The 272,543-nt window shown below is 36.8% G+C and overlaps 1 protein-coding gene across 3 annotated transcripts; it reads left to right on the plus strand.

Moving 5' to 3' along the window:
* Positions 1-6,047: 6,047 nt before the first annotated feature.
* On the plus strand, positions 6,048-228,137 carry ARL15 (ARF like GTPase 15). Of its 3 annotated transcripts, XM_021553870.2 has the most exons (8): positions 6,100-6,155; positions 15,151-15,166; positions 17,000-17,090; positions 17,667-17,723; positions 84,447-84,591; positions 87,415-87,474; positions 98,982-99,190; positions 224,427-228,137. In XM_021553870.2, the coding sequence occupies exons 4-8, from the start codon at positions 17,670-17,672 to the stop codon at positions 224,577-224,579; spliced, it is 621 nt and encodes a 206-aa protein (XP_021409545.2). In that variant the 5' UTR covers positions 6,100-6,155; positions 15,151-15,166; positions 17,000-17,090; positions 17,667-17,669; the 3' UTR covers positions 224,580-228,137. The 3 variants fall into 3 exon arrangements, with proteins under 3 accessions (XP_021409547.2, XP_021409545.2, XP_021409546.2); XM_021553871.2 differs by lacking the exon at positions 15,151-15,166 and having other exon boundaries at positions 6,143-6,155; XM_021553872.2 differs by lacking the exons at positions 15,151-15,166; positions 17,000-17,090; positions 17,667-17,723 and having other exon boundaries at positions 6,048-6,155.
* Positions 228,138-272,543: the final 44,406 nt, after the last annotated feature.

Below are 272,543 nucleotides of genomic sequence, written 5' to 3' on the forward strand. Positions count from 1 at the left end.
AGAAGGTGGAAGGCTGAAGGAACTGGATCAGAACCTAGAGCCCATTTTATAATTTGAAAGATACTGAGTATTGTATCTTATTTTTTTAGGGGTAAATTTGGAGCAAAAGCATAATTCTAGCCTTACAGAGCTCTCATGATGGAAACAAAAGAAAAAGCTACAAAGGGACACATGTACTTGCATGTTAACACTAGAGTAAAGACCACAGAGTCTAACTGTACTGCTCCTATTTACATATTCATTCAGTAAAAAGGCAAAACAATCTGAACATGAGCAATAAATATTTAAATACTTTGTAAACAATATTAGAAATAAATGCACTACAAACTTTGAGCAAAATTGTAGTCCTCATAAAATGTACACCACACTTAAGTCACAAAAATTGAAAGACTCGGTTCATCCCAGAAAACCAGACATTATAAAAAACAGGATTAGGTTTCTTAGGGTTTACCACCCATGTTAGCAGGGACATGAAGGTAAGATACAGCTGCTAATCCATCTCTTGAAGTTTTCCACAGTGCCACAATCAATAGAGAATTAAACCTGTTCAGAACTGTGAACTTATTTTTTTAATCTTCATGAGACCACTATTTTCTACATTTCACAAAAAAGAAATCAAGCAAAGATGCAAATGCTTTCTTAAGTGTATATGAGAAGAAACTCTAAGGCTCTAAGTCTAAGGCTTCGAAATTCCTAAGTCTCTTAAACACAAAAACCCTGCTACCAAGGCAGATATATCTCTGGCTATTTAGTCTTCAAATTCTGCAAGTAATTCAGACAAGGTTAGCAGTTTAGGACTAGGACTGTTAATAACATTATTTATTGCTGTGGGACTGTTTGGAAACCTAACATAGAACAGCCACGAAATTGAAAATGAGTCTACAGCACTACCAACTTGAGCTGGGATGACATAGAAATTAAAAAATATCATATGTAAATTCTAGCCTACGTGGCAATATAATCTATTCAAATTTCTTCATGCAAATTTTTTTTGCATCATTTTATCAACAGTAACAGTTTTTGGTGCACAGGAAGGAGTAAATAAACTATATAAAATCAACGGTAAGATTATAATAACTTTATTCATAACCCATAGATTTAAATTAATTATTAATTATAATTATCCTAAATTTATATCATTGTAACTACAGAGGGAAACTGGTTTCTACTTTTGACCTTGTTCCATCATTAACCTTTGCTTTTAGACTGCCTGTTGTTATTTTGCCAGTGAGGTTACCTGAAGGTCAGCCACATATTTCAGGAAACAAGAGGGAGAACAGGTGAGAATTCCTTTTCAAGATCTGTTTTCTTGTCTTCATATCCATGTGTTCTTTTACAGACAAAAATAAATAAATAAATAAATAAATAAATAAATAAATAAATATATATATATATATATATATATATAACCATAGCACACATGGTGACCAAAATGCCAGAAGGTACCAAGGCATAAGAGCAAAGAGAAAGATATTTTTGACTGAGTGGTTTTGCTTCTCTTGTAGCGTTCGTTCACCTTTGGCTGTAGAATCTCTGCATGTTGACATTTGTCAATATATCAGATAAAGAGCTGCAAATTGCTTCAAACGTTATTTACTCAGAGCACTTTCTCCCTTTCCCTGCAAGTTACATGAGTTTGATTAACAGAAGCCTCTAAGTAACTACTGAAATTTGAGCTGCAACTAAAACTGCTGACTGCTCTTGGCATCTATTTAATATTCAAACTCTCCTAATGAAAACCTCATTCTTTCATTTCTCTGTCCAGTTATTTTTATGTATTTATGCCCTTCTGGATATTTCTAGGAAATACTTTTGGTCACAATTGGCCACATGCATTTATTGTTAAAATGCATACTTAGAAATCTATCACCATTAGACCATTCAAATATTTTTTCCTATCAGTTTTCCAGCTGGTGAACAACAGAACTGTTCTAACTAATTTTAACTTCCTGTTTGGTCCAGCTTCTTTTCTATTCTGCCAGTGAAGTCAGAGACTGTTTTATCACATCATTTGTATTCTTGAACTAAGCACAGTTTGTACCTTTTAGGACATCCAATTCTAAATTTCTAGCCATAACAAATAAAGATTGTTTTTTTTGTTTTGTTTTGTTTTTGGTTTTTGGTTTTTTGGGGTTTTTTTTAGCATTTGGGAGCCTTTATATTACTGTATGAGCATCCTAAATCCAAGAAATCCACATTTTTATATGAGAGATTTTTCTACAGATTTAATTTTCCAAAGTAAGTATATGGTATTAACACGAAGGTAAAAATTATGTTTTGCTTTCCTGCTAATTATCCTATGAGTTGCTAAGATGGGAGTTTGTGCATGTCTGCTGTAACAACCTTGTACCATGGAAAACTAATGTTGAAAATTATGAGTAAAGTAGCCTCTTTCAGTACTTTCAAAGATAATAAATGCTTTTCTTCTCAACTTTAATTTGAAGGGTAAAATATTTTGCTCCAGTGATTAATTTTCTTAAACAGAGTTACCAGGGCTCCTTATATCAGTAAAACTTGGTAATTAAAGCAGCCACCTGCTTGCTAATCATAAAGGAATATTCACTTGCCTTTCCCCTATTAAAAACTGGGTGGGATGTAGAGAACAAGGTGAGAACAAACATACCATGTACTTTGTCCTTTTAAAAAATGAAATTATTCTCATGTGGAAAAGTGGTTTAGATTGTCTCAGTCACTGGTGTGCTACTGGGTGTTTTTGTTTTAGGGAACCTGAACCTTTTGTAAAATACCCAGTTTTCATGTCATTCAAACCATGATGTGCCAACACTCTATGTACATCTACTGCATGAATAGCATCACTGCTTTCTGCAGGACTTCTACATAAGCATTATTTTGACAGAATCTATTTAACTAATGAGAATGGAAATTAAAGCAATATGATTAAAAGATCTACTATAGTATGCCTGTCATTCAAGTTGTTTTCCAAGATAATTCTCACTAGACAATTTGTCATATATACTGCTGGATATGCAATTCCAAAGACAATACTAATTCCATTCAAATATGTTTGGATATAGACATACTCATTAGTATTTACATTTTAAATTCCCATTTTGCTGATATCTATTAAGTAACAAATACACCTTTTTGTCAAATTCACCACCAGAGTTTGCTAACTGCTAGTGCGACAAATGCTTGAATTTATCAGGTAGCTACTCTTAGGTTAAGATGTTCAAATTCATTAAATTGCACTGACAGAAGCAATGGATGATAGAACGTTGTACTGAGATTCTCAGGGTCAAAATCTGAGTCCCAGATTGATTATTTTTCATACAAGTTTACAGAAAATTATTCTTGTGACAGGATTTCACTGAAGATAAAGTTGTGCTTCTGTGCATAAGCTCACTTCCATTTTTGGAACCAGACTAATTACCTCACAGCCAACATGACATTTGCTCCATTAAAATACTTTGATCTCTTCCTTCCTATCTTGATGTACAAGTTCCTGCTGACAAGCTTCTTTACGAAGATAACTAACACTGCATTACATATATATTCCAATATGAAACTGAACTTCATTTTAGATGAAAGAAATGTTACAAGACTTGCTAGGAAAATCTCAGCAGCATCATGACTGCTATATAGGCTGGAAGGCATGCCTTAGGACTTGTTTTCTGCTTACATTCTGCTATTTTCAATGTTAATCTCCACTTTATGTAATAAAATTAATGTACATAAGGCTATGCAATGGCCAAAGGAATAATGTGTTTACAGTGAACAGAAAGCCTAATACATAAATTTAAGCTTGGCTTCTCTTTTGATCAAGTTTGTGGGATTTTCAGTGTATACATGAGAAATTTCTTGATTTTTTAAAACTGATTTTGTGTTCAGATCATGAGGTCTTGTTTATAAACTAGAAAGAAAATCACATTTATAAAATAGAATAAACATTTTTCTTTGGATATATAAATACACTGCATCTTCATAATCAGATCTATTAGCTTCATTTAAAACAGAGGGATCTTCTAGCTCTTTTTCTCCAGATGTACATCAGTGCTAAGTAACTAGACTAAACTACATCTGTGAAGTGTTATTATAACTCATGGCTACTTTCAGAAATTCTACTAGCTTTGATCGTGTTGTCTGTCCATGTTTAAATATCCTTCCCATTATTTTCCATTAGCTGAACTGAATCTTCCTTCTTGCAATGAAAGCCAATTACTTTTCCTATCACAGCAGCATCTCTGCAACAACTCTCTAGATTCATAGATTCTATTTTCTTCTCAATCAGCTATACAAGTAATAATTCTCAATCCTTTCCTATTTGTCTCACAGGAAACAATTCTGAAATATCTGCTTGTTCTTGATGTTCTCATTTCAGTCACCCTTCATTTAAAGAAGCATGAAAAGGCAGCATGTCTCAAGAATAAAAAAGAAGAAATAAAAGGTTTTAATTGTTAAGGGGAAAGCACTGCAAAATGTTAAAGATCATATATGATGACAGACGTATGATGAAATCAGTTTCTAGCAGCTCCTGTGTTATATTATTGAGAGGCCTACTTTATCCATCCCTGTAGTGGCTAAAGTAGTCTTTACACTGTGGTTCTCCCTGTCAAAAGGACACTTCAGGATCAAGAGACAGTTGCCAGAAATATCTGTGACTACATGAAAAACAGTCACAATGCTGAAGAGCAGGAAGGGCCAAGCCTGTATCCCTCTTTCCACCCATTACCTATTAAAGTACTAAAATTCGTCAACTTCTAAATGATTAAAAATTAAAAAATTCATATGTAGTAATTTAAATTAAACTTCAGTTGCTATTCAGATGTATTTGATATTGAATCCCAAAGTAAAGAAAGGACTGCCAAAGGAATCAATTTTTTTCTACACTAGATGTATGAGGAAAATGAATTATCCATTGGCAAGGTGTGTTTTGGGCAGGCACAAGGAGAACATTTTACTGACATTCTCCAGATACAGTAACTGAGACTGTCCACAATTAGTTACAAAATTCAGAGCAGTAATTGTAATTTTTTTTACCCCACGCCAGTTTACTAGATGTAAGTTAATCGCTCACCAGCATCCTTACAAATACTGATTTGTTGTTGCTCCTTACCTACTTACCTACTCTCCTAGTTAGTTTAACTACACTCTGGTTTTTTTTGCCTTATTTTTTCACTTGATGCCTCATTTCTATATTTTCTATCTGACTGTCATAGACATGGAGAACTTCCCTTCAACTTCTCCAGGAGTCAGGCATTCCTACCAACACCTTACATTTGTGGAAAAGCCTCCAGGTTAGGATGTCAGGTTGCAATAGGAGACATGGGCGTTGCTTTCACGGGTGCTTAGGGGAACCACCACAGAATCGATTAGAATGGGAAAGAAACCTATGAGTGCATCGAGTCCAACCTGTGACCAAACACCACGACTCAACTAAGTGGACGTGACCATGACACTAAGTGCCACGTCCAGTCTTTCCTCAAACACCCCCAGCGACGGTGACTCAACCTCCCTGGGCAGCCCACTCTAGTGTCTAATCACCCCTTCCGTGAAGAACTTCTTCCTAATGTCCAACTGAATCCCCCTACCCCCGGGGCTGCTTAGCACCATATCCTCTCGTCCTGTCACTGGGAGCCTGGGAGAAGAGGCCAACCCCCACCTGGCCACAGGCTCCTTTCAGGCAGTTGTAGAGAGTGATAAGGTCTCCCGTGAGCCCCCTTTTCCCCAGGATAAACACGCCCAGCTCCCTCAGGTGCTCCTCCCAGGACTCGGCGCTGCAGCCCGTTGCCCTCCTCTGATGTGCTTGGCTGCGGGATAACACAGCCCCGAGAGCCGCCCCGCGCGGCCGCGGCGCGCCTACGCCTTTAAGGGCGGCCCGGCCGCGCCCCCACGTGTGCGATCAGCTGACGGCGCGTCCCGCCCCGGCCCGCCCCTGCCCGCTCCCTCCGCCGCGAGGTGCGGGCGGCAGCGCGGCTCTGACAGCCCGCCGGGGCAGCGCCCGCGCCCCCCGCCCGCCCCCGGCGCGCCCGCCCGGCCCCGCCGCGCCCGCGCCCCGCGCCGCCGGCCCCGCCGCTTCCCCGCGCCGCCGCTGCCCCGCCGGCCCAGCGCTGCTGTCAGCCGGGCGGGCGCCCGCGGCCCCTGCAGAGAGCTCGGCAGCCCGGCGCCCGGCGCCGCTCCGGTACATGGATTACCTGGTAGGTTCCAGGCGGCAGCGGACCGTCGGACATTTTACTGAGCGGCTGGGTCGGTGTGGGGGGCAGCCCGGGGCCGGGGGGCAGCCGGGTCCGGCCGCGCTGCCGCGCCCGGCCCGGCGGGCTGGTAACGGGCGATAAAGCGGCCGAGCCCCGCTCATTTGGCCGCTATTAGGTCGCTGAAGCCGTGACCCGGGTCGCTGTTTTTTTCCTAAATGCTAGAGCTTAGGGCATGCTTCAGTGAACTAAATTGCTGCCGCGGACGGGATCAGCCGAGCGCCCAGGCAGCTGGTATTCGGGGGTAGTGTTTATGGCTTTTTAATGAATATTGGCTTCATTCGTCTGTGAAAGATCGTATCGCGGGCGTGCACCTCAACTGGGATCGTGGCTGGTGTTTGCACTCATCCGCGCACCCTCGGCGGACAAAAACCCTGTGGCGCGGCTGGCTAATGAGCAGGTGGCTTTGTTTTAGTGTGGTACCCGCTTACCTGGTCTTTTCAGCCTAGCAGTGGGGGGGCGTAACGAGCACATCCCATGGCTCTAGTCCGGCTGGCATCCCGTTGCTCCAGTCTTGTTGCTTCGAGTCCTGCACTGTGAACTGGTGCCCGCTCCTTCACCGTGAAGTGCTGCGAAGCGTCAGCTGGGGCAGTGAAGAGCAGGTATCTTCTGGTCATCCCTGCTTGTTGTTGGTGTCAAGTGCGACCAGGAAGTATTTGGAGTCAGAATCTTGACTCTATCATTCATACTTTTTCACTCGGAATGCTCATGGATGTAGGCTTTCAAGAGAGGGTCAACATATGCAACAGAATCTCTGGAGATGCTCTTTATAGTGAGCAGAATATTTGCCTTGCTGAGATGAGAGCTGCATGCAGTGTCTGGCTTTTCATTTTCTGGCAGCTAACTAAACCAGCAATATGTTCAATTAATACTTCACTAATCTTGTGTCTGTGGAGCTAAGATTTATTTTGGTTTATTGAGCCTTGCAACCCCCAAAAATGTTTTAGGCTTGCCTTTCTGAATTTGAATACTACATAGAGACACTAGAATATGAGTTCTGTGTGGCAGAAATGGTAGGCAGACTTCTCTTTAACAACCTAGTTAATGAAATACTGATAATGAACTTGCTGGGTATCAAGTGCAGCCTCATAGTTCCTTGAGAGCCTGGAGCTGTTTCTGAGGTTTTTTTTTTCCCTTTATAAGCTTATGGCCAGATGAAACTGGCCATTCTGTACTTTTTCAAATGCTTGCATGAACCTTTGTGATTGCTACAGGCTGTTGTGTGGAAGGCCAACCACTCTGAGAACAATAAATTTAATAAGCCATGCAAACTAAGAAGATGTTTTTGTATTAACTACAGAGGGGTGGGGATTAAATAGCTCAACTTTTTTTTTTTTCTTCCCCTGACTCTTGTTCTCCAGCAGGTCATTTGCCTCATTTTTGTTGTGTGGCCTTCTTTGGTGTCAGTTCTAAAAAACCCTCATAGATCATGAGGTTCAGGCACCTCAGAAAGTCTGCTGTAACCAAAAAAAAAAAAAAAAGATGGTCAGTTAGGCAACTAGTTGTGTACCCAGTCTGCCCTGGTATAAAGATGGGCCTACTCTTTATCAAGTTACAGTGTAAATATTAATCTATAGCTGTAGAACAATTGTCTCATTATTTCCATAGCAAAAAGAGCTATACATTTTAAGGAATTTTGTGTTTTGTGCATTTATGTTGGGTTCTTGCACGTATATGGGCATGAAAACACAAACAGAAAGTCTCTTTGCTGGTTCCTCATGTTGGGTACCTGTGTTGCGGCCTGCAGCCAGTGAAGTTTTCTCCTGTGCTTGCAGTGTGAAGCAGAGAGCAAAGGATGAGTTGTTTCCTCTTGCAGAAGTGCTGAGACAGAGTATTTGACAGAGTTCTGGTTATCAGTGGGGCTGAGTGAGGGAGTGTAGTGGAAGGAGATGTGGATAGATGAGATCAGGTTTGTTGCTGCATGAACTCAGGGGTCAATGCATCTCCACAAGGAGTCTACCCTCTTCTAGCCAGAAGAGTCTAGCTAGCTCTTCCCAAACTTGCATAGGAAGGTTCTTTTCCTGATTTTAACTGGATAGGACCTACATTGATGGAAATGTCTTTTTTCCATTAAGAAGCAGATACCAAGAAGTAGTGAACATCTGAAGCACCTTCCAATATTATCAGGTTATTGAAAGCATTCAAAACCATTTGGAGCCAGCTTGAGCTATGGCCTGAAACTTTTATGGGCAGATGCCCAGAACCTGCATAGTGCCTTCCTTGTGATCCTTGATTTATGGCTAATGCCCTTTGATAATAAATTGGTATTACAAAAGGATCTTCTGTGAGGCTCTGGTTTGTTTTTGCAGTTTTACATTGTACAAAAAAGTATCACTGGCCTCTGTATCTTTGATAGCTAGAAGAGGCTCTCCAACCTGGTGCCTTTTTTTATTTCTGTGTTGATATAGTTATGATGTTAGGAGTGGTGTGGTGGTTTTTCTTTCTTTTTTTTTTAAATCAACATGGCTAAGCCAAGTCCAACTTCTAAAAAAGAATACATTTTCACCCAGAGGAACCTTTTACTTAAATGTGTTGTTCTGCTTGCATTTAGTTAACTCTTTTCAAACATACTATGTGAACACAGCTGTGTCAACGTAGATTTGTAGGTTTTTGTGACTACGTAATCTAGAGTACTGTCTGCAACCTTCTTCAGCTTCATTCTTGCTACATTATGTCTGGAAGGATTTTAGTGTATTCAGAGACTTGTGTTGGTTGGCCTCTGTTCAGTAGACTATGCTTAATTTAAGAAGTTTTACACCATGATGCATCTTGTGAAAAGCATGGCATGTGACCAGTCTTATAGTTCTTGCTTGGAGAACTTGTGAGAAAACAATAAAAAGGCTTCGGTTTTTCTTATGTGCTGCAATTACAATGCAGATTTTTAAGCTCCTGAGTAGGCTTTCAAAATACACTTCTTCAGTGGAATCCTCTGCACTAGATGAAGTTCCTACATGCTTCTGTTCAGTGTAGCAGCCTGATCTGTGTAGAATTTTTAAATAATGCTTGAGAAAGTGATGTAGAAATTTGAATGTCTCTTCACAAAAGAAAGGTGTTTGTATCTGCCTAAGAGGTTTATAATAAAAAATTAATAAGCTTTTTAATTTTGTATTGTTAGCATTTTTATTATGATAACTTATCTATAAATTATATCCCAAGATACTATGTACTCTCTTAGTTGTAGATAAAAATATTCCTTGGACAGGTATTGAAGAGCATATTCTGACCTGAAATAGAAGATATCTCTTCTTCAATGATCACCTACATCAGCTTTAGTAATTTTTTTTTTTCGATTTTTTTGGTCACTTTTCTGAGGAGTTAAACAGGATCATGGGTTCTGCAATGTCAAGAGAGTGCATGCTCCTAGTGTGCTAGAATCCTTGTTGCTTTGTTGGGGATTGGTTACTTTTAACTATAACAAGTTTGGGTGGGTTCTTGTTGTTCTTTGTACACTTGTTAGCAGATACAAAATATTTTGCTCCAGTATGCATGCACATGAAATCTAAAATTTAGTAAGTGTTTTAGTAAATTCAATTAATTTTTTGAATTTTAGATGAATATGTGAATAGGTCTTGAAGTGTTTTAAGAATTTCTGCTTTGCTTCTGAACAGTTTGTTTGACCTCACATTGTAGATAGTGTTCAAACAAAATCTTGGAGGAAGCTGCATAATCCAAATGGATTAAGTATCCATTTGTATCCAATTGGTATAAGTATCCAAATGGTGTTCTTAAAGTGTTAGGTGATACTAAAAAAAATTAAATGTTTTTGAGCAACTTTTCTTTCTTGGGCTGCTTACTTGTAAGACCTTTCTTTTAAATAGTTAGATTCTTTAATTGGACAGATTATATTCAGAAAGTGGCAATATGGGATAGATCAATATCACTTAGTGATTCTGGTATACTGCAGATCCCGTCTTTCCATTGCTGTTGCCAGTTTCATTGTTTGGTATCTGCAGGTCATAGAAAACATTTTTTCTCACATCACAAATGTGTTAGAGAGGCATATGTTTGAAGGTAAGAGTTTTACCTCACCAAAACTTTGTAAACCTGTAGGTGTTGTCCTTTGAATAAGGAGAAATGGGTTAAGGTCCATACTAGCAAGTCTGTATTTTTCTTCTGAGGCTTATGTGTGACTTGGATACATTGCCTGCAACATGAGCAGCCACGGTCTATGCATAGGGCCAAGTCCTCTTACTGTTTGCTGAACACCCCCCTCATAGGAATTTTGTCTTTTGTCACATAACAATAAGGATTATTTGGGCTCTATGTTGACTGATATATCAGCTATAACCGCCTTGAAAATTTACACATTCTGTAGAGCACAAGGGCTTTTATTTTATTATCCTCCCTTCAGTTTGGGAAGTTGATTGGACACAAGGATAAGGGGTCTGATGGTTGTTTCAAAATAAAGATACAGCTGAATGCAGGAAAGAAAACAACAGCTTTAAGGTGCATGTAACTGTATTAGTGTTTGGATCAGCTGTAAATCTTTTAATTGAAGGAGGTGATGCTTGTGGTTGTAGGTTTGCATTGCAGAATGATCACAGATGACATGCATTTAATACTTTTCAAATGAAACCAGATTGAAAGGTTTACTTCACTAATGGGTTTTACACCACAGGCCTAGATCAGAACTAGCATCTGAAGTATGTAGGAAGAGTACTTGGTCTTCACTTCCAGCTCTTGCTATGTACTATGACACCTGTTGATCTGCAGTGTGCTTCTCCTGAATTCTTCAGTCAGACATCCAAGCTTCAAGGCAACATGCTGATGAATTTCACAAAAGGTTAGAAATGCAAGCTTTTAGTAAGTGAGAATAACTGCATTTGGTAAGGACAGAATATTCCTTCTAATACCACATGCTGATCAACATTTTTGGCTTGTTGTCAGTATCATCATCTCATGTTTTTTAATTCTGCCAGCTTGTGATGTTTATTCTTTTAAATGGAGTTCTGAAGTTTTGTGATTGTATGAGGATATTAGCTCTCCATTAATAAAATAAGCATTTTTAGTTTAGTTTAAAACCACAAATGTGTGCCCAAAGAACTGTAAAGCCCTAAGAAAAAAAACCCACAACAATATTTAAAATCTTGTGCTTCTTTGTGTTTTGGCTCTCTCTTTTGTGCTGCTCTGCAGTATGTTGGTTTTGGTGTTTTTCACTGTGTTTGCAGGATAATTTTCTGAAGGGCGAACTGTCTGACTGTGACTATATAAAAGTCCATGTGGACATAAGTAGGGTATTTGTAATCTAATAAAAGATGGCTCATCTCATGCCAGAGCTCTTCAACCTACAGAATTTATTTTTTCTCTCTGATAACCTGGTAAGATGACTAAATTAATTGCCAATGAGTGTGTAAGTTCCTTCTGAGGAAGAGACACAAATCAGGAAATGTAGCTGACAAGTGCTCTTATGCTAGATGCAGTCCTGCCCTACAGCTTTGCGCTTAGAAGAACAAAAAGTAGGAAGAGCATGAATCATTGATGCTCTGCTGTATGTTTTGGTGGAGCAAGAGAAGAGAAATTTGTTCACAGGACCCACATTAGCTTTTGGCATTGGAGAGTCTGAGTAAGCAAGATGACATCCAAAATCCACTAGGAGCTGTTGATATGGGGGAAGTAAGTTTGCAGATTTCTTTTTTTTTATTATGACTTGGAGCTTTTGTATGGAAGAAACATCTGTTTTCCACATTTTATTAGCTTTTACAACAGTAATTGCTTAGTCTTCCTTGATATGATTTTTGACACTAATAGAGGTGAAAAACTTAAAAACAATTAAAAATGAAGTAATAATTTTGTAATCTGTAATACAAATTTTATGATAAATACAAATGAGCATTGAGAGGACAACTCTGGCAGTGAATATGAGGGAAAAGTGAATGCAGAGATTACAAGGGAATTTCATATTTGTGTTTAGTTACATATGCTTTGGATGGGCTGATGCAGGGACAAATATTTAGAATGCATGTTGAACCCAGGAAAAAAAATCTAGTACCTCTTTTGATATTCGTAACAAAATGGCAGATGAAATTCAGTGTTGACACATGCAAAATTGCATATATTTTTAGAAGAAGTCACATGGCAGTACAGATGCATGGATAGGCCCTAAAATACCATCAGTACTCAGGAAAGGGAATGAGGCTCCTTCTTTAAAATGTCATCTCAACTCAGGCGTCTGTCAACAAATTTAGAGGATTAAGAAAGAAAAAGAGGGAAAGATCTCATTTTTACACTGTTGAAATGTAAGCATGCTGCATTTCTGCTTGCATCATCTCAGGAAGAGTATTGAAAAACTAAAGAAAATGCAGAGAAGGATGATGTGGTAATTGAAGAAAAGCAATTTCTTCCAAACAAGCAGAGATAAGTAGTTACAGTCCTTCAGTCTGAAGAAAAGATAGCTGACTGGTATGAGGAGGTAATATACTAGATATCTTTGAAATCAGAAAGAGATTAGGCAATAAGCAATTTTTCCCGTATAGAAGAACTCAAAATTATAATCTAGGAACTGTGTTTTCATGTGAGTGTAGGTGATTTCTCTCTTTTACAATAATGTTAGGGATGTGAAAATGAGTAGACCAGGAATTTGTACAGTGTCTTCAAAGACAGGTCCATTGTGGGTGGTATTAAACGTGATGTTCAGATATGATAGTAGGAAATCCTGAAGTTGTGATTACTGGAACACAAGGATAGGTCCATGGGGTATGATTCGCTGGATATCCTGATGCTTTGCTGTGGACTAAAGACATCCATTATTCCTCTCATTGAGGAGGAATCTAGAGTCAGTTTTGGAACAGGAAATTGCAGTTGGAAAATTAAGATATTCTGAGTGGTGTCCAGGAGTGCTGTCTGATGTAATCAGAATTGTGTTGAGTGCATAGGAGGTGAGACATTTTAATTCAGAGGTATTGATGAAGATACTTAATCTGCTCCAGGATCATGTAGCTAACAGATTCCTTCTGCTTGGAAGTACTGCCTTGATGTATGAAGAAAGACTATTGACTTTCTGACATCTGTATTTTAACAAATGTATAACTTCTTATGTAGGGCTCACAACACTGAGTGAACCTGAAACTGTATAGACAACCTGTGTAGAGAGATGATGCACTCTACAATGAGTGATCTCTTTTCCTAGTACTTTCTTCTTGCCTAGAAACTTGCATAATTTCAGGTTTCAGCAAGACTGGAGAAAAGGTCCAGAATTATTGAGAAATGTCTATCCTGTTCTTGCAGCTATTAATTTTCTACTGGCTAATCAGTATCTTTCACTGCCTGAGCCACTGCAGTCCTGGAAACAGTCATGGAAAACTGTTCTACTGAGAATATTGCTAAAAGAGAGGAGAGCATTGTTCTCTGATGCATCCACTTGATTACTTTTTATGATGACAAGAGAGTTCTTGGATCTAGTCCTATTTCCTGTTCGCATATCATTGCTTTTCCATCAACATGAAGTTTTTTCTAGTCTCTAAACTGAGATTTATTTTTCTAATGATTAGGTACAAGAAGATTGGTATTTTAGAAATCTAATTATTCAGCATTAAAGGTGAATATGAAAATATTTTCTGTGTCTTTTATCCTTGAGAACAGTATTAAAAAGAATTTGGGTGTTTAAATTAGAAATGTTATTAATAGACTGTACTAGAGGGCTGTGACATCTTGTGCAGAAAGGGGAGCCTTGGAGTTACTAGTTGGAGTTCAATACACAAGGTTAGCAAACAGCAGTTCTGATCAAAGTTCCTGCTACCTTTACTGTAGTATTGTTGTGTGTACTTTTTGGCTACCCACGTGTTCCTTACAACACATAAGCACTGGGTATTTGTTTCAGGCTTCATATTTAAAGGTACCTTAAAACCTGCATATTTTATACACTTGTATTACTAATTTTTTGTAATTTTATACACTGAAAAATATGCAGATAAGTGTAGAGGTGGAAAAATTTTGCCTGGAAGATCCAGCAATTCCAAGTGGTTACTGGATTGTATCACTTCATTATAAATGAGCAGAAGTGTGCCTTGATCTTAAGTGTATTGAAGAAACTTATCACCAGAAAAAAAAACTTCTAATATCTTCCTTTCTTGTTTTACTTTCTGTTTTTGTGGTCTTGGAGCTGTATTCAATGCTGTGATTTATTTAGGTTTATGTCAGAGTGAGCTGAGGTCGAGGTGAACATTTCTGCTGGGTGGCAGAATTGACTGGCTCCTGCAGTTCTGTCAGGTGTTGAGCCTTTTGATTTTTTCGTGAGAACTTGATTAGGATCAATCTCTCCTTTTGCCCACCAAGGTTCTTGAGGCTAATGCTTTCAACTCAGTGCTTGAAGTCATCAGTTGCAGAACATGCTCTAATTAATCTTTTCAAAATCTGGTCTCTTGTAAATATTATGAGTAGGGATTTAATACTGTATTTGCTGACAAAATAGATATTTAAAACAATGGCTTAGTGAGTTGCAGACTCTGTGCCTGTGTCAGAGCTGAATGAGATTTTTTTAAAACACCAAGTACTGAAATTGCTTTTTACTGATATTTGTACTGATAGCTGAATACTTGAAAAAATGGACAGAGCTTGTTGTGAATGTTGAACAGCTGCAGGGCAGACATCTTTCTAAGTCACTATAAACAGCCGCATTTTTACAAGGTATGATTAAAATAACAAAGTCTTGGGTGAATAGGAAAGTTAGCCATAAGTTTGCTTTCCAGTAGGAGAAATTATTTAATGTTTGTGAGATGACCCTTTGCCCAGGCAGAAGAGTGCTTTTTGGCAGAGATGCATGCATATATTGTTTGACATATTTGATCTGATGACTCAGTTTTTTGGTTTAGACATGTGAAATCACATCTGTAAAGAATTAGTCTTTGTAGAATTGTGTCAAACAAGGTATCTTTCATAGTATTTGTAGGTATATTTTTACATTTTTTTCTTTTATTTTCATGCTTACCGTGTAAAATCCTTTCAGAAAGCAACAATAAACTGTAAGTAAATTACTGTGTAATTTTTCCAACAATCATTTTGTTGCCCAATTGTATGGTCCCAAGTGAGTTGCACAACCAAAGTAATGAAAGATTACAAGTATCAAGAGTAAACTCGCCATTGCAGCAACAGATTATCAACTATATCTTAATTCAAAGTGTTCACACTAATAGTCTGAAGGCTAGTATCACTAAACTTTTAATTATTTAAAGCAATTCTTGTCAGTTTTTCAAGGATTAAACTGAAATACTTCTGGGGAGGGAATGTAAATTTTCAGAAGAAAGGGTAAGTGAATGTAATAGATATTAATAGTAGTGTTGGATTTAATGACCATTTTTACCACAATAGAATATAGTTTATAAGCATTATCTTGGAGGCTTGAAGAAGGGATTATCTTAATATTTCACTGGGAAATGCATAAGGGAAATATTAATCAGTACTGTATGTGACAGAATTCATGCTGTGTAATAATAAAAACAGCCAGTGGTTTTGGACTGTTAACAGTAGCAAACCAAACAATGGTTAAGTAAGGTAATATGGGATGTAGGTTGTTTTTTCTGCTGAAGCAAAGGTCTACAGGGGCTTGCTGGAGAATTTGAACTGCAGCTTAGTTCTCCCAGTAATGCATAGCCTGGAAGTAGTGAACAAAAAATAAGAAAAAGAAAACAGTTCATAATGCTGTGCTTGTCTAGAATAAAAGCGAACTGTGTACATGGAGAAGCTATAATGGTTTGCTGCTGCTGCATGTTCACTTCTCTTGCAAGCTGAAATAATAATTTACTTTGTACATAAACTTGTGTCTGCCAGCAACATAGGTTCTGCCAGGATACTGAAAATGCAAATCATTCAGTGTATCATCTGGTGTTTAAGTATGGGCTTAAATTGCCACAGACCAAGGTTAAACATTAGGAAACTTTCTAGTAGAAAGGGTAATGAAGCACTGGACTAAATTGCTTGGGGAAGTCATCTATCCCTGGAACCTTTGGAACAAGGTCTGCAAATACTGTCAAGAGGGGTATAGTTTATGATCCCGCCCCACCACTTTGTGTAACTCTAGGATTACTTGAAGTCAGTTCCTATTTCTTTGTCAATTTTTTCTGTCTGGGAGAAGCTCAGAGCACAAGAGATAGACTTGGATGTTTGGTCTTAAAGCTGAAAAAAAAATCTCCTTAAACTGAAGAGATGTTTCAAGTCAGCATCTCCTTGTCATTAATAGCATGCTAGATTACCTCCAGGAAGAAATGAAAATCAATTGTGCTGAAGTTTGTTTTCAGGTTTTTGTGCTGTGCTTTTTGACTTTCAGACATTTCAGTGAAATACTGTTTGTTTAAAATTTAGATATAACAGTTAACAGCAAAAGAAAAATGTTGCTACACATTTTTTTTATTACTTGTAATTAATAAGATCTGGGTTTTTTTTGTTTGTTTGTTTGTTTTTTTTTTTAATCCCAATTCTAATTGAATGGGTATTTCAATTCAATTTTTTGTTTTTGGAGGGAGGGAGAAATTAGAAAGCAGATGCTGAAAAGATGTTTTGTCTGATATGTTTGAAGTCTATATCACCCAACACTTTATCTTAGATTATGTGTGAACTTCTTAAACGTGTAATGAAAATGTTCTACCTGAAGGCTTTGTTTTGTCTTTCAAATACCTTATATAAAAGTAATTCCTCAATTACTCTTCTGAATAAATAATTGTAACCTTAGTTTATTTTACATAGTTGTATAGGAAATATAGCAAACATACAGTAGTTTTTATTTTGGTGTTGGAGAGCTACATTTATTTTCTGGCTTTGTTGTGCTGATTAAAGAAGGTGTTTTTCATCTGTTTCATCAGAAATTCGTAGTCCATCCTCAGCCTCGCTGGGTGACTGCAGAAGACATAGAATTGTGGCATCACAGCAGATTGGAAGTTGAGCAAGTTGAGGGTAAAAATTTTTAATATAATTATTCCCAGTTTAAATAAAATGTTCTATTTCCATGTTCTCCTTCAGAAAACTAAAGCAATAAGGCTCCAGAAATGTGCAAATGCTAAATTATATGCATTATTCTGGTATATAGAGGAAGGCAATTTCAGTGCTGGTAAAGGGAGAGAAAAACATAAACGCAGTAGCTCTTTATAGTCCACTATGAGACCAAAAAGCACTCTATTAAAATGATTCTTGCAGATTGTTTTTAAATCAGAACAGATTAAAATAAATGAGACTGAAAGCTTACATGCAAATCATCAATGTTGTGTACAGGTATTTGTGTGATCATTAATTTGAGACCTGTAATGATATGCTGAACTAGTGAGTGTGAAAGTGTTGACACCTCTACACTTAGCTGCTTCTGTATGAAAGGTAGTGTGTTTCTGTATAACCTGAATTTATATGGCATTTTTCTAAGGTTGTTTAATACAGCCTTGAAGAAGGTGTTGCTTTCAGGGGAGAGGGGAGAGATGGGAAGAAAAGTAGTTCTTAATAATAGCATTCTTGATAATGTCTTTATTTTAATTCCTTTAGACTATGTCTGAATGTATCCAGCTCTCATTTGCTGTTTGTAGAATTGGCATTTACACGGTAAGGCAATGTTCTAACTAAGTATTTTTTGTTAGTGTTAATGCCATTTGAGTGAAAAGAAGTTACTTAAGTTTTTTAAGATTGGATTGAAGTAATGCAGATAGCAGCAGGGATTTGTCATGCTAGTTTGCATAAACAAACTACAGTAGATTTTTGTCCTTTCAAAGATTTACTAAAACCAGAAGAGAAGTATCCTTCACTCTAGTTAAAAAAAGGTAAAGAAAAATTCAGCCAGCCTCTTGAGGTGTAAGAAAATTTAGAATTCATGGGCATCAGTTGCTGAAAATTCTTGCATAATGTAATTGCTGGAGGGTTTATATACATTTGCCATTAAATATCTGTGTTTGAGTAATGTCACATATTAAAACATGTTAGCTAAATGCACATATTTTAAATTTTGTCTGGGGAGCCTTAACATTTTAGAAATGCTTTTAAGTTAAAATTAGCAAACCTTATATAAAAGAAATAAGAAGTTTACTTCAGTTATGTGTCCCAAATATATTAGCATTTTTTTTCTGCTCACAATTGTTCTACTTAATAATGAGAATAGCTAGATGAATGGGGTTTTGTAGAAATTAAATTTAATTAATACTTTACAATAATGTACTGGAAACAGAGCTTACACAGTGCGTAAGACTTGATTGCTCAAATCATGCTTCATAACCTGGAGCTTTTGGAGTGGGAATGCTGCTCCTGATGTTAACACTTTTCAGGAGGAAGTCTGGAATGTACCACTTCATACAGTCAAAAGTATAGGTGAGTTTTGAACAACAGTGATGTGTGCTATGTGCCATCAGTAGGTCTTACATGAGGACAGAATCTCAAAGCTTAACATTTGCTTTTGTTCACAGAATTTGGTTCCAGGTAGTATTTAATATCTGCTTGGGGTTTTTTTCCCATTATATTTGTCTGCTTTAAATGGTAGAAAAAGAGGAGTCAAAGGCACATTTCCTTATGGTATTTAAATTTCTTAGGAAGACTTCCTGTATAAAAATTACTTTCTGTCTAAAAATTACTGTGTGATAAGAATCGCACAGTAAGATCCCTGTCTTAAGGATCAGGGAGGGTTACAGTCTGAGGTTTCAATGGTTGCAAGGTACTCAAATGGTCTGCTAGCTCTTTAGAGGCTAGAGTAAGCTGCTCAAATTCATTTGAGAGAATGTCCAAGTATAAATATATGTGTATTTCAGACCTGGGTAGGAGAAGGTAAAATGTAGTACATCTCTGACAGTAATCAGTTCTGTTTTAGTTTAAAATAGGTCAAGTGTTAATCTGTATGCTAGAGTGCTCTGCTAAGTTGTGGTAGCTGCAGTTATAGTGATAGCTGAGTAACTGGTATCTCTGACATTTTGGGCAGCAAAATATTTAATTTTATCAAATGTTTAAAATTGAAAAATAAAGCCAGCTTGTGTCATTTATTAAAATGCTGAAAGAAATTTATTTCAATGACTGCTGGTACTTAAGGGAGGATAGTGAGGAGGATGATGACTAGGCTTCAGAGCATCTGGAGATGCAGTGTTATGGCCACAGTGTATCAGGCAGAGCATGCCATGTAAAGTGCATTTGAAGGCTAAAATAGTTCCTTTAGGAAAATGCTGGCTGCAGAGAGTACTTGCTTACATAAAATGCCTGTCATTGCAAAGGTGAGTTTCTGACTGTCGTTGCAAAGGTGAGATGATCTGACTGAAGAGTAGGTTTGTACAGTTGTGGTGTAATAGTAAACAGAGAGGCCTGCTGACATGAGAGCTGTGCAGAAACATAGTATGATAGCTTCTGCCTGTGCATCATACCCTGATTGTGCTTGTAACTGTCACTGGATTTGTTGCTCAGGTGTGTCAGAAGTCTGGCAGCTGTCAGGTATTGAGTGCTCCATGTCAAGAATGTCAAGAAGCAAACCTCCACAAAACTCCAGTTTGTATTTCCCTTCTAACTAATTCTTTGGGTTTTGTGCTTTCTGCTGTGTGCTATTTTGCAGATTCAGTTGATTTTGTTTGCTAGCTGATTGATTTTTATCCAAATCTAAGCAGTCTCTCAGATGGTAGTCCTTAGCAGCACCATGTGTTCAGCTTGTACTGAGGTACTTGGATACTTCCTGTTCTGCATGTCCTCATGGTACAATGCTGCAAGTAAGGCTCTTAGTCCTTTGGACTACAGATATCTCAACTGTTAGTCTGTTATCAAGCTGCTTATCAGTAGCACTCTAAAGCACTCATTAAATCAACTGTACTACACCATTAAATAGGCTTCCTGTTTTTATGGAATGTACAGATTATGAGATGGGGGAAGAGTTTATATGGTGATCTATGGCAAAACAACCTGTGCTGCCTTCAGCAAGGAGAAAACCTGTATCTTTGCAAGAATACAGGAGGAGATGTAATGCCTATTTCAGGTGAATTAAGTAGATGAGATTATTTTTAAAGTGTATACCCTTTAAGGGAGAAAGAGAAAAGCAGAGGTGGTTATTATGAAAACTATATAGATATTTGTAGGGGTCTGAATTTGATAGATGTTTCTGTTTAGTTTTTCTTGGTTTCAAAAATATTTGTCTATTATTTATCTATAAATTTAAAAATATTTATCTATTATCAATAGATAAATTTGTTTCAAAGCAACACAAAGATAACAAAAAGCTCACTGTAGCTCTTTCTGCTTTCAAATGTTTGGTATGGCAAAAGTAATGCACTGTGGCAGCATTGCATTAATGCTGGCATCTTCCTGAAAATCATGAATAACCAATATCTTAGTTTTAGAAGCCTCTTAGTTTGAATTTGAATGCAATGAGAAGTGGGAATAAATTTTGCATTTTTACAGCTTTGCTTGCTATAGTTTGTATATGGTCAGTATAGTAAACAATACAAATATGCTTTTAGTTTTCTGATTTACTTTGGACTTACTTACATTTGTCTTTGTTTATAATGATAAATTCATGTCTTGAAATGGTTTGGCTGGAATCAGCTGTTGTACTAAGGAATTTGTCTGATGTTAGAACAAAACAGAAATAGCATTTACTTATGAAGTGGTGGAGAGGAAGCTCTTAAAAGAAGAGAAATCAATTAAGCCAACAACTAAAGGCAGCCATGAAATAGGAGGTAATCATGGGAACATGCCTGGGAGTTTTCTGGAGCCGGCTTCTGACTTAGAGTGTGGAAAGCTTCCTATGATTCTCTTCCCCTCCCTGACATGGTTTCCCATTGGAAAATACTAAGTTAAAGTAATAACAGTGTTCATATAGCATATCCTGTCTACTCCTCCCTTTCCCATGTCATGTCCTTGACATGAGCAGCAAAACAAAAGCACTAAAGTGCAGCAGGAAAAAGTCCTTTTTTGTGCTACCCTTGGGGAAATGTAGATAATTCCATTCACAGTCAATGCTGATATTCTGTCGACAGTCTGTTGGAAAGGAAGGGTCTAAATGTTTTTAACTTCCAGCCTTAAGTGAAAGGTTCTTGCTGTCACTCCAGTCCTGGCAGTGACTTTTATTGGTGGGACTGTGCCTGCTTTGTTGTTGCAAGCCTGTAGTCAAGCTGCCTGAGCCATGCTAGTTGTGATTTGTGTTGCTACCAACCTAAACAGGTGAAAGCAGGGCAGACTGTCCTGATGTGTGCGTCACTCTGTGTGTATGAATGTTAGATATATTAAGGGTTTTGTACTATGAGCTGAGACTTTCTTTTCTACTTTTCCTGAAATAAAGAACAGTTGTAACATTTTTTCAAATGAGGAAAGTAAAGTCAGGTGAAAGGGGAGAGCATCAAGAGTGGGCCAGGAGTGTGGATCAGAATACAATTCTTTTCCCCTTTTTCTCTACAGAGTTTATTGGTTAAAGTGAACTGTGCTGACATTGCTGAAAGTCTGTCCTTGTGGTCAGAGCTCATGTTACCTGCCGAAAGAGCTCAGCAGCTTGGTGCAGCCAAAGCTGCTGGGACAGCATTGCTTCCCTGGGCTACTCAGTGACATACACTGCATTTCCAGGTCTTTGAGAACCTCTGACAATTAGTAATAGATTTCACTGGAAAAGGTATGGTTTGCCAAATTAGCCTGTTAATTTTTGTCAGAATCTCCATTGGGCAAACTTGCAAGTTGGAATAGAGCTTTGTCCTGGCTAGGGACTTCATGAATACAGGTTTTGTTACATCTGATTTGTCTCTACTGTCCATGGCTCTTCCCTGCTCTAGAGAACAGCAGTGTTGTTCCACAGGCCATTAGCTTTAGGGAGGACAAAAGGAAAAGCCCAGATCATCATTACAAAAGGCTCAAATATTTTCTATTCCAACAGAATGTTGTTCAGTTTGCATTTATCAAAGCTGTGGTGTTAGTTATCCTGTACATAAGCGCTGTTTTGCTTCTTCCCTTTCGAAGTCAGGATTCCTAATACTCATTCTTGCTGCCTGTCCAGAAAACAGTTGTGTAATTTGTTGTCAAAATTTTGTATTTGCCTTCATGGTGCTCCACATGGAAAATAAACTACTCTTGTTAGGCTCAGGGGGGTGATGGTATGAACATGGAATTTTTCTGATGGTCTCTGCTGAGCATCCTTTTTTTGGTGTAGTTTTCAAAGTAGCCTCTTTAATTACAAAAGGAAAAAATAATTTAATATAGTAGTTTTAGAGATAATTTGTAAGTACATTGCAAAGTAAAAATATTCAAAATTCAGACAGTTTCCTATGAAAAAATGATCTGTTTGAAAACAGAGGTGCCCTCAGATTGTGGACTTTGAAAGACAGCAGGGGATTCAACTAATGTTGAATTAGTGGCAAATTGAATATCTATTAGTTCACTGTATCATTTGAATTATTGAGCAGGTGAAAAAACTACAAGTCACTTTTCAGTGAAAGTGAATTTTTTCTTTCGCATTCTGTAATCCTGTGGTTGGGACCATGCATAACAATGAGATGTGCAGAAGAGCAAATTGATTTACAAGGATTCCTGACTGGGCAATTCTAAGTTGTGATGAAAAGCAAGCTCCCTGTGATTAGGATCAAAGTTGCATGTCCTGCTTCTATGCGCATGCAGTCATATCCTCTACTTTGTACAGCTGGATAAGTAAGAATCTAATAGGTGATCTGGAAGTGGAAATAGGGAAGAACAGTAATATGTATCACTCATAATGTTTTGCATGTAGCTGCAGGATTTTTTTATTGTTCTGGTTTTTTATTAGTCATAATCTTGCCAAAAACTGTGTTGCTTTTGTGTGTGAGTTGTAGAGTATTTGTTGTTAGTCTGTATTTGCCTTTAGTAGGAATTGGACAACCGCAGACCACTAGAAATTAAGCTTGCAGAATAATTGCATCTTTCACAAGACTCCATATTACAGCAGAAGTGTGAAAAGTTTGTTCTGCAGCTCCTAAACTTTTGTTCTGTGAGCTTGAAAATTGTCTGTTAGTCTTAGAGTGAGAGAAGATTGCTTTTTCCTGTGAACATGCATGCACTGTATCCTGAGGCCATCAATAATAAGTTACTATTATGATTGCTACTGTAAATAGTTCAGCTGTTTTCTGAAGACATCCTGTGTTTGCTCAAGAATAGGTATCTGTTAAGGGAAGAAGTCATACAAGTGGACAGTAGACTAAAAAAGAAAAGGAAATGCATCAAATGCCACAAAAATGAATCTGTTAATGAGTTAGTTTTTCTTTTTGGTAGAAAGACACTTTTAATTCTTACCATCACTATACGTATATCCATAGTGTTTTTAATTTTTCTTCTCTCCCTAAAGTTGAAGATGTTTGCCTAGGTGTTGAACTTAATTTTCAAAGTTGTTTGCTGAATATCTGTTGCTACAGCTTCTTTATAATTATAGTCTTCTGACTTGAAAGTTGTTTAAGATTGTATTCATTTGTAATTAAATCCATAAATGATTTTGGAAAGGCTGTTCTACAGCATCTTTTAGAGCCTTTTAAAGTAAATAGTGCTTTTAGATTTGTCTTCTATTACAGTATTTGTGTTTTGATAAATTTGATTATATTGCATACAAATCATAAAGCTAGTTATATTTTATCATATGAAAACTTTTGAGTGCCATTTCATTTTATGGCAAGGATTTATATAGTACAAAACTATATTGAATTTTTACTGTGTTTATATTGCTGGGTATTATGTTGTTTAAGAGTAGAAAGCAACAATGTTTAATAGATGTCATAAATGTCATTATGATTCCACTCCTATGACTATATGTACCTTAATTTCAAAAGGAAGCTCTTAAGTATGTGTTACTAGATCTCAAATGCCATTTTGGGCAATAGACCTTTAGGAAATGGTAAAAATGTAAGAAGTGGTATAAGAATATCTTTTGTCAGGGAAAGCAAAGCTCCATACAGTTATGACATAGAGTGTTGTAACCAAGATTTTAAAATTCTGTTTCTGGTATTGTCACAATTTTCTGTGTCAACGCAGGCAAAAATCTAGTACCTCTGTTTGCAGCCGTGTTTGTCCCAGGTCTTCCCAAACTTACAACTTGATTTTTTTTAAGCTTTATTTAATGCTACCAGTGAATGTTCTAGATCTACCTTGTTTCTGGTGTCTTCAAAACCTCACTGACACAAATTATTTGTCATGCAATTATTTTATCATGGAATGTCCTGTGTTGGAAGGGACCTGCAAGGAACAGTGAGTCAAACTTCTGTTGCTGCACAGGACAACCCAAAAAATTCCAGCATGTGCATTTTCAAAATCCTTTTTGACTCATTTACTGGGACCTTTACATATGTCAGAAAAATAATACTGGTGGATCTTCAGATACAATCTTGCAGATCTTCTCATCTGAAAGAGGGTTTTTAAAAATTAGAGTAAGGAAAGCAGCAGCAGCCAATGGCATGAAATGTCCTACTTTCTCCTCCTCCACATCAAAGTGTAATTTAAGAGAGGGACACACAAGTCTGCTGTATGTTTCCTGGGCTTCCAGCTGGATGCTAATGACAGAACTGAGAGTAGCTGCTCAGTAGCATTTTCAAAACTTCATTTTAGCCTTGGGCACGTGCTGGCACCATGTTGAACAGATCCGTAATCTTCCCGTGGTTTCTTTTTCAAAACAACATGTTTCTTCTTTTTCAAAGACAACCTGTTTCTATGCTGCAGCTGGGACTTTTACAAGGGCATGTAGTGCCCTTGTAAAGGAAAAGGGGGAATGGCTTTAAACTGAAAGAGGTCAAATTTAGGTTAGATATTAGGGAGAAATTATTTACTGTGAAGATGGTGAGATGCTGGTACAAGTTGCTATGAGAAGCTGTGGAAGCTCCATCCCTGGAAGTATTCAAGGATAGGTTGGATGAGGCTTTAAGCAACATGGTTTAGTGAAACATGTCCTCAACATTAATAAATGTTGCATCTCAGGCAAAAATTCACAGCCCATCTTTTTTCACATACCTTTGTATCAAATTCCATTGATCATGGAGTTTTTTAATGATTCTTTACACTGAAATGTAGCCAGACAACATACACTTCACCCTAATGGAAGATTATTATTTGTTCCTCAATTCTAAAAGTGCACACACTTCCAAAACACGTGAGCTTTTGTTTCTTAACCAGGCCCATGTTGTGTTAGTGCTGCCTTGGAGATCTGCTTACTTTTAGTTGTCATCTTGGGTTTTGTGGAAGACATTCCATTGCAATTCTCTAGAATGCATATGTGTAAGTAGTAACCCATCTGTACAGGGTCATACCTAGAGGCCTGACAGAGGTTGCTACTTTGTTCCATACTGACTCAGGTCTCTGCTGTGACAAGCAAGCTACAGGCAGACGGGGATTACCTCAAACACATCAGTGTATTGGGAAATCATGCAAGATCTTGCCACGTGCACTTCTTGTCTGTGTGTGGAAAAAGAGGTGGGATTTGTAGTGATGTTAGATCTTTATAGGTAAAAGATCTGGAAGTGTGGGGGGAAAGTGAAGCAAATGTGTTGACTAAGACTTGACAAAGACTTCTCGTTATTGACATCAGGATTTGTGTTTCAGATACTTTTGCCTCGCTCTTCATAAGAGTTGTGTGTTGTTTTTTTTCTCTGCTTGAATTTATTTGCCTTGGAAGAGAATGAGTCTACTAAGAGAGAGACTTATGAGCAGACTGGGTCATAGTGTGGGATGTTAGGAGGAAGTAACTCTCTAGTTTCAGTGGTTCTAAAATGCTTTTCATCATGCCATCTCACTTGACTTTGAACAAGAAGATGACTCTGAAAAGGATCAGATGGGGATATACACACCTTTTCATGCCAGATTAAAAAGCAATGGCCACGGTAGGTGAGAATCCCAAATACTGGACCTTAGCCTTGCAGAAAAGAATAATATAGGGTCATAAAAGAGTTTTAAATCCAAATAACCCTTAACTAAAAAAGTCAAAATGTATATTTAAAAAGAAAAAGAAGAAAACTAACCAACCAAAAACATAACCCAAAACAACTAGAAAACCCAAAAACCAACTACTGTGGAGTAAGCTAAGCTGTACTGAGGCTCTAGTACTATTGGATAATATGCAAGAAAACCACAGAAAAAGAAACTGTTCTTTTAGGTGTGTTTTGTGCTGAGCCTGTAATTAATTAATCTTTTACAAGCAGTAACTTATCAACCACAATTTAGTGGTTGATAAATCAGCTCTAAATGGCAAATATGAATAAAGCTCTAAGTGCAAAATCTGAATGTATTTGGAATGCCTGTGGAACTCTACCTCAAGAGGTTTTTATTATTCCATATGCTTATACTCTTAAATCTCCCAGATAGTGGCTCAACTTTCCAATGAGACATAAGCTATTTTGTTTTTCAGCAGGCTAAATTGAGGTGTAAAACCTCAGTGGCATTACTGATACTCCTCAGCAAGTTGTATGCAAGATCTTGTGGTTCCGAATCACAGTGCATGCCTTGGATGATTGGTGTCTGGGCATTTGAATATCTATATAAGCCTTCTACTCTTTTTATCATTGAAATTCGAATATAATTAGAAAGAATCTGTTGTGATGGCAAATTTGTTTGCAAATTCTTGCATGGGATTCAAAAAAGGGGTTTTGTGGCTTCCTTTGTGGGAGTTAAGTATTTTCTCTTTTAAAATTGTGTAGTGTGGGAAGCTCTTTCCTGAGGAAGGAAGATGTTAGTAATCTGCTCAAATTCTTGAGTAATTTTGTAAAGAATGCCACTTCATTTCATGTTGTCAGTTCTCTGTTCTCCTCTGACTTCTTTCAAGCTTTCTTTACAAGGCTGTTTTATAACATGTGTGCACCAGGTAAGCTGGAATAATTTTTTTCTCCTAGCATGTGATTCAAATGAAGTAACCATTTTTTCCCCATATGTGTTAACTGTGATATTGTGTGTGACCAGGGTTCAAGGTTTTCTGGTTTTGATTCCCTGTTCCCTTCATTGCTGGAATATTTTTAAGAAAAGCTGCTTGTGTTATATTGCAGCCTGTGTATTGCCTGCTTACTCTATCTACTGCCACAAGCAACTGCCAATTCCTTCTTTTCTTAAGGAAAAGTGGAGGACTGAAGAGAAATTATACAAGTGGTGTATAAATTTTTACTATTATATGTTCAGTATGTTGAACTATTGAACTAAGGACATGGCTGTATCCCTTAGCTCTTAAACTGACTTAAGTAAATTTCTGTTGGTTTTGTCTGTGTTTTGTACTGAAAACAGACTCCTTATTTGAAGAATAAGCTTTGAGTCTTGGTGGGATTTCCCAAGATGAATTTGGGGTATCAAAAAAAGTCTTTCTTTAAAGGTCTTTTTTAATAGCTCTTTTGGGTTTGACAAGGTTGAAATACATTTTGGAAGAAAGGCTTAAAAAAGTGCTTTATAGACAAATGACTTAAAAGTTTATGTGTTACTGACACAAGACTTCATGGAACAGATTGGTGAAGTATAAGAAGCCTCAGAAACAGGGAGTCTCCCTTAATGCACAAATGTTTCTGTTTTTCATGTTCACATGATGACATCATAACAAATAGAGCTGAAAGGAGCAAGAGTCATCTAATTAATTCCTGGCTCAGAAGCAGGATGAACTATGACCAAACCAGCTCTGACCAGACTGCTTTTCTAAAGAAACCACATCGGGTTCAATAATCTCTTCTGACAAACTCTTCCTGCGCTCAATGGGCCCTACTTTCTACACACTGTTTTTCTAAGATCTAGTCTGAATTTCCTGTTAATCTTTCTTGCTTCACTTTAAACTTTTTAGCTCAAGGTTACATGGGGCTTAGAGCAACCTGGTCTAGTGGAAGCTGGCCTTGCCCTTGGAAGGGAGATTGGAACTAGATTATCTTAATGGTCCCTTCCGACCCAAACCGTTCTGTTATTCTTTGTCTTACAGACAGCAAAAAGGTGCACTCTTTGTTGGATTAAAAACTGCCTGGATGGCTGGGCCCAGAGAGTGGTGGTGAGTGGAGCTCCATCCAGCTGCTGGCCGGTCATGAGTGGGGTTCCCCAGGGCTCAATACTGGGAAAGCTTCTGTTTGACATCTTTATCGATGATCTGAATGAGGAGATCAAGTGCACCCTCACTCACTTTGCAGATGACACCAAGTGGGAGTATTGATCTGGTGGAGGGCAGGAAGGCTCTGCAGAGGATCTGGACAGGCTGCATCGATGGGCTGAGACCAGTGCTATGAGGTTCAACAAGGCCAAATGCCAGGCCCTTGGGTCACAACAGCCCCAGGCAGTGCCACAGGCTGGGGCAGAGTGGCTGGAAAGGACTTGGGGGTGCTGGTGACAGCAGCTGAACATGAGCCAGGGTGTGCCCAGGTGGCCAAGAAGGCCAATGCCATCCTGGCCTGGATCAGCAATGGTGTGGCAGCAGGACCAGGGCAGGGATTGTCCCCCTGTGCTGGGCACTGGTGAGGCCACACCTCGAGTGCTGTGTCCAGCTCTGACCCTCACTGCAGGAAAGACACTGAGGAGCTGGAGTGAGCCCAGAGAAGGGCAATGGAGCTGGGGAAGGGTCTGGAGCACAAGTCCTGTGAGGAAGAGCTGAGGGAGATGGGGGTGTTTATCCTGGAGAAAAGGAGGCTCAGGGATGACCTTATCGCTCTCTGCAACTGCCTGAAAGGAGGCTGTGGCTGGGGACAGTCAGCCTCTTCTCTGCTGACAATGTGATAAGAAATGACCTTAAGCTATGCCAAGTGAAATTTAGAGTGGATGTTAGGAAAATGCGTTCCGTTTCTTTTTTACTTAATTTTTTTTGGTATTTTTACTTAATATCCACTAATACCTTCCATCAAAATTCCGCCATGGAAAAGGGTGGTCAAGCTTTGGAACAGGCTTCCCAGGCAAGTGGCTGATTCACCAACCCTTGGGGTATTTAAAAGCTTTATAGATGTCGCAGTAAGCGATTTGTTTTAGTGGTGGACTTGGCCATGCTGGGTTAATGCTTGGACTTAAAGATCATAAAATGGTTCTAAGAGTCTTTCCTATGTATAATAGTAAACTTTGAACTAAAAAACAAATTTCAAAATACATCCATCATTGGGTGGTATTTGGTTTACAAGGAGTATGACTTGCTGTGTAACTAGATTTCAGTCCTTAGTTACCTGCATTTCACAGAACTGTAAAAAAGTTTGTGTTGGTGTCATTGAAACTGCAGGGAAGACAAAAACTCTCCAATGTTTTTAGCGTTACAGAATTAAAGCATTACTTTATTCTAGCCAGGATGTTGTTCTGGCCAGGATGTGCAACAATTCCATCTCCACATTGTCTGTGTTGTGCAGAGAAAATTGTCCAATCACACATAATTTTTACAAGAAATTAATTGGATCATTGTTCATTGGTCCCAAGTTACACAGTTCTTTGTATTTGGTTTCCAATTGGTTATTGATCTCTTCGCCTTTGATGGTTCTCATTCTTTGTTTTCTTACCTATCTTTTCCTAGACCAGCCATGCCAGGGGTGATTTTGGAGATGATGTTTGTTAATGGTCCTTATCTCTTATGTATCTTCTGTGTTACTCCAAATCTGCTGAGGTGTTAAGGTCATCAAGCCTTGAGTGATGAAACAGTCCTTTGAAAGGAAACTTAAAGCCCTCTACCCCAGGCAAAGGTGAACAAAACCCCTGACTAAAATGATATAAAAATTTTAAACTTTTATAATTTTCAACAAGATGGGGAAGGAATGTTAAAGATCATCCAGTTCCAACCACCCTTCCATGGGCAGGGACACCTTCCAGTATCCCAGACTACTGAGGGCGCCTTCCAACCTGGCCTTGAACACTGCCAGGGATGGGGCATCTACAGTTTCTCTGGGGAACCTGTGCCAGTGCTTAACCACCCTCACAGTAAAGAATTTCTTCCTAGTATCTAACTAAACTTCTTGTCTTTCAGTTTAAAGCCATTGCCCCTGATCACTCTCCCTCTTATTTATGTATTTATTTTATTAATTTAATTTTTATTCATTTAGTTATTTTTGATTTAGTATTCAGTTTTATTATTGTTTTATTATTACAGACCAAGTAACTCCAGTGAAGGTGTTTACTATGGTCTTTTGCAGGGAGAACTCATTCTATTTGTGATTTAACATTCAGAAAGTTGCTAAAAGTTGGAAATGTGTCTATAGGGCTAAGCCAATATATGTGGTTTTTATGAACTGTAGTGTTCTCTTTTTTTTCTTTCTTTCTTTTTTACTGCTAAATGTATGAACAAATGGTAAATTTATTTCACATTCTGGTTGCATGTCACCAAAGGCCAACGATTGGCTGTCAGTGCAAGGACTCTCTTCAACTTTATCTTCAGACAGTTCTTGCTACTTTTTGTAACTTAATGTTTCAGTAACAAAACATTAGATTACAAAATTATCAGTTTTTGAGGTTTTCTCCCAATTTGTGCTTTAATTATATGCTCCTACTTACTTGAATTAAAAGGTTAAAAATCCATTAGAAAGGTTGTAATTTTTTATGGAGGAGAGTTTCTTGATTACCCACACCAGTTTCGGACTGCCCTTGTGAGCTGAAGAGGCAAATAGCAGTCCTTACCAAGTAATGAAGTAATGTGATTTTTTTTTTTTCAGTTCTATCACTATCAAAATGGCACAGTTGAACTATGTCAGAACTGGTTCAGTATATTTACAAGAAGAGATACTGTGCAGCTGGTTTTAGACCAGCTTATATCTTTGAAATACCCTTACACATTTCCTGATCAGCAGGTCCTAGCTGTCTTATGAGGTGAAATTAATGTTAAACTTCTCCATTTTGTACAAAACCTAATGTGAGTTCCCCTGTTTAAAACTGAGGTGGAATGAAGTTCAAGAACAAGGAGAAGAAGCTGTTTAGGGAGAAGTAATTTTTCTTTTAAATTACATGGTGGAAGTGTGGAATAAGTCCTCAAATGGAGTAAAAGCAAACTCAGAAAAATGAAAACCACAGGAATGAAAACTAATTTTTAAACAATACATTTCTTTGGCGTATTTTCAAGCAACATTTGTAAGCAATTTGGTTTTGGGCTAGTTCCTATTGTGTAAAATTAAAACAGAAGTAGTTTGTATTGTTAGATATTATTGTAATACTGATTTTTGCATGGCATATTTATTTAAAATTAAGCCCAAGTATACAAGTCAGCTTGTTTTCAATGATGTGACTGGAGACAATTATCTAATAATTTGAGCAGATGGCTATATACAATTTCTGTCCTAGAAGTACCTTTGCAATTGTGAAAGAAAACATTATATTTGTAGAACTCAGCATCACATGTAGTTTTTTTCAAAAAAACTTGAAAACAGAATGCTTTCATAATGGTGGTTAATAGTATGAAATATATTTTACAGTGATTGTGACAGTAAGATGATTTAAAGAAACACTCTCTGTATATGGAGGACTTCACCCATAATTCAATATTTTTGAGGGTTGATTTGGCTTGCTGTGTTTTTGTGGAACTTGTTGGGTTTTTCTCCTCCCCCATGCCCCAGCTTCTCTTGGTCTTCTTTTACAGAAATACAGTATATAACTTGAACTTCAAATTGTATTTTTGTGCTGAAATATAGAATTATTCTAGTAGATGATGTTCTATTTCATGCCAACAATAGTAATAAGACAAAGTAAAAACAGTTATGTATGGGTCCAGAGGTGTTTTGTGCTAGCTTGTGTCAGATGAGTGTAAGTATCTAAAGTACATTTTGTCTTGTAGAAAAAATCTGAAGATAAGGAGTGCCTGAATGTAAGCTGTAACCTTTTCAGGTAACCTTTCTCTTTAAGTAGGCAAGTGTCCAAGTACAGTCAGGCCTCAATTACATTTCAGTGCAGTGCTGCTATAATTAAGCCAGGAAAGGGTCCTTAGGCAGTGCCCAATTGTGCCTTTTTCAAGGGTTATGAGTCTTGGGAATGTGCAGAAGGGTGTAGAAAAACAGCTATACAGTAGCTTCTCTGGCAAAACTTGTGTTTGTTTCAGTCAAACATTTAGATCGAGCTACATAGACCTATAAACAATAATTTGAGTATTTTTTTCTATAGTTCAATATCCCCTTTATATTTCTTTGCTTAAAACTTAAAACCAACTGCTTTATGAGGAAATGATAAGGCTAACTTTATTTTTGTTGGGGAAATCCAGGTTGAAAGTTCTAAGTTGCCAGAGAGTGTGAATTGGAGGATATAAATACAGGGAACCTCCCTATTTTAGCAGAAGCCTTTTTAAAGCTTTACACAAAGGGATCTATGGAACATGAACTAAACTTTTTTTCTAAATGGATAAACAGGATGTAGATATAAGTAATAATTCAATACAAACTTATTTTGGTGGAGCTTTCTCACACACAGCTTCTTGTATATTGAGAAATGCAATTTCCTTTCAGAAACAGGTTTTTCACTAGTTTCCGGATGGTGCTTAAGAAGAATTAATACAACTAAAAAAGTATTTAAAACCTCTTTTTCCAAGGGGTTGTAATTTCTTTTTGCTAACAGTATTTTTTTTCTTAATCAAAAATCATTCTGAATTTTCTCAAATCTTTGCAAAATGCACATAGTTGAGCAAGAAAGTGATCAGGTACTGGAGTAGAGACTTCTCATACCTACCTTGTTAATAAAACAAATGTTAAGATTCTGTCTTTTTAGAGCACTCCTATTCTTGAATACAAGGTTAATACTAGTTTAATGAAACTTTACTCAAAAATTGCATTCTGATTTATTGTAGTAATAATCACTCTATCAATTTAAGCCCACGTATTTTTGTTTTGTTTAAATGCGCCTGCTCAGTATTTTATCTGTAGTTTATTCCATACAGTCAAATCACTGTTGCTGACATACACTTTCTACATAGCAACAGTGAGAGCCTTTGTGAAGTTACCACAGACAGAGAGTTAACAGAGAGGCAGTAGCAGCATGTGAAACCACTTCTAATTCTGGCAGTATGCTTGACTACTTAATCTTCATCTTGAAAATCCTGTCCTACCTTGAGGGCAGATATCATGGTTGATGTAACCTGAAGAAAATAGGAAAATCTTCTATTGGCCATGATAGGGGAGTTGGGAAATACCTTTGTATGAAAGCAGGAAAGAAATGCTTGTCAGTCTTGTTGACATTTTATAACATCTTGTTCGGACAGGCTAGTTTTGAATCACTGGGGTGTCTTCAGGTTTAAAACAGTGGGAGTGAATTAAGGTACAGTTGGAGTTGGTTGCTTGGTTTTTTTGGCAGCATAGTTTGTATTAAGTTGCTTCTTGCTTTGAGTGGTGTTGCCACACAACAGACTTTGTATATTTTTATTCCTTTGTATTCTCCTATATTATCTTATTCTATAAAGTTAACTAGCTAAAATGTTTATTTTTCCTCCAATTTGTCTTTCATAATTAAATTTGAGATAATTCTCAGAGCAATACTACTACTAGCTAATCTTATAAATTTGCTAATTTCTTATATAATTTCTTTCAAGATGGACCATATTATCTCAGCAGAAGTGGTTTCTCCTTTTAGTCGGGTCTAGTTTATAATACCTGATTCTTTCTTATGAGTATCTAAATTGTTGAGGGGAGCCAGGATCACCTTCTCTATCAGTGCTGGTAAGGGCTTTGTGCATTGCCTTCTACATTTGCCTTATCTTGTGTTATGGATTTATATGCTTGTTTTTTGCATTTCAATGGCCCAACTTCTGCTTCACTCAATCACCTGCTTTGATGAAATAATATGTTAGCTGTCTACTTCTTGAACTATGTTTGAATGGAAGGTCACTTGCGACACTTAAGCTAATCTGTTTTGTCTGTGGATCAAAATCATTCTCTATTATTGCTCCTCTGTTTTGTATAGACAGAAGATTTTGGGGAGGATTCTGAGACCCAAGAGGTGTATGCATGCAATGTGCACTCATCCTTTCTTTGCCTCTTCCATGGTGGTTTTTTCTAATTGTTACAAATGGAATGCTTACTGCCTCAAGTGCTTGGTCTGCAAGATGTCTGTAAAGTTTCTTTGTTTTCTTTCTGTTCTAACCTTCCTCCTTTTCTTTATAATTATTTTATTTCATTATTTTATTTTATTTTATTTTATTTTATTTTATTTTATTTTATTTTATTTTATTTTATTTTATTTATTTTATTTTATTGTTTTTAAATGATCCTCCTTTTAAGCCAGTTCTTTATCTGAGCCCTGACTTAGGCGGTGTCTTCTGTAAGCTACTGACTGCTAAAAGTTCTCTGTGACTCTTTAGTTATTGTCTGTTATTTGATTTATTTCCTAAAACATTTTCTGACTGAAAAGTTATTCCTCAAAGAATTTTTTTGTTGTTGGCAGGCACAAAACATTGGTAATTTATCTTTTTTCTTTTCTGGTGAAGTGCTAGTTTTCTGACTTTGGAATTTCTTTTTTGTAATCTTTAATCTGCTATGAAGAATTGATAGATGACTTGAAGCTCAAAATATGTCCAGGGATTAGGAGAACAGAGCAAAGTAAATCTTCAAGATTGAGATTGTTCATCTCCTTATATGAGTAACTCTTTATATGAATAAATCTTTGTTTGGATACCTGCGCTTGTGGAAGACAGAAATTAGTGACTCAACAGTGATCATATCTAGTCCTGTGTTCCCACTGAAAGTAGGAAGATTCAGCACAGTGCTGAATCTTGAGTTTATCAAAAGTGGGTTTTACTTTCTATGTAGTTTACGCTGAATACCTCTCATGCCTCTCTGAAGCTGCTGTGAGTTCTTACTCCCAGCTTTTTGAATACACACTGCTGATTGGTTTTCTTCAGTCTACAGTAAAAACTTCCATAAATTAAGGGCTGTGGTTCTCAAAATCCGGTAATATGTGTTCTCAGAGAATTTTTAAAGGAAACCTGACAATTATTCTATCTCAAAACAAAAACTACCCCACCTACCTTTCCCAAATGAAAAATTAAGAGGGAGATGAGAGGCAGAGAGGAAGATTTGTGTTTCAGCCTTTTATGTGTAATTTGTGGAATTTGGGGAAGATGCATATTCTTGTGCTGAGCAATTTGTTAGTTTTGTGAAAGCCTTTTCTAAGACATTGAAAGGAATGTGGAGGACAGTGGTATCAGGGTTCCTCATTGCCTGGTCTCTGGTTCACATGACTGAGTTAAATTTGGTTGTTGGATCTGAGATCAATAATATGTTTTTTCTGAAATGAAACTATCTGGCCTGTGTTGCTTCCTTTATTTCCACTATGCTGGGAGGTGGTTTGCCTATGAGCTGGTAATTTTACCTGCTCTGCACCCTGAATGTGGAGCTCAGGTGTTGATAATAGCCTCCTACTGTCAGTTCTTTGGCACATTTGATTAAGGCACCTGGTAGCTAAAGTAATTTAGCACAACTGATGTCTCGGGGTCTGTCTCATAGTAACATTTGAATAAAATTAATGGCATACATTATTTGAAAACTCTGGTTATAGTTTCCATTTTTCAACTAATTGCACTTTTTTTGAAAATTAGTACCAGAAGCAGTGACAATACTTGTTGTGAGCAAATTACTCATGTAGACATGGTCTGTTCTTCTTCCTGAGTCACAGTCATTATTTTGGCTTATGCCTTTGCATTGCTAATTTGACTGTCTCATAACAGATTCTGTAAAATTGCTCTCTGCTTCAGTTGTCTTGCTGCATGACTGGTCATAAGAAACATGTCCTACAGAGCTACTTTTTAAAGCTTGTGTGCTTCTATACCATGTGGGTATTGCCTGAGGGTTTAACAAACTGGGATTGCAAAGCAGTGTTTGCTTATTAAAACTCAGAAGAGTTTATCACTTACAGTATATATAGTTTAATGTAAAATTACTGAGAAAAATCATGCTATGCTTTAGAGAGTGGTTATAACCCATTAAATTACTATCTGGTGATTGCCCCCTCTCTTCCAGGACTGTGGGTTTAGACATTGTGAGACTGGTCCTTCTCTGCCCTTATTTTCAAGTGGACATTCAGCTATTAAGCATGATGTTAGTTTATTTTTTCCTAATGTCTCCAATCCTTTTGCAGAAACTTATGGAGAATTTAAAATAAGCAAATATTCTCCTTAAATTTTACTGGCATTTCTTAAAAAAATCTTGCAGACTAGTCTTCTCCACTCCCCAGCACTGTCTAGCAAGAGTCAATGTTACCAGTGGTTATTCATCTTAACTTTAACTGCTGCTAGTAACTTGTTTCTTCCAGGTCAGGCAATTGAGAAACAGCTGCAGTTCCTGGATATAGATATCAAAGTTCACACCTTGCCCTGAAGTGGCTGAGCTGTGGCCTGCTAAAGGTAGATAGTTGTTCCCTGGTTAATATAAGTGCTTCAGGAGCTACTGTGAATTGTGTAGCTCAAATCTTAATTGGTATTATTGAATCTGTTGACTGGCAGACTCTGGGCATAAAAATTAATATTAAAATACTATTTTATCTTTTGTCAGATGTCAAATGAGTTAGTGCACAGAAATTGAACAGACGGTATCATAAGTTTGTGATACTAATACATTATTTGAAAACGAATTCAGACAGCAAGTGGACTCTTGAGAAATGACATTGAATTGAATGTTATAAAAATACAGTCTGACACAGCCTTGGTGTGTAAACCAATTTAATTGTAAATCAATTAAACTGCACATGAAGAGATTTCCTAGGTACCAGTTCAAAGGGGGAAGATAATGAAACCCAGAAACTGGGTATAGTGCAATTAAAAAGGGACAGATTAGCTGGGTTGCAAAGGGGAGGTCTGTACCCACTTAACAATTGTTTCATATTTTAGTTAATTTGAAAGAAATGAGCATGAATGCATGTTGAATGAAAGAGCTACTGAGAAGGGACAAAGCTATGACAATTAGTGGACTGCTATGACTGGATAAAACTTTGTTTTCTTTGGAAAAGAAGCAAACATGGATGCTAGAAACAGGATAGTGTTGCAGTTTGATAAATAACTGTCGTTCCTTTACCTAAAGCCTTGACAGAGGTCTTTTTTGGTCTCTCTGCTGATAATGTATGGAAATAAAATCTGTTTAAAAAAAAAAAGGACAGTTTTAAAATCCTTCACATTCTGATTTCAGAAGCTACTGCAGAATTTGGGACTCTTATAATAATTGCATTAAAGCAGAAAATTAATTTTTGTAGAGGGTTGTAATTTTTTTGTAGTATGTAGAGGAGCTTGCTGCTGTAAGATCATGTTGGAGTTTAACAGCATTTGGAGGACTAAGTATTTATATGGGTATTTAATTATATTTGCCCTGAATAGCAAACAGTTTTAGAGGTATGAAACCTCAGGTTTTCATGAGGTAATCTGCAAACAATATCTCAGTCTTACACACGCATACTTCAATGCTTTGTTGTACATTTTGCCCTAGCAGCGACTGCTAGACATAGAATCACGGGATCAATTAGGCTGGAAAAGACCTCTGAGATCACAGAGAGCACCTTGTGAACTAGACCATGGCACTAATCTTCCTTAAACAATTCTAGGGATGGTGACTCTGCCATCTCCTTGGGCAGGCTGTTTCAATGCTTGACAACCCTCTTGTGAAGTAACTCTTCCTTATGTCCAACTTGAACTTTCCCTGGTGCAGCTGGAGACTATGCCCTCTTTTCCTGAAAATTTACACTGAAATCTGTTTTACTCTCCTTACTAAAACACAATCTGTAAATGTCTGTTCCTAAAAACAATCAACTTTTATGAAGTTGCAATCTATTTATACTTAGCCCTGTTAGCATTTTCTACTCACTGCTGAAAGTTCTGTCCTAGGATTAAGAAAAAATTCATCTTGTCTCCCCTTTGACAGATGTACCTATTAGTAAACTCAGCCCAGTTTTAACACATAATCAGTCATAACCTTCTGGTTATGATCCAGTGCTGAAGATACAGAAGGACTTCTACAGAAGTATCTTTGGAACTGGCAGACATATGTGGAATGTTCTGGTACCGATGACAAAAAACACTTCCTTGTCAGTGTTCTGGCATCTTATTTCTTCTTCTTCATTAGCATCTAAAGCTATGGTCAAATGCACCTTGATCTGCCTGGAATGGATGGAGAAAAGCATGGTTTCCTGTCTTAGCTGATATAACATAGTTAGAATGCTCCCATATCTGCTCAAGTCCAAGTCACCCAGTTTAGTTTTAAAGCACTGTCTTTAATAATTTATGCATTTTCTCTTTCCAGGAAAGCAAGTGGAGATTCTGCAAGTATTCCTTTAAATCTGACATATGAGTCACATTTTCCCTACATGTATCAAATTCTTCTAGACCATTCAAAATTTAGGAGATATTAGAATTTGTCTGATTGCAAATCCAGGCTGTCACAGATTGGGAAATATACAAGCAAGATAATCCTGCCTAATTTGCCTTCTGTGTTTCATGTTTGTTTTGGTATAGGCTTTAATTACCTAACATTGCTTTGTTTTCCTTCTTCCTTTCCCCATTGAACCCATGAGTCATTCACTGCACAGGATGGGTGGTGGTGGTTTAATTAGCTACTGCTAACAATTGTGGAGAAAAAATGAGTTAGATGTTTTTGCCTCAAATTGTTTTTTGCTGTTTGTTCTGAAGGTAGAATTAGAACACAAAGATGGCCATATTAGGTCAGTCCAAACACATTGCTTGACCAGCAATTGCCATAAACAAATTCTTAAAAAGTTGTAAGAACAGGAAATGTGTTAGCACTAATGTTACCTACATTACAAGTTTTCAACTCGTTTAAGTCCAAGAGATTTTGGAGTTTTTTGTGGCTTATGTTCTTTTATCATCAGTAGATTTGCATCTCTGACTGTGTCCAGCTTCTTCAAGAAGTCAGGAAGAATACTTGGCATCTTTTGCAAATGAGCTGGTGGTTCTTTGGGTGCACTACCAGTTCCACAAGGAGCCACTTACGTCCTTCTGAAGCTGTGTCTGATGAACTGGACTGAATGGCTGTTAATCCTTGTGTGAGAAGAGGTGTTTGCAGTTACCTTTACCACCACGCTCTAGAATCTACCTAAACCTTCATATTTGTGCCAGACCTCTCTAAAATTCTCTTTTCCTAAATAAAGAAACTAAGATTGCTTAGGTTTAAGATTACTTGAAGCAAATGTTATCCCATATTTTTATTGCCCTTTTTTGTCTTTTTAAGAGCTTTTTCTGCATCTGTTTACATTTTTGATATGAAGAGAATAAAAAATGTTGTATCTTAGGTATAAATATGGTTATATTAAAACACAGATTTACACAATGGCTTGATGATGTTCCTGTCCTTAATTCTATTTCTTTTTTTCAATCAGGGACTAAACTCCTGTTTTAAAAGTATTGCCATAACCCCAGATCTCTTTTCTGAGCAATAGACCATATCAACTTATTAGGACTGCTGTTTTTTTTTCCCTACATGTAGATCACTTTATTTGCTGTATGTCACCTTCCATTCTGGAGTCTGTTCAGTTTCACATTGTCCCTCCATGAAGCTTTATCCCGTACTGTTTTGAGTAACTGGATGTTTCTTTCTGCTTATCTTTGCCACAGCAGATCATCACAGTTCATTGAGAAATTCTGCAAGTGGCCTCCCTGCACTGCACAACTGACCCTCTGTTTCCTGACACTTAACCAATTACTTGTCCATACAAGGCTTTTCTTTTTCTGTCATGATGACTTGGGTTTCTTCAGGTTTTGAATAATTTTGTAGAAAGCTTACTGAAAATACACCTTGACTATGCTTTTGTGGATCTTTCTGTGGCGGTTGTGGCTACTGTCAGGGTACCTCACAAGTGCTAAATTTTATTTATTCATATTGTAAAATATCTTCAATTATGGAGCAGGGCGTAAAGTAGCTGAAGTCTAAACTGTGTAATAACTTACTCCCCAGTTTCAGACTCACTAATTTTTTTCTCTCAGTTTTTCCCCCAGAATTCTCATCCTCCTGGAACATGCCATAATTTCTGCTACATATCCATAATGCTGACTGTAACAATGACTAGTTCTTCTGTAAGTCATGCTCCACCTAAGTCATGCTTCTGTTGGGTATCTAAAATAGCATTTCTCTGTGAAATGTGTAAGTGTTCTAACAGAGCCACTCCGTGGCAGAAACAATGGAATTACATTTACCAAGCTGGAAGTCTTCTGCTTGTAATGAGAAAATCTTTTACCTTGTTCAAATTTCAACAACAGTGTTGTATAGTCTATAGATTTGTAAAACAGACTAAATTTGCTATAATTTGTTCTGTATAGGTCCAGGATTGTTGCAGTACCTTTGTCTTCACTGTCAAAAGACTTAAGAGGGACAAATAAACATAATTACCAGAGACATTTCTTTGTCACTTCAAATCTGAGATTGGTGTTTAGGACACCAGTGGTCCTGTGGTACCATCCAGCATTGTATGGTGTATGAAGAGTACAGCAAAGGCCAGCAATGCACCACATAATGATTGATCCACATAATGATATGTGGCAGCAATGTGATAGCAAGTTACTTTTCAATTTTATTCACTGTACTCATATACTTTTCCCAGGAGTTGTGTGAAATGCTGTGTAAATTATTTGTTTTCTTGCATTTTGAATGGCACATCTCCATTTTCTTTTAAATTAAATTAAAATAATAATAAATTAAAAGACAATTTAAAAAAAAAAAAAAAAAAAACCCAAACAAGTTTCTGTAGAACAGAAAACAGATGCATAGTAGGAGACAACATGGAAAATCCCCATTATCCCACTATTTTACTGTAGTGGAAAAGTTGGGCTTGGAAAGAGGAGGTTTATACACATAGATTTTTATTCCTGTCTGGCACAGAATTGGATTTAATCACCGTGTCCTGATATTGTGAAAGGAGGTCTTCACCAATGTTTTTTGGTAGTCAACACATGCTGGGGTGTGCCCTAAAGGTACCTTTGAGCCCAGCCAGTAAAAAGATTTCTCTCTGCTGCAATCTTACAGCTGCAGGGGAGTGATAAATTAAGTGTGAACGTGAGAGTATATATTTGCCAGTAGATAATAAAATTTGGCAATAGATAGTTGTCTGATCTACTGTTGTTGTCATGCAAGAGGTAGGAGGCAGAGGGTAAGGGAACAAGTAGGAGAAAGGAAGTAGGAAGATGGGGATTTGTTTCATTCGCCATCCCCTTATGCTTCTGCATTTCCCCAGGTGAAAGTAACAAAGTGTTTTTAGGATTTTTATTAACATTGTAGAGTATTAAGATTTCTACTGTTCTAGTATTGCCATCTATAAAGCTGTTTTTCCACATACACATGTAGTTCTTAACTGGTGTATTTATAGTAGCTGAAACACTTGAAGCTAGCAAAGAAAACAGGAAAGGAAGGAAAACAGAGGGAAGGGGAAAAGCAGATCAGTAGTTACAGGGAGTTTGTGGTAGATTGATTAGGAGGGGTGATGTATGTATTTGTATGCTTCTTTTTTTCTGCAATTTTTTGCATATCTCGGACATTTTTCCATTGGCAAAACAGAACATTCTACAAAAGGTGGCTTTTAGGATCTTTTAGTATAGGCCACATGGCTACAGCAGCAAAACCAGGTAATTTCCTAGACTTTGTGCAACTTTCTGCTCGGTCCTAATGTGTTGACTTCTTGCAATATTGTGTATGTAATGACTAATTGTAATTGAAATAGTAAGTTCATGTATAGGTAGAGCCTAAGTGAAGAACAAGAAGGTCAAAATGCTAAATTTTATTTCTTATTGCCTTTCCTAGTAAATCTCATTTTCAAGTGACGCCTTTTTTAGACCAGAGCACGATAGATGTAGATTATGTAGTGCACCTAGTGTGGATGGAGCTCAAGATGATGATGCACAAGTGGGCCTCATCAGTTTCTATAGCTCTGCTTTTGGATGTTGGACCTGCAGAGTCTTGAGGTTAACAACCAGATGAGATGGTAAATTGTTCCAAACTTTGGCAATCGGTGTATCTAGTGTGGGTTGATAATATAATGCCCAAAAGTTGGTAAACCTGAGTTATCAGTAACTCACTGGTTATGTGGTAGCTATTCCTCTTTGTGAGCCTTCCTCGAACTGCTGAGGATTTGTCCATTGTGGAAATGATAGGTTGTAATTTTCAAAGCTATTCTTAATAATGGTTGGTGTTTCTCAGTCCCTTCCACTTTTTTTTCAAAATATGAGATTCCTGTAATTTATAGCCATCTAGGAAACTTTTGACTAACTGCTCTACAGCATGCTTGTTAGCTAAATGCTGTTCCCTCTCAAAGCATTCCTACTTTCCAGTAGAGACTGGAGGGGTAACACCTATTTCATACACCACTTCTCATGTGAAGAGCTTAGTACCATGTACAAAGTTTTAATCAGTTTACTTATACAAGAATCAACTCCTCTGTTCAGTAATCTCTGTCATGAGGACTATACACAGCAGACCTTTACAAAAACAGACATCACGGTTTTGCTAATGACTAGTAGTTTGATAATGACTGGGAGACTCGCATGTTCTGTGTTTTTTTTTTTTTTTTAAGAATTATGATGTATCTTTTGCTTCAGCATTGGAAATTTTGTTTGCTAACACAGGGACTCTGTCATCACTCTGCATGCCAGCAGCACATCTGCTTCCTGTTTTCTCTGGTACAGGTGAATGCAGGTCTTTTTGCTTCTGCTCTGCCTATGAAAAGTTCTGGAGCTGATCTTTTTTTCTCCCCATTTTAAAGAGGGAATTTAGTTTTGGTTCCAAAAACCCTGTATGTTTTGTGTCCACTACTGATTTTCTTGAATGTTTTTTACACTGGCTGCAGGTAGAGAGCAGCACTGAGCTTTTTCTCACGACTTTGTTTTGTTACTGTATTACCTGCTTGAAGAGTCATGCAGTTCTTTTCATACTTCTGATGACCACATGTAATGAGAAGAGTAATGTTTCTTATGAAAGCTCATCCTCCATCATCTCCAAGAGCAGGAAAGATGATACCATGCAGGCTTGGGGATTCATATTAGTACAATTTTCACTTTTCTGTGTCTTTCTTCCATTAAAGTAGGTTTGAAAACATGCTGTCAGTTTATAGATTGAATTTTTAGGAATATGGTCACCCATTAAATTAACAAGATTAAAGTAGGTGAAAAGCTAAGGAGCTCACTAGACATTCACTTTTGCATTGCAGCTGGCCAGCACTGAAGAGGACACTACAGCTAAGGATGGAAAAGTCTTGGGTGTAATCTAGTCTGACTTTCTGCTCAAAGCAGGGTCAGCAGAGATGCCAGACCATATGGCTCAGGGCTTTTTGCTTCTGTCTAAATAACTTCCAAGAGCAGGGATCACACAGCACTTCCGTACAACCTGCACCACTGCTGCACTGTTCTGTAGGAAAAAGATTTCCCTTTACCTCCAGTTTGAACTTGCTGTCTTTCAGCTTGTGCCTGATGTCATTCAACCACCATGACACAGCCTGACTCTTTATTGTCAGTAATCTGTCTGTAGGCAGAAGAGGGCTGCTCTGAGGTGCTCTTGAAGCCTTCTCCTCTTCAGGCTGAGGCAGCCCTATACCTCAGGGTCACCCCACTGTGCAGGTGCTCCAGTTCCTGAGAATCCAGGTGGGCCTGTGTTGGACTCACACCAGTTGGGCAAGTGGGAGTCCTGCAGTGGGGAGCCAAAACCAAGGACTCGGTATCTTATCTTGGTGTTGAAAAACTACTGAATCAAAGGGGAACCACCACTTTCCTCCATCTCCTGGTTGTGCCTGTACTACTGTAGTGATGGATACTGTTGCCCCGGGTTGCTCCCAGCCCCCAGACCTTTTTTGCAGAGCTGCTGACCAAGCTGGCCATGATGGTCTAGCCTGCTGCCTGAGGCCCTGACTTCCTTGGGGCAGGGCTTTTCTCCACACTGAACTGCGCAAGGCCCTCCCTATTTCCTCCACCCTGCCTTACCCAGGTCCCTCTGGATGGCAGCCCTTCTCTCCAGTGCATTGGCTTTTCCCCCCAGTTTGATGTCATCTGCAAACTTGACAAGCATGACTTCTGCTATGCAACTGATGAAGGACTGGTTTTGCTTCTGTAGTTCTTCCCTTCATTACTGCAGTCCTGCTAGAGTACAATACATTAACTGTTGCCTCTAAGGCTATCATCCAATCAGTTTTTACCCATGCTAAGTTGTCTGCTTAAGACCGTAATCCTTTTCCTCTTGTACAGGTCTTGCTCTGTGACTTCCCCAGGGACCAAATCTAGACTGATGACCCTGTAGGTCCTTGGACAGTTCTTCTGGAGCCTTTTGAAGATGGCATACTATTGGCATTGCTTGGGACCTATCCCCCTGCCCCCATCTCAGTCACCATTGAGATCATCCTTGAGTGGAGCCTTTCTGAGGGCCACAGTCTCTCACACAACCCCTTACTGTCCTCTCACACTGCTGGAAATTCTGCTTGTGAACAGTCTATGGGTGATACTTCTGGCACAGTAGTGAGGGTGGCAGTTTTTCTGAAAGGGAAGGGTATGTGTCTGAGACTGGTGGCAGAAGAAGCTGAAGTACAGGAAAGAGGCAAACTTCAAGTAAGGTCTACTAAAACATTGATTTTTAGTCTATTTTCTAACTACTTATATTTCCTCAGCATTGTTATAATCTTCAAAGAATGTACTTTGAACATGACTTAGATGTGTAGCTGGTTCAGATACACACAATGCCTTGTTGCTGGTTATAACTGAAAGTCAAGGTGGTTATTGGACTTTTCAGACTTATTGTGCGAAGAAATCTTTGTATCTTTACTTCTGTGGTTTTCTGATACTGACAGGCAAAACCCAGGAGGTTGAGTTGTATTTTTAGATGTTAATAAAACTTGCCTACTTTCTTTCTGAGATTACTGAATGAAAAGTATTTCCTCTAGTATATACAGTGTATAAGTTTGTGTGATCATCTTGAATTTTCTCAACTTGGTTAAACTGAATTTCTGCAGTTAGTTTTAGAATTCCCTGTTTAACGCATATGGCTTTAAGTTGCAGTTTTGTTTTGTTAGGAAGAGCTAGGAGACAATAGCATCAAAAAATTACTTAAGAACTTGTTTAGGAAATGAAATATTTCAGATTAAAAAGCTGTTTGCTAACAAATGCACTCCAGCAAAGGTATAGAGGGAATTTAGCAAGTGCAGCTCTTAAGCTGCCTTTGTCTCAGTACCAGTTCTGCCTTTCAGAAAGGTTGGCTGCAGTCTGGCAACAGACCACTGAAATTGCAGTTCAGAAGTGTTATCAATTAAATGTATTTTTATAGAGGTTTGTTTAAAGTCTGTTATACACCAACATACCCACCTCCCCCACCAGGAAAAAAAAAAAAAAAAAAACAAAAAAAAAAAAAACAAAAAAACCCAAACCCACAAAAAAACCAAGCAAAGCAAAAACCAAACAAAAACAAAATAAAAAGAACAAAAAAACCACAACAAAATAAATGAGGAAACGAAAGTATTTTTATTTTAAACCTCAATTCCCGTTGGCGTGTGTTGCCCCCAATCCTGGCACCCGGTTCCCTCCTATATCTATGGGATCTATCGTTTTCCTTACGAATAACCAGACTGCTGGCTTCTTTTGGAAGCTTGGCCCGGTCTGGCAGCCTGCGTGGTAAAAGCAGGGGTGTGAAAGCCGCAGCAGCAGGACACAAGCACCGTGCGCGCCGCGGGCTGCCTGCGCGCCGGCCGTATTCGTGTCCGTGTCCGGCCGTGTCCGTGTCCGGCGGTGGCCGTGTCCGGCGGTGGCCGTGTCCGTGTCCGGCCGTGTCCGTGTCCGGCCGTGTCCGTGTCCGGCCGTGTCCTCTGGGGTGGCGCGGGGCTGGCGGGACGCGGTTCCCCCGGCCTCCACCGGGGGGCGCCCTGCGCGGCGGCGAGCGGCGGGCCGCGCCCCCTGGCGGCCGGCGCGGCCTTCTGCGCCCACCAGACGTGGGGCTGGGTGAACGTAGCGCGCTGCCGCTTGAAAACGTTCAGCGTTGCAGTTCAGAGCAGGATTCTTCTTCCAGCGAAGAGCTGGCCTGCCGCGTTGTTGTGAAAACACTACCTGCAGGTAGTCTTAATTTTAAGCTGTAGTTTAAAACATGGAGCCCTCATTCCTACTGGGGATGAGTAAATTTTAGATCCTGCCAAAAGGGAGGGTGTGACCTAGAGTCCTATTATGAGGAGAAGGATGAGAAGAGATTGGGACCAGAGGAATTTTCCTGGTCAAGCAGACGGGGGGGAGTGAGTGAGTGAGTGTGTGCATGTGTGTGGCGTGAGGCGAGGTGAGAGAGCTGATTTTGTTCAGGTTTTGTCTCCACTGTTTTCCCTACTATTATCATGCCTTCAGTACAATACAGAAAAGTCCTTGGACTAGGATTTGCAAGTATCTAAAGCAATTACTGGGAGACTTTTGGTCTGAGGCACAGGACACTGGATGGAGTGATGAATAAAGCTTGGAGGAAGTGTACCTGCTTGTTTAAGAGAACAAGGATGGCATGACCCTGTGAGTCTGAGCCTACAGAGAGACTCCAAGGCTGGCAATAGCAGTCAAGACTGCAGAAAGGGGAGTATGTTGGAGTAAATTGTAGTAGTTCTCTTGGGGGTCTGTGAAATGGTGCAGTGTAGCACCTCATGGAAAACAGACACTTCCTGCACAGTGGAAGTTTTGGGTGATGGGTGCCTGAGCCTGACACCTGAGAGACATGGTGATAGCAGGAAATTAGCAGTGTACTGGTGTCAACGCAGAGGGATGTAAAATGTAAGAACAGAAAGGCAACATTCCTATCTTCAGCGCCCAACATTTCTGGGGTTTTGTCCTGTGGGAAGCCAAGAGACAACCACCTTCTGTGATGCTGCTGCTCTGCAGGAACAGTGACAATACACATCAATCTTCCTCCTTGGGTAAACAGGGGAGAAAAGGGAGGAAGGTGGATACTAGGGAGGATCCACAGTGGTCTGTTTTGTTTGTAGTTGTCTTGCAAATCTGTATATCTGTTAGGCTCTGTGTGATTTGCCTTAGGTTTTTTTTTTTTTGTGTTTGGGTCTTTTAAGTTTGATTTTTTTTAGAAATAAAGCACTTGTGGTCATGTGACTAATGCGTAGTAGAATGGTTACTCCTTGTAGCATTTGTGTGGGAGATAAGAACATAAAAACTGTCCTGCTTTGTATCTGCAATCTGTTTGGGGTTTCCAGTATTCAGTAAAAACATAAAAAATGGAAGTGGAAGTTTATGAGGATTTTTCACAGTGCCTGATGTTAAATTTGGGGTTTAAACACTTTGTTTTCCTTACTATCTGTTTTATTCCTAGCATTGCAGCTCTCTAAATGTGTTTGCTGGTGGGTGAATGGGTAGAATCTATTTGGTTCTTGTCAACTATGTTATTCTGTACTGTGTTGTAACAGTAGGGGTTTACTGTATTGTACATTTCAGGAGGGGGAAATCTTGTTTGTCTGTTTGTTTGTTTGCTTGGAAGTAGCAACTCATTTAACATAGTTACTGTTTTTACAAGTGCATCATCTTCAGATCATTGTGCAGTTTTCTCCAGAGAAGGAATTTTATCCATCTTATTTTTCCAGTTATGCGGTATTTGCAGAAGAGAAAGGGCAAAACTGTCACTGTGACTTTTCAAGGCAGGGTTGTTTTTACATAGCTAATTATGTGAAATAGGTGCAATATTCTTGAGGCAAGCAGAAGTTTTCTGTGACACCTTTACTCCTCTGTTTGCCATTCTGGCATTTCCATTATGTTGACTAAGTTATTGGGCACTCTGAATAAAAGACATGCCAGGAAGATAGATTTGTCTGGTGTACAAGGAGAAACCAGTGTAAATCCCTTCTGGTTAGACTGTTGTTGGCGGAGGCAGGTTCTGAAATGTCTCTCCTTAGGTCTTGTTTTGCAAAGCTCATGAAGAAAGCTGATGAGTGCCAAGACCTACAAAGGAGAGAGATTCTGGATACATTTGAGAACAAACAAAGCCTAGAAAAAAACCTCAAGATGCAAAGAAACAAGCCGACATTGAAATTCAGCAGTGATTCCAAATGTGAAAGAGCATGGTATTTATCTTGGGGAAGGGTGTGGAGGGTGGAAGGCAAATGAAGATCAAGTGTTCTTAACTCTTAGTTAAAATTTCATTGTTGTGGACTACTATTGTGATATTTTTTAAGTTCTTTTCTAGGTAAATGTTGAAACCTGTAAAATGAGGGAATAGTTAAAATGAGACTTTGGGGGACAGCTGGGCTACCAGGACAAGTGTGCTGCTGAAAAGGGAATTTTGCTCTGAGATTTATGATCCCCCCCTAGCTTTCTACTTGATTTTACATTGGAGATTAAGTGTGTCTGTGTGTGTGTAGTGCTTGTATTATCCTGTTTAATTTTTTGTCAGGTTTGCAAGCTGGCTTATGTTTTTCACCCATATGGGGGATTTCTGACAGTTCAGTGTACATGAATAGTCTAAATGAGGGACCAAATTAGCACCAAGGGCTGATGGCATGTGAGAGGCAGGAATGTGCAGTGCAGAATGAGTGCAGAATGGACATGGAAAGGGGTGAGCCTACCCTTTTGACATCACTGAGTGCTAGATGTCTCTTGACGTCTTTTGCTGCACCTCTTTGAGTTAATACAGACCTAAAAAGTGTCCACTCCATGTATGCTCTTGTTTCACACTATGGTGGAAAAGGTCATCAGCCTTTATGTTGACTGTAAATGCTCTGTGTAGGACCTCTTAGTTAATTTCACAAACCAATACTGTGCACTTGTTTGTAGCAGCATTGTAAGCTTCTTATTTGCAGCAGGGTAATGAAGCTTGTATTGGTGCTGTTCTCAAGATTTCAAGAAAATTTTGCATGAAAAGGTTAGTTTTAAAAATTTTGTAGAAAACAGTAAAAGGACAGCTAATAGAAAGGAAAGTGATCAAGGGTATTCTGTTCATATTATCCTATTGCTAATGAACAATGTATTGAGAAAGATGTTTCTTAATTCAAATGCTTTATTTTCTTTGAAAGAGAATAGCGAAGTGTTGGGACATATTTTGAGAGATTATAACATTATCTACAGTGTAGACCTTGGAGAATTTCTTCAGCTGCTGAGTGGAAAGTTGATTTGCGAACATCAGGTTTCCACAAGCCTTCTTCCTTTGTACTTTCTAGACCTTCTGAGTTTTTGCCACCTGTCGCTGTATCATCTGTTTCTCTTAGTGCCTTTAAATTGCTGGTTGTTGGAGAAACGGGAAAAGTATGTTGAAGATGTAATACTGTAGCTCAGAGAAATCTTAATGCTGGAGTTAAACTGTTCTAGAAATTTAAGCCCAGAGAACTGATCACTATTTAAAATTGAGGGGTTTCTTTCTGCTTATTTATTAATTATGTAAGCTGCAGTGTTAACAAGAGGAAAGTATTTGTTTATCTGCTCTTACAGGTTTGCGATGTTTCAGGCCTTGCAGTTCTTTCATACCTTGTTGGGTGACTCGGAAATCTCTTCTGAATCCATCTTTGCTGTGTTTTTCTGATAACCTTTATTTAACTGCTCTAACTCCTAACAAAAGCCTTTTCTTATCAGATTATATTAAATATACAGAAAGTACTCTTGAAATTATATTCTTGGCTTTGAGTGAGAGTGGATTGGTCTTCATGAAGCTTCCATGAATGCTCTTGCACTTCAGGCGTTTACCAAGGAAGTCTTGCGTGCATGTTAAAAACATTTCGCATGTTCATGTGAAGTTGATACTCTATTCATATTAGTCATAGGAGTGTCTGGTCCAAATTAGGATGTTCACCAAGACAGCATTCCAGTGCCAGCTTTTCATCACCTGTTTCAATGTAAGTTGCTGAGAAATTCTCGTAAGCAGTTCTTTCTGTTTGGCTTCATGTTTAAAGGAGGGGTGTTGGCTTGAACTCTGTTGTTATGTCTAAGAGACCTATATCATTAGTCATCAAGACACAAATTTTGTAAGAAATTTGTGCCTAATTTTGTTCACAGATGTCCTCTATCATACTTCTGGGCATTAGTATTTGTGGTTTTTTGGATCATTAATTAGTCTCAGTCTTTTTATCTTAGATATAAGCCGTACTCTATATTTTGCTACATGTGGCAGCTGAAAGACATTCTGTGGCACTAATGTGTGCTAAATAATTCCTAAATAGTAATACAAAACTGTGCAAGGTAGGAGCATATGTCTTCTATCTGCAAATTGTTACCTGAAGCAGAAAGAATTTATCATTACTGGAAAAAATTTATCATATTTAACGCTTGCTGTGGAAAAAGTGTGCCTTATATGATTTTTCTATGCAAGTTATTAAATGTAACTAAATTTCCAGGGGGAGCTTTCTTAGAATACTGTATTGTCTATTTAGCCACATCTGTTTCATTTTGCATTTCTTTGTAGAGGGCTGACATTTGTGTTGTGGCTTATTGAGAGTTTCAGGTCAGGTAGAATTTGTTTGTTTTATTTTGTTTTTATCCATGTTGGCTCCATTTAAATTCAAATTTATCTTGTATTTTAAGACTGTCTTTTGTTTATGCCTGTTTGGCTCATGAGAATATCTCCCAGACTCCTACAGGCCTTATGTAGTTCAGAATCATTCCAGACTTTTCTAACTAATATGTTCTGAATTTGACCTGAAAACATTAGAAATTACTTTCTGCATTTTTTTTCAGTCTATCTTTTTTTTTTAATTCCCACACTGTGCTTTGTACAAACTTGATATTAAATAACATAACAAACTACAAAACTGTTGACATCTTATGTTTTCATTGCTAGCAAGTATTGTTTGCCTAAGATTTATCTCCTGAGAGGAGAAGGGATTGCTTTAGAGAAATATGCTTGCCTTCACTAGTCTAACAATTGGTAATCTGTTCCAGTGTGGGTGTGTATGCACTCTCTTCTCTGAAATGTTTTCTCAGTCATTAGGTTCCCTATAGTAAGTTCCCATATGGGAAAAGGAAGTGTGGTTTCAGCAGAAACTGATCTTTTTCTGAATGACAATTTTGGTGTCTTTCCTTCAAGCTCACTGCACTTAGGATGAATTTCCTCTACTGCATTGGTTTGAATAAAAGCTGTCTAAATTAAAATGTGGTCATCTACAAGGAACCGTTTCAATTCTTGAGTCAGTGCAGACTTTACAGATCTGTTTATATGAACACATAGACTATTTTTGGATCTAAATAGAAAAAAAGGACAGTTTGCTACTTCTCAAAATGGAGTAAATAAAAGCTGTTTAAGTCAAACTGCTCTCTGTGTTATGAACTGGTGTTGCTTGCTTCACTGATTAAATTGCTGCTGGTGTTCAGTTCACTCTAGTTAATGTTGGGCACATCTATTAAAATCATAGGGATTGCATGCATGTGACCAGCAGGGTAAGTTAGCCTGGAGAACCTTTTACTAGATGTGACAGGTGAACAGCATATCTCAAGTTCTCTGAAGTTCTCTGGAGTGATGCTTGCAAGCAAAACAGATTTTTTTGCATCTGCAAAACAGATGCATTTTCTATAGAATTTAGTGAAATGCACCAAGTATGGAACAAGATTTTAAAGTTTACAAAAAGCTTTCCGAAGCAGACAGCCAGATGAAATACACTGAAGTCAGTATGTTCCATCTTTTGGCTCTGTCCTCTTAAGACTTAATCCATTTGACACGTTGGAGTGGATGAGCAAAGTTCTTCCTTATTTGTGTCCAGCTGCAAAGGTTCTTGCTGTGTCCTCTCAATTGTAGCAGGAGTAGTGACCATCTTACTTTCAACATCTGCAGGTCTTCTTCCTTTCCTTAACCAGTGCCTGTGGCTGGCTTCTTATCTATATCAGGGAGACAAAGTGAAAATTACAAAAGGGTGATGTTGTTCCCCCGTCTCCTTTTGTTTTGATTCTTGCAGAAGTGATTTCTGCTTCCACATATTTCAAAATCCTTGTGACAGGCTAGGTAAGCAGGAAACCTTTTCTACTGCTCTGTCCTACAGGACATCCTATGGAAAAGTTTGCTTTTCTTCTGGGTCTGACATGCACCAGAGTCCTCCTGAAAAAAGTATTTTTCTCAGCATTGGAAATATTGTGCTGTTTTGTTTTAGAAGGGGAGTTATACTGGTTTTGTACTTTATTCTGTTTGTTCTCTCTGGATTCCTTAAGATTAATAAGATGAAATCAGCCTATAGCAATTGTAACTTAGTGAACTCTGTGTTGTCCGTGTCAGCTACTGCTCTTCCACCATTCCATTTTGTTGACTCTTCCCTGACCTATTTGATTCTGTTTTTCTCCAAACTGAACACTCTGCTTTGCAGACATGAGAATAAGCAACACCAATGATATGGGATTGTTCTTGTCAACTGCAGATATCATAGTTTCTTACTTTTCCAATTCAGTAATTCCCTAATCTCCAAAGCAGACATTGGTCCTTTGAGGCTATGACTGATCCTTATAGATATCCTGTGCAAATTTAGTTACCATACCCAAAAACATTTTCAGAGGCTCTATTTCCCAAGGCAGAAAGTACTATTACCTTTTTAATGTCTAGATAGAAATGTGCACAGCTTTGTTTCTTGTTAGGCCTGCCATTCATTGCCTATGCTCAGAGCAGTCTGTGTCGCCTGCCATTTGCTTTCTACAGTCTTATCTCTAAGAAACCCACTACACATACAGTCACTTTAAACAGAATTACCTTCCACAGATTCCTTCAAGCAGTATCTCTTTCAAGTTTTGTTGTGTTCCTGGACACATAGGAATATATTGAAAAACTGTGTTTTTCATTTTTTTTCAGTGTTCTTTCACTGTTTCTGATGATCTTGTGCTTCTTTGGGATAGGGCTAGGTCCTGTATAATCACAGTAGAAATGCATCACTCCATGACAGTGCCTTGTTTAAATGTATAGCCAGGAGCCCATCGATCTAATAAATTTACATAGTTTTGAAAGTATTTTGTTGGTATTGGATTTTTTTTATTGGGGTAAGGAAAATACACTCAGTTTGGCACTGTAGGATATTTGAGAAGACTAAGAATATTACATAAAGACTTACTTTTTACACCCAGTTTAAGAACAGTAAGTGTATTGTCTGTAGACCTGTTGATTTGCATTCATTGTATAATTTATGTTAATTGTTCATAATCAAATCTTTCATCAGCTGTTTCACTACATAAAAATTATTTTTCTTTACAAAATCTGCTTTAGGCTGACAGGCATAATTATTTAGTGCATCCAATTTGTCTTTTGTAAATATTGACATAGCAGTTCTGTTCTTGCTGTTCTGGTGAACTTTTCCAATTTGTTTTTCAAACCTTAATGACAGTAAGCACTACCAGTCTAGCCAGTACCTATGCCATCTCTCAGCATGCTTGAATCCAAGCTGTCCAACTTTGCTGATGTAAAAGTGTCCAATTAATAGCCGCTGTTTAATATCATTGTGAGCTACTGTTGGAATGGAAACTATTGAATCATCATCATAAGAATGTTGTTCGCTTTTTCTCAGATAGTTGTGTGTACTGAACTTACACTTTTCTGTGTTATTTTCAGGAATGCTACAATTTCATGGAATAATGCATTTTTTTTTCCCTCAGAAGTAGAGGACATCTTAAAGACTGCTTGTCAAACAATTCTAGCTATTCTATTCTCTCTCTGTTCTTTTTTGACTTACATAATTTTCTTTCAGTATTAGTCCCCAGAAATCATCTTGTGATGAGGGAACAGCTGATACCCTGTTAATGAAGTGAGATTTTAATTAGGCTGCCAAAGATGAATTAGTATCTTTTGTGTAAGAAAAATAAAATAGCTGAAATAATTTTCAGTATGAGCACAAAACTATTTCTTTACTATAGGCTGGTTTTACTTCTACATCTAATCATAGGAATATACCTGTGACCTTAGATGTTCACTTTGGAAAGAGAAGAGCTTTGTTTTTGGATGAACCTGCTTCCTTTTACTGGTGTAAAGAGCAGCAAAGAATTTAAGCCATTATTAGGCTTCAGATTTATACATGACTTATGGTATACATGTAAAGCTGATAATCTTTTTTAAGATATAAAAAGGGGTACCTACCAAAAGAAGCATCTAGATTTCAGTTAGAATTATTTCCTTTTCTATTACCAAGATTTTAAGTGTCTCTACAGGTAGGGTTTACCTTTATACCTCTGTCATGGTTTGACCCCAGCCAGCAGCCAAGCCCAGGCAAGTGCTTGCTCACCGCTCCACCAGCAGGATCAGGAAGAGCATCAGAAGTGTAAAAGCTGGAGAACTTGGGGTTAAGGTGAAGGCAGTTTAATAGGGAAAGCAAAAGATGCACACCATGGAAGAGCAAACAAGGAATGAATTCAGTGCTTCCCATGGACAGGCAGGTTTTCATCCATTTCTGGGAGAGTAGGACCCCATTACACAACAGTGTCTTGGGAAGACAAAACACAATCATTCCAAATGTCCCCCGAGTCCTTCTTCTTCCCCCCCTTTATATATAAGCATGACATCTTTTCTTTTCTGTTACCAAGGCATGAAGTGGTTTTTTAGAAGTAGTATTTACCTTTGTCCCTTTGTTGTGGTTTCACCCCAGCCATGGTCTGGAATCTCCCTTTGGTCAGCTGAGGTCACCGGTCCTGGCTGTATCTACTCCCAGCCTCCTAGTCACTCCCAGCCCCCTCACCAACATGGCAGTAGGAAAAGCAGAAAGGATTGATCTGTGTGAGCCCTGCTCAGCAATAACAAAAACCTGTCTGTATATTATCAACCCTGTGTTCAGCACAAATCCAAAACACAGCGTCATACTTGACACTAGCAAGAAAATAAACTCTACTGTGGCTAAAACCACATTGTTCACAGGTGACTTCAAGTAAAAAAGTAGCTTGTAAGAGAAAGGTAATAATTTGCATACATAAAAATCAAAAAGTGTTCTGTGTGTTCCAAATAAATTCTTCAGGTTGAATTTTACAGTCTACTAGCTTGTATCTTACAATCTGTTTGCAGATCTGCTGGAGAGATAGAGTGAGTAATGTGGTCCACACTTCCTGATGGGAACTGTATGAAAATTGAGTCTCTTTAGCTTGCCAGTTTATATTACCATAGGGTGGTTTGGTTTGGAAGGGACCAATAAGATCATTTACTTCAATCCCCTTGTTGTGGGCCAGTGCACTTCCATGAACAGGTTGCTCAAAACCCCATCTAGCCTTCTTGTGAACACTTCTAGGTTTGGGTCGTACCAGGTTCCCTGAGCAACCTGTTCCAGTGCCTCACCAGCCTCACAGTAAAGCGTTTCCTACTAATACATAGCATGACTTTATCCTCTTTTGGTTGGAAGCCATTCCCCCTTGCCCTATCACTACACACCCTCATCAAAAGTCCCTCTCCAGCTTTTCTGTAGGCTCCTTCAGGTCCTGGAAGGTGCTATAAAGCCTCTCTGGAGCCGTCTCTCCTCTGGACTGAACAAGCCCAACTCTCTCAACCTACCTATAGGATGGGTACATCAGTCCTCTGAGCATTTTTGTGGCCCTTCCTGGGTCTGCTCTAGGAGGTCTGTGTCCTTCTTCTGTTGGGTGCCCCAGAGCCACATGCAGTGTTCCAGCTGGGGTCTCATGAGGGCACAACAGAGGAGCAGAATCCTCTCCATTGCCCTGCTGGCCACTTATGCAGTCCAGGACATTATTGGCTTTTTGAGCTGTGAATGTATGTTGCTGGGTCATATTGAGCTTTTTGGCTATCAGATGTCCCAAGCTGCTCTCAATCTATTCTGTGTTCAGCTTGTATTTGTGCTTGGGGTTGCCCCAGCCCAGATGCAGCACTTTGTTAAACTTCATGGGTTTACATAGGTCCTCTTCTCAAGCCTGTTAAGACCCTTCTGGATGGCATCCCTTCTCTCCTGCATGTCACCTGTACCACACTGTCTGGTGTTGACAAACTTGCTGAAGGTACACTCGATCCTGGCATCCCTTCCTTCCTGCATGTCACCTGCACCATACTGGTGTTGTTGACAAACTTGCTGAAGGTGTACTCAATCCCACCATCCATGATGCCAATGAAGATTTTCAGCCAAGCTGGTCTCCATATCACCTGTGAGGAATGCCACTTGTTACACTCCACTTGGACACTGAGTCATTGACTGTGTCACTTTGTATGTGGCCATCTGGGCAATTCCTTACTCACTGAATGTTCCACTTATCAAATGCAATCTCTCCAGTTTAGGGACAATGTTGTTATGTAGGACAGTGTCAATGGATTATTTAATTTGCTCTCCCTTGATCCACTACCCATCCCTAATCCTGTCAGAGAGAGCCACAAGATGTCATGATTTATGCTTTAGGAATCTGTGCTGGATATTACCATTCACCTCCTTATTTTCCTTGTGCATTAGCACAGTTTTTAGGAGAATCTGCTCCGTGATCTTGCTGGGAACTGAGGTGGCACTCTCAGCCCTGTAGTTTCCTGTGTCTTCCTCATTTCTCTTTAAAAATGGAGACTGTACTTCCCCTTTTCTAGTTAGTGGGAACTTTACTGAACTGCCATGACCTCTCAAACATGATTCACACCAGCTTAGCTACTTCCTTGGCCAACTCCCTCAGGACCCGTGGATGTACAATATCTGGTTCCATGGGCTTGTGTACTTCACATTTCTCAGATGGTGTTTAACCTGATCTTCTTCTATGGTGGGTAAGTGATTCTACATTCTCCCAGTCCCTGCCTTTTCCTTCTGCAACTTGGGCAGTATGGCTGGAACATTTTTCAGTGAAGACTGAAAGCAACAAAATCATTGAGTAATTCAGCTTTCTCCTTGTTCTTGTCAATTTCTTTCTGAACAGGTACTATGTTTTCCCTAACTTTCCTTTTATCAGTTGCACAAATATGCCCTTGATATCCCTGACCAGATTTAGTTATATGAGTTTTTTAGCTTTCCTAATGTGATTCTTGGTTGTTTGTTGTTTCTCCCAGGCTACCTGTCACTTGGAGAAGGAAGTTACCACTAACACATTCCGAGAGCCTCCTGGATTGCATATGCTCTGCTCTGTTGTTCCTTCAAAACATATTGGGGCGGTTGAAGTTCTCCATGAGGGCCAGGACATGTGAATGTGTGGCTGCTTCTCTCTGTCTCTGGTTGACCTCATCAGCTTGGTCTTCCTTTTTGAGTGGCCTGTAGCAAATCGCCAGTATAATGTCACCTGTAAAGAAATTAGTCTGAATTTCTTTTTGTATACTGGGACTTGCTTTTGTGGGTTCTGAGAGTATTTTCACATTTTCTGAAAAATTAAGAAGAAAGATGGGTAGAGTGTTTGCAGAGGTTTTTGGGAGAGTGTTTTAAGATCTTAAAGATTCCTGAAGTTTCTGAAAGGTTGCTCACAATTTGATAGACTCTGCCATATAGAAACAAAAGCCTCAAACACCACAAAACAACAGCAAATAAAAACTGTCTGTGTAACTTCACAATATTCTAATTACAGATTTTACAATTGTTCACAGCTTTTTATTCCCACCTCAGTTTTTTTCCACCTCTACCACTTGTCGCCATCAAGTTTCAAATTGACACAGGTAACCTTTTATTGTTGTGGAATCTGGGAGACTTGAGTAACTTTGTACTGTAATTGTATGACACTTGCCTTGTAATTGAAGTGATTACATGGTTATTTTGTATCCTACAAAACAGTAATAACTTTTTTGTTTTTCATAATGAGGTGGTTCAATTTGTCTTCAATGTACTTACAGATGTAAGATGTAAATGTACTACTTTCAGTAGTTTAATCATCATTATTACTATGTGAGATGTGTGCGCTCCATTAACAAAATCCATAGTCTCTTTTCTTCAAATTTTGTGCATCAATTTCTAGTGGATCAAAATTTGTTGTTAGTGGGAATAGCACTCTTCAGAATGGATTCTTCAAAACCTGTCAAGCTTACTGGTTAAACTTAATTTCTTTCAGTTAGGCAGTAGCACAAATATGTTTTTGTGCTTATATTCTGCTAAATTCTTTGTCATATTAAGATTGTGATTGAAATGGTTTGAACATGTCAGTTATTTCCTAGCAACTCTTAAGCAGCTGAAATACTTTTTGATTAGTTAGTCCATGGATTATCTACAAGCTTTATTTTAAAAAGACTTGAGTCTATAGAATTTGGTAGAAATAAATTTGTTGTGCTAAAATTGAAAAAACTAATTATTGATTTGCTTACAACACTGGGTATATAATTCATGTAGCCTTGTAATATTTGTGCATGTGTGAAATGGATAGCTTCTCAACATACAAACAGATCAATGACTGTACTTTAAAAAGGACTGGAAAACAGAAAAAGGACTCCATGTTCAGGAAGTGTACTGCTGCGTTGGTGGGAAAGCAGGAGAGGGCACTGCGCAGCTACCTGGTGACTCCCTCTGGAGAGCAGCTGCAGCTCTTTTCCCTCTGTGCTCCAGTTAATTCTGTGCTCTGCAAGACATTTGAGTAAAGAAACACAGCCTTTTGTTTCGTATTACGTGGAATTACAGAATCGCTGGAGGAGTTACTGGTGCAGGTGTCTTCCTTGGGACTGGCTTCTCAAGGTTCTGTCTCTGATTCTGCTTGTGAGAGGTGTTGTTTCTAAGCTGATGGAGACTTTTTGGAGGTGTGTGGAAGGGTTGTGCTGCGACAGTGAGCGGTAGATGGCAGTGCTGTCCTGTTGCACAGCATGAAGGGGAGTCATTGGAAGTTTGAAGTCCTGCGAAATATGCCCTTTGCTATGTGTCTGCTGCTGAAACATTGACAGTTGGGGCATATATTTTTCTGCCTAAACTTAGAATATTTCTCTTAAGACAATGCTCCATTTGAAGGAGACTGGAGATTCTGTGTATTTTCTAAACAAATACTAAGTGCATGTGTATTCCTCAGTTATCTCTTTTGTATATGATTCTGACATGAAAGAGCCTGATGCTAGTATGATGCCATTTAATCGCGTTGTAAAGGTAATGAAGAATTGCTGTGATATGTACACATTTTCACTCTCTTTCCTCAAGAGGAAATGCTTGATTTCTGCTGAAACAAGTGTTGGTTTGTGATGCACAGTTCATTCCTGTAAATCTTCTACTTCCCCAAATTGAAATATCTCTACAGTCTGAAAACTTGATGACTCATAGTGTATCAGTCTTTTGAGTCATAAGTCAGGGCCAATCTCTTGGCTTTTCTAGTACTGGAAGTCTTAGTGGAGATTTTTTCTGTTTATCCATGAACACACTTTGAACGGAAAGACTACTTGATCACTTTTTTTTTTTTCTCTTTGTGTTAAAGTAATCTGATTGCAACAATAATTTTTCTTTCAGTTCCCCACCATTTTTTAAAGAAAAATTATTTTCTTAAGAATTTTTTGTTTGTTTGTTTTATTGGAATGTTAATCTTTTAATCTCAGTCACAAAAAAAGGTTATAATAATTGATTCTCTCATGGCGTGGTAGCAGAAATTTCCTCAGACTATTTTATCTCAGTAACAGTCTGAAGTTATTTCTCTTCTAAAGTTATTGAAAACTGTATATATAGAACTCAGATATTTAAATGTGAAGAGAATTGTAGTGTCCACAGTAGTACTGAATTAAAACATTTTGATGACTGTAGTGTACTTTTTTTACAGTTTTATTTCAGTGATGGACCACAATATATAGCTGTTGTAACTTCATACCTACTTATACAAATACGTATTTTTTTCAAGTTAGATGGAGAGTTAAATTGTGTTTGGAAGTTTAGTTTGAGTGATTTTTGTGATCTTGTGTGCAGATATACAGGATTTTGGCAGGTTCTTTAAGTATGGAATTTGTTTTTCTGCGGTAATTTTATGAAACTTTTAGGGATGCACTATTTTATGACAAGTCATTCCTACTAACATACTAGTTCTTTTTTTTTGGCAATAGGGAAATTACTTACATCAGCTTATAAACTGTTGAAATGCAGTAATGCAGTTGTAATAGTTATTTTATTTCCATTGAGCTGCTCGTAGTGCTCGTAGTGGCAGAAGTAAATTTTGCTAATTATCCTTTTTTTTTTTTAAATTTACAAAGAAAAGTATTTAAGGAGCTAGGACTGTAATCTTACAATGTTTTCAATATGAAACACCACCATAACAGTATAGCATCACAGAATATCCTGAGTTGAAAGGGACCCACAGGAATCCCTGAAGTCCAACAGTATTCAGATTGCTTTCAAAAGATTAGAGAAAAATACTTAAATGATAGGATGTCAGCTTTTAAAGATGGGACTTGTATCAAAATAGTTGTTAAAACCTGCCTTTGCTTCCTAACTTCATACATCTTCAGGATCAGCAAATCAGTTTTATAGACAGTTTTTCCAGAAAGACTGAGGATTGTTTGTTGTAAACTTATACATCATAAAAAGAAAACAGAGTTAACTAAGAAGTACAGTTTCTGTGGTCAAAAAGCTGTGAACAGTATAATTGCTGGAAGCCTAGTATTAGTGGATACTTAACAGAAAGAAATGGTGGATTTGATGACAAAGACAAATGTTTTGTTTAGATTATTGATTTAGATACATAATGCATTATATTTTAAAAAATTACAAGAATCTTTTGAAGGGCCGTACTAAAAAAGCACCCCAGAAACTGTCAGAAGTGAGGTTTGCAGGAAAAAAGCCCCTAGTAATCTTTGTTTTTTGGTGTTGTTTTCTTTTTGTAGTAGCTGAAGCTTTGACAATTCAAAGTTTCTGGTATACTATGTTATGTTTAACTATTTAAGCTGTGTCATGGAAAGCAGTGATTTGTTTTTCCAAAAGCAGGAAAAAAATTGTCTTTATTTTTAGTTTTTGCATAGGCAGACTTGCTCTTAGGTTTGTAATATTTAGAGAAGTTCAATAGGGGGCCCTTGGTGCTTTGATCTAGTGCCATGCAGCAGTTTAATGAGAGAGGGTTTTTCAATATTGTCTGCGATATTGCAAATTCTGCCAGCTCTGTCTTAAATAAGAAAATGCAAGATTTACACCTCAGAAACTTTCTCCTTTTTCTGGGCACTCTTTCTGTTTGAAACAGGTAATTACAAAAACCTCCGGATCAATTTTTGTAAAGGGGCACCCTGATGGGTGCCATGACTGAAGTGTGACATGAGCCTTTTCCAATACAATGGGTGGCCTAACATTCCTCGGGAAGGCCAAGCTCATTAAATATTCTCTTCTTTTTTTCCACCCTCTCCCCCTCTTCATGCACTTAGCTTGAGTTGTGCTAAGTCTGAGGTTTCTTCACTGAGGACTTAGGAAAATTGCATAGAGTTCTCAGATTGAATTTTTTATGTGTATGACTTCATGATGGCATTAGCATGTGCTTTGATCCATGTGTGAATGGCACTGGGTCGGCTCTTATTGCCATATCCAGATGGTGTTACAGGGAACAAACAGTTGTGTTTTAGGATTTCTCAATAGACTGTCTAGACTGGTCTTGCAGCAGACAGATACAGCCACCCATCAAATTAGCGTTTGTCAGATTTATGGTAATGGTTCACCAAAGCCTTCCTGTCATTGACATTAAGATTTACGCCTCCAAAGTTATTTTGTCTTCTTCAGCGTGTAAAGTCTGATCATATGTATGTGTGTGATTATCTATATGTAGATGTATATTTGCATATACGAATTTTTAACTGAAGGGAAGGAAAGCAACTGAAGAGAGGTAATTGCTATAATAAGAGGCAGAATTTTTAAAGTATTTTTTAAGAGGCTGATTCCTACAGCAGTATTGATTAGGGATGCTTCCCCTTGCCAGTCCATCCCCTCCCTTCAAATAATATTACGGATGTTCTGTTCTAGCCAGTGTCTCCCATATGCCCTTTTTAGAAAGAAAAACATGTATGTGGATTACTACGGCTAGATTTTGCACTTTCATGTTACACTGCAGTAATATGAGCCGCTCCCGGTACGCAGTGGGAATAACCTTTTGACAGGCAGTATGTCCATTCTCAGTGGAAATGTTTTTCCAAGTCTGGTCAGCACTCCTTTGATCATGCCACCTCAAACGTAGGGGTCATAGCTACTATGCAATGTAAGAACCACTGATGGTTGACCAGAGGAAAGATGATTTTGAGGAGAGCATGTTTAAAATAAGCCAAATGTTTTGAAATAATTTTTTTATTTTTTTTTTTTTTTTTTTTTTTTTGGGGGGGGGAATCAGTAATTTGTGTTGCAGTGGGAATGCTAAGCAGGAGCATTGAGGAAATTTTGAATTATGCTGAGACATGCTGGTACATTTGATGGTGGAAACAAGAGGTGGTGTAAAAAGTGGTGTAAATTTAAAATATCTGAATTACAGTGGCAAGCTCTGGACTTTAACATGCCAGAACATGTTTTGAAAGTGTTTTCCTGTTACAAAGATATTTCAAGAACAGCAAAGGGAGTAATGAGATGATGAAAGGATCCAGATGTTATAATAAACTATATATTTGAGAAGCACTACCACTTAATGAAGAAACAATTTTACACAATACTTGAATTAATTTGCAAGTCTCTCCATGTATGTGCTTTGGAAAGTCTATCCCCTCTTTGCAAGGAATAATTATCACTGATGATGAATCAGAACAAGAATTCAATTAAATATAAAGCCATTTTGCAGATAATTTTATCTTCTACTATTGCTATTTTTCTTGCTTTAAGGAGTTTTGTAACATTGGAAAAAAGTAACTATATCTGGTAAATATGCAAATAAAATTAAATATGCAAATACTAAATGACAAGAATCAGCTCCAGGGAAACAATGTTCCCTGTGCACTGTTTTGGGGACTGATAACCTCCCTGCTACACAGCAGCAGTGTATTGCTAAATCTTGGAAAAAGCAAATACTTTTTATTTTGCAAATCTGTGATCAGAGACGTTGATGCTATAATACTTGTTTGTGTTTTTTGGTAGATTTCTGTGATTTATGTGTTCTGAGCATGTTTGACTGTTACAGCTTTCTTCTTTAAGTTCTTTAGTGAAAATAATATTAAATATCAAAGAAACACTCTTAACAGGAGTGCAGGAATTCTTTTTATGCAGAGATGGCATAGGGCTGTTCTTTATTTTATTTTCTCTCTTTTCATATTTCTTAGGGATATTATCTATGGCTGTTGGGTCTAATAGCTTGCCAAACTTCTCTGTTTTACCTTCTCCTGTCTCAGTGGCAGCATATTTTTCACTCTGCCTTTTAAGCAGAGTAAGAGAAACATTCTTGGTTCTGATTTTCCTTCCTGTGCTCCAGTTTTATCAAAATAAGCATATGTTGTATTCAGATATTTTAATTAACCTGCTAATTTTCCATATTAACTTAATATTAACTAGTATTAATTCATCATTTAAATAATCGAGTAAACATTGTAACTTGACTATAGTTTTATTCTGATTTTAACTGGGTATTTTGAAACATGTATCTACACAAATAAATACAGGTTTCTTTTTACTTTTTTTTTTTCCCTGATATCAGTAAATGATACTTGGTTACTTTTTTTACTCCTTGCTTATGGTGCACTGGAAAACTATATACAGCCTGAGAGGCTTTAGATGTAAAATTTTTCTTACAAGTTGAAGACTTGAGATTTTTCTTTGAGCATAGTTCTGGTTTTGTTTTGATACATTGAAAACTTGGAATGAAATATTACTCCGTACTGCCTTAACTTGTATCAATTAGCTTAAAATTTTTACATAGTTTACATTTTCAAGAATTGTTACTTCAACAGCTACTTTTACTTACTTATACACAAGATAATGAGAGTATTTATATAAGCATTGGTCACCTTAATTAATGTGGTTTAACATAACTTTGTTGTTCATTGAAAAAGAAATTGTAAGAAGTGGGCTGAAAGGTTCACATTTTTTGTCTACTTGTGTTTTGGTTTCCCTCAACCGCCTAAGTCTCCCTTTCAGGTCAGTCTAAACTTAGAAAAAGTAACAGAGGGACTGATAACAGAGTGGGCCTGGCCAGGTTCCTGGAAGGATGGTGTGTTGTGCTGCCTGAGGTCGCTGTGCTACAAACTATTGTCAGTTCTGAGAGGCAAAGACTCCTGATACCACAGGGAAGGATGGTTTGCTCTGTGAGCATGTGGCTGGAGTGGAGAAGGAAAACTTAAGAGCTGCCTGTGTGGTGGTGCTGGGTATTGCCATCACAATGGCCAGAGGTTCTCCTTTGCAATACGTTCTAGAAAGAGATGGGCCACCCATGGTGCCTAACTCAGGAGATGTGCAAGCAGCAAGATTTAGAACTTTTTGTTGCCTTTGTGCTTGGATGAGTCACTCTTTTTTTTTTGTTTATAAAGAGATTTTTTTTTGACAGGTGATGAACTGGGAAAGAAGGTACTTCCATCTCCCCTCTCTTCTGACAATGTGAAGAGAGAAGTGGGAGTGGGGAGGAAACAAACTATGGCAACTGATGTGCGAGACATGGGGGCAGAGGAGTGGAGTAAGTGTTGAAAAGCAAATGAGCAGCTGAGAGTGTCCTGATTTTTAAGATAAACAGACCAGCCTGTCCCTGCCAGCCCAAAGGTAGAAGCTTCCTGCAGCTTCCCTGCCTGAACGACAGAACAAGGGCACTCTACTGCTGGCATCTGCCTGGGCCACTACTCTGAATCCCAGGTCCATCCCCTGCACCCCAGAGCCAATGTGGTCTCCAGTTTTTCCCCTCAGTCCTCCATCTGTGCAGAAAATTGGGTGAGGGGGGAGCAGAGCTGCTTGAGCTAATCTTGCATCAGAAGAGAAATCCTGTAGAGCCATGGCCTAATTTCCTTATCAACGCACACTGCCCTGACACCCAAACTTGCAAGTGTTTTAAATCCCAGCTATCTGGCCTAGGTGGGAATATAAATTAAACCTCAGGTATTGTTTAACTGAGTCTGGCAACCTGCCTGCTGTGCAAATGAGGATACTGAGTAAGTAGGTCTGGCAGTTCTTCAGAGCTGTCCCAGAGCTCTCCCAGAAACACAGGCAGATTCTTGATGATTCCTTCCCAGTTAATGTGCGAGAGGGTTCTCTTTTCCCCTGATTGCAAAAACAACGCAAAAAACACCCTGGTCATTGTGATACACCTCTAGAGATGTTTTCACTGGTAAAGAAACAATAAATTGGGTACTGATTACTCACCATGTGACTAAGCTGGTGTGCGTGCTTTGGTCTGAGCACCTGGGCAAAAGTGGCAGTGAATCAACATGCCTACATTGGATCAAGCAGTCTGTGGAAGTCTGTTTAAATTAATAAACTGTTCAGGTTTTTTAAGGGCTCTCCCAAGTGACGGTAGATTTTTAAGAACACTATTGACTTACATACTGTGTTTCTTGGAAAATGTTGTCACTTAAGACTTGTATTGATGAAACAGGCCCCACATAAGGGTGCTGTAGAATTTGTGTTGCTTTCACAGGACAGTTGAGGTGGAAAGATATCTTGGAAGGTCTGTAGTCTAACCTTGTGGTCAAAAAAGGGTCAGTTTAAGGTCTGACTAGGTTGCTCCAGGCTTTGTTCAGCTTAGTTCTGGTCTTGAAACCAAGTGGAAGAAACTATCAAAGATAAGAGCTGTGGAGCCTGTCTGGGCAGTACTGGACTGTTCCTGTGGGCAAAAAGCATTTTCTTCAATCCTGTCTGAACCTCTTGGGCTTCAATTTGTCCATTGTTTCTTGTCCTCACTCCATTTACAGCTGTATGCATCCCTTCAGAAAGTTCCCAGGACATTTATCTGGATATCTCAATTGCTTTAGATTGTCTCAAAGATTATTATGTGTTTATACTGCTGTGGCTTTCTTAGATTTTGTAAGTGAGATTTCTTTTAGCAGAGTGTGCAGCTCAAGACTGCACTGTGATTTTTGAGAGCTGGCACATTCTGTATGCCACATGTAGGATAACTACAAAATAAATTCCAACAAATAGAAATTTGTATTTTTGGCAGTATTGTCATCTGAAACATAAGGAAAAAATGTGATGCCTTGATGCATTTGCATAAACAAATGCCTGTTCTGAAATGGGGAAATTAGTGTCTCTGCAAGTAACAAAGGGAAATGGGTTTAATATATATATGCTGCTACATTTAAGGCTCAGAGTTGAGAGACTGATTTTAATTTCATGTAGGAAACCTAGGGCATCCACAAAGACACTAAAAAGTCAACAGAACCAAAAGACAGCAACATGTTAATATGCTACTGTTTTTACATAGCAGGGCAACCTGAAATTGATGTTAAAATATCCAGCTCTATGAAAACAGATGACTTTATTCTCTCTGCTCCACAGATAGATTTTTCTTTAATGGCTATCAAGTAGGTAAGTGCTTCATGTATTTCTCTTTTGTTTCCTTATGACTTTTTGATAGTCATAAGGAAGTATGAGTTGAGCTACATGCTACATGAATACATGCTGAGCTGCAGTCTAGTCTGTGCACAATTTGCAGTGTAATTAAAATTAATTTGGAAACACTTTAGGTACGTAAGCAGTAATCTGTGTGTGAGAGTTCACTGAGTTAACTTGCATGAAGTATGTATGTAATGTATGGATGTACGAAGAATCCACTTCTAAATTAATGTTTGCTTTCTTTTTGTGTGCTACCTGAAAATGCTGAAGTATCACTTGTTTGTGTGTAGCTCCACACAGTTGTTGGAGCTGTCTGGGGCCTGTGTAAAGTACATTACTTGTTTTATTTTTAAATCAGTGAACCCCCACTTTTAAAAAGGGTCTGTGTCATGTTCTCTTTCTCTGCCTGATCTGGATGCATTGGAGCTTTTGGTGGCTTGCAATGATTACTTAAAGCCTGTGCCTTAGGTAGTTAATTTTCTGCAGTGGTACAATAGCATTTTTGATGTGCAGAGCTGCATGTGAATAGCCAGTATTAAAAATCGAGCATCAAGGCCAGAAACTATTCTGTAATACAAGGATTGACTAAAAAAAAGTACTGTTTACTGAAGTGAGTAGCTTGTTTATTAGAGCAGAAAACTAGGAGTTGCTGAAACTGGGAAGACATGGGAAATCGGAACTACAGAATAGTCTCTGCCTTGATTGATCTACTTATTTATGTTACCTCTGTTCCAGCTGAAAACTAACAAAATTGGATAAAAGAAATATATTGTAGGTCTTTTGGTCCCACCCTATTCTTACTTCTATATAAAGCAGCACTTTTTTCATTTTTTAAAAGCTTTCCGTGCAACTTTTAAAATCTTATTTTGTGTTAAGACAAAAATGTCTTAACACAAAAAAATTTGTCTTAAGCTCAAATGTTCTTTTCGAAGTGCATGGTAATATGATATGAGTGCCTAGGGAAATTCAGTGTGGTACTCTGAGATGGTACTTCCCTTTTTCTCTTTGTGGGCACTGAACCCATTCCTATAATCACAATGCTATCACAGAGGAAATTTTGCTGAACTAATAATTGTCTTGTGGTTGAGACACCACCACAAGTATTTCACTGCTGAAGTCAGCTGCGGTGGAAATGAGCCTCCCTCCCCTGATTTGGCCCATAGCAATGATCTCTCAACTGCCTTCATCACAGAAATTAATGGAGAAATGGATCCCCTCCCACACGCTAGCATGAAATCAAGCACCCAATCTTGGAAAGAATCTGCTAGCAGACCAGCGGGCCGCCTGGTGCGGGTGAGCAATTCCCACGTGCCGCTTCCCAGGGCAGGGTGCCTCTTGATTCAGTTGGAACACCTTATCCCTGGGGTGTAGCACTCAGTGACATTCAGCCTAGGGGTGATGAATACACGGATAGCTATGCTTGAATCCACATTCCTGGAGAAGGGGTGCAGTCTCCTGGACAGCCAAAGATGGTAAGTTTTTAGCTACTGTTACTATGTAAGCATCTAGGAGTACTACAAATAGTTCTCAATAAAAAAGTCTAATCAAATTCCTCCTACATTCTTTGGGGTATGTCAGTCCTTTCAGTAGTCAGGTTTTGAAGCCCTAGCCTCCTAGGGTTTAAAATTGGCAATTGCAACAGGAAAAAACATTCCCCCCCCAAAACAACAAATGAACAATTCCTCCTGAAGGAAGGAAGCTACACCATCCAGAAGATTCTCTTTTTCTTAATGTGTTCATTTTGGTGAGGCCTATGTACACATAGTAGATGTTGATACTGAAAATAAAAACTTGACTTTTACCATGCAGTACATCTTACCCTGGGATGATGTGACTGAATAAGCCAACTGGGGAATAGCATCTCTTGAGTATTGAAATGGTTTCCTTTGGTTGTTTGCAGGGAAGCATTGACCGAAGTGAGTCAAGCACTGATATTATTGGGCTATAGGACACTACAGAAAAAAACTGATTGGAACTTGGTGCCATATTCCAAAATCTCTTCCTACAGACTCATGAATATAAATGATATTTAAAAGAAAATATTTGAATACTGGCTCAGCTGGTAAAGAAAAAACTGTATTTACTAGGTGGGGTATAAAAATACAGTGAAATAATTCAGGAATCTTCACCTTCATGATGTTGAATGCTTCTAGAACTTTTAGATCCTCAGATTTCTAAATTAAACTTTCGAGCCTGCTGCAAATGTTGGGGATCAACAAAGTGTGCCCATTCATTTACAATGTGGAGAATACCCAAGTTAATAAGCAGGAAATGCTGAAGGGTATGACTGACAGTTCTGTCACATAAAGTGTTTGGAATCTGCAGGATCATTATGTCAGTATTTTTTTGAGGGGAAAAAATGGTTGTGAAATTGTAACTGAAATTTCTCCATTTGACAGAATAGAAAATCAAAGGTTTTGTTCATTCATTTTTAAAATTATGTTATCTCATGTCTGTATTGGAAGAAGAGCATTTTGTAGTGTTGGAGAAGTATTTTTCCTTATGTGTGGTCAGAAAGAGAAATTCAGAAAGTATAGGATGTTTCCTTTCTTTGCCAATATTTGTTTTCAGTATCAATTTATTATGGCAAAAATGATGACATCAAATTCTTTAAAAACGAATCCGTACAATCTGGTTTTTGTTTTCACTGTCCTAAGATATCAATGATGAAGTCTGTTTCTAATAACTAGCTAATGAGCCACTGAAATAGCTCTTGTTGCTGACATTCTTTCTGGGAAGATTGATTAAATTGTCCAATATGCTACAGTAAAAAAGTAGATCTAGTGTGCAACCAACACAGGAAATGTTATGAGCAAATTGCTCTTCCACTCATGGTGGTTCTTACACTGAGACTAATGAATATTGCAGGAATTTGGAATGCAGAATAGGACTAGTATGACTTTTCAAATATATTTGGAATTTGTGGAATGGCAAGCATGAGCAATTTTGCTTAATTTTTAACCCTAAAGTAACTAGAAAAGTATTTCTCTGAAACTTTTCTTGAGTTCTGACTCTGCTGACCAGAGTACAAAGTAGGTAGTACAAGTGTATGGCGATGGTCTTGTTCTGCTTTAGAAGGATTGAAACTATTGTTTCAAATCAAGATCAGAAGAATGTCCAATATATGTAGCATGTCATGCATCTTAATCTACCTTAAACACATAATACATAAATAACACTGACCTTCACTTGGCGTGTTAGTGATGCAGAGGAGTTAAGAGTTTAGATTTTGTTTGAGCTCAAGGTAGTGTTAATTCTTGCTAAAATAAGTCATCCACAATATGCACTTAAGGGAAATTCAAAGCTATTACAGCAGATGGCCTGCCAAAAATCATAAGTCATCTATGACAGTCTAATAATGTTAAATTCTTTGAATATATGTAAAAATGGGGAAACTTGCAGGTCTAATTCCTGAAAATGTGGGAAGCACAGAATTGTATGAGAACACTAATGATCGAGTTGCACTGCCAATTCACACAATTCTTTGTTATATGTAGTTTATTTTAATGGGCTGTTTAATTGTTGATAGAAATTCAGCAATTTCTTCAGGAAATATGTTTTTGTTTACCCTCAATTAGATCCTGTGTGGCAAGGTAACCTTTTTTTGTCACTGTTTTTGTCTAGCCAGGTAGCACCAAATTATTTTTAACCAGAAAATTATGAACAGGATTTTGCTATCCTAAAATACCACATATGAGCTGCTTTTATTTCCCAGTTAAAAGATTCATGATAGCATAATAATGCAACACCATCATGCTGCTTCTTGCATGTAGACTTTTTCAGGTTTTTTTTTTGCTGTGGGTCTTTCCTACTGCATGACTTTTCTGATACTTCTGAACCCACATAGCTTTAAAATTATGGAATGAAGTCCAAGTCACACACTTGATGTAGTAAAATTTTGCTAAAATACATACTTCTACTACATTTTCTGTGCTGATAGGTTTGCTAAGGAAATTCTTTATTTCTTGGTTCAGTATTATTTCAACTGGCATCTGTGGTATATCAAACTGTCCCTGAAGGATTTTCTTCTGTGTTTATCTGACACACAAGAAAAATTTTTCTAGGAAATGCCACTGAATGGTATGGTTGATTGGAGGAGAAAATATATTGCTATTAAGCTGGAATGTAAGGTTTAACAGAAGAGAAAAGCAGGAGACAGCAGGAAGAAGAATCATGATACATTTGTCATTAAAGTACTTCAGTATGCCTGGAAGGCCAAGTAAGTTTGAATGTTTTTACAATGGAGTTCATATGTATGCTTAGTGCAAAAATATTAACTGGTTTCATATTGTTGAATAGTGTGCTTATTGCTATCAATGTGATTTTTCTAATGTGAACATTTCTGAATCAATTTATGGTCTGTTGGAACTTCATCTTATTTGTAGATGATTATTTTTCCAAGGATTTTTATTGGGAGAAGACTTAACTGTTTTTACCATTTAAGGCTGTATAATGTCTCCAGCTGAAAACATCTTCAAACATTTAGACTACAGCTTAATAGTTCATTTTGATTCCTGTTTTTGGATACAAGTCAAAAATGAGGCTTCTCTGCTCAATTGTGTCCTCTTACAATAAACTGCTTTAAATTATTCTAGTTCTCTTGTGCTCAATGGACATCACAATCATGTCCTGATATTTTTTGATGCCTTTAAAAGCAAAACTAGCACTGCAATTTGCATTTTGTTGTTGCTTTAGACTATGTTTCCATGCAGAATGGTTTTATTTTGAAGTAAATATAGGTTAAATCTGTGCTACAACTAAATTCCAAATCTGAACAAAAAAAAAAAAAAGGTCATATAATTATTGCTTTTCTTCTAGTGTATGGACCTTAGACTCTTGGCTGCTTTACACACATTGCACTGTGGCTTGGATTATGTTGAACTTCAGTGATATTTTACTAGGAGTAATACATTAATAGCAACATGTTCTTCTCCCTTCATGCTAATTTTCTTAGGGTTTTTTTCCCCTTCTCTTTCTCTAAATTTTACATTAGCTTCAACTTAGTGAAATTAGGTACATTTAAAAATAGGTTTAATAGAATTTATTTCTAAGAATGAACTTAAAAATAACCTAAGTTACTGCTAGTGTCAGTTTGAAAATTCAGGCAAAGATGCATTAGTTTTGGAAATCACAGTTGACCTCCTAATATCCAAGATCTTTGTGTGACTTTTTTAAGGAAATGACTCAAGACAGCATATATTCTCTAGAATTTCTCATTATTTATTTAATTTTGAACCCTAGGCCTAGGTATTTTGTTCTTTTCCATCAAATTATTTCTGACTTTGAAGAGAGAACATTTAATGCTTTAAAAAAAGTCTGAGATATTTTACTTTCCTGTGGTAAAGAACTTGGAAAATTCAATAGGAAAAACAGTAGCTTTTAGCAAATTTTCAGATTTTATCAGTGTGATTAATAGTAACAGGGTAACTTCTGCTTCATCATTCTGCCTAACTGGTGAGTCCTGAGGAATGATCAGTCTTATGCTTTTTTTTAAATATGTTGCTCCATATTGTTTTATTTGTTTTTCTTGGTGCACACCAGTGGAAGATAGTGACCTGACAGAATTTGCCTTTACTCTGTTGCAGGAGATGTAGGAGCTTGTGCAATCCTTTGGGCACCAGAAATTTGGACTTGTCAGAGAATGCAAACAGCACTTTTTTTCTCATTTATATAGGTTGTATAAAATGCTTGTATACAAATGAGTAGAAGACATTTTTTTGCAGTAAGGTCAAGTCTGTTCTTGACCTGTAGAACTGGAAGTGACTGCAGTCTTGAAGGATCTCCTCTTTTAATTCCTTTGGTTCAATATATATCCAGAAGGTCCCTGATACTTACTGCTCAACTAGAAAAGTCCAAGCTGAGTTGTCCAAGGTTGTATGTAGAGCTGATGCCTCACTACCAGCTCTTACTCTGTTGGTCTGTGGGATTTGGACCAGACTTTTTGCTTCCTACTAGTCTGCAGAGGAAGTGTTTCTAATACAGAAGTTCTTCAACACCCTGTTCTTCTCTCTGTTCTGCAAACCTCTCATGTAAAAGTTCATCTATGTGCATGATGATTCTATCTCCAGGTGCAGTGTGTGCAGTGCACTAAGAAACCAATGTCTTTATAGATTGCCATATCTTCCTGATTAAGCATTGATCTCTTTAAGACAGAATTTGTGACTGTATGCTTTTCTGGGAATAGAAAAGGAATTTATTGTGAGGATGAGGAAACCTGATCAATTATACATTTCTTCAAATAAATAGGCCTGTATTATTATTACTTAAGAAAGTAAAATTCTACCAGTGCTCTTTCAGTTACTGTGTTTTTTAACATTTTAGAGCAGTTTCTTCTGACATCCTACACTTTGTAACTTTATTCCCAATAATATAATCAAACTGTGCTGCACTTCTTAGTCCTTGTATAAAATGGTATGATATATTCCATGCCTTGTTGTATCTTTTCATTGTAATAAATTGCTTTGAAGAATTACTTTTGAGCTGTGAAAGCATCCCTTTCAGTTAAAAATCTCTGTGGCATGAATAGAACTGTGTGCATCTTTTCTCGTAGACTATTTGTTCCCTCTGTTTCAAAAGTACTGATTTAATGATTTGTAGGTGATTGGCAGTTGCTGAAGTGTCACTGTTTCAAGTTTATTATGCCTTTATATTACAAAATCACAGCTTCAAGTTCTTTATTACTGTTCTTTAGTAATCTTTAGGAAAGTGAATGTAAAAATTTAAGATACTTAAAAAGTTGAGTTAAAGCCAATGTACTGCTTTTACAACTAATCATATGTCTTAGTCTCTAAAACACAACTGTCTTCCATTTCTTAAGCGTGTTTTTATTCATTGTCTCATTCTGAATCATGCTACCAGCTACAGATTACTTATGTTTCTCTGATAGACTCTTATAATTATGGTAATTGTCCTTGGTCCTCAGTGATTTTTTCTCTCTAGCCATAAAAAAGTAGTTTTCCAGCTTGGCAAGATTTATGCTAATCTAGAACAAAAGATACAATTTTAGTTCTCGTAAGAAGCAGTGAGTCAGTTCCTATTGAAGTGTCTGCAGATTCCTTAGAACATGTATTAAATCTCCACAGCTAAGTATTAAATCAGCTGAGGAACCAAGCATCCCAGAGCTGTGCTCAGTTGTCTGAATGTTAAGTGTATTTTTGCTTGGATTTGTGATTGTATTCCTCAACATCAGGTGTATTCTTAAGTAACAATCTGTTGCTTTTTTAAATGACAAAAAATTTTATGGAACTGTTGCATAATAATTATCTGAAAAAAACCAAGACACTTATCACACTTTCAATGAAAGCAGTATTATTGGGAAACAGATTGTACAGGAAGGGTTCAGGTGGAGGGTTTCTTTTAAAGGTGTTAATTTCTTAGAGCTGACTGGAGGCTGCACCTACTCAAAAGAGAAAAATTGAATTCCCCTTAAAAGGCTTTCAACAGTTCTGAGACTAAAAAAAAAAAAAAAAAAAATCTGGCATAGTGATACACTCTAGTGGATTGAAGTGTTTCGTGCCTCTTAATTGATAAAAAGTGGTGGTTGTTTCACCAGGAGAAATTTCTTGACTTGGGCTGTCAGCACCACAAAGCAGGCACACTGACATACCCGTGAGTCTGCATAGCTGTATGGCAGGCTGTTTTGTGAGCAAAGCCACAATAGTGGGTGTTTTTACAAAAAAATAAAGCTGGTTATTGCCAACTTCCATTTTCACCTAAAAAATGTTAAAATTTAGCCAAAGCTTTTCAAAGGTAATATAATCTCTGTGTCCAGAATTTGTCTAGAGAATATTTTTTACCACTTATTTGTGGTTTTTTTGCCACACCTAACTTAAAAAGATGAATCGGCACTGGTCAATACTTACTAAAAAAAATTCCTGTTTGTGTGGTTGTTGTGAGTTTTTGTATTTTTTTTTTAAATTTGGTTTTGTTTATTTTTTTAATGATGCAAACTCATGAAAACAACTATTTTCTGTAGATGACACATTTATCTGTAGGATCTGTTCTCTTCCCTATCAGCTGGAAATCCCCATCTCAAACTGAGTTGTGTTTCCCAAACTTTCAGGCAGTAGAAGTAGAGCATCTCCTGGCATTCTCTTCAAAATGGTTTAAAGGCTATGTAGTCATTGGTTTATGCATTCTTGGAAATAATAAATTTCAGTTCTGATTTTGCAGTTCTAAGTGAACAAAATAGTCAATGGAGTCTTCATCAGCAGGATTGCAGCTGAGAAGCTCCATGTAGGTAGACATGCCATATGTAGGCACAAAAAATATCCAGACTTGCAACTAGAGACAGGAGAAAGGTGAAATGCCTGTGTTGGAGAATGAGATGTTTTCAATGGCTGAAGTTTCTCAAACCTAGTTTGATTGAGGCTAAACCTGTTCTGCATTCCAAGAGGCTCTCATTGATTAAAATTTGAAGAATTTTTAATGGTACTTGAAATTCATATGCCTTCCTCTAATTGTATATTTTGGATTAATGTTTTTGTGTGGGTTGGTCTGTTTCCTCCTATGGTAGTAATGTGTTGTGCTAGCCAAGTAAAACTGTTATACTGTATAAGGGGGTGGGAAGAGAGGTTCCTGTGCATATTCCCTAGGGTCTTTTGGTCAAAATAGGTATTCTCTTGAAGTTTCTAATTTTTTTGTAAATATATTGTACTGAGAAAGTAAGAGGAAAAGGCCATATAAGATTGAAATAATTCATAGGGAACCTAATGCATAAGAGATATTTATATCCTGCAATTATCTAGTATTTCAAATTCAACACTGGAGACTGGTAATGCCATGAACTGGTAATAGTCCATTTGTGACTGCACTAATATTGGTATAATTTTTAATCAATTTTTTGGTGTTGAAAAGCAGTCTTGTCTTTAGTGTTCCAAGCAGAAAAATTCTTTGGCCAGAAGACTTGCACAGTCTGCAAAATCAGGCTGCCCTTGTTCTGTCCACCTCCTTCTATTACCTAAATCCTCCGATTCTTTCTTGTTGGATTGTGCATACTGGTAATGCTATTTGGATGTTAAGTGCATACACTGTTTCTATTTTAGTAACTTTTGTTGCATCAGTTTCTACTCATGTTTTCTTTCCTTATCCCCTGATAATTTTAGGGCAATCAAACATTTGTTGGTTTGTTCACTTCTTGGTTTGGTATGCATGAGCAGAGAGCAGCAGGGATTCCTGAACAAGTTTAAAAGTCACACTTTAAATTGTATTTTGCCTCTTAATATACTGTCACACTGTCATGATTGTGTTTAATTTTGCTGTATGGTATTTTGCAAATGGATTCAAAAACTCTCCTGTTCGTGGCTTTGCCCAGCCCCACAGATGTCAATGGGTTCTTTTTTATCTCTGTTTTTCTTTGTTTGCTTGTTAGTTTTGTTTGTTGTTGGGTGCTGGTTTTTGGTTGGTTGGTTTAGTTTGTTGGTTTTTTTTTGGTTGGTTTTTTTTTGTGGGTTTTTTTGTGGTTTTTTTTTTTTTTTTTTGTTTAGTTTGGGGATTACTTTTTTTTTTTTTTGCTTTGACTGATACTTAAAATCTTCTTGTACTTACTGTTCTATCTTAGGTATGAACTTGTTCAGTAAGACCAGACCTTATAGAAAACAGTCTGGACTGCTGTCCTCAGAGATTTCTCCTCCTGTCTCTCAGATTTGATGTCAAATGTTAGTTTTGAAATCTTTCATAAAAAGGATCAAGATATATCTTGGGGCTTAATCTCAGAGGAAACTTGGCTTCAAGTAAACATTAGTTATTTCTTCTTCTTCCCTCAAAACACTTAAAGTTTCTCTAGGTTACTTTGCTTTTGATACTCAAGAGAAACACACAGCCCAGGAATTACTTTTTTTATTTATGATTATGATGCCAGACAACTCTGAAAGCTTTGGATGAAACTGGTTAGGAAAAATACACTGGAGTTTGCCTGTTTCTGCAATGTTACTCTTACGATGGATGCTGTTACGATGGAAGAATTCAGATCTTGCTACTTTTTTCAGGGGTGTATTCACTGGTATCACCTGAATGCCCCTTGAGATCTTCTGGCTAGTTAGTGCATGAAGACAAACTTCTCTTGTTTGTGCTTGGCTGTTCCCATCCTTTTTTCAACTATGTTTCAAATTAATTTGTGTTTATTCCAACTTAATAGATCCTTTTGTAAAATACAGAAGTTTTCACTTCACAGGGCATGATGGGTCTTTCTCTCTTAGCATACTTTGAATTTGCCTGCAAATTTTAAGAGTAGGACAGCAGCAGTAACTTTTCTTGTTCTTCACTTTTTAAATGCATGGAATACAATGCAAGTCTTCATTTACCTCCATTTATTGTACAGCTAGATTCCTCTTTGAACCAGATATATTGCTCTAATTTTTGCCCTTGACCCATTCTGGCATGGGGCTTAAAGATGTGACTCTATCATTTCAATAAGCCCTCTTTTTGATGTTGCTACCAAAGTAGTCCTATGTGTGCCATGTATGTCAAATACTAATGTTCAAAGTCTTGTGTACTTGTGAATAGTTTTTGAGGAGAAAAAAGAAACAAAGCATGCTGTTGCATGTAGATGGCATGTAGTTGAGTATACAGCTCAGAAAAAAATCAAAGAACACTAAGCGGTCTATATGCTTCTTTCTGCTTTTGTGATTCCATATGAACAGAACAGAATTATTCATTCTATGCTGAAAAAAAATAGTTTGGTAGCCCACCTTGTAGCACACATAAATAATGGAAAAGCTTTTTCTGTTTCGGCTCAGAAACTGTAAAGGGATGACTTTTAGCAAGCCTGGACACTCAAAGGTATGATTTTGTTTTAGTTGTGGTTATTTGTGTGGTTTTTTTGAGGGGGCATATTAAGAAAAAAATTTATACATCCTTTATCCTTACCAGAAATTAGAAGTGACAGCAAGTGTCACATCCTTAACTTTTTCACATTTGGGTTTTGCTGCTACTGCCTTTTTTGCTGGTATTTTTGATGATTCTTCAGGCTTTTTTTAGTGTGATTGTATGTCCTTAAGTTGTGAAACAAACTGTTTGCAAAAGCTTTCATTCATCTTTTTTGTTGCCTTTGTCTCTTGCTGTTAAATGTGAATGGATGGGTGGATTGAATGAGTTACTCTTGTGCAATAAAACAAGTGGAAAGCAAACTGTCAGAGAGGAAGCAACTTGAGCAATAATTCTACACTTGTTGGAACTTAGAAGTGTCCAAAAGCCCCCTTGGAGCTTGATTTGACACTGCAATGAAGCGAGTGATTGTCTTCTGTTCAGTATACCACCTGTGCATGTGCTTGTAACTGTTTGCTGACTCAGCTATGGTTTATCATAGCTGTCTGACATTTAATTTTATGTAGGCTTTTAAATCATACTACTTCACTGAATATCTGAGTACATCTAGAACTTGGTATTTATTACTTTATTCTTTCTTCTAGTGTGAATGTAAGGGAGAATCATAATTTGGTTTTGATTTTATAGGGAGTGGACAAGAGATTAAGGTCAGAGAGGCTCATTTTCCATTTTGGATGTGAGGTTTGTGGTTTATTTGGCTGATGGTAGGGAAAGGACTCCTGTTGCCTTACAGCTTCTTCCAGGGGAGTTATGTCTTTGGCTGAATTTATTGAATTTTTATGATTCCTGAACTTTGGGTCAAGCCTTCATCTAAGAGCAGTTCATCTGATATCAGATAAAACAAATTATCTCATGCAATTTGACCCACTGGAATTGTATTATCATGACCATGAAGTCCTTTGAAATTATAGCTCTGAATGGCAGCGTCATATTCGGCCTGTCAGAAGTCATCCAGTTCTTTCTTCTTAACTGTACTTCCTCTAAGCCTTCTCTGTTGTTAACAGAGTTATTGAATATGTTAAAACATGAATATGTCTCTGTCATTTGTCTGGTTTTAGTGCTTGAGCCTGTGTCTTATGTCTTGTTCATCTGGGACTACAAGGAATGTTGAAAGTCTTTTTTTTAAGTTTGTTGCTTCTTTTGAGGTTCCAGAGTCTGGCAACTCTGGAATACCAAGAAGCTTTTGATAGGGGATGGTAAACAATTACAACCAATGAATCCAAATGTATTTCTTCACGGTCAGAAGGCAGAATTTGAGATTCCTGGTGTAGACCATATGTTGTTGCTTCATTCCTGTAATAGAGGAAGATCTATGTGAATGAACCACATGAAATTCAACAAGGTCAAATGCAAGGCTCTGCATCTGAGGCAAGACAATCCCAAGCACCTCAGGCTGGGCAGAGAATAGGTTGTGAGCAGAGAATAGATTGTGAGCAGCTCTGCTGAGAAAGACTTGGGGGTTCTGGTGTATAAGAGGCTGCAATGACCCAGCCATGGGCATTCACAGCCCAGAGAACCAAATGCGTCCTGGGCTGTATCCAAAAGGATGTGGCCAGCAGGGCAGGGAAAGGGGATTGTGTCCTTCTCTGCTGTGGTGAGACCCCACTTGCAGCATCCAGCCCTGGGGTCCCCAGCACAGGAAGGAAATGGAGCTTTTGGAGTGGGTCCAGAGGAGGCCTGAGCATTTCTCCTATGAAAACAGGATGAGAGAGCTGGGCTCACTCAGCATGGAGAAGAAAATGCTTCAAGAGATCTTATAGCACCTTCCAGCACCTGAAATGAGCAGCCAAGAAAGCTGGTGAGGGACTTTTGACAAGGGAATGTAGTGATAGGACAAGGGGGAACTAAAAGAGAATAGATTTATATAAGTTGTTAGGAAGAAATTCTTTACTGTGATGTTGGTGAGACCCTGAAGCAGATTGTTCAGAGTGTTGTGGTGATTCATCCTGGGAAGTGCTGGATGGAACTTTGAGCAACTTTGTCTGGTGAAAGGTGTCTTGGCCCCTGGCAGGGCAGCAGGACCTAGATGATCTTTATGGTCCCTTCCCACCCAATCAATTATATGATTCTATGATTTCTGTGAAGTAGGATATGTAGATGCTTGCTCTTTAAAACTGCCTCACTTTCTTGAGAAATTGTTTTTTTCTGTCCTTTTTTGTATTTTCCTGTCTTTAATGCCTTGTTGGGTTTTCTGCAGCACAGGCTGTTATAAATTGAGGAGGAGGAGTGCTTTTGGTTTAATCCTTGGACTGACCACTCACTTCTTAGCCAGGTTAAACTAGAGGATTGCTTTATCCTGTGTGAGGAATGGTGTAGCAGGTTAGGATGCCTGCCTTCCATTGGAGTTTGGCTCTTTATTGAGGTGGAGGATCTTGAGTATAGTGGTCACTGCTTAATGAGTTTATGGACAGTCAGAGGAGGTGTCTAGTCATGATGCTGGGATTTTTATCTGTGCCAAACATCACTCAGGCTGGCAGTGGTTACATGCATCTACTTTCATTTCTATCAGTAGCCATGAAATGAACAGCAATCTTAGGTTTTGTCCTTATTACTGAAGTCATATAGATGAAGATGAATCCTGATGGATTTTCTTTTTTTTTAGAGGTACAGTTGCCTGTACAATAGTATGGAAATTGAGGAACCTGCAACTTTAGCTCACACTAGAAATGCATGAATTTTGTTGTACTAATTTAAAGTTAAGGTATTCATACAGTTAAAATTTAGTTTATTTATATATCCTTCACCCCTGCCACCCCCGCCTCCCCCCCAGCCCTACACAGTGTATCATTTCATTCTGGTGCCTTGCATGTTTTATTACTTTCATTCAATTATTCCATTGCTGTTCCAAATTTGTTCCTATAGCTAACATTATGACTGTCTGTCTTGTGTCATTGTGCCCCCCCTTCACATTATCTCTTCAAGGTTTGAGATTTCTTTGTGCTTGCTTGTTCTCAGACAACATCAGAGCTATGAAACCTGCTATGTGCAAATTTTACTTTTTAAAATAAACTCCTTGAGTTTTATCAACAGCTTTAGATTATTAACTAGTCCTCTAGATGTGTGTGCAAGTACTGGAGTCTGTTTGTTCAAAGATACTTTAAATGAAAAATTAACTGTAAAATAAGACCATATCCATAAGTAAAACCAATATGGGGGGAAGGGAGCAGAGTTAGAGTTGAGCTTTCAACCTTAATTCTGTATTTCAAGAGTTCTGAATGCTTGGTTTGTTGGCATTAGTGCTGCACTAACTTAAAGTATTTTTCCATGAGTATATGTGTGTGTTTAACCAACTAAGCATGAAATCCCTTGCTTCTATTTGTCCCTATTAAATAGTGGCAACAAAAGAAACAGACAGGAGATGGGTTCAGAACAAAGCAGGAATAATGGAGTATTTCACCCCAAAAAGGATAGTGAAACGAGAAGTACAATGAGTAGGCAAAGACAGACTCAACAGCTGGAGGTAGTGTAATGTGTTGTAGAGAGTACTAATTCAGGGACATTTGCTGCCCGGATCTTCAATCTGTGATCTCTGAGCGGTACATATATCAGAAGTGTTTGGCCATCCCTGCTATAAACAGAATATGCTTTTCCCAGAAGAAATCTCCATAGGCTTTTAAAGGGACACTGTCTAGGATTGTCAGCATAAATACTGATCTGCCTAAAACAGAGAATCATCTTGTTGGGTTGGAAATCTGTGAGGAGGAGTAGAACTGGATAGCTGCTTCCCTTAACTCTTAAAAAATGATTATACATGCACAGGCAGCATTCATGCACACTGACAAGTAAAATGAAAGTAACAGTGCTGCTGCATATTGCAAAAAATTTCGGCAGACTGCAGCATCTATTACTCCCAGTTTCCTGGATTAATCCATCCTTTTTTTCAAAAACTGATTTAATGCATACATTTTTTAAAGGTACCTTATTGTTTTATTTTCAGTACTTAAAATATATTTGTTTATTTTAAAAAATAACTCTGGACACTCCCTACCTACCTCTCTTTTCATGCCTATATCCCCCATCCAGTGGCTATAGCTTTAAGTGTGGTATTCTCAAAAATTATGAAAGCTGACAATTTGACATGTAATTTCCTTTATACTAAGTAAGGTCTTACCCTAATAAGATGAGAAGGCTCAAAAAAAAAGTTCTGTTTTTGTTGCTAGCAGTGGGGTCTGAATACATGACCATATCCCAAACGACCTTTTAGTTACTGTGCCAGCTAGCTCTTCTTGATCCTGTATTTGCAGTAGTCCAATGTTTTGTTTTCTGTCTGCTCCAACACTTCCTCTAAGAGGGACTGTTTGGATTTAGAGTTTGTTTTGTAATACCTAAAAGGCATGATTTTATTGCCCATTGAGCAAATCAAGTTTGGAAATCAATGGAGGAGACTTCCAGGTCTATATCTGGCAAGTTAATTTGGACTTCTTTTATGCCTTTTGAGTTGACTAAATGGAGTGGAAAGTATGCTGGTTTGGGAAAGGACTGACCACTAGTAGTCAATTAAGCAACTCTCAATTTTTTTGATATATTTGTATTTTGGAATTCTGAAATGACTTTTTTAGTTACTGGTATGCTTTTCTTGCAGTTTTGTGGTTTTTAGAGTGCATTGTAATATCTGACAATGTCTTAAATAATGTGTGGCTCTAGTCCATGGTTATAAAATATTTCAGGATGTATTTCCTGTCTATAACGAAATACAGAATATAAGATGCAATTTTATTTGCGTGGTCTGTGACTTCTGAATTTTCTACTCCCCAGAGATACTAGGTAGCTACTAAATGCAACTGCCACAGTTGTGGCAATAAAGGTTTAGTCTCTGTTATGGATGCTAAAATGGCCGTAACTTCGTTAGGGAGCAAGTAACTTTAGGCTGCGGAGAGAACAGGAAGAAGGAAATCAGATTGTTTGTATAGTGATATTTCCAATGTGAAAGATGTTCATTGAACTTGAGTAAGGAGGGTTGCAAAACAAGTTTATAAAATCTAAATCTGTTATTACAAGCATCCTCTACAATGTGCTCTAGAATTTCTAATCTCAGCTGCTGCTAAGTGCTATACACAGTAGTTTAAGTTTCAGCAGCTTTTTGAAGCTAGAATATTAAAAAATTGTTTTCATTACAACTAAACCAAGCTACTGAAGGAAATTAGCCTAGCAGAAGGACAAAGTCATTAATATAGCAAAGATAAGGGGATCATACTTCATAAAATACAAGAGTGGTCTGGAGGGAGTCATGTTCCTGTCTTCTAGAGGTCTGTCTGAAACTTTCATGTCTAACTGTGCTTAGCAGTGAAGGATAAGAGAGGGTGATGAGTCTACATATGCTACTTTGGAGATGCAATCTGCTCTGGATTTTTGATTATGTGTTTCATCCACAGCATATAAAGATTCTCCAGTCTAAGTCGGACTTAAGGAGTTTACAATAGAGAGATCCTGAATTTCACAAACCTGCCTGACACCCATAGGGCCTCCATATATGTTTTACAAAGAGCAGAAATTATCTTTCACAGAACTATATGTTATTAGATGTTGTTAGGGCTCAAGTGTCATGTTTGGTTGCATAAGAACCAGCACAGTGGCTGGACAGAGAAGCACAGAATTCCATCAGCTTGTCCTTTATGTTTTTCTATGTCACATCAAGAGATTGTTGCAAAGATGCCATGATGACAGGGACAAATGGAATCCTTTTAGCGACTGGCTATAGAGGGTCTGACACACAGCCTCAGGAGATCTGGCAAGCTCTGAAGGATTTTATGTGGCCTTCAGCTTGATATCCATTAAGTGGAAGCTCTATTTAAAGGAGTTTATCTTTTTCAATGAACTCAGTTTGCCTTTCTCACTTAAGTACTGCAGTACAATGTTTGCTGTGGCTTTGTAGAGCCTGTAAGGTGAGTATAAACAAGTAAATTAATAGAACATCAGTGAATAAAACTAGTAGGCAAGTTTATTCCTTTGAGGTATGGACACATACAAGAGCAAACCTTCTTAAAGAATATAATTTTTGAATCAAATCTTCATAGTGGCAAAGCTATTATTTTAAAATCTGCTGCTTTTATTCAGCTTAAATATTATTTTACATATTCTTACTTCTTCTAATGTGTTGCCTTTCACTCTTTTAAAAGATGTTGAAGTAGTTTTGTAGCTTTCACTGAATTTATCTTTTGCTTCTTCAAAGCAATGAAAACTGTTTTGGCAGCATGTGTAATAGCTTACCATCTATACTGAAAGAATCCAGTTAAAATTCTGTGTTGAGTGAGCATCCTTTTATAATCACATTCTCACTGGATGACTTGCTCACAGGGTCAGACTCCACTGTTTGCATTAGAGCCTTACTAATACCATGTCAGTTTCTCTGCTCCTCCAGTAGCCCTCAGTGAGAAAACCTGGGCAGTTGTCAAGACAAACTAGGTTAAGGTTGTAAAGACTGGATTTCTTTTCCCACAATTGGTGCAGTGCAGACTTGTGGTTAAGATGGAAATAAAGAGCTGGGCTATGTAAAAACAGTATGTGTGAGAAAGGGCTGATTGCACAGACATGTTTTCCCTTCCCTATTAGAGCAGATGTCATCCTTTGGTAAAAAGGTGGCAGATACTGGGGAAGAAGTTATTTATATCTATGTATATTGGGGTGGCAGAAGTCTACCTTGGAAATTAGTGGGTAATTATGCTTTATACATAAAATATAAATTTCCTAGCTTTCCTGGAATTAAATGCTTTTAGATTTTTACACAAAAAGTTTCTAAATTGCATGTAAACAAAGAAGTTAACAATTAATGAGGGCCTAAGGAGCCTTATGGAAACTTGGCCTACTTTGTCAAAACTGTTTAAGAGAAGTGAGCAAAAATCTGAAGTAGGCTTTGTATAAGAGATTTTTATTTGTTTACATTGTGATTGATTTATACTTCTACAGGGAAAGTGAGAGTTCTATCTGGATTTTACTAGTTCTATGTTCAGAAGATTCATTTGTTTATTTATTTATTTATAAGGTGTTGTTCTGAGCTGAAATGCATGTCAAAGCAAGCCCAGAAAGGATATTAGTGGAACAATGGTCTCTGATTCTTTTCTGTGACAACAGGTAGAGCCTGGTCAGCAGCTGCTCGGGATTGGCTCTGATATTCACACCAGCCATTGCATGAAATGGGTACAGGAAGTAAAGTTATGCATAGTCAACTGTAGAGCTGTATAGGGCATGAGCCTGTCTTGTGGTGTGAGCAGTTTGTGCTACTTGGGAAATGCACACACAGCTTTTTGATGTTTAGGTGAAAAGTTAACATGTATACTTGTTTTCTTATGAAGTTGTTCTGGATTTTAGTTGAGGTGGTCTTAGTCTATTAATTGTTGACTCAGTCAAAATAATAAGTTGGAATAATAATTTACTTCTCTTCAATGCCTTCAAGTTTATAAACTTCCTTCTTAGAAGGTTAAAGGAATAAACATTTACCAAAAAAGAAGACTAACCTCTTACTTTTGTTTTTGTTTTGCCCTACTCTGGCAGTGTTTTAGAACACTTTGCTGCAAGGGACCACCACCACCACGACCTGAGTATGACTTGGTTTGCATAGGCCTCTCTGGTTCTGGCAAGACAAGTCTTCTGTCTCAGCTCTGCAGTGAAAGCCCAGAGAATATTGTATCTACCACAGGTAGGATGCTGCCTTTATTCCATGGTGTGCTGGAATGTTGTCCAAAGATGACTCCTGAAAAGACATAGGAAAGGTTATAGAGAATGTCTGCTTTCTTACCTTGCTGTTGAAGGTATCTAATGTATCCCTTTGTAGCTACTACTATTGTCTTTCAGTATTTGTTCACATGTTGGGGAATATCCATGAGAACATACAATTTGGAATATGTTATAAGTCAAAACTGTGTGGTCTAATGAAGCAGAACCATAACATACAGTAGTACTGTACTGTAGACACACATTAAAATGTTGATATCTTCTCATTTTACTTTTGATTTTTAAACAGTCTTATTATATATTGGAGAGAAAGGAGGAGAATATGCTTTAAAATAGAATAGGACAGTGATGCTCTGAAACTTTAACTGGGATTTATTTCTGTATGTACTTGGTCCATGCTGCCTTGTGATATATACTAGCAACCAAAAAAAAAAAATTAGTGGAAATATGATTTTTTTGGTGATAAACCCAGTTTTTTAGATGAGTAACAGGCTTGTTTATGTAGTAAGGGCAGATTGTGATCAAAGTATCAATTTACAGAAAGTTTTGGTGGTATTGAGGAGATGCCTAAAAACAGACAGTACAACCACAGATAAGTAATATCTTAAGTCCAAAAAATTTGAATAGGCACCTTGATAATGGTGAACCAGAATGCTAATACTGAAAAGCATGTTTTGATTAAAAGAAAAAAAAAAACACCAAAACAAAACCAAGAAACCAACGAAAAACAAACCAAAACCAAACAGCATCAGAAAAATTAGAAACAAACATGTGAAGTAAGAACAGGGAATACCTGGCTGGAAAGTTCAGAAAGAGGGCAGATTATATCATGGAGATTGAAGAAATCAGGTTCAGTGTCTGCAGCAATTATTAAACTTGATTTGGTGATGTACTAAGTGTTGTGCAAGTACCTTGTATTTACAGTAACATGGCTTCATACTGTAGCTGTGGTTCATGGGCTCGAATTTCATGATTGTACCTTAGCAACCCCGTTTTTCAGTGAATGTTTTCTTAATTTACCAGAACATAAGATTATTTAATACAAATGTAAGTAAGATGTAAAACAGGTACAAGAAAATAATGTTTTTATTAACTTGTGAATAGTTAACCTGTGGCCTCTCTAGTGGTGTTACTGGCAATGTTAGAGAAATCTGACAGCTGTGAGAAGGTGACTAACTCAAAAAGTTAGAAGGAAATTGTAGAGTAATGAGCCTTTATAAAAATTTATTTTATCCCTCTCTTAAACTTTATCTCTGGGATTAAAACTGATTATACTTAAACAGTTTAGACCCTGAAATAAATAGTAACAGCAATATAAATAAAAGTATAGAGCTATCAGAGAAAGTAATGAAAATACTGCTAATTAAAAATTAAATTGACTTCGATTTTCTAGAGAGATGCAATAAAATACCATTATATAATTAGGCAACTTGAGGAATGAAAGCCAACTCTGGAGAATACTAGGCAGCCAAACCAAAATGATGCACACCTAGGGTATTTAGCTTATAGTAAATCTTCTTAAATGTGGCATATCAGATAATATTGTGGAGAATCCAATAATATAATTTGACTTAGGTTTCAAGCTATAATGTGTATTTCTGCTTTTTTCATCTAAGCCACTCAGGTCCATTCCATTTTTTCCCTTTTTCTAGGAATAGTTTAGGATTTCTTTTAAGATAACAATCCCCAAAATATTTCTTAATTATTCCCTTCAGATTTTCTTGTACTTTCCTGTATTATATCTAGCAATTTCCTCTATTGTATCTACCATAGTACTGTAACATCTTATTGGTCTAACCAGGGAGAAAAAAACATATTGTTTCTCTTAAATGATAGCTAATAAATGTGAAGTGAAACACATTTTCTCAAAACATCTTTACTTGGTTCTCAGGTATGTAATCATGTTGAAACTACTTGTGCTAGATGGAAATAAATTTAATGTCTGGATATTTTTTTGCTGAAAGAGCACACATATTTTTTCCTTTATAAAGTATTATGTACAGTTATATATATGTATGAACTGAACATTTGAAACTTAGTCTATAATGCATTGATATGGCTGGGAGCCTTTCACATTCCCATTCTTTTTTCTGTCTGAATTTTCAGTTAAGGATAAATACACATTTTGGTGGTATGGGGGTTTTTTTTATCTTTTTTTTTGTTTGTTTGGATTTTTTATTTTTATTTCAGTTTTAAGCAGACTAATCAGACTAATAGAGGATTCATAGATATTTCCAGTGTGCATATGACCATTTTAATACATCCAGCTAAGGTCTGTAGAAGGATCTTTCAGTTAATAGCATTTCTAAAAAGAATTAATATCCCCGTGCTACCAAAACCTATGAAGTTTAAATGGAAAAATGCAGTGATTTGAATTCCACATTATTTTAAATGTCTCCTAAAATTTGCAGAATGATTACCACATATTAGTGGTAGTCTGGATTGTCCACTTTAGCTCTAGATGCAGGAAAAGATGATTTTATAGAAATATATCCTGGTAGAAGGTCTGGATGTAAGTTTTGTGCTAAATTTTTTGTGCCAGGTACTACTTATAATTGAAAATTGCATTGCTTATCCTGATTTATTTTTGTTCCGCTCTATGGCACTCCTCCATCTCTTACCCCCTTCCCACCCCCTATGACTGACTTTTAAAACCCATTGAAACAGACTTTCTCAAACAAAATCCTGGTTCTTGATGAAAAAAGTTGTTTTTTCTGAATAAATGCAACTGATTCCAAATGGCCCCTTTAGCAAGTAGTGTACTAATGTTCTGTATTTCTCTTCTTAGGTTTTAGCATAAAAGCAGTGCCATTCCAGAATGCAATTTTGAACGTAAAAGAACTTGGAGGTATGGCATTTATTGCTTTGTTTATAAAACATGCATGTTTAAATCTCATCATAATTGTCAGTTGTTTTAAATTGTTAGTTATTTTAAATTTTAAAATGATAGATCAGTACAGCTGGAGTGATAAATGTCAGCAGATAAAGTTGAGAAAAGCTGTACAAATCCTAACCTCAAAGAACAAAGGCTAAAAAGCAGGAGGAGTGGAAGGCATGTGGTGTATCTCTTTAATGTAATTTCTTGGATAGCAGTGGTTAAGTTACACAGAAATACAAACTGGACTGTAATTTTAGTATGGCTCATGTGGCAGCTCAAGGAAGTGTATGTTTCTTGTGTTTATTGTATGTATAAACTTTCACTTATGAGAACTGGCTCAGGTAACTATGTGAACATTTGTCAAAACCAATATATTTACTGCACCACTGAAAGTGTTGCAAAGGCAGCCAACTTATAATGAGTTATATTCTTTGAGAACTGTTCTCTTGTTGGATTTATTGGATTTTGGAGCAATGGTTGTTTTATGGTTGTAGGGTTTTTTTAAACTTTTCTATATACAGGAAACCTGTTTGGTTTAGAATTTCTGTGTATCTTCTTTATTATTTGTCTAAGTATATTAGACTTAATATTTAGGATATTTATTAGCTTTTTCAACAAGCTTGTAACCTATCTTGAATGAACTGGGGTAGAATTTGATTTGGTTCTTGAGGAAAGCTTCAGATCTAGTTGCATAGTAGTTGTCTTACATGAATTTGTTCCAAGAAGACTTTGAGATAAGCACATGTGGAAGGCATAGCACATAGCATTTCCTCTTTACTACCACTGGTCCGTGGACTTAAGCATACATGTTCCTGTTTGAGCATGTATTCTGTTAAAAAAACAAACAAACAGTAAGTTTTCTTCCATTAAGGGACCACTCCTCAGGGATAGTATAGATGCTGCTTGAGTGTGTTATGTGCATTATGTGCCCTTAGTCATAATGTCACTTTTTGGACTTTTTTTTTAAATAGAGTGAATAATTTTCAGTCTAATTTATATGTTCTGCTACCTAAGCTATATGAAATATATAATTCATGTAGGTAAATACAATTTTTAATCAAGAATTGAATCTGTGTATTCTATAGCAGATCCTTGTTAAAGTTGCTTAAACTTTTCTGATCATACAGGTTTGTGTGTTCTGAGAAAATTTATCATAGTGGAAAGTTTTGGCTCATGATGAGAATATTTGATTTGTTATTTTCATCCATTTATCTCTTCTCAAAGACAGAAGATTGTCAGAATTTTTTACTGCACATTTTACTTCCTTTTTCCTTTGGCCTATGTGAGATTGCATCTGTATTTAAAAATTATGTAATCTGATTTCTTATGTGAAATATTGAAGAAAAATGCTTGTTCCATTACCTTTTCATTGTCTGGTAAGAAAGCAAAAGCAAGCTTTCAAGAGTTTGTTTTGTTCCAAAAAATGGTGGTCACTAGTGTTGTTCCCCAGGACTCATTATGGGTCTTAGTTTTGTTTAATATCTTTATTGATTGTCTGGACAAGGGGATCAAGTGCATTCTTGGTTTGCAGATGATGCCCAGTTGGATGGGAGTGGCAGAAAGGCTCTGCAGAGGATCTGGACAGGCTGCATCGATGGGCTGAGGCCAGTGCTGTGAGGTTCAATAAGGCCAAGTGCCAGGTCCTGCCCTTGGGTCACAACAGCCCCAGGCAGTGCCACAGGCTGGGGCAGAGTGGCTGGAAAGGACCTGGGGGTGCTGGTGACAGCAGCTGAACATGAGCCAGGGTGTGCCCAGGTGGCCAAGAAGGCCAATGGCATCCTGGCCTGGATCAGCAATGGTGTGGCAGCAGGACCAGGGCAGGGATTGTCCCCCTGTGCTGGGCACTGGTGAGGCCACACCTCGAGTGCTGTGTCCAGCTCTGGCCCTCACTGCAGGAAAGACACTGAGGAGCTGGAGTGAGCCCAGAGAAGGAGCTGGGGCAGGAGATGGGTCTGGAGCACAAGTCCCATGAAGAGTGGCTGAGGAAGCTCCTCAACTGAGGGAGTATTTAGAAAAGGATGGTCAGAGGTGACTTTATCACTCTCTACAACTGCCTGAAAGGAGATTGTGGCCAGGTAGGGCTTGCTCTCTTCTTCCTGTCAACCAGCGACAGGATGAGAGGGCATGGCCTCAAGCTGCACCAGTGGAGGTTCAGGCTGGACATCAGGAAGAATTTCTTCATGAAAACAGTTGTTAAACATTGGAATGACCGCCAAGGGAGTCACCATCCCTGGAGGTGTTCAAGAAACAACTGAACATAGCCCTTAGTGCCGTGATCTAGTTTGCAAGGTGGTGATAGGTCAAAGGTTGTACTCGATGATCTTAGAGGTCTTTTCCAACCTAAATCATTCTGTGATTCTCTAGTCAGCATTTAACCTTTTAGCTGAGAAATGTGTTCCTGTTTGATGAAGGTAAAACCTGAACTTTCTGGGGTAGGCATGTTTATTCTCTTGCTCCTATATGAAAATAAATGAAAACGTTTTTCATTTGTCACCCCAAGACGTCACTGTTAAATTTTGTTTTGGAATTTCTGCTTCTGGTGTTGAAGAGAAACCCATGTTTTGCCTGATTGCTGGTGATTTTTTGTATTATTCCTGGTTTTTTTTTCCTTCAGTCATTATGCTATTGTTATATTATTTCTCTTTACTGTAATATGGAGGTCTTGTCCAGACATTTGATCTTGGAAACTTGAAGGAAGGCAACTTTCTGTAACAACCACTGCCTGTTGTTACATGTTATTTACAGAGTGACACTATATAGTTGTAATTTTTTGTTGCTTTGTCTTTTTAGGTTTTGGTAACAGAAATCTTCATATGTCATCATACAGTAACATATTAACAGCCAGTATTTAAAACACAGCAGAACTGATAGGCTTAAGGTTCTTCTATTCAGCAGCCAAGCATTTATGTGAAACAGATGCTGACTGTGTGGCATACTCTCTGTTTTGTTGAAGCAGTATTCTTCCTTGAGGTCAAAGATGGTGCTAGTTTTTTACTGTACTGGTTGTCTCCAAAGCTGATAATGAAGCCAGGTTTTATTTGTTTCTACAGGGATTGTAAATTTTCAGACTACTATAGAGAACATAGTCTCCCTTCTTTAATCTATTCAAGGACTGATTATCTCTTCATCTTCCTTTAAGATTTAAAGACAGGGAACAAAGTTTGTTGTGCTCTCTTTGCAGAAGTTTTTCTTTAAAGGCAGTGATTCTAGAATATTAAAAATTCAACACAATTTCTGGGTTTTTTTTTAATTGTTTTTGTTTCCTAGGAACTTGCAGTCCTAAAAGATAATAAAGGGTTTATCCATTTTGATAAATGATAAATTTTTTGTTTAAAAATCTAGAATCTGATCCTGAAAAAGTAAAAATATACAGAAAGCTTTCAAATCTAACATTAGGCTTTCTTAAATTACTTGAAAAGAAAGTTGTGCTTTATGTGCTGACCAAGTTGAGCTGCCTGTTCTTTAAGTTCCTATTTTGATGTACCAATAATCCCTTGTTCCCAAGAATCTAAAAAAATTACCATTTTCACCCCCAAAACATTTTGTGGGTAAGTGCCATGTCCTAGTCCACATTCTTTCAGAACGTACTATTACAAGGACAGTTGGAAATATCTGTCTTTATTATGTGACTCAGCTGAGTAATGGTGTGGAAAAAAACTACAGTTGTGATGATTTCCACTTACAGTGCAGTAATTCGTTGTGGGAACGAAGGTGATATTGTGTGTGATGAACACAGAGAAGAATGGGAGAATACTGAAAAATAAGACAGATGATAACGTTTGTTGTTCAGAATATTCTAACAGTGTTTTGCTGAAAAATGTTTGGGATGCTGAATTCTGAGGTTGGATTTCAAGATAGATAATGGAGGTGTAAAGTCAATAGGAAACTTTTTCTTTGGTTCTAACAAATTCCAACCTGGAGACACAGTGGCTGAAAGCACCATTTATTTCCTGTTTTTTTTAAGACATTTGCCCTTGAATACTTTCAAAACAGAATGTAAAGTTGTGGTTTAGATATTAATTCAGGTCTATATCAAGATTTAAGGTCCATCTTAGTCAACTAAGAATTGTCTTTTTAGAAGTTATTTAATAATTTAGTTTGGTATCTTGTAAACAGAGGCTTAGAAACTACAAGTGAGTTGCCAAATTATGAACCATGTCAAATTTAAAAGAATGATTCTGGATGTGAGCAGCTCTTCTTCTGACAAAGTTTAAAAATACTAACAACATGCTCTAGGATTTAATAATGTTCCCTCTTTTATTTATTTAAATGTATTGTCATATGTTTATGTTAGGTTTTGTGATACACCCTAAAGCTATTTTATCAAACACAGAGAGTACATGTTGTGTAGTCATATTGGAAAATGAATTTAAGACAAAAATCTGTTAAGTGCTTAGCAAGAATTGAGTAGTTAATATCAGGAATGCTCTTGTCTCCAGTTGGTTTAGCATGCTCAGGAAAAGAGATGAGAACTTGCCTCCCCACTGGAGTTACTTCTTATGCTTGATTACCAAAGTAATAAATTCACATTCTTAGGCCAGCTAAATTAAGTGTCTAGGTGACAGCTTGAGAATAAATGGCTTTAAATAGGTTTGGTTAAACAAAACATGCGTGTTTTGCCTTAATTTGGAAGTAAAGAGCAGCAGAAAAGAGAGTAGGAGGAGAAGCCACACTGTTGCACAGTCCAAGTTGAATGGAAAATATGAAATTCTGGAGAAGAGAGCAACAGTTGTCATGTAGTATCTACCTGGTGGAAAAAAAACATATGGACATGGGAGAAAATAACGTTGCTTTATTAATTAGTTTAAAATTCAAATATTTTTGGGAAATTTCTCTCCCTTTGCTCTATGGAAGTACAGTACAGAACACCCTTCTAGCAACATAGAGCAGTTAACATTTCTTCAAGTTAGTCATCAGACAACTGATTCCACAAGTAAATGCCAGCCTAAGTCATCTACAGAGGGATGAACTAACACAAAGCAATAAAATCTCCATACTGTACTTGACTAAAAGGCACTTGACACCTCTACAAAATCTGGTTGTGGAGTACATGCAATGCCATCTGTGACATAGCTGCATCAAACAGTTTACAGAGTGTCTTAGCAGATGAAATTTTTAGATGACCCTGTTGAGCTGTCCATGCTGTGAGTCGCACAGATACATTCCGCTTCCAAAAGCATTAAAGTTAGATCTGTTTGCTATCAATCATGCTCAGTCTGCTGTTCAAATGGTGCCTAAACCCAGGCTCTATCCCAGGCCACATAGTTTCCTCATTTCATAGATAAGAAAGATCATTTACACCTGCTTATGGACCTCTTTAATGGGAGTCTGAGGAAGCTCTTTTTCAGCATAGTGACATTACCACTGTTCTTTGGAAATACTGTGCTTTTGCTACAACTGGGGTTTTTACAGTGTGAAAAGAAAACCTGCAGTTCATCTCAGTGCAAGTAGGAACCATGCAAGCAATGCCTATCAAAATTGTGTAAATAGGATAAGCAAAATACAGAATTTTCTAATAAAGCTTTTTGTGGGTGTGGAGGGGTTGTTTTTATTTGTGAGATATTTTGTGGAGAGAAAAGCAGAACATTTGGTTTGCTTAAAAGTCTCTGCCTTCTGTTGGGCTTGCAATGCCATTTTCTTCAGGTAGAATCAAAGGATAGAGTGTAGCAGCTTAGTTAAGCATCAGAAATTATGCAAATATTTCAGGAACATCCCCCAAAGTTTTATCTTTGATTCTAGACAGCTAAAGCTTTGAACTTCTGGTGGCCAATTTGCAAAAAGGCTAAACAGAAATAAACAGCTGTGGTGGACTTGCCACTTCTTTTGTATGACTACTATTTGAAGTGCCATAGAGATGTGTTTTGAACTTCATTCGAGGTTAGCTGCACTATTATCAAAGCTGTGACTGTAGCTCAGGGGAGGGTACATTTGAACCTTGCTGGGTGCTGGCAGCAATTTTATTGTCGAGTTGTGCCACTGCTTTGCTCTGGCTGTCTCAGAGTATCTCTAGCAAATGTGGGAGAAGAATACAGATGCAGGTTATCTTGATGCCAACTAGTCTTTGCTAGCCCTAGAGGGCACACTGCGTGTTTGTGAATTTAAAAAGCAAACAACCCCAAACTCATTTAAAAAAAGAAAAAGAAGGGGTGAAGAATGGCTATCTGTGCCACCTGCTGAAACTATTAAATCTTTAGATATTTGGCTTAAATAGATGCTAAAGCATGTTGTATGCCACACATATCCTTCTCTTTCTTTTAAATTAATTCGTAAAGTTTTTAATAAACTTTATAATTAATTTTATGTTCTTGACTAGAACAGGAGACACTTGTTTCAGTTTTCAAGGCTTTTTTTTTTTTTTTTAACATCTACTATAATAGACAGAACCAAGTAGATCAAACTGAGTTTCTGCAGGCAGGTATAATGTTTTTAAAACTTCCAAGAACTTCAAACCTGAATGTTGTTTCACCAGATTTAAATATCAGAGTAAGGTGAAGATTCAAATTTGGAAGCAGCATTTAAGTTAGTTAATAAAGAAAATACTGAAGGCTTGACTTTCAGATTAATCTTACTGGGAAAGCCTGGAAGGCAGATAAGAGATGACAGAGATGGTTTCCATAAACTTTGGTTTGATAAGAAAAATAAAATGACGTACCATAAACTTATATGCATTTTTGATTTTGTATGTTTTGAATGCAAAGGCAGAAAATATTTTCCTGAACATTTTCTCTCTTTTTTTTTCCTTCTATGCTGTTTTTTCATACTATATTTGAATGGCTGCAGTGAATATTGTTGATTTGGCAATCTCAAAATATTCCTCTTTCTGTGTAAAAAGTGCCAATTTCCCACTGCCATGTTTCATGCATTGTAGGAGTACACTGCCTGAAAGCCTAGATAAAGTAGGTTGTGATCACTTGGTCTTAGACCTAGAAAGCAGAAGTCCTGGGACTTTTCAAAATGGAGAAGGTTTTGGTTTAGCATCTGTGTTGTTGCAGTAGCCACACAAAGTAGACATAGAATGATGACTGACATTACACCAGTGAAAACGTTTGTATCTCTGTATGGATGTCTCTGTCAAATGGGACAAATTCCATGCAGATTCATTGCAGGTATCTTAAGCAGGATTTCTAAATTTGTGTGTCATAAAAAGGAGCCAGCACATTTAAAAAAAAAAAAAAAAAACAAACCAACCCAACCCAGCAAACAACCAGCAAAAAACCCCCTACTGTATACAGGATTTATTCAAGGGTGAAATACTGGGAAACCTGCCCAAGATAGATAAGGAGCAGCCACATCTCTTGAATGTGTTAAGATTTCTAAGGTTTCAGGCATGTTCTTGACTACTCAGGAAAATACGCCAGTTTTACTTGTGAATATATGGTGTATAGTGAACTTAAAAACCCTACATAGATTTAGAAACATGTATCTTCCAAAAGTTTTCTTGGGAAAACCTTCTTTTGCAAGAATGGAAAAGAAATTTGTTTTTCCCTTTCCTTCTTTCTTACTCCCCCACCCATGGACAGTGTTGCACAGAAAAAGATTTTGTGGTAGAGTCCTTGGCATTTTTTCACCTTCATGCATATTAGTAATGTTCTGTTTAATATCAGTAGAGGAATGATCTATGTAATATTTTAATTAACTAGAAAACCTTCAGAGTATGTAGGTGAGTTGATATATTTGAAGTGGTAGAACAGCTGTTTGCAGGCTACATTCTTTTATGTACCCTAGTTAACTGTTTTTGATGGGAAGGGAAAAAATAGTTTTTCCCACTATTTGAGACTATAACTTCTCCAGACCTGTGATGTATTTTGAGGTTAACAAGATCTTTAATTTGCAGACTAGACTGTGTTGAAGCAAGGACTCTGTGACATTCATTGTGCTCTTGATGCAGAGTTGCTGCAAGTCTGACAAGTAACAAATTCGACACATGCAAATTTCTTTTAGTGAATTTTTTCTGTAACGCTATGTTCTGTTCTCCTGAAAGTACTGAAAAGAAGGGAATTGAAGGTAACCTCAAACCACCACTGTGAATGAAGCTGTAAATAGAAGTATTCATAGCTGAAAGGTAGATTTGCAGCTCTGTGTTTTGCATAATATTTGCAAGAGTGTGTAGTTGTACTTGTGTGTACTGGTTCAGATGCTTGTTAAACTGCACATAACTCAAAATCTTCCTCCCAGCTCCCAAGGGGTACTGTTAACACTGATACAAATAATTAACAGTGTTAGTATGGGCACACTGTTCCTTTGACTGAGGATAAAGAAAAAATATTTATTTGATATTTAAAAATATTAAAATGAAGGTGTTTAAAATTACAGTTAGTTGACTAAACCTGTCCTGTAGTAGTGCTAAATGGTTGGGATTTTTAATTACATCATCCTGTCATTTTTGTGTAAAGAGAGGTTTGTTTTTTTCCCTGTTATAAATTAATTCAAACCTATGTTTGATTGAATAGCATTTTTTCTTTTAGAATAAGTGGTGTGATTGTGTTGTAGTTTGGATTTTCATGGCTTTTTCCCCATAGTTCATTTGTAAATTGCATATTTCAGTCACATCACAGGACTCAACCCCCTCCTGTAAGTTCCTTCATTGCTGAGGGAAACAAATCATATATTATATGTTCTGGATTTCCAAAGACCTCAGACTTTGAATCTTCCTGTATTTGAAACCTATGGAATAGATGAAAAAATTAATTAATAAGATAGTTTTGCTGAACTGCACTTAAAAAGAACTGCTTGCTTTGTGAGGCTGAATTTGTCATACCACAAAGTGTGAATGGCCGAAATACTATTCATAGGCAAGTATTTCCTTCCCAGGATAACTCCACGCCACTGCTCTGAGGAAAGAAGCTGAGAGCAGATGATGTTCTCTGCATATGAAGAGTTAAGGCAAAAGAATATCAGGTTATTTGTCTTGTAGAAATTGTGACTTCCAGCTGCTGATAGCTTATTGATGCCAAGAATTATTTTTCTAGTGCATTTGCCAGAAAAAAATGTTTAAAATGGCACCCTAACTTACATGCTTTATCAGTTTTCCCCTTGTCTGCTTAGTGCAAATTATTTTTATTTTTAAACCTCAGGTGGTTTCCTCAGAATTTAAGTATAAGCAATTTCAGGGCATGTCATTAGAGTAATGGAAGATCTCAAAGAAAACACCAAGTTTCATGGGCCGTTTTTCTTATGGGAAGTTGGTTCTTATGACTATGCCATGGTGACTGACCAGGGTGGAGAGAAGAGAACTGCTATAATTTGGTGGTGGTTCTTGTGGGACAGCTGATGTGGAGGAACAAAGTTGAGCTGCTAAAGAACCTGAACCAAAGAGACATAACCTTAAGGTCAACATAGCAGCATACTCCTTTTCTGGCTTCAGTGTCCCATGTAGGGATCCATGAGCTGCTTTCTTCCAAGTGCCTGGATACAAGAGGTCAAATGCTCTGCAGTTCACGACAGTTTTTCTTTTTAGAGTGAGTATGGTAACAAAGGTAAGACTCAGATTCTAGCAGTGACATATGATTGAAAAGTAGCTGACTGATGCTTGGAGCACATAAGACAGATGTCATGTTGCTAGGAAAAAAAATACGTTCAAAGAACTGATCATGGTCTTGGTCTTTAAGTTAATAGAAAATTATTCTCTGCTAGTTTTTAAAGTAATGCGATACTTCAGATGCCTGCAACACTGCTGTGTGTGGCTATGTAAATAGTGTCCCTCTGGCAGCTTGCTCTACTTTGTGCTGAAGTAGACAGCTGTTCGGAAGACTGGGGCATCTAACAGATGCTATAAAATTCTTTACAAGTGCAGTTGACAGATATTCATGTGCTACAGAAACATAGAATTAGCTTTCAACGCAGTCACTCTTCTGTATATATATTATTAATCCTGAGATCCTGATGATGAAATAAATAAAACATCCGTCCTGTTTGGCATTTTTATTTTGAGTCTGATTAAATTAACAGATTAAGCAAGGTCTTGACTAAGTCCCACAACTGTTTGTCTTTAAGTAGTCAGCTCTGTAGGTCTTTTGCAGAAAAAAAAAAATATTAGGTGTGACTTCAGTATTCTCTGTAGGAAAAAGTGTGTGTGTGTTTGTGTGTTGACAGCTTGTGCTGGGTGCAGATACAGAAACAAAGTGTTCAGGGTTCCAGTGTGACTCGTAAAAAGACAAGAGTAACTCCATTAGGTGAGATTTGAATACTCTTGAGTTGCATACCTAAATTTGATGTAGCAAATGTTTATTTCTTCCTTCACTTGTTTTTAGAAACTGTTTTTTTTGTGGCACAATGTGCAAATTAAGTTAGTATTATAAGTATTGTATTAAAGTTGTGGTCATTATATTGCATTAAAATCTCATTATGTTTCTCAGAAATTTTGTGTCATTTTGTTTCACTGAAAAGTGGAATTTTATTATTTTAAGCTCTTGGTTCTTGTGTATATATGGAAGTTCACTTCTCCCTGTCTCAAAATAAGAAAAGTATGTAAAAAAGGTACCTTCTGCACATTTCTGCAAGTCATTGTCTGGCAGACATGTCAAGTTTTCTAGACTATTGCTGCCTCTGTTCACTGTTTAGTGTTTGTCCCCATGAGTGTAGTGCCAGATCCAGACATACAAAGAATAGCCCATATCCAAATCATAGTTTAGATAGTTTGACAGCTGTCAAATACAATTTTTTTTTTCCTACCTCATTGCTACGACATATGCTGCTCTCCAGGGGAGACAAAAGCTTTCTGTTGATAACCTTAGTGCTTGGCTTCTGTTGAGATGGCTGAGTGCTGCTGAACTGTGTCCTAAAAATTACTGTGGCATATAAGCCTATACAGTCACTCATGTGTCTGCTGTTGGGCTCTTCCAGAACCCTTAGTGTGGTTGACAGAGCAAAAGTAGTTGAACTGAATGCCTTTGCATGTAGTCACCCTAGCTCCTCATTCACTGTTCAACTCACTATTGTATCATCATTCTCCTCATTTAGTATCTAATTACTTTAATAGGCTTTCCTGACACCTTTTTTCCCCAATTATGAAGTGGGTGCCTGATGGTTTGGAGATGAACTGGAAGACATCAGAAAGGAGCAACTGCCATAACAGAAGCTGCAGGTTTATGACAAGGAGCTGCAGGGCAAAGTGAAAAAGAATGGGTAAAGATTTAGGTATTAGTGCCAAGATATTCCAGAGAGAAAGAAAAAGATTAAGCTCTGAGGTACCATAAGCATGGTAGTTCTGCCAGTACTCATTTACAGAGCAGAAGCTTTAATGGAAGAAATCTGCATTGAGACAACTTCTTTCCTTATTTAAACAATGTTGATTTGACATTGGTGTGTGTGTATGTTGGCTTTTTTATTGCTTTTATTTATTTTTATTTTTTGAATGATTGTTAAGAGAGAAAAGTAATTATTTTGATATTTCTAAGTAGATGGTTTATTTTCACTTACAAGTGTTATATTTATTAAACTATTATTGTTTTAATTAGTTCTCATTGTTGTCTTGAAAGGAGCTGACAATATCAGGAAATACTGGAGTCGTTACTACCAAGGATCCCAAGGGGTTATATTTGTACTAGACAGCGCCTCCTCTGAAGATGATCTAGAAACTGCTAGGAATGAGCTGCATTCTGCTCTTCAGCACCCACAGTTATGTACTTTGCCGTTTTTAATACTGGCCAATCACCAAGACAAGCCAGCAGCTCGCTCAGTACAAGAGGTATGTTAATGTGTCAGCTTCATGCCTGTTTGTATTTACTTTCTGTACACCACCAAACCACTAACACTTACTACCCTGATATCCTGATTAAGGACTGGCCTCAGTTTCTTCTTTACAGTAAGTATGCAGACCAGAAACAGTCCCAATCCCTGAAAACTTAGTCCACTACAGTCTATACAGACTTAGTTGTTCTGGAAAACAGACAAGTAATACTTGGATACAAACAGATCTTCTGCTTTCACCATATTTTGCTTAAGGGAGGAAAGATGTTTTTAAAACTACTCTTATAAAAAGCTGCTGGGACAGTGATTTTTTTGTTTAACTTGGGTTTTTATTTGCTATTACTTTTAATTTTGCACTGTTCCATTACTCCATTCTTTTCCACTGCTTAAAGCAATACATTGCAGCGATAGGTTGTCTTTTTTATGTAAAAGCTTTTTTTTGAACTGCTGTGTACTGATGTCAGGTCAGAGTTGCAATTCCTGTTCTGAAGTCCTGAACTGGTTCTCATCTTCCTGTTCCAAGGAGTAATGTTTTTGTCTAATTTCTAGCTATCTCACAGTAAATTATGTAATTGTTCTATTCAGTGTACCTTTTGCTCTTCAGTTTCTGAGAAATTTTCTTGCCTACATTCCTATCATGTCAGATACATTTGAGGAAATGCTGAAAATTACTTCTGAATTTGTAGGAAGAAGTTAAAATCGGGTTGTGTCATTCTGTTCATAAATGTCATTTAAAGGACTCCTCCTCTTAAAGATTATATGAGAAATCCGTTTGTTCTGCGAGTGCAGCAGAGTGAAAACTGTTTCAGCACCTTATTGTGCTTTGATGCTTTGTATTTAAACTGATTCTTTCCTAGATTTTTGTTTTTTTGAAATACGAAGTTTTAGACTTTCAGCTCAGAACAAACTGATCTGCAAAATAGCTGCTCTTAGTACAGTGTAATTGAACATACAGCCTTTGTTTCTTTATTGCTACTTATGTCTCCTTTCCGAGTCAAAAGAAATTAAGCTTATTATATGTTAGGAAATCGTGTAAATGTGACTGGAGTATAGCAGTGTTTTTAAGAAGAGATTGTGACAGTTTGTAAAATACACTGTAAAGTATTTTAAAAAATTGTTGGTCCTTTTTCTCTGAAAATTCATTCTTAGAAAAAAACGGAATTTGGATTGAAAATATCAAGTTACATAAAAAAGTATGCAAAAGTTATGCAGGGATAGAACCTACAAATTCTAGTCTTGTTCATATAAAAAACAGACTTAGAAAAAAGTAATGGCTAGTTATAGGAAATGTAATATGGATTTTGATATGCAAATTTAATTATTTGGCCTAGTTTGTTATAAAGCTTAAAAGCAAATTTGGCCTAGTTTATTATACAGCATAAAGGCAAAAACCTCCCACTTAAAAAAAAATTACAATATCCTGAGACAAGACTGATTGGGTTTTATCATCAAAATATAGTTTATATGCCTTGACTTTAACTTTTTCATAGAGCAATACAGATCATATTTTTCATCATCATAAGGGCTATTTCTTATATGATTTAAGTATTTCGTATTTTACTATGTTTTTCATTTTCAAAGAGGCCAAATTTAATTCAATATTAAGTGAAATTTTTGATAGCAAATAAAATTTAAGAAATGTTCTTTGTCCAATTTCATATTAATAATGAATGCAATGCCAGTTGGTTTGCTTTACAGCAAATTATACTTGTAACTCTCTCATTTTGCATGTGAGCCGATGTGGGTAGACTTTTGGGTCTGAGCTGAATTTTGTGTGTATTTAGAGTTAACATTTCTGTTATTGGCAGTACCATCATTTTCACCTCATTCTTTATTACAAGTTCCTTGAAATCTCAGTAGGGTAATACATCTCTATATGCTTACAATAGCCTTTAAATGGGTTTCTACTATATGCTTTAAAAAAAAAAATCTTACCGTTTATTATGGTAGCAGACAAGTCTTGGTTGCTAATGTATGAGTACAAGAGAATGTGTGCAGAATACAACAATTTTGTTAAATGTGCACAGTGCATGCATATTCTCAAGAAAAACACACCCTGTATCAAGAGCTCAGTGATTCTGAAGTTCTTTAAGAGTAGTGGAAAGTGAAATTAAAAGAAAAAGGAAAAAAAGGGACAAGAGAGAGAAAATGTCACAAAGTTCTTACGTTGTTCCTGATAAAAATGATTATTCATGTTTGCTGAGTATACAAAGTAGAAGCCTTCTTCGGTCATTTTTACCAATGTTAAAACAGTAATTTCTTGCTTTCCTAAAGGCTCTGCTGTGCTATTTTCCTCATTATTGAGATGTGGAATATAAGTAAATTGATGAATTGCAAGACCATTGCTTATATAAAACCAGCATATTAAAATATGTAACAAATGTAATATGTTGAGCATTGAGAGTTTTATTAAAAAAAATTTGCAGAAATAAGTCCATTAATTATAGGTATTTTCTTAATTTTTTTCATATGTCAGAAGACAGATGAATCGCAGTTGAAATTTAAAAATATGTATGCATTCTTTTAGGCAACAAATTGCCTTTCTTTAATGGATATGAAAGGACTCCTTGGAGTATAATTAAGGAAAACGTCTGCGTTGAGTGGTGCATAATGGAAAACGTAGAAAAATATTTATCTACAACAAAAATTCTTCACAAAACTGTGCAAGTGCCAAGCAGTTTCTGCAACAGATGTTAGTTATATTTTTTGTTGGGAAGTGCAGTTGCTTCAGTTTTTCATAATGTTATACTTTATTTAATGTGTTTTTTTCCATACATTGCTTAGGTAGAAATGATACTGTGGAATCTATGTGCTGTAAGTAATAAACAATGCCATGAATAGTTCAATTCACAGGTATAATAGATACTTGTAAAAGTATCTATTTGTAAAAGTATCCAAATAACTTATTAATTTATGAAATACAATTTAACCTAATTAATTTTGCAGAATATACTTCATATTACTGAAGTGACCAGGGAAAACTACAGGAGAAGCCAAGCTGAAATAGTAATCAGAAAATGTAACCCTTTTTTTTTCCCTGAGTTCTGTTGCTGGTTAGCTGTTTTGTAGTTATATTTTGATTTTTAAATGAACTCAAGAAAGTAATGGCATGGCATTTCAGTTAAAAACTATAAATAAAGATGTCTGTCCAGTTTCTCTTATGTAGACTTCTTTGATGATTATTCTGTCTTCCCACATCAAAGATATTTTAAAGCTGTTTTGTTTTTCCTGTGATAATAGCACTTATTTAGATGTTTTAAAATATCTGCTAAGTTATTCCTAATGAGCAATGCTGAAATAAAGACGGTGGATATTAACCAGAATCTGAAAATCATACAGTTGTTTTTGCTTCAATAGGTTTGCTCCAGAATAACTTTATTTTAGATTAAAATTACATTAATGAAGAATTAATCATATATAAGTAAGTTCTGACTGTAGTTTTGGAAAACTTATGAAATAGTAAATAAAAACTTTTACAATTGTGAAATAAATTTAGGGAAGGTGGTGGCATATCAGTTTGGCCATGGTTTCCAAAATACAGGCTGTTTCAAAACAGTTTATCTAATTATATATTTTTTTAAATAAGTATCTTCCTGACAGAATGTGCTTTTACTTTCCGACACAAAAGTACTTTTGATTGCCAAAACTGGTTTTGATTGGTCAGATTTCTCTTACAGGTTTAAAATATTGCAGGAGAGTAATACTGGATATTGCAGTGGATTCTTGTGAGTTGAACCAGTGTGCACTTTTCTCCAGGGTCAGAGTAATATTTAGGAGTTGCATGTGTTGGAAACTGTCCATAGCCACTATATTTTAGGAGCAGGCTATTCTCTATACTTGTCTGAATCTGTTTGGGACTCCTGGAAGCCATATAGAACTGGCCAAAGGAGGAACCAAATTTAACTACCTTTTCCAGTTCACTGGTGAAAGAGCTTCTTGTTTGGCAGTGTGTTGACTTTGAGATGTTTCTATTTTTATATTTAAGGCTCTTTTTAAGATTGTAGATGCATTAGGTCCACTCCATTTGAACTATTCTATTCTAAGACCATATGTGCGAAGACATTCATACAGTATAACCTGTTGGTGGGTTTTTGCTCAGTTATCCAAAAATTAAGGCAAATAATAAATTTCTTTCATATATTTAAATCGTTGACCACTAATAACAGGAAAAATCACTGAAGACCTGTTCTAAATTTCCATTTTTAAAAATGCTAGAACTTTTTAATATAGACTTACTAGTTAACAGTAAATCAACCTATTCTCAGTCTATTTTAAGATTATGCCATTGTTTTAAATATACTTGTTGGGAAAAGAATAGTGTAGAAAGCTTACACTGATGACAAGTGCTGTTTTTTTTCCTTGCATATGAGACCTTACTTTATATTTTACTTGATGTGGGTGTGAAACTCCATAGAAGAGTAATTTTCATTGTCCTTTTTTCTTTGATAGACCAAGATTTTAAAAAATCTTTTAAGTGCAAACAGTATATTCAAAAGTGAGTGTGAAAGGTTTGTTTCATATTTATATAGATTGTGATGTATTTATCTTTTAAAGATTATATGGATTTTGAATCACTGACAGTGTTTAATTAGGTTTTCTGTTAGCAGAATTGTAGACGGTGACTCTCCTTATGAAAACAGTCATCTTAGGGCTGTGAAGGCTGTTATCTAATTACTCTGCCAGTTTCTTCTCTGTTTATGTCTAATTTCTAGCTATCACTGTGTTATTTTGTAGATACACAGTGTCTTCTTGAAGCCTTAAATATTTCAAAGCTAAATAACCATTGCAGGAGAACGCTCAGGTTTGCCGGCATCTGTGGAGTCTCTAACTGGTGGTGGGGATCTGGATCATGCTGCAAACTGGACTTTCTGGGCCTGCCAATGATCTAAATTGGCTGCCTAGTATGACAGGCTTAATTCCAGGATGTAGTCACTTCTTTATATTCCAATGTCTTTGTACTGCTTTTCCATAATTCATGCTGCTTGTGGTTTCTGCTAGTTTGGGGAAAAGGGTTTCTTTGGAAACCCTTTCAGTGTATGAGTAATAGATATCATTACTAGCAATCTGAAAAACTGCATTGAACAGTGACTACTAAAGACGTTTAGCTTCATAGAGTATGTAGCATCTTAGCGCACAGTTTTGAGCAAATGTTTTCTCCTGGAGCAGGTATGCAAAAACTTAGTCTACAACCAAGAGAGAAAATGAAAATCTTCTCTGCAGTCTGTCCCATCTTCACCGTGGTTAAGACCAGATGTTGCAAATCTGTATACTTTGTGACAGGGACATCTAGAGCAAAGTTAAATCGGGGGCAGATTTTTGGTTCCTCAAGGAACTGTTTCTGGATGATTTATCTTCAGATTACTTCATTAAATAGCCAAAATATAGATTCCTACCCTGTTTTTGAGATCATAGTGACCTTAATGACCTTAATATTTGCAATCCCCTCACTGCAAATACTTCTTTTCGTCCAAGGTGTATCCCCTGATATTTGAAGATTGTTTTGGAGCTGGATTCTGCTATTTTGAGTATTGGCTGCTTCCTTCACAACTGTAGCCTTTGAGGGAACAGAAGAGTTATTTGTCAGACTTCAGTTATGAACACATTTGCAGGAGAGAATATTAAACTAGAGTTTAGACAATATTAGTTTTGCCCTGTTTAGAACAATGAAGAAGTAACTCCTATTTGCATTTCTCATATGAACTTCCATTCTGATTAAAAATTTCTTCATACCTATTAGGAAAATGATTTAGATACAATAATAAAAATAATATATAAAAAATGCAATCTAAAAAGATAACTGATAAATGTGAGTAGATCCATATCCTAGCTAAATGTGAACAGCAAGGAATTTCATAGTTGCAAGATTGAATCCAAATAGTAACCACACCTTTTCCTTACATGAATTTGTGTTTCAATCATGTTTAAAATAAGCAAAGCCGTAACAGATAAAACTGTCAATATATTCATTAGCTAAAAAGATTAATTGGTATAGTTGGTAATGTTTTGGTGAATAATATCACTTAGTAAAGCTTAATATTGCATATATATACATATTATATATGTGGGACAAAGAAACAAAAACTTAACAAAGAAAAGTTTCTGAATAGTTGTACTCTATGTAAGTCTGCAAGGAAATGTGTTCAAAGACTACTCCTAGAAACTCTGATTTGGAATTGTGTTCCTGAAGATACCAAAACAAATACTTGACAACACCTGCAAATGTGCACATATTACACAATGTACAAGAAGATAAAGAGTAGGAGTAGCTAGGACATAGGAGTAGAAGTACTGTCCACATACACCCATTTCACAACATGAAACTGTATTTAGAGAAATAAATCTCTTGAATGGCCCTTTGTACCGAATGGTGCATAGCTGCAAAAAAAGGAGTTGCATGTCTTGGAGTAGATTTTGAAGAGTATTGCTGTATATAGTTTTGAACGTCAGACATGGATTTTTACAGCACTATTTGGGTCTTCAAATAGTTGTTTTATATGTATATAAATGATGTGTACTTCTAGTATTTGTTTTATCAGCAGTATTGGTTTGTTTGTTGGCCTTCTTGCCTCCCCTGTCTTTCAGGTGTGACAGTCTGTCTGTACAACCATGTGATGAACTGGTTTGGACCTAAAAATTACTTAACTAATATCCTTCCTCGAGGTCTTATTTTTAAATAAACTCAGATGAGAAAACAATTGGATAATTGGTGTACAGACTCAAACAGAGGTAGGAGGAAGGTATAAAACTCAAACTGGTGTGGAAAGTTGGAAGTGTGGACCTCTAAAATCCAGTGAGATTTGGGCCCTTCTACCTACCACATTACTTCTCATGCTTTTTTGGCTTATCCCCCTACAGTGAACTATAGTAAAGGAAGATTATACGGGAAATACTGGAAAATAATTTTTCCCTCTTACTTAAAAATGAATGTTCTGGAGTAGGTGTGCAATTACTTTTACTGGACTTGAGAGAGAGATAGAAAAGAAGCATAAATTTTCACTATGTGCTTTGAAAATTTAGTGTCTTTGTTGACTTCCAAGCAAAGAAAGAAGGAAAATGTCATTCAAAGAGAAGGAGTTGGCTGCACTTGCAGAACTAAATACAATGACTGTAAAGATAGAGCATAGACTCTAAAAATAAAAAGTGAATTTATGAGAGAAAGTTTAAAATGCTTTCAGATACAAACCTATATGCATAGTTTAGTAAATGTGTTTAATAAATATTCGTATTCTTACAAATACTTATATAGTATTTGGTAAGGACTGTTAGAGAAGAGCACAGCTTTTTACAGTTCTTTTTGAAACCTTTTTGGCTTGGTAAAAATTTGGTGTGCTTTAGTAGAGAATTAAATGAAATTCTGATGCCTGTTGTATACAAATCTGACCACACAATCATTATGACACTTTTGAACCTCTGTGTCTGTGATATTGCTGTTCTGGGGAATTCTTGAATGTTCAAAAATTTAATTACTGTTAGTGACATCTTACATAACCATGAGAAATTGTATTTCTCTCAGAATTAATAACTATTAAAAATGGAACAAAATAGTAGCTATGTAACTACTTTCAAAATATAACTCTACCATTTTATCAAAAATGGTCTCAGGATCAGTTAAAAAATAGTGGAAAAGTATTTAGTAATGCATTGGACCAAGTTTGTGAAAACTCTTCTATTGTAAAAGTGATTTAGTATGTGTTTTTCTTTCAAACACCCATCTTCCACCCATATACATACATATACATACTAGAATGAAATCTTGAGTTCAATAATACAAGCTGCTGATTTTTAAAAGATGAGGACTTATTAGTCCATTTTTCTTTTTAGTGCTAAAATAAGTTTGCTGATTAAAGGCAAGTTAAATATACTGTGAACCTTGTATTTACCAAGGAAAAAGTAATTTTTTGTAGTTGAACCACATAATTTATATTTGGTACTCAATATAGCAAAGTAAATTTTAAAATAAATGTTTTTCAAGTTGATTATGATCATATAATCTTCATTCCATCAGAGTAGGTATGCAGTGTATTAAATTAATTTCTGGCCACAGTCCATTCTGCAGGAATTACACACTTAGCACACATGGGAAATCATGATGAGCATCTTAATTGGTTGTGTCAGGGAAGTTCAACAATAACCACAGCAGGAGAAAAATCTATCCATTTTATATCTCTGTAAGTATTTCAAGTTGGATTTTAATTATGTGCCACAAAAGTAGAAAATTTTCAGCTGCATCAATACTGTCTACACTGTGACACAGCATACGTTATTATTGTCTGTAATTACCAACACCCTGAAGACCTTACTGGAAATATGTGTATGCAGAGTTTCTTAAAACCTGTGTCAAATAGAAGGTTCTCAGAGCTCAGCCTGAGCATGGGAGGCTTTCTGTTCCTTTTGAAACTCAACATTTCTGAAAATGCTTGAGGAGAATTTCTCTTGAATATGGGCTGCAGTGTGAGGAAAAACAAACCTGAAAATTGAGGTGTCATTGGCCTGTCAGAGGCTGGTTCTTCTTTAGATTTTTGAGCGTAAAATTCCTATGAGTGAAAACAAATCATAAACCTCTGGAGATGGAGATGTTGGCATGTATGTGAGAATTCATGAAACAATGATATTTTCCCAAGTGACAGGATGGGGAAAGGATCATCTTTGCATCAGTGGTCTGGATGTTACTGAAACAATGCTACAATTGTCAGAGTCCAGGAAGGAAGCACATACTACTGTAAGGTGAGACTAAATTCTTTCCTATCCCTTCTCAGTTTTGAACTCATTTTTTTTACCTTGGCATTCTTTCAAGCCATTATGCTCCTGGAAAAATCTTGGATGCTCTCTGGGTGTGGTGGAAGACAAAAATCAAAGATTACTGTGAGCTTGATTGCTGGGCAGGACACTGCTCTTTTTGCAAATAGAATTAATCAGAGAGAAGGAGTAACAGGAGCAAGGGACGGGGTCTGCTGACAAGTCTCATGCACCTCTTCCCCTGTTACTTCCCAAGACTTCACTGGCAGTAAAACAGAAGAGATGAGTAGAGAGCATTCTGGGGTTCAAACAAAAACAAAGAATGGAATGGAGTTCTGCAAATTCAAAAGTAGTGAAGGGCCCCACAGTTCAGGGGCAATGAGGATGCAGTACTATGAGTTTTTACTTAAAGAAAATTGGAGCCATTGAAGGCCTTCTTCTATAGTGATATAGGCTGAACAGTGCCCATTGTTTCATCAGAAACCACTTCTGTTCAGTGCCTAATGACTTTTGGTTCAAAAAGAGGAAACCATTTTCCCATCCACTTCTTGCAGTGATTCAAGAGCAGATGCAGACATGCTTCTGAAGAAACATGAGTTATCCACTCTAGCATCTGGGAACAATTGTTTTCATAAGACTAGAAGCAGAGTTTTGAATATAGCGACATTATTCTAATGATGATTTGTTGATACTGCAGCATATCATTAGTTATGCTGGAATCCTTATGAGCATAAATGTTTTCTCAAAATAGTTTAAATGTTTAGAAAATCTATTACAGCAGTCTGACATGAAACAGTAACTTCTGTTAGAATTTGAACAGCCTGAAATTTTGAGTTAGTCTAAAAAAGAACTTTTTGAAGGATCATACAAATTAACTAGGTAGCATATTAAAAAAAAAACGAAGTGAAGCAATTTTTTACTTAAAAATGTGTTCATTTATTATTCAGATTTACACACATCATCGTATTTTTTCCTACTGTTTTCAAAAACAGAGTATTGACAGTGTATTGAATAATCCATAGCTATGACTACATATTTCTCAATATATTTGCTTTTTCTGATTTCTTCTCTTATATTTAGTTGTTCAGGTTCTGATTAGATGTGAAGTTGCAGGGGTCAGAAAGCCTGTGCTGTATCAATACCGTCTTAAAAGTAAAGACTCAGTATGAATGTGTGGGCATCTTTAAAGTTAATACATGCTGGAGTTTCATTTCAAGTATTAATAGGCATCTATTGCCTATTAATAGATGTGTGAAGCATCTAGCAAACTGATTAATAAAAGAAAAAACAACAAAAAGCCCAACCTGCTTTCATGAATGAGCTTTGCTTTAAAGACTTCATTTCATCCACACATATCTTCAGAGGCAGATAAGTTGGATTACTGCATATATTGTTATATATTTGCTACAATTGCATTATTTATTTAAAAATAAGTTGTTTCATCAGTCTCTCTGTTAATACAAGCATATTTTGTAAAAGTTTTTCAATATTTTTTCATAATATACTATTACAGCATTTACTGTCTCATTTTGGTTTTTATACATTTTGGTTTTTTATACATTATATGAAACATTTAAGTACTCTAAAGATTTCTTTCCTTTGATTTCCTGTAGCCTTGTTCTGTTGCAGTAATGCTTTTACAACAGACGGTATTTTAACTACAAATCTACTACAGATATTCTGTTCCAATTTGTTTACTTGTTGCTAATTTTGCCTTTACTCATGGTTGAGGATAAAGGGAGTAAAAGAGTGAAATTTTAGGGCAGAGAAGGAATCTTATCAGAGCTGTAAACAAAAATACGCTCTGCCACCAATACTCCAGGAAACAATCAGGTCCCTTTAGCTGCAACAGCATCTTCATTACTACCACAGTGTATATTTGTTGTTTTAGAAATACATAACTCATTTTGAATAAGCAGTATTAATGCATGTGATATCTATAACAGACCCTTATTAAACAGCAGTGCTCTTCACTGAGTAATTTGATCTGTTCTGTGAATCAAAATTTATTACTTAAAATTATTACTGTATTTTAGTTTTTTAAAATTCAGTTCAGGCTTTTTTGTTTTTGTGATTGTTACTAAAGAAATTGCCCTATGTACATAAAAGATGAACAGAGGCCATATTCATGGTACTGTACATTCTTGAAATATTGCACATGCCTGCACATCTGTCATGTAGCAGAAGAGTTCAGACTATGTAGTTTTTGCTTTACTACCTTTTTTGTGGACATGCTACCCATATAATTTCTCACAAAGTTCAGAATGTATGATTTGTTTAAATTAAAGTCATAATTGAATGAAATTGATGTTGACTCATTTTAGAATAGCTAAGTATTTATATGATGGAGAGAAAATCTCCATTATCTTCCATTATTATTCCTCTTGTCAATTTTCTTAAAGTAAGTTTGAGTTTTATTGAAACCTCAGTCTTAACACTTTAAAAATACTCTTACTCTTATAAAATCTTCTGAAAAACAAGAAAAAACATTTTAAAGCCAAAATGGACTGTTGTTAAAGTGGGGAAAAAAGCTTAGTATTTTTCTATTCTGATTTATTATACAGAAGGCTGGGGTTTTTTTTACAAAAAAGGGCTTTTTTTATCTTTTTTTTTTCTTTTCTTTTTTTCCCTCCACTATTCTCAGTCTCTTTTGATCATTGATCTGGGTGACCCCACGCTCAGGGGTTTTTTCTTCATTTGACATGGACAGATTTTTGAAGTATAGCTCTCCTTTGGGAACCTCGGGCAGTTCCACTTGACTAACCTGTGATCTAATGAGCAGTAATGCAGGGTTACAGTGACCATTTTGTTTGCTTTGAGGGAGGATGGCTAGACAGAGAGTGGGAGAGAGGCGGTGTCTGCTGAGAAAAAAGATGCAGGGTGATCGAACAGTGTGAAAAAGACTTGTTAGCCCACATTAGTGTGCCTGATTTACTTCACAACAGGTCAGAAAAGGCCAAAGGCAGGGTTGTCATTAAATTGCAAAGTTGAAAATCCTGGTATTCAAAAGCATTCAAATTTCTGAAAGTTGTAAATTAGAAAGTTTGTGGTTCATGTTGAATTTGGCAGAAAGATATACAGAAGTACCAGCGTCTATAAAACATGAATGGTACATTATAAAATCATGCTGTAAATAAAAAGAAAACCAGCTTTTTAAAGTACTTTCATGGTTGACTGTTTTACAATGAGACTGGGTGCGAAAGAAAGGCCAAACACTAACAAGGTCGTTGCACTTTCTTTATGAGCCCTGGGGACCCCTTAATTATGTGCCCGTGCTGCTTATTTTGAGATCTGTAGAGTGTATGTGTACACGTGTTTGTATAATATATAATTTTTATTTATATGTATTAAATCCATACTTGTATATATATACACACACACATATGAATATGTATATAAAAATTAAGATTTTAGCTCTACTTGCCCAGGAATGTAGATTTTGAATCTTCTGCAGCATGTTATGATACTTTTTTGCCTTCATATCCTTGGTTGTTTTTCTTGGAGTAAACATTGATCTTCATGCCTTTCGTCTTGAAATAGGCATAGATTTATCTGAAATTTACATTTACAAATGCAGACGCACACAAAAATTGTCTTTATATACTAAAAAGTTATTTTTCTAATAGTAAAGCTTGCTTCTGAACACTTGAATTAGACTTGACAGTCTGCTGCTTTGCAATTGCAAAAATGAAAAATTGAAGCTACCTATTCCTGAAATTACATTTACTTTTCTTTCATTCACTTACTTGGCAGTGGCCTGAATCTCCATGAGTTGAAGAGTACAAGCAGTTGTACTTGTCATTGCTATTTCTAATGTGGCTGGCTTTAGTAAAAATCAAAGTGCGGCTTTTTAGCTATATTATCATTGTGCATTGTAGCAGTAGGTAATAAAACAAATTGGTGGTCTTAGGGTAAGGTACTTTTTTCTCTCTGCTACCAGCTAATTGATTCTTACTTCTGTTACCTGTCAAAAGTCAGGTTTTCACTATTGCCATACAACTGTGTTAACTTCTAGATTGTGCTGCATAGACAGAGATGATTGTCTTGATCCTTGTGTCTTTTTGCAATTAGAAATACATGAAATGAAACAGCTGAGAAGAGCTGACCTATAACTAAGACTGTATTTCTTACCTGACTTCAGGGGCTGTGCTCCCACTGATCATTCAAATAATTTCACTGACAATCAAGGGAGTACCTCTTCATGGTTGAAGGGAAGACAAGAGGACATCAGACTTCAGTGTTCACATTGAACATTAACTTTCGGTTTTATCTTATATTTGATTATGTATTAATATTGTGGTGCCAGATTATTTTTGGTTTATCTTGGTCATCTTTTCTTTACAGTGGATATAAGGTATAGTTTTACCTCCTGGTAACCTGAGGTTTAACTGACAGTTGAATGTGGGTAACAAAGTACATTTTTTATATTCAGTGCTGCATTTCTGAGCTAATTTCACAGTATGTCATTCCTGTTTTTAACACATTGTAAAATTCACTTATTATTAGAATTTGAAATAGGATTAGTGTATTTTGAAACAGCATGGTGTTCAAAGTGGTATGGTTGTTACTATACTCAAACATTAATCTTGAAAAGAATTTCCTATGATATGTATGCTTCCATTTTCTCGATTATTTTAACTGATACTTAGTTGCAGCAACTTGGTGGAGATACATTCTAGGAAACTCTGCACTGAGCTAGATTTCCATATAGCTTTAGGTCATGTTGGTCAATGGAAACTTATTAGGGCATAAAATTATGGGGAAATGTTTAACAAATCAGAATACTGAATCAAGGCACATTTAAGCCTTACTAGTATTCTCTTTCCATTTGCTTTATCCATTCCCTAAATAATGTTGTCTGTGCAGTCTCTATGTACTCTTTATTAGCTCTTCTGTTTGATTTAATTATTCAGTTACTCAGTGTGTCTGAATTAAGTCATCTCCGCCAATCTGCTTATTACAGAGCATTTGGTCAGTGAGAAGAGACTAATGTCATCTTGCTAGACTAATTTTTCTGGGTGTGTGTTTAGGAATCAAGATACTAGAGCAGTATTTCAAAATGGGTTTATAAAAAAAAGTCAGTCCAAGAGTATATTATTGATACTGCTAGTCACAGGCTCTGGAAGAGTAAGTATTACTTACTCATCTAAAGAAAAGGGAAATTTTCATAGGTTCTTCTCAGCTTTCCTTAAGATGTGAATAGCTTTTGCAGGTTGGTGCTTTAAAAACCACAAAAAGTTTACTGCAACATAAACATAAACTGTTTTAACATAAACTTGCCAGGTATTTTATTAAATTATTAAGTTCTTTTTTGATGGTAATATTGTTGCTTGCTTCAGGAAGACCGCTAACAAAAGAAGAGGGGATATAGCCAAATGCAGGCTTATGGATTTTTTTTTTCCTAGTTCATAGTTGCATTTTTAGAAAGCATTTCTTTTAAGACAGATATTTTAATTTTTTATGCAGGCACTAGAATGCAACATGTGAACCTTTTCCTTTTTATCTGGATGTCATGATATAAAACCTCCAGCAAAACCTTCTTGTAGGTTCAGTTCCCATGGTTTATCCACTCTATAATCATTAATAGTGTAAAGTAGTTATGATTTAATCCACATAATGGATAGGGTTCAAGCACAAAGTTTATCAAAACAAGAGAAGCAAAATATAAAATAGTTTCAGGCGCTCTTTTTCTAAAGAAAATGGGTGTGACTTCTTACATTTCTCTGAAGCCATTGTTTGCATCTCAGGCTATATTTGAGAAGTATAACTCTCAAACTGTTCTAAACTGGGAATGCAGTAGCTAAATGTTGCATTATTTTCTGCCAATGGACTCTGACAGTTCAGTTTTTAGTACCTGTAAAATGGGCTTAAAATGTTCCCCAGATGTATTTGGCTACCTCTCCTTTTGGAAATCATTCATTCTGTGCAATAGGTAAAAAATATGCTTAACTAAGAAAACAAATTCAATAATGCCACCCTTTCCCTGCATAAATAAGAAGGTGGGGGTGGTAATACTATGTCTGGGAAAGGAAGCAAAAATGCATGCTTGGATATCCATTGCTGGCTGTTGTAGTGAGTGTGCTTGCCAACAGTTTCTGGCAAGCATATTTCTTCCAAACGCTCTCCAAACTTGCCAGACATTTAAAAAGTCTTTTGCCTGTTAGTCACCTTTCACTTACTTGTAGCATTAGAAGAAATGTTTATTGACTGAAGAACTGCCTGTTTTGAAATCAGGAGCATTGAATTAAGTTTTTTGTTTTGTTGCATGTTGGTTTGTTGATGTTTACTTGACAGCAGGGTTTAGTTAGGAATATACTTACAGGCTGTTAGTAACCCAACTATGTCAAAGCTCAAAGGGTCTGCTCTTGTGGGTAGTAAACTCAGGGTTTGGCTGATGTTTTTTGTGCATGTAAAAGGCATCAGATCATCAATCCCTGACCCCTGTGCAGAGGGATGGATGCTGTAGAAGTAGATTGCAATTAAACAATGGCAAAGCACTTTCTCAACTTTTGGTAAAACCTAGCTGAGAGAGAATTTCAAAAATCTCCTGTGTCTGGCAGTGGGGCATGTACGGTCTCTTTGTGTTAATTTGGTTCAGTTGTGGTCTGGTGTTTAAATCCACTTCTGTATACTATTGATTAGGATGTGCATGGGTCTGAATCTCCCTGAGGCATTTGAGGACTAAACAAGTAGCGTATGTGTCTGAGCCTAAAATAGAGACTGATCAGAGAGAGAGGGGTTGGAGGGAGGAATCAGATACAATGAAAGAGGAGAAACTTGACTATTGTCCTAGGTAGAAGCATGCCATAGGGGAAACTAGAAATCTAGCTTATTGGATACAAAATATTTTGCAAAACTGCCCTTTTCAGGAAGGGTCAGGTTCATAATTGTGGTTCTGTTCCTTCTACTCAATTTTAACTCATAGTTGCAAAATCTGGATTAAAGAGTTGTAAGTCTTTATACCAGAGAAGGCTGGAGTTACCTCTGTGACTGCACTGCACCTTCCTTCAGGGTTTTTAGATGGGATGATGTCTGGGTCTTATTCATGCATCCTGCTCCCTGCACTTATACATTAAGTGAAGTAGTAGTGTAGTATTGGAGCATGTCAGTCTCTTAATTTAATTGCTTGTCATCTCTGAGGCACGGAAGATGTCTGCCACTGTTTTACAGTAATTTAAGCACTAGTAGACTTATCAGGTACAACCACAAAGCTAATGGCCTTTTAATTATTAGTAATTCCAAGGAGAGTTTGTATCTTAAGCAGAAATTAAGATCTTAATGCAAAAGTTTGGACAAAACAAAGGAAAACAAAGGAAAACAAGCACCAACTGGTGCTATCATTCTAGTAATTGAATACTTCTAATTTTCTCAATTTCTGACATGATTGTTATTCAGATTGCTTCACAGTGCTTTTATATGCATAGAATCTGATATACACAAATTAAAGGAACATGGTATCAGTTGTAAGAACTGTGGTCACAGAGAGTCCCATACCACACATATGTTATTGTTGTGGTCATGGTATTATTTTCTCTCACTGTAGGAGTAATGCAAATATTTTACACAATAAACCAGTAGGATGGTCTTCTCATCCTGGCTTTGCAATTATTTCAACTTATGTTTTCTGAAAAGCACAGTTTCAATTATTCTGAGAACCTTCAATGGGTAACTGGGAGTGCTTGAGAATACAGTGTGTATTGCCAGGGTATTGTGATCTGGCAATGAAAGAAGAGTTGACTTGCCCTCTCAGGATTATCCACCAGACACTCACTGTGTTAAATGACTAAAATAGATCAAATGTTAAAAAACTCTGACAAAACCTATTAGGTTATTTTATGCATCTGAAAATCGATTTTGTTTTTTGAATTAAAATTTGTTTAAATTTTGAATTTATATTCAAAATATGGTTTTTAATGTACTTATACAGCTATATGATGTTTTATAACCTGCTGGAGAGCAATAGCTACAAATTTAATTAAAAGAGGTAGTGATGTTCTCTGACACTTCAACGTTATTATTCAAAACCTTTCTTGACACTTTGAAAAAATATTTTGATTTCTTTAATATCAGTTTGTATTGTCTTTTATAGCAATTATTGGAAATAACTATAGCACTTTCAAGTTCTGAAATAGCATTCTTGAGTTTCCTGAGACATATATAGCATCATATATATAAATATATAAAGAAATATATAGCATCTTCTAATTAGTTATCTGTTGTAAAGAAATTACACTGCATGCTTCATTCATTTCAGTATGGATTAGTATTTTCCTGTGAAGGATGTCTGTCCTAGAATCACTTGAGTCACGCTCTGAGTTTAATGCTTTTTGAGAACTATGTTGATGTAATATTCTCTATTTATATGATCACTTTCCTTCTTGTCAATTCAGCTATGGTATTAAAGAATGCAGAAGTAATCCACAATCTTTTTGCTAATGTATAAGTCAAAGGCTGTAGTTCTCCTTGCCTTTGAGATTTTAAATTTTTTGTTACATTTACATTGTTTCAGTTGTTTCCATTTCTTTTGCTTGACTTTATGTTCTTAATAGAGTATCAATTAATCTTGTTTGCAAAAAGAAATATTTTTATTTGGTAGTATTTCAGAATTCCTAAGTCAGACTCTTGGGGCAATTATTCAGACTATTATGAATATACAGAATCTAGTTGCTAATAGATAACAACTCTTTAATTTTGATTAATATGCAAAAAGTAGTGTCAGGTAGCTTGTTCAGTGAAGTTGTTTGCAAGCTTTGATAAAATTCTGAATTTTTCTACCCATGAAAAGGGAGCTGTAAATCTGAAATCCCAGGTCTCTTCTATGGAACTTAAATGTTCCTTTATCAGTTACTTAGTTCTTAATTTAGATCAATGACGCATTTCAGAAGGCAGTGTGGGTTTCTTAAAGACTGTTATAAAGTATTACTATGTAAAACTTGTGGCAACCTTGTACCTATTAAAGGATTTCTATTTGAGCTCCACAAAAGACTCATCAGGAAACTTATGTAGTTCTATCGAAATATGGGAAAAATCTGTCAGAAATCCTGCAAAACACCCCAGTATTCTACAAATATAGAATTTTTCATCTGACTGCATTCTGGACAACTACTGTCTCTCTAAAAAAGTGATAGGACTGATCAGGACCATCAGTCTAACAACCTCTATCATAATTCTCTCTTGTATCTTCAGACTTCATTAGATGGATGCTTTTTGAAATGTTCAGAAATAGTGAAATGTTTTCCTATCTGAATCTTTTTTTGCTGGGACAGATGTGATTATTCATTACCAGGATGTTTATAACTATCTTACTCAAAACCACTATGAAAATCTAAATTTCTGCTTATAAGAGGAAAATTTAAATCTATTCTTGTTGAGCAAATGTTTACTTCTTGGCTATTGAAAGACTTTCAAAAAGAGTTTGATTCTGTCACCTTATTATTTAAAACTTCTCTGATTTTAGTTTCAATTTCTAGATATTATAGAATGACCTGGGTTGGAGGGACCAGTTCCAACCCCTCTGATACAGGCAGGAGGGCCAGCCACTGGCCAGGGTTGCTCAGGTTACCATTCAGACTGGCCCTATCTACCATTTAGTGGAATACTTACTGTTCCTGCAAAGGAAGAATTATGGCTACTACCACCATAAGCTTTCTGTTCATGAGCTTTCAGAATTAAACTTTATCATCATAGTTTTCTATGGCAAGCCTGTATCAATGCAACCCTGCTAATAATTCAATTTTACTTCTTTAAATTGTGTACATGGTACTAAATTCTGCAAGGTTTCCCTGTACTATGGTACTATATTTTAGGGCCATATCAGCTTTTTTGTATTTCATAACACTAGGAGAATATTATTTACACATAGTATCCAGAGTTTTGCTTTAGAAGAGACAATCTACATGTCTCTTGTAGTCTGTTTCTGAGGCTGGCAGGCTATTGTTAGAAAATACAAGAGAGTTTTTCTTTTGTCATGCAGTAGTAAGCTCCTGCTTGTCTTTGCAGACCTGAGGTTTTCATCTTAAGAGGCACATAACAGGGGAGAAGAGATGAAGAGGAGAAAAGCAAACTATAGGCCTAGAAAATTCCTTTTCTTTCTTTTTTTTTTCCCCATGAAACTACTTCTGCAGGAAAAAAATATTGACAGACAGAGTGTGCCAGCTAATGTCACCAAGCATTGAGTGGAAAGAAGAATACTAAAAAGAAGAAAATTAGAGCTGTTCTTGCCTGTTCACTTCCCCAAAAGAATTGAAATTGCCAGCGTTTGGGACTCCTTGTCAGAGGCTGAGATCCTCACCTGTCTGGTGCTCTGCAAATCAGCTCTGGTGACCATCATCCCTCAGAAATGTGTGTCGGAGAGCAATTAGAATTTTACCAAAGAATACTGAAAAAAAAAAAAAATTAAGTACATGTATGTCATGTAGTTTCTGAATTCTTTAAAGATAGAAACAAAGGCCACCACAGAAGCAAATTAAAGCCCCTGGGAGCTGACATGGTTAATGAAAGCTTTAACAGAGCTGCCCTGCCATAGAAACCTGCTTTCCTATTGTCATTCATTTTGGTCTCTGAAAAGAAATTTATGATCAAAGTTTTGTTTGAGCACAATGTAAGCACTCAGATTAGATTTTGGCAAAGTTAGGGATTTAGATATTTTATTTTAATTTTTTTCCTTTTTTTGGCACTTGTCTTCTAGTGAGAAAAATATTTTGCACTTAAAATGTTTTGCCTTTAAAAAAAGAGTATCTGTTTACAATATTTTCTTGAATTACATTAGATCTGTGTTTCTTGTTTTATATCTCCTACTACTGTTTCATGATAACTCCAGTCTAGAGCATCTTTTGTGGGTGATGTAAATGAAAACCTCTGTACACTTAAAATATTTTTATTCTTAAATTGCTTCTATATATAAAGCTTCCACCTTGAGGATTCTCCAGTAAATGCCCACTTTCCAGTTTTTCAGTTCTTATTGGCAGATAGAGGTTTTATTTTTAACAAAATACCATAATAATGCTTTATGAGCATAAGAGCTAGTGATCCATTGTTTTGTTGCATAATTAATACAGTTTGCTTTAATCTAAGGGAGTTTTTGAGGGAAGGAAATTAAGATGAGAATTAACCATAGAAGGAGAAGTCACTACAATCACTAAGGTGTATGAAATACAGGTTGATTTCTTTGTATTTACTGTGGACTTGCTGCATAAGACTTTGTGGGAATAGGTTATTTCTGTTCTCCAGCTTATGTCCATATAGAAGAGTCTTGTAAGTGCTCTAAATTATAATGAAGATCTGAAATTTTGATTATCTTGGAAATTCAAGTATAAGGAGAAGGAACATTGATTTCTGTGAAAGATGGAAGTTTCTTCTCTACCACAAAAAGCTTGAAAAGATTGTGACAGTGAAGTGAGTTAATCATATTGATAAGAGGTAATTTAAAACAAGGATCAAGAAAAATCTGAATGTATACATTTCCCTTAACTTACAGTCCTGCTGGTATAGGCTAAAATTATGAAGTAGCTTTAGAAGTTCTGTCTCATTATATGATCAAAGCAACAAATATAGTCAGCCTATTTAAGTCTTCTGTCTTGAATGCCCATGGAAGTAGGAATGTTAACTTAGTTCTGCATGTGAGATTTGTAAAAAGAATGCACTAGAAGCTAAATAACAAATTTAGAAATCTGCCTTTAAGATTGTGTTGAGAGAAAGAAATCACAATAGAGGTTCCCCCTCTGCTGGTAGAGAGTTCAACATTCAAGACATTTCTGTGTGTCTAGACACAGGTAAATCTGAGTCTGAACATATGTATGCAAAGAAAGAGCTGCTGTTACATAGTGTAAACTATTGCCAATCTGCTAAAAGAATTTTAAAGTGAAATATAGTACAACTGAAGTTATCAAGTTCCATGTCCATTTATTATAGCTGGCATATAAATAATTCATGTCAGGTGCCCAATAGGGAGTGTAAGCTATTGTGTTGTCAGTACCTGACCAGTGACTGTTCAGCTTGGTATTTACCCATTTCAGTGCTGTTCAAGATTTTTGTCCTAGTAAACAAACCCTTTTCACTTATCCTTTTCAAGAGATTTTCAATTTGATTTAATTAATCATCTGCTTAAAATATTACCCTATGCATACTTGTCAGGAGAATTTCTCAACTCCTTCTGTGGTGGGAAGTGCCTGTGCCAAATTTTGCATATTTTCTTTGAGTACTTGTGAAGAAGAGTGAAAATTTTAGAGGTACTGGAGACAAGAGAAATAGATTATGTGTGGTGGGAAGCAGGCCCTGTTATCCACTAGAAGGTGAATTAGCAGCAAAGTACAAATGAAAATACAAACAAATATCCATCTAATTTAAGCTCTCAAAGGCCTAGGTGAATTCATACTGCCCAGTGTGTTTGTCCTGAGGCTGGTATGAAAGCTGTTGTCTCAGTAACCCCAACAGTGCAGTATCTTTTCCTCTGCCACAGGGGTGGTTGTTTATCAGGAATTCTACTGCCTCTTTACTGTGTTTTCCCAGCTTCTCTTTCTTATGTTTGGCTAGGTGAACGCTCACTCAAAGGTGCAGATACAGTGTTCAATAAGGTGGTGAATCAGTTAATTCTTTAAAATTTAAAGTGTTGTAGCTACTTGTTTACCTCTGTGTGTGTGTGAAATAAAATGTAAATGGTTAATACTTCTGTAAAAAATATGCCAAAGTTTCAGGTTTTGAAATAGATAATGAAATGTTTGTATTTTGGTATAACAAATATTAATACAATTTTGAGTAGGTATTTGGAATCAATGTTATGACCTATCTCAAGTAACTTCAATTTTTTTTGTGAATATAATTAAGGCTCTATTAGAACTGTAAATCAAAACCTTTCTATTTTTCATGTATTCATATAATGATATGAATATAAAAGTTAAATTTATTTACACAGGCTTAATGTTGTCTCTCCATACATCTAGACTGTGTGAGACAGAATGAGGTTTTATTCCCTTCAGAGATGAAAATCATAAGAGGACCATGGATGATGACCATACTATGAGTTGATTTGAGCTAAACCTGAGTGGAATTTCTGATACCAAAGAAACAGCACCATCAGGCTAAGGGGTGTTCACCTCCTTTGAAGCAATGAGTAGTCTTGAAATTCGCAACATGTATTTGTAGCTTTTTTTACATTAAAAAATATAGACAGTGGTAATACTTCTTTCCCTGCTCCCTTTATTTAGTATAAGCTGAATGATTTTAATGTGTAAGAAAGCAACTAGGCTTTTTGCCACAAAATTTGATTTTGATTTTCATATTTTTAAGATACTTCTGGATTTATGATCATTCTCTCTGTTCTTTTGAGAAAAAGTTGCTCTGGCTTTTTGGTAATATTTTTGTATGCAACTATCACTTTCTGTGGCAAATGTTAATCCATATCAATTGTACTTTCCTTTTGTTGGTTACTTATCTTAGATTTGAATTAAGAACAAGCATGACTTCTCAACCTTCAGTTGTATACTTGCCTTTCAGTATGGTAAGTTCTCCCTACTGCTAAATCCATTACTTAGTTTTGGGCAATATAGTTAGATATGAGTAATTTTTCTCATTACACTATCACCAAAAAGAATCAGTTACTGTACAAACAAGGTCATAATTGAAACTTTTCAGATAGTTTTGTATTGTTTAATTTTCTTTGAACTTAGCAAAATTTTATCTAACTTTTGAGGATAGGTGTTCAGAATTTGATTATATACCTACTTTATGTATCAAATACTAATATAAACTGGTGAAGGGTAGGGTTGATTTGAAAATTTGGCTACTCCTGTAAGCATGGTAAGTTAAAAATTTTCCCTGTTTATACAGCCTTTGGCAATTTATGCAATGTGGTTTGTCACCTGTTTTGCTGTCTCGTGAAGAGCTGGAACTTTTATGAAGAAATAGAAAATATGACTTTGAATCCTTGATGTCTTTAAATAAATGCACATATTGATAGTGACAGATTGCTAAACTTGGCGTTAGACACTTAGTTGTGTTTCTTGCCAAAAGTAATCCAGATGTGCATAATTTATCCGCCTGCCATATGTGCACTGACATGTCTTTCTATAATCAACTGTCTGTTGAGTATTGTTAAACAGTTAAATGTTCTTTATCAACTATCTTTTTGAATAATGCTAATAACTCCTTTAAGGAGATAAGAAGCAGCAAAACCAAAACCAGCTTTCTTAAACTGAAGAAGGTAACTTCAGTTTTTTAATTGTCCAAAAAAGCATGCAGTTTAAGGAAAAAAATGTTGGTAAAAGAAACTTATTTAAAGCCCATCTTAGATAGTGTTATACAACTGAGGTGGATGCATATTTTATGTAATCTCATTATGATGGGACAGATCTTTGTTGTGACTGTGTAAAGGAAGTTGCTATGGAATAACAACATTAATTAATAAGAATTTTTTTTGTATGAGGTGCTTGTTGAAAGGAGAAAATGAACTTAACTTGATAAACAGTAACCAAACATGTCCTGGCATTAAATTCAGAAGGATTTGTAGGAGGATATTTGTGTCATTTGGAGTATTTCATCATATTGTTGGAAGAAGCAGCTCCCATTTTATGGCCTGTTTTGCAATGTGTTTGTTCTTCATCTGTCTTCAGAAAGTTACTTATTGATTAGTAGAGGTGCATGACCCAAGTGGAAAAATTGCTGTGTAAAAAGAATTTCTATCCAATGAGTTTCCTACCCCAAAATTCTGTTTGCCAACAGGATTCTGTTTGATCCATAAAAATAATCCTCCTTTGTTTCCTATAAGCTTATCCTTTCACCTCATTGACATAATAGTATCAGAATATTAAGATGGATAATCTCAGTTTCATCAATCTCTGAGTCAGGTCCTAGTGCTCACCTCAGAGGTATATAAGAAGGTGTATGGTGGTCATGTAGAGCGAAATTCACAGTGTCTCATGGTTCTGAATTTTCCCTGAGGAGAAGGGTGTCTGGCGCTGTCTGATGTTCCTGTGCATACAGGTATTTATCCCTACAGTTATATAGATATCTATCTGTTGTACATAGGCCTGTCTTTGTAGCTATCTGCTTTGGTTTCTTGAACTCCCCCCCCAGCAGTTGCATAACTTGTGGCATGATTAGCTGCTCCTCTTCATCATCGTGGGAGGTCTCAGTCGTGACCTTTCTAACTGCTGATCTCTGTCATTAAGATGAGAATAGGTGTACATAAGCTGTTGAGAGCACCAACTGTGTGATTCTTATTTCCATAAGGTCATCTACATTTGAGCAGCTTATCTTGGTTTGTACTACATAATGTCCTAAAATTGGGTTGTCACACTAGGCAAGGTAATAATGCAGCTATATAAGACCATCCTTTGAGAAGGCATCTTTGCTGAAATGGTCAGAAGACACTCCCTAGTTTGTAGAAGCATACTTCTTGTTTGTAAACTTTGCTGTTTAAGATTTCATCTTAACTCTGGCCAATTCACATGGTCTAAACTGAAATACTGATTTAGTGCATCAGTCCAAGCTGTTACACTGCTGAAGTTCTCAAAGGTACAAGCAGTGTGGATATGCTATGGAAGAGTACTGCCATGCAAATGCCAGCAATAACCAGGAAGGTTGGACAGCTTCTTCAGCCAAGTTTGTTGGGTGTTGGTTAATACTTCAAAATCATCTGAAGTTGCTAGGGACTTACATAAGTTGATCGTAGATTAACATTGATCCATTGCTTCTTGAAACCCTGTGCTCATTATCCTGTGCTAAAAAAACCAAGTCAAACACTGAAATCAAAGCTGCATGGTGTGTTCTTAGCTGCTTCTGAGAATTGATCATCATATTGAGCTGTTTTGTAGAGAATGCAATTTGTAACCAATTTTTAAAGTTATATAATGTTTTTTAAGTTAATGTAATGTCTGATGGAAGACTAGTAGCATGCAAAATATGGGGAAGTACATTTTATGAAGATACTGTCATTGTTTCTTATGAAGGTACAGCTTCTTGCACTTGAGAAATACTGTGGAATCTATGTATCCTATAGCAAACAAGCAGTTTGCACCTGAAAGGAAACCTAACTTATTTCAACAGTTGTTCCTTGCAACGTGAGCTTTCTTCAAAAGTGTAAATGACATGTTTTGAAAATTATATACTTTGGGATTGGGAAACTATAGTTGCTTCATTCTCTCATTTATTCTTGGTATTTTGTCCTTTGTTATAATATTTAGTAAAATGCTGTGAAATTCATGCATGCATACACACACCCATTAAAGAAATACAAAACAGAAAACAAAACCCAAAACCTCATACATTACCAAAAAATTTGTAATTTTTGATATTCCTTGAGGTAACATATATCAGGGATTAATTGACTTCTTTATTAATGTGCATTCAGTGTACTTTACCTCAGTTTTATAATTATTTCCTAAAAGATACTCTTTGTTATTTGATCACTTCAGATTGAAGATAACTGCTTTTTATAAAAAGTTCCAGGTGAGAAGATACTGCTTTTCTTTTCAGAAAATGCTATTGTGAATTCTCAGATATGTATTGACACTTGCACTTGAAATACAATTATATTTTCCATTGTTTGTATCTTAGGTAGTTTTCTAAACCGCTGAAAACCCTTTAGCCTCCACAAGCAACAGACATGTCTTATATGAAAAAATCTCTTCTGTTCTGATTAGTTATGTCCTGAATATGATAGAGCTGTCATTGTCCAAAGAATTATGCTCTGGAATCTTAATTTCTAATTTTCTTTCTTAAGATTATTCTGTTTTAATTCTGTGAGCCAGAAACTCTATTGAAAAAAAGCAATTTAATAAATGTTACAACAGGTATTACTTTACATGACCATCTGAAAATTAATAATTGCAGCATTTTAAAAGGCTTATCACTGATCATTTGATAAGTATTGGTGACATCCTAGCCACTTTTAATGTGATGGTTTTTCAGTTGTGGTGTTTTTGGGGAGTCCATGGTGAAAAGAGGAAATATGAAGGAGAGGAAAGATAATTCAAAATTAATCTGGATATGTGTGTGTGTTTACATACATCTTCCAACAGTGCTGCAGTGAATATTTTCTGTATATGTTCTGTAATAATGTATATCTGTACACTGTTACAGCAACATTTAGTGAGTTTAGTTTGTCTTCAGTTACATATACCCAAAGACTAATTAAAATACTAGAAAAGGGGTTTTGGCCCATGAAGAGCTAGCCTGACAACTGAACTCTCTCATTACATTTCCACCTACCTGTCTTGCTAAAGTAGGCAAGATTCTGGATTGACTATACTTGGAAAGGTTAGTTGAAAAGATTGAAGGTGACTTGTAAATGGAAAATGGCAGCTTTGCACTTTTGAATTCTAAACACATCTGGTCTAATGTTCTTCTTGCTGAGTGGTAGGTCTGCCAAGACTTGTTGCAGACTTTGTAGACACCAGTAATAATAAACCTGTTCAGAGGTTTAAAAGAACTTGGCATGCCATATGACAGGTTCTTGAGTAGTTTGTCAGGAGCCAAGTGTACTGTAATAGACCTTTTTTAAATTGTTGGCTTACACAAAAACTAGAGATGTCTGCATTTTCTCTTTATTTGCCCCCCTTTCCTTGAACTACAAAAGGCAGATGAATTTATTAAAATGCTTCTTTAGTGCATGTTATTGAGCTGTGAAAGAGACCAATAGATAAACATTTTGTTTATCTAAGTTTGCAGATGCACTCTCATTTATGCCTGTAGGCAAGGTAATTTATCTACTTATGTTAGAGGAGCTTTAATCAGATAATTTTTTATTGCAAGCAGTTTAGATCATGAAGTGAGTAGTTTTTCAACAGGTCTGTACAGTGTGTGTAGACTTTGCTGGTCCTGTTCTTCGTCATGAGAAATATAAGACAGAGTCAGGTGTAAGGAAAATAAGTAGTATACTTTTCACTCTTGCCTTCGGTAAAGTATATGTAACTGCAGAAATATACAATATTTCTAGAGGAATATACAGGCCATAAAATATTGTTCATTATATTACAGAGAAAACAACAGATGTTTTGATAACAACATTCTTCTAAAGAAGTAGGAAAATGGCAGGAGAATGGAAATACGTACAAATAACATCACATACAGAATTTTGACCCTTTTTCCTAGAAGTGAAGGAGATTGAGATTATAATAGAGGCCTAAACGTGTAACATCCAGCATGAGTTTTCCTGTGCTGAAAAGATGTGTGCTTTTTTGAAGAATAAGTTGTCTTACTGTGATGCTCAAATCTGTGCTGGTCTTTATTTCTGGTTTGGTTTTTTTTTTTTCATGGTCTTACAGAACTTGCACTTTACACAAGAAAATTTCTGGTTTAGTATATGGAAACCTTAATCCCTTTGACATCCTCTACTCCTATTCTGGAAAGGTTAAGCTTTTCCGAAAGCATCTTCATCTTATTCAATATGAAGCAAGAAGTGAATGCCACACATAGATGCGTTTAGTGGTTGGATGAACATTTTCTCTGAGAAGAAATTCTATGTTCATGCTTCTTTCTTGCATACAGATCAAGCATTTAACTGTTTATTGAATTTCTGGTGCAGGATTGTGTAGTTGAGCAAAAAACCTCAGGCAGAATCACTTCAGTATATCTGTAGCATTCATCTTGATTTTAGCCTTTCTTCTCTGTGTGATGGAGAGGTCCCTAAAGAGGAGATAGCTTAGAAGAAACCAGGGAAATCCCAGAATTTATTTATCTCTCAGAATCACTCTTTTTTAAAATTATATTTTATTTTTTCAGTTTTTGTTTGCAAATTATTTATGTATTGTGTACAGTAGATTTAACATTCTTAATTTTCCCAATATTTTCAAATCATGTTGCTTTCAACATAGCAGTATGTCCTCAATAGCACCAAAAACATTTTTTACAAGTGCTTGTTGTTGTGTTTCAGTTCTTCAGGGGATTTACGGTGTTGGGAGGTTAATTGTTGCATTGATTATTGTTTTAAATTCTTTTAAGCCACAAAAACTCTACCAGTGACAGGAAAAATGACATTGTCGTGTCAGTACTGACTATTTAACATTATAGCATCCTCAAGAAAGCTATTTTCCAGCTTAATACAAATGGAAGATGAGACAAGGGAAAGGAGAGGGGAACTTGAGAAGCACAGGAGATTTTAGAGGATTAAGAGAAAACTTGAGGACTGATCACCTAATCTTTCCACCCAGATAATATGAAAAGGAAAAGAGAACTCCCAGCAGGAATACTGATCTATAGTAATTGCAAGTAAGGGCAAAACTATTCATGTGTCTCCTCTCAGAGATTTCTAATTATTTGGTAATTTATAGTAATTTTTTTTTAATACTGGAAAAAAAAATACCACTACCCATTTTCCTTTGATCACCTAGAAAAATATTCAGGAATATAAAAAATACAAAAATACTCCAGAAAGCAAAGACTGGTTAACAGACCTCTATTCTTCAATCTCTTTATCCCTCATACCTCATGAATTTTCCTTCTCTCAGTAAAATGTAGACTACTGTAAACTTTGAGCAAATTGAGCAAGATTTTGCATTCAGGCAGAAATGGCAGCCATGAACTGAACTATGAGTTTGACTTGTGAATGTAATCTGATTAATTTGAAAAGTTTTTAGAATCAGGTTAAATATATCTTTCAGTATGAATTTCACTTTAAATTTAATAGTATTAGCTTCTCTTAAAATCACTTGTAATGGAAACCTGCTCTTCTGAGAAAGTTTTTCATAAGCATACTTAAGGATTCTGAAAATGAAGTAGAATACACAAGACTTTGGCTTAGGTTTTAGAACATAATAGGGTGAAAAGTTTTCTGAAAGCATCAGTCAATTGCATTTATTGCAGTTGTGCAGCTGCTTGGCTGCTCTTCCTGTCTCTGCCTGGTTCTGACATAGAGAAGCAGCATCTCACTGGGTGTGAGAAAGCATCTCTGCTTAGGTTCCTTTGGGTTCCTTTTCATCCTGTAAGGATAGAATACAGAAACGGACTGAGATTTTTGAGTCCAGTGACCAAAGCCCAAAATAAATGCTCTAAGGAGCTATAGTTGCTTTAATTGCTGTGTTACCTGAATGAAGAGGCGGGGAGGCAGGGTGTTTGAGAAATAAACAATCACCAAGCCCCAGCTTTTGTTCATTATATAATCATAGAATGTCCTGAGTTGAAAGACACCCACAATAGTCATTAAAGTCCAGTTCCCGGCCCTGCACAGGGCAGCCCCAGGAAACACTCCATGTGCCTGAGGGCACTGTCTAAACACTTCTTGAACTCTGGCAGGCTTTGTGTTTTTAAAATAGTTTGGCTCTTGGGTCTGCTCTAGGAAGAATTCACAGAAAGGGTGATTAGATGCTGGAATGAGCTGCCTAGGGGGGTGGTGGAGTCACTGTTCCTGGAAGTGTTTAAGGAAAGAACGGACATGGCACTTAATGCTGTGGTCTAGTTGACATGGTAGTGTTTGGTCTCAAGTTGGACTCGATGATCTCAGAGGGCTTTTCCAGCCTAACTGATTCTGTGATTCTGGCTTTAATTTGGTTTTATATGCATGATGGTAAATAGACAGGACACAGGATTTTTATGGTAGTGTTTCTGACATGGTTGTTCTTTCACTAGGCTCCTATATCCCTTCTTTACTCCCTAAGCCTTCCTAGCACACTCTAATCTCATTGATTTTTACTGTATTTTCTTTATTTGCAGAGTATTTTGCAGTCAGTATCAACAGCAAAGTAGTACTACTTTACCAAGGAAAAGTTCCACTTAGGTTCTAGTCTCTTTTTTTCCTGGTTTTCTCCTTTTTTTAGAACCTGCTAGAGTGCTTTGGTGGATTTTATGGAGATGCAGTGTGTCAAGACTGGGTCAGCAAAGCATATATCAAAATGTTTGCATACAAATGTTTCCCAAGGGTTTTGAAGTAATAAACCTACAATCATAACTGAGGTCAATCATAATCTCAGGTCAACAGATCAAACTACTTTTAAAGATGTAGTTTCATCAGTTTTTCAAGTGGGAACAGCGATTGTGATTACTTGCAGGAGAGAAGGAATGCACTTGTTTGTCCTGGCTGGCTCTACACAATCTTCAACTCCTGCCCTAGTTGAGAAACTGGTGGGCAGTTTAGAGCTCAGTAAAATAGATGTGTATTTGATCTTACTCCTTTCAGAAGCCATTGATGTGAGGCATCTCACCTTCATTTGCTTTGGCTAGATCTCTTTGCTCCCTTTCTCAATCTGAATAATGATCAATATTGTTTAATTTTTAATTTACATATATATATATGAATATGTAAAGTGTATTAATATTTATAATTGTTATTGAAATATGCATGTACATTAATATCAGCAGAAAAATATTCTTGAGTTTGTTGTTATCTATTCATTAAAAACTTACACAAGTCATTTTCAAGCCCATGTCATGTTGCATAATAGTTCTGTAAACTCAGCCTCATTACTTAAAGCAGTGGCTTTGTGGCATCTCAGTGGTTTACTGATGTATGAGAATTTCACTGGGCCCCACTTACAAAAGAACTTGATATGGCATTTATTATGCAGAATATGAGCCAATGATGTAAAGCTAAAAAAAATAAGAAGCACTCAGAAGTTTCCTGCAACAACCAATTTTCAGTGTTTCACTAAAAAAATCAAGATATCTTCAATCTTTAAGATCAAATAAGAAACAATATGTAAAATCATCCAAAGATGAAGAGCATATCTAAATATGTACAAAGTTCTTGTTACAGCTAAAAAACCCCAATAATTCCTACTTATAAAGATCTTTAATGTTACGTAGCTTTTTTTTCGGTTTAGCAGCCTTGACAACATTTGCACAGAGGCATCCAAAATCTAGCAATGCACATCTGGGAAGAAAACAAGTGTTGTGTTGCATTAATTGATCTAATTTCCTGTCATGCAGCATCACTGCAAACATAGGTGCCTTGTGATGTGATGTGCAGACTGCAAATAGCTAATTGACTCTGATCTCTGTTAATTAGTGCAATTAAATCTTATAATGAAGCTTTGAAGAGGTCATCTGAATTAGATGAAAGCTGAGGCTTTACTCAGTGTCAGAGCCTTGATGTTAATTGTTGAGTCCCTTGACCCAGCAAAAGGAAGACTTACTGATAATGTGGTCTTAATACAAGAGTTTCTGTTGTAGTATTTTAAAAATTGTGTGATTGTGTCACCATCTCTGTTTTACTATAGCTGTACTTCAGCACATGATGTTAAATAATTAGACCAAACCCTGATGGCACCCCTGTATTATGCTCAAGACATAGTTTAAATTACAAAATTAGCTATCCTAATATAAAGAAAAAATGAAAACTTAGAATACTGTATTTATAATGAAATAGCAGTTTTGGGACACAGAGATGTGACTGAAAAAGCAGTTGACTTTTGACTTCTTTTTTCCTACCTGAAGTTGGAGATTAATATCCTAAAATGTCACACACTAGACTGGTCATATTTCTGTTTAATCAACCTACCTTTCTAGGTGTAGGGAGTAATACTTTGTAAGCTATAGTCTCATATAGTTGTTATTTTTGATGTTGTATGAATTGTTATTTCTTAAAAAATGCACTTACCTAGTTTTATAAATTATCTAAATGATGCTAAAGAATTGCTAGTTCAAGAGTCAGATTTCAATAATTTGGAAGACTGAAATGAGAAAAAAACCCAAAACAAATGCCAGATCAGCCCAGGTGGGGCCTCAGCTGGAGTGTTGTGTCCAGTTCTGGACTCCTCAGGATGTGAGAGACACCGAGGTCCTAGAGTGGATCCAGCTCAGGACAATTAAGGCACTGGAATATTTCTGTTGTGGGGAGAGGCTGGAGCTGGGCCTCTTCAGATGACTGAAAGGGCACGTCATCAGTGTCTGTCAGTGCCTGCAGACAGAAGGCAGAAGAGGGACCAGGCTCTGCTAGGTGGTGCTAAGCAACGGGGCAAGAGGCAATGAGCAGAAACTGATGAACAGGAAATTCCACCTGAACATGAGGAAGAAATGCTTTACTTCATGGGTAACCAGGCACTGTAACAGATTGTCCAGAGAGGTTGTGGAGTCTCCCTCCCTGGAGATATTCCAGAAGCAAGTGTATGCAGTCCTGTGCTGTGTGCTCCAGGATGACCCTGCTTGGAGGTTGGACCAGACCGCTGTGGGCCCATCCAGCCTGACCCATTCTGTGAGAACAGAAACTCTCAATCCCAAATAGAGGTTTTGATGGGAGATGTATTTAAAAGATTTAAGTATTTTCCAGAGTACAACCTAATAAAGACTGAGTGTTATATGAACACAGGTCATCGTTTCTGGAATATCCTGATGGTAGTGTTTGCTTGCTGACACCTAGTAAGTTGAAATTTAAATTTGCCACAATGTAATTTATGAAGCTGCTTTAGAGTGTAAAAATGATCTTTTAGCCTAAGCTCCCAACATATTAATAGTGGCTTAAAGGACCAATTGCTAGCTGTGGAAATTATCTTAATTTCCATGTATAATAAAAGATGCTTGCATGTCCTGTTTATTTGGGCATTGGAATTGTGCCATAAAATCAGTGCTTGTTTCAAAAACACTTGAATACATAGACATTGTTTTGTTTGTCTTACACAGAAGATGTGGGGTTTATTTTCAACATAACAATATAAAATTAGTCTTTATAGCAATAACTAAAGTATATATATTTATTTTGATTACTACTAGGAGGCAGTGCTCATTTAGGTGGCTAGCTAGAGAAACACTTAGGTGGAATAATTTTAGCTATATGTTGTTGATTAAAATTATTTTTGTACATGTATAATTTCTGACAGTTATTACAAATAAAGAATTTCAGTTGTTAAAAAAAGCTGGAAATTTTTGGCTTCCAAGCCTGTAAAACTTGCTAGTGAAAACTGAGTTGATATAAGTTAATGAAGTTTCTTTGTGTAAAATAGAATATAACATGCCAAAGGACAGTGGTGGAGTTTCTTAATGTAGGGGAGAATGTTGTGCAGTGCAGATATGTGGAAACTCCTTCTTTAATCTGCTGTGCTATAAAATGTATTTTAATATAAATACCATAGCCTTAAGGGATTTCATAGAATATGGCCCGAGTTGCATACCTGAACTATTTATAGAAGGACAGAGAAACATGCCCAACAAAATTGCAGTTTTGTGAAATGCATTCTTTATTTCACTCAGCCACAGCTAGGAGGGTTTCCTTTTGTACCATGATGTGAGATGTATCCTTCACTGAGCCTGTGGCTTCATCAGATCTTTAGAACGTGTGGTATGAAAATCATGATTATTTCCTAATTGTTCCTGGATGGTGATTCAGTTATCATTCATCCCCATCTTGTTCCTAAAACCTGATTGCCAGACTGAGGAAACAAGGTGGGCTAGGACAAGTCCCTCAGGTAGCATAACCATGTTATTGGTGTGGGAGTGTAACGTAACTCTGCTAAGTCAGGTGGCTGTGTGGTTTATGAACACAGGGATAGAGTTGTTTCTTTGCCTGTCTGCATTGTGTGTATGGAACTTTTTTAAGGGATGCCATCCTCAGAGATAAAAACAGTTGCCTTCTCACTGCAGTAACAAAGTAGTATCTGTTTCCTATGATTTGGGCTCCAATTTTGCCAGTTTTTGATTAAAATTATTGTTGAACTATTTCCCCTTTACCAGCTGAAGATGGGTTGCAGTTTTTCTCTGTAGCTGCAGACTGGACTGTGGACATTTTGAATTTCTTTGGCTATGTCCATAGTAAAAGTTTCACAGAAAAATGTCCTAATTAACTTAAAGCCAAAACCACTGAGCTAATTTCTGGAAGCTGTTTGGTAGTCAGTGTTCCAAGGATCAGTCCCTAAAGACCGTTTTTGGGAGGTGACTCTGTTTTGCAGACTAAGGGAGTATACCACCCTAGACATATGTCATTTTGTACCAGTTGGCCTCAGTTCCCTGGAAGTTACTCATGGATGTGTTTAATTTACAGTTATAAATGTTTCTGAAAGGTTTGTTGTATATGAACCATTTTGGCTAAACATATATTGTGTGGTACTGTTCCATGCTGGGTGACAATGAACGGGTAGTGAGTAGTGACTTCATTTGGTTATGCAACAAGCACCTTCATGGGCAACAGGGGGAACTGCTCATGTGTGCTGAATTATGTAGCCAGCAGCATATATAGAGTGCTGTGCTTCTAACCTGCATGATTTTTTCATGAATTCTGTTGCCCTCTCAACTCTCTGCTAATATCTTGCAGATGTGTGTAAAATATGTGAAGCTAATAATTTCATTTTTTTTCTCTTTAGGAGGTCACAGTTTTTACTGGTGCATTTTCATTCGATCCTTTTAGTTAATTTTCTCTCTTTGATTCTCATGCATCCCAATTCAGAAGATCATACCTATTTCCAAGACCCTGCCATACAAGTATTAGATTTTAATTAAACTGTGAATAATCTGTTTCAAATACACTGGACTTTAAGTATAAAAACTATTTTTAAAACTCTTGAAGATATTTTAAAATATTGAACTTATCACTATTCTAAACAGCTTCAGAACCTAAAAGAGTAAATGTGTATAGACGTTGCTTTCGTTATGTATAGGAATACAAGTAGCAGTAGGGCTTGAGGTCCTCTGTTCTTTTGCATAAGAACCAGGGTTCTCTCCAACAACTCTCACTGCCATGGTGGTGGAATATATGGCTGGCTTGGACTCTAAAAGCTAAATAGAACCATTGTGAGTAAATTGGTCTTTCTGCAAGTCTTATGTAAGCAAGAGTTAAGTCTTTGGTGTAATATACATCAGTTAGAAATAAACAGGCTTTGATTTCAGTGCTAGACACTGCCTTAAGGCAGAAGAAATTACACTGTCATGCAGAGGATATGTAGCTGTTTCTATTTTGGTATTTGATTTCTTCATGGTCACATAGTTGAAAGCTGTCCAAGAGACGAAGAAGTGTAAGCTGACAAGGGAAGAAAATGACCAGCTTATGGAGAATATAGGACTGAGGAGTAGTGTATATATGTAAGAGTCATTTGTACTACTTACAGCTTTTCTTCTGTGTATCTGCTCATTCTCAGGGAAAGTGTTGGCTCCCAAGGATAAAATGCTTCAAAAATTGCCAAGTAGCAAAGACTTAAAAGGGTTAAATGCTGATTAAATACTTTAGTAATCATTCATGAAGGTGGTTATCATCTGACTGATGGTAGTGCACTTTGCCACGATAAAAAAGATGTATTTTAATAACAGATATGGCTTTTAATACACAACAGTGGCTGTCTTGAGTTTTTAAGAAAATTCCTGGAAGTATCCAGTGCTGGAAAAAGACTTGTCTGTAACAGCTTGTGAAAATATGTAGTCATCATGCTTGTCATTGTGTGTTTCTTCAAAAGACTCGAGGTGTTTTAGATCCAAGTTTATAAGTTGGAAATAGACAGTTTATTAACAGGTTCTTTTAAATATATATGCTACTGCTAATGAATGAACAAATGACTAATGAACTTAGGAAAACATATCCATAACAACTTTAAAAAAAAAATTGTAGGAGTAAACATGAGGCATATGTAATTGAAGCCATCAGCAAATATTAAGAAATCCAGGTAGTAGCTGCCAATAAATCTCACTCAGGAAGTGAAACATATCTGACCTACCCAAGAATGAAGTTATGTGACAGTATTCAAAATCACCTTGCATCTCTCGAGGAGATCAAAACAAACATCAACAGTTTGATGCTTTCAAACATCTCAGCAGCAGGGCAATAACTGCCTGCGTTCTTGCATACAAATTGACACCACCACCCACATTAAAGGGGGTGCTGGGACTGGTTTGTGAGGGATGAGTAACAGGGCTTAATATGTATAGCCTGGTGAGGTACATGTAGGCTATGAAAGCAATTGTTTATGAGTTAACTGAAGCAACTGTTTATGAGTTATTGAAGACTAATAAGGAAGGGAGAGTTTGTTCTGATTTGTGTAGTAATTGAAATTAGTATTGATGACATTAAAAGATGTCTCATTTTGTGTGATTCTTTCCTCAAATGATACTGAAGATGTTGGAGGAGAAATGGTATGAAGCACAAGAATTACAGTATTTAAAACCAGTGCAGGACAAATTCAAGAATTTTTCTGTAAGAAGTTAACTTGTATTGGGGCTGTTAAGCAAAATACATGTCCTTAAAGATACTTTGCTCTAGCTGTTTTGACACGCTTTTATTGCATTTTCCAAAATACAGTGAAAAATTACTCCCAGTAGTTCTGCAAGAGAACTGAACATTCTTCCTTTCAAACTGGGATGAAGAGCCAAGTAGTAGGCTAGGGTAAGGGAAAGAAGAGCTGTAATGACAAACTTGTGGACTTGCCTAAAGAAATGTTGTTGAGGATCTCTCTTAAGTGCTGGCTGAAGTGCCACACTAACTGTGGTAAAATCACACCAGCAACACCTCTGCTGCTTTCATTAAGAGCAATATGGGAAAATGAATACTTAAACTACCACAGTTTATTCCATCAGCCTGAAGTCCTCATTTTTTATGTTGCCAGAAAACTTTACTTACAACAATGATAATATTTTCTTAAGAAGTAGATTTTGGGCTCTGAATTCCTCAAGCAGATAGATTTAAAACAAACAAACAAACAAACAATGTTTTATTGAATTCAAGGGAACTGACCAAATTCATTCTGTTTGGGGAACTGATGCTAGAATGAGAACAAGAGGAAAGTCTGAAGGAAATGTTCCTTGGACAAAGACTGGTAAATAGATAAATGACCTATGAATATCTTTGCCAACCACTTTTTAGTTGTAATTGTAATATCATATAAAATGACGTTTTTTATAATGAGGGAAATGATAAAATATTTATTTTGAAGTCTTTGAATATTATGAGAGGGAGCAAAACTTAATGGCAAAGAGATGTGCTGACCACATAGACTAGCACTTTTTTTTTTAATGTGAATTAATAAAACCCTGTACTTTAGTTTTGTAAGGTATTTGCTGTTTTTTTTAGTGTATATTCAAGTTTCCATCAGTGAAAATATTTAAGGAAAAAAGGCAGTTTGAGCTATCTTTTGTGTGGAGGCTTAAATTCTCTCCTTAATTGCTGGGAACAATTAGTTGCAGGAAACATTAAGAGATATCCCTGTCCTCCAATTCTCCTTCATCAGGTGTCACCAGTAATTAGTAATTAGTTTTTAAACAAATAAACAAACCCCAAACCAACCAACCAACCAATCAAAAAAACCTCAAAAACCCAAACAATTTCTTATTTTATAACTTGGTCACCACTTTTTTTTGTCACAATTTCTTTCTTAAGTACAATATCGAGGTAACACATAAAATCCAAAAGTGTTTAGTCAGTGTGAATGAGTCCTGTCCCATTGTTTCCCTCCCCCAGACATTGTACGTCTTTAATTTTTCCAAGTCAGGGTTCTATATTTTTACTTTAAATCTCATAGTAATTTGACATGTAGTAAAGATTTCACTGCCTTCAATTCTCTGTTTTATTAATGGCAGACACATGCTGCATCATTCTGATAGCTTTACAAGTGTTAAGATCTTTCAGATAAGAAGATATTTTGCAGCAAACTCACGTGGCTCCTATCTGCTATTATATGATTATTGTTTTTAAGCCATAAAAAGAAAGAGTTCTATCTTCCAATCATGTTAGTGTTTTCTTTGACACCTCAGGTCTCTGGAAGAAGGAAAAACAGAGGACAGCTTTCTTACCCTATCAGATTTGGACCATCCTTTTTTTTTTTTTTCCTCGCTTTTGCATGTCATGCTGTCTGATGAACTGTGAAGATACTTTCATCTACAGATTGACCACAACTTAGTAGAAAAGTAAACACTTCACAGGAAAACAGTTTTCCAGGTCTGAGAATACTAGTTTGCTTGTATACACTTAAAAAATGTTATTTTCTGTGTAGTTGTTATTTCTATTTGGCTAAATTGTCTAATTAGCTTGTAGATTTCTGTTGAAGAAAACTAAGTCTTAAATATTCATTGACTCAGCTGGAAAAAAAATGTTTGTGTATCTATTATATATAAATTAATAAATGTATGTTATTTATACTTTTTAAAATTATAGTTTTAAGGCCATCATCATTAGTATGCAATGAAATTACTTCTGTCTGTCTGCCTTATTAGCTCTGTCAAGCAGTGTCCTTCATAACCATTTAACACATTTTCAAGATGCTGGTGATGTGTCCAAGCTAATTCCTTTTATGTATCCTCCATAATTACTCCATCATTTAAATGAGATCATTATCCAATATTTAACTAAGTGCTAAGAAATCCAGACTTCAAGCTTTATCTTGGAGCAAAGACTAATTAAATACTTTAGTATCAAAACATGTTTCTTACTAAATACTATCAAAGTATCACCAAACTGCATTCAATTCTGCTTAAAAAAGAAAAGCAAAGAGAACATAGCAGACAGGTTTTGTAATGGCAAAATAAATAGGCACATCATGTTATGATATATTTATGTCAAGCTCTATGAAGCAGATTGGGTAGTCTGGTGTCTTCCCAGAACCAGAAAAATGCATCTAAAATTTTTATGGATACTCATTTTAATACCCTTGGTGATATCCTCTTTGAAATGCACCTAGTTTTTTCCAGTAGCTGTCTTAGAAACAGTTTCTAAGATAAAGTCTTAGTTATTGACCTTCCAATGTGTTTGGTGTTTTAGGCTGTCATATAAGTAATAAAAGCAGTTCCAGTGCTACAGCTTTTCATACTAGTTCATGTTATATAATAGTATGCAATAACATTTTGAAAATTCTTCAGTTTGTACAGAACCCATTACAAAAATCTCACACTTTCCCCCTTCTTTATTTTGAAGGCAACTTGAAAGTGTTTTTCACTTGGCTTAATTAAGAGGGTGGAGTTCTTTTAAAATCATGATGAAATACATTTAGCAGTTGTTCTGGGAATCTGGGAATTTGATCAGTCCTTAGCATCCAGAAACAGAACCGTCTTTATAGTGACTTAAATTATTTCTTCTGTGGTAGCGATGTAAGGTCACAGTTCTCAATGTCAATTATTAATATGTATTTGTATAAATTACAAAAACTGTGCAGTGCATTCAGAAAATGTTAAATGTAAAATTAAAAGTTCTGTATGCTTCAGAAGAATTGTCAATAGAAAAAATACCCTAAAAGTCCTTTTAATAAGAGCATGTTGATTTACATAAATTCTAGGACAAGTTGAACTAGAATAGTTCATGTTTAGGACTCAGTCCTTCTGAGAATGGAGCGTTACATTCAAAAGTTCATGCAGGTATTCTCCTAGAGAGCTCTTATGTAGAATGCTGCAGTTCATAGATTTCAAGGTCCTGGGATGGGAAGTATATTTAATACAGTGATCACAGTTATTACTTCACTATTTTTCATTACTAGGTTAGAAGATTTCAAGTCTGTTCTGTTCTGGAGTGGTGTGAGGTTTTATGTTGCAGAACCAGATGTGTGGTTGTTTGGCTGGAGCACCACAACTAACAGCTCTGCCCTGCCCTACATGTGTACATTGGGAGCAAGGCCTTTCTGGACGTGCAGATAAACAGTTAATTTTTAAGAAGTATAGCTGTGATGACATTTAGGTTTTCAAGTCTTCCATAGAAATGCCCAGCAGCAGTATTATAGGATCATGCCTGCAATTTCTAGAAGGAACTACCACTGTTCTCCATCATTTTCAGTTATTCTTAGAGGAAGAAGTACTGGAAGAACATGCAGCCCCCCTGTGTCCCCTTTTTTCATTTTCTTTTGTGAAAGGTACACTAGATGACAGTTGCATCATTATGGTCAAGATTTGTGTCTATCATAATATCAAAGTGAAAAGAAGGGGAAAAATTGTAGAAAATCAGAGATAACAGATCTTAGATTTTTTTGCTTTCCTTTGGTCTGAGAGTAGGATTTTGTCTGCAGGACGTTTGTGTGAGAACACTATGTAGGGTCAGAACACAGATAAAGGCAGTACAATGGTGTCATTATCCAGGTAAAACAAATGCATGAACAAGAGGTTTGGGCAGTCTGTGCCCAGACTACTGTTGCCATGGAGCATGACCACTTATTCATGTCCATCCCTTTTACCTGTGGTTAGAAACTGGACTTCTAATATTATTTGGCTGGTTTAGGCTAAAGATCCTGATGTAAGTATCTCAGAGAAAACTAAGTTCTGCACACGTTGAGACAGGCAGCAGAATAAGGGTCAGTCCCACCAGTGTCCTTGGCAGTGAGAGGGCTGCAGCATCAGATGCTGATGGTCAGAGCTGTATGTAACACCTTGATATGTGAATATGGGAAATTCACATGCAATTAAAGGAGCTTGGATTGGGTTGGTTAGTTGGTTGGCTGTTAGTTGTTTGTTTTGGGTTTTTTTTACTAACTTAACAGATATCCTATTAACATGTTTGTTTAGGGAAGAAACAGTTGTTTTCTCTCTAGTCTTGCCTTTAAAAGTAGCTTGCTCCAGTTTGTTTTCCTACCTTTATTTTCCCATCAAACATACTAGAGTTGTGGTTAAAAATACAAAAACCAGGGTAGTATCTTTTAAAGCCTTGAGTGTTGCTCTTATTGACCTTGGCAAAAAGAATATGGTTTGAAACTCAGTTCGAGGATGAGTTTCTTCATCAGCCTTTTATTGCTCACTACATGTGAGCAGCCCAGAAGGAAATTCCCAGGGAGGTAGGAAAGAAGACAAGGTCACAATTTCCCTAACAGGAGGAGGATGCCACATTCCCTAGATGCCCCATTTGGGCAAGGGGAGGGTAGATCATCTCTAGTTCTCATTTTTGGACTTTCCTGTATTTTTAAGAAGTCTTCTTGTTTATTTCTTCACAGTTTTTATAACCTATGGCATGCTTCAGGAATTCATACTCCTTGTTTACTGCTGTACAAAAGTGCCTCACAAACACCTTATGAAAATCCAAGCTTACTCGTGGCAAATGTGGGTAGATTTCTTCAACAAAACACCCCAAAAAATGAAAACTTAAATACTTTAATTAAAGTTAACTAGTTAAAGGATGCAGTCTGTAAAAACCTCCTAGTCTTGCAGTATAAAGAGTAATAAAATACATTTTTCTTTTAAATAAATAAGAGGTAATTATATTAAGGGGGTACTATTGTTACTCTTTTAGTCTTTGTACAAGACTGTGTACAGTCTTTCTTCTTTTGCAGATTGCTTTTAGAAGTTTGAAGACCATCCAATGGAAACTAGTTGGTTTTAGATTTAGCACATTACATTATTGTGTAATTACTTCTACTGGCTGAGCTGCTTGAACTGGGTTGGTTAGATGGTATCTATTGCTTCCATTCCTTTTTGCCACAATGTTTGTTAAATTTCTTTACAACCATCTGGGACATACTGTAGCTGTCAGAGTAAGAATAAATTCAAAATTAGAGGGTATTTGATAAAATAATTGGGTGACAGAACCTTCCTCTGTGTGTAGATAAAAATCAAAAATGGCATGTTCTAATATTCTTTTGACAATTTAATTACCAGTTTATGAGTTCTAAAAGGGTTTGTCAATTAGGATAATGTGTGAATGTTATGTCAGCCTGAAGAATTTGACATTCAGACATGTACATAAATTAGGTTAGCTATTCCTGGACTTTTAAGATTGAGAAGAACAGAGATGGGCATTTTTCTTCACTGGTCATTTCCTTGCACATCAGGAGTACATCTCTCTGTGGTTACTGTGCTTAAGAAGAGCAGTCTGCCCCTTCTAAACACCCTCGCAGTTCACTTTGTGGCTTGGAATGGCTCATTTTTTAGTGAACAGTGTGTTTCTTTTTGATCTGTTTTAAGCTTCACCTCCTAGAAGTTGACAAGCTATAACATTAACACATGAACTGGGAAAAACATTTTTCTTAACACAGTTTGCTTATTCATTAAAAAAAAGAGGCAAGAGAGCTCCATAGCTAATAGCTACTACTGCTTTTTTCTTGTTTTACTGCTGACTTCTTATCTATTTGCTTTTCTTTGGTTTTGTACTACAAGGTGCAGGAATACATTATCCTACTATGAAAGCACCTGAATTGCTTTATTATTCTTGTTTTTAAAATCAAACTCAATTGTCAGTGATCTACTGTTCCATTATACACAAAAATCATTACTAGCACAGATCATTATGAGTCTTCACAAAGGTCTATGGGAAGGAAAGTGTTATGGTGTGAGATCAGCTATTAAAACTGAAAAATCAGGTGGGCCAGGAATATAGAGGCTCCCCTGAAGTTTAACAATACTGAAAATTTTAAAGTACGTCAGTTACCTCTTCAGTCAGACTTACCTGCCTTGGTAGCCTGTGTAATAGAAAATGTTCAAAATATGGACTTGTAATACAATTATAAATGTAGGTGCAAAACTTGCAGCTTATCTTTTTGAAGTATTTGTGTCCAAAGCTTGTTTATATTACATTTCAATGTTAAATTAACTTTCTGCTCTATTAGTTTAAGAGAGCCCTCCCCACAGCCACACCATTCATTGAGGGTGCATCAAGACAATCAGGTAAGTATTTAGAGAAGAAAAATAAACACACTACGGTGATGAAAGAAGTAATATTGTTTCATTTTTTCAGTAAACAAAGGGTTTAATAATTAATAGTTTATGCTAAGATAATCAAGGACTGTCCATGTTGATTCTTCTGTGGTTTTTTCTTCTCCTATGATTTTAAACTGTTTAAAATCTGGACACAGGGATATGGCATGGGACTACAGTTAGTGTATCGCTGCTTATTGGGTTTAGACACTTGTATTAGCTTATGTAGTGCCTGTGTAGGTAAAAGAAAGTTGATTTAGTGACTGCAGAAAAGCTCTGAAATACCCACTATTTCTAGATTTCTATTTTTTTTTCCTTGCACCAAGTCTCCATGCAAAAGCACATATATTAACTGGCTGTATAAATGCCTTGTTTGCCCTTTTTGTCAGTGGGTTGATGGCTTTGTTTCTGCAGAATGACTGTTTTGTTTAGTATCTGCCTATTTTCAGGATTTTGGAAACCAACTGGTTTTGAGGATATTTGTATAAAATGTACAGCACAATCTAAACATCACATCCCTTATCTTCCTGATTAAAAAGAAGGGATGGTCTGTAGTTTAGTATGATGTCCATTCACAGTTATACATTTAGAAATATTTTCCTGTTTTCCTTTGGTCAGTATTTTTACTTTTCTTATTTATGTCCTCTGTCTGGCAACAAAAAGCAGTCTCACACCCTGTGGACTACTGGAATGCTCTGAGTCCATTATGGTCCCAGGTTGAGAGAGGATGGATTGACAGCTGAAAGTATTAATAGAATAATAATAATTTAAAAATCTGAAGACTGAAGCTTCTGGAAAGTATGTTTGCTCAGAAGAGGCGCAGGGCTTGAGTCTTACTCTGCTCTTAATCTATACTGCATGAGAACTATTGAAGAAACATAAAACTTTACCAAAATAATATTGATGGATAAAGCTTTCTATTTAGGAAAAACATGAGAGGAAACAAATTAAAAGGCACATATTTCTTAGACCCATTAGTGTGCTGGTGGAAAACGTCTGTGGATTATTCACAATTGCATTGTGGTAATCTGGGAATAGAATTGAACATTTTGCTCCCCATAAGTATTTTCTATGGCTAGAGAGGGAGTTCATATTGTGACTGACTTTATTCGAGTTAAAACAAATGAAAACAAAGTCTTTATAGACTGGATTTCTCAGTGTATTTTATAAACTGCTTCTATTTTGTTCACTACTGAATTTTAAGAATGCATTTTAAAGAATGTATTTTCAATGAATTTTGAAATGTATTTTAAAGAGACTCTAGACTTGTTGGTATTCATAGTAGACACATCTAAACATAATTAATCTCCTTTTGGCAAGTACTGTATTTTTTAGTTGAGTTAAAGATACTCTTTGCTATAGAGCCTTAGGGATTACACCTGAATTTCATTAAGGAAGTCTAAATAATATCCAGAGGAATCTCCCCATGTAGAATTGCTCTGGACTGGTTAGGACAAGATGGGATGCAGCTCTCTCCCCAGCCCCCAAAACAGTTGTATTGTTTGCTTTTTGTAAGAATAAAATTGTATTGAGATGAACAGGATATTGTCTGTGAATAATTCAGAGAGTGAAGACAGATCTATTGTGCTGGAGTTTCATTTTCAAGGCACAATATGTTTCATAAGCATTTTTTAAATAAAATTGTCAGATTTTAACTGAATACAAACAGTTGATGTACAATACAAGATGTTGGGAAATAAATTAGTTATAAGAACATCACTTAAAGCCTAGCCTGCCTAGGTGACTGAAAATTCATGGGTATTATTCACTATTCATATTATGTCCATTTTTCTTCTGTAGGAGAACTTTGAAACTGTAGATTCATCCACACAGATTATTTGTTTATGAATAGGGTAAAGATTTGAAAATACTTAAGTCTTCTATCCCATGCTAGTTTTGGTTTTTCTTTTCTTTTTATTTAGGGGCAAAGAGTCATGATCATTTTCGTTTTTTCTTTTTCTCCTAAACCTACTGCTGTGCATAACAGAGCCCACTCTAAGAACTGAGTTATGTATGACAGGTGGTAAGAGTATTACCTGTGCTTTATGTACTACCAAACTGGGAACATTAAGAGGAGATTTTTTTCTTATCTGAAACAAAAGGCTTGACACAGATTTTGAGATATTTGTTATCAATATTAAGTCCTGCATTTTTGCTTTGTGCCATATAGAATTGCTCTCCTGGCATTTTACATTTTGAATTTAGAGAGTTACCAAAGTCCAGTAGATTAATCTATTGGACCCTGTTGACAATCAGTCCAATGCTTGAGTTATTGTAATATATTGTTTCTCACAATCCATTTCTGCACAGTAAAGAACTTTTGTCTTTGTCAGTTTCCTCATGAGATTTGAGTAATGAAACTGCTCAAGCTCACTCACCAGGCATTAAAGTAGCTGGATTTGAAACTTCTAAACAAATTTCTTTTCTGGGAACACTTACGGTGTTTGTCAATTTGTTAAAGTTTGGACTAGACACAACTCCACGATGATAGTTGTGCAAATGTATTCCTGCAGGCGAGACCTTTAAAAGTTTACAGAATAATTCCGGTTCTGTTTAAGGTTCTAACTAGGTCAGTTCAAGGCTTATATAGAGAAAACATTTCTTAAAAATTACAGCTTTCTGATGGCTTGGCCAACTGTTCCAGACTCTCGTGCTGCAATGAATTTTCTATCATTAAACTGATTGCTTCTGTAACTAAATGGATTTCTTTTCTCCCTCTGAATTAAAATGCCTTGCAAAAGTATGACACATAATGAAAGTTTGTGATGAAGGGCTCTGTATATAAAGTGAGATAGTGATAGTGTCCTGAAAATTTAGGTGAACCCTGTTTATGTCTTGTACTGAGCATGATGTTTCAGAGTTATGAGGATCTCTATACAATTAGTTATTCTAAGTAGTAATCTTGATAAAGAGATTTATTACCAGTAGAACAGGTTCATGTTAGGAGGTCCTCACATTTAAAACTTCTGGCAGTTAAAAAAATGTCTTATTAGAGTTGTAGAACTGGGATTTTACAAGATGAAAGCTTACAAGGGTTTTGCAGGCTGATAACTGACTATTATAAGGGAGTTTTACTCCTGTTTTGTCATGCAGACGGTGTCTGAATTTTTCAGGGGAAGTGAAAATTTGTTGTGCTATTGGTACTCCTTTCAATATTAATGCTTCCTGCTTCGAAAGGATTTTTTTTTTACTTGCAGCAACTTCCTTTCCTGAAAAAGAAAGGTAGAAAGTGGGGGGGGGGGGGGGGGAGGGGTACGTCTTTTGCTAGCTCCTTGAAAAGGTTTGGAGAGTTGAGCAAGTTATAAACCGTTGAAAATTGTCATAATCTGTCTAGCTTTTCCTTTGTACAGGGTGTTCCTGGATTCCTGCCAAAATCACTAAGCATTATTAGCACAACACTTGAACCATCTTAGTGTCTTGCGTCAGTATGACACACATAATTTAAACTCCAGACAGGACGCAGATAAAATAGTGGTGGCTGCGGCTGCAGCTGCTTTCCTCCCTCTAAACACCCTTTGGCCCAGACAAAGGTGTCCTGGGGCAGGTAATCAGAAAAGCATGAGATCAGGTGTCATGTCTGCTGGCTGATGTTAATAATCTGTGTTCTCCTAATCACTCTTTTCTGAGGAAAGAATTCTGACCTACCCAAGGCTACTTGCTGTGAATCCTCACCAGCATCCTTCTTCTTCTTCAGGTACCTAAACACACTGGCCCTTAAACCAGGAATAAAACCCCAAAACAGGGGGTTCTCATTTTCTTTTGCTCCATGAATGTTCCCACTGTAATTAACTACCTTATGGTAATGGTGAATTCCAGTGCAAGAAAATTAAAATTGAGAGCTTCTCTCTTTCTAATTGGAAGATACAAAAGCAGATCTCTGCTTTTGTCACACAGCGTCATGCAAATTGCATAGGTTATGCTTTCTTCATTAGGTCTAACCTGCACATAGAGATGGAGAACTCATTCTCCAGAGGCTGCCTGGAATCACAGAAACAACTTTACAGAAAATGGGGCCCTCCTGATGAATGTAATTATTTTTGCATTTTAATGGCAGTTGAGAGGACAAAATTCAATCAGTATAAGCAGGTCTTCCCCCCCCCCCCCCATTTTACTTGCTTCTGAGTACTTGCTTTTATAACACTATTGAAATTTCAGGAGCAGAGGATGGTAATTGGTCTGGAATTACTTTGTTAATATGTGAAGGGACTTAACTTCTAAGACTTGGCTTTTAGATGAAGAGTTCTAATCTTGTTTTAAATGAGACAGAGACAGTATTCTGGCAACTTGTTTGATGCACAATCTGTAGATATGAACTGCAAAGGAGTAATGTTCAAACCAGCTTAGACCCAGAAATAGCAATGGACTCTTGGAAAGATTTTTTGGATTAGAGGAAGAATAAGCCAGGTGGTGTCACTGCTGACTAATAAGAGTGTGTTCTTTAACAGGGGACATGCTAGTTGTCTAGTTTGGGTTTCCGTTCTTGAACTTGGTGTATGTTTCTCTCACCTACATATACATTAAAATCTATAGTCCAGATGAAAAGCTTTAGTGTCTGGAAGGCTGGATGCAAGAGGAGAAAGCTTCAATGATTAGATTTGAGAGAACTGCTGTGGTAGTCTTCTGCACTTTTGTGACCAGGTTGATAGTGTAGAGAAAAAGCTGTTAGAAAAATCTAGAAGCCTTTAAGTGTTTGGGTGGGAAAGAGGGGAGCAAGAGAACAAAGCTGGACTGTAAAACAGCTAGACATAAAATATGTCTATTTCTAACAAAATGTAAATGAGTGGATGAGGGTGAAGAGAACGAATAAACAGCAGATGGAAATCATGCAGACTGTAGAGTCCAAAAAAATAATCACTTTGTCATGGTGTATGACTGCATGTATCTTTTTTCAAGGCTTCCCACGTCTTGCCTTTGAGCATCTTCTTTAACCAGGTCATGAACAGCCTTTTGATGATGTCCAGAAGAGTTTTGTTTTCTGCAGTGCCCTGCTTGTTGTCATGTTGAGAACATTTTTTTAATAAATGGTCTTACATATTTTGGTCTTACCATCCTCTGAGACTGAGTAATTGATTTCCAGCAGACCTGCTTTTTGTGTGCTCAAACTTAGTTTAGCATGTTCCAAAACAACAGGGATTTGCCAATGTTTAAAATTGTTTATGGATATAGGAAAACAATTATTGTGTTGCATCTTTAATGTATGTTGCAATATATTAAATTATATATGTGAAATACAAGTAATTATTGTAATTCCATATTAAAGGATTTAAACTTTCAAGTGAAATAAAATCATCTTTTATTGCAATGTTGATAATGCTAGCAGATAAGGATAGGACAGGGTTATTACATGGGAAATGAATATATTCTATTACTTTGGCTGGAGTGGGCTGGCTGGCAAAGTTGGCTGCTTTTGAAAAGAGAGAGACATCTTACTTACCTATTTTGTAGTTTCTCATTTGACAAAGTGTGAAATTACATTTTATTTCTTTCGCTTTCCCTTTGGGGTCTCGAGTTTGCTGTTTTCTGTCTTAAAGTTACTGGAAGCCTTTCTCTTGATGGATGTATCTACACAGTTGCACATGTTTTCTATCATCACAGAACAGGTTTAATGCACCATTTTACATTTTGGATTAGCCGTGCAACTGCTATATCAGAATAGGTACTTTTCTGTTATAAAGATGAGGAAAAAGAGCAATTTCAAATTGAGTTCTAAAGATTAGGTGCTTCTGGAGTTCTAAATGCGTAATTTCCTAGATTGAAACAGCAAATTTCAATGTTTGTTGTTTAAAAAGAACACAGCTAGGGAACTTCCTTTTTAATTTGAATGGAAAATGTCCTTGTACAATGGAAAAATATTAGTGACAACTTTCAGGGTATGACAAAGGAATGTTCAGAGTTCACATTTTCTATACAAATGCTTGATGAAAAACTGTTTAAATACACAAAGCTTTCTATGGATGAGAGGTATATTGGAATTTAGAGAACTTGGGATAAAGAATACCTGTGTTTACCCACAAAATTGTTTACAAAAGACTGAAGCATTGTGGTGGATGATGTAACATTAGGAACTATGCCAAGAAAGGTATCACGTAAGGCTTGCCTACATGAAGAACTAGCCCAAAATATCTGTCAAGGAATAGCTCTTCTACAGTAGCTCTCTGAGAGGATTTTAAGAGTGTCTTTTTTAAGCCATTTTGAAAGTGGATTTAGCTAAACCACAGGAAAGTTTTTAGTAAAAGTCTGTGGGGGAGTTGAACAGAATAGATGTAGTACTTCTGCGTTTACAGAATGCCCTCTCCACAGAGATTTGTCTTTGCAGCAATTTTGACCATTTCTAGGAGAATTTTCCTTTTGGGTTCATGACAGCATACAGCTTCAGAAAACCTTGTAAGTATATTTATGAAATAATAAGCATAATAATAATAGGGCTCTTAAAAATGAATATAACAATGCTGGTCATGAGCAGTTAAATATGCTATATAAACATTGATTATATATTTCTGTCTTGATAGCAGAAATCAATTCAACCTGTACAACTTTCAAGATCATAAAACTCCTGTACTTTTGGCACAGAAAAGGCCAGAACTTTTCCAAACAAGCCAGATGGAAAGTCAGGTTCTGGAATCCTTCAGCTTTTAAGGCTGGATGTGAATAACAAAGCAAAACACAGATCATGGATGTGGTCAGAAAGTCTAATATATGTTAGCAACAGCCCAGGAAAAAATTTTGTTGCATGTTTAATGCTCAGAAAGGTGGTGCTTAGCAATGTTTCACCAGAAGAACTGAAACAGAATGGCATGCAATTAAAATTATCATCCTTGTCACAATGATCTCAACAGATTCTTCTAATATTAAAATATGTAATTTTGTAAGTGCTTCCAAAGTAATGTTTGTCACTCTAATCAGAGGCCTTGTTATGAAGATATATTATTCTAATTTTGCATTTTAACAACAAGAATAAATAAGTTTATAGTAAAATTCCCATGTTTAAATCTTCCAGCTATATATACTATACTGAAGTTTAAAATACTATTCACAAACAGAAGATGATATAATTTGTTATGAATCCTTTTAGAGAAAGTGGCTTAAATGCATTCTCTGTGTGAAAGAACTTTCTTTGTAATCCACTGAGTCATTCACACTCTGTTCTCATGCTTTTCTCTGTTTCAAATGGGGTATTGCTGCCTCTTCCACCAGAGACAAGCTTGTACTGTAAGAGTTCAACACAGAGTACTGTGGAGTTTCTCAATGGAATGATGGGCCTTTCTAATGTTGTTTAGGTTCTCACCTCCTCGGGAAAGGTACAGCCCCTTGCCTGTATGTGTGTAGTGTGTTAAAAGTATTGTTGTGTCAGAAACGGGGAAAACTTGGTAGGTGTTGGTGTTTGCAGTGTGTGACCTGCCCTGGCTGAAGCACACAGCGGCTCCTGAGGGCCCTGCAGCTGTTTGTGGCACAGGCAGCTGGGTCTGTCAAGCTGCATCTATGTGGAAACTCCTCAGCTGCAGAGAGCCAACCATTGGTCTTGCTTGCCTTTTACATGGTAAAATATTTAGCCTCTGGTTTTGTTTGCGAAATTGTTTTGGTAAATGTATCACTTGTATCTAAGAGCAAGTCTTAGCAGTAGGACAGGAATAGCTATTCATGACTGGGAAATTGTCAAAGAACAAAGCTTAGTAAGAGCCAAAATAATAAAGAAATTGATCCCACTCCTCCACCAGTTCAGTCTGCACATATTATCTGAATGTGGTGTCAAAACAGCATGGCCAGTTATAATAGATTAAAACTGCTTTTTGTCTTTTTTTTTTTTTTTTTCTTGAAAGACCAAACTTTTCTGTTACTGTGTTTGTGACTTTGCTTCAAGGACATAGGGCTAGACTTTACGGTTTGTTTAGCTATGAAGGGATGACAGACTAGGGGGGTGGTAAGGGGAGCTTAGTTTTGGAATGTAAATACATGTAGAGCTCTTCTCCTTTTGTTTAGCATCTCTTTAAACTAAGACAAAAAAAATCAGTGAATGAATGAATAGCAGCATGGTGAAATACCTAAATGTTTGAGTTAAAATTTTTGGATGTTTGAAATCCTATTTGGATCCTTTTCCCAGATCGCCGTGCATTCATATGCACTCAGCAGGAAACTTCATGGAGATGCACATTTGGGCAGAAGGTCTTTGGCGGTGCCTTTTTCTTAACTTGCGTCTTTTCTTCTTTTGAAGAAAGTAATGGCTTAAGTCTGACTGAAGAACAATCTTTTTTGTATGTTTCTTATAAGAATTTACTTATGGTTCACAGATTTTACCCACCATCTATGTCTGCAGTCCTTTGGATTTAAAACAGCATATATCCCTCTGCAGACAACAGGAAACGCCAAATTAAAGACTTAATGACATACTGCTGAAAGAAGACAAAAGGTGACAAATTATAAAACAGCCAGCTAAACTTTTAAAGAAAACGCTGGAAAAAATCCCACATTCAAACAGCTTGAAAAGGATACGGATATTGTTACACTTGCAGACATGTTAATAGAAATTCAACTGAATCATGCTGAATATTAACTTAAACATTTAAAAAGAAGAGGTTTCAAAAAATAGTATTTTCCTAGAACAATGAAAACAGCTTCTGGGTTATTTTTTAAAAGTGAATAATATGTTTGAACCTTGTTACTGGATGTCTCAACCAGAGACACCATTTTTGCAATTGTGGAACCAGTGAATATGACTTCTATCCTTTAAAAATTATTAACCTCTGTTGCTGATGTAAGTGCAGTTGTGTTCATTTCCCCTGCAATTATGGCTTGGCTGTGTTCTCCAGACTGGCAGCCTCTAGCTTGATTTACTATGGATGGAACGTCCTTTGATCTCCTGTTGAGTTCTGGAGAGATGATAGAAAAGGAGCAAGATAAGTGAAAAAGAGAAGGGAGGGAGAAATATACAGATGAAAAAGCAATGTTACAGACCTTTCCTCTCTGATCCTGGGGACCGTAATCTTCTAATTTATTTAATAATTTTAATATTAACATTCTTTGATGGTAAACATTTTATGTTTTAGTATCCTTGATGCCATGAACTTAATTTCGGAGTGTAGCACTTAGTAAATTAACAGGAGATGCTACTTTTGGTCAGGAAATGGCAAAAATGTGAATAATTTTCAACTGATAGTTTTGAGAACAGTTGAGTTGTATTTACGTTAACTACTGCTCCCAGTTTACCCTAAAGATTTGTACTTAAAGGATTACCAACTCAGTAGCTTACTCATACAAACCTGAAGTCAGATCAGAGGGAATCTGTCAGTAACTTCACAGTAAACAATCACCATGATAAGACTCTTGTAAATCTTTTTATTCATAGGCTCTTATAATTATGTTTTTATATTTCTGTCACTGCCTTTGTAATATTTTGAAGTACACAGGACCCATACATGGTACCCATTTGACTGATAAATGCTGTTGATGCATTGAGGGGTTTTGTTCAGTGGGTGGTTGGTTTTGGTTTTTGTTGGTTTTTGCGGGGGCATGGGGAAGGGGGGGAGGGGCATTTGGTTGGTTTGGTTACAGGGGGTTTTTGTTGGGGTTATTTTAGAGGTTGGAAAAAAAAGAGATTGATTGGTTGGGGATTCCTCATGGAATCCAGTTGCATATTAAGAGAGAGAGCTCTTTATTCATTACTTCAGTTCTCATGAAAATAAAATGTTTAAATTTGAGTGTTTGCAGGCCTATGTGAAGTGTTCTCTGTTTATGATGATAAATTCAATTGCTCACCTAACACTTAAACAAGCATCTTCATCCTCTGTGTATGCTTCAAAAGAAGTTTGCCATATATATTTTGTATTTCGAAAGATATATAAGATCCAGTTATCTGTCACTGTGCTGAGAAGATTCTGACCAGCTTTATCTTGTTTTTGGAATTTGTCTGCATCCATCTGCTCTTTTTGTTGTTACACATGCATTCTAAGCACTGAGGCTGAGCCTCTGTTCTCTATGTGCAGTATCTATTGCAATGGGTGCAAGTCAACAGCTGTGCATCATGCATTGCAGTAAATCTGAGTAATTAACATGTGTGTGTGAGAGATGAGCTATTGTCATTGTCAATGTGCAACACTAAAAAACACTGTGAGATGGGTGAAAGAGAGGAGGCCCACCAAGTTATTTTTTATTCTTGATAGTGTGAGAGGCTGATTTAATTTCCTTGGCTTAAGGCTAAACTGAAACATTTACCCCATCTCTTTCCATACAAAAAATAAATTTGCCATTGCAAAAGCACTCCTTTTTTGAATGCTTCAGCAGTTAAAAATTTGATTAATTTTTAGTTGGGCTTGCTTTTCTAAAAGTGGTATAAGTCCGTTTGATGTTTGTCTTTTAATACACTGCTTCTCAAAATGTTTTTAAGCTGAAGTGCTACTTAATCTTTAAAAAAAATATGAATAGTCAAACTCAAATCATAGTACTTTCTTGATAGTCTATGCTCTCAAGGGTATTATTCAAGCTAGTTTTGAAGAACTGAACAGCCACACTGTATTTATGTGTATCATAGGAGAAATACACATTTGTAAACTCTCTTGGGCTGCAACTGAGTTCTAATATATGTCTGTACAGCACATCATGGAGTGGGGCCCCAGTTTCTAGTGGGGTTTGTAGATTCTACCATGATAAAAAATAATAAAGGAGAATCTTCTTGTAAAGATAATTTATCCTCAGGGTGTTGCCTTTTTGTGCATGCACGTGTGTATATATATATTTATATGGATACACACACAAACTTAGCTATTGAGTTATTAGCAGTTAAGCCAGAATGTTTGGTTTAATACCTACAAAACCATTAGTTTCTCATTTGAAATAAAGGAATGCTAAAATTTATAAAAAATATTCCAAATCTAATTTACAAAAGAGGAAAAGTAAAAATTAGTATAGAAACTATTTTTTATAATTATTTGTTTCTGTTATTCATATGATGGAAAATAATAATTCAGATATTTCCTAGTGATTTTCAGTATCTGGTAGAATTTGAGCAGTACTTGAAGTATGATAATATTGCAGAATGAATGAATAATCATGAACAGTATTTAGCAAGTGAATTTTAAGTTTTAAAAGTAGCCACTCTTATCAAGTCCTGCCAGAAAGCAAAAACAAAGATGAGAAAAATCAGTCATCTCAGATAAATCTGTCGCTAGCTAGAGCAAAGGAAGTTTCCTGATGGGATTACTACCTTCTGACAGAACAAGGAAAGGGCCATTAATCCCGCAAGAGGGAGACAGTGATTGTGACTGCTGTTGAGGGGCTTGGCTGGCATGGCATGGAAGCAGCAAAAGAGTAATAGGATTAGAGTTGTTCCTTCTTTAGGACTTTCCACCTTTCCATTTGTGGTTAGAAGAAGAAGAGAGCCAGCTGTTAGCTCACCTGGGTCTTTCAGAAGCCTCTGGCTCCTAAAATTATACTTAATGGGTGTGGACATCTTTTTGTTACATTTAGGTGCAAGCAAACAGAAGTAGTTTGTAGGTTCTGCTAAAAAACAAATAATAGTTACGCCCAAAGCTAATTTTGTGTTAAAGGAAAGTACATACTTTCTGAGCAAGTTCAGGTATAATATTCCAACCATACAAGCATAAAATTAGCTCTCTTTACAGCTATAGTCTCTCTTGATGCAAATATTATTTTAATCTTGGCTTAGGCTCTGTGGAGACAGCATAGTAGTTAGTCCTAAAAACTGTCCTGTGTTTATGCCGAGAAGCTGCCTGCCCAGTGTATTACAGCCATGACTTCAAAAGTCAATTCGCAGGAACGGGAAACAGTGGTTTTTCTCCTGTGCCACTTCAGCCTTGGGTCTGAACTGCAGAGCTGCCAAAATTGCTAGTCATCATGGTAGTGTGAATCAAGGGGTTTGTTTATTACTGAGAATGCCAGCAATTCTAGAAATTAAGCAAGACAGTCAACCAAATTTGCACAGGCTATCAAACTATCAACTTGATGCCATCAAAGGGCATCAACTTTTAGTAAGATATAGTCAAAATTATCTTCTGCAGAAAATCCCCAAAGGCATTGAAAGAATGATGCTGTGAAGAACAGACCTGCCACTGGCAATGCTCCAGCCCTGCAGATGTGAGGCGGAGGAGGTTTTGCACGATTAGGGGAGTGGAGAATATGCTGCATTCAGCCTTGGAAACTCTGCCCTCGTTTACAATCCTAGGTTGCTTAATATGGGTAGAAGGTGGCAGAAACTAAGAATATTTCATAAAATTGTTTAGGCAAAAAGTGAAAGCAAAAGATGAAAACAACAGAAGTTGAACTATGCTTGCAGCGATTTAGAAAGTGATCATAGTTCAACCTATGTACAAAAAGGCTTCACAAAAATGTTTAAATAAATGTTTAAAATGTCACTTCACAAAAATGTTTAAATAAATAAAGATCCATAATCTTAAACTGGCCCCATTAAAACTGTGAAACTGTGTTTTGAATGAATGGTTTTAATGGTTGGTTTGCCATGTATTTTTGATGTCACTGAAACACAGCTCTCTCGTGGTGCACCAGACATTTTAAAGTGGTTTATCGCAGTTATCTTGGCTACCACCACTATTCTGTATTGAGCCAATGGGACTCTTCACTACTCCAGTGAAGTTTTCTAACCACTGAAATGCAACACAACAAAAACCACCGTAGCTTACCTTATGCACTTCTTGAAATGGATAACCCAGATCCTTACTGCCTTGTCTCATTTCTTGAGGGAGGGGGTGGCTTTGTGTAGTTTTTGTTGGGTTTTTACCTCTTGATGTTGGTCTCCCTCCATAAAAGGCCCTTGGACTCATATTTCTTAATTAGTAAAAAATAATCTCAAACTTAACAGTATTGTTTTAATAAGTAGAATGCACTTATCTAGCTTTTCACCAGTTTTCTTGCTCTCTGGTATGAGCCTTTTTGACTCTCCTTATGGTACCATTTCCTTGTGATGGCCTGCTCATAGGGATGATCCATTTAGCTGCCCTTCTTCTTGTAGTTCATACCCCACTCCCAGGTTCCTTCTTCTTGAAATTTGCCAATTATGCAGCTCAAGACATGAACTAGCCATTTGTTACTTGGCTGGTGTCTCCTTCTTCTCTTTCCTCCCAGATGATATGTGTTCTTCTTGTGTTTTCACTCTTGCTGTGTTTGTGTAGCACTTATCAAAACAGACCTAAACAATGTAATGGATGTATGTGTCAATGATAATCAAAGCCACAGTGTTTAAACTTCTTTGTGAAGGTTTGGGTTTCCTCAGTGTTCTGAGGTGTGTTTGGAAACAATTAGGTCTGTTTTTTGGAAAGAGATCCTTCAGAGTAGGAACAGTTTTTCTTAATCCATGCTTAAAAATTCCAAAGGGAAGTTTTCTGTTGAGTGGTTTAAATAGTTCTGGGAAATGACAATCTAGATTAATTTTTCTACATTCCAACTTTGCATCTGAACGATACTATTTCTGAAATACAAATTAAATAGCTAGTGTAATAGCCCTCGGACAAATGCTGAGTCTAATAGGCAGGTCTGTATTATAGTTGCACCTCTACCGGGACACAGGTTTCAATCAGGATTTGTCATATGTAGTATGTATGTTTTGCTAAAACCATTTGCAAATAACTGCATCTGTTAGCTATTGGTGTCCTTGCTTAATTGGCAAGTTTAAAATAACTGCTTATACTTATGTGCTTCTGATTCTTTCTTTTGCAAAACAGATGAACCTCTGTATTCCAAGAATTGTTCCAAATCATATTTTCTGGCAGTGCTTCTTTAGCCATTGTATGAATTAAAATGTGCTTTCCAGCACTTGCCTAAGTTGTCAGAAAAGTCTCTATAGAATTGACATGCAAACAGTTTTTGCAATATATATATATTTTTTTTTAAGCAATGTTAAATTTTCTTGAGCAACATCTCTTGTTTTGACTAGTGAAAGATCTAAAAATACACTACTGTATTGACTGAACTAATTACATTTCAGATCTAGCCACTACCATCTGGATCTCTCTCTTTCTGGTTACATTTTCATTGCACAGATTGCACATGAGTGATTAGTACCATGAATGAGTTGTCCAAATTTTGTTCTGGGTGTTAGCAGCAGCTCTGCAGAGCTGCACACAAGTTGTTCCCTTTCTCTTCTTCTGTGGATACTGTGTTTCAGTCGGGGAGTCCTCAAGTCAGTAGTGATGTGAAGAAAGTGGGGACAGTCCAGTGGCAAGCTGCCAGGGTAACCAGGACCCACCTTCTAAGCAAGAGAGACTGCAAGGAAGCTGGGTTTCTCTTGTCTGGCAAAGAGAAGGCTGAAATGCACTAAGAATACTTGAGAAACAGTTAGATAATGAAATCAAACTCTGCTTGGTAAAGCCAGGTGACATCAGGAGTAATAGCCAGAAGCTGTGTGTTGGGTGGCTCAATATGGACACTGGGAGAGGATCTTCCCCAGCAGAATCATGGTGGCTCTCAGACAGAGGAGTTATGGAGTCTACCTTAAGGGATTTTCAAGACTCACAGAGATAAAGCCACAACTAACCTGGTATTATTCCAGGCTTGTGCCTGAAGTCACACTGAGTGAGCTACGGAGGTCCCATTACCCTTTGCTGGGGCTTCCTGATGCTCATGAACAGAGCTGAGTGAGATCTTGATTCCTACCAGTGAATAATGGACAAAACTCTCTGCTCAAGGCAAATGCTCTGCCAGGCCACAGGTTTCAGCCCTTGGTAAGTAGCTATTATGTAACTGAAACTTCCTTAAGGTTTTCAACCCACTCGTCACTTAAACTGGGAATTTTTCATTCCTGGCTGTAGTGTATAGCATGTACCTGAGGAGTACAGTTTAGTTCTGATAGATTGCTGGCTAATGGGCATGCTGCCTGAAGGAAGCCTAGCTGAAGCTATCAAGGTCAGGCTGAAGGGTCTCCTGCACTTGAGTGAAATGTTCTGTACCACACATATATGCTAGGCAGCAATGCTTGCATGAAGTCCTAAAGTAACTCTTGACAATACTGTGCACTTCTCTGTTCTGTCTGCTGTTTCTAAGATCATTTTAACATAGTCTTTTCCCTGTCATACTTGTAACATATATATTTTTGCTGCTAGCAGAATGTCACAGGTAATAGCTTGTGGATAAAACACTGAAACTAGAGAGAAAACTGGATGGCTTGACTGGTGCCATCCATGAAAAAGAAAGGTCTTTTATTTATGTACCTAATGAATAGTGAGCTAGTGTTGCTTCTGAAAGATCTGTGTTAAGTTTCCAAAACATAGGAGGTTTAAATTTTGCCACTCCAAGTCACATGATTTGTTGTAGAAAGTGTTCAAAAAGCAGCAATCCAAAGTCATGCAGTCCACCAGCATTAGCAAAAATGGTGACCTTTGTTTTTTTTACTTGAACCAGCCAATAATTTGAGAAGAAACGGATTTTAGGGGAGACTGTCAACAACAAATAAGGTATGAGGAAGTGATAATCAAATAATGTACTTTAGAGAGATATGAAAAATTCTCAAATCGATCCAGTGATGAATAGGTTGAAAAGATGGAGAAAGTTTAAGTTAGATACTGAATTTAACAAGTCATCTTGATTTTTTCTTTTTTTTTTCTCCTGCCAGCTATGTCCTTGTCCAGTTTCTTCTCCAAGCTACAAGATTTTGTTACCAGTGGTGGTACTAACACTGTTGTTGGAGCCAGAGGATATACATGTCTTTGCTATAAACAGAATCAGTGAAATTCTGCATCTCTCAGTGTAACTTACTTTCTTTTCAGAGAGAGATTTTTGTTATAGGATGTCTCCATGGTCCATTTTATAGTGCAGCCACGCTGTAACATGGGAAGGTTGTAAACTTTTTCCAGTCATTCTGTTGCAGAATGAGACAAATGGGATACTTCCCAAGAAGTGAAAACTTGCACTAGTTCTGCTTCCACACTGCTAGCAGTTTTCTGTCCCATTATACTGTTTGTCAGTCAATGCTACATTAACATCCAATATCATTTTCTTCTCCAATTATTTTCCTTGAGTTTACAAAGCAAGTCTGAAACATTTTTTTTTTTTTTTTTTTTTTTTTTTGTATAGGTCTGTTTTTTGTGTTTAGTCATTGGGCCAAAGCAGCTTCTCTTCAAGAGGGATCAAAAACAGTTTGTCAGTGATAGCATGAGGTTTATGACCTGCTCCATGGGGCATAATTAAATGTGGAATTCAGCCCCTTCTTGCAGAATAACTTTGACACATCTGGTTTAAACAGTTTTAGTGCAGTGAGGAGATAAGTAGAAGTTTCTTTGCACAGTAGATTAGTTTCAGATGAGGTATAGGATCCTCTGAAATTCAGGTTCACAGAAGTAGTACACCAATGGGATAGCCACCCAAGGAAAGTACAAAGTCACCCATTGAATAGGTTAAAATAAATGGTAGGCCTGCAGTGCAATAAAATAAAAAAGAAAAAAAAAAAAAATGTTCTGTCACAGTCCCAGAAGGAAATGTAGGGCAATTGCCCAGAAAAGGAGAAGGACCAGTGCTGAATTCTTTTACAAAATCCCTGTTCTTTCCCTGCTTTCTTTGCCAGAGCACCTCTGATCCAGTTTTATTCCATGTTCCCCTTCAGTATGTTTATGTTTTTACAGATATAGCACGTTTTTATGGCACCCACTAAAGTTATCTGCTGTGAAATTCAATTATTTAAATACGTTGTCCTTTTGTTACCCTTTTCTAATGGATTGCCAATACATATTGCTTTCTCATCAGATACTGATAGTCCCTTTAGTAGACTTTCCTATTCTGTAAAATGGTGATGAACACACAATATGGCTTATAGGTAGTGCAGTACAAAGTAGTTGTTTCAGCACTTTGCTCTCAAATAGAAAAATACAGTTTGTGTCTGCTTAATATTCACTAGGCTATCCAGTGTTTAAGGCGTATTTCTGGTAGGTGACTATGAACATTCAGACATATCATTGCTGCATACATTTTACAAACATATTTTTCCTCATTTTGAGGAAAATTAAGATATGAAGGAGAGTTTTATCAATATATGTGTGCATTAAGGCAGTATTTGTGAAGGCCTTATGAAGTCTTAACATGAACTGTGTGTTTATTGTGTTAAAAAGTAGAATACATAGTATGAATTTCTGACTGCTGGAAGTTAGCAGACTGGTATAAATAAAGCATGGGACATCATGTAGATTAATTTTTATGTAAATTATTTCTAGTTCACATTTTATTGCTTAAGCAATCCTTAGTTGTGTGTTTTGTCAAAGATGACTTGTTAAGAATCTGAGATATATGATATTTAGGTGGTTGGTTGTAAAATCTGTGAAGTAGCTCAAGAAATATCTCACTTTTGCACAGACAGCAGAAATACAATAGTTCTTGACCAAAAGTTGAAGTGATTTAAATGTTGAATGAATGCAAGTGTGCTAGCAAAGTACTTTTGTTTCCTGTCTCAGGGGAGGTAGAGGAGGGAGATCTTTGTGTAAGCAAAGGCACAAGGGTTATTGGTGTGTTAGAAACCATGGAAGTATCTTAGGAATGGTCACAAAGGACTTAGAGTTTCTTTCCCCCAAAAGGTAGTGGGATCAATAGTCTGTGCGCACCTATGCCTGCAGCATGGGAAACAAACAGAAGGAGCTGGAAGTCTTTGCACAGCACAAAAATCATTACATAGTTGCCATCATGGAAACATGGTGGGAAGAGTTGCACAACTAAAGTGCTGTAGTAGAGGGTTAAAAATTCTTCGGAACAGATTGGCAAGGAAAGAGGCAGTGACGTAGCCCTCTACTTTAGGGCATGTTTTGATTGTCTAGATCTTAACAATAGTGACAAGAGGATTGACTGTTTATGAGTAAGGATCAGGAGAAGGATGGCAAGGCAGATATCCTTCTGGGAATCTGTTAGAGACTGCCCAACCATGATAGGGAAGCAGATGAAATATTCTATAAACAGCTTGAAGAAGTCTCACAATCGCTGGCACTTGTTCTTGTGGGGGGCTTCAACTTAGCACATGTCTGCTGGAAATTCAATACAGTGGAGAGGAAACAGCTAAATAAATTTCTGGAGTGTGTGGAAGACAATTTCCTCACACAGCTGGTGTGTGAACTAGTGAGGGAAGATGCCCTGCTAGACCTGCTGTTTGTTAGCAGAGAAGGAATCGTAAGTGATGTGGTGGTCAGAGGCCATCTTACGCACAGCTATCATGAAATTAAAGAGTTTTCAGTTCTTGAACAGGTAAGGAGGAGGTTCAGCAGAACTGCCATTCTGGACTTGCAGAGGGTAGCCTTTGGCCTGTCAAGGAATCTGACTGACAGAGCTCTTGGGAGGCAGCCATGAGGGGCAAAGGAGTCCAGGACAGCTATTCAAGGAAGAAATCCTGAAGGTGTGGGAGCAGGCCCTCCAGTGTGCTGAAACACAAAAACTAACAAACAAAAGACAAAAACTAACTGAACAAAACTAACTGAACAGAGGGCTTTGGCTGGAACTCAGGGGGGAAAAAAAGAGTTTGACCTTTGGTAGAAGGGGCAGGCAACTGAGGGAGCCTACAAGGATGTTGTGAGGTTATGCAGGGAGAAAATTAGAAGGCCTAAAGCCCAGCTAAAACTTAATCTGGCTACTGACATAAAAGGCACTTATTTATACAAACACAAGTGTTTGTATAAATATCTTAGCAACAAAACACAGACTAAGGAGACTCTCCATTTATTGACTGCAGGGGGAAACATAGTAACAAAGGATGAGGCAGAGGATGTGGTACTTAAAGCCTGTTTTTCCTCAATCTTTAATAGTAAGATCAGTTGTTCACTCAAGACTATGAGGCCAGATGGGAACCACCAAAGGGTACTGAGAGAACTGGCAGAAGTGGTCACCAATCCACTTTGCATCATTTACAAGCAGTTTTGGCAAGCTGGTTGGGTCCCAGACAGCCTTCCCAGAGGCTAGCAAGTATAATGCCAATCTGCAAGAAGGACTGGAAGGAGGATCTAGGGAACTATAGGCCTGTCATCCTGACCTCAGTGCTGGAAAGGTCATGGAGCAGTAATTTGACTGCCATCACACAGCATGTACAGGATACACCAGGTATTAGGCCCAGGTAGAAAGGCAGATCTCTGCTTAGCCAGAGATCCTTGCTGATCACCTTGTGTACCAGACTGCCTGCCTGGTAGATGAGGAAAAGGCTGTGGATATTGTCTATCTGGACTTCAGTAAAACCTTGGACACCTTTTCCCACTTCACTGTCCTGGAGAAGTTGGCTTATGGCTTGGACAGGTGTACTCTTCACTGGCTGAAAAACTGTCTGGATGGCCAGTCCCAGAGGGTGGTAATAAATGGGGTTACATCCAGTTGGTCACTAGTGGAGTTCACCAGGGCTCATTTACCTCTTTATCAATGACCTGGATGAGGGGATGAAGTGCATCCTCAGTCACTTTGTACCTGGCACCAAGCTGGGTGAGAGTGTTGATCTGCTGGACAGCAGGAAGGCTCTGCAGAGGGATCTGGACAGGCTGGACTAATGGGCTGAGCTTGAGGTTCAACAAGACCAAGTACCATGTCCTGCACTTCAGCCACAAGACCTCAGGTAGCTCTACAATCTTGTGAAAGTGTGGCTGTAAAGACAGTAGAGGTGTCTGAACATGAGCCAGGGTGTGCCCAGGTGGCCAAGAAGGCCAAGGGCATCCTGGCCTGGATCAGCAATGGTGTGGCAGCAGGACCAGGGCAGGGATTGTCCCCCTGTGCTGGGCACTGGTGAGGCCACACCTCGAGTGCTGTGTCCAGCTCTGGTACATCACTGCAGGAAAGACACTGAGGAGCTGGAGTGAGCCCAGAGAAGGGCAATGGAGCTGGGGAAGGGTCTGGAGCACAAGTCCTGTGAGGAACAGCTCAGGGAGCTGGGGGTGTTTAGCCTGGAGAAAAGGAGGCTCAGGGGTGACCTCATCACTCTCCAGAACTGCCTGAGACGAGGTTGAAGTGATATGGAGGTTAGCCTCTTCTCCTAGATAACAAGTGTCAGGATGATAGGAAATGCCCTCAAAGTTGTGCCAGAGGAGGTTTAGATTGGATACTAGGAAAAATTTCTTTACCTAAGTGGTTGTCAAGCACTGGAGAAGTGGTCCCTAAGTGGTGGACTTGACAGTGCTAGGTTAGTGGTTAGACTCAATGATCTTAAAGATCTTTTCCAACCTAAACAAGTCTATGATTCTATGATTTTTAAATTTATTTGAGAGTGCACATGGTTTAAGTCAGCGTAGGTGGTCTAAGGAAGGCCATTTCAGATGTGGAAAAGGGGTAGTGTTTTCATTCCCTTGTGCTGTATGTACAGTATCATGGTTCAAGCTAAACTATTTCCAAAGTAATTGGAACACAAGGAAGTTGGTTACTAGCAAATTAATTTGACCCGCCTCCTGTTGTAAATCTTTTACTCTCTAGAGAGGATGCATTTTTTTTTAAAAAAAAGGAATTAAAAAATGTAAAATAGAAAAGTAAAGTAGAAATGTGTCATTCTATTAAGTAATTAAGTATCTGACTTCTTTTTATGATAATACATTTGGGTGGTCTGTTCTTGAAACACTTGATTTGTTAGGAAACATTACCATTTCCGCAAGTAATCTCTAAGTCCTAAATATTTTGAAAAAAATTTGCATTGCGGTATTTCATCAGTGCATTACTCACCAGTTAAACACTCTAAACTGCTGTCGCTTGGCATTGGAGAGGGCTTCCAGGTTTTTTTCTATCAGCAAAAACTGCTGTAAATTATTGCTTGGCAGAGTGTAAAGAATAAATGCTAGAAAACCAGATGATATAAGAGAAAATAAATGGGAAGACTTGAATTTCATTTTACTTTTCCTTGGAAAAAAAAGTCTCTGTAGTTTACAAAACATATGAAGTTTGAAATTGCCTTCAGCCACAATGTTTGTTTAGGTGTAGTGACCCTTTTGTATCCTTGTTGTAGATTCCTCTCAATCAGCACAATTCTTATTGTCCCCACTGGACACTGAAGAGATTTAGCGGCTTGCTTGCTGCAATGAACCTCAATGATTTTGAGGTTAGGCATGTTGCCACTGAGACTAGCATCATTTTAACTGACAGTGACAGTAAACTGATGACTTTTTTGGATTAAAAAAAAAACTTTTCAAATATACTAAACATTATGCCAATGTTCATAAAAATGAATAGGTTTTAATAGCATTACTACAACCAAAGCAATCTACTCCAAACTAAATTTTGTAGTCAGATGATTGTCAAGTTCTCATTCTGTGCACAAATGTTTAAACTTTAGGTACCAGCAGGAAACAGCTAATGCACTAGATACTTCCTATAGTTTATAGTTGGTGAAGGGTCAGTATTAAAGTGTTTCTGTGTTGCAGTTGATGAAAGCAGTCTGTGATGATTTTTCCCAAGCCTGATTTGCAACACTCTTGGTGTACTTTTCTAAATTCATAAACATCTGTAGAATCAATTTTTGCAAAAGAAATATACTCATGGAAAACCAAATTGGCCTTTTGAAAAATTACAAAGGAAAAGAGAAACAAAAATAAAACCAAAATCAAATTATACTTATTTGCTTATAGTTTTTTAAATATCGGCATTCTTCTCAGTTTATTTTCCATGTGGTTCCACTGCTATTAAGTTACAGGTTTGGTTATAAAATAGAAATGGTGATTACAGTTGAAGTAATCTGATGCTTGAGTTATTAGGAAATTTAGGACACTGTTACATTTCCTTCTTTAAGACATTCGGGAATCATTATGCTATCATCCCTTTCTTCCAAACAAGAGTGAAGGCGGGATGTGAAATGAGAGCCTTTGCTTCCTTCACTTTTACTCTGTGCATGCTGCTGTAGCAGCAACCAAGCTGTGTGGTGTGAGTAGTTAAAAACTGTAGCTGTGTCCTCAAAATAGGAATTTCGTCTCTTGCTCATGTGGCCTGAGCTCACACAGTAGAAGTGTCCTGATGAGCACTTAGAAACCTATGAAGAGATTACACATTTCGTTCATAGGTAGGAACTGTGCTCAAGAGAAAAATCTCTCTAGGGAAAAAGCAAAATCCTCCCTTGTTATGGCTCAGAGATATGCTGATGCTGCCTGCTAATGCTCAAGTTTCTGCTGACTGTCTAGACGGTTTTCCTTCGGTAACTCTGCTTTTGTTTCTTATGATGCACTGTGTCTGCAAAGACTGTGCTGATCACCTACAAGAACATTCTCTGTGGCTTGATTAAGTCAAAGCAATCAGAAACTGTAGAGGAAGGTTTTTCCTATAAGGTTTGTTTTGAGTCTGTAGTCATATGCCTTCAACAAGTTCATCATCCTTGAAGTTAACAATAAAGGTTTTGATTTAAATAGAAAGATTTTACAGTGCACAGCTCCTACTGTTCACAATAATTTTGCCTCTTTTGAGGGGGAAAATGCCAATGCTAGGATCTTGGTAACTCTTTAACTGTATTATTTCTCAAGCCAGTACAACTTGAGTGCGTACACTGTGCATTTACTGTTGTAGATCTTTGTATAAGTGAACTATTTTTTAAAAAACAGAAACCTCCACAGGAAAACATCTACTCTCACTCAAAAAATCCAATCAGACCATGCATTACTCTTGACCAATATCTCTGTGAGCTGGTAATAAAGCAGATACAACAGTTCAAGAAAATGCAAGCCTGTATTGGAGATATGAGAAAAGGGAGAAATATTGCTGCCTTGTGAAAAAAAGGCATTACTTTAGCTGCTGCAGACTCTTAATGTCATTTTTCTAAAATCCTGGACTCGTAGGTCACTGATATGAATACTTATTATAACTCCCTTTGGGAATGATACTATTAATTTTTCTTTAAAAATTATTTTTTTTACAATAACAGATATGTCTTCATAGCTTTGTTCCTTGGTACCAACAGAAGATATTGTATTTGTTGTGGCAAAAAAAAAAAAAATACCATCTATCTTACTGCCTTTGACTTGAAAGTATACTTACAACAATCAAAATGAAAATGCAGCCAAGTCAGGTTTTGTGAGGAGCTTATGACTATAAGCTGTTTGAGAAGTTACCCCACAAAACAGTGATTACTGGCCCTGAACTCCAATGACATACCCAGCACTGTAAGTGGTCCTTTTTATTTTTGGAGCAAAGTAAAATGTGCTGGTGTAATTTACGGATGAAGACAGTTTAAGTTAACCTTTTCTTTAAGCTGACATATACTAAAGCATATATAATTAACTATTTTATCTTGCTCAAATGAGAATGTGTAATGAGAGTAGAAACATCTGCAGCACAGTACCTATCTACATATCAAACTGTTGAGCAAGAAGATATCTAATTTTCCTTGGTTCTGTTTATATCTGAGGTGTGAAAAAGAAAAGCGCTTTGTACCTAAATCGAGTGCTATGCAAGAGTTGGGATATGTCATGTTCAAGCATTATAAATGAGCATCCTTTAGTATTTTGTTAGTCTTCCTATGATATCTTGGACCTAGATAAAATATTATCTCTTACACAAATCCTTGGTCCTGTTTTGGATCATTCATAATAAATTTCTTTTTTTAATTTCAAAATATATATTATTAATAATTTTAGCGTGTTTTAATTCCTTAATTTGTTTTTATCATAATCCATTAAATTGCACATGAAATGCTCCAAATACATGTATCTTTGAGTTTGCCATGATTATATAATTAAGATAATTTCAGAAAATTAATCAGTCTCCTCTTCGGCTCAATTACATTAGTACTGTATAGAAATATTTATATTTGGATCACATGATTTTTATATTGCCATAGAAGTGTCTAAATGTAAACAGATGTGGAACAGCACTGTGTCCTATGTCTTTAAACTCTATGGGCAGTAGTGCTTCATAGAGCAGTTAGTGACAAGGTTTTATGACATACTGAGCTGAAGCAGTGGCCACTTTGGTGGCCTGAACATGTGAAATAATGCACATCAGAGACTTGCAGAACTGCTGCATGAAGCTCGATCTCTCATTTTCACTTGGTGCCTCTGTGACTCTATCAAAGTCACTTCAATGGCTCGAGCTAGGACACCAGCCTTCCAGCTGAGCTCTGCTCAGCCTGTGGGTGTGTGAGTACTGTGAGTGTATCTGTTAGATGGAGAGTCTGCAGAGGTACACTTAGGGAAAGAGGGTTCACTGCTGAGTAGAAATATATTGCAGCTGCAATGCCACACTCTCCCTTTCTTACCACCTTTTGAATTAATATACTGAACATGAAAGAGTAAATTGAGCTTCTTGTGTCTTTAAACCAGAATGGCTTCATGCCTATGAGCTCACTGGCATGCTGCTCAGAAATTAGTTTGAGTTGTGCCATATGCAGCACCTGCAAGAAGGCAAATGTGTTCAATGGATGAGTAGCAATGGGTTTCCCCAATGTAGTAAAATGAAATGTGACTTCAGACAAAACTTGTTAACTTAGTTGGACCTCTATTGGCAGTAAGCACTGTTCTGTTATCTGCTTCTCTTTTTCACGGACAGACTGTTCTTAAAGCTTTGTCAGGTAGTTCAGTGGATGGCTGCCTTTGTTGTTCAACAAACTCTGGAAAAATTAGTTTTATTTGGGGAAAATATGTTTTGATCAATTATAAAACTCCAGCTGCAGACTGGTGCCTGGATACTGTTTAACACCCTATATGAAACAGCACTGTACCTCTCTAAAGAATCATTTGTATACCCAGGCATGCAACAAAGCATTAAGCAGACATGCAAGTAAATCTCTCCCATAAAAAAGATATTGTGTTATATTGTATATGACCTGCAGCCCAAGACATTTTTATTAGCTGCTTATCCACTGCCACCCCAACCCTACTCTTGTCTGGTACCAACACTCATTATGAATCATCAGGGTTTCTTTCTCTTAATATTTTCTTGCTCTAGTTATGTTCTATTTTTTAATAGTACTTAATTTAATATTAAGAAAAATATTTTTAAGAAGACTTTTTTGTTTTTAAATGGATGATTTCCCTGATTTTTAAGATAGTTAGGATAAGAGAACTGCTGCAAACTGTCTGTCTGGAGTTACTAAATGGCCGAGAGGGTGTCTGTCTGGGTGATCTGTATTCAAATTGTGTCATCTTATCCTCATTATCTTTTTGTGTAATTGTCTGGCAATTTTTCTGAAGGATTCCTTTAGCACAATTCATAATATATGATTCCTGATATTTCATTTTTGTCTGTGTGTCTTAAACCAGAAATATATTCAGTTTGGTCCATGAAGTCCTATTGGGTCATTATTTTTTGTACCATTATGAATTAAGTTCTTTTTCTCCATCTTCTTTTTTTTGTCATCCCTGGATTATTTGTTCACTGGATAGAGCTGATGCCTGAAACTTAGGAGGGGGGCTGTTTTCCCCAGGCTTTCAAAGTGTATTTGTGTTAAATCACAATATCCAAATTTTAATATGGATTTTTTTTCTCACATAATCTAATGATGGTGGAATTTTTAATCAGTTTTGAAGGACCATTCTGAAACAGTCTGATAAATTTGAAAAATATTCCAAAAGAAGCTGTCTGACTAGGTCTGAGATACTCATTAACAAACATCCATAAATTCATAATTGCAGACTGGCTTCCTTGTTTACCGTTTTTCTTTCATAAGGACAATGAGACATGACAGCTAGTCCCAGGGGATTACTGCACTTCTCAGCTGGTTGATGTCACTATGCCTTTAGACCTGCATCTTGCAGAGTAACCAAGGGAATCACTGATCTCCCACAAATGTGCTACCTGTCACGTCTTATTGTCTTAAAACAGACCCGTCTGATTACTGAAATGGAGAAATATTTGTGCATGAGTGTTTAAGCACATCTTAAAAAGACTACCTCTCCTTCTCTAACAGATCCAACATTGAGACACAGTTTAAATTAAAAACGCAGGAAAAACAATTTCTTTTTAAAGACTTCATTTGTCAATCTACATTACTTTATTTGGGTGCTGGGAAAAGCCACCAAACAGTGATTTGTAAGTACATACAGGTCTTCCACTCTAGCAGAACTCTCCTCATTACATATTTTTTACTTGATATCTCTTGAAAATTAAAATTCTTCTGCTTGATCAGTAATTTTTCAAGGTGAAGTGAAAACCCAGTTTCAGACTTTCTCAAATGTAATGGGTTTGAAGTAGAATTGGTTAGAATTTTGTATCTGGGTAAACCCAAGTACTTTTTTGGCCTTTATATTAATGTGTTTTGGTACATTTATTATGATTATTAAATAAATACTGGGTTTGTGTTATAAATTCTGTGGTCTGATCAGGATGTCCCCAGATGCTTCTCAGTTGGCTGCTACGTTTTGGATTCTGGACTGAATTTTAAACTGGTGTTTGGATCTGCTCAACTGTGCCGCTTAAAATCTAATTGTCATTTTTGGACTAAAAGAGCAAGAAGGATTATTCCCCAAAGGTTTGGATGTGTTCATCATTTAGCCTTAAAATTGTTAAGCTTGCAAACAATTTGAACTTGATTATTCTTCTGCAGAGCAGTGTCCTCCAAACAAAAATTAATGGCTGAAACACTTTTGAATATTTCTGGGAACAGAACTGGGCTCCTACAAACTCCTTCCATGTGCTGAGCTTTCTGAATTTTACTCAGGATAGGTATTTCTCATTTATTTGCTATGATGCTTAGATCTTCAGGCCATGTGTCTGGTTAGTCCACAAATGAAGAACGGGTTTAGCCACTGACACATGCCAATCCCTCCTCTGCCAGGAGCCCCTAGTGCAGAAGCACAGCCCAGCAGCCAGTCTCAGGAGGTGCAGCTGAAGGCTTCCCATAGTAGAAGGGCATCAAAATTTCTTGTGTTCAAAGCTGGTTTCAGTTTGATCAGTAAGTTAATGAACATTTTACTTGCCTGACTCAGAAATAATTTGCATCTTGCTCTGGCATACTGAGATTCATCAAGTTTCTTGTGCTGAGAATTGTGAAATTGCATATTAATCACTCCAAATGCATTCTTGGTGCTGCTTTCCATTTCCACATCACAGTCTCACTTGCTCTCTGTATCTTCCATCAGCTGGGACACAGTTGTTTGGGAAATGGTGTATTTTAATTGTCAGTTCCTTTGATGTGTAAGGCTTTGATACCTGTGCAACTCAAGGAGGCATGTGTCACGCTCCCAGGGCCTTGTATTTGGGGACCCTGCTGTGACATGGTGTCCCATGCCAAGCTCTGAGAGCCCATCACATCTCTCCCCATGTGTCATTGATCAGCTGCTCTGTGCACACCCTTTTACACCCTTTTGTCTGTCACTGGCCCCTGTCAATTGAATTCTTTTGCAAGATTTGCAAATCCTGCACTATTCTTCCACAAGTACCTACTACCCTCCCAAATATTAAATGCTGGGCTGCTGAAGTAGAAATAAAAACCCCTAAACCTTTTAATTGAGACAAGAAGGAGTTACATGGACTAGTTTCTGAATATTTACTTTTATTACTGATAATAAATCATAAATAATTAGTAAATTATTAGTAATTAGTAAGATGACACACCCTAGTTTTCCTGGTTTGACAGATTTCAGGGAAGATAGCAACCTTTGTCTGGAAAAGTGACATTGTAAGCCATTCCAGTTCCATCTTTAAGTACCTTAAACTGGCTTCTAACATGAGATGTAATCGTGCAAAGACACGAAATATCTCCATAATTACCAGTTTTACGAAGTACTTGAAAATGGTGAGAGGAAGCATATTGCAAATTTCTAAAAATAAATAGTTTGTAAGTCATAATCATTATAAAACAGATTTACTCGAGGAGACAGTATTACACATGTTAAGGGTAGTCTGTCACTTACAGAGTGTAGTACATATGTGACTTGAAAAAGCAAGCCAATAAGAGTTGTATTAATGATGAATTTTATTTCTGTTCTGTCATTTTAAGTGATGAAAAAATTGCAAAAATTAGAAAGGAATTTATAATATTTTTAAAAATTTAATCCTGAGAACATGTTTTTTTTAAAGAAAGCTTAGTTTTTGGAAACATGAACTGATTTTAATTTGTGAAAAAAAAGCAGAAGAATTGACTTCATCAATAGGTAATCTCTCATTTTGACCACCTCTCCAATTGTTTTACTTTTTCTTTCATTACTTTTAAACTTTAATTTCTACTGCTGGCTATGTTGTAAAACTACTAAAATACTATCATTTTCCAGATAATGTTTGTAACTTTTTGGCATGTGTTCCTTCTTCAAACCCCTTAGGATAATCCACAGTTCCACAAAAACATGAGTCAAATACATTACAAATTTCCCTCAGAGAATCTACATATTTTCCAGCTGTTTGGATAGTCTGTATAAAACCTGACCAGACCTCTCATCTCCCAGTATTGTTTTGTGCTTTTATTTTTTTTTACTTTGATTTGTTCAATGTCATAATTTCTAAACTGAGCCAATAATTTCAGTCTCTTTGGTTTTCTTTAAAATATTTGCACTGGACAATAGATCGATCATTTATCCAAAGAAAATTGCATTGTTTTCAACTGTTTCTATTTACAAGCGCAAAATTTCTTACTCATGTAAATGAACCCCCTCTTAAAAACTCCCTAGGGAGTTTCATATATTCTTTATGGATTAAAATATATCTCACTATACTCCTAAATAGACTTCTACTTTTCTGATTGGTTTCAGATAGGTGAACAGAAATTATGAGGGCCATACAAAGCTCTTGGTAGATGTTCCATTTTAAATATTGTTCTGGCAACTGGGTAGCTTGGGTTTTTAAAAACAAAAAAGGGAAAAAATATCCATGTGTAATCATTGCAGTTAATTCTTTGTGTATTTTGTCTGGCAAGGTAGTGTAAATCTAATTGTAATAGTGTTAAAAGATTGGCAAACTGTATAGTAAGCAGCATAAGGTGGGAATTGGGCCTCAGAAGTTTTCCATCTCAATTAGCAAAAATAAGCTTATCCCCCAGTCTGTGTACCCATGATCATTTGTTTTAATAAACCTTCATTGATGATGGAGAAAGAGAATTATATTAAGACAAGGCAGAGTTGTACCAGCTAATATCTGTGAATAATAATATTTCCTGCTCTACTGTTAATTTGTTGCCTGCAATTTGTTGCCTTCCCCCTGCAAGGGGAAGAAAGCAAAGGAGGTTATAACCATAGTAACATTATGTCCCAAATCTCACAATATATTAGATCATACTTGTAAAGTGCTGTATTAAATACAATAGCCAGAAAGCAGGAAAGCATTTCACATTTGAGTTGCCCAGGTCATTCTCGATGGATGCACTAGTTGTATGTTTTTGTGCCCCATGATGGACATGAGTTGCTGGTTCCTCATGAGCATGGGGACTAACACAATAATGGCTCTTTGACATTATCAGCCACAAACTACTCTGGTGTTCAGCAAACTGAGTGGCTTGTAGTTGTAGTACATGGTGCTGCTCTGCTGGCAGCCCTTCTGAGAATCCAAACTCTGTGCCTGGACCAGCTCTGAAGGCCTTGAGATGTCCTATCAGTGCTGGGTTGCTTCTGATACATACCAGTGGTATTCAGCTCTTGCCTTCCTTCCCCTTCCTCTTCCCTTTCTCTGGCTGCTGACCCTCTACAGCTGAGCAGAGAGAATATGTCCTGTTACCCCATCTCTGCTCGCCCTGTTTGCCTCTCTGCTCCAGGATTCCCTGACACTGTCCCTTCTGTAAGTTAGTATCCATCACATAACCCATGCGGTTGCTTATTACTCCTCTATCATCTCTAGGCTTAAATTTTTGCCAAAAAATAGTTTAAAAACTATACTACTGATGTAAAAGCTAGCCTAAGAAATTAGAACTGAACTACTTAAGCAAATAATTGTTCAAGCAGTTATGCTAGCATATTGTAGGGAGAGAAAAGTTCTGACATGCCAGGGAAAGAGCTGGCAGGTGGCAGTGACAGCCAAGTTAATGAATCAGTCTTCTCACAGAGCTCAGCTACAGGCACCACCATCAGCACAGGCCCTGCCCAGCACATGGCACTGGGCTGCCTTCTGCAGGCCCCAGCCCCGCAGTGTGCTCTGTAGCTGTATGCTACTATGTTAAACCACAGTCTGCTATGCTTGGGAAGTCAGCAGTTTCTTGTTTTTGTCCACTGTCTTTTAGAGATGTATAAAGAGTTGGCACCTATGGACTCACCTCCAAAACCAACAAACCTACAAAAAACAAAACCCCAAAACTTCTGTGGAAAAACATCTGTCAAACTGTAATGAATCCTTTCCCTTGCCTCCCTCATCTACAAATAACACACTTGCTTTTGCATCATATATAGGTAACCCAGCAATACTTAAGAGCTGCCTAGGTGTTGTGTCCATGTTCTCTGAGCTTCTCTATATATGATAATTTAAATGTGCTGTGCATTGAATGATTTTTTGAAAGAAAAGTTGTTTTGCAGAGAGCTTTATTCATTGCTATGGAGCCTGAGATAGTTATGGTCAGCAATCCTGGACACAGTGCACAGTGAACATTACTACTTCTGCTAAAAAGCATTGCATGCAGATATCCTCATGATACTCTTTGTAGAATTATGTGTAGATCTTACATAATAGATATTCTGTTTCTAAACTTAAATGTAGAATGAGTTTTGCATACAGTAAAAATTTGAACATACTTGTTAACTCCCAAATTGTGCTAGTGACTACGCTGTGAATTTAGGATGTCTAATAAAATTTTATTTAGTGCTATGCCTGAGGAAGAGGTCAGAGTATGGACATCTTACCACTTTTAAGAAAGTAAGTGCCTACTATTTGGTAAGACTTTGAACTCAAAATAAGTACTGTTGACTGTTTTGCAGAATAGGTGTTCACTGGCTCTTTGAGCTGTGAGAGGCTATTTGCTAGAGTCTTCAGCATTTTCAGTGCTGCTGGTGAAAACATTCTTGTTTTGTGAATCTAACTGATTTACTGGGACATAAGTTATTATTAATCTTTCTCACTATAAAGACTGCATTTAGCTTCTGGCAGTATGCAGCAGTCATTACTGTCACATGTTTCTAATTTCTGAAAATTAATTTTTTTAAGATAAACATGGGGAAAAAAACCCACTCTGGACACTTCATTAACAGGAAAGTAGTTGAAGTTCTGCCATAAACACTTATGAAAAACTGTATAATACTGTTTGGCCCCACATAATTTCCTAGGGAATTCAGATCCCTGAATAAGTAATAGTAGTTTTATAATATTCTGTGACAGAGAATGCTTGTTATGTAAACATAGTTACTAAAGATACTAGAACAGATGTGTTTAATACTATGAATTGATCTTACTTGAGCATAAAAGTGACTGAAGTCCCTTTGAATACTTTTTAATACACCTAATGCTTATGCCAAAAGGCAGAATTTATCTGAACCTTTGAACTTTATTAAGTCTTTTGGTCTTGCATATGCATTTCTGAGCTTTGTCTCTAATTGCAAGCTGCTTGCTTTAGAAAATCAGCCCATAAGCTTTCCTTAACATAAAATTGAATCTTGTTTCCAGTCAGAACAATAAAGCTAGGTGAGCAAGATACTGAACACTTGAGGTAGTATGTTTCTTATGACATCTTGAAAGAAATCTGTATTCTCATATATTCAATGTACCATGCCCTGTTCTGCAAAACACATTCTTAATGAAATTGCTGATGTTATGGCACTTGCCATGAGGAGCAGGAAAAATTGTTAGTGTTACTCTTATTAATGTGTAATTGCCTTGTTAGAAGAATGATGATGCTGTCTAATGATCAGTACAGGACTTTGTTCTCCCCTACACCCACAAGATCTTCAGATTGTAACTACTGGATAGTTCCTTATCTTTGTTTCTGTATTTTGGAGGGGCTGTTATTTCTACTGTAGGGTTATGAGCTTGCCTGTGTTTACATAGCCACAGCCTCTTGGTTAATGGCTGTTATCTTTGACAACAGCATCTGACTGATTTTAAAGGTGACATATAAATCTATGTTTGCAGCAGAGACTTGTTTTGATTTCTGTGATGTAGAAAAAAATTGATTAGGGCTTAAACAATATAGAATATATTTTGATTATTAAGTATTTAAATCAACAGCAGTCTATATTTTACCAGTCTTCATATTTTTATAAGTATTAAAAAACAGTACTGTCAACTGTTTTGTTAATATACTTTTTAAAGATTAATTAGGCAACTAGGAAACCTTTTCTAGCTATGCCAGTATGTGCTCTAACAATGGCATGTTTGCAGCTTCTGGGTAAATAGTAAGTGTAAACATGCTAGTGGCAAATGTCTTTTTGGTTGGGTCATGGCATCTGCTGAATACTTGTTCTTCATCCAGCTTGACTGCTGTACTTGGGTATGGTGGTCAGGAAACTTGAGTGGCTTTGAAAAAATTTGAGAAAGTCCACCATTATTATGTTGACAAGTTTTTGTTTACAATAGGAAGAAATCATTTGCTGAAACTGAAATATGTTGTGTGAACTTGTGAGTTTAATGACACAGCTCTAAAAAAGCCAGTACTTTGCTTTATTTTATGTTGAAAGATTGTTCCTGCAGTAAAGTAATACAGATTATGAAAAAACAGTATTCAAGATGAAATGCTGTACTTCAAAATGTGAAAGAAAAAAAAAAAAATCTACCAACTTTCTCCAGCCAGTAGAGAAAGATTTTTTATTTGTAGCTAAGACTCCCACAATCTTGGTTTTTTGCAATAATTGCTGTAAAATTTAAAAATATTGTAACTAAGTAAAAAGCTTCTGACAATACTGTTGTTTTTGTATTTTCCTACTCTTTTATGCTAAATAATATATGATCTTTATAGAATAAAATCTACTGAGTGATAAATACAATTTTTTTTTCTTCTCTCAACTCAAAATGTGGCTGAAGATTTAATACAGGAGATGTGATAGTGATGTTCTCAGGTTCTGCACATGAGCTCATGGCAATCAGATAAACAGCTGAGGTCATGGAAGAACCACTTATTTTTTGAAAACTTTTTTTCTTTTTTCCTGTACAATCTTCTTTAACATAGTACTGGGAGGACTGTATGACTTTCAGATTAATTAATTTAAGAGAGTTGGGATCTGGGGTGCCAAACCAGTCAAGAATCTCAGTGCTCCCTCTATTACCAGTATTTAATTCTGAATTAGCAATTAATTCAGCCTTAGAAATGCCTCAGTGCCCTAGAAAATTGCAGCAAGATGGCTTTTTTCCTTAGAATTTTCTATTCCCTGGAACAGGATTTTAGATTTTTGAGCCAGGAATGTGGTGTGAACTCTCATTATTAAAATACATGATTCTTTTATTATTGTCATGTCACAAGTGAGGTTTTCCTTTAAAATAAATGTCCTTTGAAGAATTGTTTTTGAATATTGGTTTCGCAAGAAAACAAAGCTCATGTGACGGTGTTTTCTGCACGTGAGCCTGCTTGTGTGCCCTACTAGCAATAACTTTTGACTCCTGTCCAACTTCAACATTTCAGAGCAGTCTTCTGAAAAACAAATTCACCTCTATAACAATGAATCAGTGCAGGACACAGAAAACCAAATTTTACTTTTTCATCTGCTTATGGAAATGCTTGATTCATATGTAACATATGGGTTTAATTTGTTTCTTTACCAAGTTGGGAAAGGTTATTTTAAAACTCAGGCTTCCATGATTTCGTCTTGGTCCAGACTGGTTTTGTTTTGATGGGGAGTTGTGAGATGACAGATTAAGTTGTCATACAGGTGAACAAGCCAGGAGATCTGCCTCTGTTTGACTGTGTGGACACTGTTTCCAGTTTCTTTGTATGATGTGGCTTGGAAGCGGAGATCTTTGTCTGATATTAGTGACCATATCAGCTATTCTTTCAGTCTTTTTATTTCAAATAGGTATTTTAGATTTTCTGTAATTTACTTGAGAATGTGTTAGATGGTATTGTGAGTATGAGTGTCTGCTGTCCAGCATGACTAGTAAACCATGGATATTTCCATCCTTGCCAGCCCAGTTATCCATAGAATCATAGAATTACATAATGTGCTGAGTTAAAGGGGACCCATCAGGATTAACTAGTCCAGCTCCTAGCCCTGCACAGGACTATCGCCAAGAATGGTGCCATGTGCCTGAGAGCATTGTCCAAATTCCATTTGAACTCTGTCAGGCTTGGTGCTGTGACCACTGCTGTGGGGAGCCTGTTCCAGTACCCAACCAACCCCTGGATTAAGAACCCTTTCCTGATATCCAATCCAAACCTCACCTGACACAACTTCAGGCCATTTCCTTGAGTCCTATTGCTGGTCACAGAGAGAAGAGATCAGTGCCTGCGCCTCCTCCTTCCCTCCCAAGGAAATTGTACCTGCAGTGAGGTCTCCCCTCAGTCTCCTCTTCTCCAGCTGAACAAACCAAGTGACCTCATTTACTTCTTGTACAGCTTTCCCTCAAGGCTCTTCACCATCTTTGTTTCCCTCCATTGAACACTGTCTATAGCTTAATGTCTTTTTTATGTCTTTTTCTTGTGGTACCCAAACTGCACACAGGACTTGAGGTGAGGCTGCACCAGCTTAGACCAGAGCAGGCCATGCCTGCCTCCAAGCTATAACTAGATAACAGAAGAAAGGTGCATTTCTCATTTGAACTATGGATACCTTCTGCTTTCAGTTCAGCATTGGTCCTACAGAAGCTTGGGGAGCTCTTCTGCTCCTACATAATTGTTACTTGCCAGTTTTTGTCTTGTTTTTGTAACAATTTTATCCCAGCCATCCTGTTCTTTCACCTTGGCAAACATAGTATTTCCCATGTGCCTCTGCCCTCCCCAGGGGCAAGTGCAGAGCACCCAGGGGTCTCTCCAGTGGTAGCCAGGCAGTTGCAATGCGCTTCCTCTCCTGTGCTCCTCTTGTCCTGTATTTCCTCATTCACCTTTGCCTCAGGCCATGGACTTGCTTTAAAAAGGAGCTGCTTGTATCCTTATATGGATGCTATTGTAATCTGCTATTTAAAACATAAAGGAATGATCATTATGAGTTAGGTTTTTAGCCTTCCTAAAAATAAACTGTCTGTCTTTGAAAATCAAAGTACATTCCTTTTATTAGAAATATATAGTTTTGCTAAACTGGCAGCAAAAAATAGGAGAAGGACTTTTGGATTTACTAATATCCTGAAACTTCTGTTTACTGAACTATCAAATATAATACTTGTTCAGTCATTTATTCTGATTTTTTACATTGAAATAGTATAAGAGTCATTACTATTAGTATCTGTGGTGAGAGTTTAGGGAAAATCTCTTCCTTATTATTCAAATCTGCAGGACAACAGAAAGGTTGATCAAGTCCTGGTGTCCCCAGTCACATCTTTTTTTCTGTTTCTTTCATTTGTAACTACTTGACATGAATGATAAGGAGGTTGGTAAAAGCTTTCTGATAAAATTTTGTTGTTTGACTCTTACATTGAGGGTGTGTTTAGAAGATACTGCTGTTCAGCATAAAGCAGTCTTTTTCTTTTAAATATGTGCTGCAGGACAGACTCTGAATTCAGGTTGCACTTAGCACCTTGATGTCAGGCTCGTTCTGTTTGGTTTAGTTTAGTTAATTTTCTACTACAGCTAAAACACCAATGTTTTGTCTAGTAAGAAATGTGTTATGAGTTTCTGCAGGAAAAAAATATGTCATGTTTTGTTTCTGCAGATAGGTTTTATGGATTATTTCCTTCTTTATCTACCATCTGTTGTTGACTCCTGTTCTCTTGGTAGGTTCTTCCCACCCAACTCTCCCAATATTTCCTTTTTTAGCAAATACATAACGTAGCTCTTTTTTCTGTGTGACCCGGAAGAATTCAGTAAGTTGTTCAGTGTATTTGCCACTTGGATTAAAAAAATGCGTGAAATTCAGTGATTAGAGTCTGTAAAAATATTTATATTACTTTAGACCCCGACCAAATATCTTCTGAGTGCCTAATATCTTCTCCTGGAACTGAAAGTGATTTTTGTTTTTCAAGAATAAAAATAAAATGTCCATAGAAAAAAGTTGGAAGAGTCTGTTCATTAACAAAAGGAAAGTTGTTAATATCTTATCCAACTTCTGAGTTAGAAAGAACTAAGTGAGAAGTAAGTTCTTAGTACATCTGGCTTTGCTCATTTGAATTAGAACATAGGCTATGTATTTTGAAGGGAGACATATAAATTTAAAAAAAATAAGTGCTTGTACATGGCATAAAATAATTGAGAATTTTATTTCCCTCCTTTTTGTATTCTGTCATTTAAAAATGTCAATTTTATATGTAACATGGTACTAAGCCTAGATTGACAGGTATGTCACACTACTGGAAAGAAAAAAAATTTGAGAAATCTGTAGTTGCAATATGTAAACTGACCATTTCAATGTAATTTCATTCATTCCAGTTAATTGTACTAAACCACAGGGGAAAAAAAATTTATTTTGATTGACATCTTCACATATTGATAGCTTGGATAACTCTGCCATAAATTTAACTCTGTCATTAACAGGAGTGAAAAATATATTAAATTTTCCACCCTGTTATATCAGATGTGCTTTTTGATTGTAACATCTGGGTTGTTGTACGTTTTTCATTACAGCTGTATCCTGTACAAAAATGCTGCTAAAATAGTCATATCTAAGTATTGGTTTAGACAAGGAATAGATACAGATTTTGAGGGAAATGCTTTAGGAACTGCATGAGATATTTTATTTCAGTAGCATAGAGGTTGATATAGCTTCATTTACTCTTAGCAAAGGTGAGTGATTACATTCTTGTCAAAGAAACATAGTTATGAGAAGAATAAGTCTTAGATTGGAATGGTGAAGTATTTTTTATCTACTTGCAAAGAAGTAGCATAAAGCAGGTTTGTTTTGTGAAATGACAGTGTTATCCTCCAATATCCGTGTCAGTACATCTTACTCAACTAAAACGACTTTAGTGTTAATCTGCTGTACTTACTAGAAGAGCGTGGTTTAAATTTAAGTACAACTGTGGTGACAAAGTTCTTTGTTTGAATGGTTTTACATCAGATGGTTATGTCCCCTTGCCTTCTGGAATGATACAAAAAGCATTCTGCTCAATATATTGAGATTCAAGTAGTCAAATTGGCAGGAAAATTTTGAATATTGAGCAAAAGTCAGGGTGAGATTTAGCTACCATTACAGTAAAAGCTGAACTTGTGGGTCTGGTTTTTGTTCCATGGTCAATGGACACCTGCAAATCCCTCTCTGCAGAGTGGGCTGTTGGGCTGGTGCCTGATGAGTTGCATCTTGCAGTTGGTACAAGATCTGCTATGTCAAAGCAGGGAGTTTGTGCATCCACAGTCATCAAATATAGATGAAGTTTACCAAAGGGATATAAACAGACTGGTAAAAGATCAACCCTGCATTGGTAAAGACAAAATGTCAAAGAATGCATGCAATCTGAATAGGTATATAATATTGCAGGAATTACTCTTATTTTTAAGCTATACTCTGAATTTTTGGGCATTCAGGTGTTTAAAAATAACAGTCCATAGAGCCTTACAACTCTAACAGATGAGCATAGACAACTTTTTATGACTAACACTTCATTTGTTAGCAAATTATCTTTCCAACTTGCAAGGTCAGCGTCTGCAATCACTGTGGACTGTTTGAGGGAACTTTCTATTTTTTACAAGAAGGAATGTATGTAAACACAAAGGGCCAATCTGGGCCAACTACTAGTTGGTTCACATCTCCTGAGACCTTCCTATGAACTCCATGTGGCAGGAACTTCTGCTGAAGTAGTACATGAGTAAAATCTCAAGTTACTACTTTTTGGATCCACTATTGGGTGAATGACAGCAAAAGGCAAAGAATGCCAACAAGAGTAAAGTAAAAAAAAATTCCACTGACTACCATTTTCTTTTGTCCATGCATCTTCAGTTGGGTTTAGACAAGCTTAAGCATCATTTTTTCCTCACAAATTCGCTTGTAGTGAGGCAGGTAGAGGCAAGCATAATTACTGAGTTGAGAGGACTCCTAAAATGTCTTTGATACCAGATACTTCTACTTACCAAGAAGGTTTGATTTAAGCAAATTAATTCCCCTCACATAATGGAAAAACTCAAGCAATGATTAAAAAAGCAGGACCATACTGCTCTCCCCACCATCACAAAATCATTAAGCAGTTCAAGCAGGTGAAATCAGTGGCAATGGTCCAAAAGTCAAGACCAGGCAGGTGATGTGGGTGGCTTTTTTTGTTCACTTTTCTTGTGAAAACTACTGCAGTATGCTTAATGGAAAAAAAAATATTTTTTGAGACGGCTGGTATAGGTGAAAAATTGAGAAAAATGGAGAATTCAGAGGCATTAGAAAAGATGAAAAGCACCTGACTATGCTTCAGAGATGAAAATATTCAGATGACAGAGATACAGCAAGACAGAGACCTGGAAGAGAGGTTTTTTTCTGAATGGTTCTTTTTATATGAAGATGAAAAAACTCTTGGTGTATTTCCACTTCCTTTAGGAAACAAGCTTGTTTCTCCACTAGCAGAATAGAAGTACCTATGTACATCTATGCACAAGGCAGGACTTGCACAAATAGCTGCTCTTTATCAAAGTGATGCTGATCATCCAAGTATCTTGAAGTGGCTGTTAGTGGTGTAAAACCTTACAAGTTTTCCCCAAAACCTCCCATTAACTCTACTGTCCCTCTCCCAGTATGAACAAGAAGAATCTGACATTTTGTCTGTTGTCAAAAATGAATCCAATTAGTATTAAGGACTTCAGAAGCAACACCTTTTAATCTAATGGAAAGTGTTCCTTCCTATGGCAGGGGTTGGAGCGAGATGATCTTTAAGATCCCTTCTGCTCCAAGCTTTTCTGTTATTCTGTGATTTATTGTTTAATGTTTTATCAAAATAGTACAAAATATTTTATATCATAAGTATGAAGATTTAATGTGATTTATCAGGGTTAGGTGGACATGGGGACTGTTGAGAGCTTGTCTCTCTGACTAGGTTTATGCGTCTATTCTCATCCTACAGTTTTTCTCAGTCACAAACATAAACGTCAGACAATGCAATTGAAATTTCCTAGGGGATTTCTAATTGCTGCTTATGACTTGGAGATCTGAGCCTGAAACAGGCAAGCTTTTGTGCCTCAAGCTGACTTAATAAGGAAATCTTAATGCTTTTCCAGATCAGGATGCAGCTTTGATTTCATTAATAGTATATCCCCATCCTGGTTCAATTGTTTTGCTTGATTACCCTCATGTCATCAGCATTTTATTAAATAATTTTTCTGGAAAGAACTTCTCTTCAGTGCACAATCCAATATATATGATCATCAAATATACTACACTGCATAATTTTATTACATATTATGATATTTGAGAGTGAAACGTTTTGCAAATCTAACTCCTTCAATTAAATAATAACATGGCCTGTGATATTCCATTAGGTTTGCAGTTCAACCATATAAGCCACAGCTGTATTAGATGAACATAGAATTTCTACTTCCACAGCACTTTCTATGCAAGTTAGGTGGTTGTTTTTGTAAGGTATTATGATATATAAAGAGATGTCTGCTTCAGTATTTGGCCTTTGCACTTATTTTTTTACTTTTGTAGGCTTAAACCAGACCCCTTATATTGCTTTAATGTATTTTTACATGCATTATAAGCACACCCACATTCCAGCAAGGCAGCTGATTTAAAAAAAATGTTGTTAAACAAGTTGAACTGGTTGGCACATATCTGAAGAAAGAAATCAAATTAAACAGGCAACTAAAGAGAAAGGGAAGTTGATATTGGCACATCATCACAGAGGTCTCTAGGTAAAACATATGCAAAAGCCCTTAAAATGTAGTTCTACTTTGAAAAGTGGCTATGTAAAATGTCACCTTACTCAACAGATCTATTCCTTCTATGTACTTAATGTTGCATCCTCTTCCCATAAAATAAAATACATTTTTTAATTTCAGTTTCTTTTCTTATTAACTCCACGGTATCAGTACAAATCTAGCTTGCATTCTTACATTTTTGCTACCAAAGGTAAGTCCTCAGACACAGTTTTTAAAGAACTCCTCAAAGTACAAGTTCTCTCTTGGATGAGCAGCAATAATAGATCACACTTAAGCTGTTAAATTCTAGGCTGAGTTTGAATTAGTGGTACCTTAAACTTCATGTATCCCAGTCCCTTTGATAGAAATGTTCAGACTCAAAATTTCAGTTTCATTGGGCTAGTATTTTATGAAAGGGTGTAGAAAATGAATTCTTGAAATTTAAGCTTACAATTGCAAATGGAGTCAGTCTGGTCTGAAGAGAATGGCATAGGAAGAAGGAGCCATTCAGCTCTTTCTGGAATTACTTTCTACATCAGAAAAATACTTTCAGCTAAAATTGTTAGAAGCGCTGTCTGTATTATAGCCTTGGTGTTCTTATTTTTCTTTTTAAGGTTTAATTTTGTAGTATTGAAAGTAAGTTTTCAGTCTTGCCCTTTTTCCTTAAGTGTAAAGTTGCTTAGAAGATCTTTTTCTCCCTAATTATCATTTTGCAAGATTCATTTTGTCAAGGCAAGGGGCCTTTTTCTATCCTTTTATCATGACAGACACTTCATTAGGCATGCCGAAAATAGAATAATGCTTGATCACATACTTTTTGAACCCCTGAACATAGTGCAGATACTCATTTTTGGATCTTCTTTTCTGTGTGCTTACTTAAGTTTCTTGCCCTTACTAGATGTAAAGTAGCATTGAAATATGCAAATAAATGAGAGGTATCTAAGTATGTGTTAGTCAGAACTCTTAAAATCTGATTATCAGTGTTATTTGTAAATATGATTACCTGTCCTCTAGTCAACCTGAATTTCTTTTGCAACTTCCATTTCTTTTATCTGCCCTTGTATGGTAGTGCTTTCCTTTTAAACTATATGAAAGAAGAGAAAAACATACCCAGAACTGACAGAGAAGAATTTCAAATTGGACAACAAAAAGTGTTATTACACTGACAAAAGTGTTATTAGAGCAGTCTGATAGGCTCAGAGCTTAAAACTTAAAGGTACTGCCTGAGTATCAACATCACTATTTTCCAACCTGATCAGGAAATGGGATGTTGCAAGAATTTTGAGTTGCTTGATGTGAATAAAGAAGGTTTAGGTATTTTATCACACAGAAATTTTTCTGAATAGTCTTACAGTATGTGGGCACTGACACATTGTCTGGCACAATGGAAATGCACTTAGCTGATGTCACATCCTCTGATAGGATCACAAAGATGTTCAGAATTACGTGGAGAGTGCTAGAAAGGCTGCAGAACTTATTTTGTGGTATTCTGAAAAAAGCTAAAATTTAACCAGGATTGCTAGGTTTTTTCCTTGGTGTTGTAAATCTTACGTTGTGGTGGTATAGCAAACACTGTTGTTCATATATTTCTGGTATTTATTGTTGGGACCCTGGAAGCATTTGGCTCCAGGGGTGATTGTGTGAACAGATGAATTAAAAGCCGTGTCCTTCCACCAAGCCTGAGATATGCTGCAGCGTGTATTCAGCAGAGGACATCAGCTGAGCTCACAGCCAGCAGTTTGTGGTGACCCAAGACTGCATTTCAGCAATGGAAGGAGCCATCTACATGCAGAACGCTGTTCCCAGATATGCCTTTTGTCCTAGTCAGCTTTCCTTTGTGGCTGTAGGGTCTTCTAATCCCTGTGTGTGCTGAAAGAGACCTTCACATGTTCATCTCTTCCCTTCCTGCTCTAGTGGTACAATAGCAGTTTGTTTGGAAAACTATATGGATCAGACTAAGTACATTGGGATAAAGGTATGGCTTATTCATATACACAGCACATACTTTAAGTATGTCTTCTGACATGGCTTTCTGCATATGTAGAGAATACCCCAGGGGATTCATGACAGTCATGGGGTTTTTCCTCTCCTTTCAAACAAAAAAGTAAATCTGGTGAAATTTTTCTAATCTGGTTGTTGTTACCATGGCAACCTGAAATATGGTTTTCTGTGTTTGTACTATAAGCTGATTTGAGATGCTAACATTAGCTAAAGTACTTTGCTTCCATTTCCTTTTCAGTTTTTGTGAAAAAACATTCCCATGCCTAACACTTCTGGATGGTATCTTATTGTATGTCTGAGAAACTGGAGTGCAGCACATTGCCTTTATCTCCAGTTGTTTGAATTGTCAGGAATGGGGTCCATGAGTTATAAGTCATACAAGTAATTGTAGTGATTACATAAAATACCACCTGAAATACCATGTGTGTGTTACTCAAATTGTAAAACTGAGTGATCTGATGGTCTCTCTGAACCTTAAATCCATGGACTGCATTCTTATTCTGAACATCAACATTTTAGAAGTTTTATGTATGCAGCTGAGTAATATTGAAAGTCTGGCATGTCATGTTTTGATAATGCTGGACTTTCATTGGTCTCAAAGAGAAAATGTCGCACACGGTTTTTGGGGGAATTTTTTTTCATTGTAATGTGGGATCTGTCATGGCTGTGCCAAAAATCTGTTGATGTAATTTCTCTTGCCAGTGCTTTGAATCAGGGATGGGGGAAAAACTCAAAATAAAAACATATGTCATAGAATTTACGATTTAAATCTAAATGCCAGTTTCTCATGTTGGCCATAGGCATTATTTGTCTGTAAAAAAAATTTACACCCACTACCTTGAGTTACTGTGACATGTGTATTTTTCAATCAAGACATCCTACTGGGAGCTAAAGGTCTATTCTTTATTTTCATGTCCATTTTAGAGGTCTAGAAAGTGATTTGGAAAAACACTCCCCTCTAAAGATTATGGGGTGATGATTTTGTTCTTTCTGTTCTTTATACATGGATCATACTGATTTTCTAAGTACTTCCATCTCTTCCCTAAAAAAATAACCAGAACTGATAGCAGTGAATTATTTTGAACTACACTAAAATAACTAGTTCTATTAATAATTACTGCAGATTTTTCCAAACTGGTATTTGGAATCTGGTTTCTGATTTATACTTTTGCTTTGAATAGAAAATGGCTTCAGCAGAAAGAGAGAAGGGTGCTGTGTTGGTTCCAAGTATGTAGTAACTTAAGTAAAGCTTACAAAGCTCTAAAGTAATTGCCAGGTATTTAAATTTAATGTAAACATCAAAAAAGTTTAAAATTTTTTAAAATAGTACTCTGCAGCTCCTGAGAATATGCACAATTCTAAGATTTCTCTTAGTGTACTTGATGATATAATTTTTAGCTCTTTTTGATTTAATTCTGTCTGTTCCATTCAGCATTGTAATCAGGAATAGCTAGTTACCATCCAGGATTGACTCCAAAAGTGTCTGAAGGAAGTCAGCTCTCTGTTTAGATTTGATCTGTATTTCCATATGGTAGAGAGCCTAGATGATGTTCTTAATACTAAACTTGGCAATTTTTCCAACAGGAATGAGGGATGCCTTATTAGCATTATCAAAACTAAATAAAGCTTTGAATCTTTTAAAGCAGTTGCTGCGAGACAGCCCCTCATTTGAAGGAAATTCAAAGTGTGGTAGTAATATTCAGAGCTGTAAGTCCTTTCATGTCAGCCATGTTTTATGTCCAGAAACTGCTTTTGCTTTGATATTACAGGCAGACAAGCTCTTTCAGTATGTGCGTACTCTTGTGTATATTAACTTTAACTTCTGCAGCTTCTTTCACTCTATTCTCTTTTGATTCCCTTGACACTTTGGGAGGTTCCTATCTCATTCCCAGCTGCATTATTTAAATGCAAATCTCCTTTCTCCATTCTTGCTTAAGTGACTCAGGAGGTCTGGAGACTACTGATTTTACTTCCTGCCCACTTAAGTAATCTCCAGATAAATCTGTTCCACCACTATTTTTAATTCTGTAGAATCAAGCAACAAATTTTAAATCTGTTATGTATTAAATGCCTTGAGATGTTGATTATAGTTTCAAATTATAGTTTCAAATTGAGGCTTCAGCCTCTTCCTTTGCAAGATACAATACTTGAGAAGGATTATGCTATTAGAGTTATATTTAATGAGCACTCTAGTACTGTGGATAGAATCACAATTGAATACAGGCAATTTTTATTACATTTTTATTACAATAAAGTGGTTTGTAACTTTTAGTAATGTTTTAATTGAATGTTTTAATGTTTTAATTCTGGTAATGTTTTAATTGAAATGGTAATTCATAGTCTGAGATAAACACTGTAGCTGACTTCTACTGTCACTTCTATTTCAGTGTTACTGATTACCACAAATAGTAGCAATTTAAATGGAGTTTTATAGTCTATATTTTATTGACTGTTTTGCCACGACATGTTCGGACTTTGAACTTTTTACCAGTCTTATTTCTAATGGGATTCTTTACTGTTCAAAAATATTTCCATTTTACTCAAATCTAGTGGTTTTATATGAAGGCAAAGACTTGTATTTTTGTATGCTGCTACTTTGTCCCCTGCCATCTTTGTATTGACTAGAGGCATTTTATGTTTTTCAGTCTGTTTTCAACTTATTTTTTTAACTGATCAAACCTTAAGGCTGACATTCTAAATGTTAGTGGTAAACATCTGGAAATTTTCAGAGATGTTCAGATGTTCTTAATGATCAAGTATAAATTGTCTGGGTTTTCTTATGCATTTTAGCTGATCTTGTCCAGAATTGTGCTTAGATTTGCGTTTTTATCTTCACTATTTGGGCCATGTTTGGAGTTACTTTCTTTTAAAAAATAGTTTCTCCACCCCATTCACCTCACTACAGTAATTTATACAGAGATACAGTATTGGATTAAGGTTGAACTTTTTTCTTGAGCAGACTTGAGATATGTTGTGTTAGTTTTATTTATCAAGTATCTGGATTTTGTTGCTGAAAAAACTAATCAGGAGAACATGTAAAATGTGAAGAAGAAATAACTATGGAGAGGCACAAGAAAAAAAAAATACATGAAGAAAATTGAAGGGAGGGAGGATTGCACTGATATGTGGTAAACTTGTACTTTTAAGTAAGTACAAATAACAATATGAAAGTGAGTAATCCCTTTACAGGCTGTCCAAAAGATACTGACAGTCTATGGAGATAATGGAAGAGTAAGAAGGATCAAATAGAATAATCTGGAAACTTCACTGAGGTTTTCAAAATTCATTGAGGTTTTACTGCTTAGTATTAGAGGGAGTGTTATACAGAAGGGTGGCTCTCTTTATGGGTATAGAAATCCAAGAAAATAAACTTTCAAATTATTAAACAGTTTAGATAAGCTGACAAAAATTTGGAAACAAGAAAGGGGACGCACAATCTGCAGATGCTAAATTAAAAATGTGAAGATGATAAAAACCTTGGAAGGAATCTAAGGTACAGACTTCTAATGGATTTGAGTCTTAAAATTGATCAGAGGATTATATCTGGCTTTTCTGTAGTTAAAGTACATATGCTATTATATCCCTCTGTGCCTTCTTCAGTTTCTAATGAGGTTTGGATCTGGGCTTCATTCTTTAAGAGAGTGGGTCAGTTAATGTGATTACAGTGCTCTGCACACTTGTTGATCTTCCTGAGACTTGGAGGTTTAATAGACTGGTGGCATTACCTCATCTGCCAAATTATTGGGTGGATAGGGTCAGTCGAGTAAGTCTCTTAGTGTATCAAGTATTTTTTCTGCTGGAAAGAGAAAGAGGGAGACAACTAATTTGACTTAGATCCTTATCAAAGAACATTTTTAAAGTGTTCAGAGACTGACATTTCAAAGGGACAATTGGTTGATGTAAATGGTGAAATGAAGCCATGAGAATATTGGGGTATCATCCCAAGACACAGGTACACAGCCCAAATGTATCTTCTATGTCAGAAAGTAGAAAAATGAATGAAACTCTTTAGGAGCTATGGTAAGTTGTGTGTTGGTTGAAAAAAATCAAAATATATAACTATGGGTGTTTTAAAATCACTTTTTTCTTAGATGTGAAATTTAATAACTATTTACTAAAGTGATACACACAACTAACTCTAAAAAATAAATGTAACATATAGCATTTCCAGCAGAACTAGTTTATGGGAAAGTTAGGATTAAACATGCAGAAATCTTCTACTCTTAAGCCATAGGGTCATACACCCATAATAAAGAAAAACTGTGATGTGGGAGAGTAGAAGAGAACGAAAGCGAAATATATTTCATTGTACTGAAGCAAATATACACAATAATGCATTTAACATCATGGAAGGACATAAAATGTACCTTTTATGTGAATGAAACGGCAGTACGATGGAAGATCCACACCAAGAAAAACTGTGATTGTTTGTGAAACAAATGTATATTTATGGTAAATACACCAGTAGTCAGGTAGGTAGAATCACAGGCAGGCAATTAAAACAAGTAGAACAGGAAGTACCTTGCAAAGACAAACTAGAAAGCACTGTGAGTAACTGCTCATGTAAATTTCCAGGAGCAAAACTTGAGGCACTCTACTTTGAGCTAGTGCAGGGTTGCATTCTTAGTTCAATGGTCTAGACAGCTGGAGGCCATTCTAGACTTCAGCCAATTAAAAAAATTAAGAATGAGACATAGGATGCAGAGATTAAAGTCAATTATGAAAGGAAATAGATGAAGCAGATTGTATAGACAGAATTTCTTCATTGCATCTCATCTGTTGAGCCTCATAGTGTGGTTGTTACTTCCAGCAAGCTATTCTATGGTTATTTTGCTTAAATGACACATCTAGTTTGATCTGCTGTCTGAAAGATAACAGGCTGCCCTTCTCAAGTGTCTGGAAAGCAGCTACTACACTGAAGGTTTGAAGCAAATGCGTGAATATTAGAAGCGTTTAAAGTAGAATCCAACCTTGCATGGCTACTTTGTGTGTTATTCTACAAAAGGATATGTTCGTTCTCCTTCATAAGAACTCTGAAAAAAATCTGTAAGGTATCTTTTCAGCAGTTTTTTTAATTACATAGGTAAGGAATCTATGGCAGAAACTGAGAGAGCAAATTAACTTCTACTTCTAAGCAGCACAGGATACTGAGTTGGAGACTAATTTAAGAAAGAAGGCTTACAAAATAATATCCTAAAGCAATTCCTCTACATATTCTAAAATGGTACATACTAACTTTCTTGATCAGATGTGGTGGTGTTTTAAGATCTGATTCTATAATACAGTACCTTTTATATAGACTTGTGTAAAAGGTATCTTCATTTTCCCATCGTATTTTGCCACATCAATGACTTTTGTTGTAAGTCTGAACAGTCTATTATAATTGGCAGTATAATTTAAAATATGGGATTGTTATTTAAATGAAATGCAACAATTGGAAATTAATGTTAGATGAAAGGGAGTTTAAATTGAAATAATCTAACTGGATGTAATTCAAACATTTTAGAAAGGAAAAAAGTTAATTAGGGACAAGCAAAAAAAAAAACAAACATGAATTTGTGAGAAGGCCAATGGGCTTAGGATGTTGAGATGGCAAACAAAGAAAACTGAGTGGATGTTTATTTTGACTTCCAAAAAGAATGTTAGAAATTAATCACATCCAGTATTGTTGGCTAAGGTCAGAAATCTTGTTGCCAGTGTAATATGGTTTGTGAAATAGAAAACTCACCTTATAATGTTAAGCAAACCATAGCAATAGAATATAACAATTATTTTAATAGTCAGAAATTACTAGTGCTTACTGTAGGGAATGATTGTGGGTCATCTAACTTATAAACATACAAAAGTTTCCATTATTGCATCACTGTGGTTATGAATTCAGGAAATGAAAACGATATGATTTATAAAGTAAAGTTACTTGGCTGTGCTGTACTTCATGTGTTTGTTTTAGCATTTGAACAGACTTTTAGTGCTGTTCATTCAGTGGACACATCAAATTTCAAGTGTTCCTTTCCTGCAAAACGTTTCCCCAGGGAGTTTGAAGAACTTCTTGTCTCTTAGGGGAACTCTCCTGGCATCAAAATCCAACAGGAATAGAGAGCTACAGGCTTGTTGCTGTCATAATCCTATCAACATGAGCTTTTTTCTTTTTAAGATGGTCTCAGCAGTCTGTCACTGTATTTTGGAGGACTGGTTGATGCACAAAAGTAAGTTGGTTGGCAGAAGCTCAATCAAAAGAAAAGAAAGAAAATACTGGTTCTAGTTTAAGGGAAACTACCAGAAAATTTGGTGGAAGTATTCATGAGCTACAAATCCTGCTAGATTTCTAGCTGTTGGCAATGATCAAGTAGATCAATGGCCAAAAAAAACATTTTTCCATCTGTATTTTTATAGAAGACTGAGCGTAGAGCACTGTAGTGCAGACTTCTGTCTGCTTGTGATTAGATGTTTGCAACATGAATTTTATTGAACTGCATTTTAACCCACCTTCTTAACCCAAAGCTGGTAAGGAACATGGTAGGCTGCTTATTTAAGTGTATTTACTTCCAACAACTCTTTTCATTTAGTTCAACAAGTGGGGTTTTCTTGTCACTGTGTGGCTCTGGAAACTGGGATGTGGAAAAAAAATTAACAAATATCCTGAGACTCGTGATAAAATTGTAAGTTAATAATGCTGGTGGTGTTCTTGGAGTGGTATTTAAAATATTGACTTTGGCCTGTGGAACACCTGAAGGCTTAGAACTTGTCTAGGCAGTTTGTTCTAGCAGTGAGCAACAGGGGAGCTCAAACAAAAGATCCCCATTTAAATGAGAGCAGCAACTGGCAGTGCTTCCTCAATATTGCAATGCAGTTTTCTCATTGCCCTCATTTTTATCTTACTAAGTTTATTGCAGGAATTAGAAGAGCTTGTAGAGATTTTGTGGGCTTTGGATTTATTTTGCTATAACCACGCTGAGACTTGTACACCATTAGCAATGCTGAATCTTCCTTCATTCCGGATATGCAGGAAATTTCTACAGATTGAAAACTTTTGGACCCATTTGCTCCTAATATTTTTTTAATGTATTTAATTAAAAATCTTAAGTTCATTAAGTTTTAAAACCACCTTTTATTTAATGTGTTATTGTGATCTGTAGTGCATGCACTGTGGTTGAATGGAACCTCAGCTCAGGAAGTTTATTCTTTTACCAAAATCAACTTTTAGTACGAAATAGATACCTAACAAAAACTGTTTGAACATTCAAATGAATGTCACTTGGGTTCAAATAAAAAAATCATGTGTATTACCTGATAAAACTTTTGGAAAACATTAAAAAAATAATAGTTTAAAAGTGTAATCTTTTGCTTATGACTTTGAAAGAAAAGGTAAAACAATAATTACTTGTAACTTTAAATCCTCTTAGCTTATGAGGATAGATGACATTGCTCTTCCCTCACACATTGAAAGAGATACAGAACAATGAGTAAGTCCCTTCAAAATCCATAATATGTGTCCTTCCAGTCCTGCTACAATGCATCTGGGTAATGTTATGCAAGTCTGTGTTGACCTGGAAAGTCTCTTCACCTTTGTATTTGAGATTCAGACTGCAGGCCCCAAAAATGTGTGCTAGAGAAAAGTGTGCATGTGTGCTGCCTTGCAGAGCCTCAGTCACAGTGTGACACCAAATTTGCTAATAATAAAAAGAATTGCAGAACAGTTCAATTGCATTATATCAGGAGCCTAGATATCCAGGACAGTGTGGAGACACTCCAGCTCCATTAGATGTTCATTATATAAAGACTTCCTGCAAGGTGTAGTTGAGTTATACTTAAAGGATACAGGCTTGTTTGTGGTGGTATGTAGTTTGCTGACTGATTGTAGTCAAACAGATTTTGCTTATTGCTTCTCGTCTTGGCAATAATTTAAATATTGACATCAATAACTTGATACTACTTATATCTCTCATGAGCAGCTATCTAAGTGACATGCAGACATTGCTTCTGGGTGAGAGTGGGAGGATAGAAAATAGCGCTCTGTTACAGTATGTAGAATAGGAATCCAAAAGAGATTTAAAGGTCTACTATATGCTAGCCACAGCTTTTTTTTCTCTCTCTTTTTTTAAATCAGATGGGCTAGTTAGAAAATTAACAATACCATGTAAGAATATTATTTAACTTCATGGTCAATCATGATAAGATGAAACATTGCACAGACAAAATGATATGTGGTTTGCAATATTGGAATTTCTATGTTTTCACTGATGCTTCAATATTTGCCTTAAGACAGGAGGACTTTCTTGAGCAATAGTAACAGCAAAGTTGTCTTTGAATACCAAAGACTGAAACTACTATTCCTCAATCAGCTAAAGAAAGCATTGTCTTTATAGGTCCAAATACTTTCTAATTGTTTTTGCCCACATTTCTAACAGATCTAGAGCCTGTTTATTAGAGTCAAGTGTTTAGAATATCTGATTTCAGATACAGCAAAATCACTTACTATTAATTAAAATAAGAAGCTGTGTCTCTTACATGAACAAGTAAATAAACCAGAAATTGCTATAATCTGTAAGTGAACACATGGAAGATTTTGAATAGAAGGGTATCTTAAATATGAGGGAGTTAAATACAGAAATAATTTTCCATGCTCTGCAAAGTGTCTGGTGGGGGTGGGAGGAAAGATAGTTGCAATGGGATATGAACTTGCTACAGGTCAGCTCATTCACGATCATACTCCATGCCCACTTAGCCTTCAGCAAGCACAAAATCTAAATGAGGTTGGTTCTCAGAGGACATAAACTGTCTTGAATTTGTATTGGGCCAAGGTAGACTGTCAGCATGGTGCTTGGAAACATAACTCTTTGTTCCACAGTGACTTATTCCTATGTCAAAGCTTCTGCAATTTTTAAAACTAGACCAGAGATCTTGCTTTGAAGTTTGATTCTAGTTCAAACAATAATGGCTGTGATTTGTACAGAAACTCTGTGGATTGTCTGTAAGACCAGAAATTGTCATAACTGATGTAACTGTCAGTCTGTCAAATCAGTGATTGACATAACAGTTCTTTCTAGCTCAATTGCTTTTCCTGCAAAAAGAATTTTAAGGCCAAGTCTAGTTAACATTCTACACTGAAATTTTATAGATTATTCTACTGTTGACTATGCAAGACTTAGTTTTACAGCACATATGTTTACATTATAAAACCTCTTTCTCAGAGTATTAATGAGTAAATGTGACCCTTCTCAAACATAGAACTAGATACCAGAAAAAGCAACCAATTTGCTTGTAAGAAATAGATTTCTGCATGATTACATGTCCTAGTATTTTTAAGCCTGAAGCAATACAAAATGTTAAGTTGAAATTGAAGCAGTAAATCTTTCTTTAGAAAGATGCACATTGTAATGTCTGCATCATTACTGAAACCATTTTACTTTGAAGCTCAGAAGGAACACTTAATTTTTATTTACTATTATGAAGGAAACTCTTTCATTACAAGGGAAAAGAGTCTGACAAATATGAAAATATGACTGATTTGGGCAGAGTTCCAGAGATGGAAGAGAGTGATGCTTTTATCTTCAGATGGTCTTTGACTGCTGCATTTATTCCATTAATAACTCCAGTATGGCTAATGTCATACTTTGTGCATTTTTCTCTGTGTCTGGCCTTTGTATAAACTGCAAGGGAAGGTATTTTGATGTTTAACTCTGCTGGGAAAAATGGTGCAGTAATATTCTGTGTCTCATTTCCCTGGATTGCACGGGACACCATGCTGATATGTTCTGTTTTGACAAATGTGGTTTTTTCATACTTTTATTCTTCCCAATTTGAATTTTAAACCCACTGTATTAAAAATCTAATTGAATAAAAATAATTGCTAGTTATGTATGCTTATGAATAGTTTCTTCTGTAGTTTCAGATGAAGGCTGCAGTAAAATTATTTATCAGACAAACTTAAAACTGCTGGGCAGTCTGTAGGAAATACCAAATCTTACCAAAGTATAAAAGAAACTGAGTAATGAAAGTACTTACTGTGACCATCAGTAAAACTTTTGTGCTTTGTGATCAAATTTATCATCTACACACATGCACTCATTCTGTTCTTACTCAGTAAGATTATTGGATGTAGGTTTACCTGTTGAATGCAGGGAAGTAATATTCAAATGCACTGTAGGACTTACTTAGTCTTAATTTCTGCCAAATGGATGAATGGGGGATGTCTGTGGATATACATATATGCTGAACAAAATCATAATGACTATAATGACTTGTAAAATAATTTAGAAAAAACAGGTGAAGAAAAAAATCTGTCAGTGAAAATTATTTTGTGTTATCTGCTTTAGCTGAAGTGAAAGGATTCCATCTACACACACTAATTTATGTGTACTCAAGGAGAATAAATCATAGGACCTGAAACTTCCATGTCATTGGCCATGCCAGGATTTTTGGAGTGCTCTGCAGTTGTTAATGTGAAAATGCAGCCTACCTAACTTTGCCTTCCAAAAACAAAGAAAAATGAGATCTCAATGTAACTCAATGAACAGTCTGATTTCATTGCATTGATCCTTAGCTATATGTTTTGTGGTGATACTAAGCCTTTAGAAAGGAGATTGCCACTATCTGAAAAAGCTGTTCTGGTCAGCCGAAGACTGTACATTTAGGGGTTTATTATATCATACCACTATTCTGCATAGGTTTTAATAGGAATTTGCTTTGTAAGACTTCGAGTTTTCAAATCATTTGATGAATGCAAGTAATTTCACCTTCTGAAAGGTCCAGCAGACTGTTAAAAGCTTGTCTGTACGGTGGTAGAGACAAGGAAATACAATTTCTAATTGCCTCCACTGAAAATAGGATAGCCATACAACATTTACTTGTCCAAAATATTTGACAGTGATACAGCAATGGTTAGATCTACAGAACTAATATCAAGTATTTTAAAATATGGAATACTCAGTAATTCCATACCCTAAAGGGTTCTTTTGAAGAACTGAGGTGGTCATTTCTAATAGTTTGTAACTGAACTTTTTATTTCAAAAGTATATTTTCTGATATAATAAGATCTTATTTTGTATGTATCTCTATATGGTGAGATTTGGAGAAGTCTTTCTGCAGGGAAGAATGCTTGTAAATCACAAAATCTGTGATTTGAAGCCATGCTGAAGAAGCCACATGAAAATTTTGGGAACAGTTTTGAAGGCATGGAGATACGTGAGGGAAATGTATGACTTCTTAACATCATTTTAAGACTGTATAGTAACAGGAGTTTTGCTCAAGCATTTTTTTCATGAGACTTTTTTGTTTGTTCTATTGCTGCATAAAGTTAGTGTGCAAAAAAATCAGTAATGTCAGAGATCCACTAATCCATCAATACTTGCCCTCATGCCACTGAACACCTCTATCAGAGATTTTCACTCTTCTAAAGATTTTATGCCCATACACCAAACAAAGCTAGAAAAAACTAGAACCCAGGGGACATGGTCATGGAACATGGTCAAGTCCTGTGCTTCAGTCTTGCATGATACCTCCTGCAACTCTTGGCTCACACTGACTTCCTACTGAGATCCTATGCAAAATCACATGGTTTTACTTTTTTTTTTTTAAATACTTAATGTTTGTAATCTGTTTAATTCCCAAGCTTGTTGTTGGTGAAAACAAGATAAGATCTAGTCTAGATTCTCAAATAATGCTTTTCATAAATTCAGTTTACTTCTGTTATCCATCATGTGAAAAGAATCTTCCTATAACTGACCCCGGGCTGACTGCTAAGAAACCTAATAGCAGTCTGTAAATTTAAAAAGGTTGTGTTTTCCTCTTTTTTTATATACCCAAAGCAAGAGGAAAAACAACCAGGAAGTTTGGGAGGTCTAAGCTTTGCTGACTTCCAAGGTTGTATTGTCTGCATGAGTTCCTCCACTTTAGTTTGTAGCTCATCTGTGGATATCTTTTGGTAGTTTTAAGTGATGCTAAAAATATTTATGCCTTTCACACTATGTCAAATATCCTACACTCAAAAAGCCTCTGAAAGTCAAGTCCAACAGGCAGCTATCCAGAACACCAGGTTACAGCACATATTTGCTATTGATTTTTAGTAACGTAATGTTAATAATATAAACTAGAATGCTATGTGATAGAAACCTAAAAGCTGCCATGCACATCATATATTAGCCTAATTACTAGTGGTTTATACCTGAGGAATGTTCCCTCCTTCTCTGCTGAAGTATTGAACTGCACCCTGTTGGCTCAAGCTTGCAATCCTCCCCTGAAGTGCAGGGATTTTTACACTTTTGATGGTTCAGCCTCACACTTCTTTTTGAAATGTTTATAGGTGTTTTATGTTGGTGGAAATCTGCAATTGATGTCCAAGAATTAGTAATGATATTCTATCTCTTTTTAACTTTCATTTTATTACATTCAGTTAAGCAACTGCCTTGTTTAAAAAACCTAGACCTTTAATACCATTCAATTCTTTCATGTTTTACTTTATTTTTCCTTGAAAACCAAAGACACAAACTCTGATTTCCAGCTCTTTTCTTATACTGTTACTTTTCCTTATTTACATTGGATCATGAGAGGTGTGTAGCCCCCCAATAACATCTGCTATATGGTGTTGCTTTGGCATCCTTTGGCTAAGTTTTTTCTCTTTGAAAGGAATTCTATTTTTTTAATCAAAACTGTGCTCCCCTTCTACTGTCTGAATATAATCTTATTGCTCAAAAAAAATTGGGGTTTTGAATCTGATTTCATAAGCATTGCTTTTCATTTGCATTCAAATATTGCCTAGGAAATTTTGTTGTGTTTTCTTGGTTAAGGAAATACCGCACTCTCGCCCCAAGTCCCGGTTCTCAGTCCCTTTCTGCCCCGGCTAGCTCTCCAATGGAGCGAGAGGGGCAAATGGAAGCACCCTCCGCTGAGCCCAGCAGGGCTTTGGAGACTGCCTTGTAGAAAGATGCAGCTGAATCCCACAGTGTAACAGAGAGTCTCTTGTTAGGGGCTGAATCCAAAGTTTATTGGAACAGGGCCCAACAATACCTGAATGATGCCAGCTAACAAGAGCACCAGCAGGGTGCTTGCAACATCTTATATACTAAGAGGGAGGGGAATCGACCGGCCAATGGGAGTACAAGGAGGAGTGGCTCTTGTATAGACAGACACATATGGGAACCAATGAGGGATGAATATGGGAGGGACCCCAGGCCCTTGGCCAATCACCCGGCACCTAGGATGGAAGCTTCTGGATGTATGGGAAGGGATACCAAGTGACTGACAGGGTGCCTGGGAGGGGACAAGGGAATGACTCGGCACTTCAGGGGAGGATTGACACTTGGGTAAGGTGGGAAAACTAGGGACAAACCAAGTTGAATATGGGAGGTACATAGGAACAAACCATTACATTATGAAATGATAATAAAATATGTAATAACACAACTCCACAAGGAAACTGATATATGATGCCATTGAGTAAGAGAAATTTTCCATAATCCGGGGTCTTTTGTTCCTGGAATTAGTGTTTTTATGTGCTATCATGTCCAAAAACTTCTTTAACTGTCTTAGATACTTCACTATAATTTTGTGTGTTCAGAAAGTATGGAGCATTCTTTCTTTTTAATAGAAACATCTCTTCTTGGACTTAAAATATGGCAAAGATGCCTTCTCATAATCAAAATTAAATTTAAAATTATTCTAAATAACTTCTTGTTAAAAATATTAATAACATTTTTCTTAATAGGGGTTCAATATTTTGATTGGCAAGACAATGTAAAGACATGTGTACTGAGTTGTTCTTAGTGAAGTATGAATATACAGACTGCATGAATAGGTTCATGCGGTTCTCTGTGCACCAGTATCACTAGACAATTGATCACTCTGGTGTTTGTTTCAGTTTATATATAAAAGATCTAGGTATGATATACAGAATGGAAGTAGATTGTGTTTTGGAAGTAGATAAAAGCTTTGGTATGGAACTGCAAGACACTAAGTTCAGCACTGAGTCACACCAAAGGATCATTTTTCCCAGTGTCGTTTTCTGACCATGGTTGGCTTGCAGTGCCATTATGCCAGTGTAGGTACACAGTGATGCTTCATCCATCATCCTATCCTAGTTTTGATTGATCTTTATGTCCTTTCTAATCATGCAGTGTTGCATTCATACCTTTCCACCTAAAATAATGCTTCTCCCATGAATTTGTCAAATTAATTGTTGAATCTATTTACACTTCTGGCATCCATAGCATTCTGTGGCAGCAAGTTTCACAGTTTGGTTGTGTTTTGTGTGTGGGAAATCCTTTTAAAGAACCTGTGTTCATGAGTAGGTAGGTCATTGCATTGATAGAAATTTAGACGCAAAATACTAGCTGGGGAGACAAAATTTGCAACATGCATTCTTGTTTAACTAGATCAATCTGATGTGGTTGTATTTGGTTTTAGATGTCTAATTTTCCTTCATTGAGCTTTATCCATTTGTTACATGTTGTATATGGCTTGTGTAAGAGGAAACAGATATCGTGAAAACACTGAAGTTGCTTCTCCATAAGTTGTGTTTTAAAGTATATTTTCTCCTAATAAAATGTTTTGTAATTCCAGATACAAGTAAGAATCAAAAAATAGTTTTAAGCACCAAACACTCATGGTATTACATATTTTGGCAGATGAAAGTGAAGCAAATGCTCAAATATGTGGGCTATCCTAAAAATGGCATTTTATTACAATTACTACAAACAGTCCATGTGTCTTCTGACACAACAGTGTATGAAGTCATTTATTACTCTATACATATGTCTAACTAACATGCTATTATGTATAATATGACATTTGGGGGTGAAAAAGGAAATTGTAGGAGGGAGAGAATTTTCCCTCTCAGTTCTATGAGAATTTGTTTTTATGTAGATAGATGAGCATTTGCATATGAAGGAGAAAAACATTTCTCTTCTAGTTGTTCAATTACTTATTTTGAGAAAAAGTTAATTTGTTTTTTGGAACCTGTACTAAGGTTCTGCCCTGTGTGCTTGGCTTCCAGTAAGTACATGAGATAGGATCTTGTTGGTATGTGGGAGAGAGGGCTTATGCTTCAGGCACATTTCTCTCTGTAGCTTTCTGTTTCTCTGCTAATCTTTGTCATCAAAAATAGAGGACAGTGACCAGATTAACTGAAGTCTGTGTGGAACCATGCCACACAGTGCACACAGGTGACTTTTGTGTAATAATTTTTTAAAGTTATAATTTATTTTACATTTTCAGTTGGTTGCATGTAGGTTAGTTGGTCTTCTTTCTGAGCATACTATGGTTTATGTTCAATGTGAGCTGCATTCTTCTTGCACTTTGTAATAGATAACACTTATGTTAGTTTGATGCATAATTCTGTTTTATTTTTAATTTTTGTGTGGATGCATTTCAGCTGTGGCCATTTATGGAAATGTTTTCTCTGCCCAGATGATTTACAATCATCTTCCAAAAAATTATTCAAAATTGGGTACAACAAAGAACATCAATGCTATTTCTTTCTGTTTCCAGGTTAAAGATTAGCTGTTAAAGATTGGCTTTCTAGCTAGCTTGATTTGGTTTCATGTAGCTACAGTGCTGAGTTCCATACTGTTATAAAACCACAGTCACTACATGATTTTGGATGCTTCTGTTGGTTGTTTCATTTGAATAAAGTAGTGACTGATTTTAATTTTCTCATCAACAAAATTTTGAAGCAATTCAGCCTAACCTCCAATTATGTTACATATAATTTATATTTAGGTATTTCAACAAATGGTGTGATGTTTGAAGTCTGAAACCCTGAACTTTGCAAGTTCTCAACACCTCTGAAAACTAAGTCAGCATTCAAATCAGCATTCCTGGGTTAGGAATGTAACTGTAAGCATCTCATTTGACAAATTGAGCCTAAATTAATTCCTGATTATTTTTGGCATTCCATATTGGTGAAATGTTAATGTCAATTGTGATACTGTACTCTTGACATTGTTGGCTGTTAAACTTCCTTCTACATATTCTTCTGCAATGTCTTTGTGAAAGATGTGCTTCACAGAGCTTAGTACCAAGTATGGAGAGCCTAAAATGGGCCGTCAGAGAGTCTGAAGCACATGCAGATACTTCAGTGGTAAGGCAAAAGAGTAAGATTCAGCAAGGGCTCTTTTAGGACTCTTTTAGGAATATTTATTAGAGTTTAAACCTTGATTCTGCAAAGCTTTAAAACATAGGCTTACTTTTAAGGATGATAAGGCTCCTATCTCTGGTCCTTAAATGTCTTCAATTCTTTTTATATATTAATGGTACATTTTAAATATTTAAAGTTCAGCATGTGCTTAAAATTTTACTTAACATTCTATTTAATGCTGGTTCTATTTAATTTGCTGCCAATCCTTTAAGAGAGGAGTAGGATCCTATTGGAAGGATATGCAAGGCAACGCACAAAGAACTATGTGGTTGTAGTAGTTGGAGGCTTCTCTATCTGACTGCTTTTATCATAGATTCTGTTTGTCAAGTGCCAAATAGGTCATTGAAACCTAGTGGTATTTACTGGTTCCTTTTTGTATTTTCTCTCAGCTCTCTTCTCTTGATACTCAGCTTGAGAGAACTTTTCTATGGTAAATATTGACCATGAAAGACTTAGTATGCACTTTGACTCTGGAAAGTGCTGTAAAATGCTACAAACATTGACAAATCAAGCTATGAATGTCTGGATCTTAAAATTGATTGAAATGCTGTTATTTATTTCTGTAGATCAGTTTTGTGCAATAGTTGATTTGTTCATTCACAGCTGTTATTCTTTTAATGAACTTTCTACATATGTTCATTTGTGTTTTGTTGGTTTTTTTTGTTTGGTTTTTTTTTTCTCTGTGCAGATAATTTAAATGAGCCTCCTGAACTCTTAGTTTAAAACAGTGTGGTTTTGCATATTAGATTTAGAGGAATTTCCATGGGGATATTCCCACTAGAAAAAAAGCCCAGTCTCTTCAGGTTGACATTTCTCTCTTTTTATTTAAGAGCTCTTTATTCTCAGTTGGGAGGTTTTGCACTCAGTCATACTGATGTTGCATGAGCAGTCTGTAAGCAAGCACAACCTGGCAGAGCCTCACATGTGAATGGTTGCAGTTGAACTCATAGTTGCCCTCACAGGGAGCAGGAGAGGACACAGTATTTATGAGCAGTTCTTCCTTTATTATCACAGCATTGGTGGTAGTTACTGAGACTCAGCAGTCTTTTTCACAATATCTCTTTGGAGCATCAGGGCATTTAAAACAGAATTAGCTTCTTTGAGCTTGAGATGCCAGCCTGGAGATACAGAAAGTCAGTATTCAGAAATAATTGCTTGGGTAGCACAATAGGTATCTGTTTTCACTCTCTGGCTGAATTGTGCTTTACCTTTCTGCATCCCTCAATAGTCCTGGCATAGACAAAGTATCATCCTGATTCTCCAGTAGGAGAAGCAGAAAGAGGCACCAGCTGCCGCAAAGAGATTAGTAGTGCTTCCTTCTGCCTTTCAGCCCATTACCTACAAGTTCCTTACTTTGTGACCTATGGTATCTAGTTGGTTTCTAAGTAATTATGCTTTTTTCATTAGCACTAGATTATTTTTACCTTTGACAGGAGAAGACTGCTGTCTGTAAAGAGCCTTGTAACTTGTAGTGTTTAAGAACCACCGATCTCTGGGTGGGGAAAAAGATCATTATCTGAAGGTACAACTTCCACTGTGCTTTTCTCCTCAGAAAGGAAGATTTGTCCCAGATGAAGAGCTTTTCCTACCTTTCCTGAAATTTGTGTACAGAGCACCTAGGAAGGTGTCAAGTCTTCATCTTTCCTACAAATAATCTTTGCTATAGCTATTTAGGAAGCATCTGTCAACAGCAAAAGGCTCAGACAAACAACCAGAAAAGTTGTGACTGTTTTTTTAAGTACTTTTGTGTTTGAAACTCCTGGAACACCTTTCAGGAGTAAAAAAACGCTACTGAAAGTAATTTGCATTTTGCAGTGGAGGTGTACAGAGCGTAGTGCCTTCACAGACTGTTTAGATTTATTACTTGTCTTGATGCTACCAATCACTTTCATTCTTTCCTTTTGCAGACATTACAATTGCTTGGGGAAATAATTTCCTTGTGGTTTTTTTCTTGCCTCCTTTTACTGGTTCTTAAGCTATCATTACTGCAGTACCATATTGAAATCAGTCTTGCTGTGATGTTCCAGGATTTTATATCAACTTTTAAAATATTTTTCAAAGTAGGGAAACAAAGATGTTCTTGTACTGCAATTCATGTATCTCAAACTTGGTTTAATGTAATACAAAAGTTTTATGGAACTAATGTTTATATTTTAAATTTAAAAATATGTAATATTTATGGTACTAATTAGGTAGTCACAATGTTGCTTTATATCAGAGGCTCTCAATGCATTTTTCATTCGGCTGTCAGTGGATTATTATCAGAGTGTATACGGCAGTGGTGAGCAGTGAAGAATAACAGCAAGGAAAGACAATGCTATTTATCTTGCTTAATATAGCTGTCTTTCTGTATGAAGATTTCACGTCGTAGTTGTTCCCATATAAGGTACCAGTAGGAAAGTTCCTCTGTTGACTTCAGGTGGTACCTGAATCTTTTTCAAGTGAATGGTTTTGAGACTATTTTAGGAGTTGTTTGGACTTTTTGCAGTTTGGCTAATTTCTGTGTCATTTTAGTTTGTGCGTTTAGGGAGAGGATGAGGAGAATGTAAGGGAAGTTCAGTACATAAACATACATATTACTATGATTTAATTGCCAGTGTAAGTTCTACTACATAGTAAGCAGGAAACAACAAAGAAGGATACATTATAATTCCATCTGAATTCTTCTGCTGTGGAGTTTATTAATTTTTATTATTTAAAGTTCTTCTATCTCTGGCAGTAACCCCTCCCCTTCTCTGTATAATTTTTATAGTCAGCTTGTGAAGTCAACTAACTTTAATGCGTGCAAGCTTTACTGACCTAGAATGGATTAATCAAATCACTAAAATAAGCTCTGGTTTTGCATAGCAAGGTGTTAGCACCCCACATATAGTTCTAAGAGGTCCTCAAGAAATGCAGAGAAGATGTGATACCACTACAAGACTTGCTGTAGTTTGATGAAGCATCATTTTAGAAAAAAGCATATTAAGAAAAACAAGTTGTCTGGTGTTAAACTGAATTGCACATCTGTTTTCATTGAATGTCCCAAAGCTTCATATCAGTCTCCTGCTAGAAGGCATTTACTTGTCTGCCAGAATGCATATAAATGATTTGAAAATAGACTTGGTGGAGTGGCTGTAAGAGGGTGAATTAGTTCTGTGTATGGCAGCAGCAAGTTGGCCCAGCGGACTTCTGACCCAGAAGGATCCTGAGTCACTGCAATCTGTTCTGTGGGAGATGGAAGGCAGTATGACCTGGCTGTTGGACATGTTTTCAGCAGTCGTGAGAAAACAGCCTGTGGGCTAAGTGATGCTATAGTTCTCCATGCTATTCCTGGCCTTGTGGGCTGTGGTGCTGCAGCAGATGGTTCTTGTCCAGTTGGGTGGATTTGAAAGATCAGAACAAGGTAAGCACAGGAAAGGCACTTGGCTGGGGGGGAGAGGGGAAAGAATGAAGAGGGATAAACAAGCCATGTTTATTTTCTCTTTTTTTCTTTGAAGTTTTTGCTTTCTATCTTTAAATTCTATATAAATATCTTAACAAGTAAACAGTAAGACCATTTTAGTGGGCAAGGAGGACAACAAAAACCTACTGTTAATGTTTCCATAATCAGCTAAAGTTCTGACTTTCTGTTTGTATTTACTTGGAGAATCTTCAGTTGTGTTCATTAACTCTACATCCACAAACTTCTCAAAAGTGTTGGGAACTAAAATGAATTAATATTAGGGTTGTAGTGTCACTAAACTTAAATGGAAAAGCCAAAAAAAGATCCTGGAACTTCTTAAACATCCTTGGTTTTCTAAATACAGTCCTTTTGGTATTTAAACACAGGACTTTACAACCAAAAAATCTGGCTTCTCATGCCTTCAGTGTTTTAGGAAACATAAAATCTAACATCAATATTCCTCTATATTCATTTTATATTCTGTTATGAAGAAAGTAGTATTTTATTCCTGAGATTTGCTATGAAATTCTTGACTAATGGGCCAGCTGTACTTCAGAATATTACTGTTTGCAGCCACTGACAGAAAGGTAGTTCTACCTTGCAGCATTCATCTTCTGGACTATGCAAAATTGCTATGCATTGACCAGCTATTTTTACCTTATTTAAACAGAGTTTAATGGGGTAGTTATGTTTTGAGTGTTTTAGATTGGAATTTTAATGTGGGATTTCTAGTTTCCCAGCAGCACTTGCTATGTAATTATTGACATTGATAGTCTGGAAACATTTGGTTTTGATTCCTTCAGAAAACCCCATGTTCCAGAGAATATCAGCTTGATAAATACAGATAAGAGCTGTATTAATTCTAGTCAGGTTTTGGGGGGTTGGGATTTTGTTTGGGGTTTTTTTGTAATTTTTTAGTTGGTTGGTTGATTGGGTTTTTTAAATTATTATTACTCTACTGTCTAGAGTATGAATACTGTCTGCAGACTTACTGAGCACTGTGCATCTGACACAATATGATTATATTGCTGTACACATTTAAATGGTCAATTACTAGTCTGCTGCCAGGCACTAATAAAAATATATAAACCCTCTGATCAAATTCTATTATTTTTCTCATTTTCTTTCTAGACAGTTTATGGTTCCACAAGATTCTTTAATTCCCAGTCATGATACACTGCTAATGGGCTTTCGGATCTTGTCTCCTTGGCTTCATGCCAAGCAGAAGTCTCAGCTATCTTTTGAACAACTATATGTGTGACATATATATAGCACTGGATTTCCTGATATAGCTGTTAATGTGAGGAAATGGCAAAAATTTGTTCAACCTACTGCAATTCTTTATGCATAAATTTACCCATAAAAATAAGAGATAGATATGCTAATAAAATATTATTTGTATAAACTTAGTTTTACTCTATTTTTAACCCACTGAATTTGTGGATTCAAACTTACCTGAAAGGGAAAAATAATTAACACTTAATATGGACATATGATTATGCAAAAAAGTTGAGACACGTAGTGAGAAAGATTACCGTGCTTACAACGTAGCATTCATTTTATTAGTAAATACTGGGAAAGAACTTAATTTAAAAATCCTGGTTTTTTCATAATTCTAAATTACTGTAATTTTCTGCTTCTGCTTTGACCAGATCAACATTTGATCTGGACAAGCTCAAGAAGTTGGCCCAAAGAAATCTGATGAGATTTTACAAGACCAAATGCTGGTGCTGCACCTGGGTCTGGACAGTCCCAGGTACCAGCCCAGGCTGGGCATGAGCAGACCCAGAGCAGCCCTGCCCAGAAGGGCTTGGGGGTGCTGTGGGTGAGAGGCTGCACATGGCCCGGCCATGGCACTCACAGCCCAGAGAGCCAAACGTGTCCTGGGCTGCATCCAGAGCCCCGTGGGCAGCAGGGGAGGGAGGGGATTCTGCCCCTCTGCCCTCATAGAGAGTCCACCTGGAGTCCTGGATCCAGATCTGGGATCCTCAACATAAGAGGGACACCAGCTTGTTAGAGAAGGTCCATAGGAGGTCACCAAGGTGATTGGAGGGCTGGAATATATGTGTTATGTGGAAAGTTAAAAGACTTTTCAGTCTGGAAATGAGATGTCTCTGAGGTTACCAAATTGTGTCCTTTCAGTCTCTGAATGGAGTCTAAAGAAAGATGGAGGGGGATGTTTTACAAGGTTATGTAGTGACAGGACAAGAGGCAATGACTTTAAACTGAGAAAAGAGCAGGTTTAGAATAGGTATTAGGAAGAAATTCTTTACTGTGAGGATATTGAAGCGCCAGAACAGCTTGATCAGACAAGTTGTGAATGATCCACAAATGTTCAAGGCCAGGTTGGATGGAGCTCTGAGCGCCCTGGGCTAGTGGATGGCATCCATCCCCATGGCAAGGTGGCTGTGAGTGTATGATCTTTAAGGTGCCTTCCATCCCAGGCAATTCTGTGCATTTAAAGAAATTACCTAAGAGAGATAGATCCTCCTTTGTCCTTGAAGGAAACCAACCCTCTATACCTTTTTCTATTATTCCCTCCCTGGCAGTCTAACTTTTGGCTAGCTAATTGAGTGAGAATTTGAGTGTATTCACTCCTCTGTAAGGAATTGATTAAATAGCTAGGTGATTAGCACTAGCACTAATAATGCTCATGATTTCCCAAAAGACAAAGGGTTCTAAGGAAAACCCAAAAACATGTCACAGCTCCTCACCAACTCAGCTGTGTCATTCCCCTTCTGGAGTCATAAGATGTGCCAGATTCAGGTGCTGCCAGAGCCTGTTTGTGAGTCTATTTTAGGAGGCAGTTACTGTGTAGAAATGACAAGTTTCCTGAACTTCTCCAAGGCACAGACTCAGAAAAGAACAAGTCTGAGCTGGTGTGAGTTCCTAAAAAGAAATGTTTTTCTTCTGGCTAGTCATTACCTGGCTGAGCTTATTCCAACATACTTGGGAGGGGGTGGCTGGGAAAAATTGGAAAAAATTGCTTGCATGTTAGAAGTGAAGTATTTACCCATCTGAATGGGACTGCTCAAAACTGGTAATCAAACACTTGGTGATGTAACTTGCCATTTCAGGATTGTAATCTTTCCTTTCCACTTTTGATCTGCAAAACTGGGAAAACAATACTTATTTAGCTCATGGGGATAGATGATATTTCCTTCATTAATATCTTGGGCATGAGATAGTATTCTTGCACAAACGTCTTCAAAAATTCAATAGTACTTTTGAGAAAGAGAGCTGGTATCCCTTTTGTAATTTATGTTAATTCTAAAGCTTGTTTATGGCTCCTTAAGTGATGCCCAAAGTAGTGAGCATCATTTAGATGTGGGCCCCCTTAGAATGAGACAAAGTGATATAGAAGTAGAGAAACCAAATTATATAAAATAGAAAAACCAAATTTGCTGAACTCACAGTGCTCAACAGTTATGTTTATGTTAAAAAATGTTCCAAGATCTGAATTTTAATTTATTGAAGACATGGTTCAAATCTTTAACCTCCTCTCTATATATGATATATATGATTATCTATAGCACTCTAGGTGTTCCTTTAGAATTATATATAGATTATTCATCCTGAATATTAGCTACTGTAACTGGGTATGAGGATGGTAAATGTCATCATATTGTTTTATTAGACATGCTTTCAAGGTATATCATGGTGATGATTTGCATTTGGCAGTGGTATTGTTGAACTAGAGTGGATAATGAAGTGGTTTGCAGTTGGTACTTGAATTAATTAGTAAGCATGAATTATGAAAACACCCCTCACATTGAAACTTTTCTAGGTTCAGGTTGGTCTGACGGATAGGAAGTAGTTTGATATTCCTTTAGTATCTCAGTACTATTTAAAAACTAAATTTTTTTAAACCCAGGTTTATGACCCAAAATATGGACTTTATGGAATGAAAGATTTAAGCTGAAATTAATGGGAAACACTGGAGAGAAATGAGTAGCTGTAATGAAGATGGAGTTTTTATTCAATAATGGCTCATACTGACCTCTTGTAAGCAAAATTAATCTGAAACTAATAATGATCTGAACTTTCTGATTTGAGTTCAGTATGTTTTTCTGTTTCTAATGGAGTATATCTTTCTTTTGCTATATATTTCCTTCACCATTTTTTCATCTATTCCTGCCTTCCTGGGTTCTCTTTTGAGCTGAATTATGGAAACAAGAAAATGAAAAAAAAAAACCTCAACCAACCAACCAACCAAAATACCCCACCAAATAAAAAGAAAAAAAAATCTCCCAAATAAACAACCACCTGCACTTAAAAATGCCCAACAAAAAGTCCCAAAAGAAACAACCCCCCCAAAACAAAACAAAACAAAAAAAACCACAAAAAAAATCAAACAAAAAACAACAACCACCAAAAAAAAAAAAAAATCCGCAACTGCACAACTGTGTAGACCTCTTAGCTTTCTTTCATTTCTGTTGGGCATGCTTGATTTTAATGTAAGCCTACAACTGGAGCTGTAGCTACCCTTTGTGACTCCAGCATTTGTACAGGGCTTCAGTCCTGCAGTATTCACCTTTGTCCTGACTAAGATGGACCTCTCTGCTGCTGCAGTTAAATTTGAATAGGAAATGAAGCAGACTTTGCTCATGGCTGGTGAATGCTGAGAAAACTTACCTCCCTTATTCCAGGTGGCTAGTCAAAGCTAAAATGATGATCATTTAGCTGTGGAGTCTGGGAGTAAACTTTTTCCTATTTGACTGCTGTTGATATGCCAAATTCTCACCCTTCAGCCTAGCTGCAGCTGGATATTTGGTTGTCACCGGGAGCCAAAGGTGGGCTGGCAGCTCTCCAAGTGAAAGCTCTACTTTGCCACATATATTTTAGACAAGTTCAGTTAAAAGTTTGCTGTGTCTTTTACTTTGAACTTAAATGAGAAAGGAAGTTAGAGGGCTTTCTGGGAAAGCCTCTTCAAGAAGCTGGGCATAACTTAGCTTCTTTAACAGCACTCTGTATGCAATTTTTAATTATTGTAATTTGTTAGGTTAGTGCTTTTTTCTTTGTTTGAAAGCTAATGTCAAAAAATAAATTCCTCAGTCACTAGAAAAAAAACGACTTTCCAAGACAGAGAATATATGGAAAATAATGAAAATTGTCACAAAATTATACATCAGGTACTTTTGCAGTGCATACAGTGCTTTGAAAAGTGGAAAACTCCTAAAGGGGAACAAGAGCAGTCACACTTAGGCTGTCAAACATCTCAGCCACCAGTATGTGGCTATAGGAAGTTTTGAATACCCAGGTGTGTTGCTGCGTCCAGTTGCAGGTTGGCTATAATTAGCAACTGGCTTAACTACTTACTTGCCATTAAAATTTATGCCTTTGTTGTTAATTATAAGTAGGGTCAATAGGTTGTTTTGGTTTGTCAGACCAAGCTCTGCTCTTAGCAGTGATATTGATGAACTGCAGCTCTGTAAATGTCATGGGAGAGTGCTGTTGTCCAAACTCCTGCCCCTCTGCTAATTCATAGATCAGTCCACTGTCAGTTTTTCAAAAGAGACTGTTTTTTTTGTCTATAGTTCTATAGTTCCAAAAATTGTATCTATACTTGTCTAAAGGATTTGTTAAAATGTCTCCTTTTCATGGACTTGTAATAGCAAATGGTCTCTAATGCATTTTTAATTAGTTGATTAAAATTAAATTATTAATTAGAGATTATTTTCTGTGAAGCAGAAGAAATGATGACAGGAGTAATCAAACATTAATTACTGAAGATTTTGCTGATCAGCTGTCTGCTGAACATGCTATACTGTAGGTGTGCGATAGAAATCATGCCTTTTCAGGCTTACCTAAAAATAGAGGCCAGACAAAATTAAGAGAATAAAAAGCAGAATTACTTATTGAAGGGCCTTCAGTTACATTTAGGGCAGACAAAGCCCACCCAGGGGCTACACCCAAAAATGGATGATGGGTCACAAATTTTCACACTTTTGTAAGTTTGATCCATTTGCATATTGGGGGTTAATCTCCAATTACAATTTCAAGTAATGAAGTAATTTACCCCAAGTTTGCTCCCCACCAGCCCCCCCAGCTCACTTTTGTTTGCATTTCTTGGGGCCTGGGACAGTGAGGTGTCCTTGATCCCCAGGCCTAGAGAGGAATTGTTTTGTCTGACCAAAATGTGAAGACAGTAGTTAACACTGAATATGGAGTTTAGACACTAAAGAATTACAGGAGTACAAATATGTTAAAAATATAAAAGCTAAAATCCTCTGGCATCAGGAAAAGTAAAACTTTTCCATAACTTGAACTCCAAAATAGGTAAACTGCACCTCAATCTGTTAGAGATGGAAAATGCTATTTTCACATATGTTTTTATAGCCATACCATTTTAAGGAGCATATTAACCTTTAATTGCTTTCTATGTGTACTGCGCATAATAGTTCAAGATTTATTTAATATTCATCTGGCATTATAGCACTATAAAACTGAGTAGTCTATAGAGGGTGATATTATCTTTCATGGTAAAAGACTCGTGGCAAATCTCCTTTTATTACAAACAGAGACAATAGATTTTACTTTTAGGGTTACTGCCTTGTTGATTCCCTTTGCTTTCACCTTAGGTTTCCTGGTTTTGGTAGCTGGCTGTCAGTGCAGCTTTACATTGTTGGTTTTTAAAAATCATTTGGGGAAAGAGAATATGTTTTGCTTGTTTTATGCATGAGGAATCATAGAACACATAATTAATAGAGGACTCAAGAAGTTAGAGTTTAAATTTAAACTATGAAATTTTCTTTTTGAGCAAAAAATTATCTGCTGTCCAGTAGGACAGCTACATGAAAAACATTCAAGTATGAGCAGTCTGACTATACCAGTGGCAAATAAGTTGAAGTGTTTTCTGAACTAAGAACTGTTGTCCTGGATAACCAGAGAGCTGAGCCATTCCCAGGTGGACTTAGAAGCATCCAACCCAAATATGAACAGGAGAGTTAGGTTCCAAAATAAATTATTAGGAGTAGACATTTGTAGTAGACAAAGCCAAATATGTTTTTCCTCTTCTGCTTTTATATCAACAGATGATGGAAGTTATTTAGTTTATACTGAAAATGTTGGAATGTGATAGTCAAGCAGAGTTGTCACACCTGTGTTATGCTTTCCTGGTTGTCTAGACATTCCAGCCTCCGTTCATTCCTGTGGATCTGAATCCATCACCTGTGCTTAATACTTAGGTCTGTTGAAAAAAAAAAACTAAATAGTCCTCCAAATGGTATGTCAAGAACATGCTCTTCTAACTTCAAACAGGCCCTTAATTCTCTTGGGTTATGTGAAGTATATTGGTGTCAAGATAGAAAGATTACTTTAAAGAAACCAGGTGTTCATTCTCTGAGATTTTTTTATAGACTTACCCATATATCTCCTGCTGTTTTCAGCTACATCAGCACGAGGAAGCATGTATTTTTGACTGTGGTGCTGCAAGCTTTTCAAATATATCTATGAAAGGTGCCATCCAGTTTACTGTAGTGGTTGTATGTCCTCCTTTGTTGCAATATGTCTTGCATTACCTAACTCAATTTCCTTCTCTTGAAAATGAATCTTATTCCATCTTCAAAAAGTTAAATTTATTCTCTGAGTTTGAGACACTAATGCCACAGTTCACTCCTCTTTTCCTTACCTCAGTCATCTGTCATCTTTCCAAAGCTTCAAAAATCTCAAGAGAATACAATGAATGTCAAATGTGTGAAGAGTGCTGTCTCTGTAAGTTTGACCTGATCAGGAAAATTTTCTGCTTTTCTTCTCTTTCCTTTTCACCCAAAATGACTTCTTCAGGAAACATCCAATCTTTCTGTAACTCAGTGGATCAGAGTGCTGTATTGTTGGATCTTAATCACATATTAATGGCTCCAGAAGGGATCAGAGCTCTCTTTGTTCATTAGAGGCTTCTAGGCCAAAACTAGTGCCAGCAGCCATAAGGGAAATATGTAGACCTCTGTCTGGTCATTCAGTGTACCATATCACTCTAGTTTTGACCCCCACTTCTTTTTACTAGCTTCCTTCTGCAGGAAGGTGGCCTAGATCATGGCTGTAAAATATATTAATGCTAGCAATTGTAGGCAAAGGGATTATTTTTGTCTGTCTTTTGGATGTGTCTGCTAATTTTTCTCTGTGCTGTTTCCTTCTTCTTAATGTTATCAGCTTTAAGCACAAACTAGGTTCAAAATGTTCCAGATTTGTCTGTATCAGAGTGTGGTCTACATCATTGTGGTGTCACAGTGGCTTGTAAAGTGTAAGTGCTAAGTATGTGCTAATATCAAAGTGTAAGACCATAAATGTTCGGGGTTTTTCACATAAAATATATTTCTGTTGTGCTGGGTGTTTTGCATATTGGTACTGGTTATAGGTAGATGGACTTCTGTATTAATAAAATGTTTTTACCAAGTGATTTTACTTCTTTATAGCCCATCAAGATATTGGAAGAGCTTAACAAGACATAACATATTGGATAGGACAAGATTAACAAGACATTGTATTTCTCCTTTTGCTTTAGCTGTGCATTTTTGGGCAGCCATTTTAATGATAATGCCACTTTATGTTTTTATCTCACAGAATCACAGAATAATGAGGGTGGAAGAGACCTCTAAGATCATCAAGTCCAACCTATGCCCTAACACCTCAACTAGACTATAGCACCAAGTTCCATGTCCAGTATTTTTTTAAACACAATACAATCAGCTTGTATCCAAGCTGATAAATTTAATATTTCTGAATGTTTGTAGTGAAAAGAAAATGGAGAATGAGAAGTTGCACATTATTCAGGGTATTTGTGCACAAACATGAGTGTTGTTGTTTATTGGATTATCTGTCTTGTTAATGACATGCTTTAAAATGTCATCTAATGAAGAAATTAAACCAAACAACTTAGCTGATCAGTCATATACTCTGGATACTGAAAAGAAAATAATTCAACTGTTCGTGTTTGCCCTTTAGGTTAGAAAATTAATTGGGCAAAGTAAGTGACAGAGTGCTCACAGAAATAAGGGTTGGTTTATATATATATATCTGCATATAACTAAAAGTGTAACTTCAAATGTAGTTTCATTGGCTTTTTGCCTCCATATACTGTATTCATGAAAATAGACAAGGCTAAAAGGGAAAGACCTTTGTGTTTTGTCTAACAGTTCTGGTAAAATTAAAAAAAAAAAAAGAGTCAGATATGTCAACTTCTAATTAAAAATGGATTAGTCAAATCCTACTAGAAGCATTTTGGTCTTGCATATGTTTTGTATGAAATGAGCTCTCTTATTGAGAATTCAATGAGAATTCTCTCTCAGTGATAATTTCTGTCTTCCCTCCCACAAGAACAGCTGAAGATCTAATCAGACCACTGGACAGTGGATTTTTTTAATAGGATCCAGTTGTACTTTGTCCATGCTTGTCTTTAATCTAAACCCAGGTGATTTAATTTATACCTTCTTTTTACCGATAAATACTGTTAATATATTTAAACTCTTGTCAAGGAAACAAAGATGTCACTGTTCAGTCTTGATTTTTCTAAGCATTGTTCACTTTTCAGTATACTCTTCTTCAAATGTTTAAGGAGATTTTGCGGATTTGTGCTTTCTAGCTGGCAAACATCAAGCTGATACACTACCAGCTGGACTGGAATTTTTAAAATATGAAGTAATTTTTGCTGTCATGGATTAGACGTCTTTAGAAGCAGGATGTTTTATTGCTTGTAAGTCATCTAAAGCCATTTTATATGGCTGATCTCTACTTACCCTCTCCAATTCCTGCTGCACTGCCTGTGATCTGACTGACATGATGATGACACTGTCATTTCTATTAATCTGTCTGCAACTGGTCTTATAAAACAGTGTGGCTGGTGGCACTCTTAACTGCATGTTGAGTAAATTGCTGTACAATGTGCAAATACTTATTTATTTGAAGTCTAAAGAATTTGATCCATCTCCAAAACAGTATTGCAGTAGAAAGCATTGCATCTTTTCCCACTCTTCTGGAGCAATATATAAAACACTTTGTAATGTTAATCTTTTAAAAAATTGTTGTTAGTGCTTCATCTTATAAGGAGGTGATTTCTTTAGTCAGATGACAGTTGGAAACATTACATTATTAATATTTCAAATTCTAGCTCTTTACCAAGTACACCTTTTTTGTTATAAGTCACTGAAACATCTGAATTATTAGCAGCATACCATTAATACACTGATTCACTATAAAACAATTGAACCATTTTTCAGTTACAGAAGCAAACATAAAATATTAGTTTGCAATTTCTAGTCTTTTCAGTAAAACTGGCATGATCTGTCTGTTTATATAGGACTGTGCTAAAAATTCAAATCTAAAATGTTATTTAAGAACATACTTTTTGTGGGTTTTTTTTTTTAATTTATATATACACTTAAATTCATTACCTCCTTGCAATGGTTTCTTTTCTTTGAAATCTGGACCATGTAAATCTGAAAACTGTCTTTGAGCTGGAGATTGAAGAATATTCTGTAACCTGTTGCTATCCCCTTATGCCATCCCCTGAATAATACGCATAACAGGATAGTAATACTAAATCTAACTGGAAGTGCCAAGAAAAAAGCTATTATATAGTGCTACTTTCAGACTATAGAAAAATCACAACTCAGATTTAGTTTTGGTGTTAATGGTTGGAAGATGTTCTATTTGTTATTTTATTGCCTTTGTAATACTTTGGAGTTGCACAGGCAGTGGTGATATAACAGTAATAATATACTATACATCTTGGCATAGAAATAACAGAATAGTTTAATCATATTAAACCTTTCAATTACTGCCTCACAAATGGCTATTTGTTTTTGATGGGTTTCTCATTCAAGTAACCCTCGACCTCATAAAATGTTAAACTCATGCTGCAACTTACTCTTTATAATGCCAGATTTTTCCCATTTTCAGTTTATGCAGTTAACTTGTATCAAGTTTAAAAATAATGCTTTAAAAGAATCAATTTCATGGTGAATGCATCAAGTCAAACAACTCATTTAAACAACATCTTACTCGTGTGTAGCAGACCGTTTTACAAGTAACTGAGAGTTTTACAAGCCTGTGTTTCAGACAGGATAATTGGTTGTTTGTCACATGTGAGCTTGAAATTTAAACTTGTTAGCTTCAATATACAGAACCATTCCTGTTTTGGTAAGGAGTATTTAGTTAAGGTCTTTTTAGCTATAGACATATAATAATTTTTATCAAGAAGTGGTAAAATGGTACCACTTTGAATATGTTCTGTAAAAGCTAGTGGTTATAACCTTTTCATTTGCCACTAGTGGTCAGCAAACTTAGCATGTAATTTCTAATGTAATGTAAACTCAATTAGGAGTTGCAAATGTGCAGATTTCTGACTTATTTTGAGCACCAGAACCTCAGAATTTAAAGAGGTGATTTTACTTCTATTAGACCCCAATTTTTAATAGATAGGTTGCTCTCTAAGGTAAGCAGAGAATGCTTAGAAAAATCTGTTACATTAAGATATTTTAGTCAAATTATATTAATCTTCTCATCCTCATAAAAAGTTTGTATCAGCTATTCATTTGCTATATTTGATTTCATTTTCAGTGCTTATTTATTCAGTGCAGTATTTATCAGTGCTTACCCCAGGTGTAATGCTAGGGCCTGTTGGTAAAATAGCAAGGCACATCCAAAGGAGGGAAGGAGCTGTCTGTCAGCTTGCAAAAGCCAGGTTCCTCTTTCTGTTGGAATCACTTGACAAATATCTGCTTTTGTTTTTCATTGGTACAGTCATGATAATTGGGGCATTACTAAAACATAAAACCTGCCTCCAGATGCTTTTCTTCAGAAATAATCTGGTTTTTCAATGACTTTAAAGGTATTCCACAGTTGGTGTGTACAAAGGAAAGCCTTAATTCACTTAAGGTAGCAATAGCTTTATTACAAAACCTGTTTTACACTGCTTCAATATTATTTTCAGTAGCTCTCCTTTAAGAAGACCATGAATTTTACAAATGCTCTCAGTCAGAGTTTGGCCATTCTTTGGAGATGTGAGAGGGATATTTTATAAGGTCATGCATTGATAGGACAAAAGGGAATGGCTTTCAAGTGAAAGAGAACAGGTTTAGATTAAGTATTGAGAAGAAATGCTTTGCAATGGGGAAGGTAAACATTTAAACAGGCTTCCCTGAGAAACTGTGGATGCCCCATCCCCAGAAGTGTTTGTGGGATGGGACTTTGAGAAGCCTGGTCTAGTGGAAGGTGTCTTAGCCCATGGTAGTGGGGTTGAAATAGGATGATCTTTGAGGGTCCTTCCAACCCCAAGCCATTTTATGGTACTTTGGGGATGGTTTGGATTTTTTTATGTAAAGGTTGATATCCTTCCTGAAGTACCCATGTATCTTTCTTCTTTCTTGTATGTGCAACTCCTGATAATTTAATCTCTTTCCTTGAAGTGTGTATCAGTATAATGTAGGGAAGGGATCTCTCAATGCAGTAAGAGAAAAATATTCATTACTCATTCCCTTCCCATCGAATATTTTTACTAAAAAGACTTTTCAGAAAGGTAGAATTCCCTGCTGCAACCTATGCTAATGGAAGGAATAACTGTGGCACTTAAAAAGCAGAGAGAATCTTCACCTTTAAGTTCAAGAGTCAAAAGAACAATACTCTTCTTCAGCGTCTCATTGCTTTCACCCATCTCCTCCAAATCCTCTGGTCATCCATGTCTTTTCCAGCACCACTGCTGCAAATCTCAATGCAAATTAGTTTGTTAATACTACTTCCCATGAACTTGACTTAAAACATTCTGTCTTGCTGTAAAGTGCTCACTTTTTTCCCCATATCTGTGATTGTTTATGCATTTCTTATCCTTTTTGGGTTAGTGGCAGATTTTTTTTTGACATGGATGTTCTCCTGTGTACAGGACTATGTCTGAATTAAGCTGTGTAATTTTTCTCTTGGTATCCTTGTGCATTTTGAAGAAATCTGAAAGCAGTGAGGGAGCCTTACTCAAGAAAGGCCCGGTTAGAAAACCTGGAGGAGTTCTGCTGTAATTCTAGGTGGACAGTTAAAAAGTGTCAAGAAATAGATGAGTCTGGAGCTGCCTGGAATAGTAGTTTTAAGTGGTGGCTTGGTGTGAGTTTGGAGGCATTCATTTTCTTAGAAGCATGGATCTAGAAAACACAAAGTACAAACTTGCATCCTCTAATCACAGGGCAGAAAGAAATCCTCAGAAAGAGATCCCACAGAAGTTCCTCATGCTGGAGCAGCTGGGAGGGCCACAGAGCCTGTGGCATTCTCACAGCCAGGAACTGAACCTGGCAGTGGCATGGTCTCTGGGAACAATTTTTACTTAGCAAGTATTTTATGTTAACTTTTTCAAATTGATTTATTACACAGTTTCTGCTTTTGAACAAGGAATGGTTAATTGTAATTAGTTCAGGGCTTCCACTGCCTCTATGCAGACTTTGTATAACAAATAGTTCTCCCATTGGCAGAAGACCTGAAGGGAGGTTGGAAGCATCCTATACTAACATGCTGTGCTCTGTACCTGGTAAGGAGCAAGGGAAGTAGGCACAACTACTGTCTCTGTCTGCTTGTGGGAGCACACCCCTCACAAAACCACAGCTGCTGCTGAGTGACTTTTCTTTTGTACTCAATCTGACTGTTAACTTGGAACAGTGTCAGCAGTGTGGATGTGTGGAGCCAACCACAAAGCCCTTAGAAAGCCTGCTTTTTGCTGCTGATACAAGGGTACATGTCCATACATTGTTTTGGTGCTTTGCAGATGTGGGCATAGTATACAGATGTTATTTGTTCAAGTGCTAGATTCATATGCATGTTCAGGCAAATGCAGATGAATCATCACATAGGCACTTCTCCAGAAAATACTGCTTATCTGCTATTGGAACAGAAAACATGCTATTTACAGAAAGGATGTCATAATAAGGATTGATCTTTGGATTTCTCACTACTCTAAAGGTTATTTTGACATTCAACGTCACAGGTAAACTTTATTGGGATGGGGAGGGAAAAATCTCAGCCCTTGTGTACTTGTGTCTCAATGTTGTTACTAGTTCAAACCACAATTTGAATCTGTTGATAAATCTGTAGATAAAACTAACATGTTTTGCTGCTGAAATCAGTATACTCTGTCAGTAGTTTTATATTCTGAAGTAAACCATGAGTACCTGCAGTCTATTTAAGAAAAAAGGATGCTACAAAAACTCTGAATCTCTGAAAGATGTTTCCTAAAGGTCTCGAGTGTTGAGTCTCTACTAGTTATTTGAATTCCTTAAGCTATTTAACTGAAGTTATAATATAAATAAGCCTGAGTCAGACATCGTGGAGAGGAGATGGTTCGTGGTATAGTAAAATCTTTCAGTAGATTTCCTGTAAAATTATCTTTGGATATGCTCCATTCTATACTTTTTGTTAACAGATTAGGGAAACAATAGTAACTTAAATGAGTTATCCTAAGTTTAAATTGATCTTATATTCAATCAGTCATTTTCAGTACAGCTTAAGAATATACTAGGATGTGCTAAGAATACACTAAAATACAAAATTGCCTTTCTATACAGTAAATTGGCAATTTTTGTGTCCATGCACTATGTGCAGGAAAAAAGATAAGTGAATTTTATATGTCCTCCAAATAGCTATCTTTAACCAGGGCTAGTTTTCAGCATTTCTCTTTAGGATTTTATATTCTAACACTTCATGTGTAAGTACGCAACTGTCAGACAGCTATCTGTGGCAACCTACACTGCTTAATAGAACACAGTGGGTAAGAGAGAAAGTAAAAGGAGCAGGAACTTAAAGTGATGTTTGATTTTCACTTCTGAGTAATTCTTTGAAGTAAAATAAAGAATTAAAGTGGTGTTAAAGAAAAATATTTTACTATGCTTTCATTACATGCATTTTTGTACAATATCCTCTTATGTGTTCTTGTTTCCCTTATCACTCAAGATGCTCTTTCACTCACTCTAGGCTTGGATAATTGTGAGCCCTTATCTTGTTTTTCTGGTTATATGGTTATATGAATCTTCATCTGGAAGTCTGGTTTTCCCTATATAGATATGCTGTTCCTCTTCTCGTGTTATTTCTATTTCTTCCAGTTGTAAGAAAAGCACATGCTTATATGAAAGGACTATCCTGGGTGAATAAGACATGGAAGGCAAAGTATAGGTGTATGTTTTTGGCTGCTACACAATTTGCTATTTCTTTCATACAAAACAACAGAATCTAACAAAAAAAAATCTAATGCACTGTAGTACACCGTTGTGAGGTAACACAAAGAGTGTGTGCAAAGAGTTGATGGATCCTAGTGGCTTCTCAAAGCCTTGCTTCCATCCACATACAAATCTCAGTGGTACTTCTGAAACCTCTGCAATTTTCTGTCCTCACTCTCATCCATCTTATTTTTCCAGACTCATTGTAACATGACTCTGTCTGTCTCTACAAAAACACCCCAACTTCTCTGTTTTAAAAACCTTCCAGCTCTTAGCTCTTTAGCTCACTCCCCCTTTTCTTGTCTCCTGCTTGCATTTGCCAATACTCTGTGCTCTCTGGAATAGTGTGGCTCTATGGATTTGTCAGGCATCCTATTTCTTCATTCTGAATAGTTCGTTATCTTCTTTAAAATACATTTCTTTCAACTATCACTTGTAATCTGAAAAGTGTTGTGACTTGTGGCCACTGGAGATAACAAGAATGGAAACGTGCACAAAGCACTGTGTACATTACTTTAAGTGTCTCTATTCCCCTTTGTAAAGACTTAGAAGCCAAAAATATCATCCAACTCTCTTACAAAGTTGGGTTTGGATGTGTTTCAGGTAGTCTTTTATAAAAGGCAAAATCTTATTAAAAAAAAAAAAAAAAAGCAAAACAACAAAAAAAGATAAACAAACCAAAAAAACCCACCAAAAACCAAACCCAAAACAAAACCCATTGTAAATCTGTACAAACTAGAAATACCAATTTGTAATGCAATCGGCACTACTTGTGAGATGTACTAAAAATGATGGTTTTGTAATCTTGTCTAGAGAAATTGCTTACCCTGCTATGACACAGAAATGCTGAAGAAGACAGACTTGTTTTTTCTTTTGATTTTACTTCAGCAGGTTATATTTTAAAGTTAAAAAAGGCAGCTCAATTACATAAATCTGATTATCATATGTACTTAATGGACTCATTGCAAATTTTTAACATTGTGCATACAGACTTCAGATTCCTTGGCACATTGAAGTCAGTGAGCAGTGAAATATATATCCTCAAAGAGCTAGAATATAAAAGCATTTCTGTTGCTGAGAGTGTTGTTGGACCTCAGCTGGCATTCCTGGGAGTAGCCCTGTGTATAGGTTGCTCCAGACCACAACATATCACCATCCCTTCTCATCAGCTGAGGCACTTTCATTCCCCTCCCTGTTGTGTAAGAGATATTGCATATGGAATCAATAAACATGAGGTACAGGTGCTTTAGGAGGAGTGCGTATGATGCATAGGTGCATTACAAGGATCCCTCTAGACAAGGATGAGATCACTGTTAAGAAGAAGCATACGAGCAGGCATACATGAAGTATCCTTTTAGGAGAAGTAAAGTGTCTCTGTAGGATGAATAAATATTACAAAACTTTGGCTGAGAGTTGTGCATGTTACAGCTGCTCTGGTCAGACAGGAGGTCCTTTTTAGCCAAGTGGACTGTCAGATAAGAAGCTTTCTAGCAGATTTTTCAGGAAAAGCATGGACATGAAAACTCCTGTATAACAGTGGATTGAGCTAGTTGATTTAAGATTAAGTGGTTATCAGTCCACTCCACACAATCCTATAAATCACTGTACTCAGAAAAGAACTCAGAAAAGTTCATGTAGCAGCTTGGGAGGCTGTGCAGTTTGCAGTCGAGCACACCAACATAAGCTAGAGTGGATTTCAATTTACTTTTTAGCATCAGTGGTGATTTAAGTAATGAGTTCTGCTCTAATGTTAGTAGGTCAACATTTGTGGATTCTATTTAATCTGCCAGAATTTCCTGTCTTTTGTTTTCTCTTTTCTTTTTTTAGACATGACTTCTTTTACCTCTAATGCCATCCTTTTCCTTACTGCAATTGGTGAAATCTTTTTTTTGTTTATTTTAAAGTGATCTGAAGCAGTATAAATATACTCTGAGCCTCTAATTATGGTATTTTTTTTCTGTGCCACCTGCAAACATTTTACTTTTTTAGCTGCACAGTTAATTTTCTTTAAGTTACAAATTTTATGTAATCTCCTTTTTTAAAACTTAATCCTATGTAAAAGTAAAGTACTATTGGCTTTTTCTCTTCTCCAGATATATTGAATTTGCACAAGAATTGTTATAGACAGCTTTTCTGATGTTTGTAGAAACAGCAAGCAAAATTCCCTCTCTGCTGTGTCTTCTAAATGGTTGCTCCAAAAAGCAGATTTTTATGATGTCTGAAAAGATATTATCAGCATCAGAGCTCAGTGAAACTTTCACAGTGTTACTATGGGCTACTCCAGTCTCCCATTATCACTTTGTTTCTTGTCCATGCAGATTTGGAATGGATGAATGAACCATGTCTTATGGTTAACACACGGATTCAGCAAATTAGATTATTTTAGTTCAATTAATATCTTCATATTATCCTTTTCCAGTAATAATTGGTAAATCCTGTGAAAGTCTTTCAAGTATTTAGTCTAGTGGGGACACTGACAAGACCAGGCAGCCTTTGATTGGATATAATACACATGTTTTGTTACAATTTTTTTGTCCCAATGAAATTTTTCAATAAAACAGCAATGATGAAAAAATATTTTATTCAATAAATTCTCCATTTACCAGCCTGGTAATGTAAGTGACTATCTGAATTTTGTATTTGTTTACAGCAGATGTTTATACAGTGGGCTCAAAGCTTTTCTATGTTGATGAAATTTGGTAGTATAATCTTGATTTTGAATTAAAAATAACACTTTTAATCAACTTTTTTTCATGTTGAATAATATAGATTACTCTTCTCATATATTAGAACATCTAAGTTTTCCTGTAGATCTTATGTTCACATGGATGGTGAACTGACTAGATGATGAAGTTCAGTAATAGAATGTAAAAAAGCTTTCAGCAGGACCTGGTTACTCAGCTTACGTATATCAATTTAGTAACATCAGTTCCACACTGCTAAGATAATTTACACCAGCTGAGGTTCTGGGCACTGATCCTTTTTATTGTGTCTTGACTTTTCTAGCACGTAGGTTAAGCAACATTTGATAACCATATGTTTAGCATATTGTGCCAGTAGAATAGGACTTAGAAGGTGGAGTGTGGGAAGAGTGGGAATTGCAAACATGTACTGTTAGATTTTATTGACTTCAGAATGTGGCGTAAATACAATGTCAGGTTCTCAATAAAACAAGGCCCCCATGTGGAGTCAAGACATCCAGTGCTAACCTGTAAAAATTAGTAAAGAAGTCTTAAAATCAGATTTAATTGATTGTCTTTTCTTCTAAGATTGTATCTTTAAAAATTTAGTAATCTCAAAATAAACTCTTGAAAATATAACGCCAGTATGTAAATGTACATCTAATGCAGAATACTTTTGAAACATGTTTGAGTCTTTATATTTCACTTCAGCATCCATGAACAGGCAGAAAGTTTTTCACTGTTTGTGCAGAGGGGAAGAGAAGAGCTTCTCTTAGGAGCTCACCCCTTTGTGCTAATGTGATTGAAGGGAGCTGTAAAATAGTAACTGCTGATTATGCAAGAACTATCTAGGTGTGTGAGTATTCAGTGAATTTCAGCTTTCTTTGGACACTTTGGTGATCAGTGTACATCTTCTTAGGAAATCTGCAGGGAATGAGTGTGGATGATGGTCAGTGGGGCAGAAAGGAACTACAAAAATAAATATGGATGGAGAGCTGAGTGCATTCCAGGGGAAAACTAAACTGTTTTAAAAGAATTGGGCATCTGATTGTGTCAATCTTTTCATGTTTCATCTGTTGCATGTAAAAAATGGTTCTTTTTCCAAGTGTGAAAAAAGTACTTGCTTTTAGAACAGAATGACTTCTTCCGAGTAGAAGGCAGAAGTTACAATAAATTGGAAAATATTTGGGTCTGCAAACTTATTTCTGGAAGTTTCAAAGTCCAAAGAGCCCGCTTGCAAAACCTTGAGGTTTAGCAAACTCCATTGTGATATGAAGTTTACATGAGGAAGTATAGTAACACACCACCAAGTGTCCCTTGGGTTGTGAAAAATCACTTCTGTGCTACTTCTGGTTTAGTTAGTTATTATTTGTAAGCCAATTAGTGTTACTTTTCTAGATTAGTATTAGACATGAGTCATCTAGTGAATCTTTTTTTTTTCTGCAGAAGGTATGAATGAAACAACTCTTATGAATATAAGCAGTTGTGCTTTCATGCCAGTATCAAACCCTCACATTTTAAAAGCAGCCACCTAACAAACACTTTCATTTCAGCATTCGTTTAAGACCTATTACTGCAGATACTCTGAACTGTTCCTTAGTTTGAGAAATTATGACAGCACATCACTAATTTAGGAACATTTTGATTATACAGATAGAAGCAGAAAAAAATACATTTTGATCAACTTTGGCTATCCAAATAATTTGTTGGCAAAATTTGCTTCACTAAATCTGTTGGCATCTGCAGTCACTGAGATACAGCTTATTTTTCTTGGCTAGAGGCTACCTTGATAACTTGTATTGTATGTGCCCACAAATGCACAAGACTCAGTGCTAGCTACTGCCATCATTTCCTTGAGCATGTGTTTCTACTTTTAAACCCAAGTGCTGTCCTTGGGTTTCAAATGTAATGACCTTCCTTCATATGGCAGAGTCTTAACCCAAGAGGCTATGTAAAGAAGATTGCAGACTGACTTCAGTGAGCTCCAGGGTCTGATGGCAATAGTCTTCCAGTAGAGGGGGTGTGGTGGACATCCTCTGGGTGGTGGGTCTGAAACATCTTAGATTACTCAGCCATATTTGTCAGCTTAACACCAGCGGGCAGCTCTATCCGCTAGCTGCGCTGACACCTTGCTTTGTTATTTTTCTGTGCAGTTTTACTTCCTCCCCTTGTGTGACAGTCAAGGAGGCTGCTGCTGGAACAGGCAGTAGAGCTTCCTTGCCCTGCTTTTCCAATACTATGATCAGTGCCATTAACTCAGTATAGTAATGGGGGTAAATTCATGTTGCTGGAAAAGTTGCAATACATCCCTTGTAGATATTAGTATTTTGTGTCTTATGACATATAAGTGTACTAACATATCAGATACTGATGTGGCACTGAGATAGCAATGCTAAAAAGTTGGTATGTTGCTATTAAAATACTGGTTTGTTGAAGCCCCATATATTTCAGCTGGTATATTTTCTAAATTTGCTTGAAGGGAAGTGAATATCAAGTACCACACTTCATTTTCAAATGAAGGTACAATTGGTACAATTATGCTTTGGAGAAAAGAGATTTAAAATTTTTCACAATGTTGTTTCTGGGTTAGCAGAATTTCTTGTCTCAAAACCACCATTTTTTCCCTAATATTTGTCACTAAACATTCTGGTTGAAATACCTTTCTAAAAGAACAAGAGAGCCTGCCTGATCATGGTTGAATTTTGAATTATATGAGTTGTTACAACTCAACTTGTTTTTTTCTATTAGAATACATTAATAGATAAACAAAACTGTGGTTTATCAGTAGACACTATAATAGCTACACAGAGATGCTGCAGTTTGTGTGGGGCTTTCCAATCCTTTTTTCTTCCTTTCTTCTTTTCATTCCTTCTGCACATGGAGTCTTACACAGTATGCCTCCAGTTGCCTGTTTAGGGCCTCTACTACTTACCATGTTGTGAGTAACCTTTCCTGTAACTGTGCTGCGTGTTTATGGCACAGTCTGTACTAAAAGAAATTAAGAGTATTTTGCAATAATTGCAATGAATAAGAATGTGCAAACTAATTCAGGACTAAGTATTTCTCTTGATATATGGACAGTAGCAGGAACTGAGTGATGTAATTTTGGATATAAAAACTAAAATTCTATTAGACAGGTCAAACATGAGTAGACTCTTGGGTTGAATACCTTCAAAGACTAAAATTTTAACAAAAACAGTAAACAGTGGGCCAATATAATCTGCAGGCTGCTGTTCTCTTCTAAAAGACATCAAAAACTTGTTTTGATATTGTACTTTCTATTTTGAAAAGTGATTGAAGTATACTACCAAATTAAATGCTTTCCTTTCTCAGTCTTTCTGGGTCTGTATTTGTGTCTTGACAGCAGTTGCAATGTCACTAATGATTCATGTTTCCAAGAAACTGCATCATGTATCATGTATAGAACTTACTACTATCCTATTAATATTAGTGTGTTAGTCTTCTACATTTAGTTTTAGAAAAACTAAGTAATTTTGGAAGAATTTTAATTTTTATTGGATTTTCTTGGTCACAAAGAGATGCTGTGCTATAGCTCATGTTTGACTGGAGTTTTAGGATCTGAACATTTTTTATGTTTAATGTGTGAAGTTACAGTAGTATGGTGACAAATTCTATATCTTAACTGTTTACTAGTAAGAATATAATGAAACATACATTTTTAACATTGAAATACAAACACCATTTCTTATTTACTTTTGCTGGTTTGGATATGTTTTTGAGTACATGTTTCATGTGCTTTGCTGTTTGACTCAAGTCAATTCTTCCTCAGACTTCCCATGCTGTTAAATGTATGGGTAGAATGGTAACTTCCAAGCACCCCTAAAGAAAACACTTCCAGGTCATGTCATATAACCTGTATAATAAGAGCAGCTGTGGATAAGATTCTAAAAATGAATGTCTTGATTTTTTACATGGTTTGGTTTGGTTTGGTTTGGTTTGGTTGTTTTAGATGTGAGACAGAGTTGTCGTAATATAATACATTGGTCTCTCTTTCTTTTCTTAATAGATAAAAAAGTATTTTGAACTTGAACCACTTGCACGTGGAAAGCGCTGGATTCTTAAGCCCTGCTCCTTGGATGATATGGAGGCAGTAAAAGACAGCTTCTCCCTTCTAATAAACTTGCTAGAAGAGAGAGACTTCGAACCTTCAAGAATGTGAAAGCCAAGAGAAAGAAGAGGTTCCCATGCATCGCTGTACCTGCTCACTCTGTCACAGCTTAATTACAGTGTAGTATCAAGGCTGAGCTGTGATATGTTGTTCATACAGAGTTAATGCAGAATGTCCTTTGGTTAAAATAAATGTTCTGTGAATCAGGTACACAGCTATTTCCAGTAAAGTTGTCTACACTACTGAAGTAGAAAGTTCCTCTTTGTTTACCACTATTCCTGCACACTGCATGTTGCTTTCTTGCATCGTGATCATCCTTGGTAGAAAAATTTACACGCACAAAAATAGCGTAGTCCATAAAGGAGGAATTCCACGTGTTATCTTGAATTTTAAAAAATATGTAATGTCTGAAGAATTTATGCGTCTAATTTAGCTAGTTTATTGACCTCATATTATGGAAAAGCACAGCCACTGAGAACCTTAATAGGATACCTGAAAGGCAAGCAGTTTCATATTAATGCTAAGGTTATTCCTGAGGTTTTACTAAGTGAAAACACAGTTGAGGTAGTGGTCTCCACAAGGTAGTTGAGTCTTTTCTAAAGTGACTGCACAACCCTGCCAGAGGCAGTATGATATTTTGCTGTGAGTTTGCTGGAAAGTAAATTAACAAACAGATGTGTACAGATAACAGTACTTGGGGAAATCAATTGACATAAACAGGTGATCTAAGTAAAAAGATTTTTAGAAGTATATGAAAGATTTTAGAAATATACAGAAGTTGAATAAAATAATAGTTTTCATTGAAAGTAATTTTCCATAAGCAAAGCAGAGCAAATATCTCTAAGTTCATCTGTGGAGGCTTTATTACTAGTTAAAAGTATAAGTGATTTTAAATACTTCCTTTATCAGTCATTTGTAGACTACTACTGTTGTAACATTGCAAGGCATCTATCCCGTAATTAAGGGTCTTCCAGTGTTTGTACTATAAGCTTCTCTTTTCAAGGGGATTATATCTTGTTCTTTCAAGCTTCCTCTGGACTAAATGTTACTTAGAAGATGAAAAAGTAGTCATTGGAAACATTTGTAATACATTTAGAAGACGTCGATCTGGGTCACGTAACACAGTCCATTTTCCTTTCTGTGTTTTCCCCATTGTAGATTTGCAGTATTTTGGCTATCTTTTGTTGATTTTCGAAAAACTCATAAACTGATTTTGTCCATTGAAGAAACATGCCAGGCCACTGGTTCACAGTGACAACAGGGTATGTGAAGATCAGTCACAGGACTGGTGCACGCCTTGAATGCTGTGCCTTGTATATTCAGCTACCCTTGTGCATAAGTGTCTGCAAGCACAAACTCGAGTGTGGTGTCATTAGTTCCTCATCAACTCTGCTTCTGTCTTGAAACACACAATGCCTTGTTTTCAGGGCTTAAAGCAATGTATCTTTCCACTCTGAGCATTTATCTTCTGTTTGAAGTTTATTGTAGTTTCTTACTAGTTTATTTGGGGATAAGAAAATAGTAAACATCTACTTTTGAAGGCTCATAAAAGCCATTTCTCTATTAATTGTAATTTTGCTTTTTGTTAAACATAATATTTCTAATAAGTATTCTAGTTTACTTTTCAATTTCCATGAATTTCCTGCATTGCTCCCACTGTTGTGACTGCTTCCTATTATCAAAAGGAAGCTGGGAAAACTGGTAAACTCCTTGTTTAATTTTGAGATGGAATAGGCAGGAAGCCTGAAGGGCACGTCCTTGCTTTGTTTTATGTTTTCTTTCCTGTCAGGTCAATCGTCTCACTGCTAATATTCTTAGAAACAACCAAGAACTGGAATTGTTCATTTTAAAGCACAGAGGAGCCCTGCTTTGATTCAGTTTTCTCTTCACACTTTAGTCAGGACCCAGTCACCCATCAGTTTCTCTTGGGAGGGCTAAGGAGGTTCCTTTCCCTGGATTTAAAGAGGAACTGGATCTAATTTACATTTCCAAACTCTCTTGTTGCTGACATGAGCTTAAAGGCTACAGTGTCCCCAGATTTCCCCAAAGTCCCCAGATTTCTGTATTATTTAGGGACAATGAAAAATAAGTGGGGAGGAGGAGTAGGAGCATTATTTTCCAGAGAAGACAGGCAGTTGGGAAGCAAAATGAGCTTTTACTGGTTTTTCATTGGCCATAAGTTAGAAGATGTGAAATAACTTTTTTTTTTTGTTTTTACTATTTTACCCTGCTTCTGTTTGGTTATGGACCAAAAGGTACAGGAAATTAAAATAAGCCCTACTTTCTTGCATTCTTGAAACTGTACTTATTTCTGCCATCAGTGAGTTTGTCTGGTACAAAAACATCAGTGGCTCCAAGTTACCTTTGGGTTGTGATCTCCCAGCTATGCACTGTTTGAAAGTGCTACATAACTAACATGGAAAGGCCCAAGAAGTCCATGATAATGTGGTTTTGGAGTATGCCAGTGGCCATTTAGACTAGGACTTTTTGATACTTCAATGTTTTTTCTTTAGGCAAATGTCAACTGCACAGAAGCAGTGATTTTAATTTTCAGAATTATTTTGAGTATGCTTTTTCTTATTAATATAGTGATCACTCCTCATCACAGGTTGAAACAATACCTCATAACTGCTGAAGGCTAAGACCAACACTTTACTTTACTTTGAATGTAGTACTTCTGTGGTTTTGTGTTGTAGATGGACTTAATGGATGTGTACCTTTTAAATGTCTATAAATAACTTCACCTTTTTATGAGGGGATAACAATGTTCATAGCAGCTCATGTCATACTTCCTTGTCTATAGTGTTGTTGAATGCTCTGGCTATGATAGAATATGTAAGCACCATGCAGTTTTTATTCAGATAACCAATCTTAACTGCTTTGGGTTTTGTTTGTTTGTTTTAATCTTTTCACATGTGTTTGTCATTTAGGTGGAATAAACTTGGGCACTAGTCTCTACTTTCCATGCAAGTTCATTAAGGAGTGAACACTGTCTTTTAAAAAAAATATATTGTGCTTTAATGTTCTTTAGCCATCTGTTAAATTACTTTGTGTGTGTATGTGTGTGTGCCCACACTGAGCTTCTTCTCAGACCTGTGGCTGTCTGCGGTGTCTCAGCCGTCAGAATGAAAACATTATCAATCAGTATCCAACAACAGCTGGTTTTGACAACCTTCTGTCTGCTGCCTAATGCTTTACAACTCATCAGTAAGACTTCTTTGTCTGCCCACTCTGAGCTGGTAATTTTAACTGCTTCATGTTGTGTCCTGTACTTGTACCTTTAGCATTTGTATGGCTTAAAAGTTAAGTCTTGGTGGGTTTTGCTGTTCTTCCTTGCTGTATAATGCTCCATGTGTATCTTAGCTTGCCTATTCAAATGCGCTATACAAAAATCTCTGATGTATTATTTCGTTTAATTTCTTGCATTTCATTATATTTATAGAAGTTGCAGATTTTTGTACCGTATTACTTAATACAGTTGCCTTTTTGTAATGGCAATTAATTTATATTACAAAAGTTTGTATCTTTACAGTAGTCAAAAGTATTAGTTAACTGCCATATTATCTTGACTTTATACTAAAAATACAGTATCAACAGAAGCTGACCCAATCAAGTGGTCAACTGCTGACATGGGGAACTTGTACTGTTTGTGATTTATACATGATTTCCACTATCAAAAAAAAAAGAAAAAAAAAAAGAAAGAAAAAGAAAATAAAATAAACACTGTGTAGAACTGACTTGATAAGCTTTTGTTTCTTGAGTAAGTAGCCAGTTTAGGAACATAGCATATTACCTTGATTTGGATTCTTCAAGGTAAATTATTTACTCATAAGTGAAAATAAATACTACTGTATAATTATTAGTACATCATACATAATTGCAAACTCACATACATATGTATGAAATAGAAGCTTCCAAAATCAGCTGATTTCTTCCACAGCAAGATGTTTTTACTCTGGAAGTATATCTGAAAGATAGTGCAAGTTTATTGGTGAAACAGAGATTGGAATAATCCCTGCACAATTATTCCATAATATAAGACTGAGGGACATATTTATGTGACTAGAAATTCTTTTTAAATAAATGACATGGCAAAGTACATATACAAAACAGAAGTTACAGAAGCTGAGCAAAGAAATATATTCTGGAAAAAATAGAAGCTTGCTGAAATGGCTCCATGTTATGCTGTCAAACACTGTTTAAGTAGGAGGTGCTCTCACAATGCAAGTTGTAACAGCTGATGGAAGAACACCACTGCTAAACTAGACTGGAGTTGGTAATGCAGTTACTGAGGTATGCTTTTATCATGTCACTGTTTTTTTAAATCTGCCTCTTAAAGGAGACTAGGAATGAAATGAAAGATTTCTAAACTGAGAATTCTTTTTAATTCTTTTGTGTCATACAAATAGGAACTGAAAACCATCTAATTATGCCTCATTTAATAGCTCTTAAAAGAATTTTCATTAGCTCATTAGCCCTTTGACCTAATAGTTTAAACAAATAAAAACATCTGTTTGTGTCAGCTGTAGGATTAGTCATCCAGAGCCCAGGCTAACATGAGGATAAGAGAGAGTCCCATATCCAATATAAAAACAAAACCCATACCTTTTTCAGCATCTGTAGTTGAAAAGGACACCTGAAATCAAGTAGGCTGTACTGAATTCTCTTAGGTGAAGAAACCAAAGAAAATCGTTACCCTTTTCAATCCTCTGCCTTCATGAGTGAACTGACTAATTCATTGTGTGGGTTTGACTGAAGTTTCATTTAAATAGTTCTGAGACATTTATTCTTAATTCTAGATGTTTATAATGTATTTTAGTTTTTATCACAGCTATGTTTAGAGAAGTCAAAATAGGCTATAGGCTATAATGCTTGTTCATTATAGATGAATTTCATAGGAGAATGTAATATGTGGTATTCTGGTGGGGTTTAATAGGATATATTCAGCACAGCCTTGCTTGTGGAGGGTGCGTTTGTGCATCAAATATGTTCAGCACTTCCATTTATAATGTTTTAAATATACCTTAATTTTTTAATCACCGAGTTTCTCTAGGAAAGGCATATATGTGAATGTCAGTATTAGTACCAACATTAGTCTGTGGAGCTCCAGTTACCTGTGGCAATAAACTGGGAGAGACCAGAAGTATTCTTATCTTGTCAGGTTAATAGAAAACACAACTGAAGTAATCAGAAAAGGCCCAGTACTGGTCTGGGATGATTACAGCAAAAGAGATACTCTTTGTCTGAAAATAGCCTGAATTGCATAATATTCCAAGTTGGAAGGAGCCCACAAGGATCACTGAGTCCAACTCTTGGCCCTGCAAAGCACCACCCTGAAGAGTGGAACCGTGTACCCGAGAGCATTGTCCAGAGGCTTCTTGAGCTCTGTCTCAGCTCTGTGGCCACTTCCCTCAGGAGCCTGCTCCAGTGCTCAAACACTCTCTGGGGCAAGAACCTTTTTCTGATATTCAACGTAAACACCCCCTGGCACAACTCCAGGCTATTCCTTCAGGTCCTGTCACTGGTCACCACAGAGATCAGGGCTTGCCCCTCTGCTTCCCCTCATGAGGAGGTTGTTGACTGAAATCTCCTCTCAGTCTCCTCCAGGCTGGTTTTGGTAAAGATCTTATTTGTGATAAAAGCTGTTGCAATTCATTTTTAAGCACAGAAACATATTCTCATACATGAAAAAACTATATATGTAACTATATATATGTATATGAAAACTGGCCATTTGCTAAGAAGCAAGAGTCATGAATTGTACCTAAAAATGACAAGAAATAAAACTAGCCACTGCAGTACTTCTTTTTTCACCTATCACCTTGCAAAAGTGAAATGTTGTTATTTTTTTTTATTACCATGCAATGTAACTATAATTTGTTGCATTTCAGTGTGCACTAGAAAGCATTTGTATGTAATAAGAAAAAAAGAGATAAAAAAATCGTTTTGTGGTTTTGTAACCTCCATGTATGAAGAGCTGCCATATTTCTAAGAAGGCATTGAAGGAAAGGAACTTTGTAACTTCTTTATAAAACAGTGTCAGCTGAAATGCTAAATCATGGAAATCCCAAACAAAAGGTCTGGTGCTGTTCAAATGCATACTCCCAGAGATGGTAGGCAGGAGAGAGGAAATCATGACTTGTATACGAATGTTGGAAAACTAAAACAAGTTTAATGGCTAATCACACAGCAAAATGTTTGCTGTTTTCACAATATGACAGTCTTGAATTAGGAAGGTTGATAGATATTTCAGGATCAAAAAGGCATCCTGTAAAAAAAATGTTAAGAGTCTAATTTTACAGTAGGTTGCATTTTTGGGTTGTCAATTTTGACGTAGTCCCTTGAAAGCAATAATTCCTGCTGTGCATTAAAGTTGGCACTTTAAAAATCTCATCTATAGAAATGAATCCATTTTGTGTTCTGTTAACTACACTAAAATAGCATTTTCTGTTTTTTGTCACCTTCTCATTTATTTGAAAGCACATATCCTAATATTTCCTCAGATAAACTTATACTCAAATTGCTGTATTATTGTAACTTTCAAAGACCCTATTTCTGACAGTATCAAATTTTAATGCTTGTGAAAACAAATACTGTTTACAAAACTACATCAGAACTATTTTATTATAGCATTGACACATATGGTATTTTTGTAGGACCTGGAGATTCAAGATGTGAATGGGATTTGCACCATTTAAAATTAACACTGATTAACTGCAGTATTTGGAAAACATTTTTTTTCTTTTATTTTTTCTTTTTTTTTTTTTCTAACAGTGGAATGAAAAATGCAATATCATCCTTTTCTCAATATTTATCTTGCTGCAGAGAAGAAATTAGCACTTATTTTCAGTTACATGAGTTATAACAGTATTGGTCAATTTTTAATTAATTACTTTGCCAACTAGGTAGCTGTAATCCTCTCTGGTTTACACATGGGCGTCAGAATTGAAAGAATTGAATTTAACTTCCTTCAGTTATTTGAAACTAATGTTGATTTTTAAAAATGCTAATTGCCTTCTCTAAAATATTTTTTGCATGGTTTGCAAAAAAAAAAAAACATGCAAAAGAAAAAGGGAATGTGATTGATGCAGGAAAGTTCACTTTTGCCTTTAAGATCTAGAGCATGACCTCTTGGTTACAGTAAATACAGTACTTCAAGTCTGTGAAAGTCATCACATATACTAAAGGTATTGAGACCATTTACCTCACATTCCTTTCTATTAGCTTCCACAATTAACATGATCCACAGCTGAAAAAATAATTCTGGTTGTCAGTGATAAATGGGGTGAAATCGTCAATCACTGAAGTTGACAGTATTATTTTTAAAAGATATTGCAAACAAATGTTTACCCAAAGATAGCAGCATGTTGCTGAGGCTTTTTTCTTTGACATTCTCTCATTTCATTTACATGGCATGCTGACTTCCGGGCTCACTCGCAGACTAATGATAGCTTCTATTCCTTTTCTTTTTTTTTTTTTTTCTTTTTTTTTTTTTTTTTTTTTTTTTTAATTTCTGGACCTTAAGAACACCCAACATCCGTGCACCAAAGTCTTTTACCTCTTACTAGGAACATTCCTGGTAAACTTCTGAGATCTGAGACAGAATGTCAGCTTTAAAATGCAGGAGATGGATGCTACATCAGCTCTTTGTTTATTTGTTTTCCTTTCTTGGTATGGTTTATTTATTTTCTTTTCTTGGTGCAGACCTGAGATTTCAGTTTAGGCCTGTCTCCACTGAGAGGTGCCTGTAATATAGGATTCTACTATTATGGGCCTAAATACCTTGCCTATTTTTAGCACTTGCTTTTGATCTCTGAAGTATTTTAATATCAAGGTCAAATATGGTGGTTTCATATGCAGATGTATTGGTGACATAGACATTTATAAAAAAAGTATGCAGTATTTGTAGATTAGGAATATTTGTTTTCTAAATTCTCAATAATGGGGACAAATCTGTTACTGCTGTGGGATGGTGAATCTTGTTCTGTCTGCTTAAGAGAAATTCAGAAGGCACTTTTGCTTTTAGATTTTTGTTCAAAGCAAATGAAACTGAAACTCTTTTTTCTTTCAAGTGTGGTATTTTATACTATGCGGATACCAGTGATTAGCATGTTCTCAAGCACTTGGTCTGTGACAGCTATTTCACATCTAACCTGATTAAGGCCTGAGGATGTGTTCACTAGAAGTCATTGTTTCCAGTTAGTGACTGGATCCTTTTAATTTCTGCCTGCTGCAACATTTTAAAGCCCCTTGATGTTCACACCTGTTTGCACATCTCTCTCCCATGTCACACAAGTGTGCCCTTGGAGCGGTTGTTAACACAGATCTGGAATTCCCCTGGCACCCAAGGACCAGTTCATTCGTGGTTGTCATGAGACACAGTATTCTTTTCTTTCTTCATCAGAGTATGCATGAAGGCTCATTTTCTCATCATCATTTGTGTTTCCATATCCACTTATTTTGGGTCAGAATTCTTGTTCATGCAATAATTGATCTTTGATGTTGGATTTATCTTTCATCAAAGCAGGGACTATTACAGGAGGGTAATTTTGAGACTATTTTATGATCAAGATTACAGGTTACAATACAAATAGCTAGAAAATATAACTGTTCGTAGATGACATTGACTATAACTGAAAGCCAAGATCAAATGTGTCTTCGTCCAGCTGACTATGCTGAAAGTTGATTCTCATTTACTAATATCAGAATTAAACCAGAAAAAGTTGCCAAAATTAGATAATGTCTGGTTCAGCATAAGGAATGCAGAAGGTGAGCCTGGTGAGGTGTGGGCAACCATTCTGAATGGCACTGAGTCCTCGTTAGGGATAGCCATCTGCTTCAGCCTGTGATCTACCACTTGTTTGCTGCAGAGCTCGGGTGAGACACCAGTTTGAGGAGGCTTTGGTAGCGGTTCTACCTCACCAGGTAATGCCAGCCCATTTCCTCCAGAGCTGGGTGCTGATGACCTGCAGTGGCTGCTCCAGTGGAGCCACTGCTTGCTAGTGGTGTCTCTGCCCCAGGAACCCTGGCTGGCTTGTCAGCAGCAGTGTGGAGTTTACAGCCAGGGACCAGCCATGCCTGGCTTACAGAAAGAAGCACATTTCAAGGTGATGAAAGAAATACTGAAATGGGAAAATAACTGCTGGTGGCATGCCTTCACACCTGTCATGCTGTATTACAGTCTCAGTCTTTGATTATTGGTCCCATAAAGGTGTCATTTTCTTCATGTTATTAAAGCAATTACAGTTATTATACTTAATTTGTCCTTTCCGAAGGGAGCAAGAATAAATGAGGGAGGATTTGCATACAAATTGAGCCTGATGTGGGGGGAAATTGCAGCAGGTGGTGCAGCTGAGAGGAGATGTAACACAGGAGCATGGCCAGAGCTGCCCTCCTCCGCAGCCCTGTGCTGGTGACCCTTTGAGGAATGTCTCACAACTGTCTGGTGGATTCATTTGAATGAGGACAGTTTGGCTCACTGTCATCCTGGGCAGATCAAAGCCTCTGCCTTGGCTGGCTGCATGGACAGAGGAGGCATGTTAAAGATCTCCCCACCCCCTGGTGAGTCCTTTTCCCGCTACTCAACTGTCCCCACTATTTCTTGCAGGAACGTGCCCCATTCCCATGCATCCTGTCACAGGCTACCATGAATCACTACCATAAATAACAAAGATGCTAATTTTTGGAGTGCAACTCTATGAACTTCTTCAAAAAGCATTTTTGAATGTAATCTGTTCCATCAGAAACCTGTTTTATCTCTACATCTACATCTGTTACTCAGTACTATTCTTTATATTGTGCCCTCTCAAGCATTCTCCTTGCATATAAAGTTTTCAAAAGCAAACACTTTCCAATATGTTTCTGCATTCTTAGTGAAAACAAACAAACTTACAAATAAACCTAGATGTCAGGATGTTCAGATAACGTACAATGTGTTTCTATTTAATGCAAAGAGATACAAGAAAAAAGACATGTTGACCTCCCTCCAGTAAATTTACTCAAGAACATTGCAAAATACATGTCAACTCCCTTGGCCTATTCAACCTTTCCAGATGCATCACTCTCCTGGGTAGTTAGACAGATGTAGAGTCAAGTGGGAGTGCAGATAAGCATGCTGGATACCACCACTGTGCTGAAATATGTAGACCTCCATATGGTAAGGTAAATGCCATCATTTTTTCCCCATTTTAAAATTTCCTATGAGGAAACTTAAGCCGTATCTGTGGTTACAGAACAAAGAAAAAAATCTTGTCTACATGCATTTTATAAAATATCTCTTTCATGTAATCATTTATGGGCTGTGATAGCTGGAGCACATAAATTGTTTCAATATTTATTTCTCCTTCAGAATTGCTTGGATTTTTCTTCACCTGTCAAAATGACTTGCTTCTATTGAGCAGTGTCTATATTCTGCATGTCTGTATTGTGTGGTTACATTAAGGCTACAGTATATAGGATTCAGTTTATTAAACTAAAAGTCATAGAAAATTCAAAGAGAAAAATATTACCAAGGTAACTCATTTAAAGAGTCCTGTAGGAAAGATCTTTGTATATGAGAAAGTATCTTGAGAAACAATAACAAATATTACACTGATGTTTCAAAGTATGCAAATATGAAATTCTGTTACTAGAACTATTTTAGTGTCACATACACATATCTATAATTAACTTTATTTTGAAATTTTGTCATCTATCATAATTTCTCTGTATGTCTTGGTTACACACCTTTCCAAATCACACATGGTCTGGTTTTAATGCCCAGTAAAATTCCCTGTCCTCCTGCAGTCATTCCAAATGTCAAAATTAGGTCATGACTGGCCTACCTTCATGCTAAAGCAGTTTATCAACCCTTTTATGGGGACTTACAGCTACCTGTGGTGTTGATGGTCTCACAAACCATTGGGGTTTCACATTTTCCCCTCCATCTGTGAATTTGCTGTATATCTGCAGCATTTATACAGCATGGAATGAGTGTCCAGTGGATGAAAAGTCTTCAGTGAATGAAAAGACAGAACAAAAATATTTGGAGTAAGAGAACATTTCCTTAGCAGAGCATGAGTGCAGGGTGAATTTAGCAGATCTATATTACCTGACTAGAGGGGATTATGAGTGTCACCTTCCCTCACATAGGACAAATGTAGTTCAGAAACAGAGGCTTAATTTATTGGTCCATTACCTTCAAAACAACCCCCTAATCCTTGGTTATGGGATCATGGTTGTGGGTCTTGAGGATCAGGCAGAAGAGGTGAATTTTTTCTCTCTGACTGGCCTGGTCACTCTCTATGCCTTTTTACACTAGGTCAGGCAGGTTTATTTTTTTCCATCTCAAGGCTATTGGGCAGTTCCCTGAATGGATAGGTCTGGTGCCTGCCCAGAAACTGCCTGGTTCAGAACACTGGTCCTCACCTTACTTATCGAACTAAAAGCACAGAAACCAACTAAACTTTTCTAGATTTTCTGCTTCATTTCTTGGTCTTCAAGATCCTGAATAAGACCCCAATATCCAAAGGATGTGATACCTTCTTCTCATACAGCCACAAGTAACTGTGAGGCCTAGGAATGCCTTGAGCAGTGACTTGGCTGCAGACAACATCTTCTCCATGAAAGGTGTCTGTGACACAGTTCAGCACAGAGGCTACCTAACAGCACAACTTAGCCCCCTTAACAACGTGGCACAACACCATGGTACATCTGCTCAGACCATTGCCAGACAACATCTCAAAATAATTCTGGGAAATATTTTCTAAATTCACTGTTTATCTCAGATTCTCTCTCCTCTTCTCAAGCAATTGAAATCTTGCTGGGAGAAAGGGCAATCTTTAGAATGTTACATACAACTTAGTGTGGAGAGTGGTAGGATGTAGTGCTGTCCTTCAAGGATGCCAGTTTTTTCTGGAGCCTTCCACAGAATCTCCATTGTCTATTGGATATGAGATGAGACCCGTTGTGCTACTGACATTCATACCATCATCACATGAAGAGTTGTTTACAGGTGTAGGTAATAGATTGAAGCACGCATATTTTCAGACAGCAGCTGCTGCATGACCTGTAGCTATCTTGCAATCCAGACAGAACAACAGTTAAAACAGATGAATTTGTGTCAATATTTCCCTGTTTTTATCTAGGTTTCATGAAGTGCCTTTGAATGTCTGTCTGGGCAGTACTAGCTGTTAGCTCTCTAGGGAAGATGTTTTGTTTCTACCAATTCTCTTTCAGACACCAATATTTAATCAGTGCCATAGTTTTGTGTTGCTGGAACATCCTGACTTAGCCATTATCCTAACTATAGCTCTGTCTCCTTTGTTATTCAAATAACTTTACAAGCCCACAGCATTAAGCCTCACTGCATTCTTTACAAAAGCGAGGACTTTTTTTTCTTCCATTTGACAGAGAGAAAGATCAAATGCAGAATAATTTTGACCTAAAGATCATCTGAACTCTGAAGCAGTGCTGGTGCTTGAGCATAGGCTCTCACTGAAATGCTTTCCCTATGGAACTAAGGCCTCCCACAGATGGTACCAGCAATGCAAATTTGTAATCCTTTCATATTAATCTTCCCAAGGCACTTTCACTTTCATAACTCAACAAAATTACTGCTAACAAGGGGCTCCATTTCACTAATCACAACTAGCTTGCAGTCCAGTTGCACCTTGCAAACATCTACGACTCTCTCTCCTTCAGCTGTTCTGCAGGGGAGGCAAGATTGTGTCCCTAGCATAGCTTGAGTTTTAGTTTTGTCAGAGTCCTTTGGTGTTTTGCATTGCAGTACTATGGATTTAGGTAGGCAATGTGCACAGCGGTGTAATTTCACCTGGTACAGGCATTGCATATTTACATCATGGGTCATATTAAGATGATTGAATGATGGTTTTCATGAAAGACTAATTTTGAAGAGTCTTTTGTCTAAACATTTCATAGATTTATCTTTTTTATGTGGTCTGTACAAGAAAGGATCTGTTGGATGGAGCTAATTTCTTTCAGCTGTAGCTAGACATTCACATATATCTTTTAACCATGTGAAGTCAAACCCAGTTAGCCATAAAGAAAGGATATTTGTTCACAGTTTGGAATCTATTCTATTGCTTATTTTAAACCCTTGCTATTGAAGTGATGGACAGTTATTTAAATATGTCATTTGTTTTTTGCTATAATTCAAATCAACTATTTTGTAATTTTGAGGCAAAGTTAAAAATTATTCTATTTAAACTGAATTGTGCTATGTGGCTACTTCGCCTCAAATATTTTGAACTATGTAAAATATTACAATTTTATTGAAAAAATAGGGAAAGAAATTAAAGCTTTCTATAAATTGAAGTTATTTATTATTAAGAAACTTATTTTCAGATGAAAATATACTTGTAAATTTGATGTGTCATGAAATTACATCTCTTCTGAACATGATATATCCATCTGTACAGTTATCCCTGACTCACCAGAGCTGAATGGCAATTGAACACTGTTCAACAGTGAGTCACCAGTGGGACTTCTTGCAACCCATACTTGGTTTTTCAATAGGTCTGTTCCTACCTACTGCTCTTCATGATCTGAAAGGACTGCATGCAGATATATTGCAGCAGATGATTTAGGTACATGTGGAGAGAGTATATGCCTTATTTCTTTCTGGTTTCCCTCTGGAGTTGTTTTCTACATAGTACTTCATACAAGATTAAGTTCCATCCATCTTATTTTCACTAATGCTTTCCAGTGTAATGCTTTGGGATGACTAACATCCAGGTGAACCTGCAGCCTCCATCTGGTTCCTTTGGTTGTGAACTTGTGAGAAGTATATTTCTGCCCTTACTCCTCATCTTCAGCCCCTGGTGCTAGCACCAGTGCCTCAGTTTCCACTATGGCAATGTAGAGCAGCAACACTGGGAATCAAAAGTTCGCACTGACAAGTGTATCCCTTTCTCAGAAAAACAAAACTGTCTAAATAATTACCACATTCTGAAGTGGTATAAACTTTCATCTTACTTTGCAGTTTTCAAGATAAAATAAACTAGTTTCCTGCTTAACTTTAGCTTTCTTGTAAATCTTCTAACAGTCATCAATCTTCTACAGCTTGCACATGCCAGGCCAGCAAGCACAATAACAGAGACTCACCAAAATGAGATAAGTTTACTGCAGGTTCTAAACACATGGCCCAATTTTTGTGCTGTATCATTTCAATTTTGTGATGTTATCTTTTCAATTAAGAAGTTGCTGGGTTTTTTTGTTCATGGAGATAAAAGCAAGAAAGCAAACACATAACAGGCAGTCCCTGGTTTGCAGTATTGAAATAGATGACACATTTCACTGTCTTGATTGCACACTTACAGTGCACTCAAACTGGATACATTAAAAGTCCTCTGACCCTAAATAAAGGTATATTAAATGTCTTCTTCAATTATATTGAATATGAACCAAAGCTATTTTTAAGAGATTGTCTCTAGTATGTCTGTATTCAGTCCTGTTTCTTCCCCCACATCCCCCCGCTGCCTTTCCTTGTTAATTCATTTAAACAGGGTTTCTTTCTGCTCAATTTGCATTCAAATGGCTGTCAGGGGAATTTATGGAAATAATATAAGTGCTTTTATCATTGTGTATTTAATCACATGTGCTAATTTTCAAAAGATGAACTTGTCTAGCATCTTAGTAAAAGAAAGAGTCAAGCACCAGCATTTACAAGGCTACAAAGCCATGAACTCATCCCAATTAACGATTTTTTGACTCAGCTGGTATATCTTTGTCTGTTCTTTTAGATGGCCCATCTTATCCTATTTCTGGCAGATATTTTCTGCTTCTTCTTCCTCTTTTGCAATGGAGGTAGCATAAGCTACGCATCTTGAGATCCAGCACACACTGGAATCTCTTTCTTATTTGTCTTTAACGTAAAACACATTTACTGAGTTTCAGAAATTTCACTTTGTGTCCTGTTTCTTTTCCTTAACTGAGCAATAGAGCAATAGTAGGGCACATTTCACAGTTAGCAGTAGCTCTGCAAAGGCCACCATGAAACAACAGTGGGTACCTCTGTGGATTGATTCTCTGAAAGCTGATTCTGCCCCCTCCTTTTCTCAAAGTAGCAGTCAGCAGATTCCCCAGTCCTTAGTGTATTTAGTAATAGCTTCAGCAAATTCACAGCCAAGACAAACTTAATTTTGACCAAATCTGACATCACTGACTTATAAAATTGAGCATGTAGTTACACCTTAGGCAACATAAGATACTTTTTGGTCTGGCTCATTTAAGAACCAAGTAACTTGTTCTTTTTGACCCTTGATGCCAAATGCTTCCTCCTCTGGCTTCTTGAAAATTGGAGTAATCAGTACAGAAAAAGACTTCCATAAAACATGTAAGTTGTTTATGAAAATAGTTGGTGACAGAAGTATAGTAGCTTTTCAGACAAAATGGTAGACATTTATATTTTAGATCTACCATTAAGCTGTCTCAGTGGCAGATTATCCACTTTACTTTCACATATTTTCTAGAAGAAATGAAGGAATTGTGTAAACATGAAAATTATATATTTCACGCCTTTCAATCTAATGAGTTTTAGATAATTTTTTTACCCTGCCCTTTTTATTTGAAAAGTATATAATTTATATAATGCCAAAAAAAAAGAGGCCCTATTCATTAAGTGAGTGTGAGTTACTGATTTAATTATGAAATTCCTGAAATGGTGGAGGGTCAAAGGGAGAGTCACAGAAGTTTTCAAATCTGTAGCTCAAGAAAAGTAATGTCATGTCCAAGTATATTTAGTGAATGATAATGCAAACCACAGACAAATACAGAGGAAAGGAGAAAATAAATTCCCTGGCTCAAGCTGGGAATGTATTGAATGCTTAGAGCCAGAGAAACAATAATTTAGAGGGGAGTATTTCCCTGGATTCTGCACTACTAATAAATCATTGCTGGTCATGCAATTTTTAGTGGCCCCAACAATGATTACATTTTGCATACAATGGTCACACTTCGAGCCTACATACTGTCATTTGTTCTGCTCTCTGCTGTCTGCATTACTAATGCTCCAGGTGCTCTCAGGTGCTGAGGAACAACATTTTTGTATAAAAAGGAAGAGGTGTGAATCTGTCTTTATGCAATACACTCACACATATGCATATGCCACAGCTCAGGTCCAAGGAAAATATTGTTTATGATACAAGTTTTTTTCAGAATTGCCATTAGGAATTAGAAAAAAAATAGTAAATAGGTAGAAATGTTAAAATTTAAATTAAATTCTATTTCTGAGCATATTTTCCTCGTAGAGAGAACAAGAAGCAGCAAAACCTGCAGTCTATCTCAGGTTATGTGAGTATGAGTTACCTTGTGCTCATAAATGACTTAAAATTCTTTGAAGAAATGCAGTACTAAGGATAAGTATCATCTATCTGACTTGCAGTATATGATGTCTTCATCTTAAGGAATTGTGACTCCTTGGGCTGTGAACAGAGGTACTGCATATGCTGCAGTAAACTGGGGGAACAGACTCTAGAGGTGGGTGCTGAGCCATAAACAGCACAAAGCTTGAAAAATTATGGAGGAAGGAATGAGTACAACTCATTCATTTTTTTTCCCAGGCAAATGATATATATGCATACTCCAAGCCACTGGATGAGCATTCACTAATGCATGTATAAAAGTTTGAAAGGACAGTTGAATCTGAAAACCCTTCTTCCAGAAAGGACAAAAAGTCAAAATACCCAATGCCTATCAGATCAAGAACTTATCCAAGATTAATTGGTGGGGAGTTTCAAAAAGATCCCTATGAACATCTGTGAAAGACACAGAGTGCTTTCTGGAAGGCAGAGTTGTTTCTCCATCCCTGTGGAGCTGGTGGAAGGACAGCCCAGAGACTGCAGATGAAAATCCTGGCACCAAGCAGTAAAAGCCTGCTGAGACGAACAGTGAACCAGCCGCCAAACCCCAGCAGTGATGGAGAAAACTTTCCGCAGACTACAGAAGACTCTGCCAGGTGTGCTGCTACTAGGGAAGCCACTGGGTTGACTGGACCAAAGCCTGGAAGCAATGTTTGATCTTTGTTTGAAAATCCACCAAAATAAAATGTCAAGACACGTCTATTGCAGAGCTGTGCTTACTTAGATGTTGTCACCGTATTGAAGCACTATTACTTATTAAAGCATTAGCAGAGCAAATCACAAATCAAAGCTGGGATTTAAGTTTGTCTTTTAAGCAACTCACGAATGTGAGCTAGCTGAGTGAACTAAAGTTTCTTCAAGGCTGAAAATACGTAGCAGCAGAAAGAGCAACAGGGCTACTGACAGTGGAAAACAAAGGATGGGGATAGTAAAATGCAGAATAATGTTTCCAAGCTGAATTGGCTAGGTGCAAATCTATAAGGAACTGGGAGGAGGACGGGAAGTGACCTTCTAAGTTAGAAATGTGTGAGTGTAGAACAATTTCTGTGTCTTTGAATGAACCTGTGCCTTAGGTTTCCACAATACAGATAAAACTGAAGATTACACCAGCCCACAATCAAGCTGCTTGTATCGGTCCCCTGGTCCTGTTCAGCAGCAACCTGGTCCTCCACTAAGATCCAATTTTGCTACAACTTCCAACCTGATATATTTAGTTGAAAATAAACTAAAAAATAATTGCTTAGATGAAGTTCAAAATGCTTTTCCTTATAGAAGAAAATCTCAGCTACACCAACTAATAAAGTCAAGTGGAAGATATAACCTATTTGGGCATCTCAGTGTTAACTTTCTCCCTTGACCCATTTCAGAAACATTGAACTATTTACTGTCTCTGAAACATCTGGACTTTCTACTTGTTTCATAAGTCTCTAACAAAAAATATCTACACATCATCCATCAATCCACAGCCACATTCTTTTCTCACCCTATCATGATTAGATTCTTTGGGAGGTTTCAGGGGGTTTTTTTCCTAATGCTTTTCTCCCAGTTTTTCTTGGACATCCTTGTAGTAATTATTAATAGGCTCGATATATACTCACTTTGAGCCATCAGAAACTAAACTAGATTGTTATATGAGAAAGAGAAATGAGGACTTTTGGGGACCTGGCCTCTTTTCTTAGCCACAACTGTCCCATTCTGGAAAAACTGAGGCATATCTTGATCACTGTTTGGAGAAAGTCCACCTCCTGTTAAGATGTCAAGAGCAGTGGTACAGTGTTTTGTCCAAGATAGTTTTTTGGTAGGAACATCCAGGTCAGTGCTCTAAGTGAATGGAAACACCTAAACCACCCTCTGTAAAGAAGGACAGAGGTGCTTGCTCCATGATAAACTATTACTCTGTGGATGAAGAGCTGTGTAGCCTCTGAGCCTCTGTGGGAGTCCCTTTCAAAGAACTGCCAGCAGTTGCTTACCTGAGCTACATCTATTGTGATATTCAAAAGACTTGCATTTCCTATTGTGGAAATGCCATTTTCCTATTGTGGAAGTGCCATTTTCCTTCCACGTTAAAAGTCATGGTTGGGGAATTTTCCACCCATGGGCTGGCACTGGGGGAAGGTTTCTTGCAGAAGGATGAGGACAGCATGCCATCAGTGATTTTAAGCAGAGGCCAAGCCCCTCTGGCCAGCACATATTCCTCCACAGTTTACACTACTGAGTGCTTTGCCTTTCTCCTTCTCTTTTGCACCAGTGTCCTTTTTCCACATTATTCTTCAGCCAGATAGGTCCCCTGACCCAATTCAGTGTGCAATTGCATATGTGCAATCAGTGCAAGACACTTATAAAATTAGTTAGCTGTGAAAGTGCTGAGCTGAGGCCGGCAGGGAAGTCAGGAATCTGGCTGAGCCCATCTGGGGCTGCCACGGTGGAGTTTCGGGTGGGCGAGCAGCCTCTCAGGGCGGCCAGTTTGCTGCCAGGTAATGAGAGGAGCCAGCTGATAGCACAGCCTTGTGTGGGGATTGTTTCATCTGTCAGGCTGCCAGGGGATACACAACAATTGCAATCTCCACTTCTCCTCCCTGCCTCGAAGATTAGGGGAGTTAGTCATGTGGAGCTATGAGACTGATAGGAGAGATGATAACAATGCACAAACATTAGACTGGTGTAACTATTAAGGAAAAAAAGAATGGTTCAAGGATGTGTGTAATTAAGAATAATGGCATGAAATAAAAACATCTTTTTATATGTGTTACTATTTTTATATGACCTCTGTCTGGAACTCAGAAAATAAAACTGAAAAGGAATCACAATCTTCTCAAGGAATATTACAAAGTTAGACCTTGCTCTTGAAAATAAATCAGCATGTCAGTTTTAAATTTATAAATTTAATTTGTTTGAGTACCAGATTAACAAAGAAAAAACAGTTCAAAAATAGGCCCTTCTTTCTGATCAGCCTGTAAAATAGTCCTGTAGTGGGAGACTGGGATTTTTTTAGGGTCAACAATAGTAGAAACCCTGCTATGATTATCAGATAATTCATCCACTATCTGTAATAATCTTGTTAATAAAAGTAGTAGGAAACAGACTATGCCTGAAAGAAGGAGTGAAGAAAGGATATAAGATGATTTTATTTTCTCTTCTAATCAGTTTTTCTATTAGGCATAAAAAAAAATAATCAGAAAAACACTGGCAAAAATACCTGGGCAAAATAGCTTTTTATCAAACAATCAATCAAAGGTGCCCTCTAAAATCCCACATGGGGGAAGGGAAGATGGCAGTTCCTGTGTCCCAGGCTGGAAGGTAAAAGAAGATGCCCTGTCCACATGACATGAATAGTGAAGAGGGGAGGCATGGTGAGCTGGGGTGGGCAGAGGTGTCCCAGGTGCTGCTGCCAAGCCCCAGTCAAACTCCCAGCAGTTTCTAGCCCATCGTGTAGCACTCACCAGCCCAAATCCAGGCCAGCATTTTAACCAGACATTTGCTTTGGCACCAGACACTTGGCGTGAGGGACTGCACATGAAATCCAAGTACTGGCTGCTCCTTACGCAGGGTAATGCTAGAAGAGGCAGAAAAAGGACAGAGAGTATACAGGTGGAGGAAGAGGGTGAGGAAAAGAGCAGAAGGAGGTGGTGAGGAGAGGAGGAAGAAAGGAAACATAGGAGGGCATCAAGAGCAGAGGAAGCAAATCAACAAGACAAGTGGACAAAGTGAGGAATATTTTATACCAAAAGAAGACTTCAGGAATATGACAAACTCCATCTATTTTATCTCAATGCTCATCAGAGCTTTTTGTACTGTGCTGTTGCTCCTCTGTGCCTTTGCCCAGCAAATTCTGTCGAACAGCCAGCTGGGTATGCACCATGCTTCTAACACACCAAGGCAGAGCCAGCTGCCCTTCCAGGCTGTGCTGGAAACTTGGGAAAAAGAGAAAGAAAAGAAATTCTGTTCTGCAAGGCCTGGTGGTATTCCAAGTACTTGAGACAGAATGTAGGCTAATGTAATGGGGATTTAACATCTCACCATTACTAATCAAAGTTATGAGTTTGCCAGCAAAGCCATCACAGACCACCTTTTCAGGCACTGAGAACTTTGCTGTGATCATATGTTCTGGGAGTAACAAATTTTCTCTGTTTGTAAAATAAAAAGCCATTGTGGCTGCTTAAGCAGTGGAAGCTGGGATACACAGAATGTGAGCATCAGTGAGGAATGGTTCAAATTTATGAGAGCAGGAATAATGTCTTCTCAGACCACTTTTAATATATTGAACAATAATGGGAACAGAGATTAACACAGGACTCTAACTTAGGCAACTACCTTAAATTAGTAAACTCTAAAGGTTGCTGTAAATGTAAAAGGGTGATATAAACAGCCATGATTTTCACTGTCTCCTGAAACTGGATAACTACAAGCTTTGGCAGATGACCAGAAGCACCAGTCTCATCAGTTTGTATCAGTATCTCAGAGGTGCCTTACTTCTGCTCCTGGGAGATAAAACACCATGAATCATGAAGAAAAGTGAATGAAGCTGATTGTGAAAACTCTGCAATGAGATAAAGGGAAAGAGGCACTTTACCAGGTAGGTAGGTGCCACTAAGATTACTCAGGGACTGAGAAAAGAATAACCAACATCTTTTCTAAAACTGCAAAACTAACAGAAAACTGTTGAGAAATGGGCTTCTCCCTGCCCCAGATAAAGCATTTTCCAACCAGGGTTTAGAAGTGAAAGCAAGGAAATGATCCAGTGTGTTAAATATCATCTTTAAGCACAAATCCCATAAATTTTAATGTCTTTCATGTCCCCTCAAGTGTGGCTGCAGCTCACATGCTTTCACAGTGCACAGTAAATAAAAAGCTTCATTATAAAACCTGATGTTGATGTTCAGTCTCTGACATGACACTACTTCCTATTTTAGGGAAAGTACTTCCTTGAGTAGGAGGCTGTTTTTCCCTCTGGATAAGACAGATAAATGACTTTTCACAGACCATTTTAGGAACAGAAACACTTGCAGCAATCTGACTTAGTAGTCTCTGAAGTAAGAACGAGATCACCCCTGGCTCATTCACCTAATTTGATGTGCACCAGAACATTTCTGTCACACTGATCATAACACACAGTGTGAAATACATGCTGGCTTCACACTAGCCTGTGGTCGCAACATTACCCAGCAACACTTCAGAAAACCAGACCCAGCAATGAGAGTTTTCACTGAATCATAGCTTTGCAGTGTGAGGGCTTTTTGAACCAGGATGCATTGAACCAGCATTGCAGATGACTCCTGCTAGACCATGGGGTATCAGTAAAATTAATCTACTATGATGTATCAGTAATAGATGTATCTACCATGATGTATCAGTAAAATTAATCTACTATGAAAAAATATATAAAAAGTAAAAGTAAAAAAGTGAAAGTAAACACACACACACACACACACACACACATATATATATATAAAATACAGATGCAAAGTAAGAGAGAAGAGGAGAAGGAGGTTAATGAGTTAAGGATTTTAAAATTAGACAAGATATGATACACTGAGTTCATCTCAGTAAAGTGGTCAGTCTAATTAAAATATCATCAATAATCCATTGGCAATAGTTTATATTCATCAGTGATTTGTTAAAATAACTCCATGTATTTCATAGCAATGGAATTTACAATTTTGTTCAGAGGGGAAAATAAACAAACAACTATTTCAGTTTTGAAGAAGAACTTAAAAATATATGGTGTAACCCATTGCAATGTCATGTGCATGACTCCAATTAGAATCTGAAACAATGCCTCTAACTTGTGGGAATTGATCCAATTTATCTTAGTCCGGTTCCCTGTGGTTCAGAGCCCCTGTACTCAGTAGGGCAATGGCTACACAATTTGGCATTTCATCAAGGTGCCACCAAATTCAGCATTCCCTCGTGGAATTCCCTATTTTGCTGCAGGCAGTTGCTCAGCCTTTTGTTTTCTGTCTTCTGACTTGCCTCTTACCTCCTCTCCTTTCCCCATGGGGAGGAGGTAATTGAATTCCAAGGCATGCTCCCTCTACTCCTCCATGGAGTCAGGCAGCAGGGGGTTGGAAAGTGACCATCTGAGTGCAGCCTGTGGCCAGAAGCAGAGTAAAGCATATTGGATCACATGCTGGGCCTCAAAAGGAGCACAGCAGCTATGGGATCTGGGTAAGGGCTCCTGAAACTGGCTGCAAGAGCCCTGCTTCTCTGGCAGTCATGAGAAAGGAGGTTTAATTTCTATTTCCAAAACAACACTATGGGAGCCAAGATCTTGGGTATAGGCTGGGGCCCTATTAAAGGATGATAGAAAAAATCCCAGCCTTAGGAATTATGGGGCCGGGAGGGTGGTTTTGCAAAAAATCAAGTATTGCTGAATCCTGGTCATCTTGCCACTTTGTCCAAATCTAGAGAAAAAAAAATATATCTTATGACAATTATATATAGTTTATTTAGTTTTTTAAATATCTACATAAATGCTTGTGTATAGAAACCTGTTAATTGTCTCAGTACTCTCTCACATAAATGGAACTAAGTGATATTTTGGCTTGTGTCACAAAAACTAAAGGGTTGTTTGGTGATGCATAGCCTTTCTGCTTGAGCCCCTTTCCTACCCTTCCCAAGTTTTTACTCTTTCCTCTGACAGATCCACACATACCTGTCATCCTGACTTTTTAAGAATTTCTAAAGCCTTCTGAGTTTACATTCTTGTAGCAAACTTTCTCACACACTTTCTGTAAATAACTTATTGCTTTTGCATTCCTTCATAAAGGCGAAGAAATTTGATGAACTGGTAGTTTGTCCAGTATCATTGCAGAGGTGGCACTTTCACCCTCCAATCCACTGTCACCTTTGGAAAACTATAAATGCTGGAGTCAGAACATAAACTGGCCTTTTTTACCTTTACAATAGCAGTGACTTGCATTGTGCTTTCTCATGTCCTATAGTGACATGTACCCATCCTCCATTTTAGCAATTACACAAATAGGCCACAGCAACTGTTTCCCCCCAAACCCAGCACCTTCATGCTGTCCCGCTCCAACAGGCTGGATCTCCCACAAGGACTGTCAGTCCCCTGCTTGGAAGATGAGAGATGTTGTTTTCTTTCTTGCTGAATAACACTCAAATGTGCCCACACTTTTCCCTCAGCCCTGGTTCCCTTCCAGTGTTTGTGATGCGCTGCCTTCTGTCACACAGGGAGCATAAAGAGGCCTAGAGGGCACCACTTGGGGTTTTCTCAGCTCCAGGTCTTGTCTGGGATTCTGCAGCCCATCTGTGCTTATGTGATGCTGTGTCTTGGCTGTAACATGCATTTTCAGCCAGGATTTCATACTCCTCCTATAGTTGTAATGACACCTTTCATTTTTTTAAATATTAGGGAACAGTATTGCCTGGGAACTCCTGGAAAAAGCTAAAGCATTTTAAACTGTTTAGTTCAAATAAATATTAACAAGTTTTTTGACGATCAAGCACAGGGCAAAATAATATTTTGGGGACATGAAAATGTGTAGAAAATACTAAAATTAAATTTCTACCTGTTTTGCAAAGGGAAAGTTTTATTGTGGAATTCTTGCAATGAAGCAGTTTTGAGAAAAAAAATGTATTTACTACAATATTGTCCTATCTTTGTAAAGCACCATGCTATGAGTATGCTCTTTGTCTTCATAACTACACAATCCTAATAGGAAGAAGAGAAACTAGTTCTCGCACCATGATGACTTTGTCTCCTTCTCATCTCTCCGTGACATAATGAAATTGGAATTGGAGGGATAGGACAAGAGCCTCAAAATCATCCCACTCTGACAGCTTCCAGGTCAGAATAATAGCCAAAAGTTTGCAACTGTACAAGTTCTACCTTTAGATTTATCAACCATCAGGAGTTTGAAATCAGCTTTTAAAACATGGGTTTCGATATAGAGTGGTGGGGCTGAAAAAAATTATGTTGTTTTATCTTTACAGGAAACAATTGCCAGGATGTCATATTTGTGCTGGGCAGTGGCGTGAGGCTGCAGAGGGGCGGTGAGGTGCATGTGGAGGCCTCCTTCCATTTGACAGTACAATTCCAGACAACATCTCTGTTGCCCTTGGTTGTGTCTCTGTGAAGCCTAGCTCAGCCTTGGAAGCCTCTTGTTTTTCTGTAGTAGTATAGAAGTCTAAACAGATCAGACTTTGTTTTGTCTGCCATTTAAGCTTACCACCAGTGTTGTTCATCTAGGCATTCTTGGTTTGTCATTGCATCTTCATGTGGAATAGCAGCAGAAGGAAAACAAAGCTCTTTCTGGTTTTTGTTTTATGCACCTGTGTGTGTGTGGGTATCTGCACACATCTGTGGCTTACCCAGACACTGTGCCTGGATCCTGCTAGGAAGTAGGAACAAATACTGCACCAAAATAGCAGGGAAGAGAACTCAAAGGGAATGCAGTGGTGTATTGTGTTAGTGACCCATAATTTCAAGTAGTTTGAACTAGGGTGCAAATCAAAACATAGCTGCAACATGTTGCACTAAGAATCTTTAGATAAGAAATTCCATTTTGTGGCCAAATGTGACAACAAACTGTAAAGACATTTTGTCTGAATTACCTAAGGTTTGACTGCATGCCCTACTCTTACTTTGTTATGATGTTAATAAGTGATAAATTTTACAGATATAGAATATGCATGTAATTGACAGAGACTCTCTTGCCTTAATCTTTAAAAATAATAGAATAGTTTGTTTCAGGTTGTTTTACTTGTAAGATCTCGGTCCTGTAAGCAGCAGGCTCACCTTCATTTCTGCCAGGTCTCATGAACTTAACTGGTGAAGCTAAATCTGTGTGTAGAATTTGATCAGTTCTCTTGAAAATCTTAACGTTGAGTAAACAAGCCAAATATAGAAAGATTAAGATTTTTTTTTTTTTTTTCTGACAAATAGCATACAAATTTGGCTGGACTACATTTACAGAAAGAATTTTAAGAGCTTTCAATGAAATTTAGTAAATCTCTTTATAGTCCTGTGTATGTTTTAACAATGCAAATGTCATCCTTCTGGGGAAGGGGGAAGGGAAATGATGTTAAGACCCTGTAGTTTCTAGGATGTCATGCTGCTTATTTTTTCACAATATTGTCAAAAGGTTCTAATAACCTCTTTCTCATAAGTGTTTCTTTGTTCACTCCTGAATCTTCATAAAGTGAACATATACCTGATAAGGGATCAATTTTCTATAAATTACCATAACTCAGTTTGGTTACTCTTTTTACCTTTTTCCAAAGTTTGTTAGAGTTTTAAGGCTGAGAAATGTATGCAACAAACTTAAAGTAGAGAATTAATCTAATTTTGAAATGTCAATATGGGAAAACAGATACTGATTTGATTTTTACTCTAAATATGTAATTATGCTTTATTTCTTAAAACAAAATAATTCGTCCAACATTTAAAAAATCAACAGTCATACTTTATGAAGCTTTTACTAATTTAAATTTCTCAAACCACTTTTAAAATTTTTAAAGATTGTTTAAATTAGATCTTATACTGTTAGTAGTCCCATGCAGCTGAAACAGAAAAAAAACAAAAAAATAATAGCTGCTCCTTTAAAAACAGTAAAGTATCTGCAAATTCCCCTATTAAAAAACCATAATAAATAAATATACTACAGAGTTTAGTGATACTTGCCCTTTAGTGATTCATTATTCAGTTTATGTCTCCTATATTCCTAAGAAAGGCATAGAAATTAGATAGACTAAAAAAACCCACTGAAATTCTGCTATTCCTCCACCTTGTTATAAGTGTACATTTTCTTTCTATAAAGGTCCTCTTAGGTCTGAGGAAAAATATTGTAAAAACTGCACAGAACAGAGCTATTTCCCTCCCACTGTCAGCTGAACAGGTCTGTGTAATTGCTGAAGGCACAGTTTTTTAGATGCCAGTTGAAATACAGTGGTGGTACTGATGTTTAATCCCGGATACTTTTACTTACTTAGAAGGTGGTGTGATACAATCCACAGTTTTAAGACTAAACTGTGATTATTTCTGTTGTTTGAAAAGGAAAAAATAGAACTTTATGACAAATACATCCTGTGTCAAATTGGCTCAGTGCATTTATTTCAGACAATTGCCTATCAAAGAGCAGAAGGTAATTTGGCAACAAAGGACTCCTAAATATTTAGATGTCTAAAAAGTTAAAATGTTAACTTTCAGTTCACACAGTGCCAGAGTTTTGCCTATGTTGTGGGGTGCAGACTTGAAGAGTAATGTCAGTTTTGTGCTGTACCACTAGTATAACTCCAAATGAAGTTTTAGTAACAAATAGGGACAAACTCAGATTTATAACATGCAAATCAGTTTGGGACATGAAGCTAATTTTGCAGACTATCAGAGGCTGCTTTTTAAAATTTTTTACTATTTCTAGGTTGCTGTAAATGGTACAACATGGATGAAAGGCATAGAAGAACTTGACTTGATATTCCGGGATTAAAAAAAGAATCAAATGTCCTTTGCAAGACCGTCGCCATCTGATTTCATCGCAGATGGAGGAAAAAACCCCTTACATTTTAGTCTCCCATGTCCTCCTTTATGTACTACAAGAGAAAATGTATCATGTTCACTGAGTGGGAGATGTATTACATTTTTAAAGAGTACTTAAGGGTTTTCTGCTCTGCAGTGAGAGAATGTAATACATAAATTGTTAACTCTGTAGTGATAATGTGCAAACAGAAATAATTATCCAGGAAAAAAAAAAATCAATGCAAGCATCCCATAGACAGAGAGGTGATATTAAATGACAGTATTAACTACAGATGTTTTCATTTGGATATAAACATGTCTTGCTTTGATGGTAGCTCTAGGAAGGAGCTGGAAGAGAGTAAGCAATACTTTCTCCTCCTCACTTCTGGTGTTTAACGAGCACCCTAGCCACGATGGGTTTTGTTGTATGAGGCTACTAATTATTTTGTAGTCAGAAAGTGCTCTATAAAAGGCATAAGAGAGTAATTCAATGCAGTTTCCTTTTATCTGCCTTGCCAATTGATGTCTATACAGAGTAAGCAGGGCTCCCCAAACACATCAGTCTGTTTCAGATACACAAGATTAAGTAGCAAGTGACATTCAAGAGCAATCAGCCCACCCAGGAGGAGTGAAACCAGCGGAAAAGCTGTCAGATTCCGCCTTTTCTCCATTAATCTTGAAGCTTTTCAATGCTGCCAGGTCGCATCTCCATCAAACAAGCTGGGAAGAGTGTCGGGCTATTTTCTTTAGTCTCACCCTCCCCTCCCCATCACCCCATTAACCCCTGCCATGCCAAGTTCCTCTGGTTTGGGAGCAGCTCTTATGTTAACACCAGTAGGTGGTGCAGCACAAAGGTCTGGATGCAGTGTGGACCTTTTTTAGGTGCAGGCCAACATTGAGGTGCTTAGGAAAGAATGTGGCAGGAGTTTCTTCTGTGATGGAACTTCATAATGCTTATGCAAGAAGGTTGGAAATAGCAGGTGTGTTTGTCTTCCGTAGCCAGAGTACTTCATATAATGAAGTATTCTCTTCCAGGTTGGTCTGGTTTGGAGTGAGCTGTATTTTCCTTAGTGTAGATTGGAAGTGTAGATTAGATATGTATATTCATGCTTTCCTTCATTTGCAGGTGATTTTTTGCCAATTTTAAATGAGTTGGCTGTGTTATGCAAGATCCCAGAGTTGTCCATGGCATAGATATGAACCTTACTCTTCCTTGGGTAGTTCCTACAGCAGTTGGACACACTGTGTAGCTGTCATGGAGGAGGCGTGCAGACTGGCGGCAACCTTCAGAAGTTGAATCATAGAAGCAGAGGGTGGCTGAGTGGCCGGAAAGTGGCACAGATTGTGAAGTGTTCATGTCAGGAATAAGTGATAATATATGTTGGAACTGGAGCCAAGTAACTGTGTTCCTCTGATACGAGGGGATGGGCCTGGCTGGAAGGAAAGAGGCCTCTTTACTTTAGTTCCTAGGGTTTGCATCCTGAGGATCATATTGGGGAGGGTGTGGCTCTCAGAATGAGGTAACTATTGTGGAGGCAAAATCCAGGTCTGAGAAATTAAATCTGTGAGTATAAAGAATAGATGTAGCATGTTAAGGCAACAGTGCATCTCAACTGTCTCTGACAGCAAATGTCTTGGGAAGATTATATGAAACGTATAGGCATCACAGAGTGCTAGCTCCTTGGATAGTCTTCTAGTTTGCAGTAACTTGTAGGTAAGGAATTTCCCTAAAATGAGGTGGCATCTCTCTCCCACCACCTCCCCCTCTTTGCTATAATAATATAATTGTAGTGCTTACAATTGTGTGTTCTATAGATCTCTTAAGTTCATTTTCTACAAGTGATATTTGAATATCTGACAATCACAGATATAGGGACAGTGAATTTGTTTCTACCATAAATCAGAGAGTGAGAATCATGGAAGATGTGTGCCCCTACCTAAATCACATACCACTATCCCCTTTCTCACTTTTCAAGCATAATCAAAGTAAATAGTCAGGGAGGAACTGCAAAGTAAAATTATTTCAAGTCTTAAACACGTGAGGTAACTGTTCCTAGCAGGAAGGAGTACCAGAGAGACGTGGCCATGGTCAGTCTGCAGGAAATGTTTACTTGTATCCTAACCTTGTATCATACTTTGGAAAAATCTACCACATATTTCACCTTGAATGTTAAGAGGGGGGAACATACTTCCTCTAAGCTATCTACTCCCTAACACCATTTGTAATTCTCTCTCTGTGCTGCTACAGCAAAAAGAAGTGATATGATTTAGTTTGTAGGTTTTTCTTTTAAAGGAATTTAAGAGGACTTTTTTACTAATGCAATCTAGGTTACTCCTTCTTTTCTCCCTACTAGCTACTGTTAAACCAGATGTATTTTACTTAAACATGAAGAAACTGCATTAGAAAGTATAACAGCTTTTCAGTTACTGCTGTAAGTATGCTGCTAGTGAGTATGTTTCAATATGTTTGGGTTCTTAAGCTATGTTTGTAGATAATAGGCCTTCATATTTTTTATAGAATTCTGCCTTTAATAGCTAGCTGTGTGTAGTTCATTCTCCAACTGCTCTTTATCAATCTGTCTGAGTAGGGTAGTTGTTTCTACTGGTCGTTTTTCACATAAGACAGAACTCATGGTAACCTTTGTAAACTGAATTCTGTATTAAGGCAGTGCAATCTGCAGCAAATGGGGTATTAATACATTTAATGGTTATGACAGAAAAATCATGCTCCTGGAAAAGTGTCTGTGTCATTCCCAAACATACTGCAGAAGGACAAATAGTGTGTGATATAAAGAATAATGTGAGGGGGAAACAGCCAAATATGAGAATAGGCTGCAAATGGTACTAGGAAAGTTAACAGCTTTGGCACGGGCATAGGAGGAGAAACACATCCACTATTTTTTTCCAGACTACTGGCAAGTAAATATCCATATATATGCAAAAATAATGCATTTTAGGTGAAGAAAATTTTCTATGTCAGAAGAGATAAAGACTTTAATACTTACTCAGTTGTAATCTCAGAATGAGGCTGACTAGCATGTTGTGGATTGAGATCCAGTGCAGTGCCATGTCTTGTTAGCAGGTGTGATTATAGAGGCCTTTATGAACAATCACCACATTAAAGGTGAGTCATTTCCCCTCTGCCATTGCACTGAACATGCAAGCAGAAACATATGGGCGTGCTGAGATAGTCGCTAAGGCACTTAGTGTTTACTATTATTTGGTTTGTACTCAGCAGACAGAGCATTTAAAAAAATAATGACATACAGTGCTGGTGTAAGAACAGAATAGACCACTTGAATAAGACACTGTTTCCCAATGCTCACGACTCACCCATGCACCTGGCATTTACCAAGCCCACACAGCCAGAATGTCCCCCTCCTAATTTTACACAATGGCTAGACATGAAGTTTTCCATTATGTTAATTTATAATTCGATGACATTTATCTTTACTAACAACTACAGTAGCTGTCTGTTCTCCACAATGGATTACTGCCAATATACAGAAATGAATGACCTTAAAATATCTCCCCTAAATATCTCTCTACAGTTCCTTTTCCCATGCACACTCTTCACCATACTCCCTAACTTTCAAACTGCCTCCCAGGGGTAAAAATAAAGTTATCAGTTGTCTCCTTGTACAACAAGATTTCTCTCCTACTTTTCTCTTAATTTTCTACTTTTATCACCCATGTCCTTTTCCTACTCTATTTTCCCGCCTGTTCTATTTTTTGTTTGTTTGTTTGTTTTCCTGTCTGGTTTGTGTTCCCAGTTAAGGATAACTGATCTGTTTATAGCCCAATACTCACATTATGTCACACCTTTCCATAGTTGTAACTACTTTAGTACTGCAAATTGCTCTAGTCTTCTCTCATCTCCTATTTCCATTCAAGCCTTTCATCATCTACCAAGGGGTTTAAGCTCCAGTGCTTTTCCTTTCAGTTACTGGAGTTGTATTTCTTCACAACTTAATCTTTCTTTATAGGCACAAGTCAAACATGAGGTTTGGGATATGTTTGTGCCTGCTAGACTATGCTAATTAAGGCCACAAGACCTTCCTGATGAGCAACCTTAAGTAGTACTTCTGCGAATTCCTATGGGATCGCATATATAACTAATTTTGGAAACAATATTTTTGCTAAATTTCCATGCAAATTCCTGCCTTAAAAAAACAGGTGGGGCCACCCCACCCCATCCTCGACATCATCTTCACACAGTGGATGTGAGTCTGTTAGCCCAGCATGGCCAAGTCTAACACCAAACCATGTTCCCAAGTGCCATATCTACACACCTTTCAAGTACCTCCACGTAGGGTAACTCTACCAGTTCCCTAAGCAACTTGGCCCAATGCTTGAAAATTCTCTCAATGAAGAAATTTTTCCTAAATTTCTATTTAACCTCTCCTGGCAAAACTTGAGGCCACTTTTCATCCTATCACCTATTACATGTGAGAGGAAGCCAACCCCCATCTGGCCACAGGCTCCTTTCAGGTAGTTCTAGAGAGTTCTAGTTCTCTCCTAGAGAGTGATCAGGTCACCCCTGAGCCTCCTTTTCTCCAGGCTAAACACCCCCAGGTCTCTCAGCTGCTCCTCACAGGACTTGTGCTCCAGACCCTTTCCCAGCTCCATTGCCCTCCTCTGGGCTCACTCCAGCTCCTCAGTGTCTTTCCTGCAGTGAGGGCCAGAGCTGGACACAGCACTCGAGGTGTGGCCTCACCAGTGCCCAGCACAGGGGGACAATCCCTGCCCTGGTCCTGCTGCCACACCATTGCTGATCCAGGCCAGGATGCCCTTGGCCTTCTTGGCCACCTGGGCACACCCTGGCTCATGTTCAGCTGCTGTCACCAGCACCCCCAGGTCCCTTTTCATTGGGCAATATTCCAGCCACTCTTCAGTATTCTTCTGGGTTTGTTGTGACCATTATGATCCATTATGATCCATTTCCACCAGTTTATCCTTCCTGGATCTGTGTTGCATTAATAAAAACCAACTAGAAATTCCAAGATTCAGGAAAAAAAGTTCATTACATTCCTGCCTCTGTCTTTCTTCAATTCCTTTTTATCTAGTATTTCTACATATGCAGAGTTCAGACACCTGTGTCTTTAAAAATAAAATTACTTAATCTAAAGCTGTAATCTGTGACTAAAAGGATCTTGCTTTAACCAAAATGATCTGTTGAAACCCACACTATTTTTCCAGAAGCACAAAAATAGCTTAGAAAGAGCTAAATTACCACTTTATTATCATTCTTCTTCTAGTATTTCCTAAAAAAAGAAAAAAAAATTCCAGTTATCATCCTTCAGTGGATCAAGAGATTCAGAAATGTGTTTTCCTGATAAGGTGAAGTTATTATCTAATGTATAATACTAGAATAATTGGTGTATTAAACAATTGTCAGCAATCATTCCTTGGAACACAATATCTCAGAGATGAGTAAGTGAAAATGATGGTAAGTTTTAACATCTAATCTAGGTATTTATTAAATTCAACAATGTTATCCATGTAAGCTTCCATAAGTAAACTTTTGGCAGAAGAAAATATTTAAAAACACTGCAAGACCATTAATATTCATTTCTATTGGGGAACATCATGTTCCTGAAATCGTTCTTAGGGCAATATGTTCCAATAACATTTCATTCTTTGTTGAAAAGCTCAAAGGAAGTTTGATCCCTGACATATACAGACAGTATAAAGAAAGGGAACTGAATTTTCCTTACAAACTCAGAGTCCAACAGAAAAATGAAAGTCATAAGTCTGCTAATGAAAAGAAAAAAAATTATTCATGTACTGTCTGTTTCTCTGAAAGGCTTGCTTGTAATGTTTGAAGGTTGAAAAAATTTAGGGTACCTATTCATATGTGTTGCATGAGGTTACATAATAAATAACTGATCTAGAGGACCTCTTACCTTCTTTTATACCCAAGCAGAGCCTTGGGTATAAAAGAACTCTGGGAAAATGAGTGTAATTTTGCTTGAAAAATCTAGATCAACTTACAAAAGATTTGGCATTTTGAAATTTAGTATTAGACCATTTTGATCTGCTGTGAAGCATTCTGGGGAGTGTGGAATAGAGTTTGGTGGTTTATTTTATCTTTATGAACCTTAAGGTCTTCCTGTGATTCACAGAGATGTACATAGTCAAATAAGACTGTCGTTTCAAAGCCAGCCAGACAAGCACCCAAAAGAGGCAAGAAGGCATTACATAGAATATCTAATAGAGTTCTAAATTTCTACAATCATATAGTCAGCTGGACTTTAACATCCTTTTACTATCAGATTTTTAAAAATACTTGTGATTTTTCATAAACTGTTTTACTTTATAGGCTCTTTAGAATTCTTAGCGCCAATCTAAATTTGCTGGTAACACTTTTAATTTATTTGTTTATTTGTATTGTAAATTATATTTTAGAGGTCTTAAATAGTCTTTCTTAGCCAATATAGAAGTAGTTACATTTTCTGTTATTCCACTGCAACAGTGACACAAACAGGAGCTGTGGACCACATAATACACAAAAACCAGCACAGTCTGTATAACACCGAGAATCAAAACTGAAGTCCAGACTTCAAAATGGATGTATCTGTACAGGTATCCTTGGCCACTTTATTTTTTGTTTACATTTCTAACCCCTCCTCTCCTCACAGTTCTAGAAAAGAGCTTGTGCAAAGTAATAAAAGAAAGACAACTCAGAGTTACAACCACTGGGGTTTCAGAGCAACTGCTATATATTGCATTACAGGAGCCAGGAGCTACAACAAAACTTCAATTTTCACATTGGACGTATTTTCTAATAGAAGACTAAATTGACATTATTCTTTTGGTAAAGTGGAATTCTCTGTGTCTCTGTAGTGGAGACATGTGATGTGTTCAAGAACCCACACAGGATTCATATTCTACACACAGGTTTCAATTACTGCCTTATTTAGAAATCACAACTTATCTGCAGTACAGCAATAATTCAGTAGTATAGCAGCCTGAAATGATAGACCTGAATTATATGTCACCTTTTTTCAGAGTACGTCAAAGAAATATGCCTCTCTCTGTCCAAAGGTACTTTATTCTCTGAGCATTCTACATCCTCCTACTGAGTGCTTTAATTGTTACTCACATATCGCCAGTCCAAAGACTAAAAGCATTTGCTGAGACTTCTTTAGCAGCACTTCGATTTATTTCTGAGGAAGTGGATTTTAATTCCAGAAACCATGACAAACTCTTCCTTGTAATTGTGCTGTACAGTGGCAGAGCATTCAACAGGAAGTTTTCTAGTAGACTTGTGAGTGGAAGTATGCCAGGCAATGGAGACTTTATAAAACAGTATTGAGAAAACCAAGAAGAGAACAGACTATTCATTATACAGATAATATTATCAGGATGAGCATAATTTGTTGTTATACACTGGAGTGTAGAAAATACCCATTACCTACTCACTCCCTAATTTGAAGTGCACGTCACTTAATGCTCCTCTGTGCAGCTTCTGGGACAGCCACTGAAATCCCTGGAGATGGCTACTGCACAGCAACTGGCTGAAACATTTATGCCTTAAAAGACCCCAAGTCTACAGAAATGTGTTACATGTTGCCTCAGTTCTTGCAGACTCTTACAAGGTTACAGCCTCCATTTGAGGCACAATGACAAAGACTGAACAAGGTTTATACGGCTCTGCTGGGAACAGTCTCCAGGGAAAGAGGCATCCTACATTCTGAGTTTGCTCAGCCTACTGGAGTTCTGCTTAGCCTATAGCTGTGGATGAGTTCCTCCTTTTATGGATATGATCTTGGGCGTGGACCTTATGATCTTGGGCATGGTGTGCACCTGACAAGTATTTTACAACAATAATGCTGACTGGGATATAGATTCTTTCACATTAAGAATTAAATACATTTAGACTGATTCTTGCCTGGTTAATTTAGGTCACTTTATCTTGCCATAAGCTTCTGCCATGCCTCATGACAAAGGCATCAGACACATCCAACAATAAAAAACACCAGGTGGAAAAGAACACAAGTGACAGGCAGTGCTCAGCTGAGTTAATACTGCTTTTTGTATTCACTTGTTTACCATGCTGGATTGAAAGTCTTGCTCCCTGCCATGGAGAAGGCACTCACAGGGTCTGTTTTTCACTGCAGCATCATCCTATCTTTTTCTAGTATGAAGCTTGCTGAGAAGTTATCATGGCCCATAGTACCAACAACTCAGTTTTGATCCCACACCAAATGCATAAAGAAAAGAATGCTTGTTGGTGTTTTGAAAGGCAGGGCTATCTTGATGGCTTAGGCCAGATGCTATATTGGCAGAAGGTGTAAAGGCAACAAGAAGAATACACTTTCTCCTAGTCTACCAGCTCTGAATGCTCTTTAAGATACCATGTTCAAAAACACAGCAGCAACTTCATCATTCAACAATGAGCAGCCAGTCATGCCCTCTTTTGAGGATTTCATCTGCACAGCTTTGTCTCACTTCTGAAATCCTTTAGCTTGCCTTTAATGACAATGGGGACTTTGGCAGAGCACTGAGGATTGGTTAGCTAAAACGCTGTGTTTTATTCTTATCTTTTTATTTCCATTGTTTGTATGCTGCTATTTCATATGATAGTCAAAGGTTGTTATTACTGACAATTCAGATAATTAATCTCCCTCCAACAGTTCTTCCTGTGCAAGGAGCAAGTTTCCTCTTCATTGAAAACACTCTAACCCAGCATTTTGTGGCAAAAAATAGCCCCTGCATTTCAGTTAAAAAAAGAGAAATTGTTTTTCTGTGCATTCCTCCTTCATCACACATTTCTTTCTCATTGTCTTCCAAAGTTGCCAATGTCACTAGCATGAAACTTGGAAACATGCAGGTTTAATACCTTACATCTGTGATAAGCAACCATTTGATTTATTGATGCAATTTTGAAAACATGGACACACAAAATAAAAGTGTTGCAAATGCCATCTGATTGAGAGGTAGTTTCCAAACCCACTTCTATGCCAGAACAGAGTGGAATGTCTTGTGGACATAGCCAAGTCCCAGCAATTCAGAGAATTGTTTAGGTTGGAAAAGACTTTCAAGTAGAGTCTAATCATTCACCCATATTCCTCTTCTTTTCCCTTATCCAAACTAGAATATATACCTATGTGTATCTCACCTGGCATCTCTTTCTGCAAAAAAGCTACCTCAAAAAATTATATGGCAGTGCTTTTGAAGTTCCTAGAAACTGTAAAGCAGCTAATTAAAACAGCTATGTAGTAACATAGTAACATAATAACAAAGTAAAACAAGCACATAGTAACTTGTTCAGGATATTACTGTTGTCAGTTTTTGAAAACTAACAAGTTCAAAGAATAAATTTTGTCACAAAACTTTGCAATTTCAAGCTAAAGCTCACATACTGTTTGGCAGTCTGACAAAAACTAAACTTCGCCTGGATTTGGATGAAAATTTGATGAAAATTTACTTTGCTTACATATTTAGCTTCTTTTAGAAGAAAGTTGTTGCTACTGTGTGGAGGAAAGTAAAGCCTTTCATCCACTGGAAACAGGCAGCTTGATGCTTTAACTGAGTTGTTAATATTAATTTCACTGAAACCTATATATTTAGTTATGGTGGTTTTCTTAGCTCTAAGGTTAAGTTGAAGTTAAGTAACTAAGGAAGTATGCTTTCAAGTAGAGTTTATACTTTTTATAATGCATATTTCTTTCTTCAGCCCTTAAATAAGGACCAAAACAGTAAAGCTATCAAAGGAATATCTTAACACTTTGCCTTTCCTAAACAATTTGGGCTTAGCAAATCAACATTTGTTTCAACAGTTGCAATCTTGATATACATTGACCACTGTCACATTGCAGTTTGCACTCCTGATGAATAACTTCCCTTTCTCCTTCATCTATCTTATTTGTGACTACACACAAATAATCATCCGATTGGCAAACTGTGTTGCAAATGGAAGGTAAATACTAGAAGACCAATCACCTTCACTGGCACTGTTCTAGTAGGAAAACAATTCCCATTTGTTATTTATTGACTATATTCAGTTGACTCTCTACTTGTTGTTTTGAAGTTTATAAGACAAAGTTTGTAGAGAGAGATGACAACAGTTTCAGGCCAATTGATGATAGAATTTTATTGGAAAAAAAATACCAATAAAAACTCAAAAATGAAAGTGAAAATGGAGACCAACCCTCAGTACTTTCAATGCTCTAAATGGCTATCCATTTTATTTATGTATGTATTTATTTGTTCTAGCCTCTGGACATGTCTCAAACATTGAAATAAAACTGCTAAACCCAAAGTACTCCAGTGCCATCAGAAGGCAGTTAAAAACTACTCAATCAATTCCATGTTTGATTGCAACATGTTAATGAGTTACAAATTACTTCCTTAAGAAGTAAAGAAAACAGTAATAAAAATCAGAGCAGCAGTTTATTTTTTCCAGTTTTTGGCTGAAAATTTTCAGTGTCTCCATTTAATAGATTGACCAGACTGGTATTCCAGACTCTCCATTTCAGAATCCGATTTACAAGTCACTGCCAAATTTACAACATCTTCTACTGCTGAGAAAATTCTTAGGCTGTGATCTTTCATACGCAATCAAATGCTGGTTAGGGTTAACTGTACTTTGTGACAGAAACATGTTTCATCAGCTCAATGACGACAACCAATTACAATTCTCATTCTGAGTAATGTTTTGACTTTGCATTAGGCATGATTTATGCATAGAAGAAATTAAAGCAATGGCTACCAAAAGGATTTGGCAAATGACAAGCTACTGGCCTGAAAAGAGATTAAAGAAAGAGTTTGATGTGCTTAGTTTGTAATCAAATCCTAAAAAGGAATCTGATTAGGTATTTTAAATCAGAAAGCCCTTACCAGAGAGGGAATATTGGTTAAAGCACCTAAGTGGAAAGTTGTATAAACTGGTTATAAATGAAACTAGTCTGTAAATAAGACTAGAGTTTTGAAGATAAGCCACTATGGAGTAGCATTTGAAATAATGACTACAGGAATAAAATACTTTATACCAGCAACTCACAAGTGTGTAAGTGGGACTTGATGACAGAGTACAAGTGATTCTGTTGTTCAAAGTTAAAACTTGTGATTTGTATCTTTGAGTGGTTGACTTATATCAGTAGCAGAGCCTTGAAAGGTGACTGCATTTCCATATATCTTTTTTGCACCATGTTTTAAATACTTTAATGCTGCCAGCTGTTTACCTGCAGGGGCCAGATTTACATTTGCCTTCAGCGTATAATTTGGCTTTTGGGGAATGAAGGTAGACAGGGTTACTTTCCTTTGAAGCATCAAAAAATGACCACAGAAAGTAATGGGATATTGGGGCAGAATCTACTACTATTTTAATGATATTGGAATTAAAAAACCTTGCCTGTTTCTGTTCAAAGAGGTCCAAAGAGGATCCTGATTGTCAGATCTGTAGTCACAGAGGTTCCTATCCTATTTTCATAATGGAGTTAACAGTCCCGCCTGTTTTCTGCCCTTATATATGGGGTTAGGCAGTGCTTACTTTCTAGATCCACTAGGCAGTTTCTCTTAAAAAATGTCCTGTTGCTAAGGCCATGGCTGGGACACTGGTGGCATGTTTAATTTTTTCAATTTTACTCTCACATATTATCTTCTAGGGTGGTTGGTGTGGTTTTTGTGTGTTTCTTTTTGTTTTTCCTTTATACTGAAGGAAAAACATATACTTTTTCTGAATTTACAGCATACATCTTCATAGAAAACAGCAGAATATATATCCATGGTTAGCTGTGATTGACTCCAGGTCCCTCAAGACTTGTGTTTCTTATTATATGAGTTCACAAAAGTTGTTAAACCTCTGTGAGTGTCACGAGCTGGAAAACGTTTGATGCCCTATGGAACATTAAGCATTGTGAACTGCTCTGTATGTCCTTTGCCTGAACATTCTGAGAATGTGGAGTTTGCAGATGAGATACATTTTGGATTTCTATAACGTAGTCATTCTTAATTCTCTTGTAATCTCCTAAACTCTATTTCACCAGTTGATCAACTACAAGAGTAAGTTCTAGATTCTGGGGATGCAGGTTTGTAAAAATCACTTCATCTAGGTTTCCATTCTAAATTCAGCACATAGGCATGTTGGCAATACATCCAGATTTGGTCTCTGGAGAATGATTTTGAAGATGTGAGGTGAAAGTCATAACCTTCTATGCCAGATGGCATAAAAAACATCTCAGCAACTTACTTATCATTGGTATTTTCTGGTACCATTCTGAAAGCAATGTAAAAGATTGAATGTGCAGTAGGCTCCCTGCTCACCTTTCTGAGATGTCATTTACTGCTTCCTATCCTTCATCTTGACACTTGGAGAGTATAGGCCATTTCTTTTGTTGCTTCCAGATGTATAGTTCTACAATTAGATTTATAATGAGTGAGACATTTTTTGGAGGAAGAACAGTCACTTCTACTAACCCAGCTCATTCTATGTATTCATCAGCACCTTGATGATGCTGCTACACACAAAGCAACAGGAAATCCTATTCTCCCTTGAATGTAAATTCTAGAGCTAAAAATGCTTCGCAATATACTATGAATTTTCTGTTGAACATACTGACTAACCAGACCGGTTATTCAAGGATCAGTCTTGGGAAACCACTTTGAACCACCCTGCTGGAGCTAATATGATGTCCATTCACTGAGCAGAATTGTGAAGATTCCAGAAAGGAAGAATAATTGATGTATCCTTAGTTATTATTGAATTAGTAGCATCTACTTGGAATTACAGCTCAGCTGTTGATAAAATGGGATGGGATGTAGAGAGAATAACCAAGAGTTGGCTAACAGTATGCAGATATCAAACCAGTTGGACACCTTCAGGGAAACATTTGAACATAAACTTATTTGATTAAGCAGCATTTCAATCTTTATTTAGCTGGATGGCAAACATCACTTCCTATCACTGGATTAGCATCTGCAAGGTACCAACATTGAAACACATAAACACTCACTCAAAGGATACTCCACCGCTGCTGGGATGATGACTGTTTTATAATACCAGTTTGTGCAATGACTCTTCACTTGTTGTACACATATCACAAATACAGAGTCAGAAAATTTTGTCTTGAGTTGTTAGAAGGTCTTCAGTGGAGTCCCATATATCTCCTTCATTTATAATTCTGTTAAAAGCTTTGAAATAGCAGAGTACTGCCTACATGAATACAACACAATGAGCAGTTAATTTGGGAAAACTGAAATGAGAGAGAAAAGGTATAATATATTTTACTTCTGGACATAACTTCATTGGCAGGAGGTAGTTACTTAGTGTCTGAAGATTAAAGTAGTACTTTATCAAAATAAGCATACAACCCAGACTTGTCCCCCAGGGAGCAGCGTTTCATAAATACATAAACAGGTGGCATAGCGCATACTCCAAAGATGGGAATATTTCCAAAAGAAGCTGCAGAAGCTTTTATGAAGTAAATCTTTATCTGACTGGGGAGAAGGTTCTCATTTAGCTATCTGTTAACATAGAGAATTTGAGTTAGCAATCCATATGGGTTCATTTTGGGAGAAAATCTGCAGTACTACTTGCAAAATGGTTTATTCTTTCTCTCTTTCAACAAAGCCAGTCACCTCAAATCAGGGTTGGGAATGTTTTAATAAGATCCAAATACCTGTAAAATGTTCTAACCACAGAATGGTTTGATTAAAGATCATCTTGTTCCAAACCTGCCAGTACACCTTTCACTTAGACCAGGTTGCTAGAAGTCCCATCCAGTCTGGTATTTAACACCTCCAGGAATGGATCATCCACAATCTCTCTGGGCAACCTTCACAGTAAAGAATTTCTTCCACATACTTTATCTACTACTCCTATTTTAAGCATTCTCTTTGTCTGTTTGAGGCCATTCCCCTTTGTCTATCATTACACACCCATGTGAAAAGTCCCTCACCAGCCTTCCTGTAGGATCCTTTTAAGTATTGAAAGGTTTTACTAAGGTAACCCCAAAGTGCTCTCCAGACTGTGCAGCGCTAACTCTCTCAGCTTTCTTCAGAGGAGAGATTTTCTTAATAGTAATTAAGTCATTGACATAGAAAGCTACAACTACTTTAACGAGAAATTTTGCTTTGGAGTTAAGGTAAGGTGGACTTCTATTGATTTTCAAGAAGTAGAATCAAAATGCTCATGAAGAATCCTATATTCACACAAATATTTAAGAAATAAAAAAGTTAAAAACAAGTCCTTGTACATTTCACCTGTAATGTTAAGAATGAAGGACTCAGTAACTGCACAGTGTACACACAGTAATGCTTTTGAGGCTATAATGAGCTGGACTATTAGCTGCTAAATTAAGCACAAAGAAATCTTGAAACTTGCTCAGACTTCCCAGGTCTCAGGGAAACAGCAGGAGAGCTTATTTGGATGAACCTGATTGCAAATCTTTTTATCAGAATCACTGCAGGTGAAGGTTGTGAGAACAGCCTTATATATACTGCAAGAGGATTGTTCCACCTGGTATGAATATTTTAGTCTCTGATTGTTTTAGTCTCTGAACCAGGATGCCCGGTCAGAAACACTTGCAGATAACGAAGACAAAATCTGGCTTCAAGAGAAACAAACGCACTCCATGTCACACAAAGTATTCTCAGATTCAGGTTATTATTGCCCAGGGACTTCTTTAAAATTGAAGCCAGTTTTACCGATTGCTATGAATGCTCTGAAAGCCAAAGTCTGCAAATTTGCTTCAGTAAGATGGCATTAGAAATTGCATTTATTTTTCTTTCTAAGCCAAGATTTTGGCAGAGACTTGTGAGGCAGCATATTCTGTCTGTGATCTGGCAAAGAAGATACTCTAAATTAATTAGAAGTAGGTGGGGAAATATTATCCCCGAGGACCTTGCCTGGAAATAAAACCTAGAGTTTTTGAAGTTCCTTGCAAATAAAAATAGTAAGATAGAAATAAACTACAGCAATTAACGGTCACAGCAACTTCCTAGGAGACATAAGATCCAGAACTGTTCTGGCTTTCAATCCGACCTGGGTACAACTATGTGAGTATCCCATCAGAATCTATTGTCCTTGCTTCAGTCACTTCTCTAGAACAGTCCTATTTCCTGTAAATAACTGGGTATTAGTTGTGTCAGCAAAAAAGAGGAATTCCTTAGCCTAACAGCTAGGGAATTCACCTGGGTTTTAATAGCAGCATGTGCCACACCCTTAACTGCATCTTACCAGATACTGTATTTTCCTGCTACTGGCTACTCCCATGCAAGTTTAGTGGTTTTGATCTGAAATCATTCCCAGGCTGCAAAATATTTCAAAACGAATGTTACTTCAGCCAGAATTCTTCCCAAAATCAAAATTATTTCAACCAGTATTATAAACAGTATTTCCCAATATTAACAATTTTTTAACAGAGTATTTCCAAGCTGCCAAGACTCAAGACAACTTCTTACACTGCTGACAACTCTAATAGCAGGGCTGTAATAGGTAAGGGAAAAAAAAAATCAAAATGATGCCTAAAAATAAAACTTTTTTTATTTAGATTGCTACTAGATTAATGACATTATGCAGATAAAAATAATTAAGCACCTATCCACAACTAGCAATTCTAATCACAGATGAGGCAGTTGGCTACACTGCCATTTTATGCCCCCAGGACATGGTGAAGGTCATTTAAGTGCACCAATGTGGGATGCAAGCCTACTGGCCAAAAAAAAAGTTCCAAACTCCAGAAAACGCAGCAGCAGAATAGGGCACACACAACCACATCACTCAAAGACTGACTGCGAATCTTTAAGCCAATGCCTATGGAAAAGAATAAAAGGCCCAGGATGTGCCAATAAGAACTGGATTTTTGTTTTTGTGACACCATTTGTTTTCTGTTATGGGTATTTGTGTCTTAGGTTAACATTCCTCTAGATAAGGCCTCCTACCTGATAACATTCATCCCCAGGCCAGGCCACTGATCTATGCCCCTGGCACGACACAACTGTTTCTGTCTGGATCCCAAAATACTTCCAAGAACCACATCACTTTGAGTCGTTTTTCGTATAGAGAACTGGCCAGAAAAATGGTCCAGTGAAAGAAATCACGATCCTGGAAAGAGACCCTGAGCACGTATGAAAGACCATATGGTAATGATCAAAGCTGAGGAAAACCAAAAAGCTGCTTTCCACCTGCAAAACAGAATTGTCTGAAGATAGTGAAATGGGAATGCTTTGAAGATAAGCCATCATGTAGTGTGGGAAAAGGAGGCAAGAAGTGAAACCTGGTATTGAGACAATTTCCTAAGGTGTATTCTGTGATTGGTGGGTGGTGGAGCCAGGTGCTGATTATTTTCTACCCTGTTCTAACATGTAAAAATCAGCAAAAGAAGTGGTAATTGTATTTGTTTCCCGCTTTTCCTCATAACCTGTTTTCCAGTGTATAGAAAGCAGGCATGGGTGGATCTAAAAATTATCTGGTCTCCCTCTTTCAAATAATTTCAGGTTGTAAAGTAAATCATCTGCACTTCCTGAAATGAAATTCCTATATTATCTTCCTTTTGGTCTTCTGGCTCTCTTCAGGAAAATAAAGGCTTGATTTCAAACATTGGGCCTGCAATTTCCTCTCCTGTGCTTCTTAATCAATCTGAAATCTAAAGATAGGCACTCACGTGAAGATGCTATTTTTGAGGATACATCAAGAGAACTGACTACACCCAACTTTCTCCACACTTCTGTTCCACTGACTGGTAGCATCTATGCCTCATTCAGAAAGCATACAGTATTTTGAGACATATGCAGGACTTTGACACCAAACTAAACTACAAGTCTGGAGAAAAAAAAGCAAAAAAAACATTCTTAGCCATTCTTAGTAACAGCGGAGGATGCTTCAGCCATCATTTTTAAAGCAGGCAGAATGAAAACCTGAATGAACTTGAGAAAATACAACAAAATAAAAATACGTATGTAATTCAATCGTAAGCTGTGTAAAGCAAGGAATTTCAGATATAGAGATATAAATCCAACAGTTTAATCATCACTCAGATGATATTTAATTCAACAGACATTAATTATCTCTCAGACATGAAGAGTGGTATTGATGACTGAACTTCAGGTGTTTACACCTGAGATGGCAGTAATTTAACTGGTCTCTGTTTACAGTCATGTAAGAACAAAAGGTGGTTATGGTGGATCTGTCTAGCCCAGGTCCTGTTTCTGAAGGGGAGCAAATGTAGACAGCTGTCTAGCTTTGCAGGGATGCCTGCTGAGTCGTGTTCCTTTACTTATTCTGACAGCCCTCAGCCATTTGTGCTTTAGGGAATTCTATGCTGAAGTTGGCTGCTATGTGTTTAAAAACCCTTCAGGGTTTTTTTTCTCCCCAAACAACTTGTTTAGTCTCTCTTTTAAGACATGCACTTTTAACATTCATTCACATCACATCCACAGCAACAGACAAGGTATTTCTATAACTCCATGCATCCAACCTCTTTAGATTTCTGCACTAGCTAAATTAATCTAAATCCACCAGCTACTAAAGGAACCCAGTAAGTTCCTCATATAGTGAATAGGTGCAAATATCCTCATATTGTTAACGGTGGGCAATTCTCACTTTACCTCATTTTAAAACAGATACTGTAAGATTGTGGATTTTCAATTTTACCCCAAGTTTCACTGATCGGTTGCAGCAAAGTTGTTTGCAATTTACTTCGTTATTTTTAAAATTTGGGTTACATTAACAGTATCAAGTTTTGCTTTTTTATAGCCTAGTTATTTTAAGTATTTTTTTTTAAATCGTTTTACTTAGGTAGTTATTACACCTGTGCAAGTGCAGCCTGTGGAATTCAGTTAACTGTGCATTCTCAGTGATGTGATTCAGTATTCTGGATTGAGACAAATATATCTTTTGCTCCAAAGTTTTGTTTTACGCATAACTGCAAACAGCAGTTGCAAACTAAGAATAACTAGAAATCAGAAATTACAACACGCCCCACCCCCCCCCTCCAAATAGTACTTTATTTTGTAATGTGTCTGTGAAGCTCCTTAGATTGTGATGAGAGCTTATGTCTTGTCTAGAAACTGGGTATTTTACATTTTTGAAGGCTGTACTTTTTGGTGTTGACTACTAAAGGAACTTTGCTATCATATCTCAATAATAAACTGGAAAGACAGAAAATGCACCATCGAAAAGCTAAAATTTGAATGTTCCATGCAACAGAGCAATGAACAAGACATTCTGAAATGCAAAGGGCACTGTAACTAGCATTTCTCAAACATATTTTCTCAAGCACTGTACAGATATTCCAGGTGAAGCAATAAAAGAGGTCAGGTGTGGGAAAGGGTGAGAAAGCAAAAATAAATTTCATTTATAAGTAGATAGTAATTTTGACAAAACTATCTGGCAGCAACATTGGATCATGTAAACAAAAATAGTGAGGTATCCAAGAACTGAACAAAAAAACCATGCTGGAATAAACACAGAATTTATTAGGGACTGTTTGTAATAAGTGTGTCCTGGTTTTAAATTTACAGTACTCCTCAGTTTCATGTTTGACTTCCCTTAGCTGGTTAAGGAAGAAGGCAGCAATGACAAGCTTGCATTCAATTATAGAAATCATCTCAGTAGACTGACTACAACTTTGCATACATATTCCTGTAACAGACAACCAAGGCATGCCAGAAGACAACTGCTTTACTTGATAGACATGATAAGAATTTTCTCATTTTCTCTACCTAATAACAGAGAAATTAAAATATCTTCCAGTATTTATAGGCACAGTACCAGAATAAACAGTTTTCTTCACTTCTTCTTAGTGACATATTTTTAACAATAATTGTAGTTATTTATCAAGACTAGCCACTGTTCATTTAAGTAATTCTGAAGTCCTAGAGAATACTCTTGAATCAGTGGGATTTGATCACAGGTAAGTATCTGAGTATGATAATCCATTCTAAAAACCTGGTATCACTAAAGATCATGACAGTTAACGGTGAATGTTGTTCAGCGTCAAAGTAGGAACTGTTTGTGGTCAGTTCTTCACTATAAAGGATGTATTTAATTATCACAAAACACTGACAAAACACAATACCATACAATGTTGGAACACCATAATGCTAAACAGTACAAAGAATAGCCATTCTGAGCCAGATCAGGATGGACACCTGAACAAACCCAGCTTTGCTAGTGGCTGATTAAAACAGGGATACTCCAAGGATCCAGAATATTCTGGGATACTTTCCTAGCTGCAGCAGCATTTAGGTTAGGGATTTTACTAAACAGGATACTATTTTATAAGTAATGCAGATTTTTATAATGCAGTTCTTGTATGGAATCTAGTGTAAAGCTAGTTTTGGTAGTCAGAAAAGTGCCAATGAATTTCAAAATCTGCTACATGAAAACATACTTATTCTCATGAGATTGTTGATGTGCCTGTTTAAAAGCCAGTGGATTATAAAATTTTCTCTTTTTACTTGTGATTTTAGATACTAATTTTCAATCCTCTCTCCTCCATGTTAGATTTGCTCCTCAAACGAAAGATACATCTTCAGGTGTGTTGTTTCTCTGTGACTTTGCAAGAGACCTTTTTGAAAGCCCTCTGTAAATCCAAATGAACTACTCAAATCACCCTGCCCCATAATCAACAACTACAATGAAGAATGTGACAATAATTATTTATAGAGTTTTCAAGGTGTAGGGAGGAATGAAAGAAAACCCAGTAACAAAAGACCCCAAAACATGTCACCTGTTATTCAGAGGAGAATTTTAGGAAAAATATTTAAACCACAAGTTAAATAGCTATACAGTTTCAAATTTCAGTTACTTCAAGACTGTGGTCTTATTCTAATCAACTTATTTGTACTTATTCTAATCAACTTGTCCTAAAAGGTGTTAAATTCACGTTTTCTGTGCAGGAGGCATTTTTACGTTTTAACCTTTTTACGTTCCCTCATGATGAACAGGATGTGAAGAATCAGTATTTTACATCCACTGAAATCAACATTTTAATACCAATTCAAAACTATTTTGCACCCCTTTTTTAGAAGTTGCTGTAAGCACAATCTTGTGAAGTTGGTGACATACTCGAGTATTAAGCAAGTGGCAACTAAATGCAAATCCCTCTCAGAACATAGGAACGAGAAAAAGGAATTATCAAAGCAAGTTGCCTTACCAGACAGGCTATAACTTACTATGTAACTGTTGAAAATTATTTTCTTAGGTTATTCCATGTTTCTTTGTTTGCATGTTTTTTGTTTTTGAATAACAAAATATGCTGACCTCCACCGTAACTAGACAGAGTCAGATAGCTGTATCTGGCAAAACCAAACTATGCAACTGTGAAAATACAGGCAAAAGCTGGTAATTGTCCAAATTAACTTCTCCTTTTCTAGCAAATGACAAAACTTTGCATATATGGGTAAATAATTTTTCCATATCATAGTATCCATTAATAGTCTGATTTGTTTTAAATTATCCATCAAACTTCACAATTAAGGAATACTCTACTAGAAATCTGAAACTGTGCTTTTAGATTCCTGACATTCTTAATGTTCCATTATAATACCATGATTTTAAGACTTGCAAGGCCTTTATTATTAACTAAAAAAAAGAAGTTAATTGGAATTATGCATGATGCCAATATTCCTGGTCCCTACAAGATGCACACTTGGTATCAGCTGACAGGAACATGGAAACACAAATGTGTGGTAAAATAAAGAAACTAAAGTTTATGAGTGAAGCTAAAATTTCACCAAAACATTCTTGGTTTTATATAGGAATTAAAGTACTGGAGTGGCCAACCATTCAAAGCTCATGTACAAAAATTTCAAGTGGACAACAGACAATAAAAGTCCCCCAAACCTATATATCCACCTAACTTATAGAGTTGATGGGAGTAAAAAGTAGTAGCATACGCGAGGAAAGATACTATGATGCTGCTTGTTTTTTTGAAGAAGGTACTTTCACCAAGACTTGACAGAAATAATCCAAACTCATGATGCTATGCTGGCTGAGACAGCAATGACAGATAATAAGCCTTTTTCAGAAAACTGGTGGCTCTGTGGAACAGCTAGAAATGGGAACGAACTTTGTCTCTAGCAGCAGCATGCTGCCTCCAGCACACAATGGAACTACCAAAGCCAAAGTGTAAAATATTTCTGATCAGCCCATAATTTCCACAGGGCTTTCCAAAATAATGGAAGCTAAAAAACTGGAAAGAAAACACCTCAATTCTAAAACAGCTTGGTGAA

This window comes from Lonchura striata, chromosome Z (assembly GCF_046129695.1).
Source record: "Lonchura striata isolate bLonStr1 chromosome Z, bLonStr1.mat, whole genome shotgun sequence".
Taxonomy (NCBI): domain Eukaryota; kingdom Metazoa; phylum Chordata; class Aves; order Passeriformes; family Estrildidae; genus Lonchura; species Lonchura striata.

Bases quoted from the DNA above. Each gene is read 5' to 3' on its own strand.
- ARL15 (XM_021553870.2), top strand. From the start codon at position 17,670: ATGTCTGAATGTATCCAGCTCTCATTTGCTGTTTGTAGAATTGGCATT. The intron at 17,724-84,446 runs GTAAGGCAATGT...CTACTCTGGCAG, and splicing joins GTAGAATTGGCATTTACACG to TGTTTTAGAACACTTTGCTG. The intron at 99,191-224,426 runs GTATGTTAATGT...TTTTCTTAATAG, and splicing joins CAGCTCGCTCAGTACAAGAG to ATAAAAAAGTATTTTGAACT.